Source organism: Ixodes scapularis, unplaced genomic scaffold, assembly GCF_016920785.2.
Source record: "Ixodes scapularis isolate PalLabHiFi unplaced genomic scaffold, ASM1692078v2 PGA_scaffold3__209_contigs__length_174095766, whole genome shotgun sequence".
In the NCBI taxonomy this organism is placed as follows: Eukaryota; Metazoa; Arthropoda; class Arachnida; order Ixodida; family Ixodidae; genus Ixodes; species Ixodes scapularis.
Window position 1 is genome coordinate 13,892,986 of NW_024609868.1, and position 288,358 is coordinate 14,181,343.

General features: G+C 44.0%; 1 protein-coding gene and 1 pseudogene across 1 annotated transcript; one reads left to right on the forward strand and one right to left on the reverse strand.

Annotated features, from left to right (window-relative positions):
- Positions 1-11,065: 11,065 nt before the first annotated feature.
- On the reverse strand, positions 11,066-11,832 carry LOC121837109 (annotated as a pseudogene).
- Positions 11,833-13,533: 1,701 nt separating this feature from the next.
- LOC8038898 (NACHT domain- and WD repeat-containing protein 1) lies at positions 13,534-145,243 on the forward strand. The gene is made up of 25 exons (XM_040206260.3): positions 13,534-13,660; positions 67,765-67,955; positions 83,353-83,552; positions 102,750-102,919; positions 103,024-103,107; positions 106,860-107,010; positions 108,650-108,821; positions 108,961-109,164; positions 109,842-110,312; positions 111,233-111,596; positions 119,705-119,880; positions 122,746-122,845; positions 123,789-123,904; positions 124,108-124,225; positions 125,017-125,280; positions 129,087-129,210; positions 129,750-129,937; positions 131,768-132,114; positions 132,223-132,400; positions 133,839-134,029; positions 135,063-135,256; positions 136,156-136,318; positions 136,815-137,013; positions 139,131-139,367; positions 139,827-145,243. The coding sequence occupies exons 1-25, from the start codon at positions 13,534-13,536 to the stop codon at positions 140,381-140,383; spliced, it is 5,286 nt and encodes a 1,761-aa protein (XP_040062194.2). The 3' UTR covers positions 140,384-145,243.
- Positions 145,244-288,358: the final 143,115 nt, after the last annotated feature.

A 288,358-nucleotide genomic window follows, 5' to 3' on the forward strand; every position in this document is an offset into this window, starting at 1 on the left:
GTTTACCTTAAATTGTCATGGAAACAGAAAGGTGTGAACAGAGCAATACGGTATCAAGTGTAGGATTTTGAAGAACGGACATCTAACAGGACAAAAAGCGTTCAACTTAGGTATCGCTGCGAAGGACTTTTGAAGAGTTATTTTTCATCTGTCCTATTTCTTAAACTGAAATATTTCAATCGTGCTTGTAAGATTCTCGCTACTTCCGGATTCAAATTAGCCCACAATCCTGGGCACGTGAAGACAGTCTCTTTCCATTAGAAAAGGCAAGACCAGTTACCAATAACCGGTGCCTACTTCTTTTTTACTCCGTTGAAATATTACTCACTGTAGTGAATTGATGTTGTATGAACACCTTGAAAATGCTGCATTTGAAATTTTGCGGAAGTTTCATCTGGCGAACAATTGAAAGCCCCTGTTTCTCGGGTTGGTGCAAATGTGTTAGTACTGCCAAGCAAATATCCCAGTAACGTACCGAAGTCACACATTTAGCTGTAAACGTGATCGCAAACATAAAGAAATCATTTCGGAAGTTAGTAAAAGAAGGGTACGGTTTCAAACAGCGTATAAATTAATTTATTACCATCCGTTCCCTCCACATAGTAAAACCAAATTGGGTTTTCAACGGTCCTCATGCAGTAGTGATACACAATCGCACGTGGGTACGACGCTGATCAAGGTTGAAACGGGCAGGGCCGGGAATCAAACCAAACAACTCGGGGATCTGCAGCGCGAGCATTCACTCCCCGTGCTCGGGCCTGCACTGCGCTAACATGCTCGGGCACTGATCCTCCATGCATAGTCAATGTTATAGTATGATGGCTGGTAAAACCTGCTGCCAAGACAAAGAAAGCAATCCTCCTACGTCGCTATTTGGCGACATAATAGACCAAACTGCCGCAACTGATTTCCTGTTAGCGGATACTTGTTTCAAATACCTAAATAACCTACATTGTTGGCGTTCTACGAATATAAAAGAGAAAAATAAATACCTCGCGTACTGCCCACCCTTTATAGAAGTAACTAAAAAGAAACAACTACTCTTTTATCAAGTAGTGAAGATAACGTAAAAAAATAAACGCTGCAATTGTTCATTCCTTTATATATTTCTATACTTCGTTTCAGCTTCGGTCTGAGCGCGGTCGGTGTTATGAGCCGAAAGGCCAATCAAACAGCGAAAGAAGCACAACGTCATGGCGTGCTCTCTGCAGTTGATAGGACCAGCCGGTATTCGCCGTCTCTCTGTGCGCGCTCCTCCGCCGGCGAGTCCTATTAAGAGCAGAGAGCACGCCATGACGCTGCGCTTTTTGCGGTGTTTGATTGGCCCTTAGGCTCATAACATCGGCCGCGCTCGGACCGAAGCTGAAACGAAGTATAGGCACCATCAGGCCTGGAAAACTGAGTTGTCAACTCGACCTCGAGAAACTGCACTGTCAGTTATTCGCGCCGCTAGGTCTGGCATTTATTCTTTGAAGCGTGCCGCCCTCCTAATGCAAACAACCTTCTTTGGTGCATTTTTCGATGCACGCCTCCAATGTGCGCTGTCAAAAGCTTTCACTTGAAAAGGTGCTTTTCTTTTTTGCGAAACATTTTTTTTTTATTTGTTCGATGTCAACCTCTTTAATAAACGCCATTCGGTAATAAATTAAACATTTCGGTCCAACGAACTGTTAATTCTTTTTTTTTTATGAAATGCGTTATGTATTATTGTTTGCTATTTTTTCTGATATTTGTTTATCACCCAGTCTTTCTTTTACTGTTTTACTTAATATTTGTGTTAAACCATTGTTAATACATATTTTAAACGTGACTCTTTTATGATTTAGACATAAACATTGTAACTCCTATTTTATAGTGAATCTATCTTAAGGGTTTTTAAGTTATTTTAATTTGTACTATAATAAGTAGGCTGAGAAAGGACTAGCTTTTCTTCGGAATATATCGAACATCTGAAGAAAGTCTAAAAGAACCTACATCAACCCAGAAGACGGCGGCCCCCCACTCGTTATCACTAAAAAAAAAAAAAATGATCGCCATAAGCACTTCCGGAAATTCTGCACAACTCGCCGCATAAACAGCCACCACGCTCATCTGAAGGCTTTCTACCTGCCTCTGAACTAACAACGAACAAAACCCCGATAAGGGTTCTTCACTCTCTCAGATAGGTGTATGTATTTGACGACTCGGCTTCAATGGCACTCCATGAACCGCACTTTTCCTATCTGAAGCTTGGTGCCATAAAACGTTCTTCAATACCGCACACACAAAAAAAAAAAAAAGACTCCTAGGGGCCTCGTATATTTTTATATCTGTGAAAATAAAGAGAAATTCGTCGTTCGTGCTTTCGCCGTTGCTGCTTCGCTTGTATGAACTGATCGAGCACTTTTACCATAAAAGTATTTTTTTTTTCTTTTGCTATAGCGACAGGACAAACGCGAACTGCACGAAGCGCGCTGACTCGCACACTTATTAACTGCCGCTGAATCACTTAGGTCATACAGGTTACGGTCTCGCCGACTATCAGGCCGTTACTTCTTAACTGCAATGTATCGGTATAAACATTAAAAAAAATGAGGGAAACCAAATGCGGCACAAAAACTAAAACGTAATTGGTCAAGGCGTGCCGGCTTTGGCTCTGGTGCACAGTTTACACGAGCGCTCGATCTTTACTCGCAATCAACTCGGACGCACCCGGGATTTTTTCCCGTGTAGAACAGGCCAAACCGAAGTAATTATCTTCATCTTCTTAGTGAACTATTCCTTTAAATCGCCTCATTAATGGCATCGTTCAAGCTAGGACCCAAGAAGAGTGAAATATAAATACTGTATTCTTCGGCGTTTCATTGGTCTAGTCTTGCTGATCCCATTAACAGTACTATTTAAAAGGAAGCTTGATTCATGTCCTTTGAAGAAGAGCAGTTTTTATACCTAATAAAAAAGTACCCTCAAACAACAAAGTTAAAAAAAGAAAACCAAGACTTACGTTGTTTGCAGTGCCCGTCATTTTTTTTAATTGAAGTCTGTACTTGGCAGTACGGTTGGCCGCAACCCAAGAACTGGCGTTTTCTCGCGTTCACCTTTGTAAAGTAGACTCGAGCTGAAACCTAAGGATAACAGATGCTTTTTATATAGGCGCATTAAGCTTAAAGTATGAGCGCTCATCATTTTCTCGTATCTTACCGTTCAGCTGCCAATTGAGCGTTCCGGAGCAGGTCTGGTTCAAGTCGTCTCGGCTCATTGCCAAGTACTTTATGGAAGTAACACACTTGATCCTTTCGGAAGGTTTTTGTGTTCTCAAATAATGTAAATGAACATATTCCCGTTTTTTTATATATTTATACTATTTCATTAGTATTGATGATAACAAATAGAAGCACCCACACAGAAAAAAGCTGACATAGCTAGGATGTTTACTTCAAAATCAAATAGCTCGTACCTTAAAATCAATTTGAGAACCTCGTAAATCGAAAACAGCCTTTTCCCTTTGTGAGCACAGTTATTGAATTCTATAGCTTAACGTGTTTATTTTATCATCGTTGTTTTTATTTATACTCTGTACTAAAATATTATACTTTATTTTTTTCTTGGTCCCTCGTATTCTTTTTTGTTTGTGTTTGGAGAAAAATTGCAAATGACGAGGAAACGTTTCGAATCCATCATACAGTGCGTGCTTCGTTTTCTCCGCTTCGGGAGATTCACTTCCTCAGCAAACAATTGCTCCGTGACGTGAAAAAAAAGTCCGGCATACTCATTTCTGATTTGCATACTCCTCTCTTAAGCGGGAGTTTCCGCGTTTTTCGCTTTTATGCGGCTTTCTTGCGTACAACTTTGGTGTGCGAATTTCGCAGTACAAACAAACAAGCCCACAATAGATTTTTGAGCTACCACTTTGAGATCTCGCGTTCAGTCGATAGCAAAAAATATTAGAATTTGGATAGAAGCTAAACAAAAACGCCTCCCTAAAAAAAAAAAGAAAAAAAGGCGAGCCGCGGCATATGATTGAGTAGCTCCCATCAATGTGGTGGACATAAATTAAATCGACAGTTTTTCTATTCATTGTATCGAAGAGTAGCTGTTTTCAGCGATCTTTAACTATAAAGTATTTTGATGGAAGTAATGCAGTGGAGTAATTTATTCAACTGACGGAACAATTTTATTCGCCTTGCATGTCTTATTCACCAATTTTGCTCCTAGCAGGGTGATGAATTACTAGACAAGAGAAACCACACTAAACGCAATAGAAATGTCCAAAACAAAAAAGCAGGAACAAATGCAGTTAAAGAATATAATATCCTAAGAAGCTCCGTTGCAGAGAGCAGTTGGAAAACAAAAATTATTTGATAATTTTAATATTATTTACTACGACTTTTTTCTACCTTACTTCATATCAGATAGAGGTGTTATCTGTAAACACTGCCGGTCACACCACCATCCGGGTATTAAGAGGGACGTGTCACCCGGTGTCACTTTTTTTTCGTATTTCACCGATATAATTTTACAATGTTTACTTCTAAACAGCCAATGTGAAGTATATTTTAAAAAAAAGCGAAAGTCGTTTACAACTCCCTGTAACGCCGAATTTGAGCGCAGCTCTTGAGGAGGAGGAGGGAAGGGTACTGGGGGTGGGTCACGTGACCTTGGGGGGTCACGTGACGATGCCGATGACGTCATCAGTGACGATAACGATGCGGATACCGATGACGTCATCAGTGATGATGACGATGACGATGCGGATGCCGGTGACATCATCAGTGACGTCACTGATGACGTCATCAGCGATGATGACGATGACGATGCGGATGCCGGTGACGTCATCAGTGACGTCACTGATGACGTTATCAGCGACGATGACGTCATCGCATCGTCATCAGTGGTGATGACGATGACGATGCGGATGACGGTGACGTCATCAGTGACGTCACTGATGACGTCATCGGAGGGGGGTCACGTGACCTCGGGGGAGGGGTTTCACGTGACCCTGAGGAAGGTCATGTGACCTCGGAGTGGTCACGTGACCTCGGGGGTGGGGTCACGTGACTTGGGGAGTCACGTGACTTTGGGTGTTACGTGATCTTGGGGGGTCACGTGACCTTGGGATGACCTTGGGGGTCACGTGACCGTGCGGTGACCTTGAGGGTCACGTGACCTTGGGGTGACCTTGGTTACGCCGACGCCAACGGCGACGCCGCTCAAGCCGGGAACGGGCCCCTAAGAGCTGCGCTCTAAAAACGCTGGCTTGAGGGTTTTCTTTTTGTCTATGTGTGCGTGTGTGTGTGTGAGAGAGAGAGAGAGTGTGTGTGTGTGTGTGTGTGTGTGTGGTGTGTGTTTCTACCAACAACAGCATCTGCCGTACTATGATGTATTCGACACGGTCGACTGATGGATGATATTGTACGAAGCCATGTCAGCTCAGTCAGAAATACATATGTGTGGGCGAAGGTTCGTGAATACTTTATTCTATTAAATCAAATGCCTATAATATATAGTTACGTTGTCAATAAAAAAAACTGCGCCAGACGACTTTGTCCCAAAAGGGCCCAGTAACTTAAACGCACCCCCAATGATTCAATAATAGTCGTAAATGAACAACATAAAAGTTCCAAGACTCCACGGAAAACCGAGCACGATCCATATTGCTTATATCTAAATATATAAATTCCGTTGGTTGAGGCTTTCCGTAAACGTTTTCTTTCGTTGCCCTTATCGCGTGATGTTGGCAGAGACAAAGCAGTACACCTGTTGAGCGCCTACTACGTCAACCCGAAGAGCTGGATATAAAACAATGCCTATGCTCACGGACGCAACTTTTTAACGGTGCCAGTCTCTATTTTAGGTGCTTGAGAGGGAAACAGGTCGTACTTTGTAGGGACCGAAATTTAGAACGGTCGTGGTTTGAGAAAGATCTAAAAGTAGGCGAGTACACTGATTCGATTAATCACGATTGACTGAAACTACATTGACACAGTTTGTCTCGATTAATAACACGCACAAAAATTTCATTGCTGACAAACTGTTCAACGAGTTCTCGAATCAATCTAAAACGTGATTCGATTCCTATTCGTTTAATATTGAGCTTTGCTCTGAGCGCGTTATTTTATGGTCATTAGTAACAAATCCAACCTCAATTTTTGCGTGGAAACTTCAGGCTTCCTCTTTTTCAAATTTCGCAGTTTTTGCATTCGGGTTTTGTTGAGCAAGAATTTTGTGTTAATTGACTTAAATTCCGCGCGAAGAATCAGACGTGCGATATGAACTAATATATACCAAGAACATCTTTTTGTCACAACGTGCACTACCTGTGTCTATGATTGCTTCCCCCCCCCCCCCCCCCCGCCCCCGCCCTATGTAATGCCCGAAAGGGTTTTTAGGGTAAACAAATAAATAAATAAATAAATAAAATGAGAAATCCAGAATTATCAAATTCCGCCTGAAATAATGTACTGCATGCAGATGCCTTTCGCATTTAAAAGCTAACGAGAACGGAAAATTATATAACTTTCTTTTTTAATTAGAAAACGGTTGCTTTTATTTTTTGAGCATTGTCAAATTCCCTGCCTTATGAGGAATACGAATTATATTGTAAGTATCTTAATATATTACACCTAAGAATTTTTCATTCGTAAAAATCTCGAGGTGTTTACCGCCTAAAGTTTGTCAGCTAGCTTACTATTGAAATAAGGGTTACTGCGCAGGCAAAATGGTAAACAATCATAGTGAAAAAAATAAACAACAACCTTGAGACTAGGAACAAAGAAAAGAGAACAAACACAACACCGTCTCAGAAGGGAGTTGAGACAGTGTTGTGTTTGTCACCTTTTCCTTGTTCCTAGTTTTAAAATTTGTTTTCACTAGCTTAATATGTTGTTTTTGATCAGAGTTGATAAAATTTATTACGTATCAGAGTTATTCTTGGTAAAAGCTATGCACCGCGCTAATTCCCAGTAAAACATTAAACGGCTCACTGTAAATCCTGTAAGCACGAATATGTATACGATAAACACGGATTATTAAAATTTATTACCTTCACTCCCGTACAGATTACTCGCCCTTTTCACGAAACAGTGATTTTTTCGCAACGACAGCGATACCGCCAGGGAGTGCATTCCACTCGCCCAGACTCGTTGCTGGGTGAAAAAAAAAAAAGTGTATATTGAAGCAAGACGGGAAGGTCTGAATTTTTCACTCACGGTTACGACGATGTGAAACGTATGAGCGAATTTGAACATTTTTGAGTTCCTGCAAGGTAGAAGTTATAGAGGAAACACGAACGCGCAAATGTCCAGTAGTAAGCGGTGTGGGTGGCTGTGGTAATAAATTTCATATTTTCGCTTAGTCATTTTATTACTGTACATTCGCTCTGCCCTGTTTTAATTTATTTTTATTGTTTTCCTTTTAATTTTTGGCTTTGTTTTTTCCTTCGTAACGATTGATAGGCGACATAAGTAACGCTATGCATATACTTGCAGTGGCTGTGTAAATTTAAAGAAAAAGAAGATACGCGCTTGCATGGGAAGTGCCTCACTACTTTAGTGAGTAAATAAATGTAGAGATTGAAATGACTACATCGGTACACGCAGGACTTCCGTCTCGTTCCTTTTTGAACTGGACGTTAGCTGCAACCGGTAGACACTTCTATTTCAGGTCTTGTGTTGGCGCATGTCAGGATTACTCGATGACATGCGCATATTTTTTTTTTTTCATACACAGAGATAACGACGTGAGCTCAATGCGCTATTTGGCAGAATATAAAAGGCACTTCTGAGGGGGAAAGAAGGCCTTGCAGTTTGAAAGCAATTACGTGTAATGGCAACATGTTCATTCAGTCCTGATGTACGAATGTTAGTTTGTTTGGATAAACCTTATTTCTGCACCTGTTTGGAAATGATTAAACCGCAATTTTGAGCTCTCGATCGCCGGCAAAACGTAACTACGAAAAGAAGTTCTCTTACTTCATATTTAAACGAAAGTCAACGTTTTGCGAGCTATAATAAATGCGACGAATTCGAAGCATACATACATTTACCTCTGCTCAATATGTTAAATAAGTTTCTAAACGAACCTCGGTATTTACAGTTTTCCATTGGTGCGAGGCACGGAAACCAATTTTTTTCCCAATTTATTAAGGCGAAAGCCTCACATGCCTCATCGTTGAGCCGACCTTCAAAGTCCTTGAGCGAAAACACGTCGATGACACGAAAGGTACCAAAATGAAAGGTACCAATGAAACAGCACCAAAAGTGCGTCGTCAGAACGCGCGCTGTCTCCGCAGGTTTGCTATCACGTTTACATTGGCGCTTGGGCTTTCACCTTCAAGTCGTCTTAGGGATAACATTAGAGACCCTGTGAATTTTTTTCTGCAGTTTAAGTCGAATAGAAATGCGGGTTTGAAAGGTGACTGCACTGATATATTGCCGCGTGCGTGGTCGAGAAGATACGCTTCTCCGTTCATCTAGGAGATCCGCGTACACTCTTACCCCGAGCGTAAAAGATAAGGAGGCCAGAAGGACCTTGTTTAGTCATACTCGCCCAGCTCTTTCCCGAACATTCGAGGTCGAATATTTGAGAGGACGAGCATAGTAGATAATGTGGCAAGGGCCGTCCGTACTGCCGATTCATTCACGGATTCTCTCTCGCAATAGCCAGCTGCTACGCCGACGCACTGACGCTTCCTGCTGCCGCCGTCGATGCCCGCTGCTGCTTTCTCGACATGTGTTCTTCTTTTTTCGTTTCTGGCACAAGATCGCCCCCATTAAATGTTTAGTTCATTCCGCTTTTTTCCCCTCATCGTTGTCTGTCATTCGTAGCAATATCCAATTTGTTTTTTTTTTCATCTGAAAGCTTTTTTTTTTTGCGGTTACATTATTAACCAAACAAAATACCCCTTGCGTCTGAGCGTAAAAGCATGTATAAGAACTACAGGATACATCCATGACGTAAACGTTTTGGGAGAGGTGAAAAAAGAAAGTGATAGACAAAGACATACGGGAAAGACTAATAGATCTTATATATTAGTATACTCTCAATCATCTATAGCTTTATCGTAATTTAATTGCTTTATGCCCCCGTTGTCGTTATAGTGTCAGTCCCAGCACGCCAATAAGCTCTGTTACCATGTATATATCACCCAGCGAGTATCGTAGAATAACTTTTTACAACTCATCAAGAAGGGTTGTGCCTGTATACGTTACTAACACCATTGTAACAGATGTTTATGTTGTTGTAGATGTTTTTTTTTTGTTACACAGGTGATTACGCGTGGCATCTTGCAGGTTCATGTTCCGTGTAAAAGAATAGAACCGATGGCGATTACTGCAGAGTCCCGGTATCCAACGGTGCACACAGTCTACTGGGACCCATAAGCTCCGATGCTTTTGCAAGGTGCCTAGAAGAAAGTAACACTCGCCCAAGTTAGGAAATTGGCATGGCCTCTCGCGGGAAATCTCGAGTCGCTCGGCGAGTTCCGTTCGAGGTTTCTCGACTGGAGCTTTTCTCCCATTCAAAAGTGCAAAAAAAAAAAAGAAAGATGAGAAAAAAGAAACTTTTTACGGATACTTTTTTTCTTCTTCCTTAGAACAACTCGTAACGCCGCCGAGATTTTTTTTTTCTCGTCGGAAAGGACTGTCTTATTTGATCAGTGAAACGGCATCAGAAACTACGAACGTTTTCTTTTTTTCCCTGTACGGTTTTTTTGTTTTGCTTCGGGCACTCATCGTATCCACCAGGGCCTTTGTTTATATGTGCGATAAAATCAACGACCGTGTCTATTTTCTTTCCCCATTCCAGAAACGTGTCAAAAATAACTTTCTTGGCCAGCTTACTCTTATTTATTTATCCCCCCCCCCCCCCCCCCCCCTTTGTTATGTTTACTCGTTGCATCTTAGTCGCACCCCTAGAGTGAAGGATTCAAGATGATCTTCGTTTTGTTGTAGCCTTTAGGCCGTTTTCGGAGTTTGGTAGGATAAGAGAACCAAATAAATCCGAGATTGTCACTTCAAATAAGGCTTAGATGGATTCTTTAGAGAGGATTTCGTGAGTAAAATTGTGGAAGAATGAAAGCCGAGAACGTTCGTCTTCTTCGCCAACAATGGAAGCTTCGGTGCCGGGCACGGTGAGATTTTCTTTCGCTAGCGGGACCTAGAAAGACGGCTCTGAAAGTAATCAGGCGCTCGGACGACGAGGAAGGGGACGTTTTAATATCTGACTTTTCAGGCAGAAACGCTCCATCGGCCCTTGACACATCTTTGCGCTTGTTTAACATGCCGTCTTATTGGTAGCCATACAAGACACCTGGACGGAAAGTTCCAAGTCTAAGGAAATTTTGAAGTTCTGCGTAAAGTTCGTGGTTTGATTTATCTAAACGAAAATTCAGCTTTTAATATATCAAGGTGGTCACAGCAGACCAATGTGCTTGGGCTGGTGTTACTCCAACATCATAAAGTCAACGTTACTAGATCCCTTCAGTTGTCAAAGTCCCCCGGCGGCGGCCGTCGATGCGTGGCCCATTTTCGTTTCCGCTCGCGAGATGGCGCGGCGGCCACCGTTAGCCCGGTGCCCTGGGCTTCGGAACGCGACGCGCTGGCAGTTTGGGCAGCAAATGGAATTATTTACGAAAAAGTTAGGGCGCCAACGAGCTGGTGAAGGTTTAACATCATTTTAGAGAAGCCCCCGAGGTTGGGGAAAAGACGAAGGACAACATAGCAGACAGAGTCTCAACTCTGTGTGACACTCGGTGTGCTGTGCTGTCCTTCGTCTTTTCCCCGATTTCGGGGGTTTGTCTAAAATTATGGCTTTCTTTGCCTCGAAATTGCGTCATGCAATGCGCCTCCCATTTTTACAGTCATTAGGGACCTCTTCAGACGTTGGGGACAGGCTATAAATGAGCGGAATGAACAGGAGAAAGCAGCAGTGGCGAAGCTGCCCGGAAAGTATCACCGCCGCTCTTTGCGTACACTCGTTACTGAAAACTAAGAATAAGCAAAGCAAAGAAACTTTGTTTTCTCGGTGGCGCGAAAAGCACTTTGTGCGAGGGGCAAAGACACACAGAGTGCAATTGTTGAACACGGGTTTATAATAGACGAGCTTCCTTGATGGCGATGGCGACTTTCTCGAGAATTTGAAGGCGACGGTTGACATCCCTGGCGTAAAAATATATCCGCGTGACAATGAAAAATACAACCCTTGGCACATGAACGTGGGCTTGTGCTGATCACAACCCAGATCCAGCTCGTCCAGGACCTTCCAAAACAAGTCCCCACAGAAACCTTCCTCATCAAGAGAAAGTGAAACTGATTCACATACAATTCTCACGAAGTGTAGCCTCTTGATGCTGGGGTGCCTCAGGCTGCCTTCTTTAAAGCTCTGATATATGGTCAAGTATGCATCAGAACCGACGACAGGAGCTGCTGAACTAACGTAATACAGGCAGAATTGGCACTCTGTGCTCTTGCTCACATTGTGTGCACCATAGCCAGATAGGTAATACGCAACACTGTCGTCTGGTGAACCTCCGAAGTAGCTGTGCTCATTACTCGTTTGGTCTGGAGTAACACAAGAAAATGTCATTTCCAGTAGCCTAGCCTGAATTTCATTGCTCAAGCTAGCTTTGTTTGATCGATGAGCTTCTCCAGCGGTCTTCAATGTGTCCTCCACACTAACAAGTACAGCATTCGGCTCGCCTTGAACAGCTGCAATCGACCGCTCACCTTGTTCGTTTCGGCGCTTGCTTTTTGCCGGGGACCGTCTCCGAGTAGGCGCTTTGCGTTTTTGTGTCGGTTTAAAAAGATAGTACAATTCGGGAACAGGCGAGGCACGGTGTTGTGCTTCATTGCCCATTTGACGCACGGTATCGCAAACACATCACCACAAACGTTGTGCTCGAAGACCTTTAAGATGTCATTATCTTGGAAGTGAAGATCGCACACGGAAGACGAGCTCGAAAGCTTTTTCTCCAGCCTCGGTACTGCGCGCTTCCAGAGTTCAAGGCGTTCAGCGTCGTCGGATGGCCCGAAAAATTTTATCTTCTCTCCCGCAGATCGCAAAGAATTGTACCCGCTTTTACACCGTGGCACGAAAGAGCGTAGCATGGTTCATGCAGTTGCAGCACGATGCACAAACACCACAAACGCGGCTATGAGCACTAACATAACCAAACGGAAACACCGCCGCACACTGCTCGCAACGTGTTTCACGTGTTTCTATGCTGGGTCGGTCGTGAGATTTGGCGCCTTGCCGGGCAAACTCCGTCGCGCGCGCCCCTAAGCGGAGCGCAACAGATAGGCGTCAGGCGGAGCTCCGCAGTTTGAGAACTGAAGAGAATCTAGTAACGTTGCATAAAGTAAAGTCTTATGCGGTGCAGTTTAAAACATTTTTCTCAAAACTTTACACAATGTCTGTTGGATTACGAGTATCTTACCAACACCTCCCAGAATAACCAAGCCCCGTGCTCTCGAATTTTTACGTCATCACCATGAGATCAAACGCAGACACAAATTGGACACGACTGCGACATCAGCATTCGGCTTGACATCTTGTTCAGTCACTGCGTCCAAGGGCCCTTGAAGACGAGCTCAGGCCGTCAAAATGTGATGACTCTACGTGCTGGTTGAAAAGGCTGCCACGGGCTTTGATTATTCTTTGTGGCTTTGGCCCCACCGGTACCGGCTACATGGTCGTCTATCATATGAAACGTTTCCCACGATCAACAAAATCTGCTGGGTGTGTTTTTTTTTCTTGTGCCCTTTAATCTTTGCGATAAGAACTAATACCGACAATAGACGCCATGGGAGAACACAGCAAGTTCTCATTCGGTGGCGTTTTTCGACTTTCAGGACTCCATTTTACATTGATCGGCTTCTCTTCTGGGTCAAAAAGCAGGTTTGTTTTTGGCTGGACTTGCAAAAACAAAAATATAAATCAATTTGACTGCAAATTGTTTTAATTAGTCAAATATACTGCTCGAATATGAAGCGCTTTGCTGAGTGTGAAGCGACGGATTTTCCAGTATCTCTTCGAAGCCACCTTTATATGTTCGTGCATTTTCTTGTTGTTTTCTTTCAGTGTGTAGTATTGTAGTAATGCAACGTATTTATATTGAATAAGTATGTTTATTTGTACGTAGTTTATTTGTTGCGTAACCAGGCCTCTTAATGTGCGGATTCTTACAATTTTGATAAATTTTCTCTTCAGTATGTTACTCGTTCTGTATGTATTTTGCAATATCACTGCACATTCCTTACCTCCTATCTGCTTCCTGATCTAAAGGAGTCAGAACAAATCAGGGTACTGAATTTTCTACTGCATCGAATAGAAGTTCAATTAAAAAATAAACACTGGGTCTAGGTACATGAAGAAGGCCTTCTTAAAGGCCGAGGAGTTAAGGCAGCGCGTTCTCCTTCATTACTACTAGTTGTACATAAAGAAGGCCTTCCTAATGGTCGAGAAGTAAAGGCAGCGTGTTCTCCTTCCTCAGATAGGCCCATGGCCGGGCGACGCCGCCCCTCGTGTGACCAGTGAGCCCCTCTGCCAGGAGCGGGCATGAGTCAGGGCGGGGCGAGTCTGTACCAGGACCACATCCTGCAGGCGGTGCTGCAGGGAAACCTTACCAGCGTCCCCGAGCCGCCGTCCAGGGTGCTCAAGATACTCGTCGCCTCCACCAGGCTCGGTGAGCTAAGCGATCCGCCCGTCTCTATGTCATCCCCACCTTTCTGGGATATCAACGCCTCATTGCATGTGCTAAAAGGAAAATTTCAACTGAACAAATAGAAACATCGCAATGTTCCCTAGAAATATTTCAGATTGCAGTCATGAAATATCAGTAAGCAGTAATTAAACGTTTGGAGGCGTAAAGCTTTCAATCCACGGCTCTATAAACCTTTTTTTTTTTTCATTGAATCCGACTGGCTACATTCACAAAATTGTGAATTTCTGCTTTTCGTGACAAAAGATCATACGTTATTACACACACCACAGCGCACTATAGCAAACAACACTGACACCTTACACACGAAAAATAAGGCAAAATTCAAACAAACCGCGCTGACTGACAACTCTTTTTATATAACTTTGTCTTCTTCAACCTCTAGCACCACCAAAGTTTCCAAATCACGCGCACCGATCTCCTAGATGCCTAAAATTGTTTTCTCTTTTTCTGTCAGGTGTAAAGACGGTGTACTAATACAGTTGTTATAATTCCTGGCGATATGTTCTGCTTCGATAATTTCTCGAGTTAATTGGTTACTGTTCCTTCCTAAAATTGTACAGGGTGGCAGCTGAACGTCGCACCCACAATCCCGGCAGTGTATGCCTAGATGCGCTGAGTTGATTCCGGTGTTATTGGTTTTGTGTTCATAGAGCCTATCATTAAGGCATCGTCCGGTCTGACCTATGTACACTTTCCCGCACGAAAGGGGACATGAGTACACCACTTCATCGGCACACTCAACGAACCTGTTCTGATGATTTTTGGTGCAGCATACTGTTCGGTGGGAATCAGGCGAGTTGACTTGTTTACACAAGTTGCCAAGCTTATTGGAGCAGTGAAGACGACATTGATGTTGAACTTGTTGGCGATTTTCTTGATGCCATGGGAGAACCTGTGGAAGTAGGGAAGAACGAAAGGTCTCGTAGATCTTTCTCTGGCTCTTGGTGTGACATATGTTCCCTTATTTTTTGATTTCAAGATGCTCTCTGCAATTGATGTTAATAGCGACATGGGATATCCGGCGGATGTTAATCTGGAAATTTGCGCATCAAAGCTCATTGAAATAGAGTGCTTGCAGGATTTTTGAAGAGAGTTGTTTAGACATAATTTGACTATTCGTCTTTTTGCCAGCTTAGAATGTGCCGAATTGTACAGAAGAATTGGTTTTTTACCCCTTGGCTCATATTTCCAGCATATATAAGTGTGTTGTAAATTGAGCCTGAGATCGAGGAATCCGATTGATCTTTCTTCCGGAAGCTCATGAGTAATTTCCAGTGGTTTTAGGCAGTTTTTAAAAGTTGATAGAACACCGGCTACAGTGGTTGAAACATTACTGTTCTCGGCGTCAAGAATGATCAAATAATCGTCAACGTACCGAAACACTCCAGCAACTCTGGTGGAGTCAAGCCAATTGTTCAAGAGTCTGTCTTGGTGGGCGAGATAGAGATCACTTAGCACTGGGGCTATGCACGACCCAATGCAAACCCCTTTCTTCTGTAGATACGTTTTTTTCTTTCCAGGTAATAAAGGTCGAGTGTAGATAAACCGAGAGTAGATGTAGAAAAGTTTCTTCGGAAATACCCGCGGAATTTTGGAAGGCTATGCCACAAAAAGAATCAATACTCTCTTCTACACATCGCAAAAGGCCGTCCTGGGGCAGTTCGTAGTACAGGTCTTTTATGTCGATGGAAAAAAAAGTTCTATGTGATCATAACTCTGCTGTGACAGGAATTAGATGACCTCGTTGGAACTCTTAATTAAGAAAGGGTCGTCAGTTGTAAGAAGGTTTAACTTTTCTTTGAGAAAAAGGGCGAGTGATTTCAGCCTAGTTCCCTTTTCGGATACAATGACTCTGAAGGGGTAACCGGGTTTATGGGTTTCGGCACTGAAAAATACACTGAGGCTTAGCAACTTGTTGCGATCGATGTGGGTGCAAAGATTTTTCAGTTCATACGACTGGCACAATTGTCTAGCATATTTTTGGCCTTACTCAGAAAAACATCTTCATGACATTGGAAAACTGACCTAATCGCTGAGATGGCTTTTGTCCCGAACATATCTTGGTGCATGACAGCAAAGCCTCCTTCTTTGTCGGCAGGCAAAAGAAATAAGGAATGCTCTTGTAGATATTTAACCACCCTCCTGGTAGATATAGAAGAGGCCTGCGGTACTTGTCGTAGTAGCAGGTCAACTTATTCAGATGTAACCCGGTCGACTTCCAACTCAGGAGCACGGCGCGAGACCTGGCGGACAAACGATAGCATTTCTTGCGGTGACCTCTTTGGTTCTACAGCAAATTTGGGACCAAGACTGAGAACTCCACCAGAGTTGCTAGAGTATTTCGGTACGTTGACGATTAGTGGATCATTCTTGACGCCGAGAACAGTAATGTTCCAACCACTGTAGCCGGTGTTCTATCAACTTTTAAATACTGCCTAAAACCACTGGAAATTACTCAAGAGCTTCCGTAAGAAAGATCAATCCGATTCCTAGATCTAAGGCTCAATTTACAACACACTCATATATGCTGGAAATATGAGCCAAGGGGTAAAAAACCAATTCTTCTGTACAATTCGGCACATTCTAAACTGATAAAAAGAGGAATCGTCAAATTATGTCTAAACAACTCTCTTCAGAAATCCTGCGAGCACTCTATTTCAATAAGCTTTGATGCGCAAATTTTCAGATTAACATCCGCCGGATATCCCATGTCGTTATTAACATCGATTGCAGAGAGCATCTTGAAAACAAAAAATAAGGGAACATATCTCACACCAAGAGCCAGAGAAAGATCTACGAGACCTGTCGCTCTTCCCTACTTCCAGAAGTTCTCCCACGGTACCAAGAAAATCGCCAACAGGTTCAACATAAATGTCGTCTTCACTGCTCCCAATAAGCTTGGCAAACTTGTGTAAACAATTCAACTCGCCTGATTCCCACCGAACAGTATGCTGCACCAAAAACCATCAGAACAGGTTCGTTGAGTGTGCCGATGAAGTGGTGTACTCATTTCCCCTTCTGTGCGGGAAAGTGTACATATGTCAGACCGGACGATGCCTTAATGATAGGCTCCGTGAACACAAAACCAACAGCACCAGAGCCAACTCAGGGCATCTAGGCATACACTGCCGGGATTGTGGGTGCAACGTTCACCTGCCATCCTGTACAATTTTAGGTAGGAACAGTAACCAATTAGCTCGAGAAATTATCCAAGCAGAACATATCGCCAGGAATTATAACAACTGTATTAGTACACTGTCTTTACACCAGACAGAAAAATAGAAAAAATATTTAGGCATCTAGGAGATCGGAGCGCGTGATTTGGGAAATTTGGTGGTGCTAGAGGTTGAAGAAGACATGGTTATATAAAAAGAGTTGTCAGTCAGCGCGGTTTGTTTGAATTTTGCCTTATTTTTCGTGTGTAAGGTGTGAGTGTTGTTTGCTATAGTGCGCAGTGGTGTGTGTAATAATGTGCAACGAACTCACCCAAGCTGCTACGTTAACAAGATCACACGGTTGCCGAGAACCGTAATTCTCTGGGTATTATAAAACGAAAATCGACAAAAATTTTGATACTTTCCTTGGAAACGCTTCATTCCACAGAATTTCCCAGAAAGTATGCCTTTACCTGCAAGGAGTGTGTATGTCAATTTATATAATATCCTTTTAGGGCCCCAATAGGAGCCTTATGATGTGTGGATTGGACCGGGGGACGAATGGCAATGCGTAGAAGAAAGGCCCGTAGAGCACTTGCACAACAACAATGCCTGTACATTCCTAAGTAGGAGTTCATTGTGAATTTCTGTTTGCACGGGTCTAGCACATAAATATATACCAACTCGTCTACCTGCCTACATTACTACACAAAGATACTTTTAGGCCTTCTCATGGTGACTTAATTTTTTATCCTTTCTTTATTTTTTGTGGGTTTGAAAAAACTTGTTCTGTATATTAGTGCGAATATTGTATACATCTGCTTTGTTTTTATTAGTCGTTTGGTTAATTTTTTTTGTATCTGCTTTTTCAAGTCTAGTTCTTTTGTCTACTGATGCTTTTACTTGAAATATAAGTTGTAATGACCCCCCATTCCCTTTATGTAATGCACTAGAATGGGAATTGGATTCGATGGGGGGGGGGGGGGGGGTGAATAAGTAGCTAAACATCTGCATATTTTATATGTTGGCTCAGCTGTGGTTAGCGCGAGAACGCGACGTTGATTGCATAACAGCTACAGACTGCACAACATTAAAAAATAAAAATGAGAGTCACGCATGCGCACTATGTTGGACATAACGTTTCCCTAGCGTTTTTATTAATCTTCACACGAAACTTCATGTTAATGATTACATTTTATTCACATGTAGCATAGCTGTCTTTCTTTGTTTTCGAAAAGGGAGGGGGGGGGGGGGGGGGACATGGTACTGGTCTGAAAATATAGGGTTTTACAATGCCCCGAAAAGGACAATGCAGAACAAACTTGGCCTTATTCGTAGAGAGGTCTGGATATCTTTACCCTAATTCGCCAAACAAGTGCTAAATCTAGGCTTCACTGTCTAACAGTAAAATAATTAGGCGGTTTATCCGTGGCATTTCTGGCTCAAGTCTGGCACTTTGGCAACTATGTGGCGAACCAGAGAAGAGCCGTAGAAACGCCATAGAAAGGTACCCTGGCAAGGACTAACACGTTGAAGCAAACCCGTATTAGGGCCAAGTTAGAACCCAAGAATTTCCAAATTATGCCTACTTGGGTGTTTCTTTGGCGTGCCACCTTGTTTATAAAGCCCAGTTGCGTGTTTGGTGGCAGCTTTCCCTCTTTTGTGCTTTTTGTTCTCCTCGAAGGCGCCTGCGTATATATTTAAGCAGTCGTACAGTAGATACTGTGAAATATTACAGACAAACATTTCACAATAAAGGAATCAACCCCCTTTTTTTATGACAAAATGTAGAAAATTGCACTCTCCGTACTAAACATAGCATTCAAGAGATGTATACCTTACCGCGTAGCCGTTTTTCTCGCATTTGAAATCATTTTAAGCATTCAAGGCACACCTTTGCAACAAGCGTACTCACTGCTTTTCCATTCTAAGAAGAATGGCTGCAACTGAGGCGAAGCGCTTCGCACAGGCGTCACACCCCAGTGTAAATAAAAATGCATTGTCACGTCTTTATTGACGTTTATCATGTGGATAAAGTCAAGAAGACTAATTATCGCCACAAATTATATATTTTAATTTAAACAAATGAGCATGATAATAAAAATGGCACGGGCCGGTAGTCATGCACACACAAAAAAAAAGTGGGGAAGGCTATTCTTGTCTTGTAAACTTAAAGGCTGTCTCGCAAGCTGCTGGTGTAACAATTGTTCGAACAATCTTACAATCCTAACGTTTTGAATTTTGAACAATAGAAAAAAAAAACATTTCCGAAAACCTGTAGCATATACATATTTTTATTTTGATAATCGCGTCATCTCTAGCTCCTACTGGAGGAACTTCTTTCTGCTGCATGCTAGTAACCAGGCCCTCCAATAACTCAGTCTTTCAAAGGCCCGTTCTCACGAGTGCCTCCTTGAATTCGCTGTGTAAATCCTGGAACAATAAACTGCATTGCATTTCAAGTCATGCGTATTAGCAGTAGTACCCGGCTCAGCGCGGGCAATAATATCGAGGGCACGCTTGAGGTCACCAACTTTCCAGAACCGGTGGTTCTCTGCACACATCCACCCTCGCAGTCGACAAAACACCCTTCCAATCCCCACTCGACTCCACCCACACCGCCTTCTCCCGCCAAGCCTTCGCCCCCCCCCCCCCCCCCCCCCCCCCACACACACACACACACCCCGCCAGTTGGTGTCTCCACCGTGCAAACAAACCGGCACCAAATTTCTCGAGGGTCTTATTGACGGGGCCTCGACAAGAGATTAGGCCCGAAGGGTAACCCCGCCGAAATAACGCGAATTTATTGAGGTGCCCGGGAAGGCCTCCTCTTCCCCCGCCCACCGGCCGTTCTCATTTTACGATGTCGCCGAACGAGACCCCGATCCTGATTGCACGACACGGGGCCGTCCTCGTGAACGGCCCGTACACAATGGCCGTCGACGGCCCCCACTTCATCGAGCCTCCGAACACCGCCGTCGCGGCTTGTCACACGGCGCGCGTCAGCGTCGACACGGCTGCTTTGTGAGTGCAATATGAGTGCTGCGTCTGAGCAAGCTCGGAGACAATGGCCGTTGTCAAGGCTCGCCCCGGGGGCTGTCGACTATCCTCGATCGAGCTCGCGTGGCGGGGCGGGAGCGGGCTTCGATATTGGCACGGGCGGATCGGCGGTTGAAATGTGGATCTACTTCGGTCCCCAAAGAGGAGTGAGCGAAGATGGAAGCGTCGGTGTGTGTGTGTGTGTGTCTGTGTGTGCCGGCGTGGAACTCGATTGAATGCAGCTTGGCGAAGTTTGGACTTTGCTGGTTGAGTTGAAGGAATAGCAAAAGAAGTTCAGAAAGTCAAGAAGGGGGGAAGAGATTGAATTAAAGGGTACTAACCGAGGGAGCAGTCATTCAGCGTGCACATAAAATGCATTGGACGACTTTGCAAACACAACTTTTGGAAGTTGTATTTGAAAACTTCAGTCGCTCTTCTCAGTCGGGTCTCATCGAAAGTTTCGGAGGACGGACAATATTTCGCCGAAGGAATACGGAATAATTTTTTGCGCTCTGTATTGAAGTCGTCAGAACTTAACTCACCAAATGTTTGATCCTGACAAACTTTTCCTTACCAAAGATAGAGAAAGTTTACGTCAATAACAAGAATGCCCTTCTGTCCAGAAACCCAATGGCAGGCCCCAGATAAATTAAGTACTTCTATCGGTTTAAAGGCTGGAAACGTAGTTATGTCTATTTCTTCGTCCTACATACTATCGCTAATCTATTATGTACCATCTTGTCACTATAAAGGGGTTAACCTATACTGTTTAAAAATACTCAATATCATTATTCCGAGTATGAGGCAACTTGGCCATTTTCTACTAATTCCGGATGGATGTGCTTATTTTTTTCTGGTTGTTTTCGACGTCTGGTTTAGATTTTCGCTCAGTTACTAATTGTATATTGAGAATACAATAGACCAGTTTGTTTTTGTTTTATTCTTATTCGTATGCAGAATAGTAAGAAAATAACTAATGTCTCGATACATAAAGGACTCCAATTGCTTGAGAATTGTACAAAGAGTGTAATTTTTGTAAAAACGCACAAATGCATCATTAAACGCCGCTTATTCCCGAGTCCCGTTCTACGTGTACGTCAAGCTAATATTTTCATATGTTATCATTCACCTTCTAACTTATTTTGTTAGAGTTTTAGGAGTTGCCAATATGCCGATGGCTCCCAATTTAGATAAAATCTTCTATCTAAACATGACACGAAAAATGCGCTGCCTCACTATATATTTTTCAATTATACGTAATATATTACCCCTCAAAATAGTGTGAGTTCCCATCTTTATAACTATAGCTTTTGAAATCATCCGATGACTTCGTGCACGAGCTTGGCTTTAGGAGGGAGTGTTTTGTCGTACATAAGAACGGACACTAAACTCCCCCTTCATCTAAGAAGAACAGTAACGAGACCAGTGCTGCTTGTTACGAAGAAAGAGGAACTCAATTTTATTTTGTTCCCGACTTTATTGATATATTTTTCACACTACCTTATAAGGGGCATTCGCTGGACGCCATGTTTGAGAGCGATGTTTAGAGCGCATGCTGAGGAGGGGCCCACGTTAATAGGCAGCTAAGACCGGCCATCTGGATAGTCCGGAATGCACGTTGCAGAAGAACTGTGGAAGCTCGCCGTCAGCACGTGCTCAGCAGTCGCGCACACAGCTACGGTCGCCAGTGAATAGTCCCTATGCATCATACAAAAGACAGTTCTGAATAGAGATTGCAACGCGAGTCACTGCGAGATCCGTGCTTCGAATGCCGCATGCCGCAAGTGCAGCCGTAGAATCCCGCATACCACGGCTGCACTTGTCAATCTTCCGTCGCTCGCAATATACATATACGGTGCAGCCTGTCCCTATGGGGTGGAGTGGTTCCCTGAATACCTTGAAAGATGGGACCCTTCCGACATCGGCAAGCTGAAACGACGACTGCCGCAACTCGGATCTAGCATGGGCCTTAATTCAGCAAGCGGCTGGCGTCTATCCAGCGAAGCGAGTTCGAAACTGACAATAGACAAAGGGCTGGCCTAAAATTCATTTCGGCAAAACCAGTGGTCGAGATGGTCTGATCTATTTAGGCGTCGCACCCGGATGTGGCAGTGGCGGAACTCGGATGATTAGATTATCATCGCGTTCTTCTATTGCTAGCTTTGCGCCTGCTCCACGAGTGGTAACTTTGCTGCGCCCCCAATTTTCCCACGAGCTTCAAGTCGTTCTAAAAACAGTGGATTTCGTGGTTTTCGATGACGCTCTTTAAGTTCCTAATTGGAACCATGTGTTTATTTTCACCAATCAAGAATTTGATTAGGAATTGTAATTAATTAGTCGAGTTATCGCAAAGATTAGCCACCCACATATTGTCACCCTGACCGTATAACTGACCTGCACAAACCGTATTAGTGCCCCTTTTGCGGATCTTTGTAATAAATATGTTCGAATTAAAATCGAACACTCGGAATATAAACAGGGTGGGTTTTTTTTGGTTTTTTTTTTGTTCTTAATTAACAGATAGGTTTTAAAAATGCCATATAACTTATTCTGCAGTTTGGGCAGGTGAATTATACGGCCAGGGGGACATAGTATATGGGCTAATCGTAACGAAGAGTCGGCTAATTAATTAAAATTCGTTACTTAACTTTTAATTACTAGAAATGGAAATATGGTTTCAATTAGAAACTTGCTCAGCGTCATCGAAAACCACTAAATAAGTAATTTTCAGAAAGACTTTGAGCGCGTGAGAAGCGTACGGTCCCTAAACTCGTTAAACAGAAATTTGGAACCGAAAGTTCGCGGAGCGCTCCTATTGGACATCGGCGATAAAAGCGCGAAGTCATCGTCGTGATAGGCCAATCGGTGCGCTCCGTCAACTTCGGCCCCAAATTTGTGTTGCGCAAGTTTAGGGTCCTAGTAGTGCGCTAAAGTTGCCACTCGTGGAGTAGGTACACGGCTGGGGCCAGATAAGATATATATATATATATGAGAAAAATTCCTGTAATTAGAGAATTCCAGGCAAAAATATAATTTCCTAGGTACCGCATCACTAGTGGTGGCGGACGTCAGGCAATGCGCGATACTCATTAATAAGTTCGCTAATTGATTAAACATGAATAATTAACTTTTTAATGAGTGAAAATAGACATGAGGTTCCAATTAGAAACTTGCTAATCGTCATCGAAAATAACTAAATTAGTAACTTTCAGAGACTTTGAGCGCGTGAGAAGCTGGTAGTGGACTTAAGTAGACCTTGTACAAGGCTAGCGGTTGCGGTAAGGCGCCCGCGCTAATGGGGAATTGTAGTAGACCGTTTCCGCAGCCCGCTAAGCACCCGGATAGCGCTCCGTAATCCGCCACAAGACCTTGAACTATGCAGAGAAGGCTGGCGGCGCGCATGCGCAGCTGCGGCGTTTTCTTCGGGGATACCGTAGCGAAGGTGAAAAACGGTCTACTACAATTCCCTATTTTTACCTTTCCTTACGGAAGCCCCAGCCTTCCTGCTCCACGAGTGACAAATGTAGCGCACTATTGCGGTTCTCACGCGTTCAAAGTCTTTCCGAAAATTACTGATTTAGAGGTTTTCGAGAATGCTCAGTAAGTTTCGGACTGAAACCATATGTCTATCTTCACTAATTAAAAAGTTCATTAGTCATTTTAGGTTAATTAGCGAACTAATCACTATGCATCGCGCATTCCTGAAGTCCGCCACCAGGAGTAATGCGGTCCACCTCAATTACACTAATTTTAAGACTTTTTGTGACTCTTACGTGAAGCACCCTGTCTACAGTATAAATTTATATGTGTGTTTTGACTTCTGCCGAAACGTTGACGTAAGTCCACCAGAGTTGTATCCTATTTGCTACGGATTTAGTCCGTATCATATCGTCATTTCTTGTGATTGCAAGTTATCATTGACTACAATTTCAATCTACTGATTTCACCAGTTCCATAAATTTGAGAGGAACTAATATTTGCAAATGCGAAGCGTGAGTGCGAAGTAGTCACGTTTCAGTTCCCCATGGAAAATATCGATAAACCATCGCAAATATCGTCTTCTGTGCGTTGCCAGCTTTGTCTACTGGGCTGAGCATTTGCACTCCTCTGCGGAATTTCAGACGCCGCGCATGAGTTGCAGCACAGTCACAAGGTATTTTGTTTACTGATATGAACTGGAAAGATGCATATCTTGCGTCATCAGTCTTCCTGCCTGGCCAATTCGTTCCGCGAGGATTAGGGCATCGCGTTCCTTCCGCCGCCTCACGATGTTTCTGTCCCCGCGTATTTAATTTCCTCACCGCCGAAGGCGCCAACCCTTGACGGCCGCGAAGCACGGGCACAAAGCCCCGCTTATCCCGAAGGGAATCCCATTAAAGTCATTGAGGGCCTTTGCATACACATCACACTATAGCGACCGCGACTTCCCGCTCCCCTTTGTCCAATTAATTATCGTCTCACGAACTTCCGTAAATCGACTTGAAAGTGAGAATGCAGCGTGTTTATAGTTGATATAGCGGGGACCTGCGATGGTACGTAGTATCTTGCGGAGAGTGTACATTTTTGAGGATTAGTGAGGAGATGGTCAAGCCAGATTATATGAAGCCTAACTTTCGCCGTTCCTTTGTTTGAGCCCAGTCGTGTGCGCCCAAGATAGGACCGAATTATGTATCTCTCTCTCTCTCTCTCTTTCTCTTCCTCCCCCTCTCTCTCCTTCTAGATCTCGGTTTTGCTTCCGTTCTCTGACCTTGTCCCCGTAAAATGACTTTCGGACGTACGACCGCCAAGTGCTTTAAGCGGATTCTTTGTTATCTGGAAGTTAATTTTGTTTACGTGTGTTTGCGCACCCGGCCCTGGCTATGTGTCGTACACGTTTACAATCGTCGATACTTCGGTCAACAACCGACGATACAAGCCTCCTTGGCAATCTTCCAGGCCGTTTGTTACGTATAAAAGAGCTAGAGAGACCTCGAACTGCCTTTTCTTCGTCCCTTTTTTGGCTCCAGCAATTATTTCTTAGTGAACGGCTTTTGTAACTTCTTTTTGTTCAGTTGTTTTTCTTCGAGAAAGACAACTTCTCAGCTCGCTCGCCCACATGTTGTTGTCTTGGATGCTCATATTTTACTGTTTATTCCTATCCTGCAGTGTGTACTTTATGAGATGGTGTGCATGTATAGTTTTATTTGCAGTCGTGTTTACGTTTCTTTCTGTCTTTTGGCGTTGTTTTTCTGAATAAAGAACCGCTTCGGTCGGCGTTTTGTTTTTATTTGGGCTCCGCTGGAGCTTTCGCCGGGACTTAGGGGGCCCATTGTTGGTGAGCTGGCTGAGTTTGCTGATTCTAAGAAGATTTTATCTTGTTTCTTTTTCTTATTTTTCTTATCTCCTGTACATTAGGAATCCCGCCAATGAAGCCTTGCTGATGTCAACAACTCTCGCGTTTGTTAATCAGACGTCGCTTGTAACTCCCGTAGCATGCTGATGACGTCAACCCTTTCGCTTCTTTCTCGAGAGGGATTACTTGGGTTAATAATGACCAAGCCAAGATGAAGCTGCTTCTTCATGAAATCTATACGTGTGTGTTTCCATGCAGAACGAATCGTAGGCTTATTTTTACATTGTTTGGTCATACGTCACTAATCAATATCAGTGATAACCAGGCTAAGTGTTAGACCTGACACCATTTCGCGATGCTATTTAACACTGTTACCGGTGAAAACAAAAATAACCCAATTTTATACTGTCAGGGTTTTGTCCTAACGGTCCTAATTCGACTTGACTGCCTGTTAGCTATTGACACTAAGACTGGCTTCCCCCAGAGGGAGTTTGCTAAGCTTAAGTTTTAATGTTTTTGAGCGTGGGTCGTTGCCTAGTGAAAACTAAAAGTAATGTCTGAGCAGTCCTTCTCTTTCAACGTACGTAGATCTCAAGCGTACTTTCCCTGCCTGTGGAATGCTGCGTTTCCGCTCCAAATGTGAACGTCATAGAATACCTGAAATTTGTAAGATACCGTTACCTTCCTCGTCATAAAGATTCACGCGGAGACAAAACCAGACGCGGTCTGTTCGTAGCCCGAGTAAGTAATATAGTTGACGGGAAACACGCCGGGATTATTTATTCGCCGCGTCGTTACCGCGGGAGCCGAACTGTGAGATGCGTTTTTCTGCTTGCCGACAAAAACAACAACCAAGACATAAAGTGCGCAATACCAACTCGCGACGTTTGTAGGCCGGCTTTGACGACACTTGACGAAGCAGAAGTGTTGCGGGCCGTAAAGATTTTACAAGGACGACCAATAAAATAAAAAAAAAATGCAACCGCTCAGGTACCACCGTAAAAGCCGCGCTAGAGGACAGAGCTTATGAGAGGAAAGTAGTAGGCTGCAAAAAACAGGTACGTGCTTATATGTCGGACAATGCCATAAAAAGCGAAGGTTTATGCGCTGTCTTGCGCGGCGATCCCCGAGTCGTCACTGCAGCCATTGAAGGAGAAAATTTATAGGCACACGGAGAGGCGTAGCGTCGAAGGGAATTTGCTCGCGTTCGTCGTTGTGGTTTTGAATGGGGAAACTCTGCTTAGTGGTGGTTTTCGCCAGCATCCTCCCCGATGCCATTATCCCGGTACTTTAGTTGCGACAGGGAAATTTTTACATAACACGAAACGCCTCTGTTGGCGACGCGCGCTATGGAAAGTGTCGCTGTGGTCGACCTGCTACGGTTGGCCCAGTACTAACTATGACGTTAGCGAAGGGTTTCTCATCGAAGGAAATCAGAGGAATGTAAGAAGTTTAATTTTGACGGTACTGCCAGTGTTCGTTTGAGAACGCAATGATTTCAAGCTTCCAACATGCTAATTGCAAACTCCATCGAACTTGTTGTTAGCAAGGTACTAACGTCACTGGTGGGAACCATAGAAAAGCGCCACGAATGTATGTCTTCCTGCACGAGGGTTTCCATCTTTGATAAGACTTCGGCGTCTCGCCAGCCACGAGCAACGCGCACCCGCATCCAGAGCACGACGGAAGGCAAAAATCTGAATGCTTTGAGAAGAAAAATAACGGTCTTACTCATTTTTGAATGCTATGCCGTTCTGCTCACGATAATTTCCTTGCACAATAAAAACTTCGTTTTTCCCTCCGTGTTCTAAAACTTCTACATCAGCGCTCGAAACAAAGTGCTTAGAAAAATACAAAATTCATTAATACATGTCAAGACGTCGGGCACAGGAGACGGTGTCTGGCGAAAATTGTCGACATGGCGACAGAACTCGCTGTGAAGAATGCGTACCATAAGCAGAAGTTGTCTGAAAAAGAAGAAAAGTTTCATTTTCTTTTCTGTTGGTTGCCAACCCGATTAAGGCAACTTTGTTTATTTTTCCGCTCGAAGCGCAATCCTAGCAAGTTTCCACCTTCTTCGTTTAGTTTCCTATCTAACGATAAAAGATGCGATAGTTTGCCGACACGTTTAACTCGCAGCTATAATTCTGTTTACAGACATCCTGGAGCTTGCTGCACTCAGCTAAGAATAAATCGCCCTGATCGCAACCACTGAGACGCGTCAGTTTGTTGACGCCATAAACTCCGAATGTTTTCGCCGCCTTTGTTACCCGTGTCTATGCTTTTTTTTTTTTTCGTGTCAACTGTAGTTTAGTAAATGAAAAAGAAACGACACGTAATCGATCGATATCGCGGAAAAGGAGGAATAAACCCCGAGACCCGAGGCCAGAGCAACGATGCCGATGACGACAACGAGACCGGGCATGGCGTTCATTGTGCCCGAAATTCAATTTGAATCGAAACAGGCCCTTTCCTTTCAATGCTCGGTGCAAGAAATACTACTCTTTTTTGTCGCCATTCCCGTTCGTTCTTATTTTTTCTTTAATTGCATCGGCCCGTTTCTTTCACCATCGAGTCGGGCGTATTCAAATTTAGTCGCGAATAGCACCATTCAGTGACTTAATTAGATGCCGTCTTTGACAGGTCATTCTTTTGTTTTTCCTTATTTATGCATTCGTTCATTTCGGTTGAATGGAGCCACGCTTGTGGCCGCCCACCTCTTCTGCTATCGCTCTCGCTGGAAAGAAAGTATGGAGACGCGACGTCTTTTGCGACGGGGACGTCGCGAGGTATAATGTCAAGGCATCGTGTGTGTCATTGCTAATAGAAGAGAAAGATTAGAAAAGCGAACTGGCTAGTGTACCCCGAGAAAAAAGTAACTTATCACACGCTTTACGAGTACTGACAGCTTTTACGAAACGCACGGTGTGGATTCTGGCGTTCACGCTTCTTACTTCCTGATTGGTTAAACTTCTTGGGTGTTCGTATCAGCTAATGGCGCAATATAATTGGCTGCAAAACTATAATGAGATGCTTAAAATTCGCCACGCCCTCCGTTTTTTAAGCTTGGGAGTGACTACACTCTAGAAAAAGCCCGTGAGTCTGCTTTCCCGCATAACACTCGGAGAGTCAATCACCGCAACTTACAGAGGCAGCTGAACGAATGACAATGCCGAAACATATGTTTAGACCAAAAAACGTAGTCTGAGTTGTGACATTAAGCAATGCATGCGTGACGCTTTGCATTGCTTAATGTCACAACTCAGACTCTGTTTTTTTGGTCTAAACATATGTTTCGGCATCGTCATTCGCTGAGCTGCCTCCGCAAGTTGCGCTGATTGGCTTTCCGAGTGTTTTGCATAAAAGTAGACGCACGGGCTTTTTTTTAGAGTTAATGAAATCTCAGCCATATTTGATGACTGATAAGTTGGAATTCTTAACGTGGCACAGAGAAACGATTGATGTTATAATACGTGACTGTAATATGTAGTACAAAAATGGTGCGGATTTTGCGTCTTGACTTAGAGACCCGCGTATTTAATTCGATTCGCGCGATGACTCGGGTATCGATATGTGAACGGAAGCTGCGTGTATTTTTGCGTTTTATGCAACACTTAATATATGATTATAATCGGAGTAAGTGATAATAACAACTTTTAGCACACTGTTACCGTGTTCCGCGTTACTGCACTGATGGAGCATTTGAAACATGCTTTTAAGCGCGCGCCCCGCGGTCACAGTATTACTCGGGCGCGCGCTGAAAAGCATGCTTCGAATGCTCCAGCATAGCGCGCTACGCGGAACACGGTAACGGTTTGCTTATAGCCCTCATTAACATTTATTAGGTTGGGGTCTGAAGCGCGAGCTTTCGTTGAATGCGCCTCCAGCTATCGCTTTCAACCTGTAAACGGAAATTGAAGTAAATTTTTAGCTCGCAAGCAACAATAAATCGAAGTACATGTCTTCATTTTTCTATGGATACCGGTATTGATATACGTAAGCGACGGGCCTCCTTGAGTCAGGGGAAAACATTTCCAGCACGCCCCACATGTATACGGATGAGAAATGAGGAAAGGAGAAGATTAAGAGCGCGCGCAGAGGTCAGAGCACCCACGTCTGGTTGGAGCGATTAGAGGGTACCATAGCCTCCTCTATACTGACAAAGTCTGGCAGATTGCCACGAGAAGCGGCCGCCGAAATCGAAAAGGTAAAAGCCGCAGACAACGGATGAGAGGAGAGCCACGTGACGGACGCCACGCTGCGGCGAGATGCCGAAACACGCTTCTCCCGAGCGATGGAATGTCCGCTCGTGCTCTTCGCGTTCCCCGCGTTGCCGCTCCTTTTCTTGTCGGGTTTACAAACCATATTTCAGGTCCTCGCCGCTGCAAAAGCTGTGCGCTGACGGCCAGGTTCCCTGAGAAATGCTCTGTGCTACCAGATCCTCGATATCCAAATCTGCGACAGGGCACTCTATGACTCCGGCGTTGGACATGCTATGCTTTATGAGTGTAGAGGAGGCTATGGTGAGTACGGTGCCACGCTTCGAATGCGTTCGAACGCCAAACGCCGGCGTTCGGCGTTCACTTTCGTACATAGAGTAGAGACAAAGGCAGCTGGCTTTACACCTACCCACTAATCGCTCCAACCAGAGCTCGGTGCTTTGAAGTCTGCGCGCGCTCTTTTCTCGTTCTTTGCCTCTATTTATATTCGTATAATAACGGTGTTTTCAGCCTCGAACGGGGCAGAAAAAGAAGAATGAATCCTGCTGTAACGGTATAGTCAAAATATAAGGATGAAGGAACGAATAGCTGGCGGGTGCAGTCCTCACGAACGCACAAGCACGAAAGTGCAGCTTTGCGAAGTGCTTTATTCAACCGCTCTCGAAAGTTCAGTGGCGATTGTTAGGCTGCGTACCGAACAATGGCCCGAAGGCTGACTCCACGCTGGAACACGAAATTCTAAAACTACTTAGTAGGACGGCGGAGCGGAATTTGCAGCATTTTTTTTGGAGGGGAGCTTCCAACTTTAGCCGTGTCTTTTGTGTTCGCCATTGTGCAGGATGTCGATAGGTTCGTGCAGAGGGTAGGATTTTGAAAGAGGTCGATGGGGACTGTAAAAGCACGCAAAGGGTCGCGCTCTCTGCTGCTGGAGAAAGTTCTATGTATAATGATCATCCGAGTTGGTTTCCATGGCCGCAGTATTTGTGATGTTTACATGAAAAACTAAAGATTATAAACTTTTTTATATGTTTCCTCTCGTGGTTTTGAACTTATTATTTTTTTTAAAATTTGCCTAATATTAAATTTGTAACTTTTTTTAAACTACGAGGTAGACAATAGTGGGTGCACTATCCAGTTAACGTGCCGTGATGTCTGCACTTATCGCGAACCTGTTACCGCCATCGCGAAGCTCCAACTGACTTTTTTATCCGTCGTCAGGCGCACAAGGATGCAGCATTTATTCTACACCAATTCACTCTGTTACGCACTCCTACATTTCTGTCAGAAAATGTCCGTTAATTAGTGTGGTTTGTACAACGATCTGAACGTAATTATCGACTTAAATATTGAAAAGGCCAAACAACGTTTGTTCAGGCTCTTTAACGCAATTTGAAAAGTTTACCTTAGCGGACACATGTTAAGCAACCACCTCCACTTTTTTTTTTCCTTTTACATTTTCCTTGTTTTTTTTTGGTTAACCTTTCGCTTCTGTTTTTGCTCAATACCTTTTATTTCCCGAAACAAGATTAATAATTCGATGCGTGTTTCTAAATCACAATGAACTAGACGAAGAGACAATAGAGCTACATAATATTCCGCTTTATCTAGAAACAAAAAAACCCTTATAGTTGAGACCCTAAAAGTGGTAAAAAAAAGTTTAGTGAAAAAAACCCATTTCTGTGATAGGTGCTTTGAAAGCGGAAAGTACTGTTTTAAAATGTCGGCTAGTTTCTTTATGTTTGATGGGGATTTCAGCGAGTGCAGTACGACCCTTAACTGTTTGTTCTGAAAGTGTATCATGGTAGTATTTCCTTCTTCTCGTGTGCGCTTCTTTCTGTTAAACAACACATTGAATAACGACATTGCAACAATAGTTTTATTCCTTTTTTATTTAAATATTAATTGTAATTTTTTTTCAATATCTTCTAAGTATAAAGCTAAGTTACTAGTGCGTTTATTTTTTTTTTATTTTTCTACAAGTAGTCATGTTTTGAAAATTCTTCAAGTGTCTGCCCTGTTAACAAAAAAGTATAACGTAAATGCGCCTTAAAGGGGTACTCAGGTGTTCTCTTCATAGTCCCGATTTGGCTCAAAATGGACTGAACACACCAACAAACATTTCTGAACTATTAATCCAAGTGTTAGACAATATATATATATATATACATGTATATACATATATCATACCTTCGCTGAATATATATTTTATATTCAGCGAGGGTATCTTAATCCACGATTTCGGTACTCGCCGTGTATTTCAAGCAAAAAAAAAAAATATATGGCGATCAACGGGATTCATCCCATGCAAATGCGTGAGCATTAGTTCGTCCGGCGACGGCAGAGCAACAATTCAGCTCGCCCGCACTCCCAAGGGAATTCAACCGCGCCGTGGCGCCTCGTGTTCTCTGGCTCCGTGCCAGCTGTGCGACGCTTCTATTGGTCCGAAGCGATGACTTTAGCACGCGTCACCCTGTCCCTATCACCCTTGTTTATCTCTAAACACGATACTCCATATCTCTTTGCGACGTCATGCATCGCCCTGACAAACTCACTGACTCACACCGCTTGTTTAGCGCATTGAAGCAGCCGGGGTGGTAAAACCACCACGGTTGCTTCATTTAACTTGTGTAGTTTGATTGCTTGCTTTGCTATTAAACAGAAAGAGAACGCTTTATTTAGCCAAGAAAACAGAATGAGAGGCGCTATCAAGCGGCTCCGGTGCAGCGTCAGACTTGGCTACTGCGCAACGAAGGCGCACAGCTGAGCACGCGGCGGTGCCAGTACGTCTGCCGCGGCTATGACGTCACTCCTCTAGGATGCGCAGACCGGCGAGGCGCGCGCGGCGGCGGCTCCGGCGCGCCAGCTGTGCGCTGCGTGACGTCATTGCTCCTCGCGCATGCGCAGCACGCCTCTCCAGAAGCCACGCGAAACTGCTCAACCTCGGCCAGTGTAGCTCACGCTACAAGAGTGTCTACTGGCAACAGTGAAGAAGTGACGCCCACGGAAGACAGTGGTTCACCCTTTGTAATTTAGAGATTGTTTCCAACAGATTCCAAGCAGTTTCATGGTGTCAAATGAATGCACTGGAAGCTCGCTCGAGCACCCGGCACGAAACAAGTGCTCGGCAAATACCAATTTTAAGACTTCCTGCTCGACCTGCAAGCCCGCCCGCCACTGACGTTAAGGCACCAAAAATTGCGGGCATATTTGAACTTTGGTTTTGGCAATATCTTTACTTACCGATAATACAATAATCATTTTTAACATCGCATTCAATTGCGAGGTTCAAATTGAACATTAAATAGGTTGTAAGCCGGCAATTCAGTAAGTATGGTCAGATAAGGTAGCTAAAAAAAAATCGCCAGAATTTTAGCAATAGTAACTAACCCCAGCGCGTTTAACCGCACAGAAAAAAAAAAAGAGCGAAATTAAACATCTTACTTTTTGTGCGAGCAGATCGCATGTCATGAACCACATATCTCAGAACTTTCGTTTGATGACAAGGGCAGTATAGCATGTGTCGCATAAATGAGCGACAGCGTGCAGAGAGCGTGCAGAGTTATTGCATAATTAAGCACACGAAGGCTTAAGTGTAGTGCACCCGTTTTGTCATATTCACATTTGATTCTTTTACCACTGCTATATTCGTGAATGTTTAACGCATATTCAGCTGTACAAATATAATGAAACTAAAAGGACCCCCCTTTTTGGAAAATTCAGAGGCCTTCAGGTCGAAGGCTTTTATAAAATAAACCTGTTCGGAAATACGCAGCGCCTCCCATTGTCTTTGCGACGCACTACAACGATCCCATGAGCGGCACGTTTAGGAGTGCTCGCAACTGTAGAAGGAACGGTTCATGTTTGTTTGGCATCACCCAATTTCAGAACAGAAAGAAAGAAGGACGATGACGAAACAGTTTATTCATCGGCTTTTGGGATATATCGAATCTGCTCCCTTTTGTGTTCTTAACTTTCAGTGGTAAGGAAATGATCCACTTCCAGGATGTACAGAGCGTAGTAGTCGGCCAGAGCGCACATCGGAACGATCCCCGTTCCCCACGCGCTCGGTGCAATGTGGGATAGACGAGAGACCTTGTGGGGAATTTCCGGAAAGGTCCATTGCGGAACCGGCGGACGCCGAGGGGCAAGCGCGAAGTAGTGTTGGGACGGCGAGTTGACTCGACATTTCTATGAAGGACACCGATCTGGAGACCTTTGAATATCTCGTGAGTATTAGAAATGTAAAGAAAGAACTGACTACAAATTGAGATAGATAAAGCTTTCTGTGAGGGTATTTTATTGAAAGCGGAATAGACGCGACGCGATATTGATTTTGTTTATTATTTCTTCCGCTGGTCTTCTAAGAGTCTAGTTTTATCGTGTATCTATTTTTTTCCCTGAAATACTGACTCCTATTGGCAAGGATATCGAAACAGAAAGAGCGGATATACGGGGAACCTTAAGCATCAAGTATAAGCATGACTCATGCTGAAGAGATGATCAGAAACCAATGTCACTGCCTAGACCAAGCGCCTTCTGTTTAATATTTAGAGTTATTTAAAGAGCAGTTAAAGTCGATTCGACCGTCTACATAGTTGGCGATTTGTGCGACCTGAGATTATTTTGTGAACTTACCATCATTTTTACGGATTTTGGGAGGTCGTCTGACCCCGCATCTATAATTATAATTATTTATAATATCTGGAGGAATCTCGAACAACTTTTCGCTGTCTATTAATTCCACAACTTACACTTTAAGAAATGCCTGCCCGTCTACTTACCCGCAGAGCACTTAAAGAGACAATCATTGCGATCTAGGAAATCAGCTCATGGAATGATGAGGCGGAAAATCCGTTTAGATCTAAAAATGAAGTCTGCGCTGTGGCATTACGCAATGCAAAGCGTCATGCTTGCATTGCGTAATGCCACAGCATAGACTTTACTTCGAGGTCTAAAAAGATGTTCCGCTTCATCATTAGCTCAGCTGGTTTTGTACACGTCAGAGATTGGCTCTTCGAGTGTTTTGAGGGTAAATAGACGCGCAGGCATTTCTTAGAGTGTACAGTAATTATTTTTATTTTAGTAGACCATATTTGGCCGAATACTTGGTCCGTGGGAAGATCTCGTGGAGGGCCCTTGTAGTTTTCAAATATTCGTAGTAGTATTTTTGCAGAATGAGCAGATGATTGGAATTTGTGGACGTCGCTGTGCCTCATACTAAAATACAGTAACAAAGTTAGGAGTAATGTAAGTAAAAACACACTATATTAAAGTACGACATGCTTTTTAACAGAACGCCCAATCCCACAATTTTGTCCGTCCATGCACTTCCCGAAATATATAGCGGGTAAACTCAACTGGTATTTATATTGCCTGACGTCATTTGACATCGCGTGACCTAGACACCCCTTCAGTTTCCCAGCTAAATTCGGCGGGAAAACCGACCTCACGTGACCTAAACACCTTAAGTTTTCCCTCTGAATTTAGAGGGAATCGCCGCCGCGTGACCTGACGACGCTTGACGCGTTAGTAAATCCCCATTAAGGTTAGCAGGGAAATTGACACAACGTGACCTATGCATCCAGTTTTCCCAGTTAATGAACCGGGGAAATTAATGAGAATAAAGGCCCTTCTTCACTCTTTGAAACGATGGCTTCATGTCTTTTAAAAGTTTCGAAAGCATCGCAGCTTAAATAATGTATATCAGGCATTATAAAAGTTTGAAGATAAAGGTCGTTGCCATTTTCTATTTTTTTTTTCTAGCTTTAAGGGTATAAGTTTCGTATTTTATATATGCATCCAACGGCTTGCGATAGGACAGTTCTAAGCATGTTTATATGAGTATTAACAATTTCTTCACATCAATCTTTACTAAAGAAGACTTGCTTAACGTTTCTGACTCATGCCCCATTATCTCGCCCTCAGATAAATCCTATCATAATTGACCACGTAGGCGTATTGAAATCAACACAAAACCAAAAGGTCTCCCCGAGCTCTGGAGACAACCAAATTAAATCGAAGGTATTAATAAACACTAAACATATTTCCTCTGTTTTCCTCTGTGACATATTCCCACAATCGTTCACGCTTTCCGTAGTTCCACGTGACCGCAAAAAAGCTAATGTAATACCTGTTCACAAAACTAGTGATCGACAACTAATAAGTAATTACCGTCCCATCTCTCTCACCAGTGTTCCATCTAAGCTCATGGAGCATATACTTTGCTCTAATATAACAAACTTTCTTCACTCTCATAACCCTCTTTTTGAACATCCAGCACGGATGTCGTATATTTTATTCTTGTGAAATCCAGCTAACCGCCTTCCCCGCTGATTTAAGCTTCGTTTCGAATATTCAGACCGACGCCATTTTCATTCACTTCTTTAAAGCATTCGACAAAGTACCACACCAACGTCTTTTAACAAAACTTAACGATATTAGTATTCATACCTCTGTTGTTAAGTGAATTTCTGAATTCCTAATTAAACCGAAGCAATATTCCTCCGTTAACAACGTAAATCTCCCACCTCTACCGTAACGTCAGGTGTCTCCCAGGGAACCGTACTTGGCCCCCCTTATGTTCTTAATCTGTATTAATGATCTCCACCTTAATTTAGCTTTTTCTGTGCGCCTGTTCGTTGATGATTGTGTCATTTACCGACCCATCCTTTCATACCCTGATCATCATGCTCTCCAGGTAACTTTCAGTTTGTGATCCATTGGTGTGAAAAATGGCAGATGACGTTAAACTTTAATAAATATAGATTCCTGTCATTTTCCTGCAGTTCGCGTGCCACACCATTTTCGTAGTATCTCACTAACACTCAAGTAATATCATGCTCATCTTATAAATACCTGGGTTTTCATAATATCTGACCTATCATGGACTACTCACGTAACTTCTGTTATTTCTGATGCTAACCGTTCTCTCGGATATTTGTGCCGTAACCTCAAACTTGTTACACCCTCCGTAAAACGACTAGCTTATACTACTCTTATAAGATCGAGGTTAGATCACGCCTCCTATATGGTCTCCACGGCACCTCTCAAATAATCTAGAATCCGTCCAAAACGGAGCCCTTCGTTTTATTTATAACTACTACTCACTATATACCAACATATCAGGATTACGCCAATCAACTAACCCTCATTCACTTTCCCTTCGCCGCCGAGTATCACGCCATTCTCTCCTCCATCGAAGTTTTTTTTATCACAATTGCGACCTCAAAGAATCACTGCTATCACCTTCCCATCGTATTTTCCCGCGTCTAGATCACCTATGTAAATTACGTCCAATTCGATCATCAACTGTTTCTCACCTGACTTCCACACTACCATTGGCCATCGAGGATTGGAATTCACTACCTCATAACATCGTGTATGTTAATGATACTACTAAATTTGTTGAAGCCATTACCTTCTCTTTATCTAAGCTACTTAGCTAGCTTACAGTGTTATACTTGTGTTTACTGTGTTATTTGCTTTTGTTCTATTCCCACCTCCTCGTATAGTGCCCCACGGGCCCTCAAGGAAAATAAATGATGATGATTACAATTGAGCTTCGGATTGAACCAGGGAGAAAGACATTTTTGTTGTATAACCTCCTCTATAACATCATTTTCGAGATATGTTGTAATGTGTCTTTTTTTTCCCCTTCTTTTTATCGAAGACCAACTTTGTTTTACTCAAAAGTTACAAGTAAACACAATAATCTACCTAAAGACAAATATGGAGTTAAACACTTTTTGTGCCATTGAAGAAAAGAATGTGATTGTGACCTTTAAGGGTCTTGGATTTCATGAAAATGACAAAGTAATGAAAATAAGTTTGACTGCTCCAGTTCCGTAATTCCTCCACCAAAAGTCCCCGAGGGCCCACGATAACGCTTTTCCACTTTTAAGGGCGATTCACACACTTTCGTCGAGACCGACCGACTGCAACAGCAAAGGCTTGGGACGTGCGGGTTGCTATGACAACAGTTGCGTCGGCCCCAACAAAACGGTGTTAAAACCGGTTTTGTGTGTGCCGACGCAGCTGTCGCCATAGCAACCCGCGCGTCGCAGGCCGTTGCTGTTGCAGTCGGTCGGTCTCGACGCAAGTGTGTAAGCCAGCCTTTAGTCTAAAAAGGCTTAAAGGGACCATGAAATGATTTTTAAATCGAATTTCATCCACCGCACGTCGTAAAAGGCGTGAAAAGAAACACAAAAACACAAAACTAGGGAGCCAAAAAAAAATTATTTGCTATAGAACTTTTAAAAGAAAACTGGACTCTTTTGCGACTTCTTTCCTTCGAAAGCTCTGCCTTTTCACTACGATGCATCCGCAGAAATGGAGCACGTCAGCCGAATCCACGTCGCCTATTGGGTAAGAGCCTACCTCACCAGCACCGCGATCGTAAACAATAAATAGCCGGCGAATGTTCCCTAAAAGTTTTGTTAAATAATATTCAGATCCACATTTTGTAGCATAATTAGAGATGTGTGGCAAAAATTGCCAAATTTGATAATGCTGAGAGCCAAGCGCCATCTATCGTGTGGTAAACGAAGCAACTACTGCGCGTGAGCAGTAGGGCAGCGCCGACTTCAGAACGGTTATTTACTTTGGTTACCTTCCTCTCAAAACTCTGACTGACTGAACGTTTATTTTTCTACGTGTTCATCTCGCGCGTGCCGACTTCAAGCAGCAAGAAAAAAATGTACTTAAAACAGACCACGACGAACAAGAACGCTGGATCCACAAACACCCGAGAAGAGCGACAACAGCCGCGAATCCCGCTCCGACGAAGCTCTCAGAATATAGGCCTAGCAGGCACTCCGACTCGGCGCAGCGTTGCTTCGTCGCAAGACCGTCTGTCTGCTTACGACCGGCTGGCGTGCTGAATGGAATATGCCCGCGCTACCCTTGTGGACCCTTCCCGTATTATAGTTTGATCGCTGACCTCAATTTTGTGAGGTCAATCTCTTCCCCTTGTTTTCCGAGGCAGTGTTGACGAACATTCGTCGAAAAGGGACCCTCGTCGATTCTCTCTTCTTGTTTTGTGTGATATAGAGCTGAAATAAACGCTGTATGGATTACCTTCGTAACACGGTATGTACACTTTGTTATTGGTATGCCATTTTTATTCTGACAGACTGCACGTCACTGTAGAGCTGTAACAGTTCGTGGGAGGTATACGTGCAATACCGGTTTAACCTTTCTTTGCCGAGTGTTGCGTCAGTACCGAGTTGCAATAGTAAAAGATCGGTCCCGAAGCGCTTACCAACAGCGCGAATACAGCACTTCCATCAAACGCGCGCGTCCGCTCCCAGTGTGAACAGGTATTTACGTGGCTCTTGCTGACACTCGTAGTTCAAACGTATCTTTTTTTAACGTCGGCTCGCTCCTGCATCTCCGAGACCGCGAAAAACGCCGCGGCAATTTGTTTCCATCTACGTCGCTTTGCAAACGACTGACGCTGGCCGCCTTTTACCAACAATGACAGTTGGGTTGACTTCTGGAGTCTTCACCGGAAGACTCGCTGCACTTCCCAACAGGCATACCGGCGTATGGGACTAGTCCCATGCTGTCGCTGTAGCGCAACGTATCTCATTGAATTTCGCTCAGCTGCGATGCGGCGATGAGAGGCGCCGATTCAGAAAATACGTCGGTGACATCGGCGCAGTAAAACCTGCCGGCGTACCCCAACTCGTCGCCGCTAACGCTCCCATCTCCTACTGCCGAGAGAACTTCCGGTTCCGGAAACAGCGTACATCACGGCTTGTTTTGCGGTCAAGAAAAAGTCGATATTTCATTAATTTTTTGTGTAGAAGTTAATAAACCGAGACGAAAACGGATGCCCGTTCGGCATTCAGTGAACATTGACGGTTTAATGTAAAAGTTATCTGGAAAAAGTCAAAAAGTCATTTCATGGTCCCTTTAACTGCGTGCTAGGCAATATACAACCTTTTATTTTTTGTTAATTTTTTTTTTGCTTTTGATTAATGTTAGTTCTTGATTCTACATTGTCTACCCCCCCCCCCCCCCCCCCCCCCCCAAAAAAAAAATGCACTACGCGGTAAAATATTCCTAGTGCTTGCGAAACTGAATTTCGAGATGTATTTAACTTAAATAACATTTATTCGGATCTGGCTGTAGTGTTGATGGATGCTTTTAATATTGTACAGCACGAACGCAACAAGGCGTCCATCGAGTGACCGTTCCAACCAAGCTCCTTACACGCCAACCAGCACTTAGAGAAGAGGAAACTTGGGAAAACAAGTGTCGTATTTTCTTGTTTAAGTGTGAAATAAGTTTTCACATTAAGAAGTGAAAGCACTTTGGCATTGCGTGTTATTAGAGCCCGCCCATGAGCTGGAATTTCCTTAGCCCTAATCGTTAAAAAAAACTAATCGGAAGTGGAACATGCGGCAGCACGAATGCAGAAACAGAAAAGCCGCAGTATATTATCCCGTATGCATCTTTCTCGAAGCAAGGTATCAGGCCGGAGTGTCCGGTCAAAGGAGTTTTAATTAATGGTACCGTAATTATCTTAGCAACCGCCTGCCTAGACGATTTTGTTTTTCTGCCAGGTGGGTTTCGGCGATAACATACGAAGACAATGGCGCCCCTAGCACGCCAGAAAGCTCTCACGGGTCTTCCATTGTGTTCGCTATTCGCGATGGGCAGATTTTTTTTTTTCAGACCCCAATTAATACCTAGAAAACATGGAGTTTTTTTGTTTGTTTTTTCAGTGTTGGGAACGTTGTTGTTCATTAAAAGTTTGAACGTTGTTTCTTGTAGCGAGAACATTGTTCATCGCACATGGAATGCCCTTTGTGCCACAAAGCACAGATATATAGAATATATATTTTTTAGATATCGTATTTTTGGCAAAATATCAAAAGAAAAAAATGATTTATTTTTTATGCTTCGAGACTCAGTAATTACGCTTTAGAGAGTACAGTACAACAGCCTCTTGCCTCCTTTTAAATGACAATTTCTTTTTCAATATAACGCCCGTCACGTCAAACAGATAGTACAGTGCAATACATCAGTTTTTCTTAGTTAAAGAATTTATCATTTTATGCGTTAAAACTGGGGGTTGAGCGCACAGAAACATTATGCTCCCGTGCTAAATCGTTAACCTTTCCCCAACTTAGCGGTATTCCGTACACGACATTGGTGACACATTCAGTAATTCAGTATACTGCACTGCGTGCTTCTTAGAGCAAATTGTTTTTTTTTCCGCCGTGTCAGCATCGGATATGTTTAGAGACTTTACAAGGCGCCGGGAAAACAACGTTTACATTATATCTACTGGCTATCTTTTTAATGTTGTCAGATGCTTTATGCCAATATGCAATCATGAGCATGCGACTTTTATCTTTCTTTCTTGGTCTGGTTTCACATTTGTGGCTTAGGACTTATTATTCTGTAAAGAAGGCTCTCAGAGCAGTTCGGAATTAGGTTAGGGGAGTACCGTACACCTCTCTAACATTTTTACTTGGCGTGCAAAACTGGCGATCATCTTATGTTTGCAACTTGTCGCAAGAGCCGCCTGAAAACACGGTACGGCTATACCTCTCTTTACCAGTTTGAAATGTGTACTTCTGAAAGATACAAGGCCTTGTTTTGGGGACACGGGCTGTACTTCCGACATACATGGTTGTCTGAAAACATGATCATAAGGTTAAAAAAAAACGAATGCAGTTATCCACGGGCATTTCTCATGTAAACTTTAGTCCCCCTGACGATTCTTTAAAAACATCGTCGATTCTCCCAACAACGTCTTCCAACCACGAATTTGTTTCTAAAATAAAAAATAGTCGTCTACATATCTGAACACTTTTACTGCATGCAAATAACGAAGACATTCCGAAATGCGAATGCCCAAAAACTCTACAAAAATAATGCATAAAACAGGGGCCACCGACGAGCCAATACAAACACGAGATTTTTGTACCAGGAAACGTTCATTGTAACTAACGGCACTGGACTAAAGGTGAAAGAAAAAAACGAACAGCTCTAGGAAATGGTTACTGCTGACGCCCGCAGAACTTTGAAACTCGACCCCTCTTGAGTCGTCTATTTAATCTCGAACAGCTTGGAGTAACCCGTCGTAAGGCACGAAATAGTAGAGGTCCTCGACGTCTACAGAGAACGCTGAGATGGCATTCTGACACTTCTCTTCAAACACCTTAATGACTTCATCCGAGCTTCATACAAGAAAGGGTCCTTCAGTGCCAGTGTGTCTAGGTGGCGCTGCAGATAACGGCTAACTTGAAAACGCCAAGTGTTCTTTTCAGATACAATGGCTCGGAAGGGGGAATCCGGTTTATACGTTTTTCGTGCGAAAAACACTTAAAAAATCACTTTCGGCTTTTTTCTGCTGCTTTCCTCAAGCTTTCCAGGTTCACAACTTTTAGCATCTTTAGAGCCTGAGTTTCCAGTAAGTTCGGACGAAACCTGACTTCGCTGAAATTCTTAGCAATTGCCGTCAACGCCCTCTCCCAGAAAAAACCTTTCGGCAAAACAAAGAAACTGGCCTCTTTATCGGTCCCGACGAGGGATAGTGCACTTCGCTTTAGAAAACCCACTACTTTTTCAAAAGGAGGCTTTGACCTAGGAAGAAGACTCACAGTGTCTCTGAGCAAGTCCACACTATCACCATTGGTACGCTCCTTGTTCCGTTCTTCTCCAAGATCCGCAACACATCGAACAGTGGCGAGTGGCTCTGGTCGCGTCGCAGAAGGCTCGAAGGTGAACTTTTTGTTGTATATCCCTGACTTCCGCCGGATGAGTAGTACCTCGAAATACGCTGACGTTGTCACTGAATCTATCAGCTTTCCTCGACCTTCGTGGTAGTTTCAGTCGCACCCTTTGACAGAAGAAGACTCTGTAGAGTTTTTGTGGCTTTTGCAAAAAGGTCGGAAACATCAGACGGCCATCAGTTTTGCACAGCAAGAAAAAAGGTTAGCGAGCGTAGGGTGCCCCTAACATAATTTCGAGCTGCTGTGAGAGCTTTCTTAAAAAAATTAAAAAAGAACTAACCTACGAAGGAGCAGCCAGACAAAGAAAGATAAAAGACGCGTACACCTCATTCCGTACTGACATAAAGTATCCCACAACATTAGAAAGATGGCCAGGCAATATGATGTAAGCGTTTTCTCGGCCCCTTGTAAACTCTCTGAAATCTGTCCAGTGCTGACACGGCAGAAAAAAGCACTCTGTTTTAAGACGCACGCGGTGCCGTACACTGAACGTGTCAGCAATGTCGTATACGAGATTACAGCAGTGCGCGGGCCGGAATTTCTAGGCTTGGCCCGACTCAGTCCGGCAGAGACACGGCCCGGGCCCGGCCCCAGCCCGGCTGAATTTTTAAACACAAGGCCGAGAACTCCCCGAGCCCGACAACACGCTTAAAGTATGAGCCTGAGCCCGACCCGAGCCCGACAGATTATAAACGTGATCCCGTAAAAGTTACAGGCTTTAACCTGAAGACTGTCTAAGCATCAAGCGCGCTCTCTCCCAGTACGCTGGTGGAGTCCATCTGTTTTCTTTTATCCCCTTGAAAACCTTCCAAAATATAAGACGTCTTTACTTTTTTTTTTTAACGGCGCCTAGGTGATCTTGCACTTCGCTTGTTGTTGTCATTGAACCTAACGGATCAAAGATCACACTTTTTCTTATCACCGATTTAGGATTTGCGGCACACGACACCCAGGCACGGGCCCGAGCTGGCCCGGGCCCGTGCAGTGCTGTATACGAGATTCCGCTGGGTTGTGGAAAAGTTTCTCGTCGGCCGTATCGCCACTAAGGTATCCTTATGCTGCCGTCCCTGCGCAAACGCATATTTCAAGATGACCCTCACCAAGGCTTACTGTACAGCCAGCATGCAACACCCTTGCGAGGACGCTGCACGTTATCTGGGAGTGCTCCGAGCAGGCCGCGGCTCGCTTCGAGGCCTTGGCAGATATCCTGCGGTACCAGAAAAACCTTACAACGTTTGGAAACATTGCATTGTCAAGCGGCCGTCGGTCGCTCTGAAGCGCAACTGTGTGTATCTGTTTTTTTTTTTTTGTTTCTTTTTCTGCTGCGGAGAGCAGTTACGCATGGCATTAAATAAAGACGTTTTCTTAACTCAACTCAAAAGTTTTGATCGAAAAAACTGGCCGCTGTTTTAACGATAGAGCACGAGTGCATACTCTTTCCGGGCGCAACAACGCGGGGGTCCACTTGCAGTCCACTGTAGGAGATGTGCTGGCTGTAAACTTGTTGTGGATGAAGCACAGCTTTTGAAAAAAAAAAAAAGAAGATAAAACCAATAGAGAGATTATAGAGGCGTTTTATATTAAGAAGACGGATAGCAAATGGGCTAGGGCGTTTTCTCTTTATCTGCTTCAAAAAGAAGTGACTTTTCTGGATGGCTGCTTGTAAGAGTGATGGTGATTGGTTGTAACGCAAGTCGAGCAAATGAGTGTGTGTGTATAGGTGTGAGGATGGCTTCTAATAAAATCAGTTGAGAGTAACCGTCTGTCCGGTCGTCTTCGTGTCTTTAGTGGCTTTGTTTTGTTCTCGCTTTTAGCCATTTAACTCATCATTTCATGATAGATAACCCTAGAAAAAGAAACCTTCGCGACCTGATAATCTGACGTCGCATTTCAGCAATGTAATACATCACTCAAATATAGATGTTCTAATAACTACAATAGAGTGTAGATTTGGGCGTTGGTTCATAGAAAACGAGAAAAAAAAACAGCACCGAAAAACACAGGACACAGAGGAAGGGAAAGAGGGCTTGACGCCTTGTCCTGTTTCCCTTTGCATGTGTCCCAGTGTTTTTCGGCGCTGTATTTCCGTTTGCTATACCGAATGGTGAACAATATTTTTCTGTTTACAAAATTGGTAGCTACGTTTTAGACAACACCCTAAGAATAGTCCTCACACTTTCTAAATGTTCACATGATATCGCATGTTTTTCGCCTGCCAGTCAAGTCCAGCGAGATAGGGCAGAGGCATTTTGTGCACCCCACGTCCCATCCAATCATTTATAACTCCGGACCAGCGACCACCTAAAAATGGGCGTGGCCTATATTAAGTTTCCACCCCTTGCATTTGTGATTGGTCCCTCAGCGTTCTGATTGGCGAATGCCGTAATCTAATCTAATTGGCTGCGGAGAGATAATGATATGCCCGGAGATCGCCACGCCACATTTTTCTTATGTTGTCAATGACTAGACATTGAAATAGAAACCAGGAAAATTGCGTCGGTCACAACCGCCGTCTCTCTCAGAGAAACCAGCACGAAAGTTCGGAATCCCGACGTGGCCCGTGGTACTTCACATATTTCTACGAGGAAAGGATGTGAAATGGAATAAAAATAAAGTAAAATTCGCGCACGAGATTATATCCATATACGATTGTATCCACATCTCTACCGATACCGCTAAAAGCACCATACTTTCTCTAACACTTCGTCTCCTCCTCTGCAAAAAAAAAAAAAAGAAGAAGGACGAAAAAAACGACATGCAAATGGGGCTTTGCAGAGCAGAGGTGTTCCTCAAAACTCGGCACTATGGCGCTCGAGCAACATTTGCATCATCGTAAAAATCCATTTGCCCACCTTCCTCCCGAAAATAGCTGAATCTCGTCCATTATTTCTAAAAAAAAGAAAAGAAGAGCTAAACAAAGAGCCTGGCAACGATAGGTAAAAAGGCCACATCACCCATCAGCGAAAGCAACGACGACAACAGAGTGAACAACAACAGCAAATGGTTTGAGGTGACATTTGCTTTCGTGTTACAATCGAGGCAATGCTCGCCCTGGCCGCGCATTACACGAGCAAAAAAATAAAACCACCGGAGGAAGAGGGCGCGAGAAAGTGCGGGAGACAACGGAATTTCTTTGAATCCCCACCCCTCCGGCAGCGTTATAGTGTTTTCCTTTTTCGCGCTGTTCGGTTATTGTCCACAGTTCTCTGTCTCAACTTCTTTTCTTTTTTTTTTGCTGCTTCGCTGCCACTGCAGCAACGTCGCGTTCGTGCGAATTACTCGCAGGCTATTTTGTTTTGTGTATATACATATATTTTTTTTTTCCGCGGAGCTAGGGAGAAACACCTGAGGAATCGATTCGCGCTGTACGAAACTGCCGATCGATTCCCGGCTGCCTGGTTTTGCTTGTGCACACTTGCCGCTCTTGCTGCTTGCCCGGGGCAGTGCTGCCTGATGCCGCCGGCGCCGCTCGCACTCCGGCTAAGCTTCCACGCAGGCAGCCGAGATCGGAAGGAAGCGAGAAATCAGGGAGGAAAAGTGCCATGGAAATTCGCCCCAAAACCGCGAGCAAACCTTCCGTCGCTGTTTTCCTTTTTCGCCAGCCGCGCCATCCTTGCGATTCTTCCGTTTCCACTGATCCCATTGTTGTTTTCGGTTGTATATTAAGGCTCGATGTTTGATTGTGCGATGCTGATACTGCGCACACTCACCGGCCGATGAGAGACCCGGAGGAGAGGCCAAACCGGTTGTTTGTCGCGGCAGCAGCCGCCCCGCCCACGTTTCGAGCGAAAGTTTCTCAGGGAATGGAGTTTGGAAAGGAAGATAAGTACAAAACTGAACGTCTGATGTGTATCTGAAATTGAAACTGAGCAAATGCTGGTTCTGTTTTTTGTTTTTTTTCGATATTGGCGCGATGTTTTTGTTTCAACCATGATGTCTTGAGAGAATCCGCTTTACCGTGTCTCGCACCATTTTGATTTTGTTTTGTTTCGAAATATACATAATTTGCGCACCACGAGCACCCGCGCGAAATTCGCAAGATTTGTTTATTTCCGACAACCCAAGACAAATAAAACAGCACTTGTGACCTCAATATGACTGAAGAAAATTGCGAACCATTTTGTTTCGTTTTATCGCTACTGAATAGACCTGTTGCAAAGCCTACAGCGCCACGACGACAGGGAATTTCGGGAACCCTCGGTACAGATCACGCGCTTTCTCGTAGCGCCTCTGCGACTGCGCGCGCGTACCGGAAGCTACCGCCAGCAGCCGTTGTAGCCATCCGCCATTCCTCCATTCTCCGAATCGTACGACGTTGGCGGCGTACCGCATCTGTGGCAGCGTAAAGGCATCGCGGCAGGTGAACTTATTTCAATACGTTATTTGTCGTAACTTACCTTCACATACTGCACTGTCACCGAATCCATTTAGTTTGCACCGCAACCGTGGCAGGTTTCGACCAGGTTGGACAAAGCGTTGGTGCAGCAGGCGACAGAGCCGGTACGAGGGAGAGCGATGAGAAAGGAGCAGCCGCGAGTTGGGCGAGCGACGAGCATACGGCTGCCCCCATGTCACGGTTGCGGTGCAAAATAAGTGCCCGCGATCGTACGAACCGCCTTCACCGGTAGCTTTCAGCGCCACTGTCTTCTCTGTTTAGAGGTTTTCAAAGTTCTAGCCAGCGACTGGTCGCACAAAACAATGTTATTGAGCTTTTTTTTTTTATAGCTTTTGCCAGTTTACCAGATGCATGCGGGTGAGTGGTACAGACTCCACAAACGTAGAGATTTAAGGACAAAGCTGGCGAGCTGGTATACCACAGAATGATTTAAAACCTGGGTCGAAGGTAGAAGCAGCAAACAAAAACATGACATGAACTAACGTCGGTGAAGTACATTTCCAATGTGTAAACTAACACCTTGTTTACAAACATACCCCATAAATTTTTGCCAGGGTAGAAAGCCAAATTATGAACAAGAAAAACAAGCAAAGACGTTGCCTTTTTTTCTGTCTTCCTTTGCGTTTTCCTTTTCGTACTACAGTCTAAGATTTATGATCGTGTTCAAGCTGTGCAACGCGCAATACACCAGAAAGCAGGAAAGTGATCGATCGGAATTTTCACGAGAGGAACTGTTGCTCAGCATGTTTGTCAGTAAACCATCTAGGCATTTACGTTGCGAGAGCTTGCACTAAACGCTAGCCTTGTATTTGACAAACAGTCTGGTGGGGCTTTCTAGTTACATCGACAAATGTCGGGCAGAAAAGATTGCCCAAGATTCATTGTTCCTTCCTTAGGCGTGTTTATGAACAAAACCACACGCACGTACAAATCAATCTCGCCACTTGGTGGTGCCATGCGTCAACGAGAGAACAAGGTGACGGCGGCAGCTAGGCTTTAGACCTGCATGTTCGCTTAACTTCCGCGCTTCCACCGCGTCAGTTGTGCCCCTGGACTAAAGTTATGGCGGCATCCAAGGTGGCGTGTTCAAATTCGTGCATGAGCCGAAAAGTGGGTGAGATCGGTCATTTGAATTTTCCACCACAATAAAGATGAAGGCGTTAGAGCAAAAAAAGCAATAGTGCGTGGGCTTGACAAAATTCATGCCCTTCCCCCCCCCCCCCCCCCCCCCCTCGGAATGTCAGCTGTATAGGGAGAATAGAAGGACAGAGCCAGAATCAATTTTCTGCAAAAAGGAGTAGGTAGAATATAACCAGAAACAATAACAAAAGTTGTATAAGGCGCGACACCCTTAACACGCCCAAGTGATTTCAGATTTTTTTCTGCCTTTTAGATATAAATACTACTATCAAAACCTCTGATACGGTGAATCGTACTTTTTTAGGGAATAAACCTCAGTGGAGAGGCTTGGCACTCCCCAGAAAGTCAATACCCTGTCTGAGTTAAATAAGAACAATCTCCAATATTGTATTCGCACGAACAGTATCATGCCGGATCATAGAACTCACAACTCGAATAGAGGACAAAAAAAAAAGTGAGTATCAAAACTAAAAAAAAATAAAACGCAACATACGGCGCCACCTAGCAGCTCTTATTTTAAACAAGGTCTAAATATTCGGATAGGGAGTATATTTATTTGGAATTCATGGGCTAAACATTTCTAAGAAACACGCCGGTGTACTGCTCAACTTGGAAAGCAAAATTGTTACAGTCGACCTACACGACACCACTGGACCTCCACGCCGATGACCACCACATATGTGTTCCGAAAGCAGTTCCTTATGCAAGCGGTGTTCCTTGCTCCACGACCCAACAGCGCCCCTTCCCAGTTGCACCACGTCCACTACTCCAAAGGACATTCAAAGTACCCTTTGACGTTTTCCAAGAGATATATGCTGACTCAATCGTCTCTAACCGCCTACCCCCTCCCTACCTCCCCACCACCACCACCCCCACAAAGGGTTTAGAATGACCCCACTATAATGTCAAAGCCCTATCACATTGTTAATTTAGACGTCAACCCTGTCTCTTTTGGCCATTTTCGGCTTTTCCTTTTTCTCAAGCCGAACAGACACCCACTACACAAAGAGAACCCAGATCTCTGCCGGCTTCTTTTCTTCTTATTTTACTTCAAGAACATAAAATTCGTCAGCTCCCCCCCCCCCCCCAAAAAAAAAAAAAGACAACAAGAAACAATAATATTACATGATAAGCTATGCCATATATGAGGTTTTCTCTCACGGTCTACCCTGAACGCGTCCCCGGCCCGTGTGCGTAGCGTCCTATAGCGGGGCAATAAAATACAACTCGGGATCAAAAGTCTGATGCCACGCGTTGATGGTGTAACCCGCTGTCGTGATTGTGACTGGTACAAACACCGGCAAAAGAGGTCAAGTCCACGCTAGCGTCGCTTCCGTCGTTTTCAATTCGAAACCTCTTGGAGCCGTCAACCGTCCGGCTACAAAGCAAACGACAGAAGAGCTTGCCGTCGTCAATTTTTGTGGCTGTATACCGCAAGCACAAAATCGTGACGAATAAGAAAATGCAACAATTGCGACGTCATCGGTCGGTAATCTAGGGGACGAAAATAACGACTTGGTTAACAAACGAATCGGACGCGGGTTCCGCGCGGATATACCCTTCCTGCTTCTAGGCTGTTCAATCAGTGCGTCGCGTTTTCACGAGGGCAGATCGATGTTTGTGTCAGCTCAGGGACGGTGTGCCTCGATTTGGGAGTGCTTCCAACTAACCACTTTGTCGGAGTCACGTGGTTTATGGGCCAAGTTGGCAACACGAGCTAGGAGGATGTCACGGAGAGTTCATCGCCCGTAAGCGTCTCCCCCTCTTCATTCGTTTCTTTCTTCGCCACGCAAAGATGCAAAGCATGCCCGGTTGTAACCAATATGCGCGCGAGGAGTCCGCCACCATTAAATTGCAAACGCTCTACCTGGTTTGAGTTGCTTCTTCTCTCAAGTATGGGCTCTCTACTCGGAGCTTGGTGAGCGATCACTCGCTGGAGCGCCACTCCCGGCACCGCCTCTCTCGAAACATGTCCACCTAAATTATACAAAATGGTCCGAGATATAAATTTCACCCTTCCGTGACCGAGTGATGGAGTGACCGTCGGAGTGTGTGTACAAGACCCTGCTCCGTTCTGACAGCCTCAAATGGCGCGATACGCGGACTAGTCGCCCGCCTGGCCTTTAATGACTGCTTGTCGATAATAAATTATCTCACCGTATAGCCTTCCACTCTCGTGTTAATGGAGCATACGAGTGAGGCTTTGTCTCTCCCGTTCCCTGCGCAAGTTTATTTTATTTACTCTCTAAGAAATGCCTGCGCGTGTAGTTACCCGCAAAACACTTATAGAGCCAATCTCTGCGATCTACGAAATCAGCTCAGCGAATGATGAGGCGGAACATCCTTTTAGAACTAAAAATGAAGTCTGCGCTGTGGCATTACGCAATGCAAAGCGTCATGCTTGCATCGCGTAATTCCACAGCGCAGAATTAATTTTCAGATCTAAACAGATGTTCCGCCTCATCATTCGCTGAGCTGATTTCGCAGCTCACAGAGGTTGGCTCTTTGAGTGTTTTGCGGTTAAGTAGACGGGCAGGCATTTCTTAGAGTGTAGGAACTATAGATGATTGCGCTGTCATTGCATCGATGCAGGCGTTAAAGAAAGGATATTAATTGGGCATTGATTCGGGTGGAGGAGGAGGGGTGGGAGTTTGGCGTGAAGCGTAAACCCGTTAGTCGTATAATATTCAACTTGAGAATGTCGTAAACAGTATACCTTTACGAACAAATACCGCCGTTACAAACACACACACACACACACATATATGGTGTGTTTGAATAGTGACTCTAGCCGTTTACTTCTTGTTGTGGCTATTTCGAATATTTGTCATCCTTAAGGTTCAGGACGAAATCCGACACAAAATGAATACTGTGTCACTGTACCTTGTTTATTGCACTCGGAACTAAAGTGAACGTTCAGCTTTCTCAATCTCATTGATACTTAAACTATTTCCCCAATCATGCCGCGTAGATTTTTTAAAATTTTTTTTATTTGTGTTCTTTGATTATTATCTCTTACTAATGTTTCCCATTGCTCTTTTGTTTACACGTGCGACAACATGCCTTCATTTCTCTGCAAATACAACCTGTTTATACGTCTTTATATATCCTTCATCCCTCCTTTCCATCTGCCTCCCTCCGGGCACAGTGGAAGTTCTAAATAAATAAATAAACCGTGTTTCTAGCAGGCCTTTTTGTTTACTTGCGTTTTTCTTGTCTAAATATTTTGTTATCCGAGAAAGGGACTCTGATTGAGCTTATCCCGGCCTGCTTACTTTGGAAAGCGGAAACGTAATCCAGGGAAGGGTAAATAAACAAGGCGGATTTTATTCGGGCCTCGACATCTTAACACAAGGTGCACGGTAAACCTCTTTTACGACACTAACGAGTAAGAGTTTATGGTTAAAATGAACCCGAAAAGCGTAAATTTTGTCGTATAGATATGGGTCGGGAACGATAAATATACCGATGTTAACGTGAAGATCCTAGCTGCTATTTTGATTTGTATTATTTTATACTTTGAAAGAACATGGTATGCAGCGCATTATCGGTAGTTTTAAAGGAAAGCTTGCAAAATCGATTTTATTTCTATCGGCACTGCATTAAGTTAATAAATAGACGAAGACGTCGGCATCATCTACAGCATGTAAACTAACGCTTTTAAGGCACTTTAAACGATCCGCGAAAAGAAGTTTCTTAGCGTATTGCGCTGCAATTTACTACAGAGATGAAAGCAGATAGTAAAAACTTAGTGACAAAAAAAATAAACTTACCTCATTAAAAAATACTGTTTTGGCAATTTACGCCGCCCCTGCCGTGCTGCCGACAGATAACGTAAACAGCGTAAAAAAAAAATAACACCGGTTAATTTGTTTTTTTTTTACCAGATTGTTTGTTATTAATTAGAATCGGCCGGCGCTTCCCCGACGCCGACTACGCCATCTGTCGGCAGCACTTCTCTATGCGCGCATCGTCTGCGAAGGGGGGGCGTAGACTGGCCAAAACACTTCTTTTGTTTGTTTCCTTTTGATCGAAGTAAAGTCATTCCTTGGTTGTTCTTTATCATAAACTTTCACACCTGTTTGCAGCTTTATAGTAAATTATAACACGATACGTTGAGAAACTGTTTTCTTCCGACTGTCAAAAGTGCCTTGAAAGCCTCAGTTTACATGCTCTAAAGAGGTTTATGAAAACTACCGTTGTACCGTGTCTCAGAGCGATTTTGTTCCCAATCAAGCCTTTTGGCAATATTAGTCGGGACTATGTAGTTAGGTTAAACCTGTCAATACAGTGCACATTCTCCCACAAATATGTCAGCAATCCAGTAATCCCAAGTGTAAACTTTCGAAAGTAAGCGAAAGCAGTAACTTTGTTTTGTTTAATTGGTATTCCGGTTTTAAGGACGTGAAGTGGCTGAATAAGTATATCTATTTTAAAAAAAGTATCATAGAGTGATAAGAGTATATATTATGCAGTATAACTTTTAATCAACGTCCGCGCTATAAACACATAACACCAGGGCCGGTTTTCTCGAAGCGATGGTAAACCCATTTTGGTAAACCACGGTGCCTAGGAAGGGAAAAGTACCTAGGTACTGTAATAAACGGCTGGATATAGAACAACAATAATTATTTTTGATTGGGCAATAAGATGCGCCATCTATCGGTGAAACAAGCCAGTCATTTTGTTTATCCTCTTTTTCCGCTGGTTGTCATCGATCTAGCATGGTATTTTAAGTCAAAATATAGTAATGTTGTACTTGAAGACCAATTTATTTGCTTCCGATGGTACGAAGAAATTTTAGCTACTATGCTAGAGATTGTCGACGAATATTCGAAAATGTAAGAAACATTTCCTTAAATATGTTTCGCCATAAACAACGCATAACTTTCCCGTGTTTCTTCCAGTCTGGCACCGCCGGTGCTGTAATCTCGTTTTCGTTCCTTGCAACGCACGTTTCTGCGATTCCTGCTGATCTCAACTGTTTGCCCTCTCTTCCGTTTGCCCAACCGATCCACCGGTGACGAGAAGCTAAGCTTCTCGTCACCGTTGAATTGCGGGCCACCGGGGATATGTAGAAACCTCAATGCTGTCGGCATACTGTCGGCGCACTGTGAACAAAAAGAACTGTACAATGTCTCAGCTGTTCACCCGGAACGAAGACTTTATTGAGGATAACCCCCTTTCACCGCAAAGTAATCGCTGCTCGCGAGTTGGCATGCACGGTGTAACAAATTAAACGTCTTAGTATAAATATGTACCAACACTCGTTCGCAAAACATTTTTTTTACTCACCATAAAAACACTTGCAAGGCTTATGTACCGTCATATGTCTTGGATCCCGGACTGCTGAAGAGTGATGCGTTCGCGGAATGCTGCCGTCGGTTAGTCTAGTAGTCCCTCTGAACTATCGCTTTGCTTGACGTGCTAATAGGTTGATGGTGAGTCATTAATATAACAGCCAGATCGAAATGAATGTTCAGCAGAACCAAGTAGAACTATTAGCCCTCATTAAGCGACGCCGCGGCCATTTTGCTTCTAGGTACTGCTCCTCCCTCGGCGCCCCTGCTCTCCCAATCACGTGACCTGGAATTCCCCCTTCTAGGGACAATAGTTAACTTTAAACCACGGTTCGCGTTCGAGAAGACGGGCCCAGGCCTTGATTTGAATAATATCAAAATCGTATAACGGAATAACTCGTTCAGTGAGGTAGTAGCAAGAACGGCAACGATTTGTGGAGGGTTTTTTTGACATGCAAGAACAACAGCGGTTAAAGGAAGGGTTAAGCTGTTCAGACGACTTCTCGCTTTGCACCTGGACAACGTTTAAATGTTCGTATTCTAATTTTAACTCCAGCTGCTTTCGAATCCAACGCAGTCTGCTGCATGTATAAACGTATTCAAAACCTTGCATTAGCCTGAATTTAACTCGCTAGAGATGGAAACGGTTTTTCATAGGCATTTTTTGGATGGACAATTTAAATTTTTATATGTACCGTGTTTTCCGGATTATAGTCCAAGGATTATACATATTGACGCGTGCGCCGCTAGCCAAATCGGCGGGTTCCAGTCGCTCGACAATGAAGGTTGAGTTCCCTTTGATTGCTCTTGTGTTTGCACAGAATTTGGAGTCCGCGGATGGTCGTACGTAACGCTGACACTGACGTGCGGGAAGCACAAGATTACTTTAGTGAGAGGGTAATTTCTTTAGTTTCAGCCCATAATGCAGAGCAATGCATTCTTGACTGGCTTCTACTCATTGAAGGGCTTGTAACAATGAAAAAAGTTCGAACCCTCCGATGCCAGCGAACCCTCTGATGCCAGTGGCAATTTTTATCATCCTCGTTGTATCCGCGTCCATGGGTCTGTCTTGCGTCTATTATTATGTACACGGAAATAAAAAAAAAAACAAAGCCACCAGCCAAGTCGGCAGTGCGCTTGGTTCTCACAGAAACCGTGATATGTGATAGATGTCTATAACTGTGATATGACCGAATGCGGAAGTATCTTCGAGTAACTTTGTTTAGCTTCCTTTCAAAACTTGTTCGTGTATTCAGTAATTCAACGCCACCTTTGGACAGACGACTTGAAAACAAAACAAAACAACATTTATGTCATCCCCAGTATTCAGAGGTAGTCGTCGCAACGCTGTACCTCGTTCATATGCCCGCTACGGACAAGCTACTTCTCATATCTATGTCCTGAAAATTTTTAAGTCACTTTTTATACGATTGTTAAGCTTATATAAACAAAAAAAAACTTCAAAACTTCCGCAGTGATTAAACTCCACCTGAACTACTCATTATTGTTTTCTTTCCTTTACATTTAAGACCTTATCGAAACCTTTTTATTTTACCTGTATACGTGTCTCTACAGTGTTTCTACTGGTCTACTGTGATTGACTATCTCCATCCGTGTTATGTATACAAAGTGACTAACTGCCTCCACCGGTCAACTATGATTGTGTATCAGTGTTAGTTTGTTAACTTATTGTGTACGTAGTGATTTAGTGCCTCCACCAGGTCGTGCCGTGAAAAACTACTATGGCTATGACGGGTTCAAAAATTTCAAAAACAAACATAAAATCGTAATAATTGTTTTTTGATGTGGCTGTTGGTGAGAGTAAGTCAAGCAGTCGAAACCAAGTAATTGCCAGCGGTACTTCTCTTCTGTCGTAGCTTCTTTCAGTATTTTTTTAGCAGTCGAAGCAATATTATGAAGTTGTAGCAAATGGTTCTGAAAGGATGGACAAGTCCCCGATTGCAACATGGTTCTACAAAAGTTCATTTGCACTTATTCCACTTTTTTTTCAACCTTGAACGTAATTAAAACCCATTTGTGCCAAGGACAGCGGAGAAAAAGCTTCCAATTGAAAACTTGCCTTGTACATACAGACCACAATACAATACAGGGTATGTGGAGGTACACAAAAACAAATAATCGCCGAACTTCCGGGGGGAGTATGTTACTTCCGGTTGGCTATTGTTTCTGCTTGTTCTTGAGGACACTCAGTGAGTAGCGCATACTTTAGAGGTCTCATCGCCGAGGACTAACTGCCCTTATCTTCCGAAATTTACTTCTACAGGATCGGCATTCCTTCCTGATCCCTTGGGTGAGCAGAGCGCTTGGTTCTTAATGAAATGACAAATCTGCCGAAGGTGTCCTGGGTGCATCTTCACGACTACCTATTCAACTAGCTAGTCCATGTATCTGAGAGTGACTTAAAATGAAATTTCGGCGCTCATTTTTTGGTCTATATGTGTTCAAAAGAGCAGCATCACATCGAACATACCAATATCTCGTTAAAAAAGTCACGAAAAGGTATTTTAAAACGAATTGAACGATTAGCAAAGAGCACCTGGTGGATGTCGCTAACGCCTCGTTTGTAATGCCCGTCTAGGGACCTTGACAGCTAGTCACGGTGAGTGTCTCGCCTCCGGCCACGACGAGAGAAGAGGGGCAGGAGGAACTCCCCTCTTCCCGACAATGCCTTTGTGTGTCGCAGAAGTCGCTATTGCCCCCCTACAAGATTACAGAATATTAACGCGTCACTCAAAATTCGTACAAAAGCAGCCGCTTCGGTGACTGGAACGACTAGGCCATCCTCTCGACGTCAGCCTCGCCGTAGCTTTGCTCGTCCCGAGACGACCTACGTCACGATTGTGTTGGATGTCACGTTGTCTTCGCTGGGCCTCCTCCGAGCGCTTGCCAGAGGGGGCCGTTTATAACGAAAAATACAGCCACCAGGCTCAAAATACAAACGTGCGATTGTCATTAACACATATTGTAGATCATATTCAACCTATTTTTGAACACGACGGAAATATTTCAAATTTCGTTTGAAGTATCCCTTTAAAACCTACAAATTCCTAAACACGTTCAACTACTTCGTAAACGGCAAGGTATCGTCGATGGGCAGCCACTTCCCCCAGGCGCCGAAGGTACGCTCCGGGCTTTCGCGCAGAGGTCGCCGAGCCAGGTCTTAGTTTTAGCAGACCGCGGTCCGAACGTTTTTTTATTACGCTACCTTTTGAGCGACACGATTTTCTGTAATGCACAATTTTCTAGTGTTTCGACTTGCTCGCTTTGGTATTCAAGGTTTTTTTCCCTAATCCCCGCGCACATTGCATTTGTATGTACGTGCCGTAATGACCCATCGTTGTATGGAGATGGTCGATCAAGGCGCGCAGCGCCGCCGCCGCATTCTTGCGTTTGTCGCATTTCGCCATCTGTCGTAAGCCCATCGAGCTAGGCTAGCACCATCTGCCAATGCCGTCGTGCGGCGATAACCCAGGCTCGGAGGCGTTGGTGTAGTCCCTTGTCTCGAGATAATTGAAATAACTTCACTTGTGACATTTCGTTCAGGCTGGTACTCATCGGCAAACTAAAAGCTTGACATTGGGTATTTGTAGGGCGTATCTCTCACGGAATTGCTCGCTAGTTATCCAAGAGTCGTCTCTCATACACCCAAACACAAGGTAAACATAGGAGAACCGGAAGGACTTCTCTCCTCCTGTCATGGCGGCCGGAAGTTACGCGCACACTCAGTATAATAAAGTAAAACAACACTATTGTCTAAACAAAATTCTTCGTGGTATGTGTGCTTGTGTATTAGTGTTTGTCATAAAGCAGACGCACCACATATAGTGCTGTTATTGTCTAGTACTTTGATTCTTTGCCGACGTAGTCGTCGTCCCGCAGGTCATGCGCGAGTCACTAAATGGTCCACGGCGAGCTCTTCAACGGAACGAAATTGTCGTCCACTTTTTTCTATCGAACATCATCTGAAATGGAATGGCTATCTGCTCACCCACGCACCACACATTTTATGACGGGCACTCTTTTATTGAATACATATCCCCCAATGCGAAAGATAGATTGCTGAACGTGCGTTTTTATTTGTTGCCGCCATTAAAAAATGCTCTGCGTTTTAAGTACGAATGCTTGGGATGGAGATGGGGAAGGGGGAGAGGGTGGAAGGAGGAGGGATATATAAAAAAAAGTAACGCCACAAAAAATTGTACCGTCACGTACCCAAGATTCTTTTACCACTAAATTTAGCGGGAAAGTTTTCTTGCTATGTTTGCAGGGCAATGCTCTCGCAATTGTAGCACCATTTAATGCCAAGACACAACGGAAAAAGTCATTTTTTTTTCACAGCAGCCTGTCGAACATTTTCGCATAATATCTTTTACTGCAGAATAACTTATCTTATATTTCTAATGTTTCGTAACTATCTCGCTGATGACAATTTGACTTTCCAGTTGATATTTGATTGATTGATATTTATTTATTGCGTGCCCAAAAACACCATAATGGTTTTGACATTGGTGCACAGAAGTCAGATTCCTATGAAACATGCAAACATATGGAAACCACAATAGTCATATTAGAACAGTCAGCATAATAAAACAGTCGTAACAAAGTACATAAAATACACATCAGGTGTTAAAGGTAAAATAAGGCATGAAAAAAAAATCGTGCTGGACAAGGAGGTTGCATGATGTCTGAATACGATAGATTGGTGACTCCTTTAATCGCATGTCGGGGTAGAACATGTCGCACTGTCGCGTGAATTTCGTTGGCACACGTAACTTTATGCTGTCCAAAAGGTCAGGTACGTCAATTACACCCTGGATAAGCTTTTGTAGAAAAGCCGCATCTCGGCAATGCCTTCGGTCATCCAAAGTGCTGAGATTCAAAATCTTAAGCAGAGAATGGTGGTCGAAGTAAAGTCTCCTGTGGAAGTATCGATCATAGACTATGCGAACCAAACGCCTTTGCACCGCTTCAATACGTCTAGATTCAGTCTCCGTTAAATGGTTCCACACGACAGAAGCGAATTCGAGCCTGGGCCTGACCAGAGCACAAAATAAACGTAATATGGCCTCAGGTGCTTGGAAGTGCCGAGTCAAACGGGAGATCATACCAAGCATTTTGAACCCGGTACCACAAATAGTAGTTACATGAGAACTGAACGTCAGTTTGCAATCGACTAACACCCCGAGGTCCCTGATCATATCAGTTCGAGTAATAATACAGTTTCCCAACGTGTACTTAAAATGTAAGGGATTTTTACGTCTAGTTAGCGAGATGACTTTAGTTTTGTTTATATTCAAAGGCAAACGGTTGGATGAGCACCATTGCAAAATACTCGAAACATCAGACTGTAACGCATCACAATCTTTTTCAGAACAAATACTTGAGAATAACTTAATGTCATCGGCAAATAAAAGCACTTTAGCAAACTTTACACACTTTAAAATATCATTTATAAATACCAGGAACAACAGTGGCCCCAACACTGACCCCTGGGGTACGCCTGAAGTTGGGAAAAACGGATTAGATAAAACAGTATCAACTCGAACAAAATTTTTCCTCGAAGACAAGTAACTATAAACCCATTCACAAAGTTTAGGGGCGAAACCATATTGCTTCAATTTATGTACAAGCAAAGCATGGTCAACCTTGTCGAAAGCCTTTGTAAGATCGAAATATACCGAGTCAACCTGCCCTCGGTTTGAAACGACCGGGGCTGCGTTGTGTAGAAAAGTACAAAGGTTAGTTTCGACAGAGCGCCCTTTAATAAAACCATGTTGTTGCAGCGTCAGATACTTAGATAAATGAGAGAAAAGACATTCTTGCATAATGGTTTCAAATACTTTAGCAAAACCACACAGTAGTGACACAGGACGGTAATTTGATACAATACCAGCATCACCAGCTTTATGAATGGGCACAACTATGGCTTCCTTCCATATTGCTGGAAACATACTGGTACGCAAAGATACATTAAAAATATGGGCTAAAATTGGCGCTAGAAGCCCACAGCATCCTTTAATAATAAATGGTGGAATGTCATCAGTGCCCACTGACAATTTCGGCTTGAGCTTTTTAATCGCCTTTTCAACGTCCTGTGTAGCAACACTGAACAGGGAGAGCGAGTCCCCATCACTGGGATCATTGATTAGATCTGACTTCACCGAATGTATGGGCGGTAAGTAGCAGCTGCTAAAAAACGAGGCAAACTCATCAGCGATGTCTTTTGGCGATGTAACATAATGAGTATCACCGTTACTAGAAGAGCGCAGAGATGAATGTTGTGAAAACGAATGCGGTTTGGTGATTACGTGTTTCCAGAAAGATTTGGGATCAGAATATAGACTATTTTCAACATGTCTTTCGTGGACGTATTTGTCACGTGCAAGCAATATTTTAGCTAAGGAACGAAAGTTGGAAAACTTTTGGTACCATACTTGTTTACACGTTCTCTTGTATAGACCATGAAAACGAGTCTTTTTACGCAGAGCAGTCTTCAATTCCCTCGAAAACCAGCTCGGAAATTTCCTCGGTTTAACGAGCCTTTTAGGCACATACTCTTCGATAGCTTCCTTCATTACCGAAGTCAATTTTTGTGCTGCAAAATCTGAGTCATTGGAATCATATAGCTCAGACCACGCGTGTGATTCCACATGCCTGTAAATGCTGAAGTAATCTCCCTTTTCGTAACAGTAAATGAATTTCGATAGTTCTCGCGATAAACATGGCAAGTAAAATTCGGCTTCAAAGGGCGGATGATCAGCATCGACCCTCACCAAGGGGTGTGACGAAGACGCTATCGCGCCGACAGGGAAATTTGATAAAAGCAAGTCAAGTGTATTGCCAGAAGCATTCGTTAGATTATTGTGCTGTGAAAGACCATAAAAGTTGATAAGTGGCAGAAACCAAGAAGCTTTGCTCTCTGTCAGGTAATCACAACAATCAAGTCTGCCAAGGGCCCAGTCTACGCCTGGAAGGTTAAAATCTCCAAAAATTTGCACTTTGTATTCACTAAAATTGATTAGACTTGTTAAAGTGTCGAAGTGTGAAATAAAAGTTGAGCATTCAAATTTAGGTGGGAAGTAATAGTTTCCGATGAGGTATTTACTACGGTCACGCAATAAAATTTCGAGCCATACGCACTCGTCACAAGTCTCAAGGTCTTGTCTACGGCACGATTTTAACTTGCTCGAGACTGCAATTAACACCCCACCGCCGAAACGTTGACCAGTGGCGCTATAATCACGATCGCGGCGAAACACAGTGTAGTCATTCGCAAAATATTGTGAATCATGTATTTCGGCACATAACCAAGTTTCAGTAAGACAGATTATGTCAAAAGAGGAAAGCGCTAGGTTGGACGAAAATTCATCTGCCTTCGTTCGTAATCCGCGGACGTTTTGATAGTATACCTTAATTGTGTTCTTCGACGCTGCCATTTTGGTCTATTGATTCAGACACCCGCGACGCGTCCAGTTTCCCGAAAAACTGATGAAACAGGCACCCTTCCGGCCAGACTTTAGGGTTATTTAAGGCCTCGAACGTCTCGTCTTCCACAGATATATGAAAAGAAGAATACGAGGTGTATTTTGTCCTAAGTTTGGCACAAGAGGCGATCTTTGCCTTCAGAACAGGCTTGATAATATCGAGCACCTCTGTAACCGATGTGTCCGGATCTAGCCTAGACACAAACAGGGCCTTCGACAGCGCCTTGCGCGGTACAGATTTTACCTTGCAGTTCTTGGACGTTCCACTGGAGGCCTTTGCTTGGCGTCGAGACTTCCACGGCACAAAACCGTCCTCGGTAACGTTCGTTGGGGAGTTGACCCCCGGAACAGGTTGGCCCGCACGGCCCGCGACCGTCGAAGCACACGCAGCCGATGTAGCGGTATCGTAGTTCAAATCCGTCTTGTGACTGCCGATGTCAGGGGCAGTCCAAGCTGACGAAGACTGTCGATCGAGGGTCCCAGACGCATTCGTGGTAGGTGGAGCAGCACTCGCGTTCGCCGACGTGACAGCAGCGTAAGGCATTCGTGGCCCAGCCTGCATCGGTCTTGAGCTCGGGAGGCATTTGCGGATTTGTGACAGCTCAGACCGAAGGCTGTTGTTTTCTGCCTTCAGGCACTTCACTTCAGTCACGAGCAAGTCCAGCTTGTTCAGAATAGTTGTGAACATGTGGACCGCCTCCGAAGAGAGCGACTCACCGTTCACAATCGACGGAACTGCCGGTGTCTTTTCAACGCTTGCCGAGTCCTCCTCGTCTCCGGAATCATTAGGCTTTGATGACCGTCGAATGCAGGATGTACACTTGTAGGTGCTGAAACCAGTCTCCATAAGTACGTTGTAGTCTTCGGCACGCACGTCGATGCATTTACAATGAAAACGGCGGTTACAGCCGGCCGAGCATTTTAGGTATTGCTGTTTTGCGTAGAAGCGGTTGGAGCACGAGCCACACAAATCTTTGTGTGGCTCCTTATCAGACAAACCCACGGAAACATCAGTTAAAATTAAATTTGGGGGTGACACAACAGACAGTTTTCAGTAGACTGAATGCGTCCTTTATAGGCGCTAGAAAACGCGAATAAACGCAAATCTCTCTTAACTAGTCTTGTCTCTCTACGTGTTGGCTGCGATTCTGCGGTAGTCAAGAGAGCGTCGATCTTCTTACTACCGACAGCTTATATCTCAAAGCCGGATAAGACCACTTCCGAAACTTATCTTGACAAAATACGTAAAGTGGACTTCTCCGCACCACGGCTTATCTGAAGGCAAAGCTGCCTTGCCGGTTTGGTCACGGTAGTCAAAGTGCAACTGGTGGTACCCTCTTACTGTATATGTATATACATAGATCACGCACGTCAATATTCGTGCAATATCCGATTGCGATTTTCCTTTCGAGGAGAAAAAATACGTCTTTGTGCAGAACGTCTGTGTGCGTAGTTGACGACCTATTTGTCGCCCAACTGATCATAGGTTTTTAGTTTTTTTTCCTGTGTTTTTTTTTTGGGGGGGGGGGGGAGGGAGGGGGTGGGTGGGGCGTAGACGTGTTTGGAAATTGTAAAGGCCTACCTTTTACGTTTCGCACTCAAAGAGACATCTAAAATTTGCTTACCCAAAGATCGCGAAGTGTGTGGAGTCTACGAATCTCTTCCAGAGAAAGAGAATGCGCAAAAAAGTTTCGAGGGGTTTAACGCGCTATTTTCGCAAGGACAACGAGCGGGCGACACGTAAATGATCTTTGTCCATGGACAAATCACGTGTTCACACCCAAATAGTCATTTGGGCCTCGTCATTCGCAAAAATGAGCTTCATAAATTGAGTCGACTGACACGCCACGTGCGGTGTAAGAATTCTTACAGACGAGCCATTTAGAGGTGTATGTACAGTTCATGACATTTGCTCAATTTACGTTCTCTGTGGAACACCGTACTGTCTAAGTAATAGGAAGTTTTGATATATGGTTTTTCACTTTCCACTTCGCGCCTGCCTAACTGCGCATGTGCAATGAGGTTTTGTCAAACTCAAAGCGTCCGCGCATGCCCAGTGGGTATTGTGCCAATCCCTAGAGCCTGCAGAGCCAGCGCACGAAAGCGTTCTACTAAAACTCGCCAATATAAAGAGGTAAACAAATATGATAAAACTCTGCTTGGGTGTTCCCTTGGACAAACGCTATATTTTTTTAAACAAACAGCTAATTGTGTCCCCTTGATATGTGGGCAATGCACCTGCGCGGATACTGGATTTGCAGATTTGCGGAAAGTATAGCATATGAGCGCGCGCCACAGCGTCAGTATAATGCCACCGCAGCGACATGACGGCAACGAAATACGTTCGTTTATATTTGAGATCTTCTCGTTTTTTTCACCTGCAAAACCTTACGCCCAGTTTAAACAGTTGCCATGGTTAAGATTGACGGAGTGACTAGAACAACGGCGAAGGTAAAATTACCAGGACGTCTCCTTGCCGTACACTTCCTGAAAAGCGATCCAAGAAGTAACTTGATAAACCGGTCAAGAAAGATGGTTTTCCGGGGTGTTCTGCAAATTGTTTTGGTTGGTGGTTTCTGTAGACGTAACTGATGCAATAAACTGACTGGTGAATTACCCGAGAATCAACGGGAATGCTGGGAATCTAGGTCTACGCGCCCGACGCGCTCATTTTCCCCGCACAAAAAAAAAAACATCCGAAGAAAATAACCAAAATAAAATTGCATCCTGTAGGCGCCTTCGTCAATACCTTATTTTTTTTGTTATTTAATTCTAATCTTTTAAACGGGGAAGGCGAGCGCATGTGGCGGGTAGACCTGCATTTCCAGAATTCTCTCTGAAGCCCGGCTAATTTAGCGGTACGTCTATTGCCTGAAAGAGTCCTCAAGCTGCCTCGTTGAAAGGCCACCAGTTAAGACTCGTTCACACATTAGATATGGAGGGTTGCGTTCGCGACAACCAAAACAACAAAAACGACAAGAACACCGTAACAATCTTGACTCATGATTGTTTCGCTAGGCTGGCTCTTGCGTCCCTTGCCACGTAGTGTACGGCGAACACTTTACCCTGCGATCTTGTTCTTACTGTCGCTCGTTTACAGCAACCGCAACCGACACACATCTATGAACCAGCTTTTACCCTAGATGGGGCTGCTTATAGGCATGACGCCGCGTTTCGTTTCACACTGAATCCAATATATGAGTATGGAACGTGTATTCTGCATCTTATTTAATATCCCTGTCATAACAGAACTCACGGACACTTCAAACAGAATGAATCTGGAGAATCGGGGAAAACAAGCGTGCCGTATGGGACTTCAGAAGTCGGCATCGCGAGCTCATTCTCCCCTCGCCCGATTGCCTTTTGGCTAAGTTCCATTGAAAATACCCGGTGGCAAGGGTATCTGATGCCAAATACCAGTTACGAATATAAGAACAATGTCCGGAAAGTGTCGAGAATCCTGAGGTTTCTGTTTAAATCACAAAGTTAGAAAAAACACTAAAGCCATTTTTGTTCTTTTCCCTTTCATCAAACATTACTGATCCATAATACCCTCGGTAACATGAAACGTTGTGTGTTTACTGTGGCGATTACAAAACTACCCTGGGGTTTCTTCAATCTTCTGTTAATAAAATGATTCTTGACTAGCGCATGGGACGACTGACAAATCACTGACTGATACAAATGGAACCTAAATCCTAAAAGTAAAACTCGCAGTCAGGTGACCCTCATTTTCTTGGTATTTTTTTATTGTGCGCCTCTATTGTATAGGCTGCTTTCACAACACATGTTTGTGCGCTTCAGTTTATATCTATGCTTTCAATATCACCAGCGTTTACATACAAAAATAAAAGCTAGATATCTGAGAATAAACAAAACAAAAATAAACAATGAGTTGAGAAAAACGCAAATATTCGATTCATCTCTCAAAGTGCCGCAGGATATTATTTCATAAAAGTTAACAAACAAACAATACAATAATTATAAAACATTTAAAAAAAATTATTACGTCGCCTAACCTCCGAAGGACTTCCAAGAATGCGAAATGTTTTGAAGAATGTTCCGCACTCTAAATCCAAGAGAATGAGTCAGGAATGAAGGTAATATTGTTCCCGCCTGCCCTCTGTAAAAGCCTCGGGCAAGTGCATTCCGAATGCTTTGTTTTGTTGAAATCAATTTCACGTAAATGTTTCTACGGAAAAAAGGAAATGATTTCTTAAATGCGAGTTTTCCGTGCCTTTCCACGACTTTCGTCACCCTCAAACTAAGCGTGATATTTTCTCTCCAGACCTAAATTAATAACAAAAGGTACCTGGAATGCCCGTGTTACGTGCAAATTTATAAGATATCAACCCGAAGACATTTATTTTCTATCGGCAAACGTGCGCCTGCCGACGGACGCGCGCAGAGTCAGGAATGCCAGCTTACTCGCCGACCCTTTAAATGCCTTCGGCCGGAAGACCTTCGACTTGCCCGTTAAACAAAGGTGACTGCACATTGTGACTTTAGCCGAGACTGGAGTTCTAAAGGACGACACACGCGAGGAAAGTTTAAACGAAAAAGAAATGAGATTCGAACGTCTGAAAAACGGGCTGGAGTGCAGGCATTTGAAAAATTGAAACCGAATTTTCGTATCCGCATATCTGGAAGCCTAAGAACCGACTTCATTTTCTCAAAACAATTATTTCAGAGTATTATATAGGTATAAACACTAATCACGTTTGCTAATTACTATCCAACTGAAGACAAGACAAGCTTTGGCGATCCTACCATTGGCTCAAACACTTTGTAACTTAATTTTGGAATAATTTCCTCCCCTACCCTTCACCATGGCCGCAAACATGGTGTTACTCTGTTTGACTCGAATATTTTAGACAGGTGACATTTCTTTACATACTCGCTTTGTAAGTGCTACGTGCGGTTATACAACCTAGGATGTCGACTAAAGCTGTTATTCGATTAAAACCGGGTCAATAAAAGAATGTTGCATAATGCATGATTACGAAACCTCTCATATTCTGCATTTCAGAGGAAAAAAAACGATCTTCAAAATTTGAGGAAACCATCATCTGAGAAGAGTACGTCACTGCTGCGAGCGAATGCTATAAACGAAACGAGGAACAAAATGTACCATGGCTTCCCCAATGCAATCGCAAAAAGGCGTGTGTCAGATGTATGGCCGTATTTCTTTAATACTGTACTTTAAGCTTATATTTTTATTTTATGGGACTAGCTCTACATCGACAGATTTAATATAAAACTGAGTTTGCCTTGTTTCATTACAAAATTAATCGGATTTATTGTGTTAAACAGCGAGAAAGGCAATAACGGGTTTTCTTTATATGTTCTAAGCTTTGTATCCCCATGTCTAGGAGTGCACCGTGATTTCTGATTTGTAGAAGGTGAGCTTAGGTAATAGCCTTATTATGTGTGTACAGCCAGGGTAAAATAAAAAAAAAAATATTTGAATAACACGAGCGGGGCTAGATTTTTCTTTTTCATTTTAATCAAGCATATACATTATATGTTTTGTAGTCACGAATAAGACGAACTGGAAACAAAACCTAACGACAACAGTCTTACTGGTCCTCTTCCATGAGTCCCTTGAAGCAAACGACAAAATAAATAGAAACCGACAGGAGATGGAGCAAACCGAGGAAACGGACACATCAAACTGCACCTTTTTGCTACTGACGTAGGCTTGTCAATCATGCTTTGTATGTGGATTCGAATTTTTCCCGTGTCTTATCGCTTTGCTCTTAAGACTCAAAGCGTACACACACATGACTGTTTCTTTTTGTTACGAGGTGTTTAGACATACGAAAAGTACTTTGATTCGGTACAACCGTGTAGCACCGATTAATTTTAGCGAGCGTTATTTATGCAGTCGGACGTCGTTCACAGCTGATTTTTTTTCTCTTTTCTTTGGGAAGTCTAATATGGAGTCAGCTTGGAATTAGGGCAAATAAAATAACACATCTTTTTTCCTTTAAAATCCCGAGTCTGTTTTACAACATCGATACTTGCGCGAAGAACCTCTTTGTTACGAGTGATCTACGAGACATCCCCTTCCAAGCGAGTTCCGATAAAGTGTAAAGAAGGGTTATGGCACACCGATCCTCTTATGGTGTTGACTATGTGTCGCTGGTGTCAAAGGTTTTGGATCGCTCTCTCCATCACTGCGCTTGCTTACCCTCGAGATTACCATTACGAGGCCTGGCTTGCTACGCATCAGCCCCTCCCTTTATCTTTAACACACAAGCCCATCCTTCCCGCCCATTTTGTTCTGTTTTGGCGTGTGTGCTCGGTTCTTTGAATTGCTTTGAATATTTATCGTAGTGAACCGGCCTACATTGTTATGGCTCAAATCTGACGTGGCGGCGCATCAATCCTCTCAGCTCCTTCTGTATTTGTCTTATGTTTCCTGGTTTGAAATGTGTTTCTTTAATATCAAATATAATGCCAGTTGTTTCTGACGTTACGAAATGATATTATTATGCAAACTGTTTACTGGCATCGACGGTCGCATTAAATTTCCTCGCATTTGCGAGAGTTTCGTTTTGTTCAAATTGCATTTATACAACTCATTAAAACGAGATTCTTATTTTTATGCAGCACACGCTCTATTCTTCGCTATCAATATCATATAGCGCGACCATCAATTTCGTTCCAGACAATACCACTTGGAAACAAGAGGCGGAATATATAAACAATTTAGATGTATACTTGAAATTGTTCTGATTTCATGCTGTTGCCACGAAATGTAAACTCATAACATCAGCTTATGTCTCAAATGAATTGAAATCCCTACGAGAAACTTGAACTTTCCACCCTTCAGACGTCCTGGCGTCCAGACAAGCGTGTCACCAGTACGCTGCTTTATATTAATGCGTGTATCTTACGAGGGGGCAGAAAGCGTCATAGAGCTTCTATTTATTTCTGAAGTGGGGCCATCAAAAATATTACATTTACATTAAACGAAAGAAAGCAAATAAAAAATTTACCGTCCATTATTAGGCATACAAAAACATATTAACGGTGAAGATAACTATTAGGCTAATTAACATCAGAACACAAGACCGAAACATTCAGCCCGCTGAACCACTGCTTACAAGCGAGACCTGGGCGTGCATTCAATATGCCCACACTGAGATGTATTGTGTGAATTTCGTCAGTCTAAACTTGACAGTGCGCATAACGGTGATCGATTTCTCTCCTTTTCGGCGCAGACTTGGATCATGAGCGGAGGGTGGTCCAGGAGAACGTGGTGCCGGAGCTACAGAGGCACTGCGCCTCCCTGGGGCTCGACGTGCAGCTGCTCGACCTTCAGCAGGGTCCGGACCCGAGGCTCTGTCTGGCCTCCACCACGCTGCAGGAGCTCGAGGACTGCCACGCCAGGTCGCTCGGCTGTTTCCTCATCGTGAGTGAGCCCCTGGGCAGAACCTACACTATTTACCCTTTTCCGAAAAAAAGTTTTAGATATAGTTTGGCATAGAGGGAAGGGGCCAATACATTACCGAAGCAAAAACAATCCACTCCGTTCATTTCATCATTCATCATTAGACAAATCGTCCCCTAGCGGAGCGGACATCTCAGGAGGCTAACCGCCGCCGAATCGAGACACTGGATTCGCCGAGACGGTCAGAACGGCTGTTTGAACTGGAGTTTGAGAAGCCTACGACGTTAAAAAGGGGCAGCCACTCTTCCCAATTCAAAGGGGAAAACCCATAGGATGCGGAGCATCCAGCCGTTTCAACTTCACAAAGCTGTCCACACCATGGTCATGGATTTTTTTTTGTGTGTGTGAAGTGGGATGTATGTTCCTAGTAAAGTATTTGGTAGGGTGTGCGAATACTTGCTCTATTTTAATACCTCAGTGCCATCTTTAGTTTCAATATTGTATCGAGGGCCGTGCGTTGTGGCTTTCTCTTCTCTTGTGAAGGCAATGAGTGACAGAGCTCTATTTGGTTTGAACCACTCTTCGCATACCCTGATAAAGGGAGTCGATAAACGAATAGTTATTGTTTATGTTTCAAAGTAAAAAACGTCTACCAAATATTCAGAGGGACCCACATCAGCGTCAGATGTAGAAAGGTCGTAACCAGTGACAACATTATAGTATAGCCTAGATCTCTTTTAAAAATGTTCCGCGTATGCGCGGGTTGTCCTTTGCCAAGTAATTGAGTAGCATCAAGGTTCGTTTCGCGGCGATGAAAAGTGATGCTCTTGTTCCCTCCACCATCCTCTAAGAGGTGAAAAGTTATCTTTCGTTCTTTTTGCGTTTTTGGAGAATTCAAATTATCTGAACGCGCCCTGTAGTAGGGTGTATCGAAAATGTTATTCTAGCCTCCAATAAAGTCGAACGTACTTTCCGCTGGACAGCATTTTATGCGGAATGTTTCCCCATAAAGACTGCATACTGGGTTTTGTAATCAGCGCAGAATTCAATATCAACAACCCAGGATGTGCCGTTTTTTATAAGCAAGAAAAGCCCGCGCTATATGCACAGACGATCAGAAAGGGCCCCGGTTAAAAGCCAGTTTCCTGAACGTAGTTTCCCCAATAAAATGGGGAGCTGGCAGTCCAAATTTGGTACACTTGCTTGAATATAATTTTCACTAGCCCACGGTAACTCTTCTCGGGCGACATTTGACGAAAAATGCACGGAAATTTCAAAGATATGGCTCGGCAGCCCGGCTCTCGCCCCACTCCAACGAAGAATGCAAACCGGAATTCGCGCCGTTCTATCGAGGGGAGACCCGTCAGCAAGAAGAGTAAGAGAAACTCTTGCAGTACCCCGCGCCTCTATGCTAGTGCAAAGGCAGGATGCTTCGAAACTCCTCTCACGTTGTGTGTGACCGCCTCCGACGTTTTTGACGAAACATAAAAACAGAAGAGTTAAGTGAGTGACACGGGACGTACCGCTTTACCACTGTGCTTCCTGCCTTTGTAAGCGTGAACTGTTCCTTCCATCTCCACGAGTGCCCATTCGGAGGGGACTCGAACTGATAAAAAGGCTGAATACAAAATGAAGGAGCGAGCGCGCCAGTGTGGACGCCTGCGAAGTTGACTTTAAAAATTCGTGTACCTTGGAATAGCTTCCCGCGTCCCTTAAAGACGCCAGAAAAAAGCGCAAGGTCTCTTTTTTTTTCGTTTTATTTTTTTTTTTTTGTTTTACGTAAATACTTCTGTCAGGGTTTTCCGTGATTCTGCAAAGGAAATGTTTCTTTGCTCTGGAAAAATCACAAAGCGACGCAATGCATTTCGCCTTACCGAAATAAATCTTAAATTGTGGAAATATTTTCTATCTCTAATAAACTGCAGCAAAGGAGCGTTTTCGTACAAGTGCGGTTTATTCAACGTGCAAGTGGCAGCGGGGATTTTTTTTTATTATTATTATTCGCGTCAAACATAATTGAGCATCAGCCTAGTTTCTTCCGTTTCGAATCACATAAGTTTCCGTCGTTCTCTCACGGCTCAGCTAGATTTTACTGCAATAGTAAAATAATTGTTAAAACGATAGTAGAGCGGAAACCAACATGCAAAGCGACGCCAGCAACGCCATTTGCTCCCTACGTGCACACCTTCCCACCTCCACGCGGGGAGTATGGGCTTCATAATAACACTCCCTCAACACTAGTTCAATTTGCTCTAATTCAACTGTTAAATTCTCTAGAATAGTTGACACCGGTGGCTAAAACAAAAACGGATACACTACGACTCTCTTTTTTTTTTTACTCTATGGTAGAGTTTTTATAAAAAATTAGTGCTTCGACCTATACTTCGTTTCCGCGAGCGTAAAAAGAGGCGACAAGTTCGAGCTCCGGGTATTCAGCGTCCTTGTTGAGCACTCGTACTAGTGTAGTGCAAACCTCTGTCAGGTTAGCATACTCGTGTTTATAGCTTCGTTGTTGTTGTTCTTCTCGCACATAAAGTGAAGCTAACTATAGTAAATACACGCTTCGCACCGACTTCACGTCGGTGACAACTGCGGTGGCATTGCTGTTGAGCGCATTGTTGCTTCTGAACAATACATCTCGCACCATCTGATTTCCTTTCCCTTGTCAATGACAAGTAAGAATGACCATCAGCCTGATGCTGTGAGGTCAAGGACAAGCCATTTTTTTATTTTGTTTATATCAAGGAGTACCTGATATTTCATCAACCCGCAAAGCTTTTCACACAACACCGAGCAAATATAGGGTAGTGGCGATGACAGGTCCGTTATATCCCACTCTTAACTTACCACCTTTCGGACATAAAAGAGCTCCGGTGTCCAAGTAGGGCACGAGTGTCTTGCTGTCTTTTGAGTCGCCCGTCAGTCACCCAAACGACAAGCGGCACTTTAGCTCGGCGTTTAAAACCCGAACCTCGAAAACTTCTCCACGGAATCGACTGCCTCGGCACCGGACACGAACGCAGCGATGATGGCCGGTCGTGCTGTTCGCCGCGGGAGCAGCGAAGTACGCTTGATTAATGGCGACCATATTTCGAGCGCGTTCTGGACCGCTGTTTTCCAACGACTTCGCGAGGTTTTTCTCCGCTCCATTAGCGTCTTCGGGGAAACAGCCTTTCTTAAGGTACTTGGAAGTTTCGTACCCGAGTGCCTGATGGCGTCGTTAGTTATCATTACGGAACAATATTGAAGAGCCGCAGTAGCCAATAGGCCACAGAACATAGTGGGGTGCTTTGTTAGTGACATATTTTTACAGGTCTAATTTATGCAATATATTGTATCCGTAACCTTGCTTTTTTGCGTCTTTGCAGGCAAAAAAATTATAAGTAAAGTAAACTTGAAATTATGGAATTCTTTGTATCCCTGGCCGTACTCTGTGCCGTTAGTGTGGATGCTTTGGCTCCACCCGCATTGTGGACCGAAGAATTCACCCCGTGCATCATGGAGAACCATGGATAAACAAGAACACGCTTCCCCTAAATTAAATCTGGGTCTCGAGGCGAATATCTTCTTTTTTTATATTAATGAACCCTTATAACTTGCGTGTATATAGAAATCAAGCCAGGCATAAATGTTTCGCTTAGGGGTCTTTAAACATCTTACTGCGAGCGACTTTTTATCTTCTTCGAAAGCAGGCTTGTGTAAAAACGTAAATTGTGAAAGGCATATAATCAATAGTCTGCAACGCTCAGTGCGCAGACTTGGTTCACGTCGGTGGGCGAATCGGCATTGCATACGATGTTGCTTTCGTGCCAAAGTCTGACCGGAAGTAGGGACCTCGTCAAGCTTAACATCGGGTTTGTGGCCTACGTTTTGGCATTTAGTACAAACCAAAAAAAAAAAAAAACAGAATTAAATATTTGTGTGTTTGTGATATATCTGTGTATATGTCTACGTCTATTGAGGAAAAAAGATCGCCATTATTTATTTTCGCGACTTTTTTTTTTTTTTTTTTTTTTGTTCGAAACACCATTTAAGCTTACGAAGATAAAAGTTTCCGGTAGTACTTTTGTCACAGCTAAATAAAACAATTATAATAAGTAGAATACGTTTTTTGGATCGGTATAGATCTCGACGCAATTGCGTGTTTACCAAGACTCGTGCAGCGACATCTTACGAGGAGATTACTGGTTGTTTCTATGTTCACTATTCGCTTACTCCAACCAGTGAGACCGAGGCGCAAGCCACGTGGGACGCTGTCAAAAGAAATTTCCCATTTTCCCACATTAGGTGTGGGCAGCGCGAGTGAGCAGAAATCATATTTGCAAGAACTGAAGCATTTGCGCGCATGCGCCGTGCCAACAGCAGCGCCACCACAACAGCGCCACCCGGCGGCGCTCGATGGTGTATAATCTTCTCTTCGTCGTAACGTTTTTTTTTTTTTTTTTTTTTTTATTTTTGCGTTTTACGTTTTTCTTCAGGTTACCGTCGTCCAAAACGTTGTGTATGTTAAAAGCGAATTTTGTTCTGTAGAAAGATTTCGCAATATTATCTAGAGTTTGTGTTAATTTCCATCTTCCTCCTCCTAACTCTAACGTCCTATCCAGGTTATTTACGCTTTGCCCCTGTAAATTTCATGTTTTTTTTTGTTTTTTTTTGTTTTGTTTTTTTGTTTTGCTGTCAGGCAGCGACACACCTTTTCTCGTTGCTTCCGCCTTCGTACAATCCACCCTGTCAACTTTAAGTTAGCAAATGAATGAACGAAGCCCGATAGCAACACCTGTCTTCCAGTCTCACTCCCCGTAATAAACCTGTCACACTGCGGTTTTTCCCATAATTTTCGATTGGAAGAGTGCACAAATAATTTTGCATTTATTTTGGGCTTACTTGCTTGTAGTTCTGACTATAGTGTTGTTTCATCTTTTTTTCTTAGGTATAATAAACATTGCACTTTCAATAGAGTCACTTGTGTTTCTCGTTGCGCGTGTTTATTTAGTGCTACGGCGAGTTTTTTTTTATTTTTTTCAGCGATTTTTTTAGGTATTTTTACGCCGTGAGCTTCGAAGATTTGCTTTCTCACAACACCCATTGAAGTCACGGCCCACAGCAATTTCCCGTTGAACCCACATGTATGTTTGTTCTGCCTGAAAATATATGGCAAATAAGCTTCACGAAAGCCAGAATTTTTTTTATTTGTGGCTTAATCGGATTGAGGCTTTTTTTTATCCTAATGTTGTTTTATATTTGTTATCTCTGTTACCCCATTGTTACCACTGTCGTAAAACGAAACTTTGTCTCTCTTTTTTTTTTTTTTTAGGGGGGGGGGGGAGGGGGTTGGGCGAGTGAGATTAAGATATCATAATCAAGAATTCAAATTTGTTAACTATTTATAATGAAACCCGTTTTCTTTTTTTTTAAGCAAAGAATTCTTGAGCAATTTTCAAAATATTTAATTAACGTGTTTTTTTTTCTTCTTCTTTATAAACTACCGTAAAATACCGCCGAAGCGCCCACTTCGTACAAGGGCCCGCTATTGACGCTTCCCAAACTTGGGAAATCTGCAAACTATACGTTAAGCGTCCACACCCTCCAGAGCGCCGGCGTCTGCCTAACATATTCACCACGTCGTGAAGCCACGAGACCGCCAGCGGCGATGAGGGATATATCATGTAAGGATAAACCTGCTTTCTCTGATTCCGTTTACCCTGCTTCCAAAATTCTTTATTGGTCGACATATTTTTCTTTTACCGATTTGACCAGACAAGCAGCCATGCCTGTATTAAGACAGTTTTCGGTGAAACTACGGTGGGCGCTTCCCCTGCATTTTACGGTAGGTATATCACAGCATTATATGTATTTTTTTTTCAGACATGTTGTAGGTTAAGCCAAGACTGTAGAACTAAACTTCAGAAGGATAGACATGGTAACCCCAGACCGAGGGAACAAAAAGGGTTGGACTGACACAAAGCTGCGAAGATATTCGAAGGAATTACTGTTTTCACCAGTGACGTTAAAAGTTACCTTGTGTGCACCGTAGACTACGTTTAATTATAGAACGGTGAATATCAGCAAGTTCAAGGGTAATCTTTAGAATGTGTACATTTAAAGCTAATAGCTTCAGCTATCGGAAATATTTTTGTGCGATTCATTTCATTAGTAAATAAGAGTCTCCCAATTTCAGGATCCCCGAAAAGAGAAAAACAATATATCTGTTATCTCTTTACAATTTTTAGAAGTCAATCAAAGTGCCAAGCTCCTCTGAAACCGTATTTTAGATGTGATTTAGGTTCTACTACCTTCGATATATCCCAGCTTTATGTATTTAGCTAATTTCTGCCCAACTTCAAAATTATCATCAAGCGACCTGGACTAAGATTGCCGTTTTATTGAAAGCAAAGTTATCTTCCCTTCCTTCTTTCCGTCCTTCACAATCATAACGACAGAGTCGTACTTCAAGCCCGGCATCTGCAATGGCGCTTTTCTTGGACGTTTTAAGTATCCTAGTTTATTTTCGATGTGGCTTAACAAGCTTATTTCGCGTGTCAAAAGTATCAAATAGTGCCAAAATCATAGCATATAGCTTCTTTTTTTTTAATTTATATCTAACAAATTCAAGCGCTCAAGTTCTAAAAGTCGAATGCAGGAGGCTGAATAAAAAGCGCGTTTGTGTACGGTAAGTAAATTTTTGAAAAATCTTTATTGAGAAAATGACGTACGTAATCTAGAAAGAGTCGATGGTTTCTGAGAAAAACAAAACGCCAGAATTTTGCAACCCCTGCTGTTGGTTGTTACTGTTTGTTGTTGTTTTTTGTGAATAAGCTTGCCCGTGGCCACACGCGTCAATTGAAGATTATTTCTTTATTTTTACTTCATGATCAGTGTGCTTTTCTTTGTTTACATTGAAACCTACCAGTTTCTTTCTTAATTTTTCACGCGTCCGTCTTAGGGAAGTATGCCCAACACAATTAGAAATTGTTGAGCTTAGGAGGATTTTTGAAACTCAAAACTGGCGTAAGAAATACTCGTATCCAAACGTTCTGCCATAAATAAATGTGCATGACTTTTGCTACCATTAAAGGCTCGTAAAAATTGAAAGTTTTACAGTGGTAAGCCCGAAGCGTGCATATGTGGAATGCTTTTTTGATGCTCTTATTCTTTGTCCACATCCTGCCTGTGAAAAAACGAACTTTTTTTTTTCTGAGTAGAATTCGTGGAAAAATAACCTCGTAAAAATTGTCTGTTAGAAAAAAATTAAAAGTTAAAAGCAGGAGAAAAGCAAAATGGTTTCATCGCATCGTCGTCATACCAATGTCGTATGACCACAATGTCGCTTTTTTTAACGTCACTTTAAAAGAAAAAAGATATTATGTGAAGCGTTTGTAGCCAAGCCCGTTTTTGAAGGAGGTAAACTTTTATCACAGTAAAATGCTCAAAGAGCCTCAAGCGGAACATCTGTGCCTGGCAAAATTTTTGCATACACGCGAGCTATAAGGGTTCATTAATAAAGAATAGCTATATGTGACTCGTATTTCGAATTTTATGTCCTCGAGGAAACCGCCGCCTAATAACCAACCGCTTTCTTCTTTCTTTTTTTTTTGTGTGTGTGTGTGTGTGTGTGTGTGTGTGTGTTTGGTTGCCTGCGATAACGAAACAGATCTACGAGAATTTGAAACTTCAGATGACGTATTAGGCATTTCTTTATGTCACGACGACTCGTCCCAAATACCTTACCCGAGCTGCGACACGTTTTCACACATTGGCGCGAGCCTATGTGGGAAAACGTTACAAATTACGGTGAAAAATGAAAATGTACGACTGCGGTCGAGCAGCAGCTCTCCTATAAGTCAAACTAAACCAATTGGGAGAAGTCTTTTATCTTCAAAGTCATGTAATGCATTAAATGGCGTATTTAAGGTGCGATCTTTTTAAAATACTTTGAAGGCATTCGCCGTTTCGGGGGGCGAAGAAGAACATTTATTTTTTTAATTTCCCCGGTACATTTCGGGGGACGCTAGGTGCATCGGTGACCGTGGCATCTACTTCCTCACTAAATTTAGCGGGAAAACTAAATTGATGTTTAGGTCGCGTGTTCTGAATTTTCACGCTGGATTTCGGTGGGAAAGTTTGTTGGTGTGTCCCATGTCGGCAGGCCACATGACGTCAATTTCCCCGCTAAATTTAGAGGAAAAAGTGAGGGTGTTTAAATTACGTTACACCGATTTTTCCGCCGAAATTAGCCAGGAAGATTAATTGGCGTAGAGGTCATGAGACGTGAAGACACGTTAAGTCAATTTTCAGCTAAGTTTAGTGGGAAAACTGAATTTTCGTGTGGGTCGCGTGACGTGAGGCCATATTCCGTCAATTTTACCGCTAAATATGGCGGGGAACTAAATTGGTGTTTAAGTCAGTCACGTGACGTCAGATCACGTGACATCAATTGATATCACGCGACCTAAGCACCAATTCAGTTTCGTGACCTAAACATCCATTCAGTTTCCCTTCTATATATAACGAGGAATGCACGAGGAATGAACGGACGTACAGACAACATTTTTGGAAATGCACGAGGAATGAATGGACGTACAGACAACATTTGCGATAAAAAAGGTGCTTCATGCTCTTGAAAAAAGCAGAAAATTACTTAAAAGGACCAGCTTGACCTAGATTTTCCTAAAGAAGCTTCATTATTTTTTTCTTTCTGATGAAACAGACTGTAGAAGCTTCGTACGTGGTTGTTTCATCAGAAAGAAACAACCACGTACGACGCTTCTACAGTCTGTTTCAGCATCAGATCTGGAGGGCCAATAATGCCCAGAGAGAACTGGAGCCACTACGAAACTCAGTACTGCAAAGGCAGTACTGAGTTTCGTTACGGAAAGAAAGAATAAGCATTCGCCAGTGGCAAAAACAAAGCTCCGTTCATTGTCCAATGCTTGTCCGCGCAATGGGTATTGTGCAGAGGGCTCTTCATTGCGAAAAAAAAAACACGCCTTCGATGTTTATTTTATTTTTGCAACAAACTAGAATAAGGTTTTTTATATATTATTGTGGGTTTACGCGTTGACCTGCATGGAGATAAGATGCCACTTCTTGGTTCCATAACGAACTCAATAGGGAACGTAGATTGTTCAAAAGTACGTCTCCACCGATAAAGACACGGTGACGAAGGCATGCTGAAGGTGGAAAAAATTTCAACGACGTCTGCTATGTCTTTCGAAAGACATATCTAGCGAAACTATGAATGCGCCCAACGCTTATGTTCTTTAACTTTGCTGTAGCAGCTGAGTTTTTTTCTTTCACTTTTTATTTTGCCCTTTCTTCTTTCTCAAACGGGTTAGCCACCAATAAAGGTAGAAGAGACATTGTCATGATATATAGAATGCTGCATGGTTTTCGTATTTAAGGCGCACGTACGGAGAGATGATGGAATTCCCGTTGTTGTACATCAGATGGCTTGATATCTCCCAGCCTAACGTGCATGCGCATGTGTATATCGTCAAAAATTAAAAGTTGACGAAAGAAATGATAACTGAGAAAACTGAAGCGTTAATGGGGCGAACTTGCGCTCAAAACAAAGATTGAACGAAAGATAACATTAGAGCGCCGCGGGCTTCGAAGGCGGCGTAACAGCAGGGTTTAAAGCTGGGGCGAGACTGACTCCGATTTGCCACTCCGAGCGCCTTTTATAGCCACGTGGGTTTCTAGAATATTCGGCCTGGAACGTTCAACGCGTAGAACATTCGGAACTTGATCAGACGAGAATGTTCTCGAACTTAGGAGAACGCCAAGTTGAAAGAATAAATAAAAGAACATTCCGCGAACTGGAATCGAACCCATATCCTCCGCGCGCTGGTTTGGTAACCATTTGGCCACGCAGGCGCTCGCCCAGCGACGTGCGTGACAATATGTGCAAAACATTGTTTCACTGCGTTCGCCAAAATCGCGACACAAGCGGGCATGCTGCATTGTTTTCTCTAAATGGATTCAACAGTACAGAAGCAACACCTGAAAACTGAGGCTGTCAACAGAATAAAGTAGTACAACCACAGCTCATATTAAAGTCACTGCGTCTCGCCAGTGAGATAGTTCATTACTTGTGAGGCAATCAGACATGATCACCAGTGGACCTGTCCCACATCCTAATTTACACGAAACGCGACTAGGTTACCATCAAAGATGGACGAGGTGTGTCACGAAAAAGGGCGTTTACGACTACGGTCTCTTAAAGGCGTACTTCGGCGATTTTGGAGCTACCCCAACTAACTATAATTTTTGAATCCCCGGCGTTCAACCTTTTCGGTATGCTATTTGGTATCGCGAAATTCATATTAGTTATTTTGAAATCAGCAAATGAAAATGTTGGAAAAGGTAACATTCAAATATACCAGCACTTTTTAGCACCGTGATGTCAGTGGGAGGCAGGCTTGCCAGTTGAGCAACCAGTAAAAAAATAGACTATGCCAGACTTTGTTCCGTGCTGGTGCACGGGTACTGGAGCGAGCTTCTAAGGCATTCGTTTGACACCATGAAAATGCTTGGAATCAGTTGGGAACACATTCTGCAGTAAACTCCTGCCTTTCACTGGCGTCACGTTTTCGTTGTTACCAGTAAAGACTTGCAGTTTCGAAAAATCCGATGAGGACCAAACGTTTAAATTCATTAGCTTCGCGAGACAAACTATTTTTACGTAATATTCTGGATACTATTTCAGCGATCTTTGGTGCGGTGTTTAGTAAATTTTCAGGCAAATCAGGGACCATGAAAATATCGCCGGTCACCACTACCTTAAAATTATATTTAAATCTGATTTTTAGCAAGTAGCCTCATCAGCTCTCAAACATCCTGATGAAGGATGTCAGAAAGGTTCACTCGTGTAACGAAATAATTGTTCCAGGTCTAAATTATTTTCTACATGTAAGCGCCGTATAAAGTGCAGCTTTCTGAACTTTTAAATGCACTTCCCTCCGTTTCACAGTTTGGCTTCAAATCTCGATTTAGAAAAACTGTTATATGATAATGAATTGATGCATGGACCCAGTCCTTGAAGTTTCTGTACTGACCTTTGGTAAGGAACGCGGCTGTCAGTTTACTTTCTTCATTTGCATGGTCTTCAGTTACGCAAAACTGCAGTATCTGTAACCTATTACTCGTAAGAAAAATAAATATTTCTTTTTCTTTTTAAAATTATCTTTGTTTACTAAAAGTGATATAATTTGTTTTTTTACTTGTTCCCATCGCCGCGTGACGCGGATGTTATCCTGCATGTTTCATCAACTGGCCATTATAATTACATTTTCTAAACGATCGTTTTCCTCAGGAGGCGCAGAGTTTATTTGATGTATTTTTCCATAACGCTTCGAAAGTTAAAGCTGTAAAATTAAAACTTTTGGATGGCATCCTCTCTTCAAGGTATAAATACGCCCTGCCACTCTCATAGAAATTACAATAATGGTTAAAATGTTTGCATTCCCGAATAATGCCCCCCGTAAATACGGCTTCTCTACACCGGTAAAAGTCAGACAAAGGACGGCAGAGATCTCGCGGAATCCACAGGGGCTCGCAGCCTCGCTTCATCGCCTCCCATTTCGGAAGATTTCCCAGCGGTTGCATCGCGCCGTTTTCACGGGCTGCGAGTAACCCGCTGCTTAGATTGGAAAGGACCCTTCCACGCTCGAGCTTACTCGCGCTCTCCATTCCTTCGTTTATAATGCACCGAGCACGTTCGGACGCGGTACTCCCGGCGCTGACGCGTCCCGCTATGCGCAATTCCTTCCTATCCATATTGGATTCGTTCGCGAGTTGAAGGCGAGTTCTTTTCCGGGGCTTAAGAGATGCGCCCACGTAATCCTCGTGGGGGCGGTTCGCGGTGAAGGCGACGTATAATGCGGTTGCGTTTTTTTTTTTTAATGATTATCGTTCATTAGAAAGTCTTTGTGGTGTTGATGATGTCAGCAATACGCTGGCCGTGACGGAATGAATAACTTAGGTGGCGTATAACTGTACTAACTGGGGAGAAAAAGAAAGCTTTATGTGACATATAAATGAACGAGGCGAAAATAAAATGAATGAGTGTTTGGATACATTATTATGCATGCATATGTATTCTAGCATACCTACTCGAATACCTGTATTCGACCAGGTATTCGAATGCATGCAGATTTTCGGTTTGTTCTCGCAACACTCTCGCTCTAAAAAGAAATGCACACTTTATTTTTGTTTTATATCTTAGCATTATTCATTTAATATGAGCGCAACGCTTCTAACATTCTATGTCCTTAACTTAATAATGAGCAATTAAAATATACCGGAGCTTTCCCCGTTCAGGTTATCGTCTACATTCACTATCAAACAGTGTAAATCAAATTCACTACTGTAAACAATATGACACCATCCCAGATGCCTAATACACTGTCTACAAACACAAATTCCATAAGTGTCTCTATCAGGCCTCTTCCATCGAAATTTAATAAGCTACGCCTAGCAATTATACTATATCACGTCTTGACGGGGAATAGTATAAACCAATACCGAAATCGAAACCGCACAAACTGAAACCGTTTTGGTTTCGGTTTGTGCTGCTGAGAACCGTGAACCCGGGATGACGTCACAAGCAAAGGGGCGCCACATACTATTGCGGCAATCACGAGGGCCAATGAAAAGATAGTGAGCTTTATGTGCCAGAATTAAAGCAGACGATGGAGCCTGCACCGCGTGACAGTTTCTGGGGGTCCACGTGACCGCCGCCATAATTGTGCTTTCTGTTCTTTGACGTCCATTCCGAGACCCAAATTTACTGCAGACCCTAAAACCCCTGGAAAGAAAAAGGCAATCATCAATTATTTGCGCGTTCTACCTTGAGTTTGCTTTCATTTGCATACACTCAACGTAAACTCGTTCACGAAATGCTTACGTATTCTGCGTTGAGCTTCATGATTAGTAGTCACCTTTTAAATTTTTTTCCGTTAATTTTTTAGGTCTATCGTCCGGAAGATTCCTTTTATAGACATTTAACTTGTGAACCTCCTTAAAACAAAGAAGCTATGTCTTAACTGCCCCGAAGCAGCATGTCAGTGCTGGCTGTTTTCATTTTCTTGCGAAACGTTCCACCACATTATACAAACGGAATCTTGCTAAACAAAACAAAAAAAAAATGCTCCGGCTACATATAAATTTGACGTCTGGTCACCTTACGTTATCTACTGATAAATAATAGTAATCATAATAATAATAATAATAATAATAATTTTATTACATGACAAGAAACAAGGTACAGAATCAGACCTGCCAAAGCCACATCGGGCTTGTCTGGCAGCGCCTGGCAGTCAGTGAAACGAAACTGCACAGATATAATCAGCAAAAAATGAAACACAAACAAAACATAACATCCGTTAAACAATATTAAAAACTAATACTTCTTAAGGCTTTTTTAAGCTTGTATTTTGTTTTTATATTATGAATTTCAGAAGGAAGTTTGTTGAAAATTGCTGGCACGTAATACTTACGAATTCGTTTTCCAAATTTTGTTGAGCATCGAGGTATACAATAAGGGTATTTGGGTCTAAGATAACGCGACGGAATGTACGGGGTTTTAAATTGGCTAGCCCAATAGTGCCTATGAACAATAGTTTCTATCAGAAGCGAGCTGAAGTTAGGAAAACACAATATTTTAAATACATCGACATCATTCTCTAGACACAGGTCATATGAAATATTTTTTAACAGAGAACGTAAAAGGCAGTTAATTCTATCTTGCCAGCGAAGAGCACAATGACCGTAAACAGTCACACCATAACGAAGCACACTATATACAAGGGCATGAACAACAACTTTCCGTCCCGAAAGGGGCATAAAATATCGAATATTATACAATATACAACATACTGCACGAAGTTTCTTACAAATATGCAAAAGATGAGAATTCCACGCTAGGTCGCTGTCAAAAAACACGCCAAGGTATTTCACAGAAGATGAATATTTTACAGGTATACAATCACGATGCAAGCAATCTGTCGTGTGCAACAATAAAGGATAAGTTAGAGAAACTTTCTTTAGAGGGTTGTGGAAACAAATGAGCTGAGTTTTAGAAGCATTAATTAAAATTAAATTAGCTGCAAACCAGTCCATAGCTTTAATAGCTGCAAACTGTAAAGTAGAGATAACTTCTAAAGAGTTGGACGAACAAGACAAGACTGCCGCCTTAATCTTGTTTCCCGAGGCAGGACCAGGCGAATCGTTCCGGGCAGCTATCACAGTCCGGCTTAATTGTGGGTCCTCGTTGCAAAGCCTCCTTCCCAATAAACAAAATGGAGGATTATCGTGCAGGAAATGAGATCTCGACTTTGCCCGAAGGCGTTTGCCCTTCAAAACTCGTGCGAACACTAATGCACTCGGGATTTGTTTTTTAAAGACGTTTCCCAACTAAGAGCTGGAGTAATTTCCTTCGCCTTTGTGCGAGTCCGTATCCTTACATTCCGAGGAAATTACTTTTTTTTCCGTTATTCATCGCTGAGTTCCAGAGCAAGTCGAGCAATTTAATGCAAAAATTTATTGCAGCTTTGCTTACAGAACAATACACTCCCATTATTGGTGTTGAATGAAGCTCCGTCGGGACTTGCACATTGTCTCGCAGCTAGCATATGATAAAAATCCGCACTGCGAACTTAATGGAATAAAAGTAGAATTGCGATTGAACTAGTCTTTGGAACAATAAACTTACCTTTTTTTTAAGTCAAGGCGCAAATGTTCACAAGACAGGTAGATCGCAAAGTTTATTCTTGTCTTTTCAAAAAGTTTTTTTTAACCTGGCTTGAATACTAGTTTTTACTAACAAAATAATTTATTAATTGCTTGGCCTTTTTTAAACGAACACTTTACTGCCTGCATAACGTTTTTTTATGTGTCAATGAAAACGAGCTAAAAGGTTTTTGGATTTACAAATGAAATTTTACTGTGCTTTCTTGCTACAACTATATGTTATGGATATTTGAATACAACTCAGTGGCAAAATGAAGGTCGTACTCCGTGAATACTGTATGAGTAAATACAACCTTCTTGATTTAGTCGCGTTGGTACGCAGGAAAATAAGAAAAGCCTGACATGAATGCAGCAGAAAAAAAAGTTTCGTAAAATATGAGTCCTGTAACTAAAAAATACGAAACATAGAGACATGTTGCAGATTCACGTGGAAATTAAAAAGTCATCTTAAACAGTAGATTGTAAGAATACCTCAAACAGTTGATAGGTGTAGATATCAAGAGTTACGCGTAACCTTGAATCCAAAGCCGAAATCCAAATCTTCCGCACCTCACGTCCGCTCTCTCTCTGTGGGTCGATACCGACAATGAAACGCCAGATGCCATAAGCATGTTGCCGACGGCTACGCTCCTCCCACCCCGGCTGATTCGACCTCCCACGCTTGCAGTGCCTGATCGGGAACAAGTACGGTCCCCTGGCGCTGCCGGACCTGATCGAGAGCAGCACGTTCGAGCAGGTGCACAACGCCGCCCAGGAGGCCGGTCTGGACGTGAGTCCGCTGGCCAACTGGTACCTGCTCAACGAGAACCTTGTGCACCCGGCATACGAACTCCAGGTGCCACAGACGCCGGACCCCGTCGCAGACAGGTAACTGAATTCCCTCGATGATCATAGCCTTCCCTCTTTCTTTTTCTCTCTTTCTTTGCGAGCAGGAGAGCGGGATCGCTAGACCATACAACCAAGATGTTGCTATCGACAACTTAGGTGTCATATTGTCATCTGACTGTTCATGGAATGCCCACATAGGAGAAGTAGTCTTAGAAGCTGGCAGGGCAATGAATTTTATCCACCGTAACTTAAAATCCTCACAACCTTACTTAAAGACAACTGCTTATTTAACATGTGTTAGACCCATTTTAGAGTATGCATGTGCTGTCTGGGACCCAGCCTAAGAAACGCTGATTGATAAGCTGGAGAAAATACAAAACAGGGCGGCTAGGTTTGTTCTTGGACGATACGGGGTGAAAGAAAGCTGTACAGAAATGAAAAAAATGTTAGACTGGGAACCACTTTCCGTACGTCGGGAAAAACTGCGACTAAAATTTTTATACTCAATAGTTAAAAATAAAACAGGAATAAATAGCGAGACTTACTTAAAAGAACCCTATTATGTTTCTAGTCGTGATGATCATAGTCATAAAATTAGAGAGTACCGCGCTAGGACATGTATGTTTGCAAACTCCTTTTCTGTACGGACAATTGCACAGTGGAATCGGCTGTCTGAAGAGCAAGTGTGCTGTTTCAATGAAGACGTGTTCTTTTCATCCTTGTAACCCCCCTGCTGTAACGCCCTCGGGCACTGCGGGGTAATCATTGCATAAAGAATAAAGAAAGCCTGGCTCGCAGACTTGCGCGTTGCAGTCCGATTGGGACTGCAACGGCCTGCGACGTTAGTCCCTCTAAGGGTTGCTATGGCAACGGGGTTTTTTAAACCGCCTTCGACCGCCATTGCTGCTGCGGGGTACGATCGTAAGAGGCTTAAACAAAACGGTTCTATCGGACTCTGTCGTAGAGGGTTGCAACAGTGCAAACCAGCCTTAAAAAAAACACAAGGCGTGGGAATCCCTTAGCATCTCATTATTGCTCTGGAGCCATAGGGAATGTAGCAGCCGCTAATCAAAACACCGAACAAGGAATCACGAAGCAGGAAGCAGCTGGTCATGATGGCCCACGCCCCCGCATTGGTTAAACTGTCTGCGACTATAGTATCGAGCGTGCATGATAAACCCAGTCTGCCAGAGCATACTTCTGTCCACGCACGTTTGTCAAAGTATATGAAAGTTTTTCTTCGTGATGGTGCAAAATATCCTCAAACCACTTAGTAGGACACAAACGAGTCGACGCTGTTCGTTGGGATCTCTTTTAGTCCCCCGTGATCAAGGGACCGAGTTGGTTCTGAAACGTCGGGATTTTTGCTTTTAATAAAGCTTGTTTAGAGTTTCAAGTTGAAGTTTTATATATCATTCCTAACCAGACGGATATCCGTCGAAAATGGTTTCATTTAAGTCGATAGCAACTCGCACAGCGATGGTGGCCAGCAAATAGCTCACTTCGTACATTATTTCACACCTTAGGATTGGTTCTCGTTACGCACACAGAGGCAGACATTATACTGGGTTATGGTAACAAAAACCTTTTTCTTACCTCAAAAATAAAACTATGCATCGTGAAACCAATTCGCGAGTACCATCATCCTCAACGACATCCCCATTCAAAACTGGGTAATTTCCCGCCACCATTGCATTGACCCCCCAGAGTCGTGAGCTCATCGAAGCTATTAAAAACAATTACTCCGAAATCGGTATAGCGTCGCTACGCTTATTTTCGACGACATAAGTTGCATTTAGCTCAGGGGCTCCAACACAGCGAAGGAGGGGAATCCTTCAACGGTACGCGCACCGCTGTGACAGGAGAGCCAGACTGTTCTCCCGGGCGTCGGCGGTTCTGGATGCAGCCACCGCAGCTTCCCTCGATCGCCGCCTACGGTCTACATACTGCTGTCTTCGAAGAGACGATCTTTCCTCCCGGGTGTCGGCGGTTTCGCTCAAACGCCGTCGTCGCTGTGCCTCGGCTGTATACGTTGTCGCGGACGTTGTGCCACCGCCACGGCCGCGTGATGCCTTATTTCCCGCTCCCGCGGCGCGTCTTTGGAAGCTTGCCAGAAGACTCTTTCCCTTTTGTAAGACAAAAAGTGGACGTAGCGAGCGAGCGAACGCACCGAAAGAGCACGGCGGGTACCGCCTATCGGCCACACGAAACTAATAATATCTAGGTCAATCCAAACCACGACTGTCCAAACTAAAAAAAAACAAAAAAAAACGGCTGCATGTACCAGTACAATTAATGCTAACGCATTAAAAGAAAAAAAGCAAGAACCCAAATTTATTTGCAACCTGCCAGCTTCCTTCGTTTCCTGAGCCTGAACGGGCGAAAGCCGATTTGTATTTCTCTTTCGACGTGGGACGCGACGAACGCTCTCTTCTTCTGCTTCATCTCCCGATACACCGCAGAGGACTCTACGAGACATCTTAACCAATCCCATGCCATCTAAGTGTCACTTGACCTTCGGCAGAAGCGCAGGGACGAGCGGGGCGCCTAAACGCTTGATACGCCCTCTGGGCTGGGCTGGGTCGGTTGGTTAATAGCGTCCGCTCCAGTCCATCGCGCGATGAAACGAAGTAGAAACGGAATGGTTGGAAAGGGGGCGGCAGCTACTCCCCATTACCCTGAGAACGCTCGCAGGCGAACGTTATTTCTTTCTCAAAGAGGGGGGAGGCGGGGAGGAGGCTCTTCTTAGTGCGCTTGTGGTCCTTCCGCGTCGACAGAAGCCCATCTGGGACCACATTAGACCAAGGCGGCGCGCCGTTGCACACATCCGCGGCGCTGTGCCGGGGAGCCCGTGTATGGTTAAAAGCGCGAGCCGAGCGCGCGGCACCTACACCTGATTGCGTCGTTCATCTTGAGAGCGCGCTTCGGGTCGACGGACCGCTACCTTCGCCGACTTCGCTCTGCACTACGGTAGAAGCGTTAAAGGAAATGAGGGTGGCTTCAAAATTGACCTTCTGGGCGGCTTGATGTTGTTCGTTACCACTTTCTAAAAGCGCGAGTCGATTACCGAGATGACCTTGCCCCTTGGCAGTTCATCTTATAATGGCTCAATGGCCAGCATTTCACAAGAACGGTTTAACGGCTTCAAATCCCGAACAAAATTGATGCTGCAATTGAAGCGTTGGTGGAGACGTGTTCTAAGAATGCCACTGCCAGTCGTGTGTTGCGTCTGTAAAAATCAAAATTAACACAAAAAAAGTAAAACAAAACTTTTCGAACCATCTAGGCATGTCTTGCTACCTAAATACTGATTAGCTGCTCCTGATACCAAATACGAAGCCTCTATAGATGTTTTCTAGCACATTTGCATGAACGCGGCCATCTTGCAATCACGTGACCCTGCCGCCATAACTGACGTACCGTTCCTTGCCAATGCAGAGGACTTTGGGCTGTGGCCGCTACCACTGGAGCTCTTTTTTTTTTTTTTTTCTTCTGTATATGCTGACATTACGTGGACTTTATATGTAGTTTTGATATTTCGTCCCTCTGCCTAATTATTTTAGTTTTTATTTGAAGGTACGTAGAGGCCTTCATATTATTCTACCAGAATTGGCTTTGATAATGCGTTATTTAAGCTATAATCGAACGTTTTAAAAATCTGCATAAATACCGTAACTATCTAGCCACATAGCGACGCCTGAGCTCTCAGTTTTCATATTGATAAAGTGGAATTAACTTTAGTCGCATGGCGCATATTCAGATTTTTATATTATCCAAAGTCTAGCAGCATGTAGCAGAGTAAACAAGTTGGCGCAAAAGGTGCAGCAATATCATCACTGTATTCTTTGGGAATTAGGAGAATGAACGGTTGAGCGTTCGTGCCAAAAGAAACGATAAATTTGTCACTCGCAGTGACAATGTTTCCATCTCTGCAATCCTCAATAAATATCTGGATATAAGCGCCGAAGGACAGGGACAAAGTGAAGAAGGTAACGAAAGCACAGAGCGCAATCTTCGGTTTGTTTCCCTTGCTTGTACGGCTTAACGTAACATAAAGAACTATAAGGGCCGGTTGCACCAACGCCGCTTATCTTAACCCAAAGCGGCACTTTCCTAAGCCGGCTTAACGCCCTAAACCGAGCTCAGGTAAGCACGGGTTTAAATTCCGGTTGCACCAACGTTAAGCCGGCTTTACAGACGCGCCCCTAGCTAAACGCTGGATTTGCGTAGGGAATCTAGGGACAAACAGAGCGAACTAGGGAACGCTCAGAGGGACGAATACGATTGGTGGAGAGGAATCACGTGATGTAAACAAAAAAAAAAAAAAAAAACTGTCGTAGTAGTCGTCGTCGGCGTCTGCTTTTCGCTGTATTTCTTCAGTGAGTAACAAATTAAAGGTCTCCAAATTCAATCATTTTTTCGTTTAACTTTCAATAACAGAAGTCAAAGCTTCAAATAAACACGAATGCTCTTTACATCTGTGATTGTGTGTTTAATATCGGTTGATAACAGGTTATTTTGACAGTGGTAGTAGTTTTCGTGCTCACATTTTGAAGCGAAGGAGCCATCGGGGGCCCCAAATCTCACCGAACGCGAGAACGACACTCTACTCGCTACATCGCTGAAGACAAAACATCATGGATATAAGTAGGCAGGTAAGATGACTACTAAAATCAAGTCAAACCTGAGACCGATGAAGTTCAAAACAGTGACGAACTCGCCACGGCAGCTGCGAAAATGCCCGGAAATCGTCGAATAGAAGTCGTCGAGAGGTCAGGTCACGAGACCTTGCATCGACGGTACTCGTTGCTATCAGCAAGGTGACAGAACTGCACTGTACCGTCGTTGAACATCCGCTGCAGCCTCAAACGGACTTCAGTTTCACACTGTCGAGTTCAGAAAAAAAAACTCCCACTAGTACATCACATCGTGCCGATAAGAACAGTCGTCTCTTCGCATCACCTGCCCCAGCCTGCCCCGATACAGCAATGAACGAATCTAGCATAGTAGTCGTTACGATTTGTCGTCGCCACGAATGAAAGATATAAAGCAAAATATTCCTAAAAAATCGCGATCACCAAAAAAGTTACGGTTATGGAACGATACAGTTTTCTGAAGCCAAGATTCTATTCGCGAGGTTAGGAAAATTCACTGAAGATTGTCTCAAAACTCAGAAAACGAAAGAAATTGAATTTTTGTTGTTTTATTACTTAAAAGCGCCGCAATCTAACGCGAACGGCAGAGGTGTCAACAATCAGCTGATCGCCGAGATCATGTTTCAACGCGCTGATCGAATTGAAGGATACGCGCTGCAAGTGTAAATAAACAAGGCGGTAAATAACAATACGTTACGGTTATGCGAAAATTTGTAAGTACATACGAATAAGCTCGTTGACAGAAGAACCAACGGGAAGAGAGACGTGAGCCCCGTGAGCCCCACAGACACACAGCTCCGTACGTATCTCGGTTAGGGCTAACACGCCCTGAGAGTGGAGAGCCAACTTGAAAACAGGGGTCGATAAACACTTCACGCGACAATATTTTGCATCCTTGTCACACTCGAAGGTCATTTTGTCGAGACTTTCACGCTGATTTAGCCTAAAACACTTTGCACAACCAATTTCGTCCACCGCGTCGACCGCGACAAACCATCCGCCATGTTTTTAATCCAGGATTAAGAAACAACCAAAAGCAAAGCGCCCAATGTTGAGCGCTTAAGTTAAGCGTAGTTTAGTGCTAGGTTTAGCGATAAGCGAGTTTGGTGCAACCGAACGAAACCGAAACTAAGCTTAGGCTCCCGGCTAAGCTCCGCTTTGTGCTAAGCGGCGTTGGTGCAACCGGCCCTAAGTGTTTTATCATGAACACGTCTACATCATACGTTTGCGTGACGTTTTATTGTATTATTGACTTCTGGCGCTTGTTAAAATCAATGCAAACTGACGACATCCACGCTTAGTCCGCATTTAAGAGACACCGTTCGTTATTAAATCGCGCCACTGCAAAACCGAAGTAGCGGTATTATAAAGACGACGAAATATCGAAGAAATCATTGTCGACGCGGTTTGCCGTTTATCTTACAATTAGGAAAGCGCTACGTTAAAAAAATAGCACTAAAAATGGCGAGTTCATGGACAAGAGGGGCATGTTTTAGTACACAAAGCGTGGTACCAAACTTTAATGGAGTACTTGGCGATTTTTTTAGCTACCCCAAATAACTCTATTTTCTGAATTACCGGCCTTTGCTGTTTCTGGTGTGATATTTAGTATTGCAAAATTCATAATGGTTGTTGTGAAATTGCAAATGAAAATGTTACAAACTCCAACCTTCAGGTATACCCGCACTTCTCTCAGTGTCAGTGGAAGGCAGGCTTGCTAGTCGAGCAAGCAGTCTAAAAATAGACTATGCCGAGCATTTGTTCCGTGCTGGTGCGCGGGAACTGAGCGAGCTTCCAAAGCATTCATTTGACACCATTAACCTGCTCTGAATCAGTTGGGAACAAAATCTACAGTCCAAAGAGTGAACCCACGCCTTCCTCTGGCGTAGTAGGGACGTTCAGTTAAAAAAAAAAAAAAAAAAACACGGTGAGGACCAAAATTATAAATTCAATGACTTCTCAAAAAACAGATACCCTGACCTAATATTTTGGATACTATTAAAGCCATGTCCGTTAGCGTGTTTAGCGAATTTCAGGCCAATCGGGGACCATGAAGAAATTGCCGGAGTACCCACTGCAGTTTATGCGAGGTACCATTGGGCACATATCGCCGACTAGAAGCGGTGTAACTTGTCTCAATCCGGTCGCCCATCGCACGTTAGCGGCCGCCATTGATGTTGTCTGTACTGTATAGCTGGAAGAAAAGGCGCGGTCAGATTTAAGGGTCAGCAGCGGCGGCTCGAATGGCACGCCGACTTGTGGATATTAGAGCACCTGACGCGCGAAAGGCGTCCGTTGAGCACACATCTGCATGAGCACAGTGTAATGCACTTGATGCTTCGAGGAGGTTCTAGCTGCGGACAAGTGTAATTTATACAGTCCTTGTGAATCTTACCTTCCTCATTGTGAAACATAGTTTCCGGCGACCAATTTTTTTACATGTCAAATATGGTCGCTAATGTAAATTTTTCTTTTTCATCTGTCATCGCGGGGCAAAAAAATATGAAAAAGAAACATTACCAACAATATTAGGTACAAAAATGTGGAAGAGGCATGGCAAGAATGAGTGAGAGTTGTGATTAAATCGTGAACACTTTCCAGTGGCGTGCCGAGAGCAGAACGAGGTTTTCCCTCATATCAGATATTCCGCAATTCAAAATGGCGACACCCGTGTAAAAAACACGTAGAAAGGTTTTTTTTTTTTTTTTAATACACTGGCGTTATTTATTGTTTAAAAAGGAAAACAAAGTTGACAAGCTGTCGAACAGCTTCAGCCCGATGCAGCAATAAAAACACGCCGAATATATCATTTGCATTTTTTTCTTTCTCGCTTTTCTGCCGTTTTCTTTCTCGTTCCTTTTCTCGGGACGACCGATGTTAGCGCTTCCAATTGGCTGAGCTGTAATCTTGCTTTTTCCTCTATGTAGGGTTGTTCCGGTTTTTGGAGCGCAGCTCTTAGGCGCCCGTTTCCGGCTTGAGCGGCGATGCCGTCGCCGTCGCCGTCGCTGTCGGCGCAACCGCGCGTTGCATTATGGGACGTATCCCATAATGACGTCACACTTGACGTCACGTGTGACGTCACGAGTGTTACGATGGAGGAGGAGGAAGGAGGGAGGAAATGAAGAAGGAGGGGAGGAAAAGGAGGAGGAGGGGGAGGGAATGTGGAGGCGGAGGCGGAGGGGAGGAGTCGAGGAAGAGGAGGAGAGGAGGAGGGAAGAGCAAGGGGAAGGGGAGATGCAACCGACCCATTGTGCAGGCAACTGCTATCACCATTCATAAATTACCATTCATAAATCACAGGGTATGAAAACGTGCATGGTGTACGGGTTAGTCGAGTGGCCATCTACACGGGTGCGGGTCTGTGCTGAACCCATCGATTTCTGTGGCACGTCAGACGAAGTTGCTAAATTGTGTTCCGCCGGGGCCGACAACGGCTTTCTCGAGGAAGCTCTGTATCTCTCGCGTACGGCACTCACAGAATATTTCGTGCAAGACAAAAAAGAGATTCCTACCAGTCGTCCAGGAAAACGTCCCACTGGCCTCGAGGGACGTGCACTCGCTGTTCTGCTGTGCCATCTCGGGGGAGCACGCTCAAGACTAATGCTGAGCAAATTAAAAGCGCCGAGCAGCCTTCGACAGAGCCGAGAGCAAGTCGCATGACATCGAGAGAATCACGTGCTTCGTCAAAGCGTTCACTCTAATGCTGTCTCGTTCTCTCGTTCTCCCGCCTTGCTCTCCTGGTGTTCTGTTTCCTGGCGCCAGCAGAACTTAGGCAGAGTGGAACTTCTACATGTAAAAACTATTATTCCTGTCTTCGGACCAACGGTGAGCAAGAATACCACGATATATATATATATAACGGGCATGGTGGCGGGAGGCCGAAGGCGTGGGTATAAAACTGGGAAGAAAAAAATCCTTAGTGAAAACAGCAACAACGGACGATTTAATCTTCGACGTTTCGGCCGGTGTCCGGCCGGACTCCGGCCGAAACGTCGAAGATTAAATCATCCGTTGTTGCTGTTTTCACTAAGTGTTTTTTTCCTTCTCAGTTTTATATATATATATATATATATATATATATAGGGTGTTTTTACTTATAATTTTCAGATTGGTTTAAAAAAGCCGTGAAAGCCACACTTATGCAGTTTGTGCAGGTGAGTTATACGGCCAAGAGGACATAGTTTAGAGAGAAAGTCGCAACATTTAGTCGGCTAATTAGCTAAAGTTTGTTAATAAAATTTTTAATTACTGCAAATAAACTTATTGTGTTCCAATTAGAAACTTGCTGAGCATCATCGAAAACCACTAAATCAACTCTTTTTTAAAGGTTGTAACGCCAGGGCAGCATTTTACGGCGTTATGTAAAAACGCTTCATTCGGGCTCTTTCCTAGATTTCAGTTTCTTATCGGAGCGCATCTTTGCGCCCGCAGTCCTGCTCCCCGGTGGTCGCGGCGCGAAGCCACCCCCTCGCCTCCTTCGTAGAATGGAGGGAAGTAGGGCGGATGTGTGATGCGCGTCTGAACCACTGTTCCTTCTTCTCTCCCACTCTTCCGCAAAAAGATATCTACATCGGGCTTGTCCATCACAGTTGACAAGTTAAAATCATACTGTACATGCTCGATGGGTTTTAAGCTTTTTTTGTGCAACGGAACCGAAAACACGATGGGAGCGATATTTCCAAGAACTACATCATTGGACAGGGCTATGCAAATCGTTTGATCAGCCAGACGTTGCACCGATAAGATTTCGATTGTCGACTGAGAGAGCATCAGTACCGATACTTGCGTTTTTAATGATCGAAGAAGAGAAGAAAGAGACCAGAACAACTTCTGAAGAAGTACTTCAGTGAATTTTTCATTATAATAACAAACTTGTGCCGACTTCTTTACTTTTACACAAAACGGATGGGTACCTTCCGCTTTTCGGAAGTACGATGATTCGAGCGGTAACGCACCAACCACCAACTCAACATGCAGCGAAAGAAAAATTGTTGGAATTGTTATCATTGTAACACGAACCTTCTCAATACCAACTGACTCGGAATTCTAGCCAATAACCTAGTGTTTGAAGTAGCCTATTGTCTTAGGAGTGCGAAGAAAAAACATTGTATCCGAAATAAAGGCACAAATAGTGGCCTTTATACTTTGTTTGATGCTTAGATGAACAGCCGCGGAACCGAATTAACAGCCGGGGCAGAGGCTTTGTCAGGCATCAAGCCTTTATATCTGCCCCCTACGCGGCCAACTCGCAAAACAAATTAAAAAAAAAAAAAAGCTTTACCAGTCCATCTAGCGCTGAGGGCGTTGACACGTAACTTTGGGTTTGCGCGCAGCGCTGCACTGAGAGCCAAGTCACGTGATAAATTTGCAGCGTTGGATTGGCTAGGAACGCTTACAGCGTCTGCCGAGGTTCATCTTTGGTATAAAATGGAGTATATTAAGCTAACTTGTAACTGTCGGGCTAAAGGCACTCTTTTTACTGTTATCTGTTTGTGCTTTCCTATAAGTGGGAGCCATATAGAGATGACACGTTGTGTCCTCCGACGAAGGGATGACTTACTTTCTCTTTGAAAGAAACTCATTGGTGCTCTCGCGTCTTGCGACGGAGGATTCAACAAAGATAAGTTCCGAACAAAAGGAAGAGAGGGGCCGCATCGTGACCCCCGAGGAAAAGGACACAGAATAAGCTAAAAGGTAAACGGCGCGATTGCGACAACAGAACCGAACCCGGGCCCCACTTGACGTTCGGACTGTGTGCCTACGATCGCCCTTCAGTACGAGAGTTATCCACACACGTTATGTGTTACGACCGTTCCATTTGTTCCGAGCAAACGGACCTGTCTGCGCTTATTGCTTATGTTTTCTTTTCCTCGGTGTCGCTCAGTGTCGACGGGAAGTACAAGCCAGAGATGTGAGCGCAAACATTGGACGGAACAATTTGTCTCGGTGAAATTGGCGCGGCAAACGGCTCTTTCGGAAGGCAGTGGAATGAAAACGCGTGGATAGAGGACGGGTACATGTCGTAACTTTGCGCGCCGCTCTCCGTCGGAACACTACATTAAGTTTTTACAGCGGCGAAGAAGCTTATCCGACTACGCGTGCCCCGCACGCTGTGTGCAATGAACTCTGCAGCGCACACGGAAAAGCACGTCACGTGCCTGATCCCGATCATTTTATTTTTAATCGAATTACCTGCTTCGCTCTGTGATAGTCGATACCATGAAAAGTGAACAATTATTCCTGAATTCAAATAAACATTCACTGTAATTAGAGAATCTCTCTCGGTCTCTCTCTCTGCTTCATTTTACATAGGTTTACCGCAGATTGTTTCTTGCTTTCTTGTAGTACTACTTTGTATCTTGCATTTGCGTAATAAGCAGTTCTGAACAGCGCGGAGCAGAGAGCGAACAAAGACAGAAGTAAAACAGTAAGTTTTTTTTAAAAATAATTAACCTACAAAGCTCTAAAAAAAAAATTGTCTGTACAACTTTTTTTTTTTTTTTTACAATGCGTTTAAACAAAGTTTTGGATTGGAAAAGCTATATGTCTTAGAACACGAAATCGAGTGAATGAGTTTGCTGTACTATATTTGGTTCTGGAGACGCAACTTTCACTTCCTAAAAACGCCGAAAGTATTTCACTACCGGTTTTTATTTCTCGAGTGAGTGCACTGACACCGCCGTCAAATACCAAGAATGGTTTTGTTTTGCGCACCGAAAGTCACATTCTCAGAGCAATTGTCGCACGTGCGCAAGCACGCGTTTAGCGCCGGGTTTAAACCTATGTGCACCCGAACTCTTCAATTCTACTGAAATGCCACGGAATAACAAAATATGTCTTAAGCGGTTCAGCGGGAAATCAAAAACCTATTGTATTAAACGAATACGAAGCTAAAGAAAAAGAAAAATATATTTCCCTAGGTAAGACAGGTCTAAAAAAAAAAACGATTTCTTGAGTGAACGCGATGACTCTCACTCATAAACATAGGCAAACTCAACGAGCTAGCGAATTACACGCCGGCGGCAATGTTTGTTATGTAGCCAGGCGAGCTGGTTAAGGATAGACATTGTAATCCTGGAGCGAGGGTTACAATGTTCGATATCGAATTAAAATCAAAGGCGAAGTGGCGGTCTCGTCGTACTTTTGTAAGCAATGACGACTACATGTAAATCATTTGTTCTTTAAAAAACATAAACTTGTCTCGATCATTTTGATGTACCCGGGAAGCACAGAATGCGTGAATCATGTATTATGTTTGCCTTCTGATTCGCTTGGTTGCGGGGAGCTTTGGGTGATTTCAGATCCGCTTTATACACGACATTCTACTGATCTTTTGGTTCATCGGAATGATCGAAACAAGTTTACATTTCCTCAGAAGTAGAGTGCATCATGAGCGCGCTTTAATGAGAAGTTTTCCGTAGGTTCTGCTTTTTTGGTGGATGCGTGAAGGGCCCTGAACTCTCAAAACCCTTGGATTGTAAGGAGCCCCTTGTAACTGAAGCAACTGCGAGAGGAAGAGGTTTATCGCGCTCTTTACTCTGTCAATTTACTTTTGTTCTAAGTCCTGACCTCATACGCCCGCTGTGCTATTCCTTGGTACGTTAGAATTCACCCTGCGACGTCGTGAGTACACGGGTGGGAGCTATACGCTTTATACAAAACCATTTGCGTGTGCTGACTACCGCCTGCGGATTAGGTATGTTTTACTAAAGTCCGGTTGCACCAACGTTGCTTGCTCTAACCCAATGCGGCTCTTTGCTAAGCCGGCTTAGCGTCCTGAACCGAGCTCGGGTAAGAACGGGTTTAAATTCCGGTTGTACAAACATTAGCGAGGGTTTACAGGCGTGCCCCGACCTACACACTGGATTCGTGCAGGGAATGTAGGGAGAGACAGAGCGAACTGGGGGAACTCTCGGAGGGACGAATACAATTGGCGGAGAGGAATGACGTGATGTAAACGACATGTTTGCCGCGGTAGTCGGCGCCGGTGGCTGTTCTTCGGTATTTTGGAATTAGCAAATGAAACACTGCTTGAATAAACAACTCTCCCACCGACTTTTGTAAACACAAACAAAACTGTTTTCAAAGCTTCAAATAAATACAAAAAATCTGCAGGTTCCTCGACGTGCGTTTTATTATGAGTGCTGTCAGACGATCTTGCCGCTGAGAATCGTTTCCACTTCTGCGTCCCAATTCGAAGTGAGGAAATTGAAGCGTAACCGGGGTCCGAATTTCACTGAACGCTCCCCAGCAGAACGACCGAAAAATTGACAACTTTCATCGGACCGCTGCTGCAGCTTCTGCAGAACCGCCTGGACTCTGATTATTATTACACCTCTGCAGCCTGAAACACACTTTAGAACCACTTTTGTGCACCGGGTCGATCGCCACAAACCAGTCGCCATGTTTTAAATCCGGGATCGAAAAGAACACAGAGAGCACAGCGCCCAATTGTGAGCATCTACATTGGCATGATTCAGCATCAGGTTTGGCGATAAGCGATTTTGGTGCAACAGAAGAAAGCCGAAATTCAGCTTAGGTTTCCGGCCAAGCTCCGATTTGCGTCAAAGGGATGGTGAACCGAACATTTCAGTGTGTATAATAAGCGGCGCACTATCTTTTTTGATGAGTCAGCAGCCCCTGGTGTGCGCGAGCACACGCAACAAAGTTGACGTGATCATATCCCCCATTCACGTTTAACAGGCTCGATGGGGGATATGACGCCGATTTCGTTGCGCGTGCTCGCGCACACCGGCGGCTGCTGACTCATGAAAGGTAGTGCGCCGCTTATTATAGACATTGAAATGTTCGGTTTAGCATCCCTTTAAGCGGCGTTGGTGCAACCGGCGCTAAGTGTGACTCGCCGCCCACGGTTACTTACGGACTAAGTAAGCTGTACCTTGCCGCCGGCAGAGTCACCTGTGGTCAAAGGTACTCTGGGCTAAGGATGACTCGCCCCAGATGGTACCCTGTAGACTAAGTATGCCAACGCGCCATAAAGCTTGAACCAGATCGTGATTTTCAAGTAAATATTATTTACCATCCTTTTTTATTACTCACCGGCCAACCTGTCGGTGCCAACTGTTTCTGTGCGCGCGATTCACAATAACCGCCAAAGCCTCGAACTGCTACCGAAGCAGACGACCAAGCGTTCTCCCCGTTCACAACGTGCTCCGCGTTCGCAAATGGCGTTCGCGCTGCACAAGCGCCACCTTGCCGTGCTTGCTTTGATTTTGGTAATTTCGGTATTTTGTCTCACCGAAACTTTCTTTGAATCAAGGTGTGCGTTTCCACAAATGCGTTCCACGTGTTGATAAAGGACATATATATTATATATCTTCAATTATAAGGCACATACGACATGCTAGGGGAAAAAAAAACAGTCGCTTGGCGGCGCAATTTAGCAGATCGTGCTTGAGATCGTGCATGTTGTAAGGTGGAGCATCGGGCCTTGACATCTCCTTAAGAGAAGCCGACAGGCATAGTGCAACTTATACACATAGCTTGCACTGCTGTCCCTTAGTCAGACATAATGAGGGGAAAGGCGCGTTAGGGGGTAGATTCCGCTGCTTTAATGAGCAACACCCCCTAAAAGACGAGGCCGTATGCTGAGATTTTTGCGTCACCAGCAAAAGCCAACGCTGGACATGGATTGGAAACAAGTGCTTCGTCAGCGCTTGGCTTCGAATCAAGTTCGAGTCGAACGTTGACACAATTGTCGTGTCCAATTGGTGACCAAAGTTGGCCTTTGCTGATGATGGCATCTCTATCAACACTACGGCTTTGCCGTCTAGGAGGTGTTGTAACCAGGCGCCTTCGGCCACCAGAGAGAGGGGAAGACTGACTTCACGTACAAGCCACGTATCAGAAGCACTGGTATATACTTAGTTCAGTTGCATGCGCTCTCGTTCATCCCTTACTTGTGGCGCAGGGCGAAGATGCTGGTCTTCGGATTTCATTCTCCGGGTTCGATTCCCTCTGAGCTTCTCGGTGAATCTCACTGGTTTAGATCTCGCGTTCCTTGTTATGATCATTTTAGGACTAATATTCAGTGCGCTTTGGAGGCTCGTGCACGGCCTGCTGCGGGCTATGCATCCTTTGTGTTGCTTTGGTATACGTGTAATGCGTTTTTGTCACATCCGAGAGTTATACTTGTCCATAAAATCCAGCCATTGAACACACTCCGAGTTAAAATATGTCGAACGAAAGGTTGTTAAAGGCCTACAACAACATTTTTTTTTTAAAAATCAACGCTCCCCCCAACAATGATCTCTCCAGCCAATGAAGGCTGAAAAGGTGGTTATAAGTACTTGGCGAGGGAGCGGGCCGTCGCGAAAATATTGCGCTGAAAAAATATTTCGGGCGGAAGCTTTCTACCTTGCCTAGGTTCTTTAAAAAAAAAAGCTTTCTTAGAAGTTTCGCACTCTTTTAAGAGCCAGCCAATTCTTGCGTACTTATTTACGCGTCCGAATTCCACTTCGGCACTTCTATTTCAAATGATACTACGGTTTTGAATATAGACTCTAGAATATTAGCCAACGTAAGGAGCGGTTAATTTAGGTTTCCTGTTGAGCCGCGGTTCACTAACCCCAACCTTTGCAGCAAGATCTCTTGTAGAATGACACCGCTCGAGTTAGAACGAGCTTGGATTGAGGGCCTAAATTCGTTGTCGTCCAAAGCTGGGGAAAACGGTGCTTTCGGTGAGCACGAGCTTCGTTTGCCCCTAAATCCGCCGGTGGCGCACGCAAGTCGGGTACCGAGGAGTGGGGATTTAGAAATCGGCGGTTGCGTTTCGCAGAAAACCAGGAGTTGGAAATGCACAAAAACGAAAATGTACCATAGGATTGGTTAGAGTGGGCATGTTTTGAAGCTCTAGACCGAATAAAGTTTACACAATAAAACACAAAACAAACTAACGATATAGGGTGACTCGTAAATGTGTAATAGCGTGCGTGAATGCGTTTGTATGTGTCTATTTGTGTGTGTGATAGAGAGAATATTCATATTAAAAATAGCGCAAAAGAGACGGGACAAAAAGACGAAGAAGCACACAGGACAAACGCTAACTGGCAACTAAACTTTATTGAAAGCTTCCAACTTTGCTATCGCCATGCACGTGCATAGTCTCATTCAACAGACAGGGCGTAGCGCCAAATCCGCACAATCATACCGCCCACCGCCTGTTCCAAAAAGTCAGCAAAACAGCTACATCACCCCGCCGCAATATCCGAACGAGAAAAGAATAGAAAAAACGCCGCGTTAATATTGTCAAGTTAGACAGTGTTAATGAAATGGTACTCTTTCTGCTGCATACACACCGATGCGACGCTTATGCAAACGTCTTTGTCACAATCACGTATTTTCGCTGCCTCCAGCAACTCTCGTTCCCTCCTTCCTTTGTTTCGTCCCTCCACCTTCGCACCGTCCAGCTTGGGGGAACAACCACAAGTTCTACAATGCTCCGGTAAGTGGGAACCGTAATTGTTGCCAAGAGAAGCCGCATGCTCTCGAAGTCGATCATTTAAGCAACGTCCCGTCTGCCCTATGTAAACACGGCCACACGTTAGAGGAATCCTGTAAACCACCTCAGTGGCACAAGGTACAAACTTTGTCACGTGTTTCTTGCTACACACAGGTTTCTTCACTTTCGGCCCGCTCACCATAGCGCACAATTTTGACAATCTGCACGGGGCAGTGAAGACAACGTCCACGTCATGCCCCGTGCAGATTGTCAAAATTGTGCGCTATGGTGAGCGGGCCGAAAGTGAAGAAACCTGTGTGTAGCAAGAAACACGTGACAAAGTTTGTACCTTGTGCCACTGAGGTGGTTTACAGGATTCCTCTAACGTGTGGCCGTGTTTACATAGGGCAGACGGGACGTTGCTTAAATGATCGACTTCGAGAGCATGCGGCTTCTCTTGGCAACAATTACGGTTCCCACTTACCGGGGCATTGTAGAACTTGTGGTTGTTCCCCCAAGCTGGACGGTGCGAAGGTGGAGGGACGAAACAAAAGAAGGAGGGAACGAGAGTTGCTGGAGGCAGCGAAAATACGTGATTGTGACAAAGACGTTTGCATAAGCGTCGCATCGGTGTGTATGCAGCAGAAAGAGTACCATTTCATTAACACTGTCTAACTTGACAATATTAACGCGGCGTTTTTTCTATTCTTTTCTCGTTCGGATTGTGCGGCGGGGTGATGTAGCTGTTTTGCTGACTTTTTGGAACAGGCGGTGGGCGGTATGATTGTGCGGATTTGGCGCTACGCCCTGTTTGTTGGATGAGACTAAGCACGTGCATGGCGATAGCAAAGTTGGAAGCTTTCAATAAAGTTTAGTTGCCAGTTAGCGTTTGTCCTGTGTGCTTCTTCGTCTTTTTGTCCAGTCTCTTTTGCGCTATTTTTAATATGAATGTCCACTACCAACTTGCAAAGCAGACCAAGCTTTTACTATATGATAGAGAGAAAGAGAGAGAGAGAGAGAGAGAGAGTGCGTGTGTTCGGCTGCATAGCACAACTCACCAGTTCATCTGCGGCCTCAGCATCACTTTCTTAAGATACATCCTGAAACTGACATTTTTAGGAATTTCTGGCATGGCCGGTCATGCTGTTCCAAAGTCTGAGTTAAGATTGATTCTTAACTCAAACTTAACAAATTAAGATTGATTCTCTTTCAAGTGGCTTGCTTGCTTGCTTGCTTGCTTGCTTGATTGCTTGCTTGCTTGATTGATTGATTGATTGATTGATTGATTGATTAAATAATTGATTGATTGATCGATCGATTGATTGATTGATTGATTGATTGATTCATAGCTATATTTCTTGAGATTGACATTGGCGGGGTAAACATGTCTTACAGCAATGGCGGTTATGGGCTTTGCCCACCACTGGAAATGACTTTCGTTGTTGATGTTGTAGTGGTAGGTGTTGAAGTTGTAGTAAATGTAGTAGTTTTAGTAGTTCTAGTAGTTGTAGTAGTTAGCGTTTTTGGCCATGTAGGTGTCCGTCGTCGATGTTGCCAAATCCTCAAAACAAATCTCCCGCCGCCCGGGACAATCGAACTGGGGTCCCCTGCGTGCAAAGCGGAAGCAGAGCTCCATACTTGGGGCTTTTGTAGTACCCGATGTCCTCTGCACGCGCTCTGGAAAAACAAAATTGCCGATAACAAAATGTTGTCGTAGCACTGTGAATGCGAAAAGCTCGTGCCGGGAAACGCGCTTTCACGCTCCGGAACAAATACAGAAACAAAGGCTTTTAAAACAAAGTGATAAGAAGTTTTTTTTTTTTTTTTTTTTTTCGAACGGGTATGTTCACGCGTGGCGTGAACGCGACGCCAATGCCCAACGACTTTACCGTGACGCTACTAGTAAACTGTAGTGACGCGTCGCAGCTGTCGCTGTGACTGCACTGTGGATTGACACCTGACTGCTTAATTTTTCAAAGTGTGTACGGAAAACCAGAAAGGCAATCCCATGTCAAGGCAGGAACGCAAAATGCATTCCTGCAAGGATGCATGCGTAAATAATTTTGATGAAAAGTTTTAGCGAGGAAAATCGGGAGATCGACAGTATCAGTATATACAGCGCCAAAAAACGACAGGACAAAGAGGAGAGTAAACAGGACGAGGCGCACTCGCAACTAAAGTTTATTTAGGAAAAAACACATAATATATAGGCCTTATATACAGTATTCTTCAAAAAATTTCAGAAAATAGATAAAAACGTGAACATGATAAGCTAGGTCTGGAGTTTGTTCAGCTGTCGTTGCCTACACACGTTGTTTCACGAAAGGTGGACAAATTCGATATTTCAAAAACTACGTGTCGCATCAAAAGAAGGATTCTGTCGTTTTAGTCCTGGGCCAGGGCCCATTTAGGAAAATTATTAAAGTCCGGGACAATTTGATTGTTAATTATTTTCGTGCAATTAATTTTTTAATATTGTGTTTAAGGGCATGGTTTCAATTAGAAAATTGCTCAACATCATCGAAAAACACTAAATCAACAAATTGCAAAACGATAAAAGCCACGCGAAGCATTTTACGGCTTTCTGAAGAACCACACAAATTCGACGGGTTTTTAGGTTTCGGTTTGCAATCGGAGAGCATCTCGGCCCCGACGGCACAGCGCCCCGTGGAGAAATAGTGCAACCAACCTCTGCTCCGCTGTCCTCGCGCCATGCAGGAGAGGCTGGTAGCACTGCTTTTCCACGGGACGCGGTTCCGTCGGGACCGAGATGAGCTGCGGTTGCAAACCGAAACCTAAAAACCCGTCGAATTTGTGTGGCTTTTCAGAAAGCCGTAAAATGGTGTGCGTGGCTTTTATCGTTTTGCAATTTGTTGACTTAGTGTTTTTCGATGATGCTGAGCAATTATCTAATTGAAACCATGCCCTTAAACACAATATTAAAAAGTTAATTACACGATAATAATTAACAATCTAATTATCCCGGACTTTGATAATTTTCCTAAATGGGCCCCTGGCCCAGGATCAAGCCTTTTTTTGATGCGACGTGTAGTTTTTGCAATATCGAATTTGTCCACTTTTCATGAAACACCCTGTATAGTTGAAGGGACGTTCGTCCAGGACCAGTGAACCCGACGGATGCATCCTGGTTGCGGGAGACCCAGTGGCGGAGTCCCGCAGGATCCTCGAGGAGCAGGAGCAGGTCTCCAAGGTGCTACGCTACGGAGCCAGGGTGGCCCTGGACGAGGGACTCATCGACGTCGACACCGAAAGGCAGTTCCGCATGTCCAGTAAGTGTACCCCGCATCTACCTGGGACAGCACGCGCTGGTGCACCCGAAGAAGGCGCCATTGCCGACAGCTCCGAAAAATGACTGGGCCACGTTGCATTGCAGATGTCCATACCATCTTGGACCGAGCACTCAGGCTGTCGAAAGCCGCGCCGCATAGGATCATCTGTGTCGTCAGGCAATTCGATGGTGAGCTTGTTGTGGTGTTGACTGTGTTGTCTGTTGGTTTTCGGGTGAAGAAGGCACATCAGTAAAAACTGATGGAGGTTCGTTACCCGTTTTGTGGCACAATTTTGTTCACTCTTGTATGTCAAGTGTAGTGATACGAAGGCGTAGGCGTTTTATTTGTATAGAATTCACGCTCACGAAGAACTTGAAAAAATCTGTGTGTCGACTTGCTCTGCAGACCATTCGGAAAGTCATGCGACAATTGAGAAAGCATGCGGATCACCGTAATTGTTTTCATCAAATAATTAATACTGTTTCATCCTTAAAAGGGCAAAGTTGAAGTCGGTTATTTTTAGTGTTGGTGAGGACTTCTGCATTTCCACTCGAACCTCGCGCAAGAAACTGCTCGAATATGGGAAAGCTAGTAATCAGCAGTTTTCAATTCGCTACAATAAGTTGTACATCAACAGAAAATGCTTCATCTATTGTCCCTCATCAGACAGTGTCTGTGAATTATACGCCAACAAGGAATCACCTGCTCACGCAAGTCAAAATTCGAGTAATGTCGTAGACAATGAAGTACCATTATCGTAACTATCACGTAACAGCGTAATTCCCGTTAGTAAAATTTCTTTTCTTTTTTTCAAATATCCGCAGTGTCGTTAACAAACGAGAGGAACTGTCAGCATTAATCGACACGTGTAGCGCCGATGTAATAATACTAACTGAAACGTGGTTGTCTGTCAAAATTGATAACAAAAGAGGTTTTTGAGTGTGAGAAGACTTTTAATATTTATCGGCCTGATCGCGTCAATAGATTGGGAGGAGGTGTATTAATAGCCGTCGCAGAAAATCTGCACTCTTATCATATCTCTCATGCATCATGCTTGGAAATGGTATGCGTGTGTGTACGCATTAATCACCGTGATATGATATTTTGTGCCTGTTATCGGCCACCAAACGCTTCCTTGACTTTCTGTGCACAACTTCATGACGTTTTAAACAGCATTGTTGTCAGAGTTCCGCACTCGCCAGTTTTTTTATTAGGTAATTTAACTTTCCAAAAATATTATGGTCTGGTATGTGCCCTGTTCCGTCTGACATTTCCGGTGAAACATCTGAGTTCATAAATTTGTGCACAGATTTTAATTTCTCTCAGTTAATAACTCAAACCTACCAGGGTCACCGCGTCAAGCTCGAACATATTGGATCTCGTCCTCACAACTACTCCTGACCTCGTTCATTCTCTAAATTTTTTACCAGGCCTGAGTGACCACTGCTTTGTTCACTTCACACTTGACGGCAATTCTCGTTGCCTTAAGAGTATGCCTAGACGTATACGCGATTACAGCAAAGCTAACTACCCTGCCATCAATGATGAATTGGCACAATTTCTGGACGAATATATGCAGAATTTTTCTAATCGCACTATAGAATCCAATTGGTCTATTTTTAAAGTCAAAGTCAATTATCTTGTAAACAAATACGTACCGCTACAAATTATCCCATACAAAAACCTGTCCCCTTGGTTTACTGTTTCTTTAAAGCACCTGCGAAATAAAAAGAAACGACTGTTCCGCAAAGCAGTTCAATAAACCTGACTTGTGGTGTGCGTATCAGAATGTTGCAACCCTCTTTAAGAATGAAGTGGAAAAAGCCAAAAACATATTTTTCAATGATACCCTACCATCCTTATTGACAAATGATACTAAGAAATTTTGGAATATAATTGGTGGACAAAAAGAGAGTCTGATATCGCTAGTCGACGATAATGGTGTCTCAGTCCCTAGGTCGGAATGTTCATCTTTACTAAATTATGTGTTTTCAGTCTTTTTTGTCACTGTCTTTTGTTTCTTGCCCTGAATATGATCTTGCAGCCTTTCCACTTATGGATCCTGTTATAATTGATTGCATTGGTGGGCTTAGCATAATAAAAAATTTGAAAGTTTCTTCTTCATCTGGAATTGACGGAATTAATTCTTAATTTCTGAAGAATACTGAAATGTTCTCTTCTGTAATACTATCTAAACTTTTCTCGCAGTCCCTAGATCTTTGTTTGTTGCCCAGCGATTGGAAGGTGGGTAAGGTGGTACCTTTGTTTAAATCAGGTGATGCTCACTCTCCTCTTAATTACAAGCCTATATCTTTAACTAGTGTCCCATGTAAAATGTTGGAGCATATCATCTAATCTAACCTAGTTAACTTTCTTGAATCCAACTCATTTTTCACATATCGTCAGCATGGTTTTCGTAAATCATACTTATGTGAAACGCAACTGGTTTGTTTCACGAACGATGTTTTCTCTACGCTAGACAATAATCTTTCAGTCGACTGCATATTTCTTCATTTTTCGAAAGCCTTTGATTTAGTCCCTCACCAACTCCTCTGCTTAAAATGAAAAAAAACCAAAAAACTAAACATTGACTCTAACATTCTTGCATGGATCGAAAATTTCCTCTCTAACAGAACACAGTTTGTATCTGCAAACGACTCAGACTCTCTTCCCTGCCCTGTTAATTCGGGTGTGCCGCAAGGTTCCGTCCTCGGCCCCCTTCTTTTCCTCATATACATAAATTACCTCGTTAACAATGTCCAGTCATCCATAAGGTTGTTTGCAGATGATTGTGTCATTTATCGTGTAATCTATTCTGATACTGATACGTCTTTTCTTCAGACTGACCTTAGTTCCATTACTAACTGGTGTGCCGTCTGGAAAATGGGCCTTAATGCCAGTAAATGTAAAGTAATGAGAATTTCACGGAAAGCTGCCTGTACTAACTTTCCTCAATACAACATTGGTTCTGCTCTTGAACAGGTGACATCATACAAGTACCTAGGTGTCCATATAACATCTGACCTCTCCTGGCAAACTCACATTAATTTTATTGCTAACAACGCTAATCGCATGCTAGTTTACTTACGCCGCAACTTCTCAAGGGCTCCTTCATCATTAAAACTACTACTGTACAAGACCCTCGTTAGATCTAAGCTTGAGTATGCGAGTTCGGTGTGGGACCCAGGCCATGAATTTCTAATTAATCAAATTGAATCCGTACAAAATCGTGGCGCACGTTTTATTCTGTCTAATTTCTCACGTTTTTCCAGTGTATCATCCATGAAACTAACTTTACATTTTCCGAATCTTTCATTGCGTAGAAAATTATCTTGTTTGTCCTTATTTCACGAACTTTATCATCACAACCAGCATCTAAGTAAAGAGCTTTTTTCTGAACCATCGTATGTATCCCATCGAAATGATCATCACCATAAAGTCAACGTTCCTTTCAGTCGCACGGAGCTCTTTTTTGATTCTTTTATCCCAAGAACTACTAATGACTGGAACCACCTGCCCACCTCCATCGCCACAATCACAGACGCTCCTGCATTCAAGTCTGCCATTGAAAACTATTATGTTAACTAATATGTGTTGAATTCTATTTTTTGTACTTTTGTTTTTCCCCCACTCCCTTCTGCAATGCCGTGTGGCTTTGAAGGTATTGAAATAAATAAATAAATAGATTCATAATCAGTGTCAAGCCGGACTCTATTATCGAGTCAAAGTGAGTGCCATGTGAAACAATAAACGTAGCTTCTTTTTTTATCTGTTTAGATGAACGGGCAAGGGCGCTCCTTCAGTGCCAACCCCAGAAGTAACGTGTACTTCGTGCGTCTGTACGCAATAAACGAGAGCGATCTCACAATAACTTCGATAGATTTTCGAACTGCGTTAGCACCAACTGGTTACCATGGATGTTTCCGTTTATTTCCACAAGGCATCAACATGAGCGATGCGTCGGTGTCGTCGTACGTCGACGTGTCTGCTCAAGACGGAGGTTGCACGGACGAAGAGACGTCGCTAAGCGCAGATGACTTGGTCGCTGACATCATCCTCAACGTCAACAAAAAAAATGTTCACTATTACTGGTAAGATACTCGGGATATTAACTGGCTGTATCGTCTTCTTTCTTTCTACATTTATTTTATTTGTCAGCAATCTCTCTCTCTTTTTTTTTTAATTCGTCGTATTCTTCTGCCGAGCCCCCAATAACCAACTAGAGCAGCTACTCAAGAGAACTTTATCGAGAGGCAGAAGAATAAAGTCAAAATAAAATATGGAGAATTCAAGAAACAGACGGGCACCAATCCTTCCACCAGTCTTTTTTTTTTTTTTTTGCCTATTTGTATTGAAGTTGCAATGCACCAATAGTTTAAGATCATTCCCCTTCGATAACTTAAGCTAACCTCTTCGTTTTCTTTTTTTTTTTCCTTTCTCCTAATATTTAATATTTTCCTGTCTTTCCTTGCATTTAAAAAATAATAGCAAGTAGAAAAAAAAAGAGAGTAACATAGGCTGCATCGATTCAAAAATTAACTTCATAAGTCTACATCATGGTAGCGGCTATGCTTCACTAAAAGACGCAACAAAGCCGTAGCAGAGGTTCATCAGTGGTCATTCAGAAGTTACCCGGAAACATTATTTCCCGTTCCTAGCTACGTTTCTGCTAACTTCATGTTTGGTGAGGAAAGCAGTCAGATACCACGCAAATAAGCTCTTGTTAAGCTAAACAAATATACCCTGAACAGATTCCATTTACGGCAATATGCGCCTATATAGAAAAACACCAAGAACATTTTGTGATAAGATGTGACGTTAATTAAAAACAAAAATGTGACCTGGTTAAAGACAAAATTCGCGGAAAGAGGGTTGTAAATGTAAGTTTGCTTTCTTGTAATACGTGCAAAAAGAGATTTTACTTTTTTTATTTAGGTATTGTGACTTTTATTTTTCGATCATTGGTTTGCTAAAAAAAAGTATTTGCTCCTTTGTATTTTTTATGGGGAACAGACGAAATGTCTCATTTACTTTGAGTCAAGCGATTAGTACCCAAAAAACGGCCTCAAGAACAAAAAAAAAAAAAAGCAGCTAAGAACTTTACAGTCTCATTAAGGTTAATCGCTAACGAGGTTCATTGTTCGGTCGCAAGATTCAAGTGCTTCTCATTTGTTCGCATTTTTTTAATCTATTTCCTCCGCCCCCAGCTTGAAGTTTAGAGGACGAAAAAGAAGAAAAAAGAAAGCAAGCTGCATACGTGCTTGACAAGAAAAGGGAATCTCCGCCTTCACCTTCGCGTTCGTGACCTAAAGTCACGGACAATTTAACAAAAGCTCGGAGCGCGGCGAATCCCGAGAGTTCATTTTATATCTCCGCAACCAATGAAATTGCCGGATTAGCCGATAAAAACACAAAAGAGCGAATCGAGAAGAGTGAACCTAATGCGGAGCACAAGCTTGTCTGCTTCTTGAGCAGGGCTTGCGATGACGTCAAAATGACGAGCTCTGATTGGCTCCGATTGGAAGGATAGTGGGTAGACCTCAAGGCAGCTAGCATTGAGGTGTATACCCATTATAACTCCGTGAGAGCCAATCAGATCTCGTCGTTCTGACGTCAGTGATATCCCTGTGCAAGGAGCAGACGAACTTAAGCTCCGTATAGGTGACGTCTTGTGTTTCGTAGGCTGTCAGTGACCCTCTTTCGTGGTGCCCTCGCTCCTCTCCGTGGCAGCGTTCCGTGGCAGGCGAGCGGCCTGGACCCGGAGTTCCCGGAGCACGGCGGCTACCTGGAGAAACTTGCCGAGTGCCTGCTGTCCAGCGTGAAACAGATGGTGGACGACGCCTCCCAACTCGACACGCCCGACTGGGATGAGCTCCCGCCCACCTTCAGGAAGGTGGTCCAGGTAGAGAGGAGGCTCCAGTCTCGTTTCATCCCCTCACTCATTAATCAACTACGCGAAAGTCGACGACGTCGCATTCTCTATGACCGCGTCGCGCGGTACTCACCTATTTCTTAGACTGGTGTGATGTTTCTTCGTTCAGGAAGTGGTCCGCGAGTCCCAGACGCACCTCTGCAACAGCAGACAGCTTCTGGGCGCACTGGGAGTGTCCCAGTCCCTGGACAGCGACTACGGGCCCCTGCTTCAGATCCAGCGCCTCATGTTGGCGGACGAGGAGCGGGCACGACACACGCCCATCATCGTTTGCGGCCGGGAAGGCTGCGGAAAGTCCACGCTTCTATCGCAGGTAGAGTGACGGTCGACGGCGCACGTCTAAAACAAGCTTATTGTTGCAGACGTGCTCTTCTCGGGGGCTTGAAACTTTGATTTTATGGGTAACTGGTTGAAAAGATAGGTCGGAAGTATAAAAAGAAAAAAAAACATAACTTGCAAACAAAAATTGCAAAATAAAGAAAACGGCAGTATAGGTAAGAAGAAACTAAATATGATTCATTTTTGTCTCGAAATGTCCAAGAACGTGTGCCGACAAGATTGTATGTTCCTAATAATATTACATAATTAAAAACACAAAGAATATTGGTGCACAGTCACTGAATAAGTTCGGCATCGGTTTTATTCATTTTTTTTTTTTTTTTTTTTTTGTAACGAGGCTGAGTACTATATCTTTTGTTTTCGGTTATAGTTTATCGGTAAGGAAAAATATATATAGATATATTTTGATATCTCGGAGGTGTTTAGTTTAGACACATAACTTTAAGTGTTTTAGCAAAATACAGAAGTAGTATTGCCTTCTTGCGAAACGTCGCCTACCATTCTGTACCAGAAAAAAATTTATTTCAGGCTCCTTACTCAACAATCTGACAAATACTGTATTCTACGTAACTCATCAAGTTGGTTGATTAAAAACAAAGTACTGCAGGGGTAAGAGTGTGTTCATTGTTTTTTTCTTCCTCCGCTGCCCAGGTGCTCATGTACTGCCCCGAGTGGCTGGGGAACGACGTGGTGCGCATCATACGTGGCGTGGGCCAGAGCCCCTTTTGCGCGTACACGGCCGAGATCCTGCGCAACCTGTGCCTCCACATCAGCATGGTGTTCGGCTTCGAGATCAGCCCGAAGCACCACAGCTTCGAGCTGAGCAAGCTGAGCATCTGGTTTCAAGACCTGCTCAAGCTGGTGGAGACCACGACGAGCGACCTGGTCATCGTCCTGGACGACTTGCACCAACTCAAGTGTCCGCCCAACAACCAGGCGGCCATCTTGGGTTGGCTACCGTGGAACCTACCGCTCAACGTGCACATCGTCTGCTCCGTGGCCGAGGAAGCCGAGGGTGTGCTTGGCCTGCTCAGGAGCCGGATATCAACGAGCGACAGCTACGTTCACATTCCGTCCTTGCAAGGCTCCGCGGCGGCGAGCATGCTTCAATCAAACCTCAAGGTATGACCTACTTTTAACTGATCTATGAGAGCCCGCCTTTGTCATTTGGTGACGACCACCACCGTGGTGACGACACACTGCCGGCCGGGTTGTCAGAAGGACCCTCGCGCTGCGCTGGAGTTGTTGCGTAAGGTTTTTCTTAGACTTAGTCGAGCGCACGTTGATATTCCCCTAAAAGACATGGTATCCCTATGTTTACTGTTTTACGGGAGCTGCCTTTTATTTTCCGGCAAGTTCGTCTATATGACTGCCCGCACGTTTAAAATGACTGTGGCAGTATCTAAAGTATGCACACGTGAAAACAAACTTTGACTGAATTTTTCTCTCAAAGGAAGCTTTGGTAACCCAGCGAAGGCTCGAGTTCTAGCTCACAGTCACAACTTTTCTGCAACGAAAATGTTTGAGCTGTTCAACTCTCTGGTTTATTGGCAAGTGGATAAGTTGAATCTGCCGTCCTAAACATATTTAAAGTAGCAAAATAGAAGACGAGTTCGGTAAATTGCATCCTTACCTTTAGTGTTGTACTTGGTGATAGTGTTTTTCGCAATCATGCAAGCAAACACTCGATGATGATAATGGTGATGATGGAAATGTTGTTTATTAAAATAATAAAAAATACAGTCCATTTTTTTACTGAAGTCATCCGAACCGAGGGGGGAAGGGAAGGGGGAGGGGGAGGGGTGACTATTTGTGCTGAGTGAGATTGGCCTTTCGCACGTAAGATAAGAGAGATATGGAATCTGTGTTTTAAATTTAACATTGCTGCTAAAACGTGAAGTGAAAAGCGAAATGTATCACGTTTGCCATATCTAATGGTGCATTTGGCTGGTTCATTAGCTTGTTCAAGTAGACCATCAGTCTTGTTCGTTTAAGCTAAAGAAATCGCTTTTATAAGGCCTGTTTTTCTCCGTTCATTCAAGGACCACAAGAGGACCCTGACAAAAAACCAGTGGGGTGTTGTGCGGGACCGCCTTGCCGGACAATCCGTGTGTCCTCTCTACGTGACCCTGCTCTCCCAGCAAGCCAAGCGCTGGTCGTCCTACGAGGCCCTAGACGGTGACATGCACGTGCCCGGAGACATCGGCACCTTCGTGAACCGGACCCTCGAGAAGAGTGAGAAGCGGTTCGGCTTCAGCCACGTCAAGAAGATCGCGTCGTACCTGACGTGCACGAGCTACGGCCTGCGTGAGCCGGAGATCGTCGAGTTGTTGTCGTGCTCCGAGTGCGAAGCATCTCAGAGGGAGTTCTTGCCCGTCAACTGGCTGTCCTTCAAGAGAGAGCTGGGTGAGTTGAGCAGTGTTCGCAGGTCTCTGCAATCTGACGCCCGTTTCTGGGTTGAGCGGCATCGGCCTAACCGCGCGCATTGCATTATGGGAATAATGCAACCAGGCATGACCGCGCGTTGCACCATGGGAAAATTTTCCTTCTAAATTTAGCGGGGGAATTTTCGCTAATTTTCCCGCTAAATGTTGCGCTAAATTTAGCGGGGAAATTTTTCTGCTATATTTAGTGTGAAAATATCACTGCTATATTAAGCAAAAATTGACGCCACGTGACCTCAGCACCAATTTGGTCTACCTTTTAAAATTGGCGGAAACTTTTCGCTAAATTTTTCCGCTAAACTTAGCTGGAAAAGTTAATCCTACATTTAGTGGTAAAATTTTTGCTAAGTTTCTCGCTATATTTAGCGGGAATAATTTCCCGCTAAATATAGCGGGGAAATTTTTCCTAACTTTGTCGGGAAATTTAGCGAAAATTTCCCGATAAGTGAAAGAGAAGCAGAAGAGGAGGAGGGGAGGAGGAGCATACCTTCCCCTCTGTACCCTTCTCTTCTCCTCCTCAAGAGATGCGCTCTAATTCGGCATTACAGATGATTGTAAACGTCTCTGATGTTTTTCCAGACTAATGCTCTAAATTGAGCCGGGTCAGAATATCTGAACATTTACTCTTAGTAAGCCCTGTTTACCCTTCGCGATATTTTACAACCGATAGGGAGAGGAGGGGGGGGGGCAATGTTATACACCATATGCTTACATCTCGTATGCTACGCGGCCTTTAAGCGCCCTTTCCTACCTCCGTTGCCCACACTTCGGTAACAACACATGGGCCACTGGCCATCCTGGGGGATGAACAATTTCCTGGGTTAAGTAGAGTGAACAACGTGGACAGATGTAGACGCTATTTATTTATATAGTTATTATAAATATATTTCAATTTAGTTTTTCTTTTCTTGTCATTGTGGATTTGTGTGGTCTGACTGTGGAGTCCACAAAAGTCAACCCTACACTGATTGTTGTGTGTTAGCTTTTGATTCTTTATAAATTATTTCAATTCTGCGTGCTATATGCAGCACGACACTTTTCAACAAGCCACGTGCCCGGGAGGTGGTAATAACTTCCTCGTATATTAGCCGCGTAACAAATGTACGACGAATACGTCCTCAAAGGGCAAGAATGAAAATGCCTGGGAGGTTGGGCGTCTCTCTAAACGCCCAAACCGCAGCACTCGCTCTCGTTGCCTTTTTTTTTTTTTCGAGCTGTGGCCGCGTTTGCATTCTCCAACGTCACGAGACACCTAAATATATTATCGAAGCTAGAAAGCTTTCGGCGGTGAAGAGACAACATAAAGAAATTGAGAGCCCTTCCACCCCATAAATAGGGAAGTCCAGCGAAGCTGGCGCTCTGAAGAGCTCGCAGCATTGCGCAATGTCACGGGGGGGGGGGGGGGGGGGGGGACGTTTTATTATAGCGCGGCTACGCCAATCACAGCGCAGGCTCTAGTGGTGGCTGCCGGAGAGCGTGCAATAATGCCCACTATCAGGGCGGAGAGAGACGCCGTGAGTGGAGAGGAGTATGCACGACTCTGAAAAGAGGCGGTGGCGGTGGAGAGGAATATAATGTGGGGCATACATTGTTGCGTTGGAAAATTGTTGGTCTACACTTTGTCTGTCGCCAGAGACGATCCGCCGAAACCTAGTCATAGACAGCTTCGCTGTAAAACTGACTGCCCTTCCCGTCATGTTAGTGCCTATCGATGAGGAAGAAAAAAATGCCACGCTTTAAAAATATTTTTTTTTGTGGCAGTACATGCAATTATTAAGGAATGAACCACACGTTTATGCAGTGCGCAAAATAAACTGCCCTCCTTTCATTTTATTTTCGCTTGTAACAAGTTATCGGTTCAATTTCGGGGAACGTTTATGGACTTCATTTGCAATCAGACAAATTGTCGTTTGATGGGGGTAATGAGAACCGAAAACTTCCCCGATCCACTGTGTACTCCATCGACCGGCGGCCTAATTGAAACTCTAACCGCTGAGACGAAACTCGGTGAGAGAGGTCTCGGAGCGCCCCAGCTTCTAATCACTGGCTCAGACCCTAGCGACCTCTCATCATGGAGGCTCGCTCATTCTCCCACTTTATCCACATCGGTGTTACCCGTCCTCGCCTTAAGTACAGCGCGAAAACAATTACCCTATAACAAGCGTACCGTACGAGTTTAGTGTTCTCGAGCAAATTCTTTCTCTCACAGAGGCGTACTTTCTACTGGGCTGATCTGCCTTGTAGCTGCTGAGGAATGAGACTTTGGCTCGGGATTGTTACAGTTGGCTGTTTAGTCTTCTTCCTTGTGGCGTCTTAATGCTGTATTTTGCCGCCTTCGATGCCAGTCGAGGACCTGTTGAGCGATGCGCTGAGATGACTTCGATATGATAAAAAACCAAGTTATACGATTGGCGTTTATGTTCAAGAAACTTCAGGATAAGAAGCGTGAAAGCACCGAGGAAGTCGCTTTACCTCGCCGTGGCGCCTTTCGCTTCGATTTTTCAGTTTCTTTTAAGTTGTGATTTTTGTGTTCAAATTGAAAAACATTTGGATCGTGGGTGCTTCTTATTAGCTAGCTTAAAAAAGAAACCGGGATGTTTAACGTGTCATTAATATACGGTTAGTTGGCTAGTTAACTAAGAAATGAAAATTGACTTTTTATCTGCTGATTCTATGGGGCATGCTGCAGTTGCATTGTTGACGGACGACGTTTATGATTAGAAGCTGCGCCCGTTTTAGCAGTCTACGAAATGCCCAATAAAAACAACAGATATCATGGTTTAGTAAAACGATTTCGAAACTGGACGGAGAAAGAGCGTCAAAATTACCCTCCATAATTATGCGCAAAAGACTGTCGTATCGGGTGCTTCATCGCTATCGCGGCAGCGCGACATCGGCGCATGTCCGCCGTGTATTACGAGTATGCGCATCATTGTGGTCGGCACTTTTTCTGTGTCCCGTACCGAGAAGAGGCAACATAAAAGCGAAAACCAACATTGCTAGAACCACTCAGTTGGGAAACTGCCATAGAGACTGCTTTGAACAAGTGGCACCGATCCGTACTCGAGAACCGAGCTAATGGCGATGACAACGCCGCCATTTCTCCCGCAGTGGCCATTTGGAGAACTGCACGTGACTTCTATTTGGGCTTTAATCTGCCATTTTGGCGCCGAAACAGATACTGTGGAAGGGGCTTCAGGGGTGCCACCCCCGTCTCCCAAGCGGACGCGCTGCGTATTACTACCGAGGTTAAGATGCGCCTAGGTCGGGACGCGCTACCTAAAATCATTTCTGAGGCATGGTTGTATAAAAACAATATTAATTCTACTGCAAAACCTTCCAAATTAAAGATTTTAGAAAACAACACGCGCCCTTCATTTTGCACAAAACTCCGATAAAGGTTTCTACAAAAAGAATTTTTTTCCGTTGGGTTTTACGCAAAAACATGTTTTCTAAAAGTTCAGGGTCACCACAGTAAAGACAAATGACAAGGATTGGCGCTGTTGTCGTATTTAGCTCGGTCTCAGTGGACGCCAGCCGACCACGTTTCATCGGTGAGTTTCCCAACTGGGAGTTCTAGTAACCTTGGCGAAAAATTATCGATGAGTAGCTCGAAGCTGGTTGGCATTTCGAAAAGAGTTTATATAGGTTTAGCCTGTAATCGTGACTGCCGTCAATACTTCAATTGCAACATGACCCCTTGAACCAATATAACGATGTAAATATGCACGTTTGGATCATTTGTCAACTTACGAGTCCAGACTTCCCATAGCGAATACTGAGCCTAATTGAAACTCAACCCATTAAAAAGTGCTTTAATTAACTACAAATACTGTGTACAACCTAAACAATATTGGCCTTACAATTAACCTTCAAGACGGTTAATATTTTGTTCACATGACAGGTAATTAAAGATTATGAAAACTAACTCACTGCGCGCGTTTTGTACGTAACTTCGAGTCCAGATGACAGTGGACGCGTTAAGTCGGCGCTCCTTTACTCCTACTCCGACGCTCCGAGCTTCATACTCCCATCGCAGCAACTAAACGGAGCATGGTGTACAGGAGCAGGGTACACCGAAACTATTGATGAGCCGCATGAGCCACTTCCGACCGCACGGTTGTGGCGAACCCGGCATCTCCTGAATACAGGTGGCAGAAAGTGAAATTATTTCGAGGATAAATTAGGCCCGCGTGGAGCGGGAAGTGTAAAGTAAAAGAGGCGGCGACGATATGAAGTTTCTACGAACGTCTTAATATTCCTGAAAGGTTTGAAGACTCACTTCGGAGCCAATATGTGGAAAGTTACCTTGGCCGATCTATTTATTGACCATGCCTATGCATTCTGTTCAAATTTAAATTAAAGATAACATTCTTGAAGCCGCTTGCCAACGCAGGAAACCCTCAAACTTGTCAGATATTTCGCCGTTCCGTCTTGCAGCGCGATACGGAACCCGTCAATGTGCCACGTATACCGGCACACCACCGTTCAATAGATAGCACGTTAATTCGCTTTCAGGCGAGATGCATGAACAAACATTTTACACAACGCTAACTAGCTACATGATGTTTGGGCTTTCCAATTAAAATATCTTTATTTGCTGGGATACCCTAATGAAAAAAGTCATTTGTATGAGAAATTTCTTGTGTTTAATAAACACATATGAATCATACAAGGTATATAAGAACATATAATTACCATATAAGAACTATATAAGATATATGAGAACCATATAAGAAACATATAAAAAAGCTTCTCACAAGTCTCCTATATGGCGCTTGTATTTTTTTTATTTATTTATTGATACTGCCGGCCGCTAATACGCAGCCAAGGCAGGAGATATACACAATAAAATGCACTTGAAAATAAAATACATAGGTGTGGTGGCGTTACAACTCGTAGAGGAATTAAGGGCCAACAGATGCCCTTGATAGGATTCTTCCCATGCAAAGAATGACTACACAAAAGGATCTTTTACAACTACACGTCACAAAAACACACGTAAACATAGAAACACAGTACAAACCTATAAAAAAAAAAAGAAATATCTAAAGCATGAGTAGTAGAAAAGCACGATCACAGACAACCAAACCAAATCATACGCATGTAATATCAAACAACATCCGATTCCTTTAACTTGGCTGTGAACGACAATACGCAATCTGTGGAGGCGATTTCTTGTGGGAGCAAGTTCCATTCATGAATCGTACGTGGAAAACAGGAATATTTGAAGCAGTCAGTTCTACACCTTATTTCAGTGAAAGATTTGCAGTGCTTGTTCCTTGTTGGCCTACTAGTATTGAAATGAAGGTAATTACCAAGTTGAAATTGTTGTTTAATAGGTTGAAAATGAACTTCAGTCGGCTAATTTTTCTACGTTTTCGTAAAGAAGAGACACCGCTCTGGACATAAAGTTCTGAGATTGATGTGTTTCTACCGTTCTCATACATCTTATACAACTCTTATAGAGTTCTTATATGGTTCTTATATGTTGTTATATAGTTTGTATGATTCATATGTGTTTATTGGACATGCAAATTTCTCATACAAATGAGAATTTTCAATAGGGTACGCATTCTAAAATGGGCAGCGGTTAGACTGTCTTCTCATCTCAGAAAACATTTTTGTTGCTGTTCTATCGACTAGCTATCGTTCGATAAATGAATTCGTTTTCATTCTAGATGCACGAACAAGCCTTTTCCGGAACGCCAATTGCTCTCTTGGCTTTCAAATCCAAACGCTACCTGCAGAATTCAGCAGTATTCAACTTCAAAAGGGCAGCGGTCCGATTTCACTCTTCGACTCGACAACGTTTCAATCGGCGCAGCCATATCTTGTTTGTGAACCTGACGTCACGGAGCGCGAAGAGGGTTCACTCGCGCTCCGAGAGGAACTCGGTGCACGAAGAGCGCTCTCGAGTGTCAATTTCCGGAGGCGCTCCTGTCTGTTTAGTGAACGCAGCGCCAAAGTCTCACGCTCCGGAGCAGGGACTGAACGCGCCCAGTATTACCTCGAACACTATTCGTATTATAGTTCATAACTGTGCTTTCGGTATAACTTCCCAATTGTGCACTTGACGTGTTCACTGTTAGATTGAATATAGCCTTTCGGCATCAGAGACTATAGCCTTCTCCGTCCCATACGGGCTATCAAATCCTCGTCGGAGCCCTAATTTTCCTCGTCTGAACGTAGCGCAACCATTAGGCCAGGGAAATCACGGTGTTAAGGCCGCATTACCGAGCTCGCTTTTCCAGTATGCGCAACTCCACGTCCTTTCTAATAACCACTATTTTACATGATGGGGAAAACAGCTCAGAAAGCACGAACTACGAAGAGGAACAAACACGACAGGACAGCATTGTCCTGTCGTGCTTGTTCCTCTTCGTAGTAGTCCGTAATTTCTGAGCTGTTTTCCCCATCATGTATAACGTCAACCAACTGGCCCAGTTCGCCACCTTATTTCCCACACTTTTGTTTTGAAGTTTTCCCGCCAGACTGCGTAAAATAATTCCACTGGAGGCAATGTACCACCAACTCTCCGCTTCCCGTATCGGTTGCCAAATGGCGTCATTTTATTCAAACTGGAGATTAATCTGTGAGCGTAGTTGCCGCTTCAAATTTCCACTGACAAAACCTCACGACTGCAGTCTTGTTTTGCTGCTCACAAGTTAGTGCACACGGTCCGTGAACGGCGCCACCCTGAACGCGAGTTCTGTCTAAAACGGAACCTCTACGCTTACGCATTTGATGCGGTCTGTGTGCAAACTCTTTATCGCGCGACTCACACCTTGTTGAGACCGAACGAACGCACAACGGGCTTCAAGGTTTACGACTTTCACCCGAAACCGGATTCCGGGAAGCGTGGAGTTCCAAGGCTCAATTACCTCTCTCTTGTGTGAAACGTTTCAAAGGGTGTTACACAAGATTCAACTTGGCAGTCGCTGCCCACGCGGTATTTCAGTAACGTATTACGTAACTTAATGAAGGTTTAACCTTTGCGTGTAGCAACCGAATGTTCTTGCGTCACGCTCCCCAAATCCTACTTTAAGCGTTTGATTGTTCCGGAGGGGTACAATGTGGACAGCGGAGCGTGAGATCAAGACACCCTCCGAGCACGGAGGCGCGTTCCAGACACTCATTTATTGACTTCGTCCGAACTATGGTCTATATATAATAAATTATTTTATACCATTAGGTCCTAACTACGTTCATTCATAACTAAAACGCTTTCGGGACCTTGGTTCACGTAACACACCTTATAAAAACCTCAATATTGAGCAAAACAGAAAAAAAAAGGAGACCACATGCCGAGTCTGAAACACAGCTACGGTTTATTTGCCAGCCACACAGGAAATAGCGTTCCCTCCTCGCCATTTGTTCAGAGCCTTATACCTCCAGCCAGAGCAGAGCCCAACTATCAATCCCCAATTATCCCTCCACTCCACTCATAGATGTGATGATGCTGCGTCACCCTTTTTCCTGTCTGGAGGTTTGCGAACGTTGTCTCGGCGGGATTTTGACTGAAAGAGAGAAGGGGTTGGGTGTGGGTTGTGAGCGGCCTTGGCAGTCGGCAGACGTCAGCTTTGCGGCTGGGTTTTGGGAGCGCAGGATTATCACGTCTTTGTGTCAGGTGGCGAGATGTGTGGGGATCGATCGTTGGGCTCCCTTCTGTCTGGAAGGCAGGTGGCGAGGAGGGAGGAAAGCTATTTAAGGTGTGACTGGCAAATAAAACTTAGCTGTGTTTGAGACTGTGCGTACGGTGTCCCCCTCCCCCCCCCCCTTCTTTTTTTTTTCCCTTGAGTCTCGAAGATTTTAAAGGTGAGTTGTCACCAGCCCTTCTGTTAATTAACATTCGATCATAACCCCCCCCCCCCTTTTTTTTCCGGTGCGTTATTCCGCAGCTTTGTAAAAGGCTCTGTTTTCACGACCATTTGAAGAATGGCGCTTTTGAACTCTCTCGTTCGTGTTTCCCACGAAGCTGCTCGAAACGCTTGAAATACGCTGTTTTTACAGCTTCTGGCCCAATCTCATTTCTTTCTTTTCTTTCCCCGTCGCCGTCTCGAACCCCAGGAGTGCTGTTGAGGGAGTCGTACGTGGACTGCCGGTCGTACTTGCAGTGGAGCCATCGCTGCATCGGTGCTTGCGTCCGCAAACGGTACCTGGCCGAACCCGAGGATGCGGTCGCTTGTCACACAGACCTGGCGAACGCGTTTCATCTGGGCTTTTTGATGCAGAAGGACGAAAAGGTAGGCTTGAGGCTGTTGGTATCAACTGCAGACCGCTTCTGCTTTGTCGACTTGGTGTGCGTCGGGGTGTGCGTCTCACAGCCTTTCAGTTCTCCAGTGTTTGAGACTCATTCCGAAACAATGCCCCGTTTTTATGTCTCATCAATTGTTGTTATCCTGGGCCGAAAAAAAACTGTAATGATGTTAAACAAAATGATTTGCCGATAAATAGCGTTGATTTGTGTCAAGCGCCCTCCGAATTTAAAAGGCCTTCAGCCTAATACGTTCATAAGACAAATTAGAAGTAGGAATTCTTTCTTATGAAATGGTTTTACAAAATGTATTGAAACGTTATTGGGGAAGTACCGCACAACTGTTAGCCACAAATGCAGTCAGTCCTCAATCACAAATTAGAAAGAAAAAAAAAAGTTTTTATATTTATTTATTTATTTACAATACCCTCAAGGCCGTGAGGCGTTAGAGAGGGGAGTAATGAAACTGTTCTCGCTTCGGTAGGAACTAATAAACCTTCACTAAGAATTGCCGTTTAAGATAGGAATCGTAAAGCAAACTTAATAATAACTTAATGGGGAGATTTATTTGTATACATTCGTTGTTTTTCCGCTTTTCCCCCTTTCGACACAATTTCGTTCTTCCTCGCGTTGCTGCCAGTCGGAAGCCATCGCCACACTTCTAACAATATTTATCACCTATTGATTTCGCATTATCTGTAATTATAGAGTCCCCAAACTCGAGAATCTTTTTCACGCTTTAACGCGCTCTCACTTCAATCCTGCAAAAGTAGGGTGGAGCCAACTACATTTGCGGCGTTGTCAGCGCCTTCGAGCAAAACACAAACAAAAACGGGTGTTCGTTTATTTTATTTCGCAATCATAAATTATTTGCGTATTAACTCCACTGGCCAGCGCGAGTTTCGAGCTCGGATGGGGTCTGAAACTCCGCGGACAGACTTTCATCGATCAAAGAATCTCACGATGTTCCCTAATTAATTTCTCTAATTACTCCCGAGCGCTTCTAAGATATCCGTCAAGAACAAACCGTGCGCTTAAAATAGATTGTTTTCCTAGCTTTGGGATCGAACGCCATTTTCAGTGCGACGCTCAAGCGGCGTGATGACCGCTCTATTATCGTACTTGAACGCCAGAACAAATACCGAGAGCGGATGGAAAATTCAACGTGCAAGTTTACCGATTTCGGATTGTTCGTTTACACTTCGTGGCTTCCGACCAACTAATGGCGACAGACCTGCAAACATACATTCAGAAAATAAAACGGTCTGTCTTGACCTTTCCCTTCTCTTTTGCGTTCATTGCTTTATGTTTTTATTTTAAATTTAAAACGTAATAAACAATATTTGTATGTTCGCTTTATATTTTTAGGCTTCGTTTATATCGTTGCCGCGTTGCGAAAGAGCACACAAGGCAAAGACAAATGTTAAAAACACTATAAGTGCGTAGAAGGAAACGTTGTAACGACAACATCGTGCTTGTAAAAAAAACGTAGAAAGCCGAGCGCACTGGATTTAGCGCAATACAGCAAGTTGGTGTTGTGAAACCCTTCTAATAGTGTATTCCTTGTTCTAAGGAAGTAACAAAAATAGCGTGGATCAGCGGAATAGCCAGGTTGAGCGGCGAATTTAGAAGTCTGACCCCCCCCCCCCCCCCTTAAATATGCTTTGACTAGCTCTCTTTTGCGCACACTATCAAAACATAGACATGACCATCTTGCGTGTCCTGGTTCGCACAGAAACAGGACTCGGTTTATAACATTTGTCCTTCAGAATGTCACTCCTTTCCCCGCAACTTCCAAAGAACGGCTCGTCTTCGATGATGAATTTGTCGCAAGCTCTGAGTCGCCCAGTTTTCCAGGGAGTGGAAAACAGTCTTTTGCTCGTGTCTTTTAACAAAGGTATATTTGAAGAAAAAAAAAAGTAAAACCCTACCAGAAAAGTAAAACACACCCGACCAAAATTTCTGGCCACGGCACAGACGTCGGTGTCTAATCCCTTCATGAATAGTCAGAAAGTTAAAAAGAGATATATACCTTTCTTCTTGTCTTTGCTTTTTAATAAAAAGTCGCGTATATCTTCTAAAACTACATTATTGATCTATAGCTTTGCAAGCGAAGGTTTAAGTATACCAAACTTGCCCAGTCATTTTTGTAGCGTAGCTTGATACAAAAAGCCACGGTTAAGAAAAAGCGCTTTGATTTCTGGAGCGTTTAGCTGCGATCGCGAGCGTACATAGTTTGGGACCAACACCTCAAGACAAATCTCTGCAAAAAAAGCCTTCGCTCTCGATACGCTTTCGAAATCAAAGCGAAATGCGTAGTATGTTGTAACACGTGGAATATATTCACATAATTACCAGCTCAGTTCCACAGCTGTCTCTTTATCTTCTACCATTCTTGGCCCTATCAGGAAGGTAATGTTCTCTCATTGCTGAAATTACGATGATCTATATTTAAGGGTATGCGCGATAAATTTCACGCTTAAGATCATTTACTTTTTTCGTAAAGAACATATTTCTAGGAGAGGTATCGCGAGGTATTCTGACGTCCTCGTTAATATTTTATTTTCAGTCGCTTCGTTTTTACTTTCACTTTTTTGTCACATAAAAATAACAATTAGTTATTTATTTAGTGCCATCGAACGTCCCTCGGCTGTCACTGGACACAACGTCTAAAACTCTCAGAAAAACGATAGCAAAGCACGAAGTGTGATGTTTGTTTCACAGATCAGCCCCAAACCTCGCCTGGTAAAGGACTAAAGGGCCAGAGCGGAACCATTACTATCCCTTAAGCTATCCGGCGTGTGCGCACCGGCGACAAGAAGCTCGTGATGACCGCACTGTGTCTTTCTTAAAGGGTCCCGCCTTCGACGATTCTAACAAATCTAAGCGGAAAGAAGATTGGTCAGATCTTTTACGAGAAGTGGACGAGCTCTGGAATCACTTGTTTCAAAGTGGTACGTCACTCTTTCCTTCTTGTTTTCTGCGCATTAATTGTTGTGTGCTCTCGGTGTCATGTGCGGAAATGTAGGAAACGGCCAATAAGCACCTGGTCGCGTCGTTTAACGCCTTGCTACGTTACCCGCCTTCAGTAGTATTCTAAGCTATGAAGGCGGAACCGTAGTAGACCGTTTTGTCTTCTACCCTTGTATCAGCCAAATGCGCAGACTACACAAAACTGGCTTCCGTACATAGACGCGGATTGTCTTTAAATACTAGGAGTGGCAAAATTCTTCATTTTTTATGATTTTTTTTTCGTACTGTCAGCCCTTTTTTCGGGCAGTTACAGGAGTGCAGAAGTGAAAAAATACATATGAACAAACAGCTAGAGTTTCGCAGCACTGCAATGTACATTATTGCGCAATTAAATAATGGACACTGTCTAAAACAAACTACTGATCGAGATATTTAGTAAAAGTTTGTTATTACTCCACGGCACAGTCGCAATTCAACGCAACACATTTAATATATTACCATTGGGAAGTCTGTCAAATAGCAGTATTGATTTACATTCGTAATACCGGGTGGGGGAACGAATTTGGTACTTCTGTTCTTGCCCATTTTCTGCATGCATGCGTGTGTAAGTGTTTGTGTGTGTGATTGTGTGTGCGTGCGTGCGTGTGCGTGCGTGTGTGTGTTTGTGCTTTTTTTTGTTGTTAACTTTCAACCACGGGGGAAGACACATACCTAGATTACGCCCTCTTCTAACTGCGAGAAAAAAAGACTGACAAAAAATGTTTAGAGCAAGCCCCGAACCGTTTCGACGTAGAAGGCACTGCGACGAAGGGGCCACAAATGTTTTCGATTCTAGCATGTATAAAGAAGGCCGCGGGTAGAACGCACATTGCCCTCTTGGCTGTCCCAAACACTCAATTTACTATCATGACTTGCTCTTTCCAGGCGACGTGAAACGGCTCAATCAAGACGCAGTGTGCAACTTTGAGTTTTTACTTTCTGCGGTTAGGGGGGCTTCAATAAGTTACGTCAGGAGCGTCCTTGAAATCGTACGTGCACAGGTGAGTTGTTCCAAAGCTTTAAGGTGTTAACTTCACGGATTTACGATGGTTCATCCTCGGATTTTTAAACTTTATATCTTTTTGAGCTTTGCATTAGGAGACATTGCTCACATTAATAAATTGTTAATTCAAATTGAAATCAATGATCAAGCAGTATGCATTAATAAACCAACCCTGCCCTTTTGTCGCCACTTTCCTTTTAGTTACTAGACTGGGAAATCGAGCTTCTGTACAATATGACCAAACAATCCGTCGACGTCCTTAGCCAAGACCCGCAACAACTTGCAACGGAGATCTTGAACTGGCTAAGACCCTATGCAGGTAAGTGCAACCTCGAAATCGGTCTTATCTGGCGAACCTAGAGTTTCATCCAGTTTTTTTCTTAATGCCTCGTTGCTAGATAAATGTACGTTCTATAGAAATACTATACACAAAAAAGGGCAGACCGTTATATCCAAACAGAAACTTATTTAGCGAGCGTTAAATTTACTAGGTACGCCGCGTACTTCGGAACAGCTCGAGGAAGATTAATCGTTTGGTGTCTCACCTGCGTAATATGCAAATTTAATTTGCGTCAATTTTGTTAGATATTACGGAACACGAGCAGAATAATTCAGCGTTAAAATTCACATACGTTCAACTCTCTTTTAAAGGATGTCTATTTTACCTCTGTGCAGTGTTCGCAGAGCGTCATTCATATGCCGTCTTCGTGCTTATACACTGAAAACTACGTGCTAACACTGAAAATAAACGGGCAGCTTTCACTCCTTTTTTTCTAAGCCGGTTTTTTTTTTTTTTTTTGTGGTTTAGAATAACGCGCAAGCAGTCGACGTGAAGCGCGATTTGGGCTTCGCGTGCACGGCTAGACACAATCTTCGTGGATTCGATTGAACTTCTTGAAGGGTCCAAATTAGTGTAACTATACACGCGGTCATTTCCGGCGTCATTGTTAACGCTTGAAAGTTCTAAGAAGTGTCTCATATTACGTGAAATGATTCCTGCATTGTTAATTCTGCTACGAAACTACTCTTGGAAAATGCGATCGACATTCCTCTTTCGTACGTGCTAAAAACACTGGGTCAAGAAGATCTCTTTGCACGGTTATATTTCAGACGGTAACTCTAAAGTGCTGGAGGACCTAGTGAGCCAAGCCAACTCTTGGTGCAACCAGGCGAAGACCCCGCTGCTTGTTCCACTCACGTCGTGGCTAAGCCTAACGCTGCCCCCTCAAGTCACTTCCATGAGTCTCCCGAGTCCACTAAAGCACCTGGTGGCCGTGCCCGACAGCCAGCACGTCTTCTGCACGACGGAGGCCGACAACCGGGTCATTTCCATGTACCACGTGACCTCCAAGAAGCTGGTGAGGCAACTTTCAGGTGAGCACGTGTTGCGACACGAGAAGTACTCAACCACTGTGGTTCTTGTCCACCGCGGTTGCAAAGACTCGCACATAGTGTCGAAAAGCCGCTACGAGAAGCTTTGGAGATGTTTTCTCTGAGGAAACAGGCGGCAAGCTACGAAAATGATCTCTGTGGACTGGAGAATGTACTTTCGCAGAAGCTTTACTGTTTGATTGAAACACAAACAATGTCACAGTCTCAGATGTTGACGCCCGTCAGTTGCGCAAGTCCCCGCTGTCACATATACGAAATCCAATACAGAACAAGTAAACGTCGTAGTAGATGGTCAACAACAGACGTTCCTGAAAGCTCTTGAGCACTTGTCTACGAGCCCCTTGCCTGAGCCCTCCGAAAGCGTTGCGTGCTCGATGGAGGCGGCGCCATCTGGATGAGGGCCTTCTTTTTTCTTCCCCGAGAACCTCTGGCGAAAGTTGCTGTGCCATCGAGATTTCCTTTGAATTTTCCTATCGGTGTAGTGGTCTCTTTGCGCTCTCGACGTATCGAATCGTATTTTTGTTATTCTCGTGGTTTATTTCTCTCGGGGAATAATATTACTTTCAAAATGCAGGTTAAAAAAAAAAAAAAAAAGAAAACATACGGGAGGTTTGGTAGAAATGGAATGCTGCTCTGCATCTAGGGGTCAGACATTGCTTTGTCAAAAACACAACTAAAGACATTTTTTTGGTGTCTCTTGAATTGTAGAAGATGATTTTATATATAAATCTCGCCCTCCTTCCTCGATATTTATATTATGCTGCCTATATTCATCTCGGTCATACGGAGTCTGGCTGCTTCCACAGTATTTGTTTGTTCTTTTTATATAGAGGCGTTTTATTGAGAGAAAAAAAATTGAGTATCTGAAATGCTCACTCAAATCAAAGTTTGTGTAAAAACTTAATTTCGCGTGTGTATTTTTTTTTTGTGAACAAATTAATTTCTGCAAAAACAAAATAAAGTTTTGTTTTTGTTTGAAACGGAATATTTTGCTTACCTACACGTACGTAATATTTGCATCCACTTTCTATGTCTTAATCCAATCCTGAAATGCCTGTTTGTAGTCATTGGCTCTACCTTTAGAATTTAATTTGAACTTCCATGTTATAACTACAACTCACAAGCTTGAACAATAGTAATGAAAATCTGTACTATGTTTCCGTCTAATATCTCGTCCCGCATGGAAAAGATACCCCCTTCCCTCCCACACACACACTAACAAAATATAACCTACACAAATTAAGAGTTTCAAACCCAGCTTAATTTATTTCTTTTCGTAAGTACTCTTGAGGGCATTGGATTCTTTTGTGTGTTTGTGGACTCTAATATGCAAACAATAAGATAGAACGGCAACAAATAGTTTCAAACCAGATAACTGCAATGTCAACCAACAGCTCTTCGATTAATGAATGGGTAGGACTGGATAATATAGGGCGAGATTTCGCAATAACCTAAGAGAGACCCTCCCGAGGCTGTGAACTCAGTTGGAGTCGATTAATGAGGTTATAGTTCTACTCACGTTAACGTGGAATAGACCAAAATCTAGAAGCACAAGCGCACTCTTGGTGATCTGGCATCAAAAAATGTACCCATCCTCCTCCCATGACAGACGCATCACCGTCGACGCGGGGTGTCGGTCTTTTCAACCTGTTTTGGCTCGGTGCTCAAAGGAGCTGTGCAACAATTCAGGGCTTTGCTTAAATTATTGTGGAAGTTGATGCCCGACACTTCTGAACTGAACTACGGAAAACAGATTTTGCTTGGATACCCTAGTTTTTATTTAAAAAAATGAGAAAGATACAGGTTTTTGCCGCCTCTCAACGCGTACGTCGTCTTCCGGGTCACGTGCGCAGTGACGTCATTTGAGTAGGCGCGGGGTTCCGGAAAAGTTCTCTCTTTAGAGCCATCAGTGAGCAGCGAGAACTCATGCGCTCGCAACCGCTTGTCCACGTGCTGGCGGGCGCCGCGCGAACAATTTTGGTGAAAGGAGGAAAGTCTCATCCGGGTCGGGCCATACCCGTCCTGCCCTCCCCCCTCCCCCATTGGCTTCTGGCGGCTGTTCGCGGTAGAAGAGAGAGTTGACATTTTATGGACGTAGGATAGATGGCGCCACTAAAACTCCGTATAATAAAAGTTTTGTCGATGATACCAGGTTTTTGACGCATTTATATATATGTTGGAATGACAAGATTTATAGAAAAGTTACCTTTTATCGAGCAGGCATTCGCACAACTTGCTATATTTCTGCAAGATTCCCCATTGACGTCACTCCACGTGTTTCTCATGGCCGCCGCTCGCGGCTGCAGGTCGGGGAATATTCTAAGTTTTGCCTCGCTATTACACGACGGAATAGCAACATTTCGATGCAAGGAGGTGTGTTTTCTGTCATTTGTGACAAGGTAAACAATATCAAAGGCAGAAGATGCCAATTCTTTTAACGTTAAAATAGTTGCAGAGCTCCTTTAAACTGATTGAAAGAAGAGCAATGATTGCTACATTGAGTGCATTGTAGAACGAAACCGAGCAGGCATTTCTGAGGGAATGGGGCACCAGAATCTACATCTGTCTTTTGATGAAAAAACGCCACCCGTCTAGCCCGTACGCCCACCTTCCTTCAAATCAGAAAAACAACCAATTGAGTCTATTCGCTATAAAAATAGATATAGTTGACGATCCATCAGTAAGATTGGAGTGCATTGAAGAAATTGACTTTGGGATTACGGCATGGGAATATCAGGCTCGATGTGCCAGCACAGGCCATTTTTATGTATATATATATTCATTATGTATTGACACCTCGACATTCGCTGGTCTATTTGTGTAGCTATCAGTCATTGGTCCTACGCCTGTTGTGTGAGAAACTAGAGGGCTAGGCAGTGGTTACAAAGAGGTCAGTATAGATTTGTGTAAATACGAAAGCCCCTCCAGGAAGAGGAAAGGAGTGTAATGGCGTAGGCTGTTATATATTATTCGGAACCGTGCGGTAGTTGAAGTTGTGCAAACACAGAATGGGAATGGCATTCCCCAAGCCTGAGCTACAGGGCACCCTTGTTCGCTCTCTCATTGACCCATGTGGGGTGTGAGCTGCGGAACTCGAAACATCACCTTGCTTTTGTGTGTGTCTTTATTATAAACTGGCACAAATAGAATTATTCCAGGTCTGGCGCTCCGTGGTTTCTAATAAAATGTATCTATATTTAAAAAGAAAAGAAGGTATGGATATCCGTACTGAAATCAAGAAAAAAAAAATCACTGAGACAAAAGACGCACATCGAAGGACAACGCAAGAGGGCCTTCTGTTGTTCCTCTTTGTTTGTCCTTCGTCTCTAGTTCTTTCGGCACGAGAGTGCGGACCGCCATACCCCTTTACGCTTATTTTATATCTTCATCGGTACTGTAACATTACAGCTGCTGATACAGTAACATAACAGCTATATAAGAACGAAGGTCATCTGGTTTAGGTTGCGAGTGACCCACTAAGCATTCGACTGATGTCCTGGAGCTCTGTCTACGACTTGAACCGGCCACCTAACACCTTAACACAGAGCTAGTGGGCGGCTTATCTTTTTAAATTCAAGCTACTTTAAATCGCTACTGTCACTGGCAACAATGTAAAAACTGTAATCTTGCTTCGATGTGAGCGAACGTGGGAAGGTAGCCATCCTTCAAAACTCTGCTCACTTCTGCGTTAATGCTGACACCTTCAGTGCCGGCGTATTTGCAGTGTCGTGTGTATTCACGCTATGTTCTAAAGTAGTGTAAGCCTGTCCGTCCTAATTTTGTTTCAGGCCACAAAGCAACCATCACGTGCCTACACATGTCCGCGTCGGGAAGGCACCTAGTCAGCGGCTCCGAAGACACCGATGTCCTCATATGGGATCCTGTTCTAGGAACCTTACAGAGGAGGCTCAGGTAAACTTCAATGACGAACAACTATGTTGCCATATAGTGTACATGTTTGTCATTTATTGAATATATTAAGTTCTGCGTTTTTCTTTTTCTTTGCGTTAAGCTTGAGATCGCAACACGGAACGAAGGGAAAGGTAATTTCTTAGTGACAAATCGAACAGCCGATGAAAATATTCTTGCCTAAAATTCAAGAGTGATCCGGATAGTTATCTTATACTACGCCTAGGGTCGAACTAAATGCAACCAGCTAGTATATTGCCCGATTCATGGCCGTATATGAAAAGTTTGTATGCTGCGTGAGTGCGTTCTTGCGCTACACGTCAGAAACGCGCCAAACGTTTATCAACTGCGACAATAAAATTGGAACTGTTCATTGCGAGTTTGGCTAATTGTACGTTTAACCTTCAAGCAAAAAAAAAAAAAAAAAAAAAAACACGCTCCGCGTGTTTTTGAAGTTCTCCCGGGACACCAGCGCAACCAGTAATCGATCCCACGAAACGAGATCATGATCAACACGCACCTTCCTATTTCCCCCCCTGCAGTCACCACGTGGCAGGCGTGCTCTGTGTGGCCACCACGCACTCGGAGGACTTTGTCCTGAGCGGCTCCGAGATCGGAGTGGTGGTCGTGGCCCGTCTGGACACGGGTCAGCTGGTGCAAAGACTCGAGAACCACCGGGGCGTCGTCAACGCGGTGGCAGTCAACAAGGGAGACGACATCTTCGCCACGGGTGAGCCACTCTGCCTCGTTGCCTGGACATTACGCGTTTAATACACGCCAGCAGGTACGATGAATAGCATGGTCAGCTGTAAAACTTTTAACAGGCGTTAGTTGTTATAAGTTATAACTGACTTTAATCGATTGCAACATAAGATCTTCAGGGGAGGTTTCGCCCCAAATCTGCGAAAAGGAATGGCGGCAATACGTTACTTAGAACGAAGGGATTATTTCCGATAGAAACGAACGGGGGACACGGGATGGGCTTCCTCCTCGCCCCCTCCACCTCCCCTCTCTCTTTCTTTCTCTCTCACTCTCTCTCTTTCTAATCCTCCTCTCCTTCCTTCTTTTCTCCTCTCTCATCCTCCTCCTCCTCGAGCGCAGTGTGACGCCACTTAAATCTGTACCCGAACCTCAATGCCCGTGGGCGCTTCAGAATGCGCCAGGGGAAAACATTTTTTTTTTTTTAACAATAACTGAATGAAATGTTCACAGTTTATAGTGCTTGATATGTTCATACATATGAAATTAATTTCGATATACCTTGTTTTCTAACGTCTAGACCCAATTCACGAGCCAAAAAAAAAAAAGAAAACAACATGGCGCACGCGTGGGGAATGATAACACATTTAAAACAGCCTAGTAATATAAACTAACTTGCTCCTTTTAAACCACTGGGTGCATTGAAGAAAAAAATGCGTGCGAGACTTCTATTTTAAAGAGGCTCGTTGCTGCTGCGCCAATAAACTCCTAATCATCTATTTTAAAGAATTTAGAAAACACAATATCGCCATTTTTCAAGGGCTAACAAATGTTTCTTTAAGTTTTCATAAACATAAAAATATACATTCTAATCAAACATTGATAGTTGCATTCTGCATATTCTAAACCACATGCATGTCAAACTTGGTTGTGATAGGACAGTGTCAAGAACAAATATTTTTCGGCGCAAACTGTGAAGATGCCCCATAATCACAAAAATAGAACAAAACGTTCCAATATTACCATACATGCGTAGCACTGCACTTTCGCTGCAAAAACATATATATATATATATATATATTTACATTAAAGTTGCAGAAAATTTCGCCGGAAAGGAGACGGCTAGGCCTTCTACTCAAAATAAATGTAATAGCAGGCAACGGTCAAAATTTGAAGAACCGCCCACACGAATATGGTTCATATATGCCTTTCTGGGTCGCGGGGAGTTCTGTAACTGATCATTTGACTAATTTTGCGATCATGGTCGTCCATTTTTATTTAACACATTGGATATGAAGATTCAAAGATAATTAAACACTCCAAAATACAGAACCGTGTTTTTCTTTTTTTTTCTTTTTTTTGGTAAGACATTGCCGTTTTTGACCCTTAAACACTAAAATGATGCTGTTTTGTTTTCTGCACGTTTTTTCGGACGATTGTGCTCTTGCAGTCGTTTTCTTTCTTTCGGATTAAAGACGGGATCAGATTTTATTCAACTGTATAAAAGTGTAGAATGACGTACGCATTAAGAAAATTCATTTCAGTATTTAGTCGTGGCCAAATATAGAGCCTAGGTAGACCTAACGAAGTTTAAATACTCGGAGACAACTATCTACTTCGATGCAGTGAAAGGTAGGGAAGCGACTGCCTAAGGTCCGAGTAAAGCTGGAAACGCCATTCAACAGTTCTCTTAAGAAATGTCAGATAAAGCCGTGCAAATACCGTGCAAATACAAGAACTCTAGCTCTTTACATGTCAACATGGGGTTCAAAGCTTATCCAAATATCTCACATCTCTACCCGCGTGTGACTGACTTTTTGGAAGCGACTGAAATGACTGCCATCGCTCTTTTTGACCCTAGCGTCCTCGGACTGCACGGTGTGCGTCTGGTGCCTGGAGGACTTCACGCTGCTGAACAGCATCGCTCTCCCATCTGCCATCGTGCGGCTGTGCATCTCCTCGGACAGCACGTTTCTGCTACTCGCCTGCGCGGACAACGTGGTGCGCGTCCGGTCCCTGACCACGGGCTCGGACGTGCACTGCCTGCAGGGCTACACGGGCCGGGTGAGCACACTGTCCTTTGCCAGGGACAACTGCCGCTGCGTCGTGGGCACTGGGGACGGCAAGGCCTTCGTCTTCGACATCCACTCCGCCCGCCTGGTTCAGACCCTGGTGGCGCATCAGGACTCCGCCGTTGTGGCCATCCAGGTGCGTGGAAAAAGAGTGAGGAGTAGACGGACACAAACTTACCAACAAGCATATTCCATTCCTTCCCCAGATGTAAGGGTATTGAAATGTCTCTGAACCGTGTTGCAGGCCCAAAGCAAGGACACATTTCTTATCACGGCTGCCGGGAACAAAATCGTCGTTTGGAACTTTTACCTGAAGAGGAGTGAGATGTGTCATCCGCAGCCAAAAGCCAAGAAGGTGGATGTACACAAGGATCCGGTCTCGTGCGTCGCTCTGTCGAGGGACGGCAGCATGGGTGTAACTGGTGAGCGTCGCTATCCTTCACGCGATTATAGCAACACTATAAAAAAAGGGTATCACTTTACACCCTTTTGTCCCATATAATTCACCCCAAAACTTCAGTTCGACTTACAGCGCACTATAGTCGAACAGACGGCCCAAAAGTTTTCAAGGGGCTTGACAACGGTGCGATACAACTTTTTAAATAACTAAAGTATGTATCAAAGACCACAGAAAGAAAACAGTCAGGTTTTGCAGTAGGGCCAAGAAAACCCCGATTATTTTTTTGCTGTAGTCAGTAACACGTACATTAGCTTGTTTAATAAGTTGTACCACATGGCTATCAAGCGAAGTTAGTACCGTCAGATCCACGTCAGTGCGCTGTACGCCGAACTGAAGTTTTGGGGTGTTTTATATGGGACAAAGGGTGTAAGAATACACCCTTTTTTTTAGAGTGCCGTAACGAAATAAATTCCCCCCCGGCATCTTTATGGAAGTATGAACTGATAGATATCCGGCTTATTTGCAAATCGATCTGGCTCCTGGAAAATAATGACAAAGTAACTCGTCGTGGCAAGAAGGTTGTACTCTCTTTGCTAAGTGGAGGTGGACACATTTAGCAAACAGCTCATATGTTATACTTTTCTGAGGGTGTGACAATGGATTGTAAAGCGATCAAGCAGCGAAAAGGTTACCTTTGTCCATCTCTTTTGTGTGGACGGTTAGCCTACATTGAAAATCCATGGTTTTAGCTTAGATAATAGGTGCTTAGATTGTTCTGAAGAAGCAACTGCCGTCCTTCTGACACAAAGGCGTTTTAAACGTTACAAGACGCTTCTGGAGCGTTTCGCAGACCGTTGTGGAAAATCATTAAAATGCCACTTGGCACTGCATTTGTGGTCAGCTCAATGAGTCAGATTTAGAAGTGTGGATGCGTTAGTTAATACAATTTGAAGTAAAAGTTTGACGGTACTCTTTTCCCACTAACAGTAGCACGCTTCAATTTTTTTATCTACACTGTGTTCAATAAAATTTAACCTTTGAGTGGTATGTGCCTTTAAGATAACAATATCTGAAAGAGGTTTAGCGTTTGAAGCTACCCAACAGTCATATGTATTACCGCAGTTTTGTTTTTAGATAATTGCGACGGCAAAATAACTCCGCTAATCCATTCTACGCGGCAACATATACCTTTTATATAAATCGGTGTTATTGTAAGCCGGCATGCATATTTATGTTGCCGCTGAACAGATGCTGAGAGCAAATTTTCAGGTAGGGCCTGTCAGGAGTAAAAGATTCGATGACTTTAAATGCACGAAATGCACACTACATATCGGAACTCCCTTAAGATCAACGATTGCGATGTTACGTGGTGGGTTACCTCCACAAAAAAGCAAAACTACGGCTGTCAAAAGAGAGTTCCGCGAAAACACAGCGACATGTACCGCCTCATCGATCTCCAGGCTCCCGGAACGGGCAGATCAAGGTGTGGCAGATGAGCATAGGAGAGCCTCACACCAACCTGGAAGGACACACTGCCGCCATCACCTGCCTTGTCTTTGCACCGAACGGGCTTTTCGTCGTGTCTGGCTCGGAGGACAACACCGTCCGAGTCTGGGGGCTCTCTCTAGGGGTCCTCGCGTGCACCTTCAAGGTAAGGACATCGAGCACGCACTCTCGCTTGTCAATAGTAACTGGTCACCTAAGTATAATCCTCGCACAAAAAGTCGCTGAGTTGTCAATCAAAAAAAAAAAAGGGGGGGGGGGGGGATTCTGTTGAACAGTGTATTTCTTTTTTTATTATTGCTAAATGCGATAGCATTCCTTTCGGCAGAAAGTTTCCGAGGAGAGCTTTCTTTCCGAAAATGTTTTATACGTATCACAAATTTATTTGGCCTTCTCTCCTTTTCTAATTATTCTCATTTCCATATCGCGCGCATGCATGGGTTGTGGATCACTTCGCGTGTGCATCCTCGGACTACGGCTGGTGTATTACACGCCTGACTCGGTGGATACGTGCGTGTTGCAATTGGCTCCGCTCTCTGATAGAAGTCAAACGTTCCGTGTAAGTGCTCTGGTCGTCTTTACAATGTCTCGTAATAAAACGAAGCGGAATGAAGAAACCATAGCTGAACTGAAGCGGTTACACAATAAGGCTTAGCGTGCTCGTCGTGTTAATGAGACATCGTAAAAAAAGAAAAGCAGCGCTCGACTATGGACAGTGAAGCAAGGCGGACTGGTTCTGCTTCGACTAGGGACCGAAGACGAGGGTCATCTCAATTAATCACTGGATATGGCTTTCGGAGTAGTAACACTTAAATGTGAAATCGTTTTGACGTACATTCTGCGGGGAAGCACCGCAAAAACGCACCTCCCCCACTATTTTTTTTTTTTTGTGCTACGGAAGGTATTTATCGTTACAAGACATGCGGTGTCCCCTGCTTAGATCGCTTTAATAAACAAATATTCGCAGCACATTAAGTACAGAAATATATAATTTAAGAAATTTCAGGGAGTGCCCCAACAACAACAAGAGGCCGATCCTCCTCCAACTATTTTTCGTAGCGGAATCGTGATAACAATCCTCAAAAAATCGACTTAAAACTAATAAAACCAAATGTTTCTATTTCTTTTCTTTTTTTTTTTCTTTTTTGCGTGATTGGATTTGTAACGTCGTCCTTTTCCAGGAGCACCAGAGCAAGCCCGTGAGTGTGTTCGTCACGTCGGACAGTCGGCGCATCCTGTCCGTGGACGCGCAAGGGGTCCATCGTCTCTGGACGGCGGACAACGCTACGCAACTCATCATGTGCACGAGGACTTGCAAACAAGTGATACTACACGCCAACATGGTGTTCAACGTCGGCGGGAAGAGCGACAACAGGTGCCCACGCCTCGTAGTGCTTAGCCGTGTTTGTCTGAAATGTGCAGTATTTACTCTTGTCATTTCTAGTAGCGCCGAAGAATGAGGATTTTGTTATTTTTTCCTATGAAGATACACGTAGTTATAATACCACAAAATTATCATGAAATATCATATTTTATTGCATTCTCAGACACGTCGGAATGAAGCATAATTTGTCATTGAAAGATAATTTATTTGTGTGAGGCATAGCACGCCACAAGGTTCGAACTGAATCGGCGGTGTCGACCTGCTCCAAATAAAAACTAGGTAAAATACAATAATTCGCGTAAGTTTATTTGACTTCGTCTAACCCGACAGAAGCGAGTAATCATCTCCGGTAACTTTCATTTAATTTGCCGATGTTTGGCAGGCTATAGATTATATTTGCCTTAAAAAAAAAGTATCGTAACACAAGAGCGGGGACTATAAGATTAGCCACAGCGTCTACTGTGTGCATTTCACTGCAAAGGTCACGCACGATTGCACAACAGGACATACTAACTAAATAAATGTTCTATAAACTCCCCTAAACTTTAATATTCCTGGCGCTATATATATATAAATATATGTGTGTGTGTGTGCGTGCGTGCGTGCGTGCGTGTGTGTGTGTGTGTCTGTGTGTGTGTGTGTGTGTGTGTGTGTGTGTGTGTGTGTGTGTGTGTGTGTGTGTGTGTGTGTGTGTGTGTGTGTGTGTGTGTGTGTGTGTGTGTAATTTGCAGTTGTACCGGGGAGAAAACTGTTCAATATACATAACAATGGTCTAAATTTCCCTTTCTAAAATGGTATTTGTCTGTTCGTATTTTATTTGTCTGCGTAATTTAAACATATTTTGAATTATCTGCGTTATTATTCTAATTGGAGCGTCACACACCTTGCAGCCTTAAATACTGGCCCGTCATGGATACGGAGAGCGAGAAAACAGTGAGCCACAGCGAAGCCATTCTGTGTTACACCGTCACGTACGACTGCCAAACCGTTGTGACTGGTTCACAAGACATGTCTCTCAAGGTCTGGGAGGTTGCAACAGCAAAACTAACACAGGTGAATACTTCATTTGAATTTGTTTCTTGTCCGTAGTGCTTACACTTTCACTGCGAGTTATGAGAAAAAAAAAAACCTACATTATAGTTGCCGTGTTTTTCTGAAAAGAAGAAAGTTGTATGCAGCGTTTTGGTTGTATCTGTATGGCAATATCGTGTAGCTACTTTAGAATAATGAGTAATACATTTTCTGCCAACATGTGTTGTTTAAAATTAATATAAAATGGGAGAATAGCTTTTTAAGATTTCTTCATTTCCTCTCATCAGATGCCCGCCTTGATCGATAATGTATCAATGATCGCGGCAGCCACGTACGAGCGTACATTTTTGTGGACTAGAAGAGTCGCTTTTATAAACTGCGTAGTAAATTGCGTTGATGAAAAACGTGAATTTATCAATTTCATGCATCTGAACATGTGATTGGCCACTTCCAATTAGTTGGAAAAGGCTAACTTGTGGATGATGAAACTCGAATGCGTCTTCCCATTCTTGCGCAGGTCCTCGTGGGTCACGAAGGTCCGGTCACCTGCGTGGCGGTGGCACCGTTCAGATCGTCCCTCGCAGTTTCTGGGTCTCAAGACTGCAATCTTATTGTCTGGGACATGACCACCGGAAGCGACAACTTCATTCTTCGTGGTCACACGGAGTCCATCAAGGCCACCAAGCTCACCCTGGACGGAACCGTTGCAGTCTCGTGTAGGTTCTGGTTTGGGCACGCCGCGGTTTCTCTCACTTTAACCCCTTGGGGCGGATGTCCGATTCCATTGGAAACTATACTCCGTCTCATTCCAACTCTTACCGTAGCCGACGCTATGTATACGACGGGATGGAGTGAACCACGGTGCTTGTCGTATTTGGGAGTTTGCCCTCCCCGCGTAAAACGATCGGGCACAGTAAATACGCCATTACAGTGCGCCTTTTTTTTTTTTTTTAGAGCGCAGCTTTTAGGCGTTTGTTTCCGGCTTGAGCGGCGTCGCCGTCACTGTCGGCGTAACCGTAACGCGTCGGCGTAACGCGTCGGCATCGCCGTCGCCGTCGGCGTATAGCCGTAAAATCGCATTCACACTGAGCTAAAGACACACGTTGCGGTCGGCGTCGACGCCGGCGTCGTTAAACACGAAGCAGACACACAGGGCCACCCGACGGCGGCGTCTTTTCGGGGAACCTCGCGTTTGTCGAGAGAGTACGGAATTTGTTTTATTCGTCTGCTTCGTACGATTCTTGTTGCCTTGCCTTCGCGACTGCATATGCGGTGGGAAACAACCGTCTTCACTGAATGGACAACGGCGTGGTTATGTATACATTTACACTCCGGTCATATGAAGCATTGGCCAAAGACTCGAGCGGGCAGCTTCAGAAGAAGCTCTTTTGCCGCGTTTTTTGTGCAAAGTACGGTGCTACGCCGGCGCGTCCATATACCTTGAACACTGCAAGCAGCTTGTGCGAGAGTGTTTTCGATGGAGAACTGTTCTATTCCGTAGCGGTGAGTGCACACAAAGACTATACACAACACATTGGGAGTGATCGCTCCCGCACAGTTGGAGGTCGGAACATGCCGCAAACTTCGGTGGCAGCTTTCGCGCAAACGATGAAGAGTGGTTAAAGGGCGCCGTACACGCACATAAAACACTGCTCACAGTCAGATATGTTACAATCGGCTTGCTTCTTTCCACGCTGAAATGCTTCCAGCCACGTTTGTCGAGTGCACGAATCCATAGGCCCCTCTCCCTTTTCGCTTTCATTGTGGGTCGAAAAGTAGCGAAAACAAGTCCTAACCGGAAAAGGGCGACACGTCACGTCCGGACGCTCGCTAATTGGCTCAAGCGCGCGCGTTGAGAGAAAAGTTGGGTTCCGAGGCGTCGTCTCTCTGCGTCGTCCTCCTCGGCGCGCGACTTTTTTCAATACAAAAATAAGCAAAAAAATTCACCCCACGACGCGTGTCTTTCCGCTGTGTGAATACGCTTTAACACGTCGACGTAACGCGTCGGCGTCGCCGTCGGCGTAATTACGCGGTGCATTGTGGGAAACGTCCCACAATGTACCTCGGTGACAAGCGCGTTGCATTATGGGACGTTTCCCATAATGCACTGCGCGGGAGGGAGGAGAGGGAGAAGGAGGAGGAGGATGGAGAATTAGGGCGGGGCAGGGAGAAGGAGAAGAGGGGGAGGAGGCTAGGAGCAGGGGAGGAGAAGATGAGGAGGGATGAGGTGACGCATACGGTCCCCTGCATACCCTCCCCTCCTCCTCCTAAAGAGCTGCGCTCTAATTCAGCTTTGCAGGGAGTTGTAAACGTCTCACTTTTTTCCAGGAGCGTGATTGCTCTAATCGGGCGATGACAAACGTTCAAAGAGGACAAGCGCCGTGGCGAAGCACTTTTGGCGTTGCCTGATTGACCCTATCAAATCGAATCGTGAACTGCGGTCGGCCTGAATGTAAAATACAGTATAGATCTCCCGAAACTTCGTTGAGAGTCTACCTTTCCTTGGAATTCGTGATCTGAAGTGTTATCTGTGGTCGATTACTACGCAAATGTTCGGTCAGCCGGTTAGTTTTATTTATTAATCAGATTACACTTCTTAACCGGGTAATCAGGTTACCAGTTGGGTTATCAACTCTGAAACACTCCTTTTAAGAAATTGAACGAAGTGCTTCAGTCTTTACTACCGATGCAGTTGCATAGACAAAGTAACAATTAGCGAAAAATAAAATGTAGATACGAATTCATACTCAATCACCCGATGCTTAGAAGTCGCTTTGACCTTTTCACAACTTGAAATGCTTTGTTTTCTTTTTCTTTTTCGTGTCCTATTCAGGTTCGGACGACAACACGCTGCAGCTGTGGAACACTCAGAATGGGCACCGCATCGCGAGTTTCGACCTGCATGCCACGATGCTGGTCATGACGACGTCGCTGAACACGAATCACCTAATCATACAACTGGCCAGCAGCACGTTCGTGCCCATGCTCAAGATGCTTAACAACCCTGGCAAAGGACTCATGCTGGACCTCCCTCCGGGCACCCCGGTCAGCGATGAAAGCAAGACCCTAGGTAAACAAGACCTGGTGACCCTTGCACCCCCTCCACCCCAAAAATATTCCTTCTCTCTGAAAAGGGCGTCCTTTGTTTACTCCAATAGAACAATCGACAGCGACAGAGTATCGCAAATATTGCGTGAGTTAGATAAGAATAATAGGGACTCGCAGACTCTTCTTGTGGGACGCACATTTCATCGCAGTTCTTTGACGAGCATATCCAGCGTACCTCACTTACTTACGTCAACGCTACCAGAGTCAGACTTCCCACGCATCTACTTTCCTCGCCACGCATTATTTACGGTTTCCTACCGGATAAGTCACGTACAAGAGTAACGCATGTACAACATGCTCAATATAAAAAAAATCACATTTTAAAACTCTACAGCTCTTGCCTCATACTTTTTTCTACTCCATATGTTCATACAGGCCACACAAATGCAACTTTTACGAGTACGAATACCATTCGTTCCAGGCCTGCACCTGCGAGGCATGATGCCGAAGCGAGTCCTCCTGCGGGGCAACCTGAAGCGGGAGCAGTCCTTCGACTCCTTCTACTGGGACCTGCGCGCTCAGTCGCCCAAGCACGAAACGGTCGACGACTTCCGCATGAAGCCCCTGTCCCCGTTCGGTTCCCGCGAGCACCTGCATTTGTCCGGAACTACACCCGTCTGGAACGGCGGCGTCAGCACGGGCCGTGGCCTCCGACCGGGCGGCCACCCGAGCGACCTGGGCCTCCAGCCCAAGCCCAAGCTGCCCAAGCACAAGATCCTCAAGAAGCAGCAAAGCATGTTCGCCTGCTTCCCCGAGTTCACGCAACAGGCGCCGCCCACGCTCATCTCTCCGGTCACGACTGCCAAGGACATCGTCGAGAAGAAAGAACTGTTGCTCGGCAAGCCCTCCCGCGTTGCGGCCGCCATGACGTTGCCCAGAACCAACAGCGTCGAAGAGGCTCCGGAAAAGGCCCAGGACGAGGGCGCCGTGGGGCCAGAGAACACGGTCACAGACTCTGCAGTCTGCGTCGTCATGTGAAACGCGGCCGAGGGACACTAGGATATGTTTGCAAGCAGTAGCGTATGGTCGGCGAACGCCCACAGTCCCCCAGACGTCGTCAGTGAGGGCACACTTTTTTCCAGTGGTGGCGTGAATTATCCATGTTTCCGGTAGCTATTCAAACGAACCTTACAAAAGCGGCTCGTTCGGGTAGAGCTAGCGAAGGTGCCAGAGTGAACTGTAGAGGTTTTCTTTGTTTGGTCGTTTTCAATTGGTGTTTTCTTTCATAGTTATTTTTCTAAGACGGCGTGTCAAACGCAAAAGGCGGTTAAAATTTTTACGCTTCGTAGCTGGGGCGGGTTGTTCTATAACGGCATCAGGGACGTCGGTCGAAATAGGTAACCTGCAGATGTACACCCGGGTGCATTTTGATGTGGGTTCGTTCGTCGTAGTAAAAGGACCGCGCTAGGAGGTTTAGGGCGGCGTGGATGGAGATTCCACGTAGGCTGTCACCGAACCTTTCTTTGGATACCCCAGTGTTGATGTGGCGTTGTTGTGAGCACCTGATTTTGCACAGCCATGCACGGGTGAGTTGGCGCACCGTCACAATGCACACCTCATTCACCGTACTGCACCGTGTACGTAGTGTCGGCAGCTCGACCGCACACGCCTCCTGTGACGAACACAGGACATTTTCTGTTAAATATCAAAGCACGACTGTAGAAAAAGAAAACCTTTTTGCTTCCTCTGTACTGCATCGAGGAAAACGGTCGCATTTACGTAGACGGCAGGGTGTGACAATGGTATGCTCCGTTGCCTTCCTTGTTCCTGTATACCACTTTAATACATGAAACAAAAAAACAAGCGATGCAATTTTGTATGTCTAAGGCAGCTTATCTTGTAGACTAATGACTGGACGGGAATCTCAACTCTTTAGCGGCAGATGGTAAAGGACATAATTAGGTGCACACACAGTATTTCTATTTCCCACGCTTCCATCTCTAGTCACAATGTTTGCTCAATGTCAGTGACGTCGAAGGTGTAACCCCTCTTGAAAGCAAATTCATCATTGTGTGGCCCAAAATTATTTTTTGTACCATACCCCTGTATATGCTGTATATAACGAGTATTACGTTAGGTACTGCCTTTAGGCTGACCCTTGGTTGCGTTACCCACACATATGCGATCATCTGTGACCGCAGACACCAAATCCAGAGCTGTGACCGACATGCCATTACGGCACCCACAAATGTCCAGCGGTTGACCGGTCGGAAGCAATCTGAGGGACGTGACCGACACACCGAGGGAGATTAGACCATGCCGTTTCGCAAAATTCTTCTCAAAATGCATTTTCTGCAAGGCAGCCACCTTCTCCAGCTTAAGTTTTGATCAATTTGTGTGTGTGTGATCAATTTATATAATGCAGGCTAGTGTAAGAAACGGCACAATCCAATGGGGGATTTGACGGCTGGGCACGTTTCCACCAAGCTATTCACAACCTCTGTGATCCGTTAACTGCCATCATATTATTAGCTTAGACGTCAGAATTGCTTGCCTGCTGACACATTATTACGTGACACAAGATCTTCTTTTCAACTACGAAAATAAAAATCAGAACCTGAGTTTTATTGAGGAGCCCGATTTGTTGTCTGCGTGTGAAGCCACCTGTGTATGCTAAAATGCCTGTCTTTTTTTTTTTTTTATTGTTTTCTTTTTTTTTGTTTTGTTTTGTTTTTGCTTTTTCCCCTTTATCTGAAGAAGATTTTCGTTTTAAAACGACATAGACTGCAGCTCGAAATTGAACCAGATCAGTAGAATTGCCTAACCTTAACTTTATTTCTAACTAAAGCACTTTGAGTTCAGATTTTCCTATAAGAAGGCATACTTACAATTGGGAGCGACATTCAACGTTTCAGATTTGCTCACTAACCAGGAACGGAACATGAAAAACAAACATACTTGGTTTAAAATTACTCTTTCTGTGAGAAGATCAAAACCGGGGTTTCTTTATTAAATATTTTCTTATCGACAGACATATCCTTTTAAGCGCATTTTGTTATATTCAAAATTGGAATGCCTAATTCAACGCAACCCAAGCCACACAGATAGACATTCCAGTTGTAATAAATGTGTAAGTTTAAAATCCTTGAGCCTAACTATTTTTCTGATATTTGATCAAATAAATATAAAATATAATTACTAAAAAAATGTATGTTAAACTATTATATCTAAAGAAATGTGTTAATATCCAGTATCCTTTTCAAAGGAGTATTGCTGGAAAGAAGATGATGTACATTCAAATGATCCGCAAATATTATAGGTAGGTTTTTCTAAAACATACGAACAATGAATGTAATGTTGATGCTTGACCGTGTTGGTGTCTAAATTATGCTAATAAAAGAGGGACATGGAAAACCAACAGACGCCACAGGCGGTTGTCTTCCATGTCCCTTTTTCTTTAGCGTAATAATGAATACAATGTTTTAGTTTCGCCCTAACGTAATGTTCCATGCTTTTTTCGATGTTATAACTCCAACACAGCTATATTTAATTTACACTTATCACCGTACAGATTCCTAATTAGAAACATAACTAATAATTTAAAGACCTGAATAATATTTTTTGTCTTCGGTATATATACATATTCGTAAAATCTGAATTTTATTGAAATGTCAAAAGTTGACCAAATTATTGCAGCCCGAACGTCCCATTGAATCCAAGTTGCGCTACTGTTAAAAGTGTATGCACCCATTTTCCAACTACCAGCACCTCTGGCTTACCATGGCACTCAGTACAACACGTAACATCAAGAACTAACGTTCAAGTTTAATTTATCATCAACTACGATGAACGGTAGTAAAAAAAATAGTTTCCTGGTCTTGGCTGTGAACCCAACCGAATCACCCAAATATTCATTCAACTCAATTTAAAGGCATACGCTCCCCTGTTCATTTGAACTGAGTTTCACTTTCAACAATAGTACCTATTGTATATGTGGATCAATTGTTTCTTGTGTGTGCACAGCTCACGTATGAATTGTGTGTTTTGTAAAGTTATGCCCAATAATCTTTCGAGCTGTCCCGCTATTCCCGCGTCATCATTCCCGGTTGATGGAAGTATTCATGTCATAGGATAAAAAATAGAAGGCTCTAGCACTTCTGTATCGACGAGAAGACTAGCCAGTGGCTGAAGCAGGCAAACGCCCAAAGCATCGTAGTTTGTTTACATTATGTAGTCGTGAACAAACCGAACTGTCGAATCACTTTCCACCCAAATGCACAATGTTAATGTTACCTCTCACGCCACAGAAAAAAAAAAGATGTAAAACGTTATAAAAAACTTGGAGTGAAAACCCTCTCGATAGTGAAAATCCTTCGTCCATATTTTCATTACAATGACTTACTATTATTACACATACGTGTTTTTTTTGGCAGTGAGGCTTAAAAATGTAAAATAACACATATAACAGGGATTTCTACTTTTAATATTATTCCGTCGTTAGATAAAGATGATCCTATTAGCGGTTACGTATCCGAAGAAAAAATTGTTCTTAGTAAAGTTCATGTAATTATTTTGTGTGCATTGATAACAAAATCGTCTAGATTACTGACTTTAAACTGGTATGCATGATGACAAAAATAACACACCTAGATGTCAATGCACACAATACCTCAATTAGCGTTGCACAACATGTCAAGGATTGTGCACCATTGGAATTAAGACCGGGCTAACCCAATGAAACTTTCAGGAGGCATAACTTATGTTTATCTGTAGCGAAGCACCATAGTAACGTAATGTCAAGTACAAAAAACAACCCATTGTGATTCTTAGATGAACGTCTGCGAAGCGAATAATCTAAGCTTGTTCGCTAATTTCACACTTGTTAATGAGTTATGTTCGCTCGATTACCACATCAATGTAGGGGTAATTTACAATTGTGACATTCCTTGCTTCGAAAGTAATGTTAAGCCGCTGAAAAATAATCACTAAGAGGCTACTGCGATTATTGTTGTTGCATGTGCATATTCCAAAGTATCACTAAAACACTCGTCACAAAGGCAGTAAAAAAAAAATTCGTATGACAGCTGCCGCACTAAAATGAAGTCATTTCGGGTGGTCACTAACTTAACATAACTTGAAAGGATCCTTAGAACAAAACTATTCAAATTGATTAGTTTATCTCTGTTGACTGGTCATTAGGGCGACAAAGTTGATTATGAAGTGATTAAAAACAAGAGCCGCAGAGTTCAGACTTCTGCGCTCCAACATGTTGATTATATATACACAAAAAATAGGCATACAACACGGGAATTTCTACTTATGTTCCAGTCGCTACAATAAAGGTTCCAAAGAACACCGTGTGATGCAGAATACTGTCTATGCAATGTTTGTTACAGCGTTTCAAAATCCCCTCTCTGAATAATCACAAGGGGATATTGTTCCGCTTAACATTCTCTTAGAGTGCTTGTTAAGCATAACCTTTTGAAGATGGAGATTTATCGAGGTCGTTTGTACATGTGCCGGATATCTCAGCAATAGAGTGCAGGAGAGTTGGAAGTACGTTTTTTCAACATCTCGCGACAATGGAAAAAAAAAAAAAAAAAAAACATCGCACAGTGATGCGAATTATGTTGGCAGTTAATATTTTTTGTTTGCTGGTGTTCTTGGACGCTTCTCTTTGTTTCAACATGATTACACAATTGCTTCTTCACTGAGCATCTTTAGACTAAAAGGTGTGTGTCCCTACATTGAAGATATTGCACAGACCATTTTAGATCCCTTTCCACGCTCTGTAAAATAGTAGGTTATGTGTGTTCAAACATCAATACAAGATTAAAAGTTCTCCACCTTTGTGTAAATTTTTCCCTTGGTATTGATTAATAAAAACAAATTTATAGAATGCCCGGCTTGTTGCTTGATTATGAATTCTGTGACTTTTATTGCTGGTCATCACTCATTTTCACTTGAAGATCTGGTAGATAAATATTATAGTTGTTTATATTTTCAGTTGTGTTTTTTGTGTAGGCTTATACAGCCTGAAGTTAGTCTTCCACTACGGGTGACTTGTCTCTCTGCTTTAGATGAGAATTTTAGCCAGTCCAGTACAAACCACTAGCCTGGGGTCTTTAACGTGCACCACGGAGTAGTGATACACAACCGCACGACGGTACGGCGCTCATCCAAATCTGAATGGACAGGGGTGTGGATTGAACTATGTTTTCAAGACATTGCGTGTACCAATAAAACTGAAAAGTAATTTTGTAAATTGCATACATTAAATTTACATTTAAAGCGAATCTAACTTCATATCAACCGTCTTACTTAAATTTGTAATAAAAATAAAACGAAGCAATAATTATTAGACTATGATAAAAACGTCAAGACGACTGACATGCATCAATAATTTATAGACACAAAAAAATACTACTCACAGTGATCTTCTTAGAATTAAGTTAAATACCAGAGGGCACTTACCAACACCATTCAGCTGCCTAATACATGTCTACTCAGACCGAACAAATTGTTATAATTGTCTAGAAAAATAAGGGTACATGTATCCACGCTAGCAGAATACATGCCGTCTTGTTTCTCTAAGACAGGGTTCTCAAACACGCGGCCCGCGGGCCGCATGCGGCCCGCAGGGCAACCGGCTCCGAGCCCCGGTTTCTATGCCTCGAGTGCTAGAAATGACCGGCGTCATAGTAATATCATCTCGTCGATTTATTTTCGCTCGAAAGGTAGCTCTGCTCTTTTAACATATTAATATATTTTATACTTAGATGTGTTCGTTCGCCCCTTGTTTCGCTTTATTTCTTGTTCCCAGCTTTTTGTAATGCACAAAAAATTCCACTACTGGTCTGCCAGCGCGAGCTATTCGTTGAAGGATGCATGTCGGGCTGGGCAAACTCTAGCAGGGGCAAGTGCCAAAGATAAAGCTATAAGTTCGGAATACTCGCCTTCAAAAAAATATCCCCATTAGAAAACGAGTATTTGTTCAGAGTGGTATAATAGAGATTGTGAGCAATGCAAGAACTGTCAAATTAACTGATTGTTTCTTAAAGACATGTCGAGCTGGGAAGGACAGACTAGTAAAACATATAAAATAGCGCAAAAACACAAGGACAAGAAGTATACAGGACAGGCGCTAATCTTGTCCTTGTCTTTTTTGCGCTATTTTATATGTTTTACTATGGTGAACCAACTAGCCCAGGGGTGGCCAGGCTGACCCGGCCTATGAGCCGCAAACAAAACCAAGAAACTTGTAAGAGCCGCAAGGGGCGGGGGGGGGGGGGGGGGGGGGGGGACGATAGGGAACATCCGTTAACTAAAGGGGACAAGTATCACCGGCGAGTGACAAAGGCCGCGAGACTGAACATTTCCTCGACCCCAAGCCAAAGTGCATACATGGTTTGACAGTCCATGTCCTTGATGGCTTTCCCCCTAGGGTTCGGCAAGCTCTCTCGAACAATGAAAGAAACAGGATCTGTGGCAACATTCGAGTGAAAATCGGTTCGACTGTACATACGGGGGCACAAGGCTGCCAAACCGCAAGCTGTTCTTTATTCTGAAATCCTTGGGAAACGCAGAAAGGGCGGAAGGGGAGGGGGGGGGGGGGGGGTCCTTTTACGAGGGATCCGCGAGCCGCACTTGGACCAGCGAAGAGCCGCATGCGGCTCGCGAGCCGCGGTTTGGCCACCCCTGAACTAGCCCAACAACGTGCCCTACTGAACGACAGATTACTTACTGTCTTGTTCTATTAAAAGTGCCAGCACGTTGGCGGGGCGGTACCATTTTAATTCTTGTTATCACATCAGGGCAGCGCTTAAAGTAGCCTTATAAACAAATAAAATTTAAAGATGTCACTGGCAAAAGTGTGAGTTTACAAAAGGCATAAGTCAGTAGGTCACTTCTAATTAAAATCCTCCACCCCCCCCCCCCCCCCCCCGCCCCCGTCTTAGCTTGGCCCTCGACCTTTCCGGTGTGGGCTATCTGGTCCCCACACTCAAATACGTTTGAGACCACTGCTCTAAGAGGCCTTATTTTTATCCATTCGCTACTGTTCCTACCACAGCAACGGGAACATGACGATTGGCCCACCGTAACCTTTCCAAAAGGCATTTACTCAAGGTCCTGTTCGTATGTGTTTTCATACCCGATAAATGGCTTATTCAAGAGCCAACCTTTCCTCCATGCAGTTAATGCAGTTAGGTCAATCACAAAACAAGTAGTGAATGACGCGTCGTTTCTGACCAACTATCTCTTAGTACACATGTGGTTAACTGCCTCCAAATCTATATTAAGAACCCTAGCCTATGTATATGCATATACGTATATACGGCGTGTTTGAATTTATTCCAAAACATTATTACAAAAATTCCATAAAAGATAAACTAATACGGTTTGTGCAGGTGAGTTATACGGCCAGGGAGACATAATATAATCTACTATTCTTTATGATAAGTCGCATAATGAGCAAACATTTCTTAACTTACTTTTTAGTTATGAAAAATAAACGTATAGTTTCAATTAGAAACTTGCTGAGCATCATCGAAAACCACTATATCAGATTTTATAACTACTTGAAGCGCGTGTGAAACGCGAGGACGACGCAGAGTGACCAGTCGTGCAGCTGGCTCAAAGCTAGCGGTGGCGAAACGCGGATGATATTCTGATCACCCGCGTTTCCGCACCGCTAGCTTTGCGCTTGCTGCACTGGTGGTATCTTTGGTAAAATGTCGAGTTTCCCACATGCTTAAAGTGGTTCTCAATTTTACTAATTTTGCTGTTTTTGATGATGTTTGGCAACTTTCTAATTGGAAGCATATGTTTAATTTTACTACTTAATATGGTTAACGAATTTTAGTTGATTACTCAACAAACTGTGGCGGTTATTCCTTCTTATAACATCCGCTCAACTAACGAAACACCTAGCAAAGACGGCCTTCAGCTAGCAGTTTTCATTCTTTTTTTTTTTTATTATTCTGTTTTCATCAAAAATTATTACCCGATGTACAGGGCGAAGGCTTCTTTACCGCTACCTGAATGTAGTTTTTACTATACGCGTATGTTTCTTGAGCTCGGCGGACACTCGAGGGGCGAAGGGCCGTCACAGTCTGGTGAGTAATTACGAAAATTCGTTAATTAACTCTTTAATTATTGGTTTTATGGGCCATGTTGCGATTGTAATCTTGAAGACAACCGCCCTGAAAAACTAAACCAACTTGCACATTTAAAAAAAAAAAAAAAAGCGAACTGGTTTAGGGATATCCGTCGACAGTTTCTCCCTTTTTTAGTCTCAGATTGCGAAACTGAAAGTTCCAAGTGTGCCGGAAGCGCTGACCACGTGACGCTCGTAGCGGTGATGGTTTCGCGACCTACAAATCGTCATGATGCCACATCTTTCCCACCGATAAACGATCGTGAGTGAAGCTCCGAGGGTAATAACGCATTATAAGCGAGAGCGCTAAGGACTGTCCCAGCGAGTTTGCATACCACGACCCGCACCGTGACAGACGCAGTGCAGATATGAGATGGTGATTATTTGTACGTCACGAAACCGTCACTTCTACGAGCGTCACGTGGTCAGCACCTCCGGTGCACTTGGAGCTTTCAGTTTCGGAATCGGAGGATAAAAAGGGGAGAGATTGTCAACGAATATCTGCTAACCAGTTTTTTTATTATTATTATCTTATTGAGGGGGGGGGGGGTGCAAGTTGGTATAGCCTTCCAAGGCGGCTGTCTTCAAAATTGCAATTGCAACATGGCCCATAAAACCAATAATTAAAAAAATTAATTTACGAATGTTATTTAATTACTCACAAGACTGTGACGGCGTGTTCGGCCTTCGAATGTCCGCCGAGATCAAGAAACACATGGTGAAGACAGTAATCACCATAGCAGTAAAATTGCCTTTTTTAAAGATCTGTTTCGAATAAAAAATATCACCCTGTGTGTTGTTGTCCCTTGTTGGAACCTAGTTGAAGTATCACCTACCATTTCGTGTAGCGCGGTAAAAAGAAAAAAAAAAAAAAGAGAGTTTTATTTTTTGCATGCATTACACAGAATGTCAACGACTGGACCCTACCCAAGTAGTATCACGATTCAGAAGACCCGCCAAAGCTTAGGCATGACGAAAATTCAGATCTTTAATTAGATATTTGCAGTCCATTGTTGTCCAGGCAATGGTATGCACGTTCCATGCTTGCACCTCTTATACGTATAGATATAGTTGAAAGGCCACCGCACCCGCGGCATTTCGAGAGTTGAGTTTGACTGCCATGTCTGGGCGAGTGGCTCTACAGCTCAAATAATTGTGCACTCGTACGCTACAACTTTCAGTGAAAAGAAAACTGTTTTGTAGGCAAGTTACTGATTGCAAACAGTTTATTTCACTGCAAAAACGATGGACGGTGCTGGATGATAGAAGACGTTAATTGCGCGCCGTGCCAGCAAACAAATATGACATTGTTTTCGCTGACAAGACCAGGTACTTTCTGGAAGCCAGTGGTGGTGACAGCGTGAGTGCGTTGGCGCGAGCATTCTACCGGCAGTAGTCGCCTCTCTTTGTTGCGTAATTCGCCCTCCAGAAAACAACCTTGTTCAAAATGTCCCTCCGGGTGACAGACAGCCTGGCATCTTTTCAGCTGTCCAGCCCAGGATTTCCTGAGATTTAGGAAAGAGATCCGACCGTCATGCCCCTAGTGGCTAAATTGAGAACTACACTGATGGGGACAACATCAACACATATTATTTGTATCTCTTTTGACACAGCACTCGGCCCACGTAGCCGAACGTTGCGTAAGTGTTCGGCTGGGGTTCGTGTTCAATCTGTGAAGCCCAACGCAGACGTAACAAAAACGCTGGGCTCGAGTCCTGCCCAATCCTGGCCCCGGGCTCGATGCAGGATGGTAAAGTAAAAAATCTAGTACACGTGCCTTGCGTTTGTAAATACGTAACTCTGGAGAAAACAAGCTGGACGTAGCGCCCGCCTAATAGTTCGATCTCCTCACCAATAGCATGAAGGTCAATCACTCACTTCCATCTTAAATTCCCTTCCCTCTCGAGTTACAAATTTCTGGCTTATGCATTCCGTCATATCCAATGAAGTTACGGAGAGACAGTAGTGTCATATAAAGACCCGTTGCTAGTAATAATAAAGTCCCAAAGCAATAGAAATCCCGGATTCATTTTACATTTTGGACAGCGGGAGCGGAAGGTTGAATTGCAATGAACCTGTTACTTTACACCTCTAATTTTCGAGAAATCTGATAATGTGTTAAAGAAAAAAAGAAAAAATACAGAGAAAGAAAAAAAATACACGTTTGTATATTTGTACACACAATCTACACACTTGAAGAATTGCACTAGGCAAGTCATAAGAAAAAAAAAAAAAAGGCTGATGTTTAGTGTTTTTTTCAAACGCTGCTCTGGAGCAGTTTTGGTCCTTATTTGTATCTCAAATGGTACTATTTCCGGACTCGACTCAGCAATCCTATCTAGGAGATGACTCACAACAATGACGTTTTCGTTTCGGCTTCAAAGTCTTGCGGTCTCTCTCCTTCTTTCCCTCCTTCTCCTCGTCAAACGGCTCGAACAACACTCACACACGCGTAAAACGTTTACAACACTGATCAGTGCACGAGCGAACGTTTCGGCTATATTGTCTGCAGAGACGTCCGGAGATAAAAACAAATAAAATCCAGCCGTTAACAAAGCGGGGTAAAAAAGCGAGCCCTCGCTGCTTCATCGGCGAGGGAATCGTCACCGCGCGCGCACAGTCCGGGCAGACCTTTGCGAAGCCAAGGGCCACGATCGAACTGGGAGCTGACTCAGCGTCAGTCAGCTGTGGATAGAACCCGGGGCTTGGGGGGTCGCGGCTGCCACATGGGGGCGCGGAGGAAGCAAACACACGGTGCGCGGTGTGCGAGCACTCCAAGTGTGTGTGCGTGTGGACCGGGCTCCTATCCGAGGAGGCGTAAGGGAGAGGGGAAGAGCGCTTCGGTCGATGACGAGGGGAGGCGAGAAGAGGGCCCTAACATCGGTCCGGAGCGAGAACCGTGGGTGGAAGAAAAAAAGAGCAAGGGGACGACGACGACGATGACGAGGCGGAACGGCGGTGCGGGATCCGAAGGGAGCGTGCATATCCATGGTCTCGAAAGGAGTCACCAGGGTACCGTTTCCTTTGAACATTCTTCACGAAGCATTCGTGCGAGCTGATGAAGGGCTTGGCGCGGATGAACACGCTTTCCGTGATGGTGCCCGTGAGAGGTGCGCAGTGTGCGTATATTGCCAGCGTCTATCTGCGCGAAGTTTGAAGATAGTAGGCGCGTGATGAAAGTGAGTTCGTGGATGAACGAGAGGACGGACTCCTCATGCTGTATAACGAGGGGTGGCTAGTAAGCGCGGACTTACGAAGGAGTGAACTGTCTGTTCGCATAATGTATATCAGTATGGGCCAAGCTGGAGTGCGCATACCTAAAAGCTAGATATTGGTATGTTTGTGTGTATAGTTTTCAATGTTAAATTGAAAAAAAAATATAAAATAAAGAGGAAAGTGTATGCAAGAGGCATTGTGCATGAATGAAGAGAGAAAAAGGAGTTAGAACTACTGACAACGTGACAGTCAATGGCAACATAAAATGTACATACAGGATTGAGTCACTCATACTGTTGCTTTTCATAGTAAAAGCAATTTATAGATTCTGATTGTCTATGATTATGTGAAAATGACAGTCTATGCAAAGAAGCACGCCTGGTGATGGTTTCGACATTTGACGAAGAAGAGCGGCTGTGCGAGCGCACTGATCGTGGTACGACGAGTGAATATGGTGCCCCGAGTGGTCGTGGTGCGCCGAGTGAAGACAGCACGACGAATGATCTCGTTAGGAAAAAAAAAACAGAACCAATTTAACGAGGAACGCGACAAGTTAATAAACCTGAACGTCCTGACTCCGACCCTGCATCCGTTCAAGCGATGAGTGCTTTCGTGCTGAAATTACTTATAATCTTCGGCACATCTGGCACACCTGACGCCGGGACTGCGTTGACTCGAGTGCCTGCTCGCTGCCATGGCTGGTGTCTGCGATCTCGAGAACCTCAAGAGCGTTTCGCGCCTGGAGCTGATCTTCCCGCATGTCGCAGAAGGTAAACGCAACCGCGTGGTCCCCTGCATCAGTCAAGTGATTCCACGGTGGCACCGCAACGCTCAGTCGCACTTCGAGATGCTGAAGGTCACTATCGTCAAGAGCCTCCGGTTTGACTATCGTGGTTATAGTTGCCACGTAGTCGTGTGTCCGCAAAACTCTGTCGCACCGATGGTCAGTGGAACCACGTGGTCACGTAATGACTGTATATAGTGAGTTTTAGTATTACGTATACGAGCGGACAGAAGCACCGCGTGTTTGCGTTGGCGTTGCGTGTTCCGCACTGCGCAAGCGCGGAGCCCATACTGCGGTCTTGCATTGGCGTATGCCAACGACCCGCATACGCAGCGTGGAGCACTCAACGCTAACGCTAACGCGCAACTCTTGCGTTTGCGTCTATGCGCACTACTAACACTCTCTAAATACGTTATCACGTAATCACGATAGATTACGTTATCTCGTAATCACTCTATATTATGTTATCATGTAATTACTACACGTTGAGTGATCGTGTGTGATGTAGTCACGGGACGGATTTTTACAAATAAAATTCCATGTGGTCTCGTGACGACATTTCAAGTGGTCCCATGACGTCATTTTATGCAGTCACCTAGCGTGATGATGCCTGATCACGTAATGTCACTATGCGTGGTCACGTGACCCGTTGTTGCAACAACCAGGTGACTCATAATGAAACAAACCACTTGATCATGCGGTCCATGGTAACCGATGAAGTAGGAGAGGAGTTCACTCCATCTGACATCGGGGACCACGAGCCGCCGTTCCTCCTGAAGAGCAGCTTCGGCGGCCCCTCGAGCGTCTGTTGCAAATATTTAATCATAACTTGATACTTCGCATAAGTCGGAAGGCACCTTCACCTTGGCAACAGGATAAGTCGGGAGACGCGTCATGTACCGCGCGTCTTCCGAGCTCAGAAATGCTCAGAAATTAACACCCCGGGTGGCTAAAAATACGCTGTAAATTCCCCGCATCTCTACCTTATTTGTAAGATGAAGCTACAGTTAATACGTTTCTTACTTTGCGTGTTCGGTACGTTTATATTTTTGTCTGGGCCAAGCCGAAGAAGCAATGGCCATAGCGAAACCATATGCCGAAGACGACAGTAAACCAATCGACTGGAAGTTTTCTTGATAAGAGGAAAACACAAATGGTCGGAATTGTTTCTCTAAAGTAAATATTTAAAGCGACATAAGATATACATCATGGTAACAAGAAAAAAACCTGCGAGTTCCGTTCAAATTTAGCTGTTTAACGCGGCACAGTAAATACAAACATATACGATGTTCCCCCTTGGCGGCGACGAGCAAGATGCTAAATATTCAATGCGATTCAATTTTTTCTTAAAAAATGCAAAAAGGACATTACTGTTTGTAAGCCTCTTACCTTTGTGATACTGGAGCTCAGCACTTGGAGATTCCAGCATGTGCAGACACTTCACCCAGTTTGTAACATTGGTATTTGTGTGCAACGCACATAGCCTTGCGCATAGTCCGACACGAGGATCATGGGGATGACTGGCATAAGATAGTGTATATCGTTTTATGCGGCCATTCTACTATATTTTATCCGTTTCTCTCTTATCACATAGATGTTATAATGCACACGATTGCACCTAAAACCATACAAATAAACTGTTGCTTCACCTGGTTTTCTAAAAAAAAAAGTGGCATTGCCACTGGGAATGATGAGCAAAAAACTATCACGGCGATTTCAGTATCCGCATGGCATGTTTCTTTTAATCACTGAACAAATGTTGAGGTGTTCACTAGAATGTATTTCATAAAATAGAACCGAGTTTATTTTTGAAGCGACTGCATCCGTTCTCATTTACATTGCCCGATCTGCAATGATAACAAAGTAGCCGACCGGACGTATATTCGGGGCCAATTTTTAGATTTCCTGTCGTAGCTAGAAAAGGCTAAACAGTGCGCCAGTCCACTTGGAGCTGCATTCTGTGTTCTGGACACCAATAAGTCTTTTCGATGATAAATAAAGACACGCTATGCCCACCGGACCTTCAAACTGCCATGCGCGAAGAATACTGGATAGCTTTGAGACAACCAGAGGAAAGCAAAGTAGGGCCCCAATTTCCTAGGACGCAGACGTCAATATCGAATTTCTTCCCCAATTATCCCCTTTATCTTGTTCCTGTCCTGAGAAGAATTAGGCTACAGAAGCCAGATTGACGGCCCAAAGCATGACAATTTTTTTCTTTTCTTTTCTTTTTTCTTTTTTTGGTTTACGGAGCAGCTATGGAAGCTACCTTTGTTCTATGGTGGCATATTGGTGCACCGCTATTGGCTTGCCGGGGGGTAAAATTTCCCGATATCGCGCTTCCATATGTTGCAAATTCATGCCCTGCCCAAAAGAGGGCGTTTTTATTTTTCTTAATTGAGCAGTGGATTTTGTACGGTTTTGCTCTTCATTTGCTGACGTCGTCGCCTCGCTGTTTGTTTATTTTTCTTGCAACGGCACGGAGAATGCACAGAATGAGGCGAAGGAGCATCGTGAAAGCGACTCAACCTGTCGCCAACAGGGGACTCGTCCGAACACGCGTAGTTGGATGGCGGCACAGGAGTATGGCAGCTGACCCTCTAGGCAAACCTCTCCTATTCTTTGTTGTACATTAACTACGGGCGGGGCCAAAAGCTGTTTGCAAAACAGGCAAAAACGCAAATACTGAACACGCGGCGGCACGACGCATTCTTCGCGCTTGGCTGGATCAGCCTGCTGTGACACGCTCATTAATATACTAGAAAAACCGTTGTCTAGCGCTTTCTGGGAAGCTTGGTTGGTCGAATTGGTTGGTAGAGTCGATTGCGGTGGATTTATGATGAAACGAAGCATAGCTTTCACTGTTCGCAACGGACGGTCGCGAAACTGGAGGTAGCTTCGATAAGAATCCATCCACTTCCTTTTGCCATTTTGGTCTGCCATGAGATTTTATTGTTTCACACGAGATAAGGTGTTTTTTTTTAACGTTTGTTCTTACGTTTTACTCATTTGAACACGTCGTTTACTTTTTTACCAACAAAATACAGCATCCAATTACACCTTCGTGCTAAATGACGTCGCAATTTGTCAATAAGCCGCTTTATGCGGTCCATTCTATAGGGCAAGAGCGCAGTTAGTGTACATTAAATTCTCCTATCGAATTGATAACGGAATACCTAATTATACATTTTTGTCAATCAAATTTTTTTTTTTTTTTTTTACGAAAGCAAGGCAAAACAATGTTGACCTCTTTGACACGAAGGAGGGATCGCGTATTTATAAAAACGACACGATGGAATGTTTCTCAACGCGACTACAACTTTTAACGTGAAACGTCCTTTAGCTAGGTGTTCGGATTTTCGTAAAGCCCGAAACTGAGGCATGGGTAAAAGGGTGGCCGCGATGCTCGATGGTAATTGGTTATAATATGGTGGGGAGGGGGAGGGGGGAGGCCATCGCAGTTAAAAAGCGTTTGCGCCAGGCATGTGTCCAACCGAAATCTTTTGAATACTTAAGGTATTGTCTTTGCAGCATGCCACGACGCATTTTTTTTTATTTTTTTTTATTGCATCTCACGACACATCGCTGTGAGTTGATGTGCCATTTGGTGGGGAAGCCTCGCGGGGCATCCACTTTTCATCCGGCAGATATCAACTTAAAAACCCCGTCACACGTTTTTAAAACCCGGATTAGCGCCGCAACTATATTCCAGGAATCGCAATCGAGTGAACATGCCACGCGTCAAGCCAGTCGCTAAACTAACCGGTGAAGATCGCCGACAGCGTAGACGCCACACTGATTACGTGCAACACAATTTCCCAGCCATACGCTATGCCTTTTGTTTTGAAAAGTTGGCGCACAGATTAATATTTAGAAGGTTAACCGATTAATTTGTGTTAATTAGTCAGTTTAGCATATCGCAAAAAAGAGTATCGACTTGCTCTATAATTTTGTAAGAAAAACACTGTGTTAGCAACACGCGTGCCGTGTACATATATTTTTTAAAGTGTTGGCACAACTAAGCTGGAACACCCTGTTTAAACTCAGATGCCAGAGATGTTCAAAACAAAGTGTAGATTCAATACCTCCCTCTGTTAAAAAAGATTCGGTAATTCCTTGTGAAAACGGCGGCCCTAAACTGGTTGCACAAAACTGACGTGTGTTTGTTTTTGTTTTTTGTTTTTTTTTGTTTTTGTGTGTGTGTGCGCGCGCATAGAGGAGTTAACAAGACACTCCGCTGTTTAGCGTTGTTAGGTGACATTGCCGAACAGTGAATGAATACTCTACCTTTAAAAGGGTCCTGAAACGTTTTTCTCGAAATTCTCAGCTATATGTCTATTTGGAATGCTTGTCCTTTATTACATACCCCACGTTCCTTCTATTGGTTGTCCGGATTCAGTTTATAGCCTAAAAAATATATCTTCAGTTTCTCGGGGAGCTTCCCTTGCAGTTCTACAAGCACGGGATGATAAATTGCGACTTGGACCGGACTCAAAGGGGCACAACCAGAGCGTCAAATATGGCTCCAAATACGGCGCCATAATGACGTCACGCACGGCAGTCGACAGGGCTTTGTTCAAAATCTTACCCAAATGGATCCTAGTTACTCCGGCGGGTCATGTCACGCGACAGCACAGATAGAAAAACTCTGGACGCAGGTTGGTTTTAGAACGACAAAGGACAAAACCCTTACCTTTGAGTAAGATCGAGTAAATTTTGGAACACGGCCCGGATGACATCTGATGTCTGATATTTTGAGCTCTAGCGTCACCTCTTACAGCGCAGTCGGCTTCTCGGTTTCGAGCCGTACGCCGACACACGGTTACGTGAAACGAGAGACCGTTCGTCGTCCGACATCGAGAATAGCGGCGACGACATCGACGGAGGCTCGTGCGGGCTCTCGACTTCGTCGCACAAGCCCAACGACAAACTAAGAAGCCAGCTGGGCGTAAGACGTGTTTTTCCCATCCTTAGAGAGCCAGCGGACCAGTGGAACACACCATGTCTTTGATCGACAGGGTGCTCACGCTGCTTGGTTACAAGCTCGACAGCAAGCGGGGAGACTTCAGGGCCCGCTTTCGCGAAGACCGCTGCCCGGCAAACACCGGCACCAACCCCTGGAGCCCCACCGAGGGGGCGCTGAACCCCCAGTGTCGCCAGAGATTTGGCCGGCTCGTCTGCAAGCCTGGCAAGCAGGGAGCCCTCGCCAGGCTCTCGAGACCGGCTTGCTAGAAGTCAGCAGCCCATGGCGGTTCCGTGAGGACTACCGTCGCGAAGACGACTGCTAGGCCTAGGCTTTTCACCCTTTTTAGTCGCAACATCAACCCCTCACCTTCGTCCATAAGCTTTATTTAAAACATAATTACCATTTTGTTTCATTCATCTCTACAATAGCATCTCATCATCGTTGGAGGCAGCGCCGCGGGCCTTCATGGTACGGGCTACTTGCCTTTCTGCGTCGCAGCAGCTCTCTACAACCGAAATAAATATCTATCTCAATCTCTTTGTCCATCTATCACTAATTTAGGAATGAATGATTCATTTCAAACTGGTTCATGTATTTATTAGCCACTTTAAAACGCAGCCGATATGTCTCAGTAGAAATCGGCACAAGGGAGTCGTAACAATCGCAGTAGGTGCAGAGTTTTAATTTCTTACAAGGCTGAACGTCGTACCCAACAAAATCAGAAGTTCAATTCATTTTTCAAGTTTGCGGTTTATGAGTTATGTGGGCATTTTTTTATGTTACAACAGTGCGCAACGAGCCGTTTGTTATTTACAGTTTTTTGTACCGCACTTATTATTTTGACTAGTTTTTGAACATTAAAAACCATAGTGAAAGTGACTGAAGATTCATTTCTAGGTTTGCAAAAACCAGTTAAACAAATCATTGGGTGATGAACACCATTAAAATATTTTGCTTTACATTCTACCTCAAGAAACCTATACATCCCCATGCTGTCCAGCATCGGGATGTATAGGGTGCAATATGTGGCTTGAGGAAGGGTCTTTGCACTGGCAGTGATGTAAATTAGGCATTATTTTAAACCGCCATATCCAGTGTTCATCAAACGTATACGTAACACACGAATTATGTGTTTTCGTATGGCAACAAAATCCTGGAGGAAGTTGAACAATGGCTTATCTACGTAGCAGCTTCGGATGGCCTGTTGAGTGTCACGTCACGAAACCTTTGCTCGGCTGCCACCAGGATAGCTTTGCCATGACCAAAGACACCGTTTCTGCGTTTCTTGTAAACTTGGCGAGCCCTGAACTTGTGCATGTTTGCCACTTCCACATTCCTAATGGGCAATGCCCATCGCGCTCGTGATGAAGAAAGATTGCTCTGTGGGAATTTTCAAACACTGTGCTGTTGAGCTTTGATAGAAGACGACCAAGGGGGGAAATAAACATGGCTGCAACATCGAACAGTAGCCTCTTCCAAAAATCTAGACCGGAGCTTCACCACGCTTGAATATTCATCTCGTTGCTTCCCGGAAGAAAGTGGTCGGAACAGCCGTGACTCACACGTGCGCAGACTTGTACCGTACGCATTACAAGTAATCAAATTACTTGTAATCGATTACTTTTTGGAGTAATTTTGTAATCAGTTGATTACTTTTATTCGCCAGTAATCACAAGAGTAATCTGATTACTTTTTGAAGTAATAAAATTACTTGTATGCATTACAATTTGTCCACGCCCCCCCCCCCCCCCCCGCCCCCCCCCGGCTCACGCGTTTTTTTTTTTATGAAATGACAGAAATACAATTTGCTTTTTTTTTTTTTTGAGCGGAAAAAAAGAAAGATTTTTGTGGAGCTGTAGGAAACGAGGTCAATCCCTTTCTATGTACAGTTTCTGTGGAATGTCCGTTTTTTTTTTCGAGCTGGGACTGGGAGTGGCAAGCCCGAGGGAAGACACAGTTTGTGACAAAGGCCATTCAGGGCGAAGTTTGAGAAAGCAGAATGTAGCTTTGTTAGTCCTTCGTTCAAACTAGCCCCCTCACGCACACACACACACAAATAAAAAATAAAAAATCCTGCTTAGGGTACCTACTCGCAGCCCGTAGGAGAACCAGAACCGAAGATTGCCTAAAGCGGATGCAAAATATAACAAAGGCAGTTGAAATATTTCCCCATTTCCACTACGCGGTCTTCGTGACAAGCAATGTTTCGAGTTGAGAAGTGGTCGGGGCGATCTCTTCCGCTAATGGATACTACACATGATCCGTTTCAAATCCTGGAGCTGCTGCTCTTTTGTATAACATGCGAGCTCATCCACATGTGAATAATAAAATGAGCGACGCAAACTTTGAGCGACAACCCTTGCTCAAGCTTAACAAAATCTTGAGCCCCCTCCGTTCCCGCCCCCCCCTCCACACACACACACACACATACTGGCGAACGCCAAAATCATTAAACGTCTTCAAACGAATTCTATGCTTGTGTCCGCATTGTGAAGGTGGAACGACCACGAAGAGGGAGCCAATTTTTCTTCTTCAATACTTGTGCAAATGTGAAATATTGTTATGAGCGCTAAAGATGTGTCTTCACACAATAAAGTAATCGGAAAAGTAACGATTACTTCTTTAAGTAATGTCCAATTACTTTTGCCGTCGAGTAATCAAGTAATCTAATCGAATACTTTTTAGCCAAGAGTAATAGTAATTGTAATCGATTACTTTTTTTTAGTAACGTGTACAAGACTGCACGTGCGCCGATGTCGTCCGAACCATCGCGGCCAATGGCTCGGAGCCACAAGACCCTACGATGTGGCTCGCGCGGCAGGTTATGAAACCGTATGTCGGCTGCGCTACTGTCCGTCTTGCAGCAATGTCTCACAACGCGCGGTTGGCATGGTGGGCGCTGACACGCGTACACAACACACCCGAACGACGATAAACACGAACCACAACCTAAACATTCCGCGAAGAGAGGATGAGGAGCCGAGAAACGACAAGCAACCGAGCAGCCCACAGAGCCTCCGTAGCCACGGTTGCTATGGTTACCAAGCGTCAGAAGACCCGGGTTTATTTGAAATCGAAACCGAATCGCAATCTTATGATGCGTTATCATGTAAACAATACGTGCGTCAATAAATATTTTTTTGTTTTTATCATTTTCAAATTGTTGTTTGAAAATTATATAAGATTGAATATCGTTCCAGTTTATGTTTTATTATAACGTTTCGTTGCCTCTGGATCATACACACTGTCGTATGGGCGTTTCAAAATCTTCAGAACTTTCTTCTTTTTTTTTTTATTTTGAACGCGGTTTGTAAAATCCAGACAGAATATTTGGCCGTAAAACTTAGAAAACATTATCTTTGGGATTTAATGAATATAACAAAATTAAGACGAACTCGATAGATTACCTTTCATTACCCCTTTATAAACACATGCATTACTTCAGTATATTGCTGTAAGCTTTGTATTCCTTTTCAAATTGTCACTTAGACTTTCTTATATAAGCCTCCTCACTTTGCAGAAGGGTGTTGAAGGCATTTTGTATTAACCCCTAGAAACAGCAACGAGGGGAATGTTTTTAACTCATTAGTGAGCACTTCTTCTTCGTATAAAGTCTCGCATCCCGACATACAAATAAAAACAAATAAGATGCTGCACCACGTTTCATTTCAAGCTCTATAGTACTCTTTTTAAGCCTTAGCATTATGGTTTTTTTTAATGGTCATTTTGAAAGAAAAACAAATGTGTACGTTTTTGGCCCCACCGACGAAACCAGGCCAAAACTCTCTTTTTACGGCTTCTTTTCTTTTTTTTTTCCTGTGTACTTGCTTGTTGCGAAAGCATTTTGCATGGTTGCTAGGAATATAAATATAGTGTGGAACAATAAAAAAGCCTAAATATAAAGATTGAATATAATGTGTTGCAAAAGAAGCGCAGTTTAGTTAGACGACATCCGACATATTTTCAGGATTTTTTAAGGAGCACATCTAGGTGGGGCACCGAGATGTACTTGTCCGCACCCTTAGTCTTATACTTAGAATTCCTTTATATTTTTAGAAAAAAAACTTGTTTGATATCCTGCCGAACTCGAAAATCTCTAACAGTTTTCGTATATACAGTCACGTCCCGTGTTTCTGAATATACACTTCGTTCCTACAGATGTTTTTGCCTGAAAACAAAGGAGGGTAATTTTATTGCTTAAACTGTACAAGGCGTTATTTGAATATTTGAAGTAAAGTTTGAAGTAACAAATCAAAATTTAAAGTTTAGAATAGCGTCAAGCTTTAAATGCGCGCCTGTTCCGCCAAATGGCAATCTTGGGGTACTCGGAACACTGAGCATTACGCATTTTCCGGCAAGGTTGTAAAAACTAATGAAACTCTATAGATGACATTTCTACGTAAACGTAAACAAGCTATGACGGAACTTCAAGACTATGGAGTACTCCCGGTGGGCACGCCTTTGTTTCATTGAGCGAGAATGAGCAGTGCGGCTTTGAAGTGTTTCTTGGCGAAAAATCAGAAAAGTATAGGTCAAGCAAATGATGCACCCTGGATCGATGAAAGTACCTGGATCACACGAGGCCAAGAATAAGCGCAGTTGCTCTTTTTTTTTTTTTGGCCTCTACCGAGAGTCACGCGGCTCTATCTAACAGACTATTGGATACTCGACCGGAGACAGTCAAAGAAGTTGTACGTCTCCCGTGCAAATCACCTGAGGCATTTGTAATTATTCTGAGAACGGGAAAAAGAGTCCCTGCACCAGCCCAAGTCATTTGGTCAACTAGCCGTTGTTGCCGTGAGTGTTCGAGCGGGCCAAAGCGAAACTCGTATGCTACGCTTGCCGGACGTTTTACAAGAGCGCGAATCAAGGATTATGCCCCTCGCGCTCGTGCCTGGCAAAAGACAAGCGGTGCGTTTTCGATGACATGTGGAGATATCAACATTGTGATAAAGCCAACGCAATGTGAACGATTGTGCGTCTCGTGCCCGGCAACAAGCAAGTGGCGTGTTTTCGATGACGTGTCCGGATATCGGGATTGTGACGATGTCGGCCTTCCGTGGCAATCCCGTGAATGATATTCACGTGGAGACGTTTCAGACGCGGGCATTGTATAACCCTGGCGAGAAGGTAAGGAAACATGTTTTGTGTCCAACCTGCTGCCGACCACGCGAAACTTCTTGGACATACCGTACAGACACATGTCGTGCTTGACGACGTGGGCGAGTAATAAAATCGAGACGGTAGTACCAATGGTTTCATGCAATGTTTTATGACTTGCTTCAAACGTGTCTGAAAAAGAAAAAAAAAAGTTTTTTGCAAGTTTTAAGAAACTTGAGGGTTTTAGGATTATTTATGCAAACTGCCGGTTTACGAGCTCTCAGGTCCAGTTCTGCATCAAAATATAACAATCCGCAGTCCTCCACTGGCACCGTGCACGTGCCCCATAAACTTCCAAAGTTTACAATTCTCTTTTAGTTTGCGGGTATCTCGAAGGTGCTTGCTCCAGACACACATTAACCGTTTTCGCACAAACTCACAAGCACCCAAAAATTAAGATAAGTGAGCGAAAGCATTTTGCTCTAAGAGTAGATAATGATAATAATAATAATTAACTACTATTTTATTATTAAGTATCATACGCAGTACCAAGTTGGTCTGTGTTAAGGAAACGTGGAACCGTGACATAGACCAGGCATTAATCTGCAGGCTAAAGTGTTAATTTATTAAAAATTATAGTTCAACGTCCAATGTTTATAAGAGGGCGAATATTAATTATTCTTTCAATTAGTAGGATGCGCGCATCCTCGATTTAGAACTAATGTGAAGATTCCAAGTGCTTGCATGAACTCATAACGAGCGGGACAGTGATGGCCAGGCTCGGCGGTCTCGGCCCGCGGCGTCATTAATGTCGCGATCAGCCTAATCAAATCTGTACAGTCAATTCTACAACGCTAAGCCATCTTTCGTAGCCACTGTACGCACAGAGCACCACAAAATACCAAGTGAATTACACAACACGGGGAACTTCGCGGGGATACTGGCCTTTAAAAGCGTGCAAACAAAACCCGAACCAGAAAGATTTTTTGGCTGGCGTAATGGCGGCCGAAAATTCACCGTGCATACTTATCTCCACCCCTCCCCCCCCCCCCCTTTTTTTTTACAAGTTGTATGTATGTATCTTTCCAAGTATTGCCTTCTGTGGCTTGCCATCTTTGCCTCCTGGGCTGGGAAACCGGTTCTGAGCATGCGCAGTAGATCTCTATCACGATATGTAAGACGGCGCGCATTCGTACACAGTCCAGTTACTCGGCATTTTTTGCCCGGGTGATAAGCGATGTAAAAGTCAATACACGTGCTTCTCTCTTGAGGCAATTAAATTTTCAAAACATCTCAAGTATTAATATATACAAAGCAAAGGACAGGTGACACTGCCGAAGTAAAAAAAAATATACATCAATACTAGGCTACTTACTACCTTAGCTGCCAATATTGGGAATAGCACGCGGAAGCCTCGATTAGGCTCTTGTTCTATTACCTCATCCCACACTTGAAGATTGAAGGTATATTATAGGGCGGTTTGATACGTTAAACCCATGTTACGGATTAAAAAAAAAAACTGGGCGCCAGATGGCCATAAAAACACGCAGTTGGTGTAAGGCTCGTCAAATTATGAGGCGCTGGAGAAAACCAGCCTTCTACGTTAAGTCCTTATTTTGCACTTTTCTTTTTGTTCGCGTCCCGCCCATTGGAAAAGCATGCGGGAAGCGCCTCAGCACGCACCTCGCATCGCTGCGCCGCAGTGTTCTTCCGCAGCATAATGGCCGTCTGCTTTCATCGCCGTCACCATGGCAACGAACGCCGAATGACCCTTTCGGATGGCGCGTGCATCACTGGGGAGCGTGGTAACCAACACCCCTCCCCCCCCCTCTCCCCCGGCCTGCATTCACGCCGCATCGCAGCGACCGTCTGCCCGGCTGCTCATTACAAAACTATTAAACTTTAGCTAGCAGACAGCGTTCGGAAAATCGGCGTTCCTTTCCAAGGTGGCGGCGATGAAAGCAGACGGCCTTTATGCTGCGGAAGAACACTGCGGCGCAGCGATACGGGGTGCGTGCTGAAACCGCCTTCCTGCATGCTTTTCAATGGGCGGAACGGGAACAAAAATTGTTCCAATGAGGACTTGACGCAGAAGGCTGGTTTTCTCCAGCGCCTCATAATTTGACAAGCCTTACACGAAAAGCATGTATTTAAACCAAAATTTGGAAAACGATTTTTTTTGTCTTTTTTTACAGCCAACAACATTGGTCTAGTATATAAGCTCTGGGAAATCTGGATGTTTGCTTTCCCGCAAACCCTATGAGAGCCAGTCGTGACAATTTATGGAGGGAGCTGGCCAAATAAAGAAAATAAAAATATACATTAATTTTTTTTAATTTAGAAAACCGGAAACGTTAGGCTGAGTGCCACAGTGCCAATGCATGCCTTGCGACTGACGTCACGCCGCGATGCCCCGCCCCCGATCGTCATTGCTCCGTACCACCGGAGAACCGGAGAACCTACAAAGCGTAGTCGACGGCGTGTTTCGTCCGACCGTGACGTGTTTACGCAGTTTGAGAGCGCAGCGTTTTTTGTTTTGTATGTGTGTTTGTTGTTTTTCCCGTAATTTGTAAACAAATCGTTTTAATCTGTTTTTACCAGCGCCTACGGGCTAAATATGCCGTCGCCGGAGGAGCGGACGTTGCCGCTCTGCGGAGATTACTTCGGCGAGCTCGTTGGGCCTACGAGAGCGAGATACGCGAAAAAGGTGGAACTTTACGACGGCGAGGATCCCTACAAACTTCGCGTCGGCGTGGACACGACATTCGACGCCGCCTTTTTCCCTAACGTAAATCGCTCAGCCTCGAGCGCGGCGTCTCGAGACTGAGCGATCTCCTTCGTCCGCGGAACCGAGATTCAAACTCGGCGCCCAGTCAGGGTTCCTGTCATCGAACAACTTAGAAGGAGCCCGTATAAAACAAAGAAAAAACGCCATTCGCTGACGCGCTCACATTCGCGAAACTCGGCGCAGCAGACAATACTGCGGCGAGTTTTACATTCAATTTTGCGACAGCAACCGGGTGAACGCGCCCCGAAAACGGAGAACGACAGGAACCATTTCTTACCTGTAAGAAAGTGCTCGCTGCACACCTGTGTGTTCACGTTCGCGACCAGGTCGGCCCTGTTAATCTTCGCAAACCACATGCTCCTTCGCTTCTTTGACAGATCCTCAGCACGCCGACACTGAGCGGAGATCACCTTCGGTAGTTTAAAAAATCTCGCATCACTGAAGTTGTTACGATCACGACGCTTGTTTCTCTTAGTCTTGTTTGCACAATTAATAACCGCACATGTAACCATTCTACGTAGCGAAACCTTCGCTCAGCGAGGCAAACTGACGGCAACTCTAGGGAACTTCCTATGCAGCGATGACTGTATTTTCTAGTAGAGTAGAGTGTATTTTGATCCGCCGGATAATCTTTTAGCTACTCACTCGTCCCTCTGCGGTCAATTAACGAGCCGTGTCTCTAATCCAAAGAACCAAACGTTGTGAACGCAGCCACGTGAAAAAAAAAGATTAGATTAATGGTGGTGGCGGTTTTGGCGGGCCGAACTGAGGACGTGATGAGAATGAATGACTTGCGCGGTTTCCTGCGACGCAGCAGTTTGGGTAAGCGTCCCGCGCAGACCGTGCGGTCTAAATATCTGGAAGTGAGCGGTATTTTGTCTAATGGGGGAACACAAGTGGGGAAGGCGGAACATTTATTCGCGTCCTCGGATAAAAAAAAAAATAGAAACGCGGTGAGAGTCGTGCTCGCGAAGTAATAAAAGAGTGCCGAACGAAAATATTTTCAGACTTCCTCTTCGGTTTGGCTTTCTTGTTCCCAAATCTCATAGGTTTCTTTCCATTCTGCTAATTATTCACTAACTCCCTCGCACTTTAGCGTAATATTTGTTAGGGAAGTGTGTTTAGTTAAAAGATTTCGCATAAATGAATTCCTATGTTGAGTGCACCGTGCTCATTAAACCACACTCATCTTTGTCTGTGCTCAGAATGGATGATTTTGAACTGAGTGGGGTCGGTTTGTTGGCGGCTCTGTATCAAGCTTGTTACCCGAAACGTCATGTCTTGACGTGCCTTTCGCACGGCTACGCAGTTTCCGTGTCTATTTTCAGATGTTAAAGGGCTGTGACAACAGCAGCAGTCGAAAAGGCCGTTTACATTTTTTTTCTCTTTTTGTATTCGTTGCTGAACTGTGAAATGCCGAAGCATTACTAGAACGGAAAAACGCAAATGCAAGCCCTACTCAACGAAATATTCTCCATTTGTCTAACACCTCAAGTAGTATTCGCCACTATCGCAGAGACTGAACAGCAACAAAAATATATTCCTCAAGTTTCAGCTTATATAGTTGGTTTGTATAAAATGCTCTGCTTTCTAGTGTTTTCAACACCTGAGCCTATTATTTTATAATAGTGTACGTGCCAAAGTAAATAAAATATTTTTTTTCACGCGGAGGTCAAGTAAAAAATTACCAGGTAACATTAAGTTATATTAATAGGCTGATGTCGCAAACAGCGGCGCCAGCAGTTCATAAATAAAAGTTCAATTTAAATAGTGTCACACTGACCACACTTGAGAGCTCACCTTAAAATACACCATGCCATTCAACAATGTCACTTTTTTGCCTTATACATGGCTTGCACTGACGTCTCAGTAAATACTTTTGACCAACATGTAAGAAGAGGAAAGGGAAGCTGCTTATGTAAGAATTTTGAGGGACAGGGTAATCTTCTGTAATCTTCTGGGAAGAGAATAGCGACATCTGTGCAAATCCGGGAGGCACAAAAGAAGATCCTGATAAGACGAGAGCTCCTTCTCCTCCTCTTCTCTGGTGGTCATCGGAGCGCTCTTTGAATGACGTCACGTGCAAGCCATGTATATGTATTCCGTCACAACATTCAGCATTCTCTTACTCCGCCCTCGCGGCTCCAGCTACTATTTTAGTATACTACCAGGACGAGATTAACAAACTGTAGAAATGGTTCTTACCCCACTGCATACTCCGTAGAACGCTTTGTGCTTTGAACCAAGCAGAACTTAGGCATTTACTGTTTATTATTTATAAATCCTCAAAGCCCCACCAACGAGCTAGGCTCGGCAACAAAGAGCATCGCATGACTAACTTTTCGTATGTCTTCATTCAGAACGACTGGTCCTCAGAAAACAACAGCAATAAAGAAGAGGGTCTCAAGACGCGAAGTCCTATGTTTCTGGTTTCCGCTTGCGCGAACCTTTGACAGCCTCACGTTGCGAGCGTGTTGTTGTGCCGATTCGCTATCTTCATCGTCTCCATTGTGTTTTCGTTTCGTCAAGCACCGCAAGCATTCCTTCCCTCAGCCCTGTTCTAGCTCTCAGAAAATGTAATTGTCCCCCAGGCTCTCGCAAATCTTTATTTCTACTTCAATGTTCTTGTATTTCGACTACATTTGTCTGAAGCACAGTCCCGGTTCGCTGCCCTTTATTGTTTCATGCCGCTTCGCCTCTTGGAACGTACAACGGAAAGATCGTCATTTGATGTCTCAGTCCTTCATCCGCACCGACATGGGTATGGGAAGGAGACGAACTTTGGATTGCTCGCGGGAACGGAAACTGAACATGTCTTGTTGTGTTGGACGACAACCCCACGTCAAACAAGAATCTATTGGCCGGTCGTCGTGCCCCGAAAGAAAAACTTCGGGTGCTTCTGGGAAGAAAACTTGACTTGGAGATTTATTTCTTTTCTGCGCCCTGTGTGGTCATTCCGGAAAAAGATTAAGGCGGAGATCCGAACGCTGATGCGGCAATATAAATTCGATTGCTGGCCTGTCGGGCTGATTGGCAGCGTTTCTACTGCAAAAAAAAAAAAAAAAAAAAATGCTATCAGAAAAGGGCACAGAGGTACTCTCCGCGTTTCATTTTCGTTTTCTTTTTCTTCATCTATTTATTTTTTGTTTTTTGTTTTTTTTTACGCATTCTCTTCGTCCGCATGTAGTTTTTATCTGCGATGCCAATCTTTGTAGATGTACCTGGCGTCTAACTCTGGCTTTGCTCAGTAGTACCCGCTGCAACACAGGTGAGGGCTAACTTCCTGCGTATAATGTTAGAGCTGTCTGTTCTTCTGTTCCGGGTACCCAGGCCTGACTTCTTTACGTTCCTCGTTCCGTGGACAACACATCATAAGTGTGCATGCCATATTTTGGCTGCGTTAAACGCAAGGAAGGCGAATAAAGTTGTGGTCGTTCGGTGTCCTTATTCACATCTGACATTAGGGTTTGGGGACAATTCTTTTTAAAAGTAGAAGTTCGTTCATCATAAAAACTTTACTCAGGAATGAGTCCGTAATTATAGACTTTCGTTGTCTCTTATAATGTTTGAAATGTAGTTAGGCACGCTGTTTCGCTGATTGTATGTTACCTCATTGCATAATGTCCCGCGATGCAATTTTGTGGGGTTATTTAAAACAAACTGATGTTCAAAATAAATTGTTCACATATTATTTTTTTGTTATCGAAACCACATAGGCAGCTGCCGAATTAAGTTCGCTCGTTCCCGGATCCCGTTCGACCACTCAAGTAACAAAGCGTTCTTTGCAACAGAAGACCCCTTTCTAAATACTGCCCTCTTTTGGCAGTTGCGGAATCCCTACAGATTGGCGGACTAAAACGGCAACGTCACGGCAACCTTTATGGGTTTGGTTGGATTAGAAGAAAAACACATTCACAGAAGAAAGGTGATGAGCGCATTGACGCTGCTCTTTCCACGCTGTTTGATTGAGTGGTCGGTTCCTATCGTTGGCCGCGCTTCGACGTTAGCTTTCTTATGCAATGACTTGCACGTTCCACGACTGCAGTTGTTCCGCCATTGTGCAGTGGTTCTGACCTTCGAGTAATAGGCACGTTACTTTCGAAAGGGGTCTATAAATTTGTGCATAAGAAAATCTTGTTAGCGTCAAGTTTTGAGAAACAAAATGTAATCTTCACCTTGCCAAAGCTGTCACAAACACGAAAAAGGTGTTGGTATACGCTGCAGTAAGGACGAGGCAAATTGTCCAAAACATTGTCGCTCGCTGTTGAAAATAAGTACCTAATATGTTAAAGTTTCACCTTTTAATGCACCCCTCTCCCTTTTGTCTAAACCCTCTAACTCACAATCGCCTCACAACCCCGCGTCCTATTAACACCTCCTAGACTGGGAGGCCTCGGCGCTTGCGAGTCGGGATGCAAAGATGGCGGAGGGTGGAGGCCGTGGCCTTGAACGCAGTTCGTAGGTTTGATCTATCCGTCAAAAACGACTTCTCGATGTTTGTGAAGATGGACACACGAGTGTGAAGTGAACGTGCCGGAATATCTAGATATGAGTGGAAACATTTGTGCAGTCTTCCAACTGTTGTGCTTGTGCTTCAACACCAAGTGAACGTGCCGTGCACGTGGTGCATCTTTGTGCCAGAAATGTTCTGCATGAATGCACAGGCTAATTTTATTCGCTTGTAGGTGAGAGATGACATAAATTCAGCTTGATTTGTGGTGTAGAGGCAAGTAGGTTTTGGCAAGAAGCTCTCTGAAGCTCTCTGAACTCGTCCAGAAAATTTATTTCCAAGGTTGCGTTTTTGCTCAGACTTACTTAAAAGTAGCTGCCATTAGAAATAACTATGTTTTGTACCAGGAGAAATGTTTAGATTCTTCATCGAACTGATTGCTGTCAGATACAGATAAGTTGATGTGATGTGACTGGTATACAAGCAAAGGAAATCCATCCGCCACACCAGTGTATCTACAACACAGTTTTCATGACTACATTACTGGCTAATCAGGAATCATCATACTTCGTTGCAGGCATGAGACGAAGGACCCAACAGTTTTATCCTCTTAATGTTGCTGTGTAAGCTCAAAAACTTGTATTTTAAAATAAATCTCCGAACCTTGAATTGGAAGACATATGACAAGAGCTTTGGTGATACACCCTTTTCGAAATTCAATGCCATATGGCGGCTCAAATAGCAGTTTACCTTTTGTCGTACTAATGGCTGTGATCGACCTACAACTGTATAATTTGCCGGGCACCATCACTTTCACTAGCCAACGGCAGACGAGGCTTTACCTTGCAATTCTTTCTGGATCTTTTAGTTTCGATAGTGACAATATGCAAGCAGTAGGAACAAAAAACAAACTCAGATTGACGCCGTGATAAACTTTTAGACGTGGAAAGGGCTTTAAAGATGATTATGTGCCGCCAACAAATTGACTGGGCCGGAGTTATGATGACCGCTTCCGAAGCTTCTGTATACAATTCCTCCGTCGCATTGTACTTACGTCCCGACTTCGCGTCATCAACTTCGGAGCATCTTCAACTTCTTCCATTATCAGTAACCACAAGGTAGCCGTTAGTACACACATATGCCATTCCTCAGATGATGATAGTGATCTAAGTTGCCAGACTGAGTTTCGGAAAGGGTCTATACTAGCTTCAGAAGGAAGTAAACTCTGCATGAGAATAAAATTAATTCATGGTACAACTTTTTCGTAGAAACAACAACTCTAAGCCAAAAGGAACATCGAGCCACTATTTTGTTTTTCTTTTTACATACGCTGCTGTGTTATAGTTTCAAGCAAGAATGTAGTTATTACATGCGTTTACTACGCAACCGTGGTGGTACTTTGATGTGTAATGCCGTTTTCAATTATTCTTTATCATGTAATGTGTGGCAAGTATACTTTAAAATCAATCCATCTTGAGAGGCAATTTCATGCTTAAAAGTAAACCCTACATATTTAGAAATCTCGTTACACACCTATCTATTTCTTGCATTTTACATCAATGATGTTATGCAACAATAATTTGCCACTCTAAAAAATCAACTTCCTAACCCAAATGTTGAACACAGTTGGCGTTTAAGGAAATTAACACGCTTGCATCATTAATAACTATTTTCCAAGACGATAAGTTCACACTTGCTGCCTTCCCTTCCGCACCCTAGCGCGGCCCCGATGGCTTTCTCTTTCGGCCGTGTGGACAGAGCGCTGAGGCCTTCCCTGTCTATTCTTCGTTTCAGCTTCGGTCCGAGCGCGGCCGATGTTATGAGCCGAACGGCCAATCAAACAGTGTAAAAAGCGCAACGTCATGGCGTGCTCTCTGCACTTGATAGGACTAGCCGGCGGAGGAGCACGCACAGAGACACGGTGAATACCGGCTACACACTCCGAGTGTTGTGCGTCTGCTTTCACGCACAACACTTGGAGAGCCAATCAGCGCAACTTACGGAAGCAGCTCAGCGAATGACAATGCCGAAACATATGTTTAGACCAAAAGACGCAGTGTGAGTTGTGACATTAAGGTATGCAAAACGTCACGCTTCCATTGCTTAATGTGTGGTATCCTTCTCTCTTCGTAGAGATCGGGTGTGCCGAGTAGGGAAAGCGTTACCCTCTTTTTTTCAATCCCTTATTTCTTCGTTTCGCCGTTCTAAACGGTTGGAAGAATGAGGACGCTAGGATAATTACATATTTTAGAGATGCCTCGTGCAAAGCCTGCAAGCAAAATTCTAAGAAATAATTGCCCGTCTATGCTCGCTCTCGTCCCAACCGAAAATCAAGTAGTTTGTGTTTTCTTTATTGCAAAGTTCGTCCCGTTTTACAAGATTTCATTAATAAAGCACAGAAATGCCCTTTTTTGCGTTTCAAAAGTGTACAATTTTATAATTATACTAACTAGCAGATGTTAGCTTCACATACAAATCGCTCAATTCGGTACATAAATGTGTAAATTGTACGCAAAGCAAAGCGGGGGCCGAAAATGTTTCTCTTCACTCGCGCTGGAAAGATGCAAACGATCACACTTCCCCGCAAAACACGAAGTGCGCAAATAACGCCGATCTACGCTTCGCATTTAGGGAACGAGTATGAGCAAAGAACTATATCACCAAGAAAACGAAATCCACGCGAGCGCAATGATTAAACATAACACAGATACCATTTTCACGCATGTACTGACTTTTGGGAAGAGTGCAAAAATCCGAAGCTCGATAGATTTTTAAAAGTCCATCCTCCTCGCTACATTTCACGCTGTTTGTCGCCCTTCAAAAGCACACACATAATCACCCATTTTACGGATTTCGAAAAGATCATTCAATCGAGCTATAGCAGCCTACCTAAATCGCGCAAATCGACTGCCGCTTTGAACGAAAGCAAAGTATACGGTTGTAGCTGCTCATTTGCATTTTACGGCGGAGCACTTTGGCGGCCGGGTTGTAAGAGGAGGTCGACGATGCATTGCCGACTGCCTATATACTTCGTTTCGGCTCAACTCTAGGTGCAGTTGACGCTACGACGTAATTTGCCCGATCAAGTAGCGTCAAAAAGTACCAGTCACCAGGTCTGTTTTTCTGTTTATACGATTGATTCTGCGGCGATAGACCACGTACAGAAACATGCAAACTCCATGACGTTGCACTTTTGACGCCGCCTGATTGGTCCCATCAGATCGTAATACCGGCTGCGTCCGGACTTGACTTTAAAAGTTCAACATGCAGCCGAACGCTACGCGATTCGAAGGAGCCAATCGAGCAACGCCAAAAGTGCATCGTCATCGCGATGCTAGTTGTCTGTGTCGGTTCGCTATCACCAAAGAGTTTTAGGGAACCTCTTTTGCACATCCCATACGATACGTTGGAACCTCCGGTAGGAACTGCGCATGCGCTAGCACAGAAGAGTCTCAAATGCGCAGTTCGTACCGGACGACCCATCGTATTGTATCGGATGTGCAAAAGAGGTTCCCTAAAAGTCTCTACCGTCGAAACCAGTCACGCACAGTAACTGCGCCACAATACGCTTTTCTTTCTTTTTTTTTTCTTATTTTTTTTTTCTTTATTTTTTTTTTTTTGGGGGGGGGGGGGGGGAGAAGGGGAGAGGGGGGTGTGATTTGTTCATACTTCGCGACAATTTCTCTTGGCACTTCCGGGGAGAGGAGGAGAGCCTGCTTGATTCAGAGCTCAAGATGGGAGAGGGAACGCCGCGCACGCGTGTCTTGCATAGCACTGACAAGAAAAGTTGTCGCGGGGTACTGTCACCCAGAAATACGATATGATACAACGGGTGCCGTGACGATTCACTTTTGGAGTTGCTGGACTTTTTTTTCCAACGGATCGTATAGCGTTGACTGCGGTCGGCCTTACGGTGAAACGAAGTATAGTCCAGCACGCGAGGGCGCGCTCCTCGTTCTTCTTCTCTTTCAGCAGCCGCAGCGCGAGGCCAATCGGTCAGTGTCGTTGAAACGACGAGACAGGACCAGTCTCGGCGTGTCCTCGAGAGGCGCGCGCCAACTTTTTCTGGACAATGGTTTCGCTCGGCCGGTCGGTATCGGATGCGGTGCGCTTGTCACGAAGAACATAAAGTGAAAATAATAAAACGGAAACGATAAACAATTTTTCAGCGTCCTCTATCCGTGAGTTATTTATTTTTCTTGTTTTTTTTTTCTTTATTTTTGGGAGCAAGTTGGGCATGCCTTTTGTATAGTGCCGTTATTCTGCCGTTTCTTTTTACCTTTTTCTCGTGTCTCACTTTCTTATGCTGGCTGCTTCAACTGGTTAATTATACGTTGCTGATTTTTTTTTAATTACAGTGCACTTAACAATGTATGAATTATTCTAAATAAATACCTTTCCTAATCTAAGGTTTTTAAAAGGCGAAACATAAGAACACCTAACCCCTCTATGTCCTCAAGTAGACGCAAGTAGACGCTGTTTTTTTAGATTTCAGCAAAGCTTTCGACACGGTACCACACAACCTTCTACTGATAAAACTAGCCTCTATAAATATTAATAGTAAGGTACTAAATTGTATACGAAATTACTTAAGTGACCGTGAGCAATGTGTTGTCTTAAATGGAAGTAAATCCTCAGTCATTTCCGTGACTTCAGGGGTCCCCCAGGGTAGTGTTCTTGGACCGTTACTGTTTTTAATTTACGTTAACGACATTGTACAAAATATTCAGTCGACAATAAAACTTTTTGCTGATGATCGCGTTATTTACAGGAAAATAAATTCGACGAGAGACATCGAGATCCTACAGAGCGATCTAGATATGGTAGCATACTTGTGTAACCAATGGAACATGAGCCTAAATATTGGAAAATGTAACCTCGTTAATTTTGCTAGAAACGTCTCTAAATTTTTTACAAGTTATACTATCAAAAACCTGACAATCGGTAATGTCTCTGAATGTAAATATCTTGGCGTTTATTTTCACCAATCACTTAAATGGAATAAACATATTGACTACACAATGAATAAGGCCGCTAAAACGTTGTTTTTTATCCGTAGAAATTTCAAACGCGCGTCCCGAGACGTAAAAGAAACTCTTTACTTCTTGCACGTAAGGTCAATGCTTGATTATGCGTGCGTTATATGGGATCTCTACCAGCAGTATCTGATCGATAGATTAGAGAAACTTCAAAATCAAGCAGCGCGATTTGTTAGTAAGAACTACGACCCATACGCTAGTATGGCAGAGGTTAAAACCATGCTGGGATGGGAGCCCTTGAGCTTTCGAAGGCAAAAATTAAGATTGAAGTTTTTCCATCGCATTTATTATAATAATACTGGTATTAATAAGAATGAGTATCTTTTGGGGCCAACGTATGTTTCAGCTAGGTGTGAAAACTCCTAGAAAAGTTCTTGAATATTCCTATAAAACAAACAGCTTCTGTCATTCTTTTTTTGTAAAGACAATTAGAGAGTGGAACTTGCTAGTTGATGATGTGGTGAGCACCTTGGACAACAGTGTATTTTTTTCTCGGCTGTATATCTAATCTGTGCGGACAAGTGATCACTTTGTGTTTTTTATGTATGTGTGTCATTTCCTGCCCCTCCTACAATAATGCCCTCGAGGCGATGTAGGTACTCTGTAAATAAATAAAAGATAAATAGTATAGTCTAGTATAGTTCTCCGCCGGGACGAAGCTTGGAATTCGAACCATGTTTCTAGCGCTCTCAACACTGAAGGACAATCCCACTGAGCATTAAATAAAGCAATATATTCTGCCGCTTTAATAAACAGATCACTAGGCGAAATAATTCGGTTCGACGTGTGATCTCATTGTCCTATCCTCCCCCCCCCCCCCCCCCCAAATGCAGTGATGCGCATTTGTGAAAGCTTCTACCCTCGGCGCGAGGCCTCTTCTCAAAAAGAGCGCGCCATTATGACCGCAACACTCACAGGTCTACGCACGTGACGTCGCCACTTCACTCCGTTCGCCTATCCCTCTCTTTCGCCAAATAAAAAAAAAACTACACCCAGGAACTACCGGATTCCGCCTGAGCTACTTTCCATAACCCGCACCGTCCGCGTGGCTGCACACAACGACGAGCGAGAGCGCACTAAACCTAAACTTCAATCAAACAGAGAGCGGCGCAGTCATAGACGCGCTCGCTGCCGTTACAAAATAAAAATCAAAAAAGTACGCATTTGGGCAAGCTGCGTTACTACCAACAAAAACAGCAGAAACAAACTCGAAGCACAAAAGACAATCAAGTTTGCTCACAGGCTTCAAAACAAACATTGTGACGCAATCTTCGAACAAAAGTTGTCAGCAAAGCTCGCGGACGACAGTTCCCAACGGTGTGCGTCAACTGTCAGCCGAGCGCGAAAAGCCGCTGCCGTTCGCGGCCGAGGCAGCGGACAGCTGGGCGACTTCCCATCCTTTTCCTCTCTACTGCCGTCGTAGGTCCCCGTATCAGCTCCCCTCGGAGCCTCGGCCCGTTTGTGTGCCGTGCGGTAGAAAGCGATAGCGCGTTTCGTGGGCACCTAATCGAATCCAGCCACACATACACACAAACGCAGGGAGCGACCAGAGCTTTGCCCCCGCGCCATTCGGGCTACTTGCATACGCACTTTGAATGCCACTCCCAGATTCCGGCTTGCTCGCGAGCTTGTGTTTTTACTGCCCGGACGGAAAAAACCTACAACCCCCCCCCCCCCCCCCCCCCTACTATTGGGTTTGGAAGGGGTAAACTGTCGGGGTCACCTCTAATTTACTTCGGTACGTTTGCTTCGCATTTTGGTTAGTTTGGTGGACTAGCTTGCGGTATTTTCTTTCAACGCTCGTATGGAGTTTGAAGGCGGTATCCTGTTAAATTCGTGGTGAGTTTGACACGGGCTATATGGGGTTTGGGAGTGAATTGCTAGCGAGTTATTCCTACGGAATTAGAACGTCGTCGTCAACAGCGTTTGCTTTGCGGATTTGATGTTCCTATTTAAGAATATTTTTTTAGGGGCCGGGGGGGGGGGGGGGGGGTCGCGTTTATATTTGGGGAAAGGAATTTCTGCAATAGAACATAATGAGTTTCCTTCTTTTATATATTTATATTTGTAGTATTCGTAAACGAGTATAGGGCTAGTGTTTCAAGGTGGCTATTTCTATTCAAATGTGGTTTCTATTGACGTTTAATCTGAAGGAAATGAGAGACGTTCAATCCATGGTCTGTTGTTTTTAGAAATTTAGAGACAGTATTAACGAGAAGTGAACACAAATGCACGTCATAAAATCTCCCATGTTCGTTTGATATCATAAAAAAAATAATGAAATATTCGGATCGCTTGTTTTGTTGCTTTATTTTGTCAGGGCGCCGGTTTGGAATCTGCTCCGCAAAGTATCTCTTGGTTTCTTCAGGCTAGTTAATTCGCATACGTAATTTATTGATATGAAATTGCATCTGACAAGATCACGAGGTGCACTTTTTCTTTTTGCGTTATATTCATCACAAAGTGTTACCTGAGCCATCTAGAGAGTATAAAAAAAAAATTAAACGTCGAACAAGTTTAAAAAAAAAAGTAATGACAAAAAAGGATGTATAAAGAAAGTTAATTCCCGTTTTGTGAGTTTATGCTCATCATTACCCCACTGGTAGTGTTTGTAAAACGCATTCATTGCGTAGCACTTCTTCGTGAGGTTTCCGAACCTAGGCACTTGGTGAATTAAGCTAAATATTTAGAATGCAAGGAGTAAAAAAAAAAAGATCGAGTGCACTTACGTTAGAGAGTAACGTGTGCTACAGTGGCAGCAGCTCGACGCTCGCGTAATGGCGCGTTTATGCACCTGCGGATTCACGGGCGGATCTGCGCAGGCGGAAACTGGATTTTGGAACCGGGTGGCGAAGTCGAGTCGTCGCTGGTGGAAAATCTGGATCAGTCCGGTACCCATCTCCAGATTTTCCGCCCGCGAAGTGTCGGCTTCCCCACAGCGCCTCCAAAATCAACATTCAACGTGGGCGGATCCGGCCGCGAATCCGCAAGTGTATAAAAGCGCCAGAAGTTCGCTATCACTCTGGCGTCGTCGTTTCTGCGCCTCCTCCCGAGCACAAAGTCTGAGCATGTTCGTGTCATTTTCGTTTCCGCTCTCGATTCCGCTCGCGGCCCGTGCACCTGGTCCGTACTCCGTCTCTACGAGCAGACTTCTCGGGGCACCGTAACCGAAATCCGCGTTCTTCGAACCCATCATACACAAAGGTTCTGAGGTCTATACGGTGTGCAAGTTGGTCTGCTTCTTGCACAGGGGTTGCGATGATGCCAGAACGCCGCGCTCTCATTGGCTGGTTAGAAAAAATAGCGGGTAGACCTCGAGGCATCTAGCATTGAGGCCTTTAACCACTCTCCTTTCAATCAGAGCCAATAAGAGCTTGGCGTCGTTCTGACGTCACCGCAACTCCCGCAAAAGAAGCAGACGACTTGCTCTCCGCGTAGTCATGTGCGAAGTAAAAGTTCGTCTACTCGGAGAGTCGCGCGCATGCGCCTGCACAACGGGGTGTCGAGTCCAGCCAATACCATCCCAGAAGACAAGTCCTGCGCCTGACGTAATTGCTCGTTGATTCCCGACTCGCTCCAAGCGGCAAACACGCTCAACCTCGACGAGAGTCACTGCGTAGTGGCTGACGCGACCGTCTCTTGGCAACGCACCGCGCTCGTTGGGACACGCTGCACGGCGCACTGGCGGCGATACTCACGCAAGCCAGGCGGCACTGTGTAAATCCGCTAATAAAAATATTAAGAAAAAAAAAGGCATTGGCTATAGATGGCGCAAGTTGCCGCCCGATTCAAAGTGTTCAGCCCTATCCATCCATCCATCCAACAATAGCGGTATTCTCTTTTTTACAGCGGAGCTGTTAAGCTTCCTCAGGATTGTGTGCCCCGCAAAGAAATGAAGACACCGAACTCTGGACGACGGCAAGTCATGAATCTGGTTGACGCCGTCGGTCATAGATGGTGGCAGCCTTTCCACTCTGGCTTGCCGACTTCCGGTCGGCCATTACTTTCCATTGTACAGCTCCGCTGGTCTTCCTTTTTCACCAGATTGGAAAGGCTGAACATACAGACAAGTCCTTCGGCAGTTACTGTCAAGGCGAGAACGGAAGGGTTTTCGAAGGACCGGCCTCCAGCACACGCTCCACGCTTTTCACGCTCTCTACATAGGCTCCGCGAGATGCCGAAACGTGCTCGGAGGTAGAAAGAAATAAAACGTTTAATGTCGCCTTTATTTCACTAACATTTGTTCAGTCGTTAGCGTACTTGTTCGAGAGGTTATAGCTGCAGAGAAAAAAATGGCTGCCATCTGAAGGTCCCTGGTTTGGAGTTGGTACGCGCAGTAATTATTGTGTTCTTCTACACTCAACTGCGGCGGCGGGAGTATACCTGGGGGCCCATGGGTGCGGCGGCTGGGAGCGATTGTGGGATCGATGACGTCGGCGAGGATTTCCGCGAAGAGCGACCATGCCATTCCCCGGAGGGGTTCCCGCTACCTGATGTCACTGTAAAGAGCTGCTGTATTTCTGGAGCCATTCAATACATTCTCGGTAACGCCTTTCATAATTTAACCAGAGACAAGCTATGCACTAACCATAGAAAGCGCGAATTGTCTTTCTGCCATCGCAGCATTTATCGTTACTTCCAAGATGCAAGAATTACCCGCTTAAGTTTATTTTTATTGCATTGAGCAGAGATAATTTGAAAATAAAAACTTTAGAACATGCTTGATCTCTCAAATTATGTTTAAAGTTTCGTTTAATAGGCCTGCTTCACGGCTATTTCAAAGGGCATTCAAACTAAGGTACTTGTAGAATCCGGCAAATCAGCTCGTTATCGTACCTCTGAGCGCGCTCCGGTTCGCCTCATCAGCCTCAAATCCATCGAACTGAAGGCCTGTCGAATGCCCATCGAACAGGGTTGTGAACCTGGAAACACACTTTTATATATATACGTACACATAGAGCCCAAGATTCTTTTCCGCCTGCATACAGCGTAATAATATACATCTGCCTTCTGCATGTTTTACGAGCGGAGGCACTTCATTCTCTTAAAAAAAAATAGTACTCATCCCACTCACAGCTGCCTCGGCACACACTCAACCTCGTCATTCTGAGAGCAGATAGAGAGAAAGAGTCCTCAACGTCAAACTCAAGCTCAACTCAACAATCGAGCTTCGACCAACCCAACTGCCGGTGGCGGACAGCCCGAATCAGCCCAGTGTCGCCATCAAAGGTCCCTCTAAACCCAACCTCGCTGTTGTCTGCATGCCTGGAAGCGTGTCAGCCAAATTCCCGCATACTCTTTAGAAGGAACCACCGGGCAAATCGAATTAGCGGTCGATTTCGAAATTTCGTGTTCCCCCCTTGCGCGCGATTCTGAAATGAGGTGTCCCGCGGTTGTCCTTTCCAACGCAATGTTCCCTCCGCAATGTGCAGCGCCCCCCGCGGCCAAATATCGATCCCTGGCCGCACCACATCCACCGTTCCGAGTCGAGCACTCGCGAGCAATTATCGGGTCTCGCTAGCCACTTTCAATGCAGCCAAGTCGATGAAGCGGCACTGTCCACCGCAGGATCCGCTCGGAGGCGGTCCTGCCCACGGAGTGCTTTTGAAAGGATCCAGGTCGGCAGCGGTGCATCCGATGCGGCCCCCTGATAAGGATCCGCGTTATGAACCTCCCCTTTGAGATCAAAGAAACTCGGTATGATCGAGTTTGCGGTCGTATAGCTTGGGGTTTAGTAAAGCGTACTCACAAGAGCTCATCGAACCTTCGATGGAGTAGAGGTTTTGAAGATAAGTAACCTTCGACACGGTCACGTGTCGTTCAATAGTTAAAATGAAAAAGCCCCAAAAAATAAGCCCACTACTTTAAAAGAAAAAAAAAAGAAAAAGCTTAAAACAGGGTAGTATTTCTTGTCGGTGCACCCTTCGTCCACACGGCCTTGACGTCTTTGGACTTAAGGTGTTAAAATGACTAACAGTTATGTTACTCAACGTTGCAACGACACGTGAGGCAGCGACGTTGAAAAGCTCGGCTGATATGACTCCTATTTGGTCATCGTTTCGTTCACTTTTTGCAATCGTTCGCGCGCAGAAGAGCTCCTGAAACGTGTCAGCTGATCGTACCTGGTCTTCTTTGACAGCTCGTAGCTGAGCTAGGTAGTGGTTCCCGCTCCTAAAAGATGCCTGCTCAACCTACCTACCTACAAGCTGTCACAAAGGCGCTCCTTCAACACACATATGTGCACAATGCCAGTGTACCTACATTTCTGTAAAGCACTCAGAAATTCATTCACCACACAGCACAAAGTTATCAAACTATATTAGGTCGAAAAAAGTTTTGACTTAAAAATGAAGTCTTGATATAGGCCTTGTCAGTGGTTTCAGTGGACAGAGGGCGCTGACACACGCCGCGCCATAAAAAAGCTTCAATATGGTTGGTTTCGCTCTCAGCTGGCTCGCGGCCGTGTTTGTGTGTCATGTCATTTTCGCTGTTTTCCGATATAAATGTATCCCTCGTGGTACAGAACCAATGATACAGTGGTAATGAACAAACTTGAGAACTACGACGTAGTTACGAGCCTAAATCGTGGACGTTTTTACGAACACCTTTATCTGATCATGTTCTTCGTTCGGCCAGGTTCGGCGGCGAAACGACTAAAATGATGCCGGGGGACATTTACCGATGTCTACAGCCGTACTGGATGTACCCGCTGATTCTAGTTTACATAAGAAATAAACTAATGAAGATATTAATGTAAGGAGGAACGGTTAAAACGCAGATCGACGACCTGACTTACAATGTGCTGAATTGCATCGAACAGATAAACTCGCAAGTTAATCTGTTCATCTGCATTCAATGAGGTAGTGCCAGGGCACCACTTCATGGCATGCAAAACAGAAGTGATATTGCCGCGCGCGCAGCTGGCCAAGTAGGCAGCGCGCGCGTGGCCTAACGGTTATCGCGCTTGCCTTACGCGCAGACGGCCAGGGTTCGATTCCTGGCCGCGGCTACACTTTTTTTGTTGACACTGTAATGTGATGTTCTGGTGAATTCGAGAACCGTCTTGGCTGATTCGAGGTTAGAATGCTCTACGCGCCGAACCTTCTACGCCGAACGATCCAGAAACCCACGAGGGTACATAAGGGATTCCGCAAGGCGAGCGGAGTCAGTCTCGCCCCAGCGTTCGACTCTGCTGTTACGCCGACTTCGACGCAAGCGACGCTCTGTTATTATCTTTTGTACCCTTTCATTTTTGACACAAGTTCGCCACATTAAACGTTTATTTCTTTCTGTGTATTTATTGTTCTTTTGGTCACCACCCGTGACAGTATTGTCTTCATCGGTTTCTTGGGATAAATTAAGTACTCGAGAGATGTTTTGATTATCCATTCTAAGTTGATTAGGTTTTTTTTTTTATTTTTTAAAATATCAGCCCTGCTAAAGTATTCATTAGTAACATTTCACAATGTTGACCGTAGGAAACTATTTGTTATACGGACATTTCCTTACAACGTATTGAGAACATGAGGTAAGGGACAAACGCGTCAATAAAAGTCTTCCGTATCATTTTCGAAATAAAATTAAAGGGCGCAAGGAAATTGACCTCCAGCAAGCTTGGCTGGCTCAATTCAAATGTCAGGCGCCACTTCATGAATTTGGGTAGACAGATATTCATTTGTTTGAACAGATACGCATTTTTAATTTGAGCGGAGCGGATTCATGGCAACAATACCCGGGTGGTTGGCATGCAGCATTTTCAAAGCTTGCTCGCGTGCTGCTTGTGGTAGAACAACACGTGCCCCCCACGTCACACTGCCGTTGTGTGTTGCCAACTCGAGTTCTCTGCGCTTGTACGGTGCGAACTCGTCTGCTGTCCAGTTTGTGGTGGTTCCGTATTGTAGTCCTTGGTAGACTTTTGACAAAACGGAGTCTTCCTTGGTCAGACGCGCAATGCGTTGACCCGTCAAGGGTGGGCACTCCATTGCTTCGAGCATAAGTACATCTCCTGGTGGTGCGGCTTCGTCCTTCATAATTGGCAGTGGTAGACGGCTGAGTGCGTCCGCGTTCTGGTGCGCCTTGCCTTGTCGGTAACGCAACTCGTAGTCGTAACAGCCAAGTAGAAGGCACCATCGGGTCATGCGTGGTGACAGCATTACCGGAATCTGTCGACCTTGGCTCATTATCCCCAGAAGTGGCTTGTGATCGGTGTACACGGTCACTTGTCGCCCGGCGACGTACTGGTGGAAATGTTTCATGCCGAAGATGATGGCTAGTCCTTCCTTATCCAGCTGAGCGTAATTACGTTCGCTTTTGCCCAGTGTTCTGGATGCGTAGACAATTGGAGCTTCTTCTCCGGCGTCGTCCAGCTGCGACAGAACTGCCCCAACACCGTATGGTGATGCGTCGCAAGACAAAACAAGTTTCCGCTTGTCGTCATAGTGAGCGAGCAGGGGTGCTGAACTAAGCAGCACCGTCAGCTCTTTGAAAGCCTTGTGCTCTTCGTTCCCCCAGTGCCACTTGGCGTCTTTGTCGAGCAGTCGATGCAGCCTTTCGGCGGTGGATGCCCTGTTCCGCAGAAAATGACTGTAGAAGCTCAGCATTCCAAGAAAGGCTTGGAGCTCCTTTTTGTTGCTCGGTTCCGGGGCTTCCGTGATGGCCTTTGCCTTCTCGGCGGTTGGTCTCACTCCATTAGCGTCAACGTGGTAGCCTAGGAATTCTATCGCTGGAACCCCGAATTTGCATTTGGCTTGGGAGATCCGAAGTCCGGCTTCTGCGAGGCGTTGCAGAACGGCTTTCAAGCGTTCTAAGTGTTGCTCTTCAGTTGCCCCTGTGACCATTATGTCGTCAAGGTATGCTCCCGTGCCTTCGATGCCTGACAACAGCGTGTCCATGAATTGTTGAAACAGCAAAGGCGCTACCGAAATTCCGAAAGGAACTCGTTTAACGCGAAAGAGCCCCATCGGTGTCGTTACAGTCAGTAACTCTGCTGTGGCGTCGTCCACTCGCAATTGCTGGTACGCTTGTTGCAGATCTATCTTCGAGAAGATCTTTCCTCCCCGTACGATGGACAACAGGTCTGGTGCTGTGGGAAGCGGATATGCGTTTGCCTTGAGTGCTGGGTTGACCGTGCACCGATAGTCCTCACAAAGCCGTAGTGTACCGTTCTTTTTTCGGACGATGACTAAGGGTGTTGCCCAGGACGACGACTTTACCGGCTCCAAAATGTTCTGGGCCTGAAGCTTGTTCAGCTCTTCATGTACTGCTGTTCGCAGAGCGAAAGGCACTGGTCGACTCTTCAGGAATTTTGGAGCTATAGTCCTGCTTGAGGTCTATGTGTAGCGGTTCGCCGACATGACCATCGAGCTGTCCCTGGAACACTTGCTCATGGGTTCTCAGTAGATCTTCCAGGTTTGGTGGAGACACTGAGTGTACGCCGGAAACCTTGATGTTCAACGCAGAAAACCAGTCCCGACCAAGCAGACTTGCTCCCTTTCCAATTAATACATCTTTTCCTGTTAAATCTGCGTTTATTTACACTATGTACAGTTTAAGTCGAAAAGAAGCTAGCCATTGCTCATGGCGTTTTGGAATCAGACTGTCTCTGCTATCGCGGGTGCGCGCGTGCTTTTCTTGAGCCTCGTCTTCGTCTTTCTTGACCGCGATATATATCATATCCCCCTCCTTGATTAACACCCAGTACATAGTCTTTAAAGTGTGCTGGCTGCTTGATCTGGCGACCCCCTCGGGTAGTCCTTGACCCGGTGTCTGCCTGGACGTCCGCGTTGTCGTCCACGGTGTCTCTGTCCTGGACTTCAGCATTATTGTCCATGGTGCCTCTGTCCTGGACGTCAACATTATTGTCCACGGTGCCTCTGTCCTGGACGTCAGCATTATTGTCCCCGGTGCATCTGTTCTCGGGCTGTGTCATTTGTGAACAACGCATCGCGCGTCTGACCAAGGAAGACTCCGTTTTGTCAAAAGTCCAAGGACTACAAGACGGAACCACCACAAACTGGACAGGAGACGAGTTCGCACCGTACAAGCGCAGAGAACTCGAGTTGGCAACACACAACGGCAGTGTGACGTGGGGGGCACGTGTTGTTCTACCAAAAGCAGCACGCGAGCAAGCTTTGAAAATGCTGCACGCCAACCACCCGGGTATTGTTGCCATGAAAAGTACTGCTCGGATCCATTTCTGGTGGCCGAGGCTTGATGCAGACATCGAAGCAACCGCAGCTGCGTGTGAGACGTGCCAACAACATCATCGGGCCAAGTCTACGGTACCAACGCCTGACTGGTCACCTGCCACTCGACCCTGGGAGACAATTCACATCGACTTCGCCGGACCAATTGACGGGATATCGTACCTCATCGTCGTCGACGCTTACTCGAAGTGGTTGGAGGTGAAGCCGATGCGCTCCACGACGTCTACACGCATCATCGACGCCCTTCGCTCCACCTTTGCAACTTTTGGAGTACCCAGAATCCTTTTCTCCGACAATGCGCCAAATTTCGTGTCGAACGAAATGGACGAGTTCGTAACGAGAAACGGCATCAAACACTACACCAGCGCCCCATATCATCCGGCCACAAACGGGCAAGCGGAGCGTATGGTGGGCGAAACAAAAAAGGCCTTCCTGAAACTCAAGGAAGGAACAATCCAGTGTAGAATCGCCAGATCAAGCAGCCAGCACACTTTAAAGACTACGTACTGGGTGTTAATCAAGAAGGGGGATATGATATATATCGCGGTTAAGAAAGACGAAGACGAGGCTCAAAAAAAGCACGCGCGCACCCGCGATAGCAGAGACAGTCTGATTCCAAAACGCCATGAGCAATGGCTAGCTTCTTTTCGGCTTAAACTGTACATAGTGTAAATAAACGCAGATCTAACAGGAAAAGATGTATTAATTGGCGACGAGGATGGGATTAAATCCAGACGGCTCCTTTGCGGCGTCACAGTTTGCGTGCCTTAGGCGCTTTTGTCAGGCAATCAGAATGTGTCTTTGGCACGTTTTCCACTCGGGAAGGCTAAGCCTATTTTTTAAATAAATTAATTTAATTGCATATCTTGAGTATATTGAATGACTCTCAAACATAAGACCGATCGCAATGTATAGTTCCTTCCAAGTCATAAATACACAAAGCAAGCGAATGTTTATACCGTAAAAATGATTCCCCCATATAATCAAAAGCAACTGTTTTGAATTCGTATAGACGCAGAGCACGATGCTTTCAAAAAACACACATAGTGACTACTTGCGTTGACTATATTTGCTTTTTTTAAGATCATAAATGCGTGATTATAAATATACCTTGCGCTTCTTATTGCTCCACTAAAACTTAGCGACTATAAATTGAGCAAATTTGCGCTGCCATAAATAATTGGCCTCACAACTCTCGTCTCTCTTAGAGACATCTACATACTCAATGTGCGCGAGTCCTAACACCCTTGATTCCTTTCCTCACACGTATCCAGTACGCCGACGATGCAAATAGTCATAAACTTTTATAAAATAAAGGGCAGAAGTTGTGCCCATACTAATAGCATGCAGTTACGTAGAAAGAGTAAGCATAAAATAAATTCGCAAAGCAAGACAAAAAACAACAACATCGCGGTAAAACGCGACAAAAAAAAAAAAAAAAAACACGACTACAACGCTTTTGCCAAGGCGCTGAAGGAGAGAGAAGCGACGATGTGAAGTCACCTTATGGCGGCCGCGTCACGTGATTTCAAGGTGGCAGCGCCCATGCGACGGAGGCTGAAAAGGTCTATAAGAGTCACTGTGGCGTGGTATTTTAAATGTCATACTTAGTGATGCATCACACACCTCGATTTCTTTTAAAACGTTCATTTTATGTTACGGTGACTGGCACTGCGAGTACTCTGTGGAAAAGTGGCCACAGCGGCAGTCTTTAGGTATATTGTGATTATCAACTCTTCGAAGTAAAGCACATTAGGCTGAAAAATATCTACATCCTCAAAACGTCTCGCAATTCAACACAAAAAAAAATACTTCTGACTGGTCTGAGTAATTTGCGGATTTTGAGTAGCTCGCAAGTTAGTCCACCGATGTGATTCTTTCTTATGATCAAAAAATATTAACTTCGCAGATACACGTGACAAAAAGAAGATACCTTTGAATTGGCAGCATGTTAATTTACCGCAATTCTAAGCTAATAGAAATTGAGCAGAACTGCTAGAGGTGAACTAGCAGTTCTCCTCAGCTCAGATAGTGCCAGAGAAACACCTGTCTAACTTGGCACAATCATTGCGATCCTTGGGACTTAACTTGGGTCTACTCTAGGGGTGAGCACGGAAACATCTGTAACATGCGGACAACTCATGGAATTCTCTTCTTGTTTTTACAGATATGTTCACCCCCCCCCCCCCCCCCCCCCCCCATCGTATGCTAAACGAACTATTAATATTTACTTACTGCTGCTTCTGGGCTCACAAGTGCTTTCTGAAACGATGTATACTTTGGTGTTGATATCGTGAATCTTGTTTTACTAACCTCTGGTGACATAGAAACTAACCCTGGTCATATGAGGGTGGAACAGTGAAATCAAATTAATGATAGGTATGGTATTCTGATCTCTTTAAATGAATGATCAAAACAAATTCAGGAATCCCAAACGAGAATCCATCAACGAAATTAAACAAAATCAAGACTTAACGAGGTTCAGCATGACGGACGTTACATAGAGGTTTGTCACCGTGGAATCAAATGCTTCCATGGCAGAGCTAAAGTCCCTAGATAGGAGCTTCCTACAAGTAGCGATATTCTTTGAAGCTCCAATTGTATGACGGTGCAGGTTTTAGGAACCGAATGGCGGCGCACAGCAGAGGATTGAACTGAATGCCGCCATTTTGTTCCAGCGGAATGTGCTTTCTCATTTGTATTGGTTGTCGTTACTTGTAAAAGAAGTACCAAGAACTGATGTGCACACCAAATGATCCTGTGGGCAGCCGCAGCGCTGAGCCACTGACTTGTCGCATCCAGTGCGACAAGACAGTGGCGTTCACCGCTATCAGTGCTATACACTGCGAGCACCCCCATGCTGCTTCAATAGACTCTGTCTATTCCTCTACTGGCTTTAAAAAATAAATATGCCTTGAAAGCGTTAGTTGTTCATCTGTGAAACGTAATGTCCATGCAAAATCTCGCAGTCTGCGATTAGTTGCGTGGAATCTCGGGTAAGCAATGATTGCCTCGTCCTTTTTTTCTTTTTTTTTTTTGTCCCGTATATAGAGGCGTCGCGGAAGAAAGTTACAATCGTGCCCTGCCGTCACCCTCAACAACACGAAGTCGAAACGTTTTCGTCCCTCTTCTTCGTATGGCGTGCAGTAGCGCAGGTACTTTTGCAGCCTCACGACCAGGGTGTAAGATAGATAGGTGGCGAAACGGCCCATAGAAGCCTACCGCAGCGCCGTGACCGGATTGTGTACTCGTCTGCTTGCGGGTACCCCCGATTTGCGACAGATGGCGCTACGGCTAGAGGAAAAAACTCGGAATCGGATTTCTGTGGAACTCTATGGGAGAGTGCGCAAAATAGACCGAGAACACGACAGTTTTCCATTGAAAATCCACGAGAAACCATCTCCGTCAGTTTAGCCGGTCGCCATCGGTCGCCCACCCGGAGTGAGAGTTCGCGGTGCTCCACATAGATGGCGCCACAGAGAAAGAGAAAACCGAGGGGGACACAATCCGGTCGCTCATATGGCTCTCGTTTCCCCACCTGTTTATCTTACACCCTGCTCATGACGATGTTGTTCCTCTGAATCGGCACCGAGGTACTTCGCGCCCTTCGTTCGCGCCTGGAACCGATCGACGTTGGCAATGTCGCCAGGTTGCAAAGCAGACGGCGCGCTATTTTCTCGACAGCGGATGCACTTCTACAGCCGCATTACACCTGTGGCCAAAGTACCTCCGCCGCGCTGTGTATCCTCTTCCTCCTTCAACCGTATTCACAGTACGTTCACATTTTGATGAGAGCCGCCCTCACAAATACCTATAATTTCGTTCCGTGTACTACCGCCAAAACACTTTTGTGTGTGTGTGTGTCTGTGTGTGTGTGTGCGTGCGCGTGCGTGCGTGCGTGCTTGCGTGTGTCTGTGTGTGTGTTGTTCGTGTCTGCGTGTGTGTGAACGTAGGCGTAATACGTGTCGTTTTGGAAAGTGCTTTACTATGCAACACACGGAATCAACCAAATTGATAGAATTTCAAAAACTCCGCCCCGCTCCACTCGTTTCTTTTTTGTACCTATCTCCGATTTTACAGCTTTCCTTTTTTTTTCTTCCCCCCCCCCTTTTTTTTTGTCCGGCCCCTTTCTTTTCTAGGAAGAGAGAGAGAGAGAAATAGAATACTATAGTTTATTCCTTTTTTCAATTTTTCAAACAAGACCTTTTTCCCCTTGCAACAAATCACAACTAAACAAGTTTCACGAAGCTCCTTCCATTAGTAAATGGTGTGTGTTTCACTGAAATTCTCGCAAACGTTAAAGGGCGCGCCATACACCTGACGCAGTCAGATGTGCAATCTTTTTTTTTTTTTTTTCTAGATTTGTGTCTGTTCAGAGTTTCTCCAGCTGCAAATGGCACGCGGGTGTCAAGGACCGTCGAGTTTAGTTTCCATTAACGCCTGCTTTGAATCCATTGCTCAATTAGCGAATGTGAAAACTTTTTTTATTTATTTTTCGGTTTTAAGTTTTAAAGTTAAAATGATTGATTTCACGTTTATATAGGGGTTTCTTAATTTAAAATAGCAGTCCCATTTATCATCTTCATTTTTTTTTTCGCGATGCCCGGTTTCGTTTTTTGCATCACAAAGTAATCAAATTCAATTTCAGGAAACAATAGATAAAATCTGCGCGTACATTCTTTCTTTCCTCCATTTTTTTTTTATTTTAATTTTTCACCAGTTAGTTCTTTCTTTATTTTTTTGGTTTATTTTTTTGCTCGAAAAGTCAGCAACGCGACAGCTTTAGAAGAAGCTCCGACCCAGAAGCAGAAACAAAAAACCAACAAAGACAGAGGCAAAAGAGCGATCATTGGTACAACGGAGTGCTTCACAAAAGGAAAACGGGATGTGAAGAATGAGAGTCAACTTAAAGGGCAACTCCACTCCATTTTTACAATTTTCGGGTTATGATCTGTTTAGTCGAAGCCAACGGCCCTGAATCACGAGATATAATTTGTTTTTCGGTAGTGTGTATAGTTTTGTAGATATCGCGAATCCAAGTACTGTTCCCGCGGCACGGCGAAACCGAAACTACCGGTTGAAGCAGCTTGGCAACAGTGATGCTAGTGGCGCGTCGTCGGCATGACCTAGTTCTGGTCCCGCGCTTCTCAGCCGTCGCGCCGACAAGGTCGGCTCAATCGCACGTGGAGTTTCAAAACAGAAGGTTAGATGCACATTTTCTTTTTTTACCGCTTCACTTTGTTGATATGCACCAAATGTAGTAAGTTTTAGTGTGTATTTATACATTTGCCGGCCGAAAAGCGAATCCGACTGCTATAAATATGACGCGGTCGGTGCCGGCGCAGCGTGACTGTATTTGTTTTTTGCTCGCGGACCGAGAGAAAACGAAATAACGGGAGATAAACGGACAGATCTATCCACAAGTGGTCTAAGTTGCTAAGCTAAGGTGCCTTTATGTGCACGCTAGTTAGATCAGCCGCGACCTGCTGCGTCCGGCCGATCGTGCTGGAGCAGCCGGCGGACGGTACGCGAACAGCGACGGCACCGCATCGTTCTTCGAAGACGCATGTTTCGTGGAGAAACCCGCAACAGTCAGCAGCCGCAGATCCCGTGTGTAGGTGTCTGACGTAAAGTGCTGGGAGCAGAGCTTGCTTGGAGCAGAGCTTCGCGTTGGAGCTCAGAGTCAACGGTCTTCCGAAGTCTATCCGGCGAACGGCACCGACCCACACCTTGTGCCTCTTACGGTCTCTTGGGAACTGGTGGAACCGCAGCTCCGGGTTGCGCACCGGGTTTTTGGTGCAACCCAGGCCACTACAAATCCTGCTCGACATTGCCCAACGCGAGTACGGCGAGTCTCTCCGGCTCCACGACGCGCGCGTGAGCGAGCGGCACCGCTTCGCTCTCTTCCGCGCTGTCGCGGAAGCAATGCTGGAGTTAAAGGAACTGCCTGGAGGCTAATAAAAATAGGGAAACACAAAATAATGTGGTAAACACGTCGTGCCGTCAGCAGAATCGCAGAATGCCACGGGAAACGAAGCGCTCGCGGCGTCCGTACGAGAGCGTAGGACTAGAACTACGTCATTGCCCAGTGTTGTTTCACTAGCTCACCCGGTGCCAGCGTTGCTCACCCGCTTTCGGGCCGCTGACCGAGCCGGGAGAACATTTTTAATATTCGTTTTAATCGATAACGCGGCGTCGGTTTGACGTAATATTTTGGGTATGACCGTATTTTGACCTCCTAAAGCGATATCAGTCATTTCGATAGGGTCGACTTTTTGAGTGGAGTTGCCCTTTAAGAATGGACGTCGAGGGACGGAGGAGATTATGAACAACGGCTTGACACCGCTTTCGAGCAGAGAAGGATGAGACTCCATCTTCAGCCACCCTGGCAATGCGGGACGACGCGGACGATGTTTTCTTATTTAGGAAGCCCCTGTCGCCTTCTTCCACGACTCCGGGATCAGGCGACCCAGACCAGAAGCCTTCTGTAGTCGAGCCCTGCTGTTCCGACAGGCGAAAATGCAGCGCCCTTTTTGGCCATTCAAGCCACGTCGGTTTCTCTTTGCGGGCATAAGGATGCAGGGAATTGTGCTTTTGTGGTGTTCCATTAGCCACGCTCCGCTTCTGGAACTCGGGCTGCTGCCTGGCCGCTCTTGTATTTCACTTGGCGCGTAATATCGCTGCCGCTGCGGCGTTGCTCAAGTCGCAAAAAGAAAATGTGTATGTTTTTTGTCTGTTTTTGTTTTTCTGGCACACGGTGATGCACTTTGATTCTTTTAAACCCGACTAGCTGATCTTAAATTGAATATATATTACATTATCGATGGCTTTTTAGAGGCAATAAGGTATGAAAAATTTTAAAATTCGCTTGGGGTACTGCGTGGTTTTCCGCTGCCTGACGAGGATTGTCGGTTTCATTGAGCTGTGGCTTTGAGTGAAGTGTGTCGCGAAAACTACTTAGTTTTCGCGTCATATGATGCAAATACATGGCGTTATTTCTGTCTCATTTATGCACTTAGATGGCGCAAAATACATATTTTATACCTGTCAATCAGAGGACGCCCGAAGCGGCATTAAAGTAAGGCAAGCTATCTCTTTTTTTTTTTATCGTGGTAATGAGTTTATTATTTCTAGGTTTTTAATTTTAGCAAACTTTCGGGGGATCGCTCTTGCGATTTGCAAATTTTCAAGACATTTTGTTAAAACTACAACATAATCTTTTTTTTTTTTTGGTTTTAATGCGCTAGTCGACAAGAAATATTAGCCGATCGTTCTCGAAGGAGGTTCTCCCCAATATCGGGGCTCCAGGGTGCATGCTAACCACTGATTCGGCCGGGTATGCTAACCACTACACCAGTCCGTCTTGTCTTTCTCGCCTTTTTTTGTATATCTTACAAGGTACCGAAGCGAAATTCATTCAATCAGGGGTGCCCTGGAAGAACGCCCTCGCAAGTGGTGCGTGCTCTCACTGTTTGTCTCATCACGTGTGCATGCATTATTTTAATTTTTTTTTCTGTTTTTTTTTTTTGTGTATTTTGTTTTGTTTTTGTTTCCAAGTTTACAAAATATGACCGAAAAGGAACGCTTCTTCATACTTCGAGAAAATTCCAGTTTAATTACTCTGCGGGCACCCTGACGGCTCCCCAGCCTAGTTGCCCGACTGCGGTTCACAGGTGGCGAACTTTTTTCCGCGTGGCGGCGCCGTCACGCCGGCCACGCGCACATCGGACGCGCCCGTTTAGATAAGGCGGATGAGAGGCGTCGCACGGGCAGTCGTTTCCTGAACTCGGGCGCCTCTGGTAAAAATGTTAATCGTCTCGTCCATGCCCCATTAAACGTAATTTCTTGTTGCTCAAACCGTTGGCTCCGTGTTATTCCTCCGGGTCGGGTATGCAGCAAGGCAAAACGGCCACAACTCTTAACTCCAAGCTCGAAAGTTAAGAAGGCCAACATGTCCTTGCCGAGTGAAGGGCGATTCACAAACTTACATTCAGTCTGACCAAGTACGAGGGTTGCTATCGCAACAGCTGCGACGGCTAAAATGAAACGGGGGCTGTGTTCGAAAATTTACTCGATCCGGCTCCGGAGTAAAGGTTTCGTACCGTTGCGTTTCAAAACTTACTCTCGCTTACTCGATGACGTCAGAACTCGCGTTCCAGAAGTGGGTTGCTTACTCCAGAGTAATTACTCACGCTACCCTCCTCAATCGGTGGGTAACGTCGAATCAAATCGAGTAAATACGTCACGTGATCTTTTCGCCATCTGCTCGTCGTCTGCTCTCTGCGCCCACAGCCGTCAAAGCTCGTTTTCTCCATCGGCTTTGGTGGCAGACATTCGAAATGATAGAGAATGAGATGCAGCAATTTATGTGTTGTTACTGAGATTTGCTGTTTTCAACGCCCGAAGTCACTGTGCACCACATCTAGACTGTGCACCTTCCGCAGGAATATATACATGTTGTTATTATCAGAGTGCAAGTTCAAACAGAAGCCTCTCCGCATCCTCGTCCTCGGCGTTGGAGGGAACTCGTAGTCTTACGTTCAAGGCTGAAAATTTTAGAACGCAGTAGACGATAAGGAAGTTTTTTTTTTTTTTTTCCCCAGAATGTGTGTAATGAGAAGAAAACGCTTGTAAAGCAGTGAAGGCTTCGAAGATCTCATTTAAATGATCAGTCAGCCAACCCTGCCCCATCTCCCTCCCCAAAAACATAACGGTTTGGAAGTTTTTTGTCCTGATTGTGTAATCATATTCGGGTCAAAGCGAACGTAAATTGCATACCAATGTTGAGAAAGCCCCCTAAGCTGTACCTCTACACCGTGTGGGAGCAATTTACGCAGAACATAATCGCTGCAAATTACGATGCGTGGAGCGTATGTGTTTAGGGCTCCTGGACTAGACTTAAGCGATCGCTCTGATTAATAAAGACAAATTTTTTATGTCTAACTGAAAGGAATAAGTAATGTTGATCTATATATACAGTCCTAAAGGAAGGTGACCAAAAGGAGCTGGTGGAGCTGCCGCAGAAGACACCGCGTCGGTACTGTCGAAGAATAACTTCACAGCGGTTAATGTTGTCGCCTTTTCGAGTGCTTCCTCGCTTATCCAAAGAAATCGTCTCCTATTCTTCGCCATCGCTGCATTGTTTTCTTTTTGCCGTCGCCCTAGACCAAGCCAATCCTCGTAGTGTCCAGGTGATAATCCCCGGGCGTTCCAAAATCAAGTCGCAAATCGTTTACTCGCGACGTCACGAGAAATTACTCGCTGACATAGGAGACAGGTTACCGGGTAACATTTGGAACATAGCCGAGGTAAAAGACGATTTGTTGGAGCCGACGCGTTGAGTCTGACTTGGTGAGACTCCACGCGAGTGTGTGCATCACCCACCAGTCTAGTCCTAGCTCTCTCTCAAACATTCTAGGCCGAATATTCGAGAAAACGAGTGAGGTAGATAAGGAGCCCAGCGTGGGCCGGGCCGACTCACCCTCCCGACGACGACGCACTCCAGCGCTAGCCAGCTGTTCCGCCGGCGCTCGCTGCTTCTTTCTCGACGCTCGTTCTTTCTTTTGTTTCTGGCACAAGTTCGCCGATTAAACCTTTATTTCCAGTCTTACGCCGATCCAGCCTTTACCATCCTTGACGGTATCAACACCCGCGAAAATCACGAGCCACGTTTGAATATATCACGGGCATTTTCATCGTAGTACGTGGTCCCCAAAGAAGAAATAATCGAAAATATGCTGATGAAAGAAGTCCTGTTTCCGTCCCCGTCCTCAATGTTTTATCATTTCGTGTATTCGTATTCGTACGTAGTTGATTCTCTTTTTTCTTTTGCTGTGTAGAATTTTTTTTTTTTTATTTTGCAAACGTTCGGCTTTTCACTAGTAATTAAACATACGCCAATCATTTCGAAAACGACGCAGAACGACGAGAAAATACCCTCCCAGCCTTTCTCCAAACTTTGACAATAATTTTCTTCAGCTCGCTGTGCGTATACATGTGTGTGCGGGAAGAAAGTTTTCCCAGGCTCGTCAAAACTGCATCGCTAAATAAAAACACCTATTTCTGCGACTTTTAGTTTTTTTTTTTTACCTTTCCATTGCATCAAGAGGCGCACCGAGAGAGTGCTAAGAATGTTGGTTAAAGACGCTGTTGGGAAATGATGGGCATTGCCCATCATTTTCCGTCCAAGTAAAACTTCACCTTTTTCTGCCGTTCTCTAGTGGCCCGAGCCAGTTCAATTAGCCTCTAAAAGGAAAGGACAGAGCGCTGGTCTCTTTTTTAGCCTATTATCTCGAAACGTGGTTTTTGTTGTTAAGCAATCGGAGTCGAATTAACGTTGAAACAAGCCTGTAATTTGAAGCATCTATGCATGACCGCAGTCAGACATTTCTTTTTTTTTTTTCCTTCTCGCATCGCTTCATTCTTGTGACACCACTATGACCTATTACGTTTCTATAGCCACTGTCAACTTAAGGAACGTATGGCGAGGCTCATTATGTTCCCGTTTCTTGTTTTGTGATTGGTCTTTCGGGGTTGTTGCCGGCCATTGACGCAATTTCATTGGCTTTGTTGCGATAATTTGAAACATGGGACTTGCCACTTTTCGCACTTCTTCGGTTTTCAGTGACCTTTAAGACTAGCTGCCTCACTAAACGCCACTGTGTTCTTGTCACCATACGTGAGCTGGATTGCTTATGAATTTAACACCGGTACTATTAGTTACTTTGTGACTCAATGTAACGCAAGAAGATCAGAAATGGCGTCTATAATTTAGGGCTTGCTCAAATATTTAGTCTATGGTCTTTTAGATAAACTGCGATGGTGCGTGATCAGCCTTTTTCTACAGGACGACCCATAGGACTGTAGAATCATCAGATAACAAATACCATCGCCATGCTTGTAACGAACGGCGTCATTGTATTTAACCAGGGCCTGTCGTTACTTGGCTCACATCGAGGACCAACGTGAATACCTAATCTCTCTCTTGCGTCAGATTACTTATTAGGAAATATGTTTTGCGCCCTCCTAGTAAAAGATTTACAAATGTAGTTTAAAGAGTCAGTTGTCCCGCTACTGTTGACAAAGCGCTACCGCGTCATATCATTGAGCGACATTATACAGGCGTGTCGTTTTTCTCCAGCCGTTTCTTTGTTTCGGGTCTATCTGCAACATCAGTGTGTTTTCGTCTGAACTGACAACTCGTACCACTTGAACTACTTCCTACATTTTCACTGGTTCTGATTTTTTAAATGATTTCGCTAGAATTAATTATTGAGAAACCCTCTCTTATGTTGATTTTAGACCGTTTCAAACTTCTGTTAGGTTTTTGCTTTATATGTATGTAAAATAAAGCAAAGTAAAAGGAGCGAAGAGTGTCGTGTACGTTTTATCCTTCCTGAACTCGGAAGTAATGCATGCACACCAGACGGTTAGGTGCTCACGGTCGTCCATCAATGTCAGATGCTTCGTGCTCACTTCTATACCCACATAGGAAGCGCATTTGGCTCGCGTAATGAAGTGCCCCTCATGCCGCAAGCTAGAAGGAGGCATGTTGCGAACTTTTGTCGAAACTGGTGTTCGACTGGTTCGGCGAATCTGCGAGGTGCGACGAAATTCAGCGAGGTTTGAAAGTCTTGCTCGACGCCCACACAAAAATGAAGACATTCTGATAAAAAATTATACTTCAATTTTTTTGTTAATCTTCGGAGAATAAATACAAATGTTAGCACGACGATTTCAAAACATATGAACTTTTATAATTTAGTAATATTGTCCTGCTCCACCACCAGGCGTCATCAGCTCGTCGTTAAATTCCGTTCATTTTTCGGACCTGGTGGTGAATTTAAATTTGCCAATTCACTGGCGCATCCGCGCTGGCGACGAGCGAATTCGGGAGCCGAGTGGCGAAATCCGCTCATTGCCGACGGAAAGTCTGCCGTAGGGTTCGATTTTGCTGCATCGCCGCCATCGACGCCTGCGACACTAGCCTTTGTTTATTTTGTTTCGGGCCCAAGTTCGCCCTATTAAACGTTTAGATTGCTTCTGTTTTCAATGCCTCATCAATTCTCATTCGTGAAAATATAAGGAGGAGCTCAGGTGTGGACGACGAAATATCACATTTTTACAAGAATATTTACAAAGACATGGTACTACTAGCATGAAAAGAAAATTTGAGAACAAAGCCAATAGAATAAAACAAAAAGTAAGGGCGCAAACGAGCTGGTGTACATTGCACATGGTTGAAAAAACCCCGAGACTGCGGGTAAACGACACAACACTAAAAAGTCTCTAACACAGCTGAAATTTTTATTTTCTAAACCTGGTTACATAGGCACTTCGATACAAAAGAAAAAAGGGGGAGAGGGTGAGAACCCCAAAGAATGCCACTTTCCACCAACGTAACCTCTGACTAAACAACAAGGACAACAGACTCTGCGTCACGCACTTCTCTTATCTTTGACCCCTCGCTTCCCGACCGCCAAACACACTGGTAACCCCAAGCCCAGTAACACATACACAAAAAAGAAAAAGAAAAGAACAACCCATCGTCCCTTCTACCCGAAAACCGACAGACATAAACCTTGAAGGTCAGAACTTTTCACAGCCTAAGAAAACGCCGCAGTTCATTGTCCAACCCAAACGACGGCTTATTAACTGCATTCCCGTGACCTAATATCGTTAATGACTCTTTTATCAACCGCTTATGATCATCTTTTTCCCGCAACTCTACTGAAGTTAGATGCCACAACGGTACACAGTTTCTACATTCGATAACATGTTTTGACACTTCGGAGTACGGGTCTTTTTTCATTATACAACGTTTGTGTTCCATCATGCGCTCATTTATACAACGTTTAGTCTGTCCAATATAACAGAGGCCACAATCAAAGGGTATCTTGTAAACGACACCCGACGAACATTCTACATCCTTTTCTCTGTGTTTTATCGTGCAACCTGAAACAGTTGAGGCAAAAGGGGTCAAAAGGCTCAATCTATAATCTGTAGAAAAGGCAGTGCCAATATTAAACCTGCTGGCTAACGCTTTGATGTTGTGCGAAATTTTATGAAAATATGGAAGGACTACTCGCTTTGAAGGTCTAGGATTTTTCCGAATTGACTTCTTTGGACATATCATATACATCAACTGCCTTAAAATATGTTCCTGTGGGTTCCCGGACATTTCATCGAACGCCGTTTCGTCGAACGCCGTTTCATCAAACGCCGTTTCATCGAAAAAATAGACGTTTCATCGAACGCCGTTTCATCGAACGCCATTTTATCGAATCGCTGACGGCCGTTTCATCGAATGTCTTTTATATAAAAAGTGTGAAGGATGCTCTTTTATGCACGGATCGAGTGCATTTTCATGTCATTCACCCATTTTACCGTCAAGTTGTTTTAATGTCCAAACTTGTAGCTGTTACAATTTATTTTGATGCAAGTAACGCATGAGGATATTTGTTCCGATTTTTACGTTTGTTTCGCATATTGTGCTTATCTATTCACCCCCTTTGTATTACCCGATGGGCCTTGAGGGTATTGTAACAATTAAATAAAAAGTCGCACTGCCGGTAAGAGCGCACTCCAACTCGCGGAAGCCAGAAGGCGACTTAGGTTTTGCGCAGGCGCAACAACTTCAGCCCTGTGAGCTAAGGCCCTTACTGTGAGCCTCCTAGCCTGTCATGTCTTTCTATTGATACTTTTTTGCTGCCCGAAGCTTGCATTAGCTAAAGCTGAAGTGCTATTTATGGAACTCCAACGAAACATTTTTTTTTTTTTTTTTTTAGTTCTAAGACTTAATGAAGTCGAAAGTAAGCACGTCACTTCAAATTTTATTTGAAAACTTTCGGGGGTTCGAGCGACAGCCATTCACCGTTTAAGATGATGAGCAATTGCTCTCAAAAAGTCCCCCCCAGCCATGCTCCGTCGGTTTTCATAAAAAAGGCGGACCTTCTCATGCTATGGCCTTCTTCTGGCGAGGAGGCTCTTGGGAACTCAACATCGCCTCCAGCTTGCCTCCTGTCAGTTGATGTTCAGCGGCGATGCAAGTCAAAAACTTCAGGACCCCGGGATGGGCACCTCCGATCAGCTTCAGGAAGCGGGAATGCCATCGTGGCGTTCGATAAAACGGCGTTCGATAAAACGGCGTTCGATGAAACGGCTTCGATGAAACGGTGTTCGATGAAACGGCGTTCGATGAAACGGCGTTCGATGAAACGGCTTCGATGAAACGGCGTTCGATGAAACGGCGTTCGACAAAATGTCCGGTCCCAGTTCCTGTGGATATCCAGCAACCTCGAAACGTTCTGTCAGTCGACGAAGAGAAGAGCCAATAAAATGTGAGCTTGACTTCTGTACTGTTGAATTGACGAGATTCCGAATTATTCCCAGTTTGACAAGTTTCGAATGGCAGCTATTGAAAGGAAGAAGAGGTTTTGCTGCAAACTTTCCGTACTCCCAACAAAGGCCTGAACTATTCCTAAGTTGAATATCGAGATACTGTAAACGGTCGTCATTCGGTCTCTCTAGCGAAAACTTTAATTCGGGGGCTGCTTCGAACACTACTTTCTCTAAAGAATCCGCCAAGGAGCCATCTGTCGAACAAACCAAGATATCGTCTACGTACCTCCTCACCAGAATTTCCCTAGGGGATCTATGTCTAAAATACTCTAGAAGACGCAGATCTAGGTCTCTTAGATAAATATCCGAGAGAGTTGGGGCTACCGCCGAACCAATACACACACCCCGTTGCTGAATGTAACTTTGACCATTATGTTGCACAACCGTAGAAGCTAGATACACTTCTAAAATCCTGAGAACATCCTGAACTGATACCCCCGACTGCGATTGGAATCTGACCAAATGTTCTTCCAAAAAGCTGCTGACCCTAGCCAATAACGTCTTAGGTTCTAAAGAATAGTACAGATCTTTTATGTCGAGTGAAAAGATCGTGCACCTCTTTCCGTGGAAAGGTTGCAATTCAGCTACTAAATCATCAGAACACCGCAGTGACAACGGGGATCTAGTATCCAAGATCGTGAGAGTCTTCTGAAGAAATGAGGACACTATTTTCTGCCATGTGCCATTCTCGTTTATGACTACTCTTAGAGGAAGATCAACCTTATGATCTTTAAGGAAAAATTTTATGCCAAACGTGTCTTTAGAAACATTATTAATTCTGGTGGTCAAAGCAGCTAGATCGGCGTCCTTACAAACCCTCACAATTTCTCTTTTGGACTTTTTCAAACAACCGTCAAAAGGTCTAAACAACCCCGCCATGGCTTCGTCTGATCTCATTCGAAACTCCAACACTGGTAACACTGAGAACAAACCCGACTTATCGGTTTCTAAGAGTACTACTTCTTTCTCATCTAATTTCCTCTTGACCGATACGATCTTGCTGAAGTCCCTACGGTCGCTTTTGTACGAATCGTCAACCAAATCCGACATCTTTTTTTAAAAAAGACGTTATCAATGCAGTTTTTACCGCCGGGTCAGAGACGGCACTTCACACAGTATGAATCGCAGATACAATATCCATCCTGGACGGTTTTATATTTACACAAAATTTAGGGTAACCGGACAAAAGCTCACCGGACAAAAGCTCACTCGTTTTTTGACAGACCCGGAGAAAAGCTCACCCGTTTTTTGACAGACCCGGACAAAAGCTCACCTCGATTTCTTTTTTTTTACTATCCGGGCGAAACACGGGCTGAAATAAAGTGCTGACGCAATGGACATTGGACCATTTTTAGGAGAACTTGTACCTCATCCACCATTGAGTTGAGAATTTTTTTTTTAAATAATTTGAAAGAACGGGAGTTCGGCCTTTTGGAAAAGTACAAGACAGATGACCAATTTAAAAAAAATGTGCGGTATTTTAGATAGGCTCGGGTTCCTTCCACCACAGCTTGTTCCACAAGAACTGAACACCAGGGAAAAGTCTACCGGTGACATCGCTACCTACTGGACTATTTTGATTGCACGTATTTCAACGGCCGCTTCCGTTATGCTTCTGTTCCATCTGCGGCGGCACCCAGAGCGAATTCTTCCCTTCGCCTGCCTCTGCGCCGACGGCGACCGGAGTTTCCCCCGGTACGGAGGAATATGTACGACACCACTCTTCAAGCTAAAGACCGGATGAGCAACACCTGCGAAAGATAGAGTACCGGGTTCCAGAAGCCCGTCGGCCACGCCCATCCAAGCGTCTTGAGGCTGATTGAATGCCTACAGCAAAATCAGGCGCTCGTTGCCACGGCATTGACAAAAGCCCGGAGAGGTGAGCCCACCGTAAAGCGGGTGCGAAAAATTACTCTGCACCTGCAGAATTGTCTTAGAAATGTTTGCGAGGGCTTGATGTACATCGAGATCTACCAAGACTGCTGGAGCTAGTGGGGCACTGCATTCGCTTCTAACCAATCGATAAATAAACTTGTTTCTATTAAAATCAACAAACCATGCGCCTGTCAGATTTAATTTATCGTTGCCTTTTTGTGTCGCACGCATGCACCTAAGTTGTCCGCACTCGTGTTAAGACCAACATGAAATTTTCTCGTGGTGAGCTTTTGTCCGGGTCTGTGAAAATATGGGTGAGCTTTTGTCCGGGTCTGTGAAAAAATGGGTGAGCTTTTGTCCGGTGAGCTTTTGTCCGGTGAGCTTTTGTCCGGGATTCAAATTTGAATCCCGGACAAAAGCTCACCGGACAAAAGCTTAGCCAGAATGCGTTCCGTCGGTTTTGATAGTTCAACATCACATGGGTTGACGAACTTCTTTAGCACAGACAATGCGGAGACAAAACCGGATTCGACCTCCTCCGGGAATATATCCTAATTCTTAAAGTTCTAAAAGCTACGTCATAGTCCATCTTTTTTAGCGCAAGCCACTGAGTGAACATGGAAGAAGTGCGAAAGTTCCCATCTAGAAGGGCAGTCCATAGCCGGTCACATAGATGACTCACAGTTCGAAGTTGATCTCTTGTGCCGTCCCGGTAGTCGTTGAGGATCCTCTTCTTTCGATGCCACCCGACTTGCATGGATGCCAGATGACCGAATCGTGTTGGGTCGACGTACTTGTGTCGGAGGCACATCCCAATGTACGACACCTCCGCTTCCATCTGGGCCATCCGTTGTCCGAGTTTGCGGAGAACCCACAAAGAGTGGGAAAACACTTGTGGAAAGTGGGCTGAATCCATAGAAATAATCGAATGGGGGGCGAAGTTTGCATCTTGTAGGATTAATGAACAAAAAGTAAGGGCGCAAACGAGCTGGTGTACAATGCACATGGTTGAAAAAACCCCGAGACTGCGGGTAAACGACACAACACTAAAAAGTCTCTTTCTGGCTTGTGGCTACAAAACCATGCTTACGAAGGGCTGAGTAAGCCAGCCTATAGCCTATAGCTAAAATATGCGACTACTACTCCACAATTCTCCGCACGCCCGTCTCGGCAACAGTCACCACTTTATTTGATAAACCTTGAATAGGCCTGTAGCCAGTCTGCATCTCGCAAACGTCTACAGTGCAGACAAAAGCACAGGCACATGCGCCCACATCAACAGAAAGCTTTGTTTGCTCGGCAGCTCTCGTATAAAAAGCACTTTGCGGAGCCACGCACCCGCAGCGTTACCTTTGTCAGCACTGCAGATGTTTGTGAGACGGAATATAAGAGTAGGCCTTCTTGCCCTCTATCCTCCCTTCCCCCTTTCCCTCCTGCCCCAAAAGAAATACAAGCTGTAAAAGAACTTGTTGTTGGGCTAGTTGGTGTTGACTGTATCGAACCAAGCGCCCGTGTTTGTCTTCTATCTTGTGCACGTCTTTTTAACGCTCTTAACCATGGTTCAATATGAAATAGGGTCTATTCACTTGCTGAGTCATCACCCACAAACATGGCCGCCGAGCGATAAAGCGGAACTTTTATTCGTGAGCTTGGTGAAAAATAAAAGAAGGCAAAGCAAACTCGCCTATCGGCAAACCGCTATGGCCTTCGGCGGCCATGCTTGTGTGTAGTGACTCGACATTGAAAGGCGGTCTGACGTCATGTGAATAGACTCTATACAAGCTGATGGGCGCATACACAGCTCCTCACTCTAAAATATGCTTGCGCATCCAACTTTACCAGAAAGCGCGAGGAGGGCCAGGAGCTGTTATGTAAGGAATATTCAGCCAATGGTAAGGTACAAAACGTGGATTGGCTTGGAGCTCAAGTTTGCGCAAAGACAGTGAGCTTGACTTTGCTCTCACTGCATTTCTCAGCGCAAGTCGCGCGTTCCAGTCAAATTCGCACCTTGTCATGCGCTGAACGCACTCCTCCAAAGTCTACTCGAAAACATATCTTGAGGGCTTGGGTTTTGTTTACTTTTTTGTGTTTAGCCTAAATCCGCGTAAACAGTGGAATCGCCGCGTCAAACATAACTCCGCGTAAACAGTGGAATCACCCGCGTCAAACATGTTTATCAGCCGACGCGGCTGGCTGGCACCATGACAACCAGGCTCGTCCGTCACTCCTTCGCTTTCTCGACTGCTGAGTCTGAGAGGACCGCTGGTGCCGAACGCCACTCCAACCTGCCAAGACGACGCCGGCGAAAGTGTCGCGGTCGTCGGAGTCAGACGCAGCATCAGGCTTAGCGATTCCTTCCTCCCTCGTGTCCAGGGCAGACATCTAATTACAGGCGCTCGACGTAAGCCTCGGGGGAGTCTGGCATCCGTCTTTTGCTTACACCGCACCGGGGTTCTATTTTAAGGAACGATCAGTTCCTCCTGAAAGGGCTTGTTTGCTTTACTCCGAGACGCCGGATTCCTGTGTAAGTCATTCCTTCCAGATTGCTGTGGCTTCGTTTAGCGAGCCGCAGGTGTATAGAAAATGGATGAGCGCTCGTTGACTGACGTTTCTAAGGTATTCTTTTAATTTTATTTCATTCTGTGGGGATTTAATGTTTCCTGTGCACTTATCTTTGATAGTTTGGAAGAATCGGCGACAGTTCAAAGGCGTATTGCTGTCATAAAAGAACTTAATGTAATCGTAATTGATTTCATCACCTTCTTGCGCAACGACACTGGCCTTTTGATGTTTCAGCAATTGAGTAAGGACGTTTCGCTTGTCTTGGCGATCTTTAACCGAAACTGTGCGTTCGCATCTTCAAGATAGGCTTTGTTATAAACACAGCGTGTTTCGAAAGTGGTTGTGGCTTTTTTTTTTCTTCTTCGTATTAACTGCAAAGTTTTTGAAGATATCAATAGCATAGTCAAGCAAGTTTCTTCATTAGATTTATTACTGCGGATTTGATTTGTGAGCGCCGAGTTTGGTCTGGAAAATTGTGTTCAAGTCACTCGTGGAGCCCTGCGATACTATATAATGAAATATCAACAACGCCCGAAAAAGGGCAAAATACGATAGGTGGAGTGTACATGTGCTCGATCCTTCGTTCCCTCTTTTTGACGTCTATATATCTATATATGTACATCTATATATATCTATATACCTACATCTATATATCGTGCCCTTAATATATCTTCAGTTTTGTGCAGCGTAGTAGAAATAAGAAGCCCAAGAATGCACTTTCGGAGGGTGCTCCCCTTCCGTCAGTGCTTGTGCAAACAAATCGACGTGAAAACTTGTACTTTCGCGACTATGCCTTTTCAGCAATCTGGCAATGTTTTCTCTTAATGTCTCGGAGAAGATGCTGACTCGTTTCAAACAAGCCCCTCTCGCTCGACCGCTATGCTATCAAGTACAGTTTTTTTTTTTTTTTCACCATATAACCATTAAGAAGAAAAAAAAAATGTAAGCGACAAATTAAAAAAAAAAATTCTAAGCAAAAAAAAACGAGCTATACGCGTTTTTTATTCATTACCCTTTCCGGTTTTTTGCTTTCTGTCTCACCTCACATCACCTATATATTACAGTATACTTTGTATAAGAACGGAGTGAACTGAGTTCAAAACCAAGGGTAGGAAAACGTAAGCGACGATCAGCCCAGTCGATAGGTCTGCTCTTTTAGTTAGTCTCTCCAATGCATTCTCCGCTTGCTTCAGCAGGAATTATTCGCTCTGGATATAATTTTGTTTACAATAGATTAGAAAAATCAAAGGTGTATAAGAGTTTACCGGTACCAGTAATGTAAGTGGTACATCTTCAATTCATTAAAGTCATCGGCATTTCAAAGTAACTAAAACCATTTAATCATCTCTATTCGTGCATTCACGACAACAACATTAGGACGGTACAAATCGTTATGTTGCTGAGATTTTGAGAAGCGCCGCTCAGTTATTTCTTCAGTTCCGATTGTCCCACTACGCGACACTGAGAAAAAAGAAAAACATGGAAGAATTCAAATGCTTCTAGCTTTTTAAAGATTTAGTGGACATGGTAATTAAGTTATTCAATGGAGAAAAAAATTATGAATACGTTTCACATATTTGATTTATCACCCCGAGACTTTTTGGGGGAAATGCGCTACCGCGGCTACTCGGGTGGGGACGTGAGTACGCCCAACTCTGGTTGGAAGGATTAGTGACTAGATTCAAAGATATCTATCTGCCTTTGTCAACACCGCACTCGTCGAACGCGTAAGAATGCGGGGACGCCGGCGTCCGGTGTTTGGCTTCCGGATTCGAACGCGTTCGACGAATGCAGCGGTGACAAATGCAGCTAGCTTTAGATCTACCCACTAATCATTCGAATCAGAGCTCGGCGTTCTGACGTCTCCTCTCGTCTCCTCCCCTTCTCCTCTCCCTCACTTTCTCGGCGCATAGCAAACGTTCCCGAGTCTCCGCCAAACATGTACCCGAACGCAAAAGACGATCCCCAGCCCATTTTTCAAGCGCACAGCACCTCTCCTCCGAGGAAAGGAGGCAGCTCAACTTCCAGCCATGTAGTCCCTAACTCTCGGAACTGTGACACCGAATCTCTTTGCGGAGCTCAAGTTCGTCTGCTACTTGCACAGGGGCTGCGGTGATGACGTCATAACGTCGAGCTCTGATTGGCTCTGATTGGAAGGATAGTGGGTAGACCTCAATGCTAGCTGCCTAGAGGTCTAGCCACTCTCCTTCCAATCGGAGCCAATCGGAGCTCGACGTTCTGACGTCACCTCAACCCCTGCGCCAGAACCGGACGAGTCTACACGTACGGCTCCATTCCACCGAACCACAACGCCAAACACACACACACACACACACAAAAAGAAGTTTAGTCGGGTTTTTGATGATATCCAACAGAAGAGAACCGCGATGCTCTTCCCGCCGTCGACGTCGACATAAGTACCGCAAGTCAGAGCCTCGGGAGGCGGTAGTCGAAGCAACAATACTGCCTAAACTGCGACAGCAATAAGAAAAAAAAAAGCCACCCCAAGAGCACAGTCTCCTCGAAGCGCAGCATCGCGTCTGTCGTCCACGATTACCCGGCGCGCGTTTCTCCCCCAAATGCACTCATCCTCTCGGCACAACGTTGTTATCCCGAGCTGCAGGGAAGACGAAGAAAGGAAAGCGTGCTGTATATTGGGCCTAATACATCGAGTGCGCGGCTCCTTTTGCTTTACCCTGTTGCAGCTCGTACACCTTCGCACTTCCCTCTTCGAGTTGCGAAAACGCGGCCCGGAGGGCGAGGGTCGATGGCGTTAGTTCGCCGGCAGCAGCAACGGCCCTCCTTATGGTTAATCGTAAGAATCGTTCGGTAATACTGTCTCGGTTCTTTCCGGCGCTGTTGAAATAAGGCTTTGGGTACTGTTAGGCCGCGCGAGGTGCACCGCGATGTTTGGCGTCTTATGCAAGAAGCCTCGTTAGCGATATTTCTTTTTGTCGGTTCTTTCCGATTTTGATTTCCTACTCGATTGTGCCTTTTGAGCCCTATGTTTTAGCATGGCCGCCTGATTTATCTTTCGCTGTTTGTCTAAAACAACCTACTAAAACTGAAGTTTTTTTTGTTTTTTTTTCTGTTGCCTACTGTGCAATGCGCAGTAGTGCGTTCATACGTCTCTGTCTGTGTGCGTGTGTATATTCGTGTAGGTTTGGGTGTGTCAATGCGTCTCACAATAGGTGTCTTTGGATGTATGACTTCGTTCGTGTGCTTCCACGGCTTGACGCTTAGATTGGTCTCCCCTTTCGGCTTGTACGCTTGTCGTTTGATGATGTGCCATCTAGGGGCAACAAAGAATTTGCGTTCTGTCCACTGTGGAAAAAACATGGAATAACATATAGAGTGTCCCGTAAAGGTTGGGGCAGAAAACGTAACGAATCTTATGACTTTATAAACTTCACTGACAAGTAATACGGCTCTCGGTAGAGTACTTTTTGGGGATTAAGGACTGATTTTGGTATATTAAACGAAAATATATTTTCGTTCAATCAAAGTCAGTACTTAAGAAGAAGAATTATTTTTGGCGCTTAAAAAGAACAACAAAAAAAAAAACACCAAGACATCGAGAGCGAGAGTTCTTGACTTTAGTCAGCTCACCGAAAGGAGGCGACCAGGGATTTCTCTAGACCCCCCCTAGGGGGGTTGAGACCCCCCCCCCCCCCCTTAGTTTTCCTGGACACCCCCCCCCCTTGAATCTAAAAAAAAGGAAAAAAATAAAATAAAATTCTTTTTTTCAGATTAAGTAGAAAACACCACCTGTCAGGTGTATATATAGAGAAAGGGAAACATACATTACGTGTATGAGCATTTGGTTAATAGACGTCTGTAATTTAGCTAGTGGACTAAAAAAGAAACAGTTTTATATTTTATCTAGCCTCGCCTCGCCTCGCCTCCCCCCCCCTCCCCCCCCCCCCCCCCCCCCCCCCGAGCCATTGGGACACCCGCCCCCCCCCCCCCCCCCTTGATTAGAATCCTGGGGAAACCCCTGGAGGTGACTGTTCCCCTAATGCTTTTGCGAGAAAAGAAGAAATATATTGAACTGGAGTTACTGACAGCTTTTTAAACGCAGGTCGCCACTTAATATATTAACGCCCCTTACTTCGTGATTTGCTCGTCGGCATGTTGATCTCTGCGATCTACGGGGAAATCTCAGCAAATTACAACACAATAAAACACATTTCTAGCTAAAGCGTGGTGGTACATTAGAACGGCACAAATAGGTCGGCCCCGAATTTCCGAAGAGAAACTGCATCACTGCGCCACTCACTATGAATGCTCCATTTTGCGGACGTCATAGAAACAATGGAACATCCGCCGTTAGGGCTCTCTTCTCAAAAATGACGCCTACAAAAACAAATATCAGCTTAAAGCTTATTGTGTCTTGGAACTGTAAATATTGCACAAACGTTTTTTTGTTTTGTTTTTGTGCGTGTGAACAGAGCAGCTTTTGCAGTTCTTATAAACGCAGACTGCAAAGCTAAGATTACTGACGTGACACTGCGTAGGAGGTGTGAAACCTGATGTTAAGCCTAACATTCGTTCCATCGTCATCAGTTTTCAGTGGAAGCGTCTTTCCAATGTTATTATTCACCGCTCTCGCACCGCAGATGGTAGCGATCGGTTCTTCTATAGACTCTGAGGCAAAATGGCCACACCGTTTAATTCTGATTTTCTTTGGTGACCGGCAGCTTGTTAGACCGCGCGCAATCATTTACTCGCAGTCAACTCCAGTTTGGTAGAGATTACAGACTTATATTTCGTTGTACACGAAGGCAGAAAGTGGGGAACGTGGAGCTTTCTGACACGAACAAATATGCGGGCAAGAAGGAAAACATCGGCTGGTTCCTCCCTTATACACAAACGCAAACAGGTTCCGCGGAAAAAAAAAATTAGCGACTGCGCTCCCGACAGGAAGCTTGCATTCCCACTAATTCTTATATAAAAAAATATGCAGAAGGTGGCTCTGTTGAAATCGAAGTAGTATGCTGTTTATTTCGAGTAGTTGCGCTTTGTAAGATGCAATTGACAGTTTGAACTCCGAGTGAGCGGTACTGTTTCTTTGTGTATTCTGCTCTCATTTCAAAACTGTCATATAAGCCAATTCAGTTTCATGACCTTGCCACGTGACTTAAAACTTAAATTGGAAGGATCCGTGGCACGCTCTGAGCTTTGAATTGGATTCACTGACTCCTAGCGTTCATTGAGGCACACTGTAGCGCGAAACGGAGAGTAGAAAAGCTCCCATTTCATCTGCACACACCCCGAAAGTAATTTTGGGGGTTTACGATTCAAACCCAACGAAATGCACCTGGCTCACCCCATCGAAGAATAGAAGGATTATTTCGGTCACCAAAACTCTTTCGACGTGCAATCGAAATCTCCGTCACACGGCGCCTTCTCCGCAATAAACCTCCGTCAGATTGCGGGCACATCGGCCGGGATTCGAAACCGCCAACTGGTATTGCATTCGTAGACCGCGGGGTCTTTGCCTCGGTGTCACCGAGGCGGCTTTCAGACATACCATCAAAATGCACGTCTCATGTTCGGCGAGTCAATCTCTTTGAGTTACAGTCTCAAGTTGAGCTAGTTGGTACATGTTGGGTATAAGTGCCAGCTAGAACATAAACAAATCTGTCCTTTATGTTGGTGTTTATGTTCTAGCCGACACTTATACCTGACATCTGTCTGTGCGAGACATTCGATCTCTACCTCCCTTCGAGTCTTTTCCATCGCGATGAGCAGCGTGATATCGCCGCATCGAGGGCGCCGCGGACATGTCCCCGCCGGTTGACACGTCCCTAAGGACGTCCGGACAGCCGATATCACCAGGGAGCCTCGCTTGCGTCTCTCGGGCTCCGTCGAAATAAGGTTGTCGTCGCGGCGCCCAAGGCCGCCGTTTCCTCCCGAAGGGTTTCTCGGGGCATCGGTGCGAGAAGCGGAGATCTCACGCCTGATCGTTGTCCCTCTTCGTACTCCTTCGACTCATTTTGCGACTCTAGCAAAGAGAAGTCGTGCATCCGGGCAGGCAGTCTGTGCCGCAACTTACGGAAAATAACGCTTTAAAATAACAAAGAATCATCCGTTTGGTTGTCACTACTGTTTTCTCGCTGAGTCTCGTCGAATCTCGGCGATGTTCGTTGCGTAAGCCTGGTACATATTTAAAGCATGATTAGGGACCTTCCCGAGTCATCCGGAATTCGTCCATGCGAGGGATCGTCTCGGTCTGTACCCGTGACTGTGGGAGTGTGACTGGGAAGGCGCTCATTAATAGTATATGCACACGTGCGCGTACAGAAGCTGCTATGTTCATTCGTTTTTGTTTGTTTGTTTTGTTTTTAAGACGAAGCTGTTATGTGTTAGAATCTGGAAAAAAATGCATCCACGGATGTTAACAAACAAACTCCCATTAAAACGGCGCTCCTTCTTTCCGATGGATCGTGACAAGTATAAATAAGAAAAAAGGGGGCAACCCGCGTGAGTTAGCCCTCCTTGGCATTATTAGATGGTGAGGTTCTGATCCCTTGTTATCATCTACGGTCACCGACTTATCTAAGCTCAGAGTGCGCGGCGACGAGGCTGAGAGCAGAAAGTACCCATCTAACCCTTTTTTCTTTCACTTTCGCGATGCTGATAAAGAGACTTGGGCTCAATCGGAAGTAACTGAGACATGTACGTGTCTTCATTGCAATGATATGTAAATCGTATAGATGTCGTATAGTTGTCGTAAAGTTGTCGTAAAAATAACAGCTTCGCTGGTCCTCCATCTTCACGTGAAGTGGATGGGCGCTGCAATTTTTTCCGTAACAGAGGGGGTCGGTAAACGATTTGATCCAGGTAGTAGATCGCGTATGGATGCTGCAGTGCCTGTATTGCGCGCTCTCTCGATGCATGCCTAACTGAGCATTGGTGCCTGTCGGTGCGTACATGCCACCGTAACAATCCAAATTGTCTGTTAGGTGTATCGTGCTCTTGAAGTGTACACAGCGCGACACTGTTAGCGCGAACACGACTATGCCGCTTTCTGCAGTTTACTGAAGAGGGTACTGGCGGCCGCCAAAATTTACTTTTTTTTAAGTTATTACTCCAACTTAACACTTTTATACACTGCATTAGTTGTCATGACAATTCTGCAGTAGTGACAGAAAGCCAAATCGGTGATGACTCGTTAGCCTTAACAGTGTCCTGGGGTGCACATGAGCGCGAGGAAGCACAGCTGCTCGTCAATGTGGGTCCAAGACACCGCCAATATCATGGGAAGCAGGCAAGCGTTTCTGTGCTGTGCACCCGGACAACTGTGCAACTGGACACTGGGCTGTGCAACTAGACACCGTCGAGACGGTGTTTTGTTGTAGGGAATTTGTTTCGTATGGCGCGGCAAGTGTCGAACCTCGCTTTTCCGCCGTATCTTCCCACGGAGAGTCGTGGGAACAGATGTTCTTCTGCTCCGAGGTACGAGTGTTCATACACACATCAATCCACGCGGCTAGCGGAGCCCCGAATCGCTCCTGTCAAAAAACTGCAGGCCGTTTGCATAAACTAGATAGATACCGTAACCGCGTCTCGAGCTCTCCCGGAGTCTTCGGAAACCTCGGATCATGTTCCAGTGGTTCGAGATGCTAGCTTTGATATCCCTGAGCGCAACTGATCTTCATGCGCCATCATGAACACAGCATTGTCATTATCTCTGCGAAGTGGCTTTCTGATTCCCGGACTTCCGAGTGTATATATGTATACCACTGGTCATTCGCGACGCTTGCGTTTGCGAAATGTTCACATGTGTCCTGTGTCTGGCGCGTCGTTCGATTACTTAAATGGTTCCTTCTACACTTTGGTACGGAAGGAAGTATTCTGGCGAAGCGCATTTTAACGATTCTTGCCGGAATCGTCTGAATCAGTTCATCTTCTCCGGCTCATAAACAAACCAAAGGGCTGTAGGACTTTTCGTCCAAAGACAATTTGTAGCAGGGCAATACGTCATTGAGTAATTCGTCCCAATGACAATTGGTCACAACAATGGGCGAAGTGTGTAAAGTTTATTTAATTTTCATAATTAATCGAGCATACTGCTCTAAATTGAATAATCATGAACACGGCCCTAGCGTTACTGGCGCATTTTTGTATCTTATATAAAAGGACTGACTGGAATGCTCCAGAGTCAAAACTATATCCAATGACGTAAGAATCACATCCACAAAATGCGTGAGCTCCATACCAAGACGTAGTTGGGTAAGACCGCGAATTCGGAAACTTTTTTTTAATCTTTGTTCGCCCTTAGCGATAATGCCTGATATAACCACTACAGGTTTAAAATAAACACAGAACAAAAATAGCAAAAGCTACCAAAGTAAGCAGCAAAAGTTAGCCGTCGCATCCACCAAAGGAGTATTTCAATAAATAAAAAAGAGAAAAACCGGCCGCAGAGAGAAACCAGAAGAATGCGGGCAAATAAAAATAATTTTAAAAAACGGAGAGAACAGCCAAGTGAGCTTGAAGTTTACTTTAAAAAATCGTTTTTTGTTGCATAGATTTTTTAACTGTATTGAAGGGTTAGAGTTTCTCTCCGTTATTTTGTTTTTAGCAGGTGTTTTTTTATATATTTTTTGTTTTGGGTTTACTATAAATGTCACTCACCAGCTCGCCTCCGTTTTTTTTTTTTTTTGTTGTTGTTTTTTTTTTTCTTTTAACAAGAAGCCTTTTAATTAATTTTTAACGCAGCAAAGCATCGGCCACTTTTAGAGCGCAAGGCTGAACTCCATGGGGCGAATTGTGCAACGAACAACTGACGAACAACGCCCGACGGCACGCTCACTTTGTGCGCGACGTAGCAGCCACTGTGTTGATTCCACTCGCAGAGCAAAAGCCGCCCGGCAAAATTCGTCGGTTATTCTGTTCCCGGCTTGAGCGCCGTCGGCGTCACCGCGCGGTGCATTATGGGACGCGTGACGTCACTGGTGACGTCACTGATGACGTCATCAGTGACGATGATGCTGAGGATGCCGATGACGTCATCTGTGATGATGACATCACCAGTGACGTCACTGATGACGTCGTCGGCATCGCGTTCCACTCTTAACGGTGTCGCTTACGCGTCCTCGTGTAATGTTTTATCAGTTTCCCTAAAAGTGTTCAAATGGACGTCACTGAGGCAATTACTAGACAAAACTCTAAGAAAAGCGAATCTTAAAAGCTTCGAGTTTTTTTTTTTTTTTTAAGTCCTATTTTGTATGAAATTTAATATTTCAGGTGGAGATCGTTTAAAATTATTTAGAATACATTAAAACCGACGTTCGGGGAGCAAATTAAGAACCTTTATTTTTATTTTTTTTTTTTTTATTATATTCCCCGCTACAGCGAGTCTGGAAACTGGGTGCATAAGTCACGTGGCACAAATTTCCCCGCTATTTTTAGCGGGGAGACTAAATTGGTGCATAAGTCACGTGACGTCAGGTCACGTGACGTCCATTGTTTTTTCTGTTTGTTTTTTTTATTTTTGCTAGCCGTGAAATTAAGTAGGTAAATCAGTCTCGCGACGTCAGGTCACATGATATTAAATTTCCAGCTACATTTAGCGGGGATATTGAAATGATGTGTAGGAACGTGACGTCAAGTCACCTGACATCATTTGACGCCACATGACCTAAACACCGATTTGGTTACCCCGCTAAATGTAACAGTAAATACACGGACGGACGGACGGATCGCATTTTTGGCTTGGGGCTTCCGCTAAAAAGCATTTCGTGCTTAAAAATCAAAAAGGCTTTAAACGGGTGTGAGTACCCACTCACCTCACTCTTTTAATTACGTTGCCCTAGCGAAAAATCGTATCTGTGTCATATATGTTTGGTCGAATAAACGCATCTGATCAAATAAGATATATAAGAGCATAGACGAAACTGACAAGAATATAAGAACTTACAAGAAACGGATAAGAAGTTTCTTATGTCTTCTTCTATTTTCCTTATATGTTCTTAAAAGGCATTGTACGCTCTTATATGATCTTATTTGATCAAACGCGTTTATTCCAGAAAGACATTTCTTATTCATAGTATAATATTTTTCACTAGCATGTCTCACTCGTGGTAACGCTTACACCTAATAGACTGAAACACCTTCAGTTCAAGAAACAACAGAAATTTGTGTCCACGCTGTTACTGTTTTCACGGCGGGAATGAGTCGCGATCAAATATTACAGGCAATATTTTCTCCGCTCCTGCGCTTGCACATTCTCTTATTCAGGAGATTCCGCACCGAACTTCTGGGGCTGCGAGGCAAACGATGGCCAACTCTGTGTTGATTGAATAATTCGTCAATCACAAGTAAGTAAGAAGCGCCTCTAACATAATGAATGCGTGAAAGGTGTCCGCCATGAAGAAACTCGTAGGATCGAAATACGAAAGCGCTCATTCGTCATTTATCCGGAGAACCCGCCGTCTTTGCGGTTTGAGGTTTTTATCCGATGTGGCTTATTGCGTCCGCTTGTGGAGCACGCGCTTTGCACGCACACGCAAGGATTGGGACCTGTAAATTTCCAAAATGTTCTTTTCTTCAATTTAGTAATACTATTCTTTTAGTTGTTTTTTTTTTTTGGTTAATGGTTGGTTTAAGCATTTGCAACGAGCGCATTAGCTATGAGAGCGTCCGTTGTGACCGGAGCGACCGGAACAGACGCTCTGCGCCGCGCGTACACACTTCTGTAACCAATGCAAAAAGTGCAGGAGGTTGTCAGCAGCGCGGCCGCTTCTCCGCCGCCGTAAAGCTTTATTGTTTTTATTGTTTTTTTTTTTTTTAAAGGGGAAGTTCGCAGGGCAGAGTGGATGAAAAAAGAAAAGAAAAAGACGCAGTACGCCGTCTTGGGCGATCACGACTTTAGCAAACGACTTTACCCATAGTACGAATCTCGCCGCACAGCTTTTCTACGAGTAACCTTAACAACGATATAGCAACGTAGAAATATGATTCCGTGATTACATAGACGTTGCGAGCGTTCAAGAATGCTAACACTAATCGCTTTTCTCGGGTGATGAAAACGCGTCAAAGTTCGCATCCTTCATACCCGCCTTTCAATATAGTACGCACCAGTAATACCTTGAACTTATGCACACGCATGGAATGCGCAAAATAAGAAATCCGGGTGATGTTTGAAGACATATATACTAAGAAATCACCACTATAATCGATGTAAACAAACGCGACGGCACGAACCTTTCAGCTTTCTTGAGGGTGTCACCAGAACATCGCCGTACGGGTAGATGTATCTTCCCTTCTAGGACGTGCTAGGTTCTCATCGCGACACACACTAAACATTTTCACGCCCTTATTGGTGTAAATGGCATGGGTCACAACTCACCCCCTTATTGGTGTACCAAAACGCCCTAGAAAAATGGTGTTAATTCTCACTCCCTCAAAACCCGGTGTAATCCCTTACACCCTACACAGAAAGGAGTGATTCTGCTCTACACCTATTTATTACGGTGTGGTGGCAGCAGTACACCCTACCAAAAACGTGTACTGCAGCTAGAAGAGCATGGTGGGTAAACCCCGAGACTAGTGACAAAAAAATTGGGAAAACACAATACTGTCTCAAAATGTCTTGAGACGTGTTGCGTTGTCCCGATTTTTCGTCCTAGTCTTGGTTTTTTTTCACCATGATCCTTCACCAGCTCGCCCGCGCAGTAACTCTCACTTCATTCAGCTACAAGAAGTTATACTAAATGTGTAACACAGCACTTCATCAAAAAGTATTCACGGAGAAATGATTGCTAACAAATTGAAACATGTGGAACACTTTATTCTTTGAATCCAGAAAAAACGTGCATGGACCTCATATTCTTCTTTCGCGAATTCGCGAGAAACCAATGTCAAACCTCAAATGCTGGCATTTGTGACCTAGTGTTAAGTTTTTGTGACAAAGCTACAAAACTCTCAGAGGCTTAAAATAAATGCACTCAAACTTTAAATAAGGCTTTCCTTCGCCTAAACCTACTTTAATGCTTTCTAGCTCTGCTGACGTAAGCAAAACTCGACAGGCTGGCAGAGACGGAACGACCGGGAGTAGATTGAGGCGTAAGCAGCAGTTCATGCTTGTAAACAGTAAAATGGTCTATTGAGACGGAAGCAGGACTACTACCAGAAGCATGCTTGCAGAGTACTTACAAATAAAACACCGATCTTATGTAATCCGTGATAGTTGCATAATCCGGTTCGGGCACCACAGAAAAATTCGCAAACACAACGTCCAGGATGAAGGCGGTTGCTCACATTCAACGGAACTCTCGCCGTCGCCGATGAGCAGCTCTCTGTCGTGATAGATGCACAATCCGACTAGGGCAGCACAAAACTACGCAAACACAATGTCGAGGATGAAGGCGGTCGATCACAACAGCGGAAGTCTCACGAGCGCCGACGAGCAGTTCTTTGTCGAAACGCGTCCAACAAACACAGCACAATAATTCCATGGACTCCGACGAAATTCACAAATATTACCAAAAAATTAGTATGAACGTATTCCGGCCGTTCAAGACGAAAAACCACGGCTGCGACTGCAACGCACGAAAAACAGAAGAACACTGACGCCTGACGGAAGCTTTTTAGAAACTGGACCTACGTGGCCCCTACACTCACCTTAATTTGGAATACGGCAAAGACTTCGGCCCCAGTGAGCCCATCAGCGCGTCGGAGCGAGTCACGTGACATATTATAGTCCAAGCGTCCCTGTCCTACGGAGAACGGTCACGTGTTACACACCACCCCTCTGATTTGCTAGAAGCGGCCTTCGCACTCGCTCACAGCCACACGAAGACACAAAAGAAGGTGTGGAGGCTTATCAGAAGACGAGGTCAAAGAGGGGTGGACAAAGCAGCTAATCTCCCTCTGCGGCTTTGTATAAGCCACCTGGGCTGCCCAAGGAGGGTCGCAAAATGGGACACGTCAGGACTTGCTTCACGCAGTGGCGTGCGTGCTCTGATGCCGACCTCGAAATCACGAAATAAATAACACAAAACAAATTCGAACGCATGAAACAAGAGATGCAAATTCACCCATACGAAAAAAGAAAAAAAAAAAAACGAAAAAAAGCGTCGGGAGGCTAGATATTTTGGTGTCAACTAAGGATCGCGTACTCTAGCCGGGGTGTCATAAATTCGGCACTTTCGATTGTCTTGCGGAATTGTTTCGTCAGAACTACACACAAAAATAAAATCTCAGTGAAGGTGCTATATGTAGTGCGAGGGCCAGTCAGGTGAGTTTGTAATACACAAAATGAGGGCCCCACGGCCCATAGTTTGTTCAGTGGTTCAGCGCAGGAGGTCTTTCTCTGGTTAAAAGTAAGCAGATTCCGTTTTGCTTCATCTTGTTTTTTTTTCTTCCTTTTTAACGTCGGATTTTAGGCGGTTAAGAAATAGACATACCTCGCCGGCATAGGCCATTCATGCGGGAATCTTGACGCTCAACCAAAAACGGCATCGCCTGCGGTATGTCAGGATGGCGTCGCCGCGACCCATCCTTTTTTTCACAGATATTGGCTGGACCAATATGGTAACGGCGCAATTTTTCATATTTGATCCTATATCGGCGCAATGCTGTGTGCTGTTTGGGTTGTATATTGACACGTCTTCGTTCATCTTTTGCGAGTGGAGATGTTTTGTTTTTAAATCGAAGTTGAACTGATGAAACTGACGCACACGCGACACGTAATTTTCGGCTCCTGTCGGACGGTGTGTTCGATCGGAGTTGCAAAAACTATACTCCATCATTTCCTAACCATACGCGACTTCGTGTAGCGATTAATTATACTGGATGTTTATACCGCCGTACATCAGCAACAGTTTCAGCAAAGCAATAAGCATTAACGGATATGAAATCATGGGTGTATTAGGCTGGCATCACCATAACGCCCCTTTCACACCGTGTTAATACAGGGCGTATAATTCGCCCATACACCCTTTTTACACGATTTCAAACGCCATCGCAATAAGCGAGGCCGTAAAAAGGGTGTGGAAGGGATGAAAAACATCAGCACATCCTTTTTACACCCACCGATATTCAAATATCGTGTAAATGAAGTGTAAGAAGGGTGTTTTTCCTAACTTACACCCTTTTTACACGATTATGGGTGTTATAATGTTTAGTGTGCAGACGACGAGAAGTCACAGTCATGAAAAGCGCACTACGCGGAACGACGAGCTTCCACCACGTCGGCCACGTCGACGATCATCAGGGACGCCATGTTTTTCAGCAGATAGCAGGAGCCGCGACCGGCAAGCAACGCGCGCGACCGAGCTCTCCTCGACCTGTGATTAGTCTGTGCTAAGTTCCTTCCCGAAAGTAGCGAAAGAGTTCAGCCCGGCTCAACTTGCGTTGCGAACGAACACGAATGACGCGGCCGTTTGGCGCTTTGGTTGCTATGTCAACTTGTTCCAACCGGTTGCATTCTTTCGTAAGCGTAGTGGTCGCTCCGAACGCAAGTGTGTGAAAGGGCCTTAATACGAATCAAAAATATGTCAGGAACAACCTACAGTTCAGGGGTGGCCAAACTGCGTCTCATGAACCACGTGCGGCTCTTGGCGGGTTCAAGTGCGGCTTCAGGGGTGGCCAAACTGCGTCTCATGTGCCACGTGCGGCTCTTGGCGGGTTCAAGTGCGGCTCGCGGCTCCCTGGTAAGCGTAAGGTAAGGTAAGCTTCACCTCCTATGTCGCCAACACAAAAAAAAAAAGTTCTCGGAATTAAAAAGAAAAAACTCACAGCCTTGGCAGCCTTATACTATGCTACGTACATACAGCTGGACTGCTCTTTGATACATAAATATGTCCAGTGACCCTGTTTTCTTTATTGTTCAGAAAAGTATTCGAACCATATACGCATAACAGGCGCCAGGGGTTGTGGCTGGTTAGTGAACCATGCATTATTATTTCTCTAGCGGTTGAAGAAACGTTTTGCTACCTGGTCTTATATGTTGTTGTCGACAATTATATTTGTCTCCTTTGGAAACGACTGTTCCCTCCATATCGTTTCTTGCTAAAAGTAATTCCCACGCCCTTCCCCCTTTCCCCATCTTCCCTTTTTTTTTTCCCCCTTCTGCTCTGAATTTTTGTGGTTTTGTCTGCGGCTCTAACCCTGTTTCACTCTGGCCACCCCTGGTATAATTAAACAACCGCGAAATGTATTGGGGGCCCAGTTTAACCACACTATAGGGCGAAGTGTCGCACAATCACGCTGGAAATCGAGGCAAGGGTAACGAGCAATAAAGTTATGTTATATGAGAACTTAAAAAAACACATTATACCTGATTATTTCTGTTTAGTCGGTTAGCCTTTTAACTTTATCGCAATAAATCAGTGGTCGCCATAAGTCCTAACAAAAAGAAAAGCCTAACGTGCGTCGTTAATTGGACACTAAAATCGCTTCATCGCTCGGTTTCAGCTCGGGTAAATTTAATCCGTCGCAGGATATTCGGGTTCCTGATTGTGACCAATTAATGTGGTGACAGAAACCGGGAAAATAATAACATTGTACGAAGCAAAAGAGGCGCTTCGAACAGAAAGAAGTAAATTATATTGTGACAGTGTTTTAGTTGCTAGGGGGGCCTACAACACCGCACCTAATGACTTTAGCAACGTGCCTGTTTTAAAGTGTTTTTTTTTTGTTTTTTTGTTTTTTTCATTACCTAAAACATTTGTTCGAGGACAAGTATATGTACCATGTGTTTTTGCTCTCCACCTAAAATATTTGTTCGAGGACAAGGATCTGTAGGAATAATATTATAATATGTTTTATTGTTTGTTTCAATAGCATGGAATTCTTTATAACGGAGCCTATACCACCAGCAATTGGTTCGTCCATGCGCCCTCGCATTCACCATTGCACGTGAGGTTACGGTGTAATATGACGTCATTTTATATTAGTAAACTTTAGGTTATCTCAAGTCAAGAAATGTTAAGCAGCGTCAAAGTTTCACGTGACCTTACTGAGTCATATTACAACACGACTTGACAACGGTACGTCACATAATGTTTGAAGTCTTCTGAAGAAATTTAGAAGATCGCTGTTAAATTCAAGCTTTCCGAGCATTATGGAACTTGGGAGGTAAAAATCGCGCCAATTTGCGTTTTCATATTTCTCTGTGTGTGTGTGTGTGCAGGGATGGGCAAAATACATGCAAATATGTATCGAAATATATATACAAAATACTTCGTCAAAAATGTATTTAATTACAAATCTAATTACATGTCCAAAAAAGCATTTAAGTACAAGATACAAATACAACCAAATGTATTTTGTCTCCTCCAAATACTTTTCCAAATACATTCCTCAAAATTTGTGTCAGCGACTTCAATGCACCTACAACGGGTTTCTGGGTTTCCTATTTTAATTTTTTATCGCACACTCAGGAGTTCGTGTGCGAGGCTCTAATAAAGTAATAATAATATAGTCACAAAAAAAATGTAATTAGCTTGGACGTAATAGGTGAATGAAGTACAGAGCTTCAAGCAGCTTTTTTTGTCGATTACATTTTGGTATAGACCAACAAAGAACCGAGACAACCAAGACGCGCAGCACTAGCTAGAGAATTTTTTTATTGTTGCAATTAGCACCAGTTACGAAAATCTGGACGATTCGCGCATTTAGAATGTTCCAGGCAAAAATATGGATGGAAATCAGGCTGGAAAGCATCACAAGTTGTCACAGGCACTTATTTAGCCAGTCTGCCTGTGAACGTCGATTTCGTCACTATTCTTGCCCTGGACTAGCTCCGTAATCACAAAGTCACTAAACGCTTGTGCTTGATCGAGAGACACTGCATTCGGTGCAGAACGTAGTTTTCTTCTTGCTCTGGACAGTGACAATACATTTGAGGGATGTATTTTCGCCCACAAAATTGTATTTAATTGCAATTGTATTTAAAATACCTACGTTTTAGTATTTAAATACACACGTCAAATACATTAACCAATTTGTAATTAAATACAAATGCAAAATACACAAAGTATTTAAAATACTGCCCATCCCTGTGTGTGTGTGTGTGTGTGTGCGTGCGCGCGCGCACGCACGCGAACGCGCGCGTGCGTGTGTGGTCGTATTTGTGCGCGCGTTCGTGCGCGCGCGCGCGTTTCCCGATTGAGAAGATTATCAGAATGTTTGATGGACCATCAAACATTCTTGATTTCCATTATACCTTCTTAACAGCCCATTGCACTCTCTTGATGGACCATCACACCTTTCTGATGGTTCAACAGACATTGACGGATCAATAGACCCTGATGGTCCAACAGACCTTCTTGATGGCCCATCAGACTTCATTGTAGGTATCTCATGGACTATTAAACATTTTCTGGTGGTGGCTCCTGGACCATTAAAGGCTTCTGTTTGTAGCTCACAGACCGTCAAAACGTTTTTTATGGCGACTGACTGACCATCGAAACGTTTTAATGTTGCCCGGGTGAGACCATCAGGATATTTATATAGACTATCAGAACTTCAAAAACGCTGATGGTGCTTCTCGTGGCATCCTTCGATGCTGGAAGCAACCTGACTATCTTCTGCAGGTTTGAGCAGTGGCCGAGTGAAGGCACAAACGGTGTGAAAGTTAACAGTGGCGTGGCTCGATAGGGAGCGCTCGATCCGTAATAATCCGCCTCAACAATTGTCCTAGGGCACTCGAAAAGTCCCGAAGACACCTTGTTATAGACTCCGATAGGTTTTTGCAACAATATTTTTCTTTCAAATTGTGTTATAGTCCGTTGGTGAAACAATTTGTTGATCCGCTTTGTACGTCACGTAGATCATGTTTACGGTCTACGTGGAACCGAATGTGCCGAAAAACGCACTTTACTTTATAGGAAATTAATTTACTAGGCGGTCGTGTACTGTGAACTAATTGTTTGCGAGAAAAAACGTTTACAAATCTACGAACGCGGTATTACTAGGCCTACTGCAATCTCAGGCCTACGAGGCTTAGTGCATTGCACGACGCCGTCATGCCCAGCAGGGATGATGTGGACGAAGTGTAGATAGCCACGCAACGGACACCGATAAATATGCAAGTTGTGGACTCTCAAAAGTAGAGAGTGGATTTTGGCCATTTTCTCTTCCGTTTTGTTTTTGCAGTTTATTAATTTAACGTTTAATCATTTGTAAGCAGAAATAATACATGCCATAAACAAAATACTAACTTGGCTTTCAGGTATTAAATTTTCGGAAGGTATCCTAACGCTTCGGGTGTTCCTTACTTAAAGTGTTAATGGGTGCAAAATAAAGATCTGTCTGTAACACAATCTTTGTCTTCTACCGGAACACATGTGTGATTAGAAATTTATACCGACCATTATACCAACAGACCATCAAACCATTAGGCCGTTACATGTTCCAAAATACGACACACCATCAGACCATCACACCATCAAATCATCAATTTCCCAAAAACGACAGACCATCAGACCATCAAACCATCACACCATCAAGATATCAAACCATTACACCATCAAACCATCAGATTCACACTGTACCAAAATACGACTCCATCAGACTACCAGACCATCAGCCCATCAGGACTTTTCCTGATGGTCTCAGCTTATAACTATAATTACAACGTAATTACATTACATTACATAATTACAACGTAATTACAACGTATGCTAGTCTACGTGACACGAAAGAAACGGATTTCGTTTACTGTCGCACAATAATGTTTAATTCTAAACAAACAAAGTTTTTTGTTTCTTTTTTTCAAATTGAAGTCACCTACAAGACAGAGTAGTAAGACTACATTTCTTCATGCACACATCGTTCCCACCGACATTACTTCCTGTCGACAAAGATATTGATGTAAAATTTCTGAAATTATTATTCACGTGATATACCCGCAAGCTTCATATCAAACTCCCATTTTTTGTAAATGAGGTAATTTCCTGGGGTTTGTAATCGAACCTGGCAAAGCTACTCACAAGCGACTCTGGCATCAAGCAAACAGCAGCGTAGCAGGCCGGATAATACGGATAATGCGCACTTTTATTCATTGGGTTAATCGAAAAAATACTCCTAGCTTTTTTTGCGTTCAGAGTAACTTAAAGATGAAGTTGAAAGGTGCATTATTTTTTTAAGATACATTACCATACCACAGTCAATTAAAAGCGCAAAAAAGGACGAGTCTATTAAACAATAATCTACGAAACTCAACGTAGGTAATGCCGATTCATTTAACAAACTTTATTTCAATGTTGTTGTGTTTTTTTTTTCGTTCACATAAGGTGCCCATAGTATCGTTATGTTCCGTACGATAATACTTTAAGGTAGTATCTGGCGTTTACATAGTTGTATTACTTCATGTTTTATAGGATCCTTGTCCAACTCGCTCGAGATGCGGTACACCTTTTCTACTGTCATCTGGCCCCTTCACAGCATTGCTAAATGTGTGTCATTATATCAGTAGCAAAACCAGCAACAGTACAAGCGCTGTGACCTTCCGATGTCTAGACCTCAACTCTGATGCATACTTTTATGTCAAATAAGGCGCGGTGACCCGTTGATTTGATGTTACGGCCTCTGCCTATTTTCTACTTTATGCGCGCCAGGAAATGCTTCCAGTGTGGTGATTCAGGGTATTCGAAGCTGTCATCGGAAGGCTGAGGTTTATATTTTTAGCGACGACTCGTCTGATGCGGTATTTTGATGCCACTTCGATGCATTTGGCCGGGATTGATAGTATTGCGTTTGGGTGAAATTGGTTTGCTGGTTTGAACCAATCTGGGAAAATTGCTTCTCTGACAAGGATTGATCGTTGACGTTAGGTTAACTACGCAATCCCAGATGCGAGGCAGTAGCGCTGCTCGAAACCGCTATTTTTCATGACAGCTTAGCTTGACACCGGCCAAAAACAATCATCATGTTACATCAATAAATACTCTTGAATTTTCACGCCGGCGTGACGGAAATGTACAAAATTAACTATCTTCGTGCACCAGCATAACCGTCGTTGGTCATAAAATAAAAAAACAATTCGATTTAGCCTTATTTAATTTTAATTACTGGGGCAACTTCTACAGCACCATGCATATAAAAGATAACTTACTTCTGTGCATCACAGTACATGTGTATTTTTTTAAATTTTCTATTGTTAACTACATGCTGTATATATTAAAATATAATCTACAGAAATTTGAACTTATTATTTAAGTGTTTTGTTAATCTATTCTTTGTGCTCAGTTTTATACCCTTAACAACGAAATGCAAAATGTATTATCTCCTGTGGCGCCCATATACCATTCTTTTTTTTTATATATATAATATATATATAAATAAACGTGCAAAGCAGTTGTAAAGCTAGCTTCTCCTTATAAAATGTGTCCTTAATGGAGAGCGACGCTTGATGGGATATTTTATTTTTATTTTATTTATTTATACATACTGCAGCCCCACTGGGGCTATGGCAGGAGTGGGAGTTAAACACAGACGGTCCGGACATCACTGTCGACCACTGTCAACGGCACACAGAAATTCATCTGGTTGTAGTGATCGGATGTTTCCTGGTAATAAATTCCAGCGTTCAATGGTGTGAGGAAAAAAACTGCATTTAAACATATCAGTACGAGGATGAAAAGGTAAAATGTTTAATTCATGGTGGCTCCTAGTTGCAGTTGGCTCGAGAAACTTTATGTAGTTATGTAACGAGTCAAAACGTGATGAGTTAACCATGAAATACAGAGACTTGTAACCGAAAGTAAAATAACCACTATTGACTAAAACGCTGAGACAGGGACGAGAAGGGACGGACAAACATAGTCTCAACGATAAGCATTGCATGTTTGGACTGCGTGAGTGAGGTCTGCCACGGTGCAGTACACGTTCCTCCAAAAAAAAAAAAGGAAGGAACGAAAGCTCGTTTCTCGTCTTTTTGTGTTTTTTTTTTTTTTTTTTTTGCAACGCGTTTTTGTTACAAGTTTCATCTGTGACAAAAGAAACCAGTTCCCGTTACATTTTAAAAAATGGAACTTATCGTTAGATATACGTTAACTTTGTATTTTTATAACTACCATATTTAGTTAAATCAAAGATTTTTTTATCTGTTTATTTCATTAAATCGCAACATACGAATTCGAGTGCCGTGATGGAAGGACACGCAGGAGAAGAAAACAAGCGGAAGTAAAGTTTCATTTGTCAATATATTAACTTTTAAAAATCTCAAAGTTTAACCATATTCATATTTGTGGTGGGCGACTCAGACGAGCGAAATGTACTGTTACCCCACCTTGCACGAGCTTTGAACAACAACCTCCCACCTTTTCAACCTAACAAATTCCCTTGTTCGAACTTAACAATAGTTCCTTCTCGGTGTTGCTGTCCGCAAGACGAGCAAATGGAGAACCGGATAGGGCTTTTGGGAAGGTCAGTCTTGAAAAATACCACTCCTTCGTGAAGATTGAATTCGTTCAGTTTGAAGGGAGAGGGGGGGGGGGAGTAAAAGAGGGAGTGAAGGTTAATTTTTGTGTCTTTTAAGTGAACAATATTCTAGATATAAGGGTGTACTCGGTGTCTGGTACCTGTTCTTTTGTTGTAACTGCAGTTATTTTTTGTGGAAGTTCAGTGATTGCTGTAGTTGACCTTAGATTTCTGGGTGTATGAGGATTCGTGGAAGCAAAAAAAGCAGTTGAGTTTGAGATGTCTCTTTTTTTGTGTGTTTTTGGCCTTCGACTAAATGTTTGCTTCTTATACCGCAGTCTCGGGCACTGATAAAATAATTACTGCCCACTGACTTTCTTGCACCCGACTGTTACCAAGCGAGGACCCCACAAAATGAACTCTAAGATAAGTAAAAAAAGGTTAACAAGATTTTGCTTTTCGTAAAGATATATTTTTATACTTTTTTTAGAATTTAACTCTTAAAAAAATCAACCCTCTGGTCAAAAAAAAAAGGAACGCCATTCCTTTTTTCGTTCCCAAAAAATTGTAACGAGTTTCCGTTCCTGTTTCATCGATGCTAAATGAAACGACGGCGTTCTTTCATTCTTCATAAAAGGAACGCGTTTCAGGAACGCCGTTCCGTACAACACTGGTCCGCCACAATAAAATGAAACTGTTTCACGTGCTAGGTGTCGAATTAAACCAGAGCAGTACGTAAACTAACTGAATGTCATTAACGAGCTTCACGTAGTTATTATACACGACCGCACGCTGGCACGATGCTCATCCAGATAGAAACAAGCAGGGGTGGAAATCAAACTCAGGACTCCATTCCGGAGAGAGTTCGTCGCTGCGAGTTTATAGATCTTAATTGTCATAACTGTTACGACGTGCTTCTGGGAAATGCCTCCTGAGAAATTCAAGGCGAAGCGTTGCCACACATTCTTTATTGCCAAGAGTGCCTGGCCGGAGTGGTCAAGCGATTTTTTTTTTTTTTCAAGGAATGTTGAATTTGCAACTATCATAAAGTGATTTGATTTAGTATGGTAGTTCATACGAAACAAGTACAGGTTTTTTTTTCGTTTTTTATTGTGAAATTGTTTATGCATTTTGTTTCCGTAACTTCGGAGTGCGGAACTTAAAGTGCCTTTAAAATGCTCTGAGAACGTCAATTGATAAACACGGTTCAGCTGAATCATATTTTTTTCTTCACCAACTTCTTCGTTGATCAGTCGCACGTCGGTTCTTTAAAGCGGCACTTTGAAGTTCTGTTCATAATACCCCGTGGTAAAATTCATTAAAAATGAATTGAGGCTTGCCCTTTCTCAGAAAAGGCGCCACATATACATAGATTCCTAGATACTGCCAGTTTACTTTCTTTAAAAATTAGTTTCAACAAAAGAACAGAAATGATCGTGAAAAAAAGGTAACCCAATTAACGCCGTTTATGATTCCCTTACATTTTTTTTTCTTATTTGTTACGACGCAACGAGGACTCGTTTGGATGCTTGTGATATATTTGTATGCACATTATCCCCTTGTATGTATACTCAATCCATACGTTATTCTGAATTTTCACTTGTACTCCTACACAAAACTCACAAGCTCAGTCGCGGTGAACATTATTAAGCCTCATGAAACGTAAAGACGAGCAGCGAGCTCTGGGAGTGGCGGTGTATTATGCCCATACGATCCACGTCGCGCGCATGTTTCCTCCGGCAGCGCTCGACTGTTCCTCACCCCTCCATTGCCACGTATCTCTTTTTTTTTTTTTTTTTTTTCGTAAAATCATTTTTAAGTTTGCGTGAACGCCCGTTTCGACCCAAACAACATCAAAAACCTAAATTGTGCCATAACGCTGATTTCGGCGATCGCGACAGAGTACCGTGCATGTCAAAAGAAACTACGACACTCCATGCATGCATTCACTTCAATATAGACTACTCTAAGCTTATTTAAGATTAAACTACTTCCAGAACGGGCTGATTTTAAATCGCACCGGTTTAGAATTGTGCTGAGTTGAGAAGGCAGCATGAGAGAACAGGCTATCCTAAGCAGCCTCGTGAAAAGCCTGTTTTAGAAATTAAACTAATCACTCAAACTCAAAAGAAAGGCTGCCTTTCTTGAAAGGCTGCCTTACGGAATCGGATAAGAAAATCACATTCAAATTAGGTTTCAAACTATCCCTCATCGTGTCTTTGGATCGCTTTCGTGAGTGGACAGTTAAGATACGTAACCTTCTGTTTTTCTTTTCTGGGCAATCGTGAGGCCACTCGCGGTGGCGAGAGTTAGGTCATTTATTACAAGCTCCCCGCGACCGCAAACCGTAACGGTAAGACATTCTGAGGGGTGATATCTGCATCTAAGGGAGTATCGGTGACCGAGCGGGCTAGCCCTCACCAGCTCGGAGCACGTGGAGCGAAAGCTCACGCTGCAGAATCCAGTGATCCTGGGTCCAAACCCCACCCCTGCCCATTTCGATCTGGATGAGCATCGTACCGGCGTGCGGACTTGTATCACTAGTGTGTGGTGCACATTAAAGTGCCCAGGCTAGCGGTTGTACTGCACTGGCTACATTGCTCATCTACAGCGATTGACTCGTCGCAACTTTGAAATGCCTGACCAACTACACGCTGTCTAAATATCCGCACAACCCCAATTATTATTCTGCATCGAAGCTAGTGGCGCACAATTTGCTCATCGTCTGCGTCTGTCTTATACGCCTCGCAAGAGGGCTCATTTTCGTCTTCTGCGCATGAGAAAGGAAGTAGCGGTGACGTCATAACGCCGAGCCCTGATTGGCTGATCGCGACCCCCTATCTCAGCGTCGTCTGCTCCTTTGCAACGTCGTCTGCGTCTGTCTTGCCTTTCCTGCGACTTTCGGAAGTCGAGCGAGCTCGACTTCGCCTTTCAGAGGGGGCAGACGAAATAACTCGAGCGTTACGTCGTTTTTGTCTAACTAGCAGACGCGCATCAAGGAGAGAAGTCAAAGGACTCACTGGCGATGTGTCCCGAGGCGCCGAGTTTGTTTGCTAAGAGCCGAGAGTGAGCGTGTTAGTGTCCGCAGGTTCACTCCGAAATACTTTTTCCCTCTTTTCGTGTGCGGCGAGACCCCTCATTCTTTAACGGCGTCGGCGGGTTGGCGCAGTTAACGTCGTCTGCTTTACGTCTGCTAGTCAAAGCGATGGCTGCTTTACCTTTCCTGCGTCTGTCAGAGATTCACCGCTTTTTCACCAGCGAGAGTCACCGTTGCCTCGAGAAACAAGGAGATAACAAGAGGAAGAAATTCACCTCTTAATCTAAAATTGAGGTCAGCGATCAAAGCATAATACGGGAAGGGTTCACAAGGGTCGCGCGGGCATATTCCATTCAACACGCCAGCCGGTTGTGGGCAGACGGTCGCCGAGTCGCGGAGTGCCTGCTAGGCCTAACTGCCGAAGCTCGCTCGGTCGCGTTCGGTGGAATCCTGGACGTTGGAGCTTTTCCCGGCTGTTTGTGGATCCAGCGTTCTTGTTCGTCATGGTCTGTTTCAAGTACTTTTACTTTTTTTCTTGCTGCTTGAAGTCGGGACGCGTGAGAAGCACACGTAAAAAAAATAAACGTCCGTGGGTCGTCGCGACCGCGACGCTGTCGGCCATGCTGATTTGATCGTAAGAAGTGCGTAAGACAGCTTCGGAGCTGTCGTAGGATTTTGTCGTAACCTGCGCAAAACTTTCGAAAATTTCGATTCGTGAATACGAATATGTTCTGAAGTTTTGCCTTACGCACAGTTTTGGCGTAAGATCGTTTCGTGAATCTGGCCTCTGCACTTCCGAAAGTCGCAGGAAAGGTAAGACAGACGCAGACGACGTTGCAAAGGAGCAGACGACGCTCAAATAGGGGGTCGCGATCAGCCAATCAGGGCTCGGCGTTCTGACGTCACCGCTACCCCTTGCTCAAGAAGCAGACGAACTTGCCCTCCGCATTCGAACTCTCGGTATGTCATTCTTGAAATCTGAGTTTTTATAGATTGCTCAGTCCGATAAGGATTGAACTTTCACTAAATAGTAAAACTACGTTGCAAAAAAAAATCAGTGCCCGCAATCGCTATTGGGCTTCCGGGCTCTTTATATAACAAGTTGGGTATAAAAAGAGAATGGAACGGAGATCTCGTTTTTAACGGTGCCGCAGAAGTGCCGAAAAAAAGCACTTCAGCAGAAATCGTCCCTTCGGGGCGCGAAAGCAAAATAAAAAGGAGTGAAGCTTCTAAAGGTTCGAAAACAAAAACAGAAAACGAGATCGCACGAAGCGTATTTTATTAACTAAAAAAATATCTATGAGAAGCGACGAACGATATCAAAATATTTTGAAGCACTAAGACGTCGGCAACGCTGCCCTCCTTGCCATTCCCATACCATACTGCCTTCTTTTCAGGTGAGAGGTCTCTGCTTTAGCTTCTTCGCCGAATTCATTCACGCGAGAGAAAAGAAAAAAAAAAGAACTCTGATAGGGCTTGGGCCTTTGAGAACGACAGAGGCGAGAGGGGAGGGGGGGGGGGGGGGGCTTTTATTGATTCTTTGAACATCCTCGCTATTCGCGTATTGACTTTGTTCTTGTTTCACTTATCTTCTCATATTCCACCTAAGAAGCGACCGAGGATCTTTCTCCGCTCTGAAAAGGGTGGGGGATTAGAATTCTGTTATCCTCTTCTTCTTCCGTTTTCGACGATTTCAATATTGATTCCGTTTTACAAACATCGAACATCATTTTACAATTACTACTTAATTTCGATTTATATTTTAGTTATGTGCGTAGCTTTTTTATATTTAAACCTAGATTTATTGCTAAACGCATATTTTTTAACTTGCTCTTAAAGTTTTATTTTAACATAAAATGTTATTTTTTCTGCAAACGTTTTCGTTGCTTCAAAACCTCCGACGCACACCGCTTTATACGATCTCACCCATTGAAACTCTCGAGTACGTTTTGTTTTATTATTTTTTTTATCACGTGAGTTTTGTTTATTTGGTCTGATTAAGTTTTACATTAATTCTATATTCAAGCAAAGTTCCAGCTTACGCACTCTAAAACATGGGCTCCGGTAAACCTCCTCGCAGATTTCAATGCCTTAATGAGGCACATCCTTTGTTTTCAAGAAGTCTCTTCAACAATTTTTTTTGAAAACTTTGAGGTTCCTGCAGGAAGTATTATCTCGTGAACTAACAATTTGTTTAAAAACGTAAAGCACATTTTCGCTTCACACAAGAGCTCGCTAGCGCTTACAATACAAGAGTGATACTATTTATTTACTTATTTATTTGTAAGGTACTGCAGGCCAGTGATCCGGCTGAAGCAGGAGTGGATGAAGTTTTTCTTTATATAATACTCAAAATTTATACATTAAAAGAAAAAGAGGGGTGATTAAAAACACATAAACCACATAAAACACAAATTACACTCTAAAAGGGTGTTTTATTGGTCGTAGAACATTGTTCCAAGTAAATATCTGGGGAGGCTCTGGGGAAAACGGAGTACTTAAAGGCACTTGTGCGAGCGAATATGGGAGTTATTTTTCTGTATGGTCATGTCTTGTATGTCTAGTAGATGATGGCTGAATGTAGCATGAAGGCTCAAGGCGAAGTGTATGATACCGAAGCTGAAAATTAATTTTACCTACCTAGCTTTCTGTGGGATTCAAGAGGAATGATGTTGCTATTTCTAATTAATTCGGTAGGAAAGTCATGGCGGTGATAACGATTATATATAAAACGAACTGCTAGTCTCTGGAACTTCTCAAGCTTGTTAATGTTTTTTACGTAAAAGGATTCAATACAATACAAGCGTAATCCAACCGACACGTTATTAGTTGTTTATAGGCCAGAAGTTTGACATGAGAGGGTACGTATTAAAGCTTGTGCCTCACTGGGCCTTGTTTACGTCGTGAAGATGCACAGATTGGTTCAGTCTGTGAGGACCAATAGAGGTTGTGTTAGTAATCGTAACGCCAAGGTACTTAAACTTAGTTACGAAAAGAGAAACAGCGCCAAAAGTGCGAAGGACAAAGAATGAGGAACTTACAGACCGAGCGCTGACTGACAACTGGTTTATTTCTGGAAAACCACCTACCGGCGTAAAAAAATACACAAGACAAGCGTACATCGCACCATAGCCTAAGGGCACGTGTTGTGACACGTGCCCTTAGGCGATGGTGCAACGTATTTTTTCTTGTGTTCTTACGCCGCTAGGTGGTTTTCCAGAATTAAACCAGTTGTCAGTCAGCGCTCGGTCTGTGTGTTCTTCCTTCTTTGTCCTTCCTACTTTTGGCGCTGTTTCCCTCTTCGTAAATATGCACAACCAACTCGCCCAATTTTCAACTATACTTAAAACTTCCGAGAAATTATTGTATTGCCAATAAAACAATCAAACACATTGGAACACTTTTTGTTGAGGGTAATCATAAACACAAATTTGTCTTGATTAAGTTTCATTTCCAGAAAAGTTAGAAATCGCACCCAAAGTCTCATTCAGCACAACCTGGTCGTTAATACAGTTAATTTCCTTGACCAGTAAGCAGTCATCTGCAACTAAACGGATACTCACGCTCTCGTCGATGCATGAGGTTAAATCATTAATCAGAGACTTGTCGTCACGAATTAATTATCATTTCCAGCGGTTTCAACGTTAACCCCCACCTCTTCCATAAAAAAGGCCCAGTCATATCTACACTTTCCATGATGAAGTCGTAGTATCTCTAAATAAATAAATAAAAGCTTTCGTTTTGGAGGCTACTAATCGTCAAATCACTACCATGAGAGTGCGATGCACGTCAAAAAATCCACGTTAGCACTGGTACAGAGTAGTGGTTTATATTGCCTCCGCTTGGTACCAAGTTTTTTTCTTCGGGGTAGATGGAGGATTATCGATTGGCTGAGGCCGCGACCAGGGTAGGGGTGTCCAAGCACGAATCTTAGAAAGCCGCGCACCTCGATGGAAAAAACAGGCATGCCCAAATGAAAATAACACTTCAAACCTGATATGTTATGAGACCCTCTGAGCCCTTCAAAACGCTCCAGCCCATCAAACCCCTCAGCCCTTCAAATCCCTTTAGCCCTTTAAACCCGTTTAGCCCTTCAGACCTCTCAGCCCTTAAACCCTTTAGACGCCCAAATGAGTGTGAGCTATAGACAGAAATATGCAGTTTGAAACGTTATTGGAAGTTTCTTGAGTTTTACACGCATATTTTAAGTAAAAAAGACGATAAGCACCAACGTGTGCTGAAACCGGGACGCAAGCAGCTGCAGACAAAAGAGCTCAGGCTAAATAGAAATAACCGAGTTCTTTGTCGCAAAAAATATCTTTCGAAGATAAAAAGCAACAGCAAAAACAACACACCGCATCAGTTTTGATTACGCTTCGCGCGAATGATCGTGACAGGCCTATAAAACTTAGCGGCGAACTTACGGTGAAGTGACAGCGAACTCCAAATCTATAGGCGTCACGCAGCCCAATCGCAGGTCGAACCATTGGAATCACTCAAATGGACTCGCCAGCGCTTGAAATAAAAACAGCTGTAGGTGATAGAAATGATACTCCCGCTGATCGCGAGCCACGAAGCCTGAATCTTCCGCAGATATGAAGGGGAGGACGAGCAGAAGTCGAGGCACTCGGAGACCAAGTTCGCCGGCCGTCGGGGATGGAACTGAGCGGATGATCGGGGACCACGCAGCCTACCGTGTACAGCCCCATCGAGTCCGATCGAGACGTAGCTGGCTGCTGTCGAGATTGTGCTTTGTGAGCTGGCAGCGACTACGCTGGCGTCGGTTGTCATCCTTTGGAGTATCACACTCCCGAACGGCCTTTGGACACCTCCAAAGCCCGACGACACGCATCCGCTTGCCCGGACAGTGGCGTCTCTCGTAGGCTACCGTTGATTTTCAAAGGGTCTCCGTACACTGCAGGATCCATGTAAATAAAGAAGCAGATCGTTTGATCAGGCTGGTCTGCGGGTGGGGACCGTTGGCTACCATCGCGAAAACAGCGACAGCATGGAGGGTTTACTCCTCCACTACGACTTTGACAAGCTCGCGCCGCCAGCGTAGCTCGAGCGGGCTTTTAGCTGCAAGGCACACGTAACTCCTGTTCAAACTCTAATCATAAGTATTCGATCAAAACCAGAAAAACATACATTTTAACAAGGACTCACCCAAACTCCAAAAGCGTCGACCCACCAACTCGAAAAAGAAAAAAGAGACGAACTTTTTTTGCTGAGTTGCCGAGCTCTGCCAGCGGGACGGCGGATGCACTTTGCGTCACATATTGGGCGGTGCGTTGCGCCACCTGCCAGTGTACACGTGCGGCGGCGCAACCGCCGCACGTGTACACTGGCATGCGAGGCTTCTTGGCTTGAGAAGTGTGGGACGATGATGATGGGATGGTGAAGAGGGTGAAAAGTGAGGTGGGTGACGTATGATGAGGTATGCAAGACATTCGTGGGTGTTTAGAGGTGTTTGGCTGCTGCCTTGCAGAACTGTGTCACCTCGTCTCTGTCTGTGATGGGCAAGCTGGTGATGGCGTCAGGTAGGGACCTCCAAAGTCTCACAGCCCGGAGGAGACATGAGTTGTCTTGCCGTTGGCAAGACAACTCATGTCTTGCCAACGCAAGACTGCCATCTGCTTCTGCGGCATTTTCACGAAAGATCCCCGCGGTCTAGCCCAGCGCAGCGGTAGTGAGAAAAATGGTCCGCGAATGACCCGACGCGGGCCATCGCACACCCAAGATAGCGCGGATGACACCCAGAACCAAGACAAATCAGAGTCGGTATCGGCACCCGAAAAAAAAAAACGATCCAACATTTTTTTTTTTTTTTTTTTTTTTTTTTTTTTTTACTGGATTGTGGTTTTGCTGACGAGAAAGCAATAGCTTCTTTCCGTGCACGCCCTCATAAACGGATCCTTCTGGATTTTTTTTGTCACAAAAATGAATGGTTTTTGAAACAGAAGTGCGCATAGAATCTATCTGATGATCTTTGGGACATGCCCTTAGTACCGGGGATATAATTTTGATTTTTTTTATATTTTGTTTTAGTGTATGTATTTTCTTTGAGCTTGTTCTGGTACACGTAGCAACCCATTTTTGAAGAAAAAAAAAATACCGGAGACAAATCTCTGGGAAGACGCCGTCCCTGATGACAGCGTTAAATTGACCGTCGGTCGCTGCTGTTGTTGTCTGAGTTTTTCAGGCGTTCACACTGAAGCTTCATTTTTTTTTTTTTTTTTTAGTTTCCCTTTTAAGTAATGGCTATGACTTCCCTAGCCATTTCGTGATTATAGTTTAAGCTTCGAATACGCAAGCTGCCTTGTGATAGGTGGACCGTGAGAGTGAGCATTACTCCTTTTCAACTTTCTGTTCAACGGCGTTCCCGGTATTTCGCCTACAGGTAGAATCGTTATGCACATTTCGCGCATCTTTTGTGCGCATCAATATTTGCACATCCCTGCAGAGTGACGTCACGACAGTGAGTACCAAAGCCGTGTTCACATGAGGCGTTCTACCTCCAACGTGTATCGGCCATCGGATGCGAACTCGTCAACCCGCGACACAAACGGGAAGCGGCGAGTCTTCTCCCATTGTCTCCCGTTGTACGGAGCCATAAGAAGCAAATAAGATACCAACCACGGCAACGACTCCTGGGCCCGTTTGCTCGAAGCGCCAACCGCGGCTAAAGTTAGCCGCAGTACCTAAGAGAGGGATTTTGAAATCACGTGACTGCCTCGGTAGGGATGCGGGGAAACATGGCGCTGTCCTGGTCAGTGAGCGCAGCTCGCTTTGTAACTAATATGTCGTTGTAGCTGCAATATCGGGCGCGTTAGTCAGCAACGAATGGTGCAGGAGGCTTTCGCTTTGCCTTACCTCGCTTAAATCGCAAAGCATGAGCAATGACCTCGCCGCATTTGTTAGATAGTCTTTCGATTCTGGCCATTCCTAAGCCTAGATGAGCGCGACATTTGTCGGCATGGCAACGTCTTTGGAAAGTGAATTGCCTTGACTCAATCGCCCGGGTATTGATAGCACACAAAAGCACACAGCGCTACAATAGACCTTTTTCTAAATTTCCCAAGCACCGAGGTGCATGCTACAAGTGTAGTCACACGCGTTGCACGTGCTACGTCTGCAGTAGTGATTGTTCTAAAGCAAAAAGTCCAAAGCAATTTTTGCTTTGCACGCGCGTTCGTCAAAGCCTTATGGATATTTAGTTCAAATCTTTTATAAGAGGAAGGCCAGCGCTCGCGGACCGTAGAATCACACTTCCAGCGTTCTCCTCGATGCTTGGGTAATTTAAAAAAAGGTCTATTTGGAGGCTGTCTGCTTTTGTGTGCTATCAATATTTCAAACATCGGAGTATACTGTCAGTGTATTCGTAACATCGCGACACAATCACCAGTCAATGTATCTCGTTACAATTTTCGAGGAATTAATAACATCAAGCAAAGGCTCGAGCAAATGTTTTCTACTTTTTTTTTATGCTTCAGGGAGGTAGACGCTATCAACGTTGAACAGTATAGTGAATTGTATCTTGAGGCATTGTGATCAAGCAGATCATGTTGTTGTTGTCGCTGTTTTTTTTTTTGTTCTTTTTTTTTACATTATGTTTTTGAGTTAGTGAAATGTTCCGAGCATTATGTCCCTATTGCTAAAATATAACGAATGCCTTACGGGGTGAATTGGTTAATGGACTATTGCGTAGATTCAAAACGTTAAAAGCAATGTTGGCACGAGCATCACGAGAGTACCCTGCACTCCCAGTCGTACTTACTTTAATGAAGGTGACAATTTTGCATTTAGATCATCAGGCAAAAAAAAAACACTAGTTCATTCCGATGTTATGTCTTGAAATGACAACAGAAAAAGGCATCTGGATAAGACTGGAGGATGCTGACTTGCTGGAGCTATTTTGGTACACATTCCATATATTAGAGGCTCATGTCATTTTGCTTCAAAGGTGTACAGGAAATCTAAAAAATAACCGGGGGGGGGGGGGGGGGCTTTTTATTCTGCACGAAAAGTTTAACCTAGTGAAGACCCGCTTGCCTCCCACAGCCCGATGTTAAAAGAAAAATTCCAGTCCTTTGCCAAAAAGTATTGCGGCCTCGGCACACACAAGTTAATTTTTAAGCTGTATCTCATGGTTTGTACGCAATTTGTTTTTCACTGAAGATTTTTTTTTTTCATTTTTAGTGCAAACTTAGCAAACAAAGCCTACCCATCACCTCCTCCGGGCCGAGTCCTTTATGTACCAAAGGGACCAAAGAAATTACAGCTGCAAGCTTCAAAATGTTCCCGGCGTGAAAGTGTCTTCGTTCATTTTAATACGAACTCGCGTTTATTTGCAGCTGTGAAAGTTTAATCTCGGTCGCTGACTAGATGATTTGTCCAACTCGCAGTGGCTGATCGACAAGCTATTTGAAAGCTACTCCTACTGAAATGTCATTGAGGGGAACAGCACAGTCGTACGTATATTTCAGTTTTTATTGCTAGCGTATGAAAAGTTAAAATTAGTAGTAGAAGGGTACTTCATAGGCTGTGTTATACATACTAACGTGTTACCGCTAATACCAGAGCTGGCATCTCAAATAGATTCTAAAAATAGTTCTGCCCTGGCAAAATGTACTGCTCCATTTGTATTTCAAAATACTTTTCTATTTTTCAAATGTACTTCAGATAATATGGCGATACTTCTCCGCAGGAGCACTTTTTCAGTACCAGTATTTCAGCTGTATTTGCCATGTACCACAGTATTTGTATTTCCAAATACATTTTAGAATGTCTCTGCCCTGCCCTAGCTGCTTCGCAGGTAGATTAAATGTTAAATTCATATTTTGAATGTGTGATTTTGATAAAGATGTTGGGATTTATTTACAATGCTAGCTCTTATGTAGTCATTTTTACAAAGATATCATCAACGTTTATAGTAATTATTACTTTTATTTAATGTTGAACACATACAGTCAACATCTCGATGTTCCGACTAACAGCAAAGCAAATAGCTTTCAAGAAGAAAAAAAAATAAAAAAGACTTTTTTTTTTCTTTTGCGGACATTAAGTGTGCGCGGATACATTGTCTCAAAAAGTCTAGACTTGGTGCATAATCAAGCAATGCACATAATTTCGTTTTCATTTTTAATTACTTTTTATTCAGAAAACTGGAGAACAGTTTAGGACGTCTTTGTTCTCCTGTTGATTTTATGTCTGGCTGACTGAAAATCTTTATTGGATATGCTACCCAAAGGAAACTTAATATTTATTTTAGCATTTGGGAAGACATTTTTGAAGCGAAGCAGAGGCCCCTTAACTCCGAGACACATCCCCGCGTTTGCATACGAAGAGCTTCGAGTTATAAAGTATCGTGCACAAACACGAATTTTCGCTTAATCTGTCTTCAATTTTGCTTAATTTACTTTGTATTCCTGTTTATACATAAGCATTGAATTGAGTTTATGTCGGGCACCATTCAAGCTATTCCAAAGACGATGATTCTATGATTCTACGGCAAGTTTAGTTTGAATGGCTGACTGAAGAGCCTGTCTGCATTCATAACCGGAGCAGCCAGAGCACCTTAATAAACGATTTCTCAAAATAAGCTTGCTTGCCATTGAAGCCGATGAAAGCCTGTTCTCATTCTCGCTATAGAGTGGGCTTATAATTAATGAGGAGGAAACGTTATACATGATGTTTCTCGAAACGTGAGTCAAATTGTTCCTGCGAAAATGTTCCATCGCACAGAAATAAAAAGGGTTGATGACGTACAATGGGCTCTGCCTAAGGGCCCATTAAGAAACGTTAGTAGCGTTCAGTATAATTAAGTCATTAATTGTGTTTCAGTAATCAACATTTCAGGTTAATCATTTTAAAAGTACGATTTCAATTTGAAACGATGCGAATCATCGAATACTAAATCCACCCAGATTATAGTAATAAAAAGTACTGGCAGCATTTAACGGGTATTCCGGAAAAAATGCTAATTTTGAAAGCGTTTCTAGGTTTCGGTTTATGATTGGAGCTTCCCTCCGCGTCAGCACTGCCGCTCCCCGCAGCCAAAACGCACCACATCCGTGCGCCGCAACGCATCACACGTAGAAGAGGCCGGATTAAAAAAACCTCCAGACTGCCACATGATGATTGCTTTTTGAGGTCGGTATCATTGCGATAATGAACCTCTACGAGTGATGCGTGGCGGCACGCGCATGTTGTGTGTTTTGGTACCGGAGACGCAATTTCTGGCACAAAGATGCGCTCTAATAAAAAAAAGGGGAAAAAAAATTAAGAAACTCGTTTAAAGTAATCATTTCTTCGGAATGCCCTAAAATGCTATATCTGTTTGCGATGATTTGCATCAAGTTCCTAAATTAACCCGTGCCCTTAAAATAATATCTAAATATTTTATTGTTGTAAATAATTAATAGCCTAATTATACTGAACGCCAATAAAAAAAGAATGGGCCTTTTGGCAGAGACCATTATGCAATCAAACCTTGTTTGTGTGCGATACGTATTTTTCGAAGGAACGATTCGGCTCACGTTTTGAGAAACACCCTCAATGAAAAAAAAAAATTGAGTGATTTTGTTTTATTTGAGTTAATTAATTACAACGCTAAACTTGAAATGAGAGAAATAAAGTATCATTTTATGCGTACATGTTAAATTAAAATAAAAGAATAAATGAATAAATGTAGTATAGCGCGCCAACACAGGACGTTGCAGGGAGTATTAGCCATGGCATATTCGAAAAATCATTTGATCAAAATTATGGTTGAACCAGTCAGTCAACGTTGTTTGGATGACGCAAGCACGCAATACCTGGTTTAGTTTGTTTAAAAAAAAGGATGGTAGGCAAGGATCTACACAGCTAAGGTAGTCATCATATCTATATAGATATTGAGGCCCGGACTAACGATGTATTCGTTCAGCAGTAAGGCAGTGTCGATTCTGCGTTCGATTCAACTCTACTGACTATAAGGTAACACGTACTCACGTCCATCCAAAATCCAAGGGTACTTTCCCAACCGAAGAAAACGAATCTTTGTCGACTTCATTGGCAAGTTGTACAAATTGTAGGATGCAAACTTTGAATTTCAAACATAAGAAAACACACGTAGTTGCACTGTACTAGGCCTACTAGGGAATATAATTAACCATGGTTACCTTATGAATACCAGGGTTGAGAATAAAAAGAAGTACGATTTAAATTGTGATTTAGTTCAAACCAGTTTTACTATGGTGATAATCAACCCTTATTCTTGCAAATAATTCAAACTATCTTTTGTTTATTGCTTCTCTATTATTTGATGCTTTCTATGTGCATTTGTATTGTATCTAAATCAAGAAATCATCGTACAAAAAGGATTTATAACAGTCTGAGCACAAGTAGAATTCGCGGCTCTTCTAAGTCAATCGGATCATTGAGCTTTTGTCCTATATTCCAATTCGTTCGCCAGTTACATAACGTCCCATTGAGAGCAAATAAGACTGCAAAAAAATAGGACTTTGTTGACAACTAGAATAAAAAACAATCTATTTTTTTCTAGTATGGCTGGGGTTACATCAATAAAAAGTTGTTGAGTTTACTGTAATTCCTTTTAGGAATGTTATCTGTGTTTGGAGGGATTGGTCAATCATTCTAACATGTTTAAACATATATGTCGCGATAAAGAGTCGCTCTCCCTGGTTGGGTCAAAAATTGGCGAAATACGGACATTTATCAACATGGTCCTAAACAGCCAGGAGCCCAACATCTCAAAAACTAATTATTTTTTTTTTCATCAGTGACGATTCTTTGCTCGTGGAGAGTAGCAGCTTCTTCTTTTATCTACGGTGATGTCGCTTGCTTCACTTACGTTTTCTTTTTCAAGTATCCTAGTCCGCGGACATACGCCGATGGTAAAGTGCCTGTCGACCTATTGATATTCCCGGCGTAGTCTGGATATACCAGGATTCTAAGAGAAGGTTTTGGCGGATGTTGGTCTCAACGCTCCTTATTCCGATGTTGTCAGAATCTATACTGTGGTCGTTGTCGTCACAGTGCTCTGCAACAGCACACCGCTCCCAGTCAAACTTGATAACATAATTCAGGTGTTGCAGAATGTTTTTGACGGAGGTTCTTTGTCTCGCCGATGTATGTGGCGGATCATTCAGGGCAGGGGATTTGGTATACAACACCATGTATTTTTTCTTGAGGACGGCGGTCTTTTGGGCCGTGGCATCAGGCGCTCAAGCGTTGATACCGGCCTGTGGGCCATCTGAATACCTTCTTTTGCCAGCGTGTGCGCCAAAGCATCGCCGGTCCCCTTTATGTAAGGGACGTAGATGCGGCTCTATCGGAGAGACTGCATTCTGCGTTTCGTCGGCCTAAAAGAAAAGAACGGCTACACGAGCAGCTTTATTGGTCATGTGACCCGCCATCAAAATCGTGGTCACCGGAACCTGCAGCCTCAAAATAGTGCGCAGTCCCGCCTCCCGCATCTCAGTTCCTTAGATAAAGAACTGCAGCACTTATCCCTACGCATGCATCGTCCGCGAGGCGGTGGTGTAGATTGCACAGAACAGGTTTCTCTTTTGCAGCCATGGTTGTTATGGGCTCTTGTCATCACTGGAAATGACTTCCGTTGTTGTAGTTGGCCATGTCGGGCGTCCGTCGTCGATGTTCCAAAATCCTTGAAAAACATTGCCCTCCGCCACCGAACATGGGTCCGTTTTATGTGAAGCGGAGCATGAACGGAGGTGTTATCACTGAGCTACGCCGCATAATTTTTTAGTATCTTTAAGAAATGAAAATTTATAATTTAAACAAATTTACAAGCAATCGGGTGAGCATCTCACTGGGTAAACTCTAGAGATTTAAATTCTGTAATTCAACACCCACAAAATAGGGCAGTTCAAATATCATTCAGCGTAAGACACCTTTCCAGTAATGGCGCTCAGTCGGAAGCATCGTTCTTGCTCTCATAGACATTCCTCATTTTTTAAACCTCCTCTATAAATATAAATTAGTAGTTGGGGGTATTCAGCATTTTGGTTGATCATTCTACAGCACCAAAGGCTGTAAAAGACCAGCAAAGAGAAAAGGTAAAATGGCAGAGCGTCTTTGGGAGCAACTGGCATAAAGCGAATTCCATACGGGCTGAAAAAGAGGACTTTCTTAATTGCCCTTTCAAGGACGTCACAGAAGAGGTAAGTATCGGTAAAAAATATTTAAAAGTGTTCAATCGTTTCAGGCTGGTTACAGAGCCTACAGTCTACAGTCCAGGGCACAAATATCCCTTTTTCTTTGAGCCACGTTTCAAGAGGCAGTGTGGATGTGTGCAATTTTACACAAAAAAAAATGGTTTTGGCTGTTTGCAAAATTCCCACTCTTTTGACACGTCTGAATACACTTGTCCCCGGTTGAGCTGTTGTCGATATATGATAGATTGGTAGTGGTAGCAAACATTGGATGAGGTCATTGTGTAAACGTTTTCGTGCGGTTTCAGACAGTTATTCGAACGAGAAACGTTCGCTAAAAAACATGTTCGAGACCTGCCGTTTCTAAGGGTCGGAACAAATTGTCGAAACGCATAGGCTCCCAGGACGAGCTTCGTATTAATGTGGCAAAAATACTGTAAAACACATGCAGGTGACGTTGTGCGCATTGTAGCGCTTGTAGGGTGTACCAGAGCATGCAACGAGGAAAACGTTCCAGGCTGCAGCCCTTCCATATATGAACGTATCGCGTCCGTTGATGAGATTAGCTTGACATTTGACTATTTTTTTTCAAGATTACTTCAATAGTTATTAGTGTTTCGAATGCACATCAAAGGAATTCCGAGGTACTCGGGCTTATCAGTGAACTGTGCATGCACGTTGCCCATGACCCAAACCACAAGCCACCGCATTTGTTTTTGTTGATGGCCGCTCCAGCTTTTGCACAAAACTGTTCCGTTACTTCTAAAGCTTCTTCGATTTTTCGTTTATTGGTGCGAATGTAGGTAACCGCAACGGCATTTGCGAGTACCTTCACTTCACTGTAGAGGGGATGATATCCACGAATTTTCTTGCTACTTAGAACACTAAACAGCAAAGTTTTTTTAAGTATATTGCGAATGAAAGAGATGATAAAGGGCACGCTTGTTCTACTGAAGCCTCAAGGCTTATTGCTTATGAAAGGGCTTCCGTTTATGATCAGCCTTGTCGAGCTATCTTGGTAGCACATTCGAATGCCACTGAAAAGAGTTAATCTAATGTTTACGTTTTTAAGAAGTGAGAAAAGGAACGAATGTCTCACATGGTCAAAAGCTTTGGCAAAGTCAATTTGGAGTAATGCTACCTGACCGTTTCTGTCCGAGCAATCCTGAAGCACAAAGCAAAAAAACATGGATGTTGGTCAATATGCTGCGACCCTTAATTCCACACGTTTGGTGATCCCCGATTAAATGGTAGGTGGCAAACTGCAAGCGGGTGGTCAGAATTTTCGCAAACATTTTATAGTCCATATTACAAATGGCAATTGTAAGGTAACCCTCGATTGTTTTCATTTGTCTGAGTTTTTGGACTTCGGACTAAGAACTGCGTGGCTCAGTGAAAATGATGGAGGCAGAACCTGGGCTTCAATAACTTCGCAAAATAGAGCATGCAGCATTGGGCATAGCAGTTCACACTGCGTCTTATAAACTCCACAGGAAGACCACCTAGACCTGGAGTTTTAGACCATTTTATATCGCCCACAGCCAGCTGAATATCCTCCAGTATGATTCCTCCTTCCAGCCAAGCACAGTCCTCATCATTTAGTCTTGCATCACAGCACTTAGTCTTGCATCACAGCATTTAGTCTTGCATCACCTAGCATAAATTCTTCGTTTTACGGAGCTCAGGGTGAGTTGAAAAGTTTCTTATAACAGTGTTCAAAACATTTCATAATTTTGGTATGGTCGCTGGTGGGTGCACCTTCAGATTCTATTTCAGTTATCTTTTTATGGAAGGTAAAATTGCGCTCCTCGGTCAAGGCCTGACGCGATGGATGCTCTCTCGCAAGGAGGCGCTTACAACGCAATCAGGGCACCACAAAAAACGTTTTGTTTCAAAACGCAGAAGGTGAGTATTCAGTTGGGCTTTTTCTTTTGCGTATAAACCCGGCCGTGTGCTCTCAAGTTTAGTTTAGTTTGCACAGTGTCCGCCAATTCGAAGTTTCGAAGAACGAGGCGTTCTTCGGAACATTTACGAAACAAGCAATTAAAGCAATTAGAGCTTTATTTAATTGCTGCACTTTTACATTCTGCTTCAGCAGGTCCCATTTCGCGAAAATACTTAAATGCGTGTACTTAGAAATAGAACCTGCGAATTCTCGAACCTTTTCATAAAAGATGTCATCGCTCAAGAGAGATGTGTTTAACTTCCACAATCTCTAGTCACGAGGGCGATGGGGTGACTTAGGAGTTCCAAAACGTACAATAACCAGGCAGTGATCGGAAAAATCGAAGGTAAAAGCTGTATTCAGTGATTTGGTCCTTGAGAAAATTCGAATCATAAATTCCATCAAGTCGGGCATGAAAAGAGCATCCCTCCTCCCCTTCCCGAGATGAGTATACTGTACCCTACTATCTCGGCGGTCTCCAACGTCTGGGAGATTTAAATTATACCCAATAAAAGGCAGAGTTTCAGCGCTGCTGTCCTGGGAAGAGAACAATGCAACCCATTTGTTTACATGGCATACACAATAGATATTCCCAAACAAAACGGTACATCTATTAGTGGAAAGTGGCTAAGTCGGTGAATAAAGGTAAACACCTTTTGCAGTCTTTAAACGTATATACAGAGATTACCTGCCAGTAAACTCCCTTAAAAAATCACAACAAATAAATCTTCCCAGGTCGTCAACGGAACATGCAAGGGAAGAGTAATCCAGGGACTTCTTCAGGAACAAAAAACAACCCGCAGAGACACCTACTGCATGAATGATACAAACTTCGAAAGTATCGAGAAATGGGTCCAAAGCGCATGCCCTGTCCTCATCGGTGGATAGTTTTGTTTCCTGGGCGGCTATGAAATCAAGTTGCTCACGCAACAAAAGCCATTTCAGCTGTACTCACCATGGTGACCGTTAGCAGTGCACATCGTCGTTCGGACTGTCGCTGGGTGTTTTTAGCTGACCGTGGTGCTTAACGTGGGGCGTCTTGCACTGGTTTTGGGTGGAAAAGATCCTTTAAACAAACTAATTTGTAATTTTAATTGGACTGCTCTTTAAGTGCTAGTGTCATACCTTGGCGATGGACTTTCTAAGAGGCGGTAGGAATTGAGAACGAGTCACGAGTGGCGTTATGAACACTATTTAATAGCAACGGAATTCAAAAGTAAAGAAAAAGAGCACACGCCGCACACAAAGTCGGTGAAAAAAAAAAGGAATAAAACATATTTTGCGCGCGTTTCGCTCTTCGTAACCGCGTCAAGAACAACACAAAAGCATCGAAAGCGTAACAAAATAAACAGAAGCTAAACCTAATTTGACATACAGTCGGGACGAGGAGGAGAGTCGAATCAGGGTCCCAAGATGTCAGTGATGGTCGAGTCCGAAACGTCGAGGCCGAAACGTTGTGGCAGATTGGGTGCTTGTAGCGCCGAAAAGCGCTCACTAAGAACACACATAACATCGATGACTTGCCCGAGGCCGACCAACCATACCGCCGAATCCTTGCTCGGCGTTCGACCAGTCACACCGAGGAAGCCTTGCTCCGGGTTCCAACAACCACAGCGCGCGTGCCACATTTTTTTTCCCCTCCAAGTTTGTGTTTTCGGCGCTCGCACACCCCACTCAAAACAGAGACCAACAACAAGAACAAGTACGAAAACCGTTGAACTTGGTGAAACTACCCTCTTTGAAAAAAAAATATTCGCGCAAGAATATTTAAAAATAACTTACAAAATTCAGCGCTCACTATATCTTCACGTTTCACATCCGACATTTCTCAGGAACGTCCCGAAACTAAATAATTAGTAACAGCAATTGACACAAACATTCGAAATACACTCATAGTTCAATCCGCTTTGCCTACTGTGTATTAAGAAGTTTCACAGTACAATATTTTTTATAGTGTAACTCAACAATCGACTGAGATAGCCGTCCCCAACATTTACACACAAAATCCCATGGAAGAAATGTTTTCGAAACAAAGTCATCAGATGTCAATTCTGTTCCGAATTATTTTGTTCGCGCACCCCACGGCAACGTTCTTAGATCTACCAGTTGATAAGCTTCGCGGAAGAGCAGCGTTCGAAAGCGGTTCTATTCTGCTGCCCGCACGCGACCAGGTACGGGCGGATGGCATTCCTATAGCACCAGCAGCGTCAACGCCTCCACGAGCAATGGAGAAGCACCGTTCCTGAACGACGCTCTTTTTAAGCACACTTTTTACCGAACGTGTTTGCCAGAAAAACCACGATATAATCACCTTTCACTACAGGCAACGTGCATTCAACGTTCCACAGCTTCCGTCGCTTCTGTTTATAGGGCGGGCTTATAGCGTTGAGAACGTCCCCGAGCGCACGCGCCACAAAAAGGCGCTAGGCCTTTTAGGAAGCTTGTCACTTGACTCTGATCTAGTAACGTTGCCCCACATTGCGTGAACGCGACGCCGATGCATCATCGACTGCCGTGACGTGTCGCAAACTGAAACTACTAAACTTTATTTTTCTTTTGAAGGAAGTAAGATTATTTTTTTTATCTTTTTACTGAAACTTCCACGAGCCGCTTGCACTTCTGTAGTAAATCGCAACGCGATACGTTGAGAAACCGGTTTTTGTGGGCCGTTTAAATTGCCTTAAAAGCGTTTGTTTACAAGCTGCACTTCCCGGCTGCTCCTCCCCCCCCCCCCCCCCCCCCCCCTTCCTCGTCTTCATTCCCTAGTGAGCGTTAAAGCTTTCCAACATGCAGCCCTGTACGCGGTCTGCGGGTTTTCCATGGAGAGTCAAATTTGTTGTACCTGGCAGAAAAGGCCGTACCCGGAAGCCCTTTTGTGTTCTCGTGTTTCCGTGAACCAATCGATTACTCCCCCCCCCCGTTAAGGCAAACAATTTGTTTTGTTTATTAAAGGAACGTGGTAACTCGAAAGAGGCAGTCTGGAACACGATCCGCCAAACACTCAGTAGATTCCCTTCTCCTCTGCACCATGACTTCGGTTTCTCGTGCAGGTTGGTGTCCATCTTACTTTTTGTTTTCTTTATTTGCCCGAACGTTGGCTTGTTAAGACCTAACCGTGTTTTTGGTTTTGGTTTTGTTTCTCTCTTTACTAACGAGTCGTTGAAACAAGGCCCAGTGTGATTCTACGATTACCGCTAATGCTTCTGCGCTCCATGCGTACAGAAGGACATGTGAGACGCGAACCAGATGCACGAGTAAAATAATCAGCCGGAAGGGACATATGGGAAACGAGACGTACAGACGGCGGCAATATGAGTTAGCCCCAAACTTGTACGTGACGAGTTACAATTGTAACTGATCACTTGTAACAAATACCATTTTATTGTATCTTTTTAACGCTTCAATTACTTTTTTTCTGTCGTAACGTTCGCTGTAATTTCATTAGTATTTTTTTTTCTGTAATTAATTACAACTAATTGAATATATGTTCTGAAAAGAGCTATAAGTATCGAGTTTTTTGGGCATAAAATCGCCACGTCTGCCCTTGCGTCACTTGTCTATGTTGCACTAACGTTGGAAACTTTTTTTTGCCCCGAAACAACTAAAAAAAAAGATACCAAAATATCAGAAAGATAACAATGTCAACCCGCTCAGCGACGTTTTAATTGTCGAGCTGTCGAGAGTTCTTCGTTTTCTCTCTACGTGTTATTATGATCCGGGCTCCTCGCGGAAAAACCAACTGTGTTCTGCTTTGACATTATCTAGCCAGAAGAAAGACAAACCCTAACCCCCCATTCCATCTCGAAAGAGTTCACCAGAGCGTACTTGTATACAACATATTAGGAACAGGAGGTTTTTTTTTTTTTTTATCTACAATTTGTTTTGTTACTAGATCTGGGTGTCTACTAGTCCAGCACGTAGCTGTTTATTTATCCTTCTCTTTCTCTCTCTCTCTGTCTTTCTATGTCTATCTCTATTAGTGAAGGAAGTCACAAATTCTATTAGCTATAGCAATGACAAAAATTAACAAAATGGACCAATTTGAACATAAGTATACTTTTTTGATTTCGTAATAAAAAGATACAAGGTAACGTGAAGAAGTAATCATTTATAAGGTAATTTTTCAATTACTTTTGTGATGCAGTAATTGATTATTGTAACCTGATATATTTTTCAATAAGGTAATTTTAATCTTTTTTTTTTTTTTTTTAGTAACGCGTACAACACTCGTTAGTCAAAACTCAGGTTGCGCGCGCCGTTCTTTGTGCCAACGTTTGGGTTTTGTTTCGCAATTTAGGGCCCTGAAAGAAGATTTAAAATGTTATTTATCAAAAGGATGAAGAAACCCGAAATTTGGGGCCCTGAGAGGCGAAAGAAGCCAAGGTATAACAAATACTGATATTACTTCGTCACATCCTGAGTATTTGGGCCTAAATTGCCAAACAAGTGCAGTACTGATTAGGCTTCACTGGCCAAGTGTTCGGTTGCCATTGGCATCTTCGGGCGTCAGTTCCGGAGCAAAAACCAGAATTAAGCTTTGCTGCTGTTTGTTGCATTGTCATGTGGCCTCCTTGGGTCATATCCGGCACTTCGGCAGTTTTGTGTCAAACCAAAAAAAAAAAAGCCAGGCATTTTTTTTTTTTAGTTAGAAAAAAAAGTACTTCGGCTATTGCTGTAAATTTTTGGACCAAACCCTTTTTAGGCAAAAGTTAGGACTTTAAGATTGGCAAACTTGAAACAAGTGAAGCATTTATTTCTGTGAAGTTTTGCCCGTGAAGTGTCACCTGTCGAAGTTGTAAAGAACTACATGGACCACTCCTCTCGCGCCAAGCAGTGAGGAAAGATATTGGAACGAGCCGCCACGACTTTGCTTACATAAACTCTAAGCTGATATTCAGACCGCCGAGAACTTTCCAAGGAACACCGCATATATGCTCCACCGAATTATGCTTGGCCTAATTCGGTGAGCATTGACTGTATTGAGAAGAAAGCCACTGCTAACTGTTTAACAAAAAAACAAACAAAAAAACATGGAGAACAGCTTAACCGCAAGTTTACCGATTGCACCAACTATTTTGAGCATTGTGCTCAAAGAACTCTCCCAAAATAAAACCTCGACCGCATTTAAAAAAAAAAAAAGAAATCTGAGCGCTTGGATAGTCGGGAACAAATTAATATCGCGTACCAAATATTTGTCAGAGGTTGTTTTTTTTTAGTTAAGCCAAATGATATTCTCTTTCAGGAGCAGAATTTGAGCCCATAGTTTTTTTTTTTTTTTTTAGGCGTATGTATTTCTTCTGTACTGCCTTATCTTTTCTTCCACCTGTTTCCTTCCTCCAAAACAGAATATGCGTTTCCCAGGTAGCACACCGAAGAAACACCTAACTTGGAACAAGTTTGACAGTCCTAGGTGGCTAGCTTGGGCCTAGTGCGGTTTTGCTCCAATGTGTTAGCTAGTGCCAGTGTACTTTCCTTTGGGGTTTCTTCGACTTTTTTTTCCGGCTCGCCACAAGATCGCCAAAGTTCTAGACTTGAAAAAATGACACTTATGAACCGAAGAACCAGCAGTGACGCCCAAAATTTGGCGCTTTTGTTATGGGCTAATATTATGGGCCCAAAGCTTCCACACGAAAACCGAACTCCCCGTAGTGAAGCTTAACTTCGGCACTTGTTCGGCGAAGTATGGCCTAGATACCCAGGATCTGGTCAAAAAAGGTCAAGTTTGGTTCTTCGAGCTTTTCGAGACCCTAAATTTTCTGACAAAAAAACAACAACAAATTGTGTTTATAACAACTGTGCTGCCGCCTAAGGTTAATAGTACCCGAATGGAACGGCCTCTCTATCTTTCTTAATAAATGCACTCTTAAGGTAACGTACAACCGCTAAACACAACTTTGCGCCATAGTGCAGGGGTCATATACCCCGGTTATGCAGCTTCTCAAATCAACTTATTCTCGGAGACAGCGCCGTTGGATCTCCACGTTCTACGGCTCTTTCCTTGGCAAAGACTGGCCTTATATGCACCTGTGGCGTACGCACCAAAATAATACGTGTCTATACTCCTACCATAAGCTACACTTATCTGTCTAGATAGTTAGTTTATTAAGTAAAATAGCTCTAACAAGCCATAGAATAAACGACATGACACTATAAATAAGCTCGTAAAAATCGCAAAATACCACAACAAAAAAAAAAAAAGCGCAAATGAATTCTGTTTAACATGCCTGTCCTTTTCTTTGCCTTTGCAGCGGGCAAGTCGTTCCTGTCAATCTTTTAGGAGAAAAAAAAAACGAAAAAGGTCAAAGCCATCAGGACGGGGCTTTGCAAACTTCGATCCGTATACCAACGGATACAACAAACAAACAAAGCATAATTTTGTGTTCGATGTAACAGTCATTTGTCATGTCCGGTTTATTTATTTCCCGGGGTTGTGTGGTCCTCGTTTTTCGGACAGAGTTCCTTTCAGAGAGAGAAATCGAGATATCTTGGAGGCTCCCCGACGCGGCAAATACATGACACCGTAACATCCACCCTTCCTCTGGTCGCATTTAAGAGCGTTTGGCGTTCGCTCGACCATCGCTCTTCCAAGGGGTCGATATGGTATTGTCTCGCGTTTTCCGCTAGGAGGCGTGCCCTTTGTACCCCAGTCTTTCCCGATCAGATATCGAGAAGAGCCAGTTGCAAAATCCCTGGAAGGGTCGAAGAACTGGACTAGAGGAAAACAACAAAAAAAGCTTATCTGCGGAACATAGAAAGGGTCGTTCACGTTTTGCGGAACAAAAACCTTGTGGGAGGATTAATAGTTCAGGCGGAGCTCATCGATACCGCTGTCCATACCAGTTGGAACGTTCTTCCCCTGGAAACTAAGGAAGGCTTCCCCGTTGCCATGCCCCGCTGCGCCACATCAGTGATGGTTTAGTCGTTTTAACTTTTATTGGTTTCGTTCTAGACTATTTGTTTTTAATTACGCGCGTTTAATTAGGGTCAAATAATTATCAACTTACGAAGGCTCGCAAAAGCCCTAATTCAAAGCGTTCATATAATTCTGTAGACTGTTGTACCGATGAACGTCAAATTCTGGGACAATGGCCAGAGTCAATCTCTGAAAAAGAAACAGTACTTTAAACCCTTCGTAAGCGTCCTTAAAATAATTTTCACAGGTATAAGTTTGCCTAGACCTAAGTGTGAAATGAGTTTCGGTAATGAGACCAAAAGAACAGTAAATAAAACGAACAAAATGGCAACCCCAGTTTTATAATTATATATACAAAGAGTTGTTTCATTTTAATTACATATTAAAGAGTACGACAACAAGAGCAGGATAACGACAGAAAGAGGCTAGACAGTGTGGCCTGCCCCAGCTGGATGGTCTAAGTTGACAAAGGGTACGTGTGAAAGAAGAACAAAGGAGGAAAAACGTGCCTTTTAAGCTTCATTGTGAAAAACGCTGTTCAGATTACCTACGGCTCACAGCAGTGTACGTTGCAGGGCCACTGCTTTGAGGAAGACACAAATAAACTTTTAATGCTTCCGAGCAGCAATACGTGAACGGAAGTTCCTTCCATGCCAAACGTCCCAGATGGTGATACCAACCATCGCCGATTTCTTTTTGAAGGTTACGATTATCTGCTACAATCTAAATCAACTTTCACCAAAACATTTTTCGCAAAGAGTGGTTTATCACGTGAGCGTTCTGTGAAATATTTGTAGGCCAGTTAAGCGTCTTCGTGTTCTGGTCGGCTCAATCTAATTAGCTGTGGAGCAATATTAACAGAGATGCGCCCTGCATTTCTTAAGCCGTCAATAATTTATCCGAAAACAAACACAAAAAGAATTCGTGGGAGAATCCTGCAATAGTTTATTATAAAACACGCCATAACAGCACGCCTGGTCCTGGAACGCGCGACACCGCAATGCTCGGGCTTCAAACCCGAGGACCGCTAGGCTCCAAGTCAAAACAAAAAGGTCAGCACTTCTTCTTTTAGAAAATTCAATTGATTAAATATAAATCAGATTAATTTTATTTTAATTACTGTAGCTAAAGCATACCGACTCTTTGTGACTCGCTGTATTTTTAAGCATGGCAGATTGATTGATCAATCCGTCCTGTCACTGAAAACAATACGGAAGAAAAAGTTACTTTAACCCAAAGTTCAGTAACTTCTTAGCAACTTTTTATTAGTGTAAAGCCAGCCATACTGAAACAAAACAGCTTAACGTTTTTACTTAGTTAAAAATGTTTATTTGTTTTTCTTACTTCGCGTTCTGGTTTTGCTTGCAATAGGATGTTACGTAACTGTCGAACGAAGTGTAGAGGTAGAAAGGAAGCTCAAAACTACGGTTTCCTCAGAAAGGCAATGCTCTTGTAGTGCTCATATTCAGCCTGATGTACATCATCCTCGCTGGGTGAATATTTAGTACAAAACAATTGCACATAGAAAGCGTGAATTTGTACACAACTGGTAACTGAAAAAATATTCTCGGAAGGATTTGTGCGGGAAAGCTTCGATTTAAATCATCAGAGTAACTAAAAAATGGTCTACTTTCAAATCCCAATTTAAATCATGATTTTATTCACGTTTTAAGTCATCTCGCTTTTTTATTTCCCACCCTATCCAAAGCTATGCGAGTACCATTTCTTTCCGTTCCGTCGACCTTAAGGTGCGCTCGAACGAACCTAAAGTACGCCCAACAGACGGTTATCACGGAGCAGCACGGAAGACTTGAAAGAAATCCGAAGCCCGTCTTTAGAGCGACGGCGTTTTAATTGGTCCCGTGCCGCCGTCTTCGTGCACGTTTGGTTCATGGGGCGCTCGTGCGAAAGCAGCCTTTCTTGGAAACTTTCTCCGATAATTCGGCGTGCCAGGCAGATAACCTCAATTAAAGGCAGCGTCGTGGCCATCTTGTTCGGTGGGGCCCGGCCCTAATTGCGAATGGTCGCTGGAGCGTGATGCTCGCCTCTTTCAGGTCCGGCCCGCTGCTATTGTGTCGTCCGCTTTGTAGTATATTGGGGAAAAGAAAGAACCACGACAGTCTAGCACAGAGTTAAAGTGTACACGGTCGACTCTTGCTTTCTGAAACGTGCACTCCGCGATTCTGGATTGCAAAAGGGACTGGATTTTACGTGGGAGGGAAATCGGAATTGGCCAACCTTCACTGGCTAGCGATTTATTCGTGGGTCTTTCATTCTTCTTGAGTTCTTGAGTTGAATTTAAAGTATTGATAAAACTTCAAAACATAAAACATCAAGCGGGTATTAAGTCAACTGCCCAAACGACTGTTGTTAAAATTGAACGAGAGCACTACGACCGGCAAAATTCATCCTTGTTTTTGCAAGGTAATGATTACTTTCTTCCATCCAATGTTGTTGTTTCTTTTCCAGCCTTCCCCTCGTTTTATTTATATTCTACCTGAAGCTGCTAGAACCAATCCATAGCCGAACCATGAATAATTAAAGAACACGAAGTCATTCGGAACACAGCAATATGAGCGACATGAAATATAACAGCATTCGCGTCCTTCCCTTTGTGTGTGTGCACTTTGCATAAGTAGAATGCTGCTTCATTACTTGAATATTACAGCAGCGAAGCCTTCGATTTATCGAAAATCGTTGTGCTAACGATCTGCCAGCCTTAGGTTTGTCCGACCATGGCTGCGGAAACTTCAATATTTGTCCCCGTCTTAAGGGTGCTGAAAATCGGCCGAGTCGAGAGCGCTGTATATCCATTCTAGGTTCAAAATGCGGAGCAAGAACTGCAGCAGCGCAGCCGCCACTAGTGCATTCGCTTATATTGCTTTGATGAGTCATTAGAGTATTTTAGTATATCGTTCAGTCACTCCCGCTGCGCTATCCGCTAGCCGCTATGACCTCCGCTGTATGTAATGTAGCGGAAACACCATTTTAAGTTTTAGTAGAACGTTCGCAACCCGCTACGGATTGCAGCGTTACGAGAGCTAACGCAACGCCACAAGCGGCTCTTTCGGACACTAAAGCTCCCGTAAAACAAATTTGTAAAAAAATTCTTTGAATTTTTTTATTAACGTCGTTATCTTAATAGAATACTTTTTGTTCTTTGTTGAATAACGTGCTAATCGTTGCTTCTTTTGTAAGTAAATGACTGATATGTTTGCGATTGTATGCAACTGACAGCCAAGCTTCCATGCCAATCCTATATGAGTCAAGCGACAAAGCCACCGAGAAATATCTTCAAAAATAAATTACAACAACCGTAGCTCTTCTGTTGTGTCGTTGTTAACCGAAAATTAAACGCCACAGAAATCCCTCATATCCCCCTGCTCGCTCGCTTCCTTTATCGGTTTTGTCCTCACGACAAAGCGGCCGAGCAGGAGGCCGCACTTTTCGCTCCCAACACCACTAACTGCAAAGCTTTTTTTTTTCTTTTTTTTTTTTTTTTTCTTTTTGGGGGGGGGGGGGGGGGCGTTGTGTTTAGCATGTTTGATACCTGTTGCAGTCGTGGAACGGCTATCTCGCGGCTACTTCTCGCAGAAGCAAGATATAATCCACCCCTCAGAACCATGATCGCGAAGCGCCATCTTCGATTGCGTCCCTCGTTGGCTCTCCCTAATCTCGCCAAGACTCGTTCTCCCTAGACCAACGCTAGCACGCCGCGCTACGCGCCTCGCTATTTTGATCCGATAGCGCGCCTCCGCTAGCCTCCGCAGCTCCGCAATGTTTCCGCTAGCAGCGCGCATGCGCAGTAGCGTCGTCGCTCTAGCGTATAGCGTAGCGGGATAGCCAAAACGATCTACTAAAACTCTTTATTAAGAATTACAACGTCCGACTCTGCACTCGCCCACAGCTTAAGAAATGCAGGTCGTGGCTTCGAACTTCCAACTTCTTGCTTCGTACTTCGTTTTGCTGCCTGCTCATCGATTAATGTCACAATAGGTGAGCGGCGTTTGGCAACTTCCGGATCGTCACGAAATTTTGTTTAGCTGCTGACAAACGACGACGATGATCTGCAAGCCTGTTTATGCATGGTTCTGAAAACTACAGTTTGGAGGTTTCTTAATTATGTTAGCACAGGCTTGCAGCTCACTGTCGCCGTTCGTCAACAGTGAAACCAACTTTCCTAAGAAGCGGAAGTTGCCAAACACGTCAACAGTGGGCAATGACGCTCGTACCTTTATAACGGGCGGTAGCTTGCGCCACCTAGCATAAGAACAATCAGAAAAACCTGATCTCTTCTTTACCCTTTCGAGCCAATCCGTTTTTCAAACAATCCCCAGGTCATGAAGGTGATTGCTAGGCAGATCTCTGAGGGGATGGAGCGAAAAGGCTAAAAATATCACCCCCGCCTCCTCCCCCCGCCGAGGGAGTTGCCAAATTTCTTCTGGTCAAACCTTGTCGGCGTCACTTTACACCGAACTCAATGGGGTACAGGGTTAAAACTTTGGGCCGGAGCCACGCGGGCCCAAAGCATTTGTGTTTACAAGTACACGCCGTCCCTTGCATCCCAAGGGACTTTCAGCCACTGCGATTTCACAGGCCTTCCGGGATTGTTTAGGCCACACTTGCTGGGACGCTTAACTAAGTGCAACAAAAAAGACGAAGTTGGAGATTTAGTGAGGCACTTCTGCTGCGCTATTCAGCATATAGGAAGTGATCAGTCGAATGGAAGTATTAAAAAATCTCCAGTAAATATCTGGCTGCCAGATTGTTTAGTTTAGCGCCAGGAGAATCGGTGAGTCTTCTTTGGCTCGTAACAGAACATCTGAGCTAAAGTCCTCTTTAGCTCAAATCATTACAAGCTGCTGCCATGTTCATGATTCACAAAAGCTGTTATAGATCATTAAAAAGAGACCTATGCCTTTTTTTCCAGGTTTTTATATCGCATTTAGGCTGAAGGTCTTTGATAGCTTAAACTGGCCTGAAAATTTAATTTGACACTATTTTAATCTGGCAATATAGGTATATCACTTGAATTCGTTCTCTAAATTTCATACAAAAATTTGCGAACAAAAAAAAAACAATGCTTTGAAACTATTAATACGGAGACCACATGTAAGTAAATAATACTGAAAACAATATTTATTACGCTTCAAGAGTGCCGCGACGACATAAAAATGCGAGGGAATCTTCAAGGCCGGCGGTGACGGGCGTAATACGAGGCAGTAGTTTCGACATCTGCACAAAACAAATATGAAGCGCCCCATAGTGTATCTGAAAGCGCTCCTTTGCTCGAGTCCACGTCCAAGTTCGACATTGCGGCTTAAACTTTAACGGCTTTTGTCGATTTTACTTTGTAATCTTTTTGCTACATCTCCATTCGACGCATATCACTGGCCATCGCCTCAGATAAGTCTTTAAAGAAATGTGGGCGTGGACAAAATCTTTTTTATACATACTAAACATACCCTACGGTGCTGTCTCCAATGCATTGAATGCACGCACAATGTTAAGAAGGCGCATTTGGGAGCTGAAGAAGTTTTACGAGCTTCGTTGGGAAAAGATGCTATCCGGCTTGAATGTCATTTTCGGTCGTTTCGCAATGTAGTTACGGTAAAAGCAGATAGCATTAAACGAGACGCCCGCACTAAACGGGTATGAAACACAACGAAACAATGCTTAAAATATCTTAATTCCTTGTGACTGGTGTTCCTATAAAATGGTTTTAGAAAGGTCTTAAGGAAAAAAAACGCTCAGTTTGGACGCGTTTCTATATTTCGGGTTTCTATCGTAGCGCATCTTTGCGCAAGTGGTGCTGCTCCCCATGGACGAGGCGCGCATCTCAAATGAGCCACACTTGCATCCTAAGAGGGAAGCGCGAGGTGACAGCTGCGCACCTCGGTCGGCCACGGGGGGCAGGGTTGCTACCGCGAAGATGCACTCCGATAGGAAACCGAAACCTAAAAAAACGTCCACAATCAGCGTTCCCTTTTTTTTTTTTTTTTTCTTTTTTTTTTTTTTTTTTTTGTTAACGCCGTGAAATAATTTGCGTGCCTTATATTCTTCTAAAATGAGATGACTTAGTGGTTTTCGCTGATGGTTAGCAAGTTTGATTGGAACTAATGTAAACGACTTAATTTTCGCGAGGACGTAATTTTCAATAATTTCAGGAATCGCAGTAATGTTTGGAGGTGGGCTAGTCGGTGGTGCATTGTGAACATATAAATAAAACAGCGCAAACGAACACAAGTACAAGTTGAAGAAGGGACACAGACACAGCGCTGACTCACGACTTGCTCTCTTTTTCGTCTTATTAAAACGCATCAACATAAGAAGACAAAGAAATAAAAAGAAGAATCCAACATGTAGGACATCTTCACTGTCATGTGCCATGCGAAGAATTTCTAACAAAAAGTATACCATTAGAAAAAGCAAATGAAAAAGGAAAGTAAATAGTAGAGAAATACATAACTATACATCGTTCCACCTCAGGTCTGAGCAATGCCGAAACTCCAGCGCGAGCCCTAACGCTCTTTGCGTACCTGTCTCGCACACGGCCGCGTGGTGTGTGGGCACCGTTTTTGGGCTGTATCTACGTGCTTGTAGCTATAGGATCGCTCCCACGGACGCAGAAAGGAAGTATTAAACATTCTTCGGATGACACATGACAGTGAAGATGTCCTACATTGTTGGATTCGTCTTCTTTTTACTTCTTTGTCTTCTTGTGTTGATGTGTATTAAAAAGACGAAAAAGAGAGTAAGTGGTGAGTCAGCGCTGTGTGCTGTGTCCCTTCTTCTACTCTTCCTTGTGTACGTTTACGTTGTTTTATTTATATTTACAATTTCAGAAATCGCCTACCATTCGCGAAAATGTGGTCTTGCACATATGTTTTTTCTATAGAAGAAAATTCATTAAATACCAGACGGATTCGCGAAAATAGAGCCCGTGAATAATTCAAACGTTTCAGCTGTGGCCCGATTCGCGAAAATTCGAACCCGCAAAAATGAAGTTTTTTACGCTATACATATGTATATTTATTTATTTATTTTTTTTTACATACCCTCAGGGCCCATAAGACATTACAAAAGAAGGTAAAACAAAAACCAAACAAAAAAAAATCCACACAACAAAAAATGCACACAAAGATTGCACTTTAAGAAGTGCTAATCCTAGGGAATATTAACAAAGGTGATTATTGAACGGATATCCAAACAAATCAATTGATCGTATATTCACTAAAGGTGCTGGAAGGTGGTTTCCCTCATAAGACGTTTTTGGTATAAAAGAGTCAATGTATGTTAATGTTTTACAGTAATGTCTGCCAACTTTGAAATATTGATCAATGCCTGAAGAGACATATATATAAAGGGGTAAGAAATTAATTGCTTTTTTAGCGAAGTGTTAGTGTGATAGACCTTGTAAAAAAGGCACAAAGAAGATACTTTTTTGACGTACGGAAAAAAAAAAGGTAGTGAAAATTGGTTTTACAGCGAAGCTGTATACCTCTACCAGCTAAGGAAATTATCGTGTCGTTGGCGTTGTAAGCAAAACAAAATCCCGGGAAACAATTGAAGGCAAAGCAGCATATCTCCTTTAAAATCAGGCATACAGCATGCAGCTCAATATCACTTTCAATAAAGAAAACCACAAAACAAGCATCGAAACCACATGATAGATATTAAGGCGCGTGTGAACAATATGAGAGCCCTCCCACGCGTTCCGGTAAAGATTAGGTTTGCAACTGCTTCGAAAGGGGTTGACGTCATTCGAAGCCCTCGTGTGAAGTGCAAACCGCATAATGGGCGATAACGGCGCCTCGGCGACGGCAGCTTGCGAAGGGGGGATTGACGTCACTAGCCTTTCATATACAAAAGAAGAACCCACTTATACCCCGTTTCACTTTACGTCCGGACGCAGCGAATGCTACGAGCTATCCTAGCCAATCCCGTTCTGTGGACGTGGCCCGCGATACGCGTTCCGCGCGTCGCTGTGCCCCCTCTCTAAGGTCACGTGACACTCACACGGCTTCCGATTGGCTCCGATGGCTCGTAACATCCGCTGCGCTTAAACGTAAGATGAAACGGAGTAGAGCAACTGATTGCATTGTTGCTGCAGCACCGCGATGAATAGGCCACGCATAGTTAGGACTCCCGAGGAGCAGCCTGAATACTGGGAGCGGCAAAGGGAAAAGAAACGGCAATACGACCACCGGCGGCGTGCTGCGACCGGCGGCGGCATTTCGTATAGTGCAGTAGGCAATCGTCGCAGGTCATACCATAGCTTTGCTGACCAACCACCTTCACAACGGGGATCGGAGCCCTAATTTTTCATAGATGACACACTGGCTATGTGATGATAGTGGCAGAAAATGAGACGCACTTGGCGATTTTGTAAAGATTTAAGGTTAGTCGCAAGCGCCGAATGCCCGGGATTCCAGATTGATGCGGCATACTCCAGTTTTGATCGAACTAGTGTTTTGTACACAAGTAATTTTAATGATACTGGGGCTGAAGTAAATTTTTTTTTAAATATCCAAGCATAGAGTTAGCGGTAGTGATGATATGGTTGGTACGAGTTTTCCATGAGATGTTAGAAGTAATGTGAACACCGAGATATTTGTAAGACGTCGCACGCTTTAGACTTGAATATGACGATGGGCACGTGTTCCGACAAGAAATTATCATAGTAATGCATTTGTTAGTGTTAAGAGTCATTTACTGCACATAGGTCTTTTTGAAGAAGTGTAGCATCAAATTCGTTAGTTGTTTCACAATAAATTGCAATCGTCAGCAAAAACAAAACTAATTTATGATAATGCAAAGATTAAGAAGTTGCTTATATATATGAGAAACAAAATGGGTTTTTGAACAAACCCCTGCGGGACACCAGAGGTAAAAGGACAGAGGGAACGATTAGAGTCATTCTTAGATACAAACTGGCATCGATTAGTTAAGAAAACATTTATTTCGGGACAGAACATAAGTGTTTATGTTAAGTTTTCTCAGTTTAAAATCTAAAAAAAAATTATGGGAACCTGTATGGAAGGTTTTGCAGAAATAAAAAAAAGCGGTCGACTTGGGACCCACGATCAGGAATGGAAAGTACATCATTAGTAAAAGTGAGAAGCTGAATCTGGCAAGACAGAGATTTGCGAAAACCATGTTGTGAGGGCGAAAAGAAAGAATGAGAATCTGAACAATTAACTCAATAAGAGTAAATAATGCATTCTAAGATTTCATAGTTTATACTGGGTAATCAAATCGATCCGTATTTAAGATACGACTAGGGAAACAGCGCCAAAAGTACGGAGGACAGAGAACGAGGAACACACAGACCGGGCGCTGACTTGTGTGTTCCTCGTTTTTTGTCCTCCGTACTTTTGGCGCTGTTTCCCTCTCCGTAACTACGCATAACCAGCTCGCCCAACTTTCAACGGTGTGTATTTAAGAGTACTATGTTTGTCATCAGATTTGGGAAGTGCAACCACCTTTTTTGTGTTTTCCAGTCATTCGGTTAGACGCCATGGTTTAGTGATTGTTCAAGAATATTGGTAAGGAGGATTGACATGTAACTTTTAATATTTTTAAAATTTTTAAAGGTATCATTATCAACACCAGATGACTAAAAGTTTTCAAATAATTGGTTAGCTTTGCAATCCCGTCGTAATACAAAATAAGCGGGTTCATTGGAAACAGTGCATAATAGGGATACATAGAATAAACAGAGTTATGATTATCAGTAAACGCTTTAACAAGTACGTCGTTCAAAACAGATCCACACTGATCTCTTCGGAATGAGAGGCATGAGTCTCAATTATGTACCTAAATATCATGTTTTGGTGCAATCCCTGACGCCCGCCATGGCTGGCAATTTGTTCCCTCAAAGTATTTTTTTCTTTCTTTTTTCTCGAGCAACCGTGTTCCTAGGTATTTTTAAAAATATTCGCTGAAACATACTGTATATTTGTTATACTATTAGAATATTCGTAATTCTATGATTAAACTTGCAATACTAAATACAGGCGCTAACAACTTAAGAAGCGCCGGCCGTGTCGATACAACCGCTCCGCAACAGACCCGAAACAGCATTAGCCGATAAGTAACACCGAATAACACGAAGCTCGTTGTGCGTGACCAAAAGAAGCCACTTCCGGCGTTTATTAAACTCTCGGTAACCACGAAAATATATTTTAATTATGTACGGCGAGCAAGAGTTCCAAATGCGTCTTCGTTGCATCGGAACACACGCAGGATCACGCTAATCAGAGGGTAACATAGGTAACGCGCCGGGAGCGCACGTTTGGGGGCTAAATAACAGAACGAGGAGCGCAAGGGGCGGACGAACTGGAACGCCGTATACTTGTAATACGTTAATTCTATATCCTACATTGCAAACTGTAATACTACACCAAAGTTACATACTATAGGTGTCTTTTCAGCGTGACATTTCAAGAATATACTTCTTAAATCGTTAGTGCACTTAAGCTTTCTTTTTTTTTAACTATACGCCGGGCATAGCAAATATAATGCTGCAGTACATACGTAGCGTATTTTATGCGTAACGTTTTTTGCACCATGAAAGTACATCATTAGGGAGTTTTCGTAGACCGCGCTACCCCCTCCGCTAAGCGTTCCGCAACGAAGAAGTCGCTACTGCGCCTGCGCGCCGATAGCCTTGACTGTGGAGTTCCCGCTATCGTAGCGGATTGCGGAGGGCCTTGCGGGAGGGCGAAAACGATCTACGAAAACTCCCTATTAAGGCCTGTCCGCAATACAGCGCACACAGCCTGAATCATCGAAGACAGAGCGATGACTCTGCGCTTTATGAGCGCTGTGCCAACACACCACTGCGTGTGGCCCGGCCCTTCCTGGCTACAACATACACACGCACACACACACCGCAGCGTTCACACAGCGATGACCAATACTCCCCCATAGCTCTGGCTGAGTCAATGCTCGCCGACTCGCCACCGGCGGCGATGCGGAGCTGCATTCTACGTGAACGGGAATTCGGAATACTTTTACGTGCACTGTATTTTTACCAAGTGGAAAACTGCATGCCGCTAACTCCAGTGAGCCTCGCTTTTTCCAGACTGAAACACAAAAGCGGTGAAACCTGACGGAATTGTTTTTAATGCCGCCTATCAGGTACGCGGCAGATCTCACGTCTGTTGGAAACGATCTGGTAACAGTGGCCCCGTTATGAGCGAGAGAATTCGTAAACCATTCCCAAATGTTACTATTGTTCCCAAATGCAACTTCGAAAGTGAAACAAGTTTTAAATATATTATCAGGAGTACACCAGGGAAGTACCTCCGAACACTTCTTTTATGTTATAAATGACATTGTGAAACTCGATTCAAGTTGCAAATATTTTACCTATGCAGACAACACAAGTGTATTTTTTATATATATTTAACCCAAGATGTTTTTTTTTTAAATAAAGCTAATGCGTTCCTTATAAAGTTAAAAACATAAGCTGAAGTAAGATCAGCTCAAGTTGAGCTATTAATGTGTAGAAAACAAAAGCAATAATATTTCGCCCACGTGGTTTGAGTGATAGATTATACGATCCTGTGAACTTCGGGTCTTTGCACATTGAAATTGTAAATAGTGTTAAAACACTCGGACTTATTTTATGCGATAATATGCTCTGGACTAACCACGGAAGAAGACTTCGCTCTAAACTAGGTAAATCTGTAGGAATTATAAACAAATACAGACATGTTTTACCGCAAAGCGTAAAAAGGGTTTTGTATACTTTATTATAGTATTCACATTTGTGTTACTGAAATCTCGTTTGTAGAAATATGTCTGATTTAAATTTAAATATCACATATTTACTACAAAGCAATGTTACACGAAAACTATCACATGTTTTCTACATTCATCACAACGAATCATTGTTTTAATTATACAAAATCCTGAACATACATCAAATTTATAACTATCGTTTAACAATAGCTTATAAAAATGCGACATATGGGCGTTCTAGTACAATTCAACCTTGTTGGTGTTAGACTGGTGGCAGCTGTTCAAACCCGTTTGTTATACTGACGTCGCACTACTTGTTAGCTAAATTGGTAGAGCGCTCCCCTGGAAACGGAGAGGTCCCTGGTTCGATGCGAGGACCAGGTAATTTTGTTTTCCGTCACGCACCAGTCCCGTAGTTGTGTTTGGAGATTTGTGCTTATCCTTTGTCCCCTTATTCCCCTTCTCCAAGGATTATTCTTTGTGGAGACCTGTAATCTACCCATTCTAAAGCCGACCCCGTCAAAGTTAACAGTCTGACATTAGTATTGTTTCCTTCGAGAATAGCAAAATTCACTTTGCTTAAGACGACACAGTGATCGTTTGGCAAGTCAAGAAAAGCCAACCTAAGCGACGCTTTGGCTTGCGCACGTCACCAATGGGTAACTGTCAAACAATGCTACTGCAAAACTCAATCTTGAAGGGCCTGAACAAAAGCAAGAAAATTAACGTTCGAGACAAGTTTCAGTTTAGGAACTAGATGAATCTCGACGCAGTTCAATAGACCTTTCTGGAAATATTTGTGACGTTCAGAGGTACGTCACGTGAAATAATCCAAGAAGCGAACGAGAAGTTGACGTTGGTTTAGCACTTCGTGACTTCAGAACGCAGAGAAGGCGGAAGGAAAGCAAGACGAAGTATGTGATAACCTTCTTTTTCAACGAACAAAAGGTTAGGGCGCAAACAAGCTGGTGAAGGTTTAACATTTTGGACAAAACCCCGAGATGGGGGGGGGGGGGGGGGGGGGGGGAAGGAGAGCACAACACTAAGTCTCAAACACAGCTGAAGTTTATTGGACAGAAGATCGTGGTTTTATAGGGCACAGGTACCCGGAAACCAAAAAGTAATGAAAAAGGGAGAGGATGGACTTCTTTTTCCCGAACCCACAAGAGAGGGAGGACATTGACCAACAGAAAAAACCGGCACTGTTCTAGCTCAAACAAAAGGGGGGAGGGGAAGATCTCTTAACCCACCTCGGTGAGGTCCTGATAACAACACACACAGAAAAAGAAAGAAATCTTTCCCATCAGGGAAAAGGTCGAACATGGACAAAAACGAAGAAACCCTGACATTCGTCACATCCGAAACAAAGGGGCAGGGGTGAAACTTAAACCCGAACAAACAACATCCTACACAGATATAAAGGTGACCTCCAAACAATCAAATTTGTAGAAATCTTTTCAACTCCCTGTCCAAATTAAAGGAGGGCCTATTTACTGCATTTCCGTGGCTAATAATAGTGAGGGACTCTTTTACCAAGCGTTTATGATCCTCTCTCTCGGTCAACATAACCGATGTGGAATTCCAAAGAGGTACACAATTATTACATTCCAACACATGTTTTGACATTTCTGAATACCGATCTTTGTTTCTAATACAACGTTTGTGTTCAGTTAAACGATCATTCATTCGCTTTATTTTGTGTGCGTGTGTGTGCGTGCGTGTGCGTGTGTGCATGTGCGTGTGTGCGTGTGTACTGATTTTTAGATAAAGAATAATCGTTCTGCTACCAGGATATACGAAGTTTACCATTTTTGACCACCTGAGACTGGGTGGAAAAAACACGACGACGTCTCAATTGAGACGTCGTCGTGTTTCTTCCACCCAGTCTCAGGTGGTCAAAAATGGTAAACTTACACCAGCTCGCCTGCGCCCTAACTGTTTTTTCATATACGAAGTGTTCGAGGCGGCACCCCCTCCCCCCCTCCCTCCCCCCCTTCCAGCATATATCCGACCAGCCCCACAATTCCCCTCGTTGCAAGGCCTCCTCGGATTTTCCGGAAAGGTCTATCTCAGTCGGGGTCTCAGCGGCCGCACCGTGTCTCTGTGGCGTGCACAGCAGCTGAAAGCGAATTGCAATTTCTCTTCCTCGCTTCGCTGAGTGTCTTTTTCATTTTATTTTTTTCATACAGCCGGTATCTACAAAAAGGTTTATTGAAGTACGCACACAAAGAGGTTCTTTTTTCAAGCACGGCAGCATAAGCACACAGCTCTTTGAGTTTCCTCGAAAGTGGATTTGGAGACATCAAAGCAGAGAGCCGCAATCCTCGTGCGCACGCTTTTGCCGGTTTTCTGTACTTCACCAAGCACTGTCTCGTTTCACGGTTTGTGGAACACCGGAAACGTTTCAGGAATGATTGTGTGCTACCGTTGGGTATTGTAGATCGACGCTTTTGTTACGATTTCTCGTTTTAGTGACACTGCCTGCATGAAGTTTCTCCGAAATATTTGATAACCTGATTAACTGACTGTCTATTTTTAGCCGTATTGAACATTCCCAGGTAACTTTATTATCTCTTTGGTATATACTAATGCTAGTGTTTCGCAGAATCCTTGGAATGGCAATGAAAAAAATTGTGATTGGCTTCAAACATGTGCTTTTCTTCAATATTAAAAGAATGGGTGCCTCAATAAAAAAAAACATTTAATATTTGTAGAGATTATTAAAGTGTTAAAAATATGTACTTGTTATAGTAAAGAGGAATGGGGAGGAAACGCAGGTTTCACCATAACTTTATAACGGGAAGGGGGTTATCGCAGACTTACGACGGGAAATCGTAAACTGAGAATGATATGGCACGCTGATATTATTTCTGTAGAAGTTCCAACAACTCTTTGCTAAACTGTAGAAAAAAATACTTGTTGTGGTAAGGGGCTCACTGGCTTTTCGTAGAACATAATCAAAGTCTCAATCTGTTTCTGTACACACACGAATTTATAAATAACGCGAGAAAACACTAATTTGCTTCCATAAAAAAGAAAAGCAAGATTTGGTTTGTGTTGGCACTTTTGAAATTAAAGTTTTTCAGTCGCCAGCTAAATATGAATATAAACAAGCTCATTTTGCGAATCTCATAACGTTGACTCGCTCGTTTCTGCGAGGTTGACCGAATTAAACGCGTACACCAATATACACAAAAGAAAATCCTAAGCGCGTGGCGTCGTTGTTTCTGTCTAATATTTAAGTGTTATTTTTTCTGTGGTTTTTTCTTAAAGGTTTTAGCAGAACATTGCCTATCGGGCCGGCAAGAACAATCGTTTTTTTTTTCGATAAAGTCGGGGCACTTAGCAACAAATGCACAGCAATGTTTTGACAGATAGAATAGCGTCTTAGGGTACACTTTCTTTGGCAGGCTAGAATGGGATTCATCTAATCGTAAAAGGCCATTAAAAAGTAGAAGATGACTCCGCACGTCTTCATCAGTAGAAGTCGGTAAAAATGTATTTCCCTGTTTCTTCGGAACTACAAGCAGAATCAGTCTACAGGTCGCGTACATGCGCAGAATTCTTCCAGAGAAAGCTATATAGCAAAACACGATGACCTCATCGGATATAATTTCACCTAGCAAACACACAGCGATCGTTTCAGTTCATGGCTCGGCGCGCAAATAAAGGCCTTCGAAACGTTATTTTATTTTAGGTAAAGAAATATGGCCACTCTAGAAATTCTAACAACCAAAATTTTTGGTTCCTATGGCACGTATAAGTCGTACTGACATCTTTGTGCGGTCAGCGTGGCAAATCTGCATCGTTAATCCCACATGTTCATATTATGATCTTCATATATGCGCCAACTGGAGGCATTTTCAATATTGGACTCAAGTAATAGAACGAGATATGTAAACCCCAAGGAAAATTTCCGGAATTAAGGTTATATATATTTTTTTTTATATTATATAAGTAGCACCATTCTATTAGACACACCGACTAAACTCTTGGGGGAAAAAACGGAATTATAACCGGAAAGATGGTAAATATTATACAGTCAAAACCTCACTTTTTTTTCCACAGATAAAAGCATTGCTAAACATCTTTCTACTCGGTGACGTAATAGGTTTGAACCAGGCTCTTCGCATGCACTTCGCTCCTTGTTCCTGCCTCCAACGGCTTGAATTCATCTCCGAAGCGGCGAAAAGACAAAAGTGCCAAAAACGAGACGTGACTAAGGAATATGACGTCACGAGATTTGGTCCGTGACGGCACAAAAATGGGATGAGAAAAATTACAAGCTTCTAGGCGTCCTTTTGAGCTGCCTTCTGAAAGAAACGAATGAAACCAACTTAGTTTTGAAGACATAAACGGGAGTGTCGTCGCATTTCGTGCGAACAATAGATACACGACTAGCCAATAAGGTCAATTCACTTAAAATTACTAGCAAATGACGAGTAGTTTTGACGCTTTCACTCACACAAAATCGCTTTAAAACATTGCGTTTTATATGCCCAGGCATCAGTATTGAACAAACACTTTCCTAAGTATTTTACAAGAAAAGAGCTCGGCGAGTGTCATAGTGAATTTACTCTAGCCATATACTACCAAGTCTGCCAAACGAAAAATAACTATGCGAATGACCTTGGCAGACAGCATCAACTTTAAGCGCGGGACAATAATACGGAAACTAACTTTGGGCTTCGGCTGTTTCCTCGTCTAGACGCCTGCGCATTTGAATGAATAAATGAATGAATGTTTATTTAGGCAGACATGTCTGTCTGGGAGAGTCGAGGTGGCCTACGCCACCTGGTTTCATTTTGTTTCTCAGCAAAAGCGCGACTATTCCGACAAGCGATAATATTAGCTCGGCTGCCTCTGATCGCGGCTCAAGCACGAAAAACTTTTGACGAGATCGCTTCACAAAAAAACAAAACAACAAAAAACAAAGATTGCTATAAACAACATGCATGCCGTCAGCGGAAGAAGGAAGGAACGATAAAAAGGATCGTCTATTGACTCTCTTTTTTTTTTTCTGGTAAGAAAGATTGGTTGTAGACTCTTGACTCGGCGTTTACGTGCCCTGGAATATACATTTCCGAAAAATCCCAAGAGACCTTGCAATTAGGGGAATTGTGGGGCTGTTCGGATGTTCGCTCGGGGCGCCGGCTCGAACGCTTTGTATATCCTGGTAGCTGTACGATCGATTCTTTCTTATCAATAGGAGCTTATAACACACACACACCCCAAAAAAATACAGGCAAACGAAAAAGAAGGTCATTACATACTTTGTATTTCTTTCCTTCTGCGTTCTCGGCGTTCTGAAATCACGAACAGTTAGACCAACGTCAACTTCGTCTTCGCTTCTTAGATGATTTCACTCGCCCCTACATCCGAACTTCACAATGAGTAAAGCTGACGCTGGGGGCACTACATATTTCTGGAAAGATCTATTGTCCCTACTTAAATTTTTTCCCGGATCGTGCCAGGCGACTTCATCGTCGAAGCAATGACCTATCCTTACTTGATGCTGACGCGCCGGCGTCAACCCCGGAAAGAAAAGAGGGATTACGTGTTTTCCTGCACTTGTATGATATTTTAAAACACCCTATGCATTTATCACTTTATATCTTTCCCGTGGATAACGTCGAGAAGATTCATGGTGCACACTAGAGCATACCCAAACATCGGGACCATTAGTTCCGGGACCATTAGTTCCGGGACCATTTGTTCCGGGACCATTTGTTCCGGGACCATTAGTTCCGGGACCATTTGTTCCTACACCCGACCTGGGGGGGGGGGGGGGGGGGGGTCCGGAATTCATATTACCTGTATGGGTATGCTCTAGTGTGCACCATGAATCTTCTCGACGTTATCCACGGGAAAGGGGTGTAGGAACAAATGGTACCGGAACTAATGGTCCCGGAACTAATGGTCCCGGAACTAATGGTCCCGGAACTAATGGTCCCGGAACTAATGGTCCCGAGCCCAAGGTAGGACAAAATGGTCCCGTAAGAAGGTTGTTTTGAAACTAAGATATACCACGCAATATACTTCATCCGTTATACAATCAGTGATTTTTTAGTGGAATGAAGGATCTCGTCTATACTTTGAGGCTGGTTACTTTGAAAGAAGTGGTCAGGTATTGAACTTAATTTTTTTCAAATTTGTCAAAATATTTTTGAACGAGAAATTTTTGTAACAAAAATGAATACCCTAGTTATACTGTTGAAGTGGGTCCATATCGCATGGGCGAGTGACGTTTTAGCGAATAACGGGGGCGCGTGTTAACCCCCCCCCCCCCTCCCCGCGCTGCGCTTACGCCGCTTTGCGGCGGCTCATTTAAATTATGTTAACGCACTTGGCCCACCCGTAAACACCGCTTCGCGACGGCCGACTATTCGCTGAAGTGTCATTCGGTGAAGCGTGGGCGTTCGCTAAAACGTCATTCCCTCAAGTGAGTGCCTCCCCTGTTGAAACCATGAAACTCGAATTACTTCCATCTCGTCATGACGCGTGGTGCTGGCACTCATAACGTGCGGAGCTCGATGGCTTTATACGTGCATTACGTTTCCATAGCGCGAAACATTTTGAAGAGTCCCAGAAAAATATAAAAACCGGTCGAGCTCGTGCAACCATCAGCCTCGAAATTCGGAGCTTTTCTTATAAATTAAAAATTGTGAAATATTTACCGGCTGGTGTTATCAGATTTTATCCAATTTATCCGAAAACGCAGAAGTGCCATGGGCATGATTTATCTGGGACCATTGTTTTCTAGTTTGTACTTGGGACCATTGTTTCCTAGTTTGTACTGGGGACCATTAGTTCCGGGACCATTTGTTCCGGGACCATTTGTTCCGGGACCATTTATTCCGGGACCATTTGTTCCGGGACCATTTCTTCCGTTTCCCCCCCAGGTCATATTGTGAACAATGCGTTTCTCATTCGCAATTTGACATTGGGGTTACTCTGCACGGCGTTTTGGTATGGTAAACTATGGTCAGCTCCTGTTCTTGCTCCGCAGCCAATGATATTATAGCATGAGACGATAACAGCGCCGGAGAGCCAATCACAAAGGAAAAAACATGAACATAAGTCCAGGGCCTGCGTTTGTTAATTATGAGTGGCTGTAATAGTGCAAATAAGAGGAGTGCAAAGAAAGGAAACAACTAATTTACGCGAGCAAGGCATAAAATGGGAAAACACAGATAAGTATATAACGAGCAAACCATCCATCGTTGGTCAAGGAATGTAAAACTACTCGAATTCAGAAATTGCGCGGACGATCAGGTGACATGATGCGAATGGACAGCGTCAGCTGGCGTCTACACGTCGACAATGTCCTCCCTCACGGGTCCGTTTACGCCGTAGAGCAGCCTGTGCTCGCTCCGGCGTATGCTTCGGCTGCCCCCTCCTCGCGCGAAAGGCTTAGAGCGCCGTGCGGATATCAAACGCTCGCCCACGAGATACCACTGAGATTATGGCATCGGCGTGCATCCGTACCCGCAGCACAAGGCGAGATTAGGGATCTTGCCAGCACGAACCTTGCATAGGCACGTCGCACACACCTTGAAGGCAGTCAGCTCACTCTCCGGGTTCGAAAAGTCAAGAACCTGGAGGCAAACCACCGGCAAAGACAGCAAGTCACGCGTAAACCACAGTCGATCACCCACAGAACAGGTAATGCATTCGTCTCATCCCAGCAGCCAGACCGAGCCAGACCGAGCCAACCGAGGGACCGAGCGGAGAGCGACCGAACGCGAGTAAAGAGCCTGTATTACAGACAGTTACGTGGTTTGTGGGCCGCGTCTGCAGTACCAACTGCGTGGAGGTGACAAACGTGTTGATTGTCTGCGAGTGTCTCCGCTTTTCCGCCTACTTCCCTTCTTGCCACGCGAATAGGCAGCACATGCGCAGACCAATATCCTCGGGAGGCGTCCGGTATTAAATTGCAAACGCTATCCATGATTTGAGACGAACCCTCTCAACAATCTATGCTCTCTAAATGCAAGAAAGAGCAGGTGACGCCCCCTCCCGGTGCCAAAGTCAACTAAGCATGCTTGCGCATGCTCTGTTCGTTTTCTGCGTAACGAAGTTCGCCCAGTACAACAAGCTCGAAACAGCTGACGCTAAAAAGAACACTTTATTTTATGCTGTTTACACAGCTTAAACGCTCGTAATGTTCAAGACAATTCGAACATTCGTCAGTGAAAATGACGGCCAGCGAGCACATTTGTTCATTATTCTTCACGTCTTCATTGCACAGACATCGAGTATTTTGAGATTTTTTTTAATTTACTATACTTGATCAATGCAATGGTATCGGTAGAAACTGGATATCATTTTTCATAATTGCAGTGGATTAGCAAAAGCCCCGACGGAGAGGACAAAGGCGACATAAATGTTGAGGCAGCTACCAGTCTCTCTGATGTAAATTTCGCTTAGCCTTCATCAACTAACCGCCTTGTATCGTGCAGTGTAAATGTTTTCAAACATTGCACCGCTACATCGTCATCTAATGTTAACTTGTTCCTAAATGTGACTCTTTACTAGATGTCGGTAGTGTAAACGTGACATGGCGCCTGCTTCACGTCATCTTTAAAGGAAAACTGAAGCGGTTCTGTGTTTGAGGAAAAACACTTAACCTGTGTTCCTTTGGCCTGCATGATGACGAATATCGAGATTATTTTTCAATTTTTTTGCACGGAGGTTGCGGAAAACCATTTTCAAAGTACCGCTGAAGCCCCTCCCCGGAGCGTGAAGTCATATCCAGAGTTTTCGGAATCTCCGCCCTCGCGCATCTTCAGCGCCTACCAAAACCATGCACGCGCGCTCTGTCTATTTTCAGGAAGGTAATAAAAAGACGTCCCTACTAGTGTCAGTGCGGAAGAAAATACCTGGCAAGCTTGAACTTGCACGCGCTGCCCACGCGAGTGACACGCACCTGGCGGCCGAATGATCTGGGTGTGACGTAACGATTGATCGGAGGTTTTTTCTGATTACGCGCGTTTAGTTACATCTTCGGAGAAAACGAACGTAATATTCAGAGTCACGGGATAAATATACTCTAGAACTCACCTCTAACTCGTTTTATTCAAAAACCTCTTCATCTTCCCTTTGATTTGAGTCACACTTGGCACGAGCACAAAATTACTACATAATAATGCTGTACTCGCGCCAAGTGTCACTGAATTTAAAGGATTAACATCTATTTTGCCACTGATACATATGTTGCACGCCATTTGCCTGCTTCAAAAACATTTCCACAGATTCCGCCACAGTCACCACGGTTGAAAAAAGCTTTGCCCGGATATTTACCACTTTCTTGTGGTAAATACCCGGGCCAGGACATTTCCTTTGTGAAGAGGATTTGAGTAAAGACTTGCACCCAACCAAGGCATGCAGGCTAGGCGATGCTTGCTTGTTTAGTGTTGTTTTTTCTTGTGCTTGGACAACGCAGCTAATTCTTTTAGAAACTCCACTCACCTTATGAACCCCTGGTTGGCGGGTTCCTAAACCCAGCTGGTAATTGAGGTTTTGGTTAGACTTTGAACCTTTTCGGGTTGTCAAAACTAATCCTCAGCTTTCCTACATTTAATAGCTGATATACCCACACGATTAACGCGTAAGCCCGCCAAACAACTTTCATTTGGCTTTCACAGATGTCATTAAAACTATACTTGTCTCACACACAAAAAAAAAAGAAGAAAAGACATGTTTCTGCTTCCGCATTTCGTCGGTCCACCAACCTAACCAAGCTCATTTGCATCAAAATAAAGCTTACAAAAAACCTGTTCGTAACCACACATTGAATTCTACTCACGTGAGACGTATAAGGCGTTATAAAATTTGTTTTGGCAGACCCAATGGCGCTCCGAGCGGACGCTTCACGAGCACGTTTTGAAATGGCAGCACGAGCTCCCTGAACTAATCTTGTTCCACAAAAACACAATTGGCTAAAGCTTTCTTTGAGAACAACTTCAGTACTTCAGTCGCAACACCTCCACAGCCATTGACTTTTCCGTATTACCCATGTGAAGCAGGCGGCCGCAGGAAAGAAACAGGTGTCATCCAACAAAAAAACGGCGGCGAAGCATCGTTTTTACTTCGTGAGCTGCAGCCGGGGGGATGTTTATTCCCATGTTCCAAAACCAAACAAACCAAAAATAAGCCTTCCGTGTCTAAAGCATCTGTCTTTTTCCCCGCCCCAACACCGTCGCGCGAACATTAGTCCCGCGGTAAACCGAGTACAATTGATAGGGAAATGCTACTCCCGATTCCGCCCGCCACAACTCACGTTCTAACGCGCATATGGCGGGGTAAAATCGGGCTCCAACCACCACCAATACGCCAAAAGCATCTTTCTTTTTTAATTAAATGCGAGCACCGACAGGGCCATCTCTCGCCTGCAGCCACGCATATTGGGGCACCAACGTCGTTCTCGACGCGTCAACGTCCCCGCGTCATGTACCCCGACGTGCAGCTCCCCCGGCGATCCCCGGTAATCTCCCCAATTAACTGAGACTATCGCAGTCCCCTCGGCGCATACCCAGCTTACCGTAAGCCGCACGGGCTCCTCATTAGGGGTCAGTCCCGGCCCATGCTTCCTCGTGATAGACTGGCTGCGATTAGTACCTTTAATAATAATCATCTTTATTTTCATGTGCCCAAAAAAAACCCGACGGTCTTCATTTTGGTGCACAAAAAACGAGTAAACGCTAGATTGACACAAAAGAAATAAAACACTCATCCCAAATAGGTAGCGGTCCCTTGCAGTTGCTTGCGGTAAACAGAAAGGTCACTGAATATTTCGATACTTGGATTGTCAAAGCGATTGAACAGTGACTGCATGCGTGACAAGGGTGAAGATCTGCATGGTGCATATGGTATTGACATTGACAAGCGGGAGGGGACATGGATATTAACGGTGGATAAAAGCGAATCATTTTCTATAATTCTATTTGCTATCTTGTACAAAAAAAAATCAAGTCACGTTCTGCTCTTCTGTCAGACAATGGCCTCAACAAGAACTTATCTAGAAGAAAGTTGTAATAAAAATAAAAGTGGAGCTGACGATAGCGGTCGTAAACTATGCGTGTTAAGCATTTTTGCACACTTTCAATTTTTGTTGACTGCATTTCTGACAAAGAATTCCACGCTGCAGAACCAAACTCAAGCCTTGGCCAAACAAGAAAACAAAATAAACGAATAATACAGGCAGGTTTTTTTTTTTTAAATTGCTTTGTGACGCGAGATGTCAGTGCGAACATCTTTGTAGCGCTCCCAACAATAGAGGACACGTGCGAAATGTACTTCGGATTATTATCTATGCTCACGCCAAGGTCTCTTACAGCAGAGATGTGTTTGATAGAAGTTCCTTTGAATACACAATCGTTATGTAATACATTACGACGTCTGCACAGGGACAAGACATTTGTTTCGAAAGAGTTCAGTGACAAGCATTCACTTTACACCACTGAACTATGCGCCACACATCATTCTGTGAAGTTTCGCAGTCGACAGGAGCATAGTTTAACTGCTAGTTCTTGAGTAGAGTTCACTTTAGGTCGAGTCAATATTGACGATAGCAGAGGGTGTAGCTCAGCCGGTTCAGCACGCAGTCGAGCACAATCCCGAAAGTACGAATAGCACTGAACTCAGCGAGCAGTTCGGCTTCAATATGCACAATAAACAATAAAAAACTAAAATACCAGACTCCCTGGAATCGAGAGCCACATTATTATCGCAAAACAATAATTATTCCTCAACTTTATGCGGGGTACAAAATTTGCGCTCATACAGATACACCGATAGGTGTTTAGCGCCTTCGTTTAATGCTACCGAAAGCTCTTAAAGTATGCTGTATTTCGTCACCTTAGCACTGATTTGTCGGAAGAGTTCTGATTGAGAACACAAAAATCGTCAGGTATTCGCTCCACGGCAGGCTGGTTAGTTCTGAGGTTATTAATGACCATAAATCTATCGCAGCAAAGGAAACATAGAAGGTAGCGAGTCGCTCAGTTGCCAATGGGAGCGCATTACTAACCAATAGAAACAGAGTTTCTTACACTGTCCCTAAATATGTAACTAACACACTAAAAAAAAACGTGTGTGAGTACATTTTTTTTTTGCAGAACACCACGAAGCCCTAAGAAGTCATAAAACTTTATTTCCTTTTCTGCAGGTGGTCTCGCTTTGATCTTCAAGTTTGTTGGAAAACATGTTTAATTCAAGTTACCGATATACACGGTCAACGGTAGCGTCGGAATTACAGCGACACTCGTGGCTCGAGTTCATTGCAGGTGTTCAGCTGCGAGCAGCTCCACGGGGGTTGGGAAAGATCGGATGTTATTACGAGACAACAGATATTCCTCAATATAAATTGGGCAGACAGACATTATTCGCGAAAAAAAAGGTGCGGTCACAAAGAAGACAACTTCGCATTTTTTTCCCCAATTCGAATATGCTTCCTCCTTCAGCAATGAAAGCCTCTGGTGGATATGCGATAATGAAAATTTGGGGTTTTGCAATACTTCTCGTTGTTTCAAACAAGCCCAATAGGGGTGCGATGAAGTGCTTTGAGCTGACAAAACAAAACATTAGCTGAATTGTGTGTGTGCTACATGCCAACCCCTTCATCGCATATGCATCTCTAGGGCACAGTCCATTTCCGACATTGGAGCTTATCTGCAACGGTCACATTATGTAATGTACACTGAACTTCTACGAGGCCTAGCAAACAACGTTCCCTCCCAAGGACGTTAACATTTTATTCCGCCGCTTGCTCCCGACATCTACTTTTATGAAAACTTCCAAAAAAGCATTTAAACATCTAAAATAAGTCCGCTGTCGAAAATAGACGTGTCTGCAACGGGAACGGGACTACGACCGAAGCTACTCTAAACAGTTGCCGACAGTATTAAAAGAAAGCCTGGCGATCAAACCACAAAAAAAATAGGTTCAGAAGCCACGACAAGGCGCGCTCTAAGGTCTTTTCGCAACGGCCCGCCGCAAGTGGGTAATTAAGTCCAAACATCTTCTGATGAAGACCTTCACGTCGTCTACTTGCACTTAGGGTCTGCGTTTCTTTTCCCCGATTAGGTCTGCCCTGTCGCTTGCTCGTACCAGGAATAGCTGGTTAGGAAAGGTTCGTAATGACGCATTCAAAATAGCGAGGACTCCTTCCTGTTTCACCTCGTGATGGACCGCATCTTGGCGCTACGAGTTATCGGAGCCAATGGCAATGCCGTGTAAGTGTCACTTGACCTTCGGGAAGGGTGCAGCAACGGAATGGGCGCACAGTCATATGATACGTTTTGCTGTGATTGGCTAAAATGGCTCGTAGCGTCCACTGCGGTACATCGTAAGGTGAAACCGCGTAGAGCCAAAGATCCTCTTCCGAGGCCTGCCGCCAACGTCCGCTGGCGGTGCTTTCAGGCTTAGTGTACCTCGTCGTTTCTCCACATTCAATATTGAGTTCACGTCGAAAAGCGATCTGCTTCCACAGTCGGCGGTCTGGATTATTAAAAAAAAAAATCTGTGTACAAGCAGGACTGGCTAACAGGCTCGGAAAACGGTCTGAATGCGTGGCACAGGCTTGCTGCATTATAGCGGAAAAGATCAAAGCGATACAAGATAGGCATTGAGAAAATTAGATTCGTTGATATCCCGATTCACCAAAACTTTGCGCGTCACCTCAGTCACTAATTACAGAAAAAGGGCGAAATATACATTTTTGGATGCCGCATTGGTATGAGCGTCTGCTCATACATTCGGGTCAATGCGGCATCCAAAACCTTTACAACATAGTTCGCTTGTATTCTTTTCAAGGCCAAAGAAGCAGCCCCCGTAATCAAACGCGTTATGAAAGCGAAAATCAAATGACGAGGCACTGCATTTTAGTCGAAAAGAGGTTCGTTTCCTTTGTATGAATAGCTGACTCCCCTTAAGTCGCGCCCGATCTATAAAGGGATCGAGCTGTACACCGATCAAAACGGCAAACTGAAAATTCTCAGTAATTGCTTCTACGACACGCGAAAATTTGTTCCCTACCACATGCGCAGTTGAACCTGATAAAGACCTCCTCCGATGTGTATTTTAATATTTTTTTTGTAATCAAGGCAGTGTAAAGAACCAAAGATAACCTGTCATGAACACATACATGCGAAGAAGACGCTGTTATTAACATGCTCGTTAATCATATGGCCACATTGATTAAACTCTGCCAACACTTCGGCACTGGAAAGCGATTAATCATAAAAGATAAATCTTGCATTCGAGCTTCAAGTAGCGGACGAAGTCGAGAAAAACTATTACACTTTTTAAAAAAATTCTACATGTCAACCCCGTTGCTATCTGAAAAGAAGCTTGCTTACTCTTATTCTCTCCTTTGTCAGAACAACGAATAAAGGCACTTTGCCGCGCGTCATTCCTGACGTTGAAACATTGATTTGTTATTTTAATCGAAGACCAACATACGCGTCAATAAACCGGCAGCGGCCAATTTGTCCCCGAAGAAAAAATTGGTTCGACGATCAATGGGATTCATCCGATGAAAATGTGTTAGCATTTCGACCGGATGCGATTCAATGAACGCGTGGTTTCGACTTTTTTCCGTCGTATATATATACCGTTCAGGTGTCATGCCATTTATATATATACCGCTAAGGAACCGTTAAGGTGTCATTTCGGGGCAGATGGAGTGATTAGGGACTTTTAGCAAACCGTTAACGTGTTCCGTAAACACCACTACCGGAGCCTCTTAAGCATGCTTTTAAGCGTGCGCCCCGCGGTCGCGGTATAATTCGGGCGCACGCTTAAATGGATGCTTCAAGGACTCCTGCAGTGCGATACGTGGAATGCGGTAACGGTTTGCTAAAAGTCACCAATGAGCGGTGAAGGTGCGAGCGCGCACCATAGAGTCCGCATAGGCGTTTCGTATTAATCCGAATAACACACCGGACGAAAAATTCATACCGCTTTGAAATTATTGAGGGTGTATTAACTAGAGAGCATTCCAGCTGTCTGCATTAGAGGGGAATGTGTTTATGTACGTCACTTCCGTACAAAAAGTCACACGCGCCAAACAAAAAGCGCCGATTAAGCAGAGACAAGCAAGTTTACAAGACGAAGTGTACTCTCAAGGGGAGGTTTTTGGAAACACACACTATTATTACTATATTTCTGGAAGTTCGTTTAGAAAATAAAATTAAAGGAACATCCATTGGTGGATTCTTAGGGAATGGGTTAGCATGACCCTTAAGATACGCCACACATGTTTTCCTTTGGGAAACGGTAGCGCTGACCCCTTCACTTTTCTGTTTCTGCTTTGTCTTTTGCTTCCTCTATATCTGCTGCCTCTTTTTGGCTTCGTTACGAGGTCAGTGTTAGCGTTTCCCAAAGGGGGACCTGCGTGGCGTTTCCCAAGGGTGACGCTAACGCGTCTCCTAAGGATCCACCAATAGATCTTGTTTGTTTGTTTCAATGATATTGTAGTGAGTGCGCAGGCGAGCTGGTGGAAATTAACCATTCTGATGTTAGCCTGAGACTGAGGCAGGAAAAGAGGAAGTTTCAAAGTACTCGAAGCTCATCATGGAAAGGAAGGAGATATGTTGTCAATGGACATCAAGGATCTTTATTACTCATTAGAGAAGAGTCGTCTGTTGGAAAGGGTAAAAGGGGTGCTTGAAATGAATTTGGTAAGGTTCCAATCGCGGTCAGGCATATCGGTGGACAGTTTTCTTGCCGTTCTTGATTATTACTTGCAGTCAACAATAGTAGAGTATCAAGGAAAAAAGTATTTACAGAAAGAGGGAGTATGCATTGGGTCGAGTGTAGCACCGGCGTTAGCGGAAATTTACCTAAATTCTTTGGATTGCATTGTATCTGATAAGTTGCAAGAACTGACGTCCGAATCCTGTTTTGTGAAAAGATATGTCGATGACATTTTGATCTGTTCTTTTCGGGAGGGATTGTCTGACACTCTGGAAGCATTGATCAGATCGGCTGCCCCGGAACTGAGGTTTACAGTCGAACGACCCATTAATGGTAAACTGCAGTTTTTAGAGCTGATGATTCACAATGAAAAAGGGCTATGTTGGGAATATGGAAAAGAAAACGCAAAACCGCTGCTATCAAAAAACAGTTGCCATTCAAAAACAGTCAAAGCAGGTATTGTCAGGTCTTTAATCACAAATGCAATAGACAGATCATGTACTCATTTCTTGGCTGAATCAGTGAAAAGGCAGTGGAGAAGGCTAAACAGTGCTGGTTATCAGGATGAATTCGTAGGGAAACAGTTATCCGTAAAATTCGCAGACAAATGTAGAGCAGAACCAAAGCAAAGGCCAAAACATAGAACTACTGTAATTCCGTACTATCACAAAATTTCTCACAACTTGAAGGCTTGTGCAAAAAAGTTCGATGTTGATCTGGTTTTTAGTTCCGACTATAAATTGAGTAAGCTCACGCCCTTCCACAAGAGTGTAAGGGAATGCACAAAAATGCATCGAGAAAAGTCTATTCCGTGTGATAATGGAGTGGTATACGAAATTCCCCTAGAATGTGGTTTTAAGTATGTGGGTCAAACGTCGAGGTGTATAAATGATAGATTGACTGAACACAAAAGAAATGTAAAAAACAACGCGACTGATTCGGAAATAGCGAAACATGTTCAAGAATGTAATAATTGTATACCACGCTGGTCCGAAACAGAAATAATACACAGGGAAGTAAACGACATCAAAAGGGTTGTAAAGGAAACAATAAGAATGAAATCAATGGGCAACTGCATTAGTCAAGTGTCGTTACAGCTTAGCAGCAGTGCAAAAACCTTCTTGCGGATTTGAGAGTTTTGTTAAGTGGTTGTTGATTGTGAAAGGGTGTAAGTGGTTTCCTCCTTTGTGTCTTTGGTTTGGATCAGTATCTTTTGTTGCCGGGTTGTTTCGGGATTGTGGGCCGGGGAGGAGAGGAGGAGGGTGTGCTATGTACGCGAAGGTCGATCGTCTTCCGGGAGAGAGGAGATAGGTTGTGTTGGTGAGGGGGCTTTGTAGGATTGTCAAGGTCGTTTGATTATTGTGGTGGAAAGAGATGAGTTCTTTGTTATCTTTTGGCTTTGGAGGTCGCGAAGGTTCTGTGGTGAAGATTGTGGAGTGTATATAAGAGGGTGACCGAATAAACTTGTCTTTAGCTGTGTTAGAGACGTATCCTCGACTGTTCCTTTTTCTTCTACTTTGAAACTTCCTCTTTTCCTGCCTCAGTCTCAGGCTAACATCAGAATGGTTGTTTGTTTGTTTGTTTGTATTTTTTTTTTGCCGCCTACTTGAACCAGAGCTAGCACTTGGTTCACAATTCATTTTGTAACACAAACGAAAGAATACGCGTTCCGCAGACGTGCAAGTTCAAACTCGCCTAACATCCAAGCGCGCATCGGCTTTCGCCCCGGGACGTCGTCTCCGACTCACCTTTGTCTTTCACTGCTCTCCTCCACACTACGAGGGGCGCTTCCCTTTTCACTGTTATGATCTACAGACGGACGACGTCAGTTTTTTCCCGTCGGCGTTACCATGAGGTCACATGACCCTTGTGACCTCATGGGGGTCACGTGACGTCACCGGTGTCACGTGATTTCACGGGGGTCCCGTGACCTCACAATTACGCCGACGGCGATGACGACGCCGCTCAAGCCGGAAACGGGCGCCTAAGAGCTGCGCTCCAAAACTCCGTATCAGTCAGGTGCATTGACGGTTAAACCAGCTGAACTACGAAATTAGGGAGAAAGGAGTAAAGACAGGTGATCGCTGGACTACCAACTATTTAATAAAGATTCTTCGTTTTCCTCTCATTGTCTACTGGCGTTGTGGCTACCTTCTCTTCTTCCTACTTGATTTTTCTGTTCCATCTCGGATACTGGTTTTCCGGAGGAATCTTTTTTCGCTTTCCTGTAGCGCAATAGATGGTGTACTAACGCAATTTTCTTCTTTATCTTCTATGGCCAAGGCCTCAAGTATTTCACGGGTGAGCTAATATGGTACCCAGGTCGAGCTTGGCCTCGCACGTGCATGCTCGACAATGAGCGGCTAAATGCCCCGGCCCTGTTAGGGCTCTTATGTTTGCTGCATGCTCACGTGCTCGATCGTTCACGCACCTTCCCGTTTGTCCAATATACACAAGGCCCACATGACAGTGGTATGTTATACACTACTCCCTTTTCGCATTGGACGTACTTATTCTTATGTTTGGTGTTGCAAGTGCCGGTGTTGTTGGCCTCCCCTAGATTGACCTTCCGGCACATGGCATATCCCTTGTTTGGTGCCGAGCACACTACTTTGACGCCCTGCCTTGTGGCGATCTTTTTCAATCTATGTGTGACTCCATGAATATACGGAACCACCGCGAAAGGTGATCTAGGAACCTTTTTCCGTGTGTTAGAGTCATTCTTTTGGCTGGATCTCTTGATGTTTTGGCAGAGTTTTTCACATATGGAGGCTAAGAAGGGTCTCGGATACCCGGCCTCATGGAGTCTGGAGATTTGGGTCTTGAAGCTTCGTCCCATCTGATGTGAACATGTTTTTCTGAGGCTAGCTGTGAGAGCTGTGGTAGCGACCCCTTGCTTCACATTTTTCGAATGTTCTGAGTCAAAGGGAAGGAACCCTTTCCCCGATCGCGTTTCGTACCTCCAACAAACGTGTTCCTTTTGGAAGTCTAAGGCCAAATCCAGAAACCTGATAGACTTATCAGCGGGAAGCTCGTATGTAAAGGTGAGGCCCATGCAATTTGTTTGAAAATCCCTAAGAGTGGTGTTAAGGCATCCGTCTGATGTTTCATCAACTGGGGTGGTACATAAAATAATGTACCTTTACATACGAGCTTCCCGCTGATAAGTCTATCAGGTTTCTGGATTTGGCCTTAGACTTCCAAAAGGAACACGTTTGTTGGAGGTACGAAACGCGATCGGGGAAAGGGTTCCTTCCCTTTGACTCAGAACATTCGAAAAATGTGAAGCAAGGGGTCGCCACTACAGCTCTCACAGCTAGCCTCAGAAAAACATGTTCACATCAGATGGGACGAAGCTTCAAGACCCAAATCTCCAGACTCCATGAGGCCGGGTATCCGAGACCCTTCTTAGCCTCCATACGTGAAAAACTCTGCCAAAACATCAAGAGATCCAGCCAAAAGAATGACTCTAACACACGGAAAAAGGTTCCTAGATCACCTTTCGCGGTGGTTCCGTATATTCATGGAGTCACACATAGATTGAAAAAGATCGCCACAAGGCAGGGCGTCAAAGTAGTGTGCTCGGCACCAAACAAGGGATATGCCATGTGCCGGAAGGTCAATCTAGGGGAGGCCAACAACACCGGCACTTGCAACACCAAACATAAGAATAAGTACGTCCAATGCGAAAAGGGAGTAGTGTATAACATACCACTGTCATGTGGGCGTGTGTATATTGGACAAACGGGAAGGTGCGTGAACGATCGAGCACGTGAGCATGCAGCAAACATAAGAGCCCTAACAGGGCCGGGGCATTTAGCCGCTCATTGTCGAGCATGCACGTGCGAGGCCAAGCTCGACCTGGGTACCATATTAGCTCACCACAAAGACCAGCTCGCCCGTGAAATACTTGAGGCCTTGGCCATAGAAGATAAAGAAGAAAATTGCGTTAGTACACCATCTATTGCGCTACAGGAATGCGAAAAAAGATTCCTCCGGAAAACCAGTATCCGAGATGGAACAGAAAAATCAAGTAGGAAGAAGAGAAGGTAGCCACACCGCCAGTAGACAATGAGAGGAAAACGAAGAATCTTTATTAAATAGTTGGTAGTCCAGCGATCACCTGTCTTTACTCCTTTCTCCCTAATTTCGTAGTTCAGCTGGTTTAACCGTTGTAATATGTACCACCAACTAGCTCAGCTTCTACCCCCTGCATTGACGGGGCGCTAAAGCACTTCCTTTCCCCTTACTTTCTGAGGCCAAATGCATCGTAAAATTTTAAGGCAGTTTTATTTGCGTATCTCCCGAGAGTTATTGTTTGTGCTAATTCTGGTTCACATGGGAGCCTATTCCAGTGTACAGCCAGATTGCCCGGCGGGAACTGTCTTACCGGGATGTACGACACGAGAGCGCACGACACCAGAGGGCACGACAGGAGAGCGCCTGGACATGAGAGCACGTGTGATTAAAAGCGTGCGTCACGAGAGTGGATGTGCACGCCTGGGGAATGATCGATATTGGGCTCTTCAAACACTTTTTCAGTTAGCTGAAATTTAGACACCGATGGGAGTCGCATTTCGAAACCTTGGTGTCATTTAATTGACTGAGTACGCAAATTAAGCTGGGCGAAGTGGCACAAGCCTGTTGAACACAGCGGTCTGCAATCAGACCCTATAACATTTTTTTTGTCATCTGTCTTAGCTTCATACATTACCGCCCAGTTGTCATCCCTGCCGCTTGTGGTGTGCTCCTTTTTAAAATTGGTCACTATACTTTCGCTCTCAAGAAAATTCTACTTGTCATTTTTGTCACCCAGAAACAAATATTCGGTTCACATGTCAATATGAATGAAAAAAAAAATGGGTTTTGCGGGAAGCATTTTTGGGGATTAAACGTTTTAGTTCTTTTATGAGGGTAATGTTACAAGAGCCTACCCTGCGCGCAGGTGTTACATCTTTATCAAGTTTAATTCTGGCAAACGTCGGAAAACGTCGCGCTCGGAACGCGCTAGAAATCAATCCGTTCGCTTTTAAGATTATTGACGACATATGAAACTGCATTTACATGTTGCGCAGTGCTGGCTGACGCCTAACAGTTAATTCAATGTATTACAACCAAGTTACTACAGAAAGGAGTTCGAGACTCGGCTGCCACGGGGAAAGGCCCCTTAGTGACTGCAGCTGTTCTTCACAGCTCTCGTGACGCGCGCTCTAATGACATGCACCTTCGTGTCGCTGTGCTCTCCCGTCGTAAGCTCTGCCGTCGGCGCCCTCGTGGCGTGCGCTCTCATGGTGCCCTCCCGTTTTACCGACCATTCATGTTATCTTGCTACCATGCGTGACCATGCATGTTACCTTGCTTGCTTGTTATCTTGTTATCCGCGGCCCGTGGAATATTTTGGTGGAGTGCCAAAAATGGCCCGCGTCGATATGGAGCGCGGTCAACGGCGCAAAACTGCGGAGCGTCCCACTAACAACCATCTCTCTAATATCGCTGTAACATCGCTGTAAAACAGATTTCCCCGGCGTATTCCCATTCCATTCCATGGAGTCCCGAAAATGTAACACGGCAGTCGTTTCCTGGAGGAGGATATTCTTTCATCCTCAAACCAAGGGGTACACCTGCGTCATTCCTGACGTGGGCGAAAATCCTGAACACACACACACATCCGCGCACCTTTCCAATTGCGGACAGGCCGAGCTGCAGAGCGCTGAATATCTGAAGCCGTGCTTCACCCCTTACGATTCTTGTCATAGTGTCTGATTTATGTGTGGTTTTCAATTCCATTTGAAGAAAAGAAGTGCCATCTTATCCGAGCCTGTATATCTATTCGCGTATTCCTTATCGAGGATGGAAGTACGTTTGTAAAAACGGACGGGCGTATCAATTTTTTTAAGCTTGTATATAGTTTTGAAGTCCAAGATTTCGCGGCATGTTTTATGCACGGATCGTTTGCTTTTGCCTCTGCACATTTCTTGGGAAGGCATTGAAAAGACGTCGCCGTATGATTGGTTCTGAGTGAGGCAAAGGGGGTTCCTCTCGTCGTATTAGGTATGTGCCTCTTTGTTGATCAGGTGGCCAGGCGTATTCTTGTCGCGCTCTTCGCTTTCTGACGCTCTTCTTTGTGTAACGTTTGTGTGCATGTCGACCGTTCAATTTCAAAAGTAAAAAGAATAGGCGCCTCAAAAACAGGTACAAGGAACAAGACGGCACCGAATGCGTGCTGTCAAAAGTGTGTGTGTGTGTCTGTGTGTCTCTGTGTCTGTGTGTGCGTGCGTTCGTGTGTGTGCGTGCATATGTGTGTGTGTGCGTGTGTGTGTGTGCGTGCGTGTGTGTGTGTGTGTGTTTTTCTTTTGATGATATAGTACCGAACTTTGTTTTGTACTCCTTAACATGGCGATTTCAACCCAATTCTCAAGTAACATTATTCTCATCATCCTCACCACTCAGTTATCTGTGAATACTCACAGCGTCGTCTATAGATGAGCCGCCGCATGCCTTCGCGACATGTGCGATTCGTCTTTCTGTAGAAGAGCAACTCTCAGATGAAGTAAAATGACTATGAATATTGATATGAATACGCATAGAAATAGAAATATTTCGAGATTAATTGCTAGTTTCACTAAGCTCAAAACGATTCAGTAAAACATAACTAAAAGGGGTTTTCTTTTGAACACCATGGTTCCGCGACGCTTCCTGTGTTTGTTTGCATGCCATGTGTGTTTTTCCTTAAGCTAGAAATACCACCAAAGCACAAAGACAAAGAGAATATTTTCTCATCAAAATACGATTTGAAAATTAAAATCTCGTGCTCCTAACGAGTATTTTGTTTTGTGTTTTTGTTTTTGTTTTTTTGCCGAAAACAAAGAAAGGTACAAGATATTGAATATAAAGCTATTTTGCTCTTTGACTCTCCGCGCATTGCTAACGCCATTGTCATTCGAATATTAACGAATGTCTATAGATATCACAGTTTTCAGAAGGCAATACAATTAGTTTAGACAGACCTTAAAAAACATAGATATATAAGGAAATGTGGTTTTTCGACTAATTTTTGGCAGGTATAGATTAACTTTTTTTTTGAAAGGTATATAATATATATGCACAATTTCAACGAGAAGTCCACATCAACCCCAAAATATATGGTTTCAGCGACACATATAGCACACTGTAACATTCAGTTTAGATGTCCTGCAGTGCCAATTTTGTCCTTTTTAGTTGAACAGATCAATTTCCATTGCAAGGCAGACTCATTTCCGGGGTCACGCACGAACGTACGATTATTTTTACTGTAAAGTATCAGACCTCGCTGGGAAAATGCCAGGATGGAACCGAAACGTCCGTATTCATCTCCGTTACTCTCTAAAAATCATTTTCGAATGCCTCGAGCTTCAAAAAGCTTTTTAATATTCCCAGTGAAAAAAACTCGTTTCTCATCTTATTTTTGTTTCTTCTCAGGAGAAATGTTGAGAGTGACTTCTCTTATACGTAGCTTCTCAGTTAGCTCCGCCTCTCCTTCTGCATTTTCCTCTTGCCTCCTTGTATAAACAAAACTATCTCGGCAGGACTTACATATTCCCATGAATGACATCGCTGAGCTCAGCAACACCAATCATCTGTTGCCGAGGGCCTCAAACCTCCATTCAAACTCAACCGACGAAGCGAGCTACGCTTTACCCAAGTGGCTTCATTCCCCAGCTTGCTCCTACTTCTCCGCTTAAAGTCGAAGATTCACAAATTTTAACGCTGGTCCTCAACTATTCGGAAGCTTTCCTTTTTCTCACAACATCGTTTTCTTGTTTTTCTATTTCCCCCTCCAAGCTGTCAAGGTGATGGATCTTCTTGAGGCGATAGGGCAAATATTAATCTGTCTCGTGCTCGAAACTACGCTAAGCAGGTCGCAATTTTTTTTTTTTACTTTTTTTTTTTTTGTTTTGAAGTTTAACTTTAAAACCTCGATGTTCGACTGCTTCGGTGGAACTTGGAACGACAAAATTTGCCTCATGTACGCCGTTACCCGACTTCTACGCAAAAGTATCGAATATTAGGAAACAAGTGAATTACGTAGTTATTTTATATCTTATAACTTGCTTGCCAATGTTTACATGATATAAAAGCTTTTGATATCTTGGTTAGCTTATCGATGGGGGAAAAGTTGGACAATATTCCCAACAAAATAATGCACTTCTACTCCGCCAGGTAGCGTCGGCTCGTTTTCAGAATTACGAGCATTCGCCATGACTCCTGTTTTTGCTAGCTTAATTCCACAAACCCACCCCCCAGGTGACACGGGCTCTAGTCCACTGCGCACACACTATCGAGTGCCGCGGCCGCATGTACCCACCTGATCTGGGACTGCTCAAAGTTCCTTCGTATTCAAAAATCTCCACCTTGATTCTGTTTCCCCGGAGTACCCCACTCGAAGTCACACCGAGTGGACAAGCCCCCACCCCACTAAACTTCCCGACAACCTCAAGCATATCCTGAACTCCCTGCTTTCTTACGTGGAAGAAGCCAATCTCACTTGGTACATCTAGTCATCCATCTTTTCACCCATTGCATTTCCCTCCCTCTTTTCCTTTCCCTCCCACCTTCGGCTCATATGACTCTAGTCAAGCGAACCGGAGTGTATCCCTTTAATATATAAATAAGCAACGTTACCATCATCATCGCGCGTTTGCACAAAAGTCGAACTTGAGTCGAACTCTAGTCAAACTTGAATCGAACTTAAACTAACTTGACGTTAAAGTTCAAAAAAGTCGAAACTGGTCGAACTCGAGCCCGGCAGGTTCGCTACCATCTCGGTGGAAAGCTTCCAAACGTGATTTTCCACGACGCCGTTTCTCTTGAGATGCGATGCCATCTGAAGCGATGGCATCGCATCTCGACATTGCCGGCTGCTGCTCTCCCGAGTTCGCCTGTTTCATAATACTCCCCTCTGTATGTGTGCATAGGGTTTCCGACATTAGGTGGCTACAAAGCGGATCAAAGTGTGCGTACACTTTGCCCTGGGCGCTCGCCTTAAAACCTCGTTACGGATCGCGAGTTCTGACTCACCCCGACAAGATGAGGCATTATGCGCCGAGGATCTGCGAGAGGCTCGCATTAGAGGGGGCATCGGAAAATATTCAGCTAGTGCGCGGTTGTTAGCAATAATCAATTTTCACTCCCATGAAGCAGAATGCATTCTCGTGTCAAGCGTGTTTCACATGCAGCGATTTTGTCCCTAGCGCGGCGCGATTTCTTCCGTCGCGGCGCTCGTGCCGCTCAACCGCTGGTGCTGGCCAGAGCGCCGCGACGGCAGAAATCGCGCCGCTCTAGGACCAAAACCGCTGCATGTGAAACACGCTTTAGGCACTTACATCCTGCAACGTACGGCGCGTACTCTTAAAAAGTGCTCGTGCGTATCTTTCCCGCTGAGCGGTGACGGCAGATGAAGGATATAGTTCGGCGACTGACAAGGCATGAAATATGTTTAGATCTATAAATTAAATTTACCACGTGATACTGAGTATTTTGTTGGCATGTCAAACGTCTTGCTGCGCTTTAGGTAGCAGAATTGTGTAGATTATTGTGTTAGTAAAAAGGCTTAAGATAATTTTCGCTAAACCGTATACGTCTTAGCATATTTATTTAGTTATTTTATTTAGGAATACTGCAGGCCAATTGCGGCCCAAACAGGACTGGGGGTTACAAAAGTGGAGTCAAAAAAGCGTAACACCAGGTAATCCGTAAAATGGGAGAGGGGAACAGAGGAAAATTATGCAAATATTGTAATAAAGCACGAAAACAAATAGCTCACAACAAAGTTGGGAGGGGTGGCGGTAGTGAGGAACAGGAAAATAAAACACAATGCAAAGAGTTACACATCAAACAAACGCTCAATCGACTCCAAAACATTGTCAGATATAAATATGTAATAAGGTAGGTTGTTCCATTCTGTTATGGTTCCGTGAAAGAAGGAGTATTTAAATGCATTAGTTCGAGCGAATACTGGAGTTATTTTATGCGGATGGTCATGCCTTGTGCGCCTAGTCGAGGATGGGTGAAGAAAGGACGACGATTCAAGTCGGAGTTTTTTAAACCAGAGTTGATAAAGAAATTTTAGTCTAGCTAGCTTCCTTCGTGATTCAATGAGAGATGATGTTGTTACTCTGAATTAAGGTAGCAGGTGAGTCATGCGGGTGGTAGCGATTAAATATAAAACAAGCTGCTTGCTTTTGAACATCTTCCAGTATCTTGATATCTTTTTTTGTGAATGGATCCCAGACTGTACAGGCGTATTCTTTGTTCTTATCAATGTATCATAGGCTAAAAGTTTCACATGAGAAGGCACGTGCTTAAGCTTGTGCCTTATCATACCTAGTTTTCGACGGGCAGCTGCACAAACGTGTTCAATGTGTGAGGACGAAGATAAGTTGCTAGAAATTGTTATACCAAGATATTTAAAGCTCATCGTCCGAGAGATGTAGTTATCACCAATAAAGTATTCATACTAATGAGAGGACTTTTTGTTAGTGATGCGCATGTACAAGGACTTTTCTTGGTTAAGCTTCATCTCCCAACG

What these genes read in the sequence shown, in the direction of transcription:
- LOC8038898 (XM_040206260.3), top strand. Translation starts at nt 13,534, where the DNA reads ATGAGTCAGGGCGGGGCGAGTCTGTACCAGGACCACATCCTGCAGGCG. An exon ending in TTGAAATCGTACGTGCACAG is followed by an intron (nt 123,905 to 124,107) that starts GTGAGTTGTTCC and finishes CTTTCCTTTTAG; the next exon opens with TTACTAGACTGGGAAATCGA. An exon ending in GGCGGGAAGAGCGACAACAG is followed by an intron (nt 135,257 to 136,155) that starts GTGCCCACGCCT and finishes CACACCTTGCAG; the next exon opens with CCTTAAATACTGGCCCGTCA.